At 35.8% G+C, this 288358-nt stretch overlaps 1 protein-coding gene and 1 pseudogene across 1 annotated transcript; one reads left to right on the top strand and one right to left on the bottom strand.

The window, feature by feature from the left end:
* The first annotated feature begins 62975 nt into the window (after positions 1-62975).
* On the top strand, positions 62976-232769 carry SEMA3C (semaphorin 3C). Its single transcript, XM_026504590.4, has 18 exons — positions 62976-63513; positions 65522-65662; positions 146386-146546; positions 147669-147731; positions 155916-156035; positions 162644-162734; positions 166319-166438; positions 167831-167973; positions 169889-170003; positions 172119-172188; positions 173945-174089; positions 182320-182542; positions 208765-208853; positions 212578-212619; positions 215825-215982; positions 223783-223850; positions 226164-226294; positions 229959-232769. Exons 2-18 carry the CDS (start codon positions 65560-65562, stop codon positions 230367-230369), a joined length of 2253 nt encoding a protein of 750 aa, XP_026360375.1. The 5' UTR covers positions 62976-63513; positions 65522-65559; the 3' UTR covers positions 230370-232769.
* Positions 232770-249126: 16357 nt separating this feature from the next.
* LOC113266212 (thioredoxin-related transmembrane protein 1-like) lies at positions 249127-249732 on the bottom strand (annotated as a pseudogene).
* Between the last annotated feature and the right edge of the window lie 38626 nt (positions 249733-288358).

Raw genomic sequence — 288358 nt, 5'->3', positions numbered from 1 at the left:
GATGTGAAATAACTTGTTTAGGATTTTAATGTTGCAACTAAAGAAGCACCTCTGTTTCGGCAAGGCCAACCCCTTCACTTCCATCCAATCCAACTCCCTCTCACCTCACTCTGGGAAGTTGTCCTGCAATTATCGCCACTTTTTCCTACTTCATAAATTTCTATCTCATGATTGGATCATCAGTACATAAAAACACCTTAAAATTATCCCTTTAGAAACAAAGTATTGTCTTTGACAAAAATTACCCTACAACTTCTCCAAAGGGTTACCTATTCTCATTTTAGTACCTTTACTTTATAACCTTCCATTTTCTTCTCTACTTAATCTGATGATGCTTTTGTTCCCATATTTCACCATCATTACTCAGATCAAGGCTGTTAAAGATCTCCAAATGAGAGAAATTGTAATTTCTTTTTTCTCATCTTTTTCAAACTTTCAGTGGAGTTGACATGTTAAAAACAAAAACAAAAAAGCTCTATGCTGATAATTCTGAAATCCCTACCTCTCACTACCAAGCTCTTTTCTGTGTCTTTTTCGTTAAGCATCTGCCTTCAGCTCAGGTTATGATCCCAGGGTCCTGGGATTGAGTCCTGCATCTGGCTCTTTGCTTGGCAGGGGAGCCTGCTTCTCCCTCTGCCTGAAGCTCCCACTGCTTGTGCTCACTCTCTCTCTCCCTCTCTCTGACAAATAAATAAATAAAATCTTTTTTAAAAATTAAATATGTAAGTAAGACAATATTGCTCATTTGCTTTAAAAAAAATCCCAATGGGGGCACCTGGGTGGCACAGTGGTTAAGCGTCTGCCTTCGGCTCAGAGCGTGATCCCGGCATTATGGGATCGAGCCCCACATCAGGCTCCTCTGCTATGAGCCTGCTTCCTCCTTTCCCACTCCCCCTGCTTGTGTTCCCTCTCTCGCTGGCTGTCTCTATCTCTGTCAAATAAATAAATAAAATCTGTAAAAATAAAAAAACCCAATGGCTTGATTTTGAAATTAGAATGAATATTTGAATTTAAATATTTGAAGATCTCCAGCCAAGATGCTGGTCTGCAGCATCATCTACTAATCCCTCTGGCCAATTCAACCTCCCCTTGGAATTAAGAGTCTGGCTTCTTTCTGACCTCAATCGTGCCACTTATGGCAGAAGCCATTGCAACTACACTGCCTAATGTTCACCCCACCACACACATAAAATATCTGGTACCACCAGCAGGTGCCTACAGAGGGCAGGGATGATAAGGGAGGTAAAACCTCATGTGGCAAACTTTGACCACTGAGAGACAGAAAATGGAAGGAGCTGAGAGATAGTTTTTGCCTCCTTCCATCATCCCTAACAGACTGTTATGAGGTTCCATATGGACCCTACAGCAACGTACTCCCTGACTGAGCAAAGATTTTTAATTAGCTTAATAAGGCTCTCCTTGTATTCTCATTTACTCCCCTGCTTCATTTCCTCCCCCCCCATCATTTTCCTACCCTGAGAGTACATTCCTCCTAATACAGCATTAGTATGTAAGCTTGCCTCAGGCTCTGTTTTCCAAGGAAACCAGGCTATGCAGTGTGCAAGGTCAACATGATCAACCACAGCTGACCTACCCTTTTTCATTCTCCACCAGTATGCCCGATCCATTATATTCTAGCTGCATGGACTAATTTCTGTTGTGAAATCGTTTCTTCTTCCTCTACCACTCTTCTTCTGTATCTTCATCTGGCTGCCTCCTGCTCATCATTTATGTCTCAGCTCAAATATGAGCTCCTCAAAGAGGCTTTGCCGGCCCACCCTGCCTAAAGAAGCACCCTCCTCCCATGCTGGCACTTCTTATATCCTGTTTTATTGTTTTCATTGCCCTTGATTGATTTTGAGAAGGGGTATCAAAATTTCCTTCTGCCAATAGTAGGACATACTAACCACTGTCCCACCAAATGGTTCTTAATGTGTCTTCTAGTCAAGTCTTACTGTCATTCCTTGCTTTGCCTGAAATAGTCTTAGCAGCCTTTTCTTCTCACTATGCTGTATGGACCCAGTCATGGAATATTTTCTCTTCTTTTATCCTTAAGTTGCATTTAAACAAGGTATTTTTAATAGAATTTTATGAAAAAGTCAGGAATAGAGGTTGAAGAGTATGGTAAAGTAGAGGATTAATTTTAAGTGCACAAAGCATAGCAGAGCAAAACTATCTACCACGCTTACATTAAAAATTGGACATGTGTGTCCAAAATATTTGAGTTACACCCACAGCTGTGACTACTTCACTCTTTTTCTCAGGCCTCACATCCCTATCATCTTGCTGGACCTTCTCTTTACCTATGCTTCTCACCAGTTCCAACTGCTTCAGGTCCCCAGGCAATGTCATTCTCTTTATGAGCAGACTTGGGAAATCTTGAATTATTCTAACTTTATTATGGAGAGATATTTGGTGGGTTTGTTTGTTTGTTTGTTTGTTTGTTTGTTTGTTTGTTTTAATCAATCTTAACACACTCTCACCCTTGTGAGAGGTCCAGAGTCTATCTTTTCCTAACTGATCAGGACTCATAGAAGTAGTACTCAGGAAAAGACAGATCCTTCCTTGAATAATTCTGTCACTAGTTCTCAAATGGACTATTTCTCATGGCTACACTCACAAGCATCTTTTTTGTTATTGATGTTTATGAGATAAAAATTGGTTCAAATAAATGATGAAGCAAGAATGCCCCTGTAGAATAAGCACTACATTCCAAAAGAAAAGACTGTTTACAGATTTTAGAGTCAATCTGTTTTCTCAGGTCACATCACCACGAAAGCATAAGTTATCCAAAAAACCTAATGTTTGCAACTGATCCAAAGAGGCATTTATTCCATCCTCTACCTCTACCTCCCTTCCGCTAGATGGTGGTTAGACATAAAAGAGCCTTTCATTGCTTTTTGGGTTGAAATTGTGCTGGCAGTTTTTGTTCCTTGCCGTGGTTAAAAATCAGCTCACTTGTTTATTTTTTTCCTATTTATCATGCTTGTATGTGTAACAAGTTCCAGACCTCGGATCTGGCAGAAGTTTCTAAAACAACATTCAGGAGTGATATTGCTATGAGACACTCTTAGATTTAGACTGTGGAATGTGTGGTTTGTCTTTTAATCTAGGTGTGTACTCTGAGTAATTCTGCACCATTATGAATCCCTTAGGGGAAGCAGTTATAGAATTTAAAGTTGGAAAAATGTATGTGTGTAGGTATGTATTTATATAAGTTTAAATAAATGTGTATCCATTCGTCTTGATGATATATTACTATACAAACAGTAATTCTTGTCTTAATGCTGAATTAAAGCACTATAGGAAAAAATGAAGGGGAATAAAACACTGTTCCTTTGAGGACAAGATAATTCCAAGGGAAATTGGGAAATATTCATACAAATCCTCAACATTTTTTTATCTATTTTTTAATTTCCTGTTAGTGTGTTAGGTTTCAACTATTTAATAAACTTGATAATTAAATTCACCTCTAGCCAACTATACTGAATTTTTGTGTTCAGTCTCATTTGGACAATTGCAGTATGTTCTCCATAACAACAAATTTACAGTCAATATTGGTATGAACTGATTTTTTGTAAAATAGCATACTTAAAGAAAACCAAGTTGAGTTATTTATTGTGCAGTGCAGTGAAGTGAATTGAAATGAGAACAAGTAGAGTTGGTCACCCGGGTCTGGTCCTGTTTCTTACTCGATTTAGCTGTTTTAATCTGAAAAAATTCACATAAACTGGTCCATTTTAAATTATATATAAATTAGAGGAGTTAGATGAAATGATTTCTCTGTTGTAGGTCTATTTGAGGTAACAAAAGGGTTGTATTTAGGTCAGAATTAGGCTATCTTGTTGGGTGGTTTTTTTGTTTTTTTGGTTTTTTTTGAGGTATAACCGACACATTATATTAGTTTCAGGTATACAACATAGTGGTTTAATATTTGTATATATTGTGAAATGATCACCCTAAGTCTAGTTAATACCCAACACCATATATAGTTACAATTTTTTTCTTGTGATTAGAACTTTCAAGATCTACTCTTTCATTTTTATTATTTTTTTTATTTTAAGTCCAGTATAGTTAACATACAGTGTTATATTAGTTTCAGGTGTACAATACAGTGATCTAACAGTGCCACACATCACTCAGTGTTCATCCTGATAAGTGTACTCTTAATCCCCTTCACCTATTTCATTCTCTCCCCACCCACCTCCCCTCTGGTAATTATGTTTGTTCTATAGAGAAACTATATATAAACTATGTAACTATAACTATAGTTAAGAGCAGGCTCCTTGGTTTGTCTCTTTTTTCTTTTGTTTGTTTATTTTGTTTCTTAAATTCCACATATGAGTGAAATGATATGGTTTTTGTCTTTCTCTGACTGGAATTATTTCGCTTAGCATAATGCACTCTAACTCCATCCATGTCATTGCAAATGGCAAGATTTCATTCTTTTTTTGATAGCTGAGTAATATTCCATTATATATATATATATATATATATATATATATATATATATATATGCACATATACACATACCATATTTACTTTATCCATTCATCAGTTAATGGACATTTGGGCTCTTTCTGTATTCTGGCTATTGTTGATAATGCTGCTACTAACATCGCGATGCATGTACCCCTTCCAATCAGTATTTTTGTATTTCCTTTGGGTAAATACCTACTAGTACAATTGCTGGGTTGTAGGATTGTTCTATTTTTAACTTTTTGAGGAACCTCCATACTGTTTTCCAGAGCGGCTGCACCAGTCTGCATGCCCACCAATAATGTAAGAGGGTCCCCCTTTCTCTGCATCCTCACCATCTTCTGTTTCTTATGTTGTTAATTTTAGCTATTCTGACAGGTGTGAGGAGGTATCTCATTGTGGTTTGGATTTGTATTTCCCTCATGATGAATGATGTTGAACATCTTTTCATGTGTGTATTGGCCAACTAGATGTCTTCTTTGGAAAAATTTCTATTCATGTGTTCTGCCCTTTTCTTGACTGGATTATTTGCTTTTTAGATATTGACTTTGATAAGTTCTTTATAGGTTTTGGATACTAACCCTTTATCAGATAAGTCACTTGTATCCAGCCATTGCACTACTGGGTATTTACCCCAAAGATACAGATGTAGTGAAGAGAAGGGCCATATGCACCCCAATGTTCATAGCAGCAATGTCCACAATAGCTAAATCGTGGAAGGAGCCGAGATGCCCTTCAACAGATGACTGGATTAAGAAGTTGTGGTCCATATATACGATGGAATATTACTCAGCTATCAGAAAGAACGAGTTCTCAACATTTGCTACAACATGGACAGCACTGGAGGAGATAATGCTAAGTGAAATAAGTCAAGCAGAGAAAGACAATTATCATATGATTTCTCTCATCTATGGAACATAAGAACTAGGATGATCGGTAGGGGAAGAAAGGGATAAAGAAAGGGGGGGTAATCAGAAGGGGGAAAGAAACATGAGAGACTATGGACTAAGAGAAACAAACTGAGGACTTCAGAGGGGAGGGGGGTGGGGGAATGGGATAGACCGGTGATGGGTAGTAAGGAGGGCACGTATTGCATGGTGCACTGGGTGTTATACACAACTAATGAATCATCGAGCCTTACATCGGAAACCGGGGATGTACTGTATGGTGACTAACATAATATAATAAAAAAATCATTTAAAAAAAAAAATAAGTCACTTGTGAATATCTTCTCCCATTCCATAGGCTTTCTCTTAGTTTTGTTCATTGTTTTCTTTGCTGTGCAGAAGCATTTTATCTTGAAGTCCCAATAGTTCATTTCTGCTTTTGTTTCCCTTGCCTTCCATCAATGTGTCTAGTAAGAAATTGCTATGGCCAAGGTCAAAGAGGTTGCTGTCTGTGTTCTACTCTACGATTTTGATGGTTTCCTGTCTTACATTTAGGTCTTTCATCCATTTTGAATTTATTTTTACATATGGATTAAGAAAGTGGTCCAGTTTCATTCTTCTGCATGTGACTGTCCAGTTTTCCCAACATCATTTGTTGAAAAGACTGTCTTTTTTCCACTGGATATCCTCTCCTGCTTTGTTCAAGATTAGTTGACCATATAGTTGTGAGTCCATTTCTGGATTTTCTTCTGTTCCATTGATCTATGTGTCTGTTTTTTTGTCAGTACCATACTGTCATGATGATTACAGCTTTGTAATATAGCTTGAAGTCTGGAATTGTGATGCCTCCTGCTTTGCTTTGCTTTTTCAAGATTGCTTTGGCTATTAAGGGTCTTTTGTGGTTCCATACAAATTTTAGGATTATTTGTTCTAGCTCTGTGAAAAATGCTGTTGCTATTTTGATAGGGATTGCATTCAATGTGTAGATTGCTTTGGGTAGTATAGACATTTTAACAATATTTGTTCTTCCAATCCATGAGCATGAAATATTTTTCCACTTCTTTGTTTCTTCTACAATTTCTTTCATAAGTGTTCTATGCTTTTCAGAGTACAGATCTTTTTCCTCTTTTGTTAGGTATATTCCTAAGAATCTTATGGTTTTTGGTGCAGTTGTAAATGGTATCAATTCCTTGATTTCTCTTTCTGCTGCATCATTATTGGTATATAGAAATGCAACAGATTTCTGTAGATTGATTTTATTTCCTGTGACTTCGCTGAATTTGTATATCAGTTCTAGCAAATTTTTGGTGGTCTTTGGTTTTTCTACATACAGTATCAATGTCTATGGAAAAGTGAAAGTTTGATCTCTTCCTTGCCAAACTGGTTGTCTTTTATTTCTTTTTGTTGTCTGATTACTGAGGCTAGGACTGCCAGTCAAATGTTAAATAGCAGTGGTGAGAGGGGACATCCCTGTCTTGCTTCTGACCATAGAGAAAATACTCTCAGTTTTTCCTCATTGAAGATGATATTAACTGTGGGTCTTTTGTATATGGTCTTTTTGATGTTGAGGAATGTTCCTTCTAACCCCACTTTGTTGATGTTTTTGATCAGGAAAGGATGCTGTATTTTGTCAAATGCTTTTCTGCATCTATTGAAAGGATCATATGGTTCTGATCCTTTATTTTATTAATGTGTTGCATCGCATTGATTGATTTGTGAATCTTGAACCACCTCTGTAGCCCAGGAATAAATCCCACTTAATCATGGTGAATAATTCTTTTAATGTGCTGTTCTGTTCAGTTTGCTAGTATCTTGTTGAGAAATTTTGCATCCATGTTCATCAGGAATATTCGCCTGTAAGTCTCCTTTTTAGAGGGGTCTTTGGTTTTGGAATCAAGGTAAATCTGGATTTGTAGAATGAATTTGGAAATTTTCATTCCATTTCTATTTTTTGGAACAGTTTGAGAAGAATAGGTATTAACTCTTCTTTACATGTCTGGTAGAATTCTCCGGGGAAGCCATCTGGCCCTGGACTTTTTTGTTGGGAAATTTTTGACTACTGATTCAATTTCTTTGCTGGTTATGGGTCTGTTCAAATTTTCTATTTCTCCCGGTTTCAGTTTTGGTAGTTTTCTTATTTCTAGGAATGTATCCATATCTTCCAGATTGCCCAATTTGTTGGCATATAATTTTTCATAATATTCTCTTATAAATTTTGTATTTCTGTGGTGTTGGTTGTGATCTCTTCTCTTGGTTTTATTCATTGGGGTCCTTTCTCTTTTCTTTTGCGTAAGTCTGGCTGGGGGTTTATCAATTTTATTAATTCTTTCAAAGAACAAACTCTTAAGTTTTGTTGATCTGTTCTACTGTTTTTGTTTGTTTGTTTGTGTATCATTTATTTCTGTTCTAGTCTTTATTATTTCCCTTATTCTGCTGGCTTTAGGCTTTATTTGCTGTTCCTTTTCTAGCTCCTTTAGATATAAGGTTAGGCTGTCTATTTGAGGCTTTTCTTGCTTCTTGAGGTAAGCCTGTATTGCTATGCACTTCCTTCTAATGACAACCTTTGCTGCATCCCAAAGGTTCTGACTGTCATATTTTCATTTTCATTTTCTTCCATATACTTTTCATTTCTTCCTTAATTTCCTCACTAACCCATTCATTCTTCAGTAGGATGTTCTTTAACCTCCATGTATTTGTGGTTTTTCCAAATTTTTTCTTGTGGCTGACTTCAAATTTCATAGTCTTGTAGTCTGAAAATATGCATGGTATGATTTCAATCTTTTTGTATTTGTTGAGGCCTGATTTATGACCCAGTACATGGTCTATTCTGGAGAATGCTCCGTGTGCACTCAAATATGTATTCTGCTGCTTTAGGATGAAATGTTCTGAATATATCTGTAAAGTCTATCTGGTCCAGTGTGTCATTCAAAGCCATTTTTTTCTTTGCTGATTTTCTGCTTTGATGATCTCTCCATTACTTTAGGTGTGGAGTTAAGGTCCCCAACTATTATTGTATTAATATCAATGAGTTTCTTTTATGTTTGTTATTAATTGTTTTATATATTTGGGTGCTCCCATGTTGGGGACATAAATATTTACAATTGTTAGGTATTCCTGTTGGATGGACCCCTTTATTATGATATAGTGCCCTTCTTCATCTCTTATTACAGTCTTTGGTTTAAAATCTATTTTGTCTGATATAAGTATGGCTGCTCTGGCTTTCTTTTGACATCCATTAGCATGATAGATTGTTCTCTATTCCCTCACTTTCAGTCTGGAGATGTCTTTAGGGCTAAAATGAGTCTCTTATAGGCAGCATATAGATGGGTCTTGTTTTTTTATCCATTCTATTGCCCTATGTCTTTTGATTGGAGCATTTAGTCCATTTATATTCAGAGTTATTACTGATAGATATGCCATTGTATTACCTGTGGGGGTCAGTGTTTCTGGTGATCTCTGGTCCTTTCTAGTCTTTGTTGCCTTTGGTTTTTCTTTCCCACTCAAAGAGTCCCCTTTAATATTTTTTGCAGGGCTGATTTAGTGGTCACAAACTCCTTTAGTGTTTGTCTGGGAAACTCTTTATCTCTCCTTCTATTCTGAATGACAGCCTTGCTGGACAAAGTATTCTTGGCTGCATATTTTTCCCATTCAGCACATTGAATATATCATGCCACTTGCTTCTGGCCTGTCAGGTTTCTGTGGAGAGATCTCCTGCTAACTTGATTTGTCTTCCCTTATAGGTTAGGGATTTCTTTTCCTTTTCTGTTTTCAGGATTCTTACCTTATCTCTGTATTTTGTAGATTTTACTATGATATGTCTTGGTGTTGGTTGGCTTTTGATTTTGATGGGAAATCTCTGTGCCTCGTGGATTTGGATGTCTGTTTCTTTCCCCAGATCAGGGACGTTTTCAGCTATAATTTGCTCAAATAAACCTCTGCCCTTTTTTCCTGTCTTCTTCTGGGACTCCCAGAAACTCCACGTTTTATGGAGTCACTGCGTTCTGTAAATCTACATTTGTAAGCCAATATTTTTCTTTCCCTCTTCTTTTTAGCCTCATTATTTTCCATGCTTTTATCTTCTATATCACTTATTTGTTCCTCTGTTTCTTCCATCCTTGTGATCATTACATCCAGTCGGTTTTGCATCTCAGTTATAGCATTTTTTATTTTGGCCTGACTAGTTTTTAGGTCTTTTATCTCTGCAGTAAGGGTCTCTCTGGTTTCTTCTATGCTTTTCTCAAGGAAGCCCTCACAGAAGGCCAAATGATCTCCCCTCTTGTGTCCTAGGGTTCCTTCAGATCCCTGCCTTCACCCTGTTTGTGTCCTTGCCATCTTCCTGTCCAGTAGTGGTGCAGTGCTCCTGTGTTTTATCTCAGATGCATAGCTGGGTTTCAAAACTCCAAATTTTAGGGACCCACAAGGTGCAGACCCATGCTGATACTCTAGGGGAATAGTTACTGCACTGACAGTTTGTCTCAGAAAAGCAGTTGCACGACTGTGCAGGGGCTTGGAATTTATGGTAAAGTATAGCAGAAAGCTGACATCCAGGTTAGCTGCCCTCCGCAAGCATCTCTGCTCATATAATAATGAATGGGACAGTTCAGTGGCACCTGCTGGCTCTTTTGTCCCATGAGAGGAAGTGCCATCTCTCCCAAATGCTCTCCAAGAAGGGGAACTATCTCTCCCAGCCTGACCCAGGGGATTCTCAGAGCACTCTGTCCATTCCCAGGCCTCTGCCCTCCTTCTCTGCAGAAGCACCACTATGCCTACCAGGCTCAACCCTAGTGATAGTGTGGACTTCTTAAACTTCAGAATTTCTGTTCTGCTGCTTGTAAAAACCTTGTGATAATCAGCCCTCTTGTTGACCCAGTCAGTGGTTTGGGGGTCATGTTTTTCTTGTGCAATCCCCTATGTGCTGCTTTATCTCCCTCTCTCATTCGCTCTCTTCTCCCTGTGATCACCCAGCACCTGCAGTTCTTTTCTCCCCCCAGTCACATTGCAGCACCTCCTACCTTTCATAAGTGGCCTCTTTTCTCCCTCTAGTTTTGCACTTTGTTCTCTCAGTCCTCAGATCAATTTCCTGGGTGTTCAGAATCATTTGATAATTATCTAGCTGTGTTCAAGGGATGAGGCAATCATAAGGTACTCCTACTACTCCACCTTTTTAACTCCCTTATGTAGCATTTCCTGCTATCTTGTGTAACTATGCTTAAAGTGATTATATAATAAAATAGCTATTGTATTTATTCCATAATGACTTTATTTTAATTGTTCCTTTTGTTGTATTCTCAACCTCAGGAGAGTCAAACTACTTTAATTATCCCTATTACTAGAAATCTGGAATGAGAGGATTCTATTTAACAATTGCAGTCAAAATTTTTGATGGCCAAATACTTAAAATATAAATTACACACTTTAGTAAAATGTTGAAATAAAAAGTTACTTTTTCTACTTGGGAGTACTACTCATTTCAGTATCGTAGATATATGAATAATGAAGCCAGCATATTAAAAAATGGAATAGATGAAGTTACTAACAATTTTACCATAAACCTTATCATTAGTCATTGACTAAAATTAAAATTCAAAGTCTGGTGCAGCACATGTCATAATATTACTCAAAATCTGTTGAATAAATGGCCTGCTTTACTGATTTTCCAAATTACTCTTAGAAGCTTTTATTTTCTAAACAAAATCTTAGGTGGAGCAACAATGATGAATAAAATAAGACATAAAAAAAGAGAGACTGACTTTCTGAAACAGCAGTAGGAAGATGAGAGTCCACCAGGCTAAATTCTCTATCATTGTTTGCAGCTGTTCGTGACCCTACCAGGGACCCCCTGTGTCTCCAAGGAATGCAGATCCAAAACTTGTCATCTTCAGTAATGTCTAATGTCTTAGGTGAAACTAACTCTCCTGCAAATGATAATTAAATACAGACCAATTGGATTAAAAAAAATTATTGAAAGTGTTGGAAACTGATACAAAGCAGGCAGAAACTTGAGGGAAGTTGATGCTTGAAGAAGAGAATTTCACTGGGTGAATTCTATGCTTATATATTGTTATTGTTGTTGTTGTGTTGTTGTTCTGTTTTTCTTGAGCCTCACCGAGTCCACAATGTTCAGGAAAACGTTAGAGATCAAACAGAAACCTGTGGTGTTATTGTGTTGAGGTGTAGTGTAAGAGGAACAGACTTTGGGGTTACCAGACATCTGAAAGTTGAGATGAATTCAGGAAAGTAGGGAGCCACAAACATGGAAATCTGTAAATTTTCATATAACTCCCTCATATCCTTGGCTGAACTTTTAACTGCATGGGCAAGAAAGACTATAAGAAATCGTGCAGGGAACAAAAGCTATAAAGCAGAAAATGTTAAGTGGGACTTCGAGTGCTGGTCACTATAAGGGAGTTAGAATTTGAAATTTGCAATGTACTAGAGTAGAAGGGTTTCTCCTAAAACCTAAGAGGGCCCACACCATCACATAATTTTATGTCTTAGAACTTAGAATTTTCCTTAAGATTAACGGCAAAACTTAAACCAATCCTTTCTAACAAAATGTAAAACCAAGGCATCAGTCAGTAATTTAACTCCATGCCAAAAGATTAATTACCACTTTTCAGAGGAATATAACAGTATCCAATGTCTGTACAATGTTATCACCCACGGTGTTCAGTATACAATAAAAAAGATTATTAAATGTGCAAGGAAACAGAAAAACAAGTGATCCACAATTAAGAAAGTAGGCAGTCAGTAAATCCAGACCATGAGATCACCCAGATATTAGAATTATCAGACTTGGACTTTTAAACAGCTAATTGATATGTTCAGTGACTAGCTTAAAGAAAATAATTATTATAAGTGAACCAGAGAGGAATCTCAGAGGATAAATTGGAACTGTCTTAAGACTCAAGTTGGAAATTGTAGAACTAAAAATTACAGTATCTGAAATTTAAAAATCCATTGTGTGGTCTTAGTATTATGTTGGAAAGAACAGAAGGGAAAGGAAATAAACCTGAGGAGAAAATCAATAGCAACTGTCTAATATGAAGAAGCGGGTGGGGGGCGGAATTTGAAAGTGAAATGAACAGAGAAACTGTGATCTGTGAGACAATATAATTTTTTTTCAAATAATTTTCTTTCCCAGTCTCTTTACATACTCTTTTTTGAACTTCAAGTACAAGTACATTAGACAAATTGATAGGTTTGTTAGACTGGATTAAGAAGTGAGACCTAATATTCAAAAAAGAAACAAACAAAAACAAGACTCTACTATATTTTGTCTACAAAAGATGTACTTGAAATATAAAGAACAGGGCATGAATGTAAAATGATAGAAGGGTTCATTCTTTACAAAGATAAAGCAAAATTTGACAGAGCTAAAGGTAGAAATTGACTAATCCAAAATCATATTTAGAGCTTTTAGCATCCATCTTTAAGTAAGTGTTTGTACCTAACTGTTAATGTAATGCACCTAACTAAAGTAAATGTAAATGTACCTAACTAAAGTATTTTAAAAATACTATCAATCACTTTGACCATACCCCTATGTTGTAGAATAAACATTCTTTTAACTGCACCATAAAATGTTTAGATAAATTTGAAAAGATTTAAGTCTCATAAAGTATTTTCTTCTGCCACAGTAAAATTTAATCAGTCACAATAGGATAAATACAGAATCACATAAGTGATTTTTAAAATAATAAATCTCTCGATTCAAATATGAAAGAAGAGTTTTCAATTTAAATTATTTGAGGAATGGGATTAATGATTTTAAAAACTGGATATATATTCAGGATTTCTATTTTATGAGGAAATAAAATATAGAATTCCCTTAAACGATGCTTTGTCACTCTGCGCTTTAAATAATTTGAGTGAAATATTTTCTTTAGATAAAGTAATTGGTTTTTTGAAAATTCAAAATGTAGTAAATAGTTTTGAGTTCCCATTCGACCACCTGATTTCATGGATTGAGCTGCTGAACCAAGTTACACATTTAGTTTACTTTTGTTATTTTATATGGTAAGATAGTCAAGTTTGGGGACCATTCTCTTCTGATCGTTAGGAGTTAGTTTTGTGGGTTAAAGGTGTTCAATAAATATTTGTTGCATAGATGCATATTTTTTGGTTCAGAAAATGATAAATATCGGGGAGCCTGGTGGCTCAGTCATTAAGCGTCTGCCTTCAGCTCAGGTCATGATCACAGCACCCACATCGCACTGGGCTCCCTGCTCAGCAGGAAGCCTGCTTCTCCTCTCCCACTCCCCCTGTCTATGTTCCCTCTCTCTGCTGTGTCTCTGTCTGTCAAATAAATAAATAAAATCTTTAAAAAAAAAAAAAGAAAGAAAATGATAAATATTTATCAAAAGAAAATGAAACTGTAAACAGGAAGAAATTTAGAACTAATATAAGATGTAAAGTATAAGAGAACTACATTAGCTAGAACAGAGAAGCTTTTGACATACAACCTTATAATAAGTGAAATCTCAGCTTTGCTGAGATTTTTCATCCTATTTGAAATCCCAGTCTACAACATTTTGGATGTATTAGAAAAAAGTTTATGATAAAAATGAGAATATTTGTTTTATTTATATCTTAGAATTCAAATTTATAATATGAAGTCACTTTTGGACAGTATGAGTTATATTTTTTAGCAGTCACATCTTGTTTTTCTTTGTACAGTGAGACTCCGAGAATAATCCTTTGTCTTTCCTGAATTGGATGAGACTTGAAGACCTTAGGACAAATGGCTGCACAAGAAAGTAATTCTCTTTACTTTATAAATAGAAAAAAAGAATTATAACATAAGCACTTAGGACTTAAAAATTCTCCAACACAATCTATTATTCGTTCTTCTTTCTTTACCTCTTTTCCACCAAGTGTCTGGCTTAAATGTACTTAGTCACTATGTAGCCCAATGTTATTACTCTTAAATTATACACCAGGAAAATTCTATTTAAAACCTTTATCTCTTACCACTTTGTCTTCACATCACCAACTCTTTTGTGTTTTCACCCATCTGCATCCCACTGTGATGAGGTGGGGGGAAAAAAGCAGAGTTATTAGTATGGGAACAGAATCAGAAAAAAACAAAGCAATTTATCAAGAGTATATACGTTATCACTGATAATGGAAATAAAGCCTAGATATCAATCCTTATATTCTTAAGGTCTTCTGCTGAAAGTTGAAAATTACATGTGAAACAAAAGGAGTCTTAGGGATGTTAAATAAATTGGTTAGTCTAACAAAGCCTATAGCATATATTTAATATGGATGTCTTAATTTTGGGCTAGAAATATGTTTAGACCCAAGTAAATAAAATCCATTCAAATTAGAATTACATAGCATGACTTTTAATTAACTCAAATTATTTTGACTATCCCTGGACTTATCATTTTGTTATTTCATGGAAATAGCATTAAATGGGAATATAGAAATCTAGGTTATAGCCAACTAAAACACCATTTGACCTTGGAGAAGTAATTTCAGTTTCCTGAGATTCAATTTCTTTATTTGTAAAATAAAACTTTAAAACATTTTTAGATATAGAATTCTGAACCCTTAACTCTCTAGATAGCAGCTAAGTGATTTGGATTGGGAATATAAGCTTGTGTTTTCAGTCTATACCTAAGGAAAGAAAGCAAAAGAATATTATTGTATGTTTGGTATGTAAATAGACAAGCAGAGCCCAAGTTCATTTTTGTTGTTGTCATTTCCCTTATTGTTCTGTTATGTTATTTTGTACCTAAAACAAAACAAACTGTTATTTTTCTGGATCCATCTAAAAGAGAGACTCAAATCATTATAAATAAGAAAAAAAGTTGAAACTACATCACTGCGGATGAGATCTGCAAATTCAAGGGAATCTTACTGAAATTTTTAGTGGGAAATTTTAGTTACTTATATGTCTATAATAGTTGCTGAATGTTGGCTCTTTTCTAACTAGGACCATCTTTATTCCCTATTAATTATCTAGATTTTTCAGGAGAGCAAGGCGATTTGTAAAGGGCTGTGGAAATACAGAACAATGATAGCTCTTAACCCAAAACCAAGAGCGCAATGTGGGGTTGTACCAACTACTGAATATTTTTAGTCTATTCTAATTATACATTCAGGGACTGGGTAATAACCACTAGGTGGGTTCTATCATCCCCTTTTTGCTATCAGTGAGCCTAGTTCTGTAACGGCTTTTCTTTCTGTCATCCCTGGCTTAAACGGTCATCAGTGAACCCATACTTTGGTAAAGGTGCATCACCTATCCCCTTCACAGTGGGTTTTCTCTACTCTAGCATGGTCACCTCTCTGACTCTAGCAGGTATCTCAGCTTCAGCAGTGTTGACATTTTGGACAGATAAGTGTGTATGTTTGTGTAGAAGCTGCTGTGTGCATTGTAGGATGTCTAGCATCATCCCTGACCTCTACCCAGTTGATACTGCTAGCACCTCTGTAGTTGTGACAACCAAAAATGTCTCCAGACATTGTCAGTCCCGGGGAAGAAGGCAGTGGCAAACTTAATTAAGAACTACTATGCTATGGCAATTCTGGAATTGCAAGCTGACATAGCATGGGCCATATCTTTATGCTTACTTCTACAAATATCCAGTCTCAAGTTTGCACTCTACTAACAAATGCTGGGGGCATGTGGGAGGAACTTGATCCTGAAGGAGCTGGAATGAATACAGAAGATTCTAATTTTAAGTTGGACTAGATTTATTGATCTGGGCATCCTTATCGGTTGTGATTCAGAGTGCCAACATATAGAATTGGCACTGATTTAAATGGTTTGCCTACTTGGTTGACTAAAAGCAGAATCTAATGGGCGACTATTCCAAATACATCTCAAATGCCGAACTCATGAGGCTCAGAGCAAGAGAAAGCTCTCCAAGGGATCCAGTCTGAAGGTTAAGTAGCTTTATTGCTGGGTGCTTATGAACTACTGTATTCAAATGGATTTAAACCATGTAAGACTTTTGTGCAGTGCACCTGGTCATCCCCTTTATATGGAACAAGAAGTGGCTTCAGATTAAGAGATACATGAAATCATGAGCAGGGACAGTGGCTGGCCTGGCTGACCAGGAGCCTGGAAGGAGAAAGAATAATGTCAGAGACAAGAAATTCTGGGATAGAGAATTGTGAATGTGAATGTACATATAGAAGTGGAAACGAAGCATGAAGATCTGTGTATCATACACTCATACCCACCAGAGGGTATCCACCAGAGAAGAGGTACTAAACAACTCAGCAGACAAAATGATTTGTCCATTTGTAGTTAGTCATGCCTTTCAATTGACCACTCTAATGTTGGCACAATGGGCACCTGAGTGTGAAGTGCGCTTTGAGGTGGAGGTGAAACTTATGCATGGCCCCAGAATACAGTCTTCCAGAAACAGAGACTAATGTTGAGTTCCTTATTTAGTACAATCCCTAAGGATTGTATAGCAAGACAGTGAGTGGCAAGTTAACCACACTGGACCTCTTCTACCCTGGTAGGGACAACCAGAAACTCACTCTGACAGGAAGAAATAGCTACTCTGGTATGTTTTTGTCTGTTGTCTACAGGCTTTACTTGCATGAGGTCCCACATGAATATGACATCAGAGAAGGAAACACATTTTAGAGCAAAGAAGATTCCAGAGTGGGACCATGAACAAGGATTCTATCATATACCACACCATCCAAAAGCTGCTGGCCTGACAGAACAGCCTGTTAAAGTCATAGTTAAAGTGCTAGTTTGAAGATGACACATTATGAAAATGGGGCACTGCAATAAAGAAGTATACACTTTAAATTAAAGACCTTTACATGGCACTCTACTCCCAATAGGAAGAATAGATGAATCCAACAAGAGTGAAACGATAGTAGCAGGAATAGCCCCACTTACCATTACTTTCAGTGTAACACACTTGGGAATTTGTGCTCTCTGTGCTTGCAGTTCTGCCCATCGTAGATTTAGAATTCGCACTTCCCAAAGGGAGTGAGGGAAATTTTCACCTAAGGACACAACAAGAATCCCATTGAATTATTTAAGAAATTATAATATTAATAATAACAATGTACATTCAAAACATATTTCTCAAGCACCCTATTATATGCCAGGCACTGCCTCAGTTTTGACACTTCTTGGACAGCTATGTCCAATGACAGATCAATGCTGGGGTGTAAAGGACCAACTGTCTCAGTCCAGCTTGGGACATATCCAAAGGAACATTCAACTCCATTTTGATTCACTGAATGAGATTCCAAAGTAATGTGTTGAATGGACTTCAGATATCGAAATCAACAATTGAACATAGATGTATATTGCCTTTTAGCTCCAAATCCACATTTCAATACCTGTTCTGCAAAAATGTAGATGAGCCCATTGAAGATTTTACTTTTACCAGCAGGATTGATGTTAAGCTTTGTCAATAAAAGGGTTGGAAAGATATTGCACGTGGGAGTTTCCCATTGTGCTATTTTAGAAGACTTGTACAGTGCAAGGTTCTCTAGTACCTGGTTTCTACAGTGTTGGCAGTTTCTCCAGCATCTGATTCTGACAGTGCAGGCAGCTTCCCAAGTGCCCACCTTCCGCAGTGGGGGTTGTGTATTAACCATGCCTTTTATTTTCTATACTGATGCTTTGACACAGTGGGGCATTGCAGACACTGGAAAGATTGCCCCTCCAGGGTTAGCTAATTTCTATGGAAAGCAAACAATCAGTCTTCAAGAGCTTCTTTCATATGCATAGTGACCAATCCAGAGCTCATATCCTTAAGGATTTCCTCTACCAGGCTCTCACACTCTCCACCTGCCCTAATCACACCTGGGCCAGGTACCAGACTACTCCGGACAGTCCTTGTGTCTCAAAGTCTATTGAAATTATTTAAACTAGCCAATCATAAGCCTGCTTACCCTGCCTTGCCTTTTCCTTCCCTTGGAAACAATAAAGGTTCTTGCCACATTTTCTTCTCACTCTCTCTTCCTCTTAACTGACAATGGTGCTTCCCCCCATGACATGTCCCCTCCTCTTGGATGTCTGAGTTTAACAAACTATTTTTTCCAATGGTCATCATCTCCTGATCCACTGGCCTCACAATACCTGAATAATAAAACCTACATTTTAAAATAAGTAGCTTCTCCAGCACTAGACTTCTGCAGGGCAGTCATCAGTAGCGCTCAGGGATCAGAAGTTCCCCAGCACACCCCATGGGTGGTTTCACAGTACAGTGCATCTGGTGACACCAACTCCCCAAGAATAGCTTTCCCCAGATAATCACCAAAAGAGTGATTGTTGGCAAGTTTTGAAGGACAGATTTCGTCCAAGTTCCACCACAACAACTACCCTTTCACTGAGCCAGGATTATTTTTTCTCCCACAAAGTCTGGATCTCAGGCCTGTCTGCTGGGGGATACTCTTCTGTGGATATCTTTTCTCAGCCCTCGGGTGCTGACGATTCCTTATATGTACCATTTCCAAATTTGTTAGAGTTCCCTGTAATTCTTACTAGCCAACCTGATGTTACTCCAACCCCCTATTATATTTAATAATTCTTTATATTAAATTCTTCCTGCTCAAATTCCTATGTGGTTTTATCTCTTGATTGGATTCAGATTTATACATTGTTAAAATATATACAATTATGAAGAGATGACTGAGTTTTTCCTGTGAGCAAACCCAATAGGAATTATACATCTTTTAGCATTGGTATTGGTATTAAGTGTTCAGCAAATGCTTAGAAAACACAGTCCCTTCCCTCATACTTAGCATACTGATTTGCCTTATAGTAGTTATTTAACCAGTTGTCACAAGAGTAATAATAATACTCTGTGTAAATGAAGAACCAAATCTTCGTTTTTTCCATAACTATTGCTATTTAATTTTATTAAAAATTATTCTGGACCAAAGAAAATTTTAAAATCTATGTGTCCATATAGAAAATCGAACTTGGGAAAGAAACACCATGAAATCCTTATGAACTGTATGAGGGTGTGGGATATCTGAATGAAAGCCATAGTGTTCCCAGTAATGCAAGACAAGCAATACTTTTTACTAAAGAAAAATCTAATTGTTCACGTTATCTTTGATATACTCTCTGGTTACGCTTAAACTTCAATGACCTGCTGCTTCCATCGATTAACTTGAGTTCGGCTTCCAAACAATTCATTCTACAAACAGATTAAGAGGTCATGCTATGTGCCAGGCACCCTGTGGAAGATAAATTTTAGTGGAGTCACGCTGATAAAGTCTAAATCAAAAGAGTAATAATGTAGACTTTCAATTTTATGGTATGGTTATAAAGTTGTCTGACTTTTTCTATTAATGTTCTTCCAACAAGTGAACAATGGAGAAGCCCCAAGGTCTGTGAGCAATTTCTGTAGAAGAACTATCAGTTCTTAAATTTTCCTCTCTCTCCTTTTTCTGGAAGATTCACTATTGTGAATCTGTTTAGAATTAGTATCAAATTCTATAAAGAAGTTAGAAGATAAAAATCAAGGATCAAACTTTATGAGTTTTATTAATTTCCCACATTATTTCTGCTATTGACATTCTGTTTCCCCATAGCTAATTAGCAGTAAAATCCTTCACACAAAAAGGAAAATAAAGGAGTTTATGTAAGCCAAATTTATCAGAATCTGGAAAAACAGGTGTTTGATGACCTCAAGATTGTTTCTCCATGTGTGAAACACCAAACTGTTAAATGCTTTTGTTCAACACAAGGTTTTTCCCCTCCTTACCACTACCCATATAACTACAAGATTTCTTTGTCATAACTCAGAAGCATTCCACTTGGCCTTCATATATGATTTAAAAAAAAAAAAACTATAAAAGAAAAAAACCTAACAGATGGTAATGGGGAAATAAGTAGGCTTTGAAAAATGAAATCCCTGAATTCTAATTCCAGATTTGCTTCTCATTTACTACACTACTGAATTTCAATTCCCTACATTGTGAAACAAGAAATACTATAAGGTCATATTATAAGAACATGAAAAGAACACCTTTAAAAGATATTTTCTTATAATGTAAGAGACCTTATACTTTTTTGATAATTCCAAATGCTTTTTTTGATAATTCCTAACACATGTTGTCTTACTCTGTTTGGGCTACTATAACAGAATACCATAGACTGGATGGCTTATAAGCAACAGATACTCATTTCTAAAAGTTCTGGGGTCTGGAAAGTCCAACATCAAGGCACCAGCACATTTGGTGTCTAGTAAGAGCCTGTTTCCTGGTTCACAGACACCTGTCTCCTCCCTGAGTTCTCACATGGTGGAATGAGAATGGGGAAGGTAGCTCTCTGGGGTCTCTTTTATAAGGGCACTAATCCCATTCATGAGGGCTCTGCTTTCATGACCTAATTATCACACAAAGGCCCTACCTCCAAATACTGCCACAGTGGGAGTTAGGATTTAACATATTAATTTGGGAGGATATAAACATTCAGTCTACAGCACATATGATAACTTCTTTCAACTACCTACATTTTAAGGTGTGGTTGTTGAGTATTTTTTACAGTAATATACTACATTCATTCTACTCAGCTTTAAAAAAATAAAACGAATAGAATATTTCAGATCACAGATTCCCATTTTTCTCTCCATTCTTTAATGTATTTTATTTGTTTAGAATTTATGGTGATTTTCAGTTTTCATGAATATTTGATTATAATATCAAATAATCATCAGGATTATGTTATGGTATTGTGGATAGCTCATAGTTACTAAAATCTCTCCCTTCTGATGAATTTTATTCCCATATACAAGGACCACCCACTGAGGTAATTAGCCAATTGTTTTCCAGCTCATTCCTTCTTCAAGACTTAAGTGAACAACTCAGTTTACTCTCTGAATCCTGGGAATACAGAGAAAAAGCAGGGATTCTTTAAGATGTTTACTAAGGAAGCAAAGGAGAACAAGTGAGGGAAAAAAGCAGTGTTTAGAGGTTTTATGGGGAAAGCAGAGAATTCCTATCACTTGACACATTTAAATCAGACTGGGCAAAACACTTGAGGAAAACCTGTTGTGGTCTCAAGGGAAGAGGAAAAGTGACTTAAGGTGGTCTTTCCCATTTCTTATTGATGTGATTAAACAACTTGATCTCTGGCCTTGTTACTGACTTCGCTGAAGAAGAAACCAAATGGTGGCAATTAGAATGTTGGCTTTACCACGTAGACACCTGCTCTAATAGCTAAGCTGAGAGCTGATGAATTTCAAATATGTTAGCAGCTGTCAGGTGGTAACAATTTCAAGTCATTTCTAACCTCAGTTGGGAGCAAACCAGGAGCATACGGGTAAAATTTAGCTTAAGAATCTATGGATACATCAAATTCCTATTACATAAAAATTTTGGTCATTTCTTCAGTTCCATTGTTTTAATTTAAAGACATTGGATCATTCCTAGTCTTTAACTTATGGATTATTTATAAAAGGACTCTGGGTTGCCATTTTATCAGTCGTATCATACAGTCTCCAAATGTCAGCACAACGAACATCCTTTTGAATTATAACTTAAAGTGCTTTATATCAACAAAAAAGCATAGCATTTAATGGGCCTTTTAACAATTCCCACGTGTTTACTCTTTTTGTGCATGCTTTAAACCTACAAATTTTATATTCTTAATTGCCAATTTGTATTGAGTCTTGTTCTGCATTTATCACTCCCCCTGTTTAAAGCCCCTCATTGGCTTCCCTGTGCTCTTAACGTGATAAATCTCATCACAAGGGTTTAGCACAAGGCTGGCAATTGCCTCCATCCTTTTCTTTAACCTCATCCTCCATCACATTTCCCCTCCTTTTCTCTTTTCCAATCCCTCTGTTCTTCTTTCATGTTCTGAACCAGTCATGTGCCCTTCTACTGCAAGATCTTTAACCGTGCTGTTCCTTCTGCTAGAAAATTCCTCCCTCCCTTCTTTAACTTAGATTAATGTCTGCTCATGCTCCAGAGTTCAGTGCAAGATCACTCCCTCAAGAAAGTTCCCTGAGGTTTCTCCGTAGGTCAATGCCCTATTGTAAAGTTTCATAGTGCCTCTTTAATCCCCTGCCATATTCACTTGGGCTATGGCAGATTAGTACCTTTCTGCCACACTAGAAACTACACTCCAGAAGGTTAGGGGACTGGCTATCCTTTGTTCACCATTATATCATTAGCAGCCAGAACAGTGCACAATATGTATTTGTTAAACTAATGAATTACAGGGAAGTATCTAATTGAACATTGTTACAGAAATCAAATGACTTTTAATCCCCATAGAAACTGGTCAGGTAAATCCAGATTACTCCAAAGTTTACTGGATAAACATTAAACAATACAGCATGAAAGGATCTAAGCTAAAATGCTGTACTTCTTTTTACACATGTTCCCCATTCAAAGAAAAGTCTAACAGAAGATAATCAAAGTACCTCTGTCAAAGTTTCTGCCAAAAATGAACCAATCTAGCAACAAATTTAATAGCCAATAGTAATTTTAGAATTTGTAGAATCACACGTTGATTCATGTTTTAGAATCAATGTTGATTTGAGTGGTTTTCAAAATGTAAACTTAAGTCTTATGGTGATGTTTGGGAGGCTCTCTAACCAACTAATTAGAATTTAAAATTTTAAAAGTGTTTTTTAACTTTCTAAAAGTTATAATGAGAGACAACATCCATAGCAAATGTATTTTGTATTAAGTTGTAACCCTGTAGAACCACTAACACATCAACGTGTTCTTCAGGGTTAACTCATTTTGTGCAGATCTTAAAGCATCTCCGGCTATTTCTGTGCATGCGCTTGAACTTCTTGTAAATATTCTCATTAATTAAGAAAGCACCGTGTTTCTCAATTTTTTTTTTTTAAATGCAGGTCTCTGAGCATATTCATTATCGCAAATAAGTATAAGTGAATATATTATTCAGGCAAATGTACCTGTATCAAGCCCCATCAGCAAGGTCCAGATGCATTTGCTCAGGAGTTGCACATGTCAGGATAAAAGTGCAAATGGCTAAATTACAAGGGAACAACATTTTATTATAGAGTGTTACCACTAGTCAATTTTGGGGTTTCTGTTTCTGATTTTATATTTATGATAAAGACACATGAATGATAACAGTGCTTCAACTTCAGTATTTCCTACCACCTACTCATCCACCAAGACTTAAAAGAAGATTATCCTGCAATTGCAAGGTAAAGTCTGGAAAAAAGTTATCTTTGCAACTACTAATCTGTGTCAATCAAGATGATCCATATATGGTACAATCAAACTAAAATAGAGCAATAACAGATATTATCTACAACTGTGTTTTCAAGCCCTTGGTTTCAATTTTTAACATCTTTAAGACAACCAAATTGTTCTCATTGACATACATTAAATAAGGAAAAGCTTTACATGTAATTGAGGTTTACCTATTATTTACTTTAAAATTATAGCCTTTAAAAAATGGTAACCTAAATATTACTAAAATGTGTACAAAGGGTTCCGTAGTACACTCTTGCTTTTCAAATTTTACATGAGAAGATGCATATGCTCAAGACTGGATATTTTTAACAAAGGATATGGAATTCTACATTTACGGAGAATTAAAGAAGATTCACGGTGAAAGCAGAAGCTTCATTAATCCATGGTCTACGTAATGAGTTAACCGGCCAGCATAGCTTAATACCTTGATTGCTTCTAGTTTATGTCAATTTATTTTATAATACACTAGAGTATGAGAAGCATAGATTATGAAGCTAAACTGCTTGGGTTCACAATTCCAGTTCAAGCATCTAATCCCTGCATAACCATAGGCAAGTAATCTAACCTCTCAGTGCCTTGATTTCCTCATCTGTAATTCAAATTGAATGAGATAAAAAAGAACCATAATGCATAAAAGGCTTAGAACAGCACTGGGCACTTAGTAATTGGTAAATAAAAGTCATCTTTTAACAGTTTTTTAAGAGGCTAAACTATGTAATAAGAAATAAAATTCTAATCCTAGGTTTTTAGAACTAATATGCCTCAGAAGATTTTCTTTTTTTGCAACCATTGGTTGAACCCTACTTTTCTCAAAATGATTTTTGGATTTCAGAGATAACATTATCTCAAAGAGCAAAATGATTTTATATACCCTCCTCATCCTTATTTACATGAGCTCCAGATTTCATTCCCTGACTGGTTTGTGACAGACAGTTAAATTGGTAGACACACTGACATATTCTAAAGCCTAATGTTCCACATCTGACTTCATTTGAAACAAACCTTTCACTGCAGATAAACAACAACCCCAAATAGTGGAAGACCAATGAATCTAGTGTAATTCCCAATTTGCGAAAGAAGTAAAAGAGGTTTAGAAAAATATAATGGCTTACCTAAAGTCACAAAGCTTGTGAGGGAAAACACACACAAAAATCTCCTGATTTCCACATCCTTGCCTTTGTCAGTATATGAAGTCACCTTTTAAAATGCTTGATTCATCTTTCTTTTTTAAATTAATTGATGATGTTTTTATTGAAGTATGATTAACATACAGTATTATATTAGTTTCAGGTATACAATATAATGATTAAGCAAGTGTATACATTTCTCAGTGCTCATGATGATAAGTGTACTCTTAATCTCCTATATCTATTTTACTCATCCCTCCACCCACCTCCCCTCTGGCAACCACCAGTTTGTTTTTTGCATTTAAGAGTCTGTTTTTTTGTTTGTCTTCTTTTTGTTTTGTTTTGTTTCTTAAATTTCACATATGAGTTAAATCATATGGTATTTGTCTTTCTCTGATTGATTTATTTTACTTAGCACTATACCCTCCAGTTTCATCCATCTTGTTGCAAATGGCAAGATTTCATTCCTTTTCATAGCTAAGTAATATTCCTGTGTGTGTGTGTGTGTGTGTGTGTGTGTGTGTGTGTGTATGCACTACTTCTGCTTTATCTGTCTATGAATGGGAATGTAAATTGCTTCCATATCTTGGCTCTTGTAAATAATGCTGCAATAAATAGGGGTGCATATATCTTTTTGAATTAATGTTTTGGGTTTTTTTGGGTAAATAGTAGTGGGATTACTGGATCATATGGTATTTCCATTTTTAATTTTTTGAGGAACCTCCATTATGTTTTCCACAGTAACTGCACCAATTTGCATTCCTGCCTTCAGTGCATGAGGGTTCCTTTTTCTCCATTTCTTGCCAGTGATTCTAATTTCTTGTATTTTTTATTTTAGCCTGTTGACAGGTGTAAAGTAATATCTCATTATGGTTTTAATTTGCATTTCCCTGATGATTAGTCATGTTGAGGACCTTTTCATATGTCTGTTAGCCATCTGTATGTCTTCTTTGGTGAAAAGTCTGTTCATGTTTTTTGCCCATTTTTAAATTGGATTATTTGTTATCTCTGTGTTGAGTTGTATAACTTCTTTATATATTTTGGATATTAACCCCTCATCAGATATATAATACATACATACATGCATACATACATACATAGACAAACAAATGGAGGAGGAGAAATGACAACTTACATCACAGGAATACAAAGGCTTATAAGAGAATATTATGAAAAATTATATGTGAACAAATTGGAAAACCTAGAAGAACTGGATAAATTCCTGGAAATATATAACCTTCTAAAACTGAGTTAGGAAGAAATAAAAAATTTGAACAGACCAATTACTAGCAATGAAATTGAATCAGTAGTTTTAAAACTCCCAACAAACAGAAGTCAGGGACCATACAACATCATAGGTGAATTCTACCAAACATTTAAAGAGGAGTTAATACCTATTCTTCTCAAATTATTCTAAAAAATAGAAGAAGAAGTAAAGCTTCCTAATTTATACTATGAAGCTAGCAATACCTTGATACCAAAACTAGATAAAACCACTGCAAGCAAACAAACTACAGGCCAATATCTCTGATGAACACAAATGCAAAAATCCTCAACAAAATATTAGCAAACCAAATCTAACAACACGTTAAAAAACCACTTACCACAATCAAGTGGGATTTATTCCAGGGATGAAAGAGAGATTCAAGAGAAAGGATAAGAATCATATGATCATCTCAGTAAATGCAGAGGAAGCATTGGACAAAGTATAACAGCTATTCGTGATAAATCCTCTCAACAAAGCAGGCTTAGAGGGAATGGACCTCAAAATAATAAAGGCCATATATGAAAAACCCACAGCTAACGTCATACTCAATGGTGAAAAGCTGAGAGCTTCTCCTATAAGATTAGGAACAAGATAAAGATCTTAATCTCTCATCACTTTTTTCGAACATAGTACCTGGAAGTCCAAGCCACAACAATCAAATAAGAGGGAATAAAAGACATCCAGATTGGTTAGAAAGAAGTAAAACTTTCACTCTTTGCAGATGACATGATACTACATGTAGAAAACCCTAAATACTTCACCAAAAAAATACTATAACTGATAAATAAATTCAGTAAAGTCACAATATACAAAATTAATATATAGAAGTCTGTTGCATTTCTGTCACTAATAATGAAGTAGGAGAAAAAGAAATTAAGAAAATAATCCCATTGACAATTGAACCACAAATGATAAAATGCCTAGGAATTAATTTAACCAAGGAGGTGAAAGATCTGTACTTTAAAAACTATAAAATGCTGATTAAAGAAATTGAAGATGACACAAACATATGGAAAGATATTCCATGCTCACAGGTTGGAATAAGCAATATTATTACAATTTCCATACTACCCAAATCAATCTACAGATTCAATGCAATCCCTAGCAAAATATCAACAGCATTTTTCACAGAACAAGAACAAATAATCCTAAAATTTGTATGGAAACACAGAAGACCCTGAATAGCCAAAGCAATTTTGAGAAATGAGAGCAAAACTGGAGATAACACAATCCCAGATTTCAAGTTATATTACAAAGCTGTAGTAATCGAGACAGTGTGGTACTGACACAAAAATGGACACATAAATTAGTGAAATAGAAGAGAGAGTCCAGAAATAAACACATGTTAATATGGTCAATTAATCTATGGCAAAGGAAGCAAGAATATTTAACAGGGAAAAGACAGTCTCTTCAGCAAATGGTGTTGGAAAAACTGGACAGCCAGATGCAAAAGAATGAAACTGGACTTTTTGTAAACACCATACACAAAAATAAATTCAAAATGGATGAAGGACCAAAATGTGAGACCTGAAACCATAAAACTCCTAGAAGAAAACATAGGCAATAACTCCTTTTTTTTTAATACAGATTTTTTTTTTAGATTTATTTATTTATTTGAGGGAAAGAGAGTGGTGTGGAAGGGCAAAGGGAGAGGGAGAGAGTCTTAAGCAGACTCCGTGCTGTGTGCAAAGCTCAATTTGACAACCCTGAGATCCTGACCTGAGCTGAAACCAAAGGTCTGACACTTAACCTACTGCACCACCCAGGTGCCCCAGGCAATAATTCCTTGGACATGAGTTGCAGAAACATTTTCCTAGATCTGTCTCCTCAGGCAAGGGAAACAAACGAAAAATCAAATTATTGGGACTACACCAAAATCAAAAGCTTTTACACGGCAAAAGAAACCACCAAAAAAATCCAAAATGGCAACCTACTAAATGGGAAAAGATATTTACAAATGATATATCCGATAGGAGTTAATATCAACACATCTTTTAATGTGACTATAAAGTTGTAGATTTCTAGAAGGCTATTTGTGAAAATGACATGATTTTGGAAGTCTTAGCAAAATGTGTTTGACACCGGTGATGTTTAAAAAAAAAAAAAAAAGCTGTATTTATCATATCCCTATTTTTCAGTTTTGACCTGTATCGGTAACCATATTATGGGGAGAGAAACACAGTTGATTGTTTCTATTGTATTTTTCTGTAGAACACGATATGTGTGTGACAGTAGATTTGGTAACTACTAGCTATGGTCCCAGGGAATACTGTTTTAGAGCAATAGTTTTGTCCAAACAGTGATTTCAAAGCTTCATGTGCATTTTCTAAGGGCCTGTAAAATTTCTCCTATTATTTGAAATGTCATATCAACAGCTATTCCTTTTGAATGTGTAACACTGTCAGCCACATGATTATGAAGATAATCATACTGACCAATCAAGTTGGTCAATTAACTTTCTAATCTATCAATTCAACTTTTGCATTATGTTTCTCTCACAGGGCAGTTAGTACTCCAGGATTTCATTAAACAGTCCAAAATTTGTTGGCTTATTACATTTTAAAGACAGTATGGTATTTATTTTTTGGTTTCCTATTGAAAACCACTAAATGGTTTCCCGAGACTGTCAGCAATGTGATTTTCAGCCGTATGTTGCATTTTGCTACCAGATTCCATTGAAAAGGAAGTATCTCAATTCTCTTATTTTCATTTTCTACTTTGGATTTATAGTAAACAACTCTTTTTTCCCCTAAGACTTATATAGCATTTTAATTTGCTTTCACTATTGTCTTCTTTGGAAATTTATAACTCATACCACATTCTGACCAATTATTTCCTAGAAGTCATTTTTATTTTTAGTTTTTAAATTTTATTTATTTATTTTTAATTATTTGAGAGAGAGAGTGCGCACAAGTGACAGGGAGAGGCAAAGGGAGAGGGAGAAGCAAACTCCCCGCTGAGCAGGGAGCCCAACATGAGGCTCCATCCTAGGACCCTGGGATCATGACCTAAGCCTATGACAGACGCTTAACTGACTGAGCCACCTATGCACCTCTGGAAGCCATTTTTACATGGTTTGAGCCAAAATAATAGGTTTTACAAAAATCCCTGTTATATCCAACTTGTTTTCTCATCTCTAGCCCTTTTTTTTAAATCTCTGATTTTTTATTAATAAGGCAACTTGAGGCACATAGATAAATTATTCTAACAGAATGTGTTCTTATCGTATACTTTAATTCTAATGCATTTTTGAAATACCAGTTATTTTTTAAGTTAGCACTTTACCTTATAGACGTTTTATATATGTATTTACTCACACACATCTAATTTTAAGGTATTAAAATTTCTATTGTTTTTCAATAAAATGATACATATTAATACTTGTAGGAATATGAAATATAGATGACAATAAATTGTTCAAGAGTTAAAAAAGACAGGTTATTTGCAACAAATTACACAACAGAAAAACACTATATTAAGTAAGACTAATTTATTGTGCACATACTACATATAGAATTAAACATATTACTGGAAAAAAAGACTCTACACTTAATAGTGTGCACAATCTAATAGGAAACATCTATTATCCAATATTTAATCAGCAGACTACAAGAAGTAAATATTATAACAAATATTTTAATTAAAACTGGTACAAATAAATAATAAGCATAATGTAAGAAAATGATTAGAATAATATTGGTTTGGATAGTCAAAGGAAATGTCCTATGGATGGTTTGTCAGAGAGCAGGCGAGAAGGAAGAAACAAAGAAAGCCATATTTTTAGAATAAAAGATGAAGATGATCTATGAAGAATTGCAAGCATAGTTACACAAATAATATCATAGGATAGTACAAGATGTCTAGGACTGGAGAATTCTTGCATTGCCCCAGTGTACCATATGCTGTTTCTCCTCTGTTGTGCATTTGCACGTTTTGTTGATTCATATTTACATCCCTTCCCTGTTGATTCTTTTCCCCATGATTCCTTGGCATACTTTTCACCTTTAAGTATCAAGTCAATAATGACCTCTTCTTTGAAGACTTTCCTGACCCATCTGGAAAACTGGGGAATTTATTTCGCCAAATTCTATTGGTTTCAATTAGAAGCACTATTTGTTTAGAAAACCACTGACTCTCAATCTTGTCACATTGAAATCATCAAGAAAATTTTAAATATATTGACGCTTCAACCTCACCCTCAGAAACTCATATTTAAGTAGTATAGGAATACCCTGGGTATTAAATTTATCTTTAATCTGCAATCCCAAGTGATTCTAAAGTTCAACAAAGTTTAAGCACCACTGGTATGTGAGTTGGTAGTTATATTTGAATGTTATCCACATGAAGCTTCCCCCATACTCATATAAATCTACAGATTTGTACAGAAGAGACCTCCTTATTTTAATGGTACCAGTTGGAATCCTGAATTGTATACTGCTAAAAAGCAGAAGTTTTACCATGAGACCAGCTGAGTTGAAATTGCAACTCCCTGACTCACTAAGGAAGTGACTTTGGGCAAGTAATTTAATCTCTACAAACTTCAACTTTCTTGTAACTTTATTAGGATGATTAAATGAGATGTAACATATATAAACATTAACTGGAGTACCTAACACAAAGGTGGCCTTAAATAACTACTATTGTTGTAATTTATTCACTGAACATGTGTTACATGCCAAGAACTGTTCTAAAAGCTTTAATATATTTCATTAATTTTCAGACAGACACTGCTAAAATAAAGTTTTAAACAAATTGTAAATATTATTAAGTCTTACTTACATATGAAGAATTGTCATACAGAGAGGCCAAATAATTTGCCCTAGAATCATGCTGAAGCTCACAAATCAGGTTACGAAGCAAAAGTGAGGTTTGAAACCAGTTAGTGTAACTCCTGACCCTATGACTGATATCACTATCACTTTACTAGAAAAAGATAAAACTATTTAAAAATATATATTTTTGTTAATCATACATGAAATGTGACATATGAGTGTTGTAAATATTTGTTTCCAGAAAGAACTATTTATGTCTGAGAGCTCAAGAGATGGTTCATGGAGGAAATGCACTTTGAGCTATATTCCTAGGCTATTTTCAATAATATGCATGGAAATTCATGTATACACACACGTATACACAGACACACACACTCAAGATATGCATAACAGCTACTCATGAAGTGAAGTGTTTTAGGTGAGAAGTAGCATTTCTTGGAAATATATGAAAGCAATAATTGAATAAGAATGAATGTAGCTGTATTTGGGGTCATGAAGTACATATTAAAGAGCACAGGATGTGATTCTATGCTAGAAAGAATATTTTAATCTTGAGGATAGATACAGATTGTTAGATGATTTTACAGGAAGTGTTTTTCAATGGTAATACAATTTTCCTGAAATCACAAGTGGAGAATTATTCACCAAACACAAGTTCCTACCCTTTAAAATTAGGGCTAAGGCAAGGATGTCCACTGTAATATTACATTAGAAGTTCTAGAAAATGTAGTAGGATAAAAAGCAAAACAACAGTAAGAGATTTAGAGAAGGATAATCTGTATTTTTGTTATTTGTAGGTTATACAGAAAACTCAAAAGAATCAACTTTGTATCTTTTAGAATGAATAAGAGTTTGATAAATTGGAGAAAAAATAAATAAATAAATAAATAAATAAATAAATAAATAAATAAATAGATAGATAAATAAATAGCCAACACTAACCTATTAGAATGATAATTAGGAGAGACTACATTTGTAATAACATGTAAATATGTATGCTGTTAGGAATAACTTTAACAAGAAATGTACAGAGCATAGAGGAAAAAATATATATCAAAGAAACAGCATACTAGGTCACTAAATGAAAAGACTAATTTCGTAATGCAATTTTCTTGATGATTGTATAGATTTAATACTATTCAAATCTCTATCTCGATGGACTATTTTTGGTAACTTGACAAAATAATTTCAAAATGCACATTAAAAAAAGAAAATGTAAAATAGAGAGTTCAGTATGCAAGTTCAGTATGAAATTACAAGAATTAAAACACCAAGGATTTGTTATGAAAAAGCAGCACATAGATTAGAAGATTATTATGAATAGCCCTGAAGTAGTTCTTATAATGTGTGGGAACATAATACATAATAAAAGATGCTTGCAATTGATAGTGAGAGTATTTATCATTCAGTAGATGGTATAGGAAAAATTGAGTCTTTATGCTATGTACCAAATTAAATTATAAGTATTTAAATAATTAAATTTATAATTAAACCACAGAAAATGAGAAGAAAATATAGGTAAATATTTCACTGATATTAGTATGTTAAACCATTTTCTTTTGACAATTCTATTATTCTTGGCCCAGATTGATTTGAAAATTAAGTGAATGGTGGTTATGAAGCCTCCCTCTGGGGGAAGGAAGAGAAATATATATATGCACACACAGAAAATCCTGCATATAATTATAGATAATTCATAAATACTGTAGAGGGGATAAATGGGTAGAGGATAAAAAGAAGTGGTAAATCATGTATGGCTACTCTCATTCCAACTCTCAAAAATGAATTCTCTTTTACATAGTCCTACTGGATTCCTGAATTAAATTGAGTCTTGCTTAAGTTTTGGGATCACAAAAGATAAGATTATGATCATGAGGTGGTGTGGGGGAGTGGGGAGGAGATTGTCAAGTGTCAATGTATTGTCTTTACTTCCCTTGATAAACACTGTTGATGGGAATGGAAACTGGTACACCACTCTGGAAGACAGTTTGGAGGTTCCTCAAAAAGTAAAAACAGAACTACCCTATGATCCAATAATTGCACTACTAAATACCTACTAAGTATTTACCCAAAGGATACAAAAACAATAATTGAAAAGGATACATGCAGCCCTGTGCTTATCACAGCATCATCAACAATAGCCAGATTTTTATAGAAATAGCCCAAATGTCCATTGACTGATGAATAGATAAAGATGTGGTGCGTGTGTTTATATATATACACACGGAATATATATATGTGTGTGTGTGTGTGTGTGTGTGTGTGTGTGTGTGTGTGTGTATAATATTACTAAGCCATATAAAAGACTGAAGTGTTGCCATTAGCAACAATGTAGATGGAACTAGAGTATATTATGCCAAGTGAAGTAAGTCAGTCTGAAAAAGGCAAATACCATATGATTTCACTCATGTGGAATTTTAAAAAATGAAACAGATGAACACAGGGGAATAAAAAGAGAGAGGCAAACCATAAAACAGACTCCTAACTATAGAGAACAAACTGAAGGTTGATGGAGGGGAGGTGGATGGGGAATGGGCTAAATGGGTGATGGGGATTAAGGAGGGCACTTGTGATGAGCACTAGGTGTTATATGTAAGTAATGAATCACTAAATTCTACTCCTGAAACTAATATTACACTATATTTTAACTAACTGGAATTTAAATAAAAACTTGGAATTACCAAAAAAAAAGAGAAAAAAAAGTGGTGCTACTGACTGCATGTCTGTGTCCTCCCAAAACTCATACAATGAAATCCTAAGCCCCAGTGTGCTGGTCTTAGGAGGTGGAGTCTTTGGGAGGTAATTATATGAGGATGGAGCCCTCATGAATGGGATTAGTGTCCTTATAAAAGAGATCCTAGAGAACTCCCTTCCCCCTTCTGCCATGTGAAGACACAGCAAGAAAATCTGTCTGTGAACCAGGAAGTGAAGCCTCAGCAGAGAGTAAATCTGTCCATTAATTGATCTTGGATTTCTTAGCTTCCAGAACTGTGAGAAATGTTTGCTGTTTATAAGCCATCTAGTCTTTGGTATTTTGTTATAGCAGCTTAAACAGACTAAGACAGTGGTAAGAGGACAACTGCGAAGAATACAGATGAAGAAAAATAGAGATGCCTGTAGCCTATTGATACTGCTTCCCTTTTTGGTTACATAAATCCTTTGATTCCCTCCATCTTGAGCAGAAACATCACTTCCTTTGGAAAGTGTCCCCTGACTTCCCCAAACTATGTTAAGTCCTGTGTTCTTGATTCCCACTTTATCTTGTGCTTCTTATAACGCTTACGATGCACAAAAAATTATTCTCTAATACCCGTTTTCTCCACAATACTCCATAGTTCCCGGAGAACAAGAAATATGTCTCTTTTAAAAAATCACTGATCCCTACAGTCTATTCAATACCCAGCACATTCTAGGTACATGAACAGTAAATATTGAATAAATAAGGTATCATAGATAATAAATCATCATTTTCATAATTTTGCATAGTTTTGCTTCATCACTCAAAATTAGCTCGGCTACTATGGGAGGCACTGGCTCTTGGCCCTTAAAATAGAATTTAATCTCAAAAATTGAGAAAAATTTAAAATCATATGAAATGTCTACAATATAGAAATAACATCCATTTTGTCATTCAAGTAAGTTCAGCAAATTCTCATGGGTAATGATACATAGCTCTGTTCTGTTTTATGATTGTTTATGTCATATAGTATGAACTAAGTGCCAAACTGTGGGGCCCCCTGGTTCTATCCTGGGAACATCATCTGCTCAGGCATTGGATTAGTAGATCTACAAAATCAAAGAGGGTTTTGTGATGTGATAGACCCTTTGGAATTTGAGGATCAAGTTTCAAAAAGCATCAGGCATGCTCTGGCAACTCTTGGCAATGAGGCACCATACTCAGAATAGGAAAGGCAGAACCACTTATACTGGACTTCAGAAGATAACAGTACTAGAGTTCTGATGATCTGTATTACCAAACTGTCTCTCTTCTTTTATAGCTGCTAAGAGAGATTCTCCACAAAGTCCTCTAAAAATATCCCTGTAAAAACACATTCGGTGACTTTTTTATTAACTAGTTCCTTATCAGTTTAATGTAACACTACTCCTGTGATAACTTATTTTAGCATTTTCAGTGATATAAATGGAGTATTAATTAAAGGATAAATTAATTTGCACCTCTACCCTAGCCATGAGTGAATATTTAGATTTCTAAAAATTAATAAATCTTTAGTTAATCACCCAAGCCGAACAGTTATAACCAGGCAGAAACTTCTAGCAATTAATTTATAAGCACTTGCTTTCATAATTATTTTCTAGAATTTGACCCTTGTTATATGTATTGGAATGTGAAGAGTTCTATTTCAAATTCCATAAAATGTAGATTTAGAATAGTGTCTAGAAAATTGAGTCAAAAGCCTTTTACTGTATCTTTTTACTCCTAGTGAAGAAAGTTACTTATTGACTAAAACCATTAACAAAGCAAAAGGGATTCCAGGGGACAGAATTCAAATGCAGTAAATGCTAGAGGAATTCAAAGAATAGCTTTTTTAAAAACAGAAAAATATAAAAAATTGTATATAGTACATGTATTATGTCAACACATGGTTTTACTGTTTTACTGTTGTTGTTGTTGTTGTTTTTGTGGGTTCAGGTTTAATGTATTTCCTGAAGGTTTGATAGAATTTATTCTTACAACATTCAGAGACTGTGAATAAATATTGTGCCAGGACTGAGTAACAACGACACTAAAATGACAGCACAATGATAAACCAAGTAACATTTTGTTGAAGCTCTAGGCAAAAAATAAGGATTTTAGGTATGGGATTGCTAAAGCTCTTTATTTTTTTTTATTAGGTTCAGTTAGCCAGCATATAGTACATCATTCGTTTTTGATGTAGTGTTCAACGATTCATTAGTGCACCTAACACCCAGTGAGGCTCTTTAAAACAACAAGGAAACCATCCCAAGTTGAAGTGCAGATCATAGACAATGTCAAGGTACCAACAGTTTACCAACTGGCTATCACAATTACTGAATATTTAACAATCATGTCCTCCTGGACATAACCTGTCTTCGCCCTGAACTCACTAGTTTGTCAGGAAGGAAGGAAGGAAGGAAGGAAGGAAGGAAGGAAGGAAGGAAGGAAGGAAAGAAAGAAAGAAAGAAAGAAAGAAAGAAAGAAAGAAAGAAAGAAAGAGAAAGAAAGAAAGAAAGAGAAAGAAAGAAAGAAAAAGAAAGAAAGAAAGAAAGAAAGAAAGAAAGAAAGAAAGAGAAAAGAGGAAGAAAGAAAGAAAGAAAGAAAGAAAGAAAGAAAGAAAGAAAGAAAAAGAAAGAAAGAAAGAAAGAAAGAAAGAAAGAAAGAAAGAAAGAAAGAAAGAAAGAAAGAAAGGAAAGGAAAAGAGAAAAATAAATTAAAAAGAAGCACATACACATACACAGAGATAGAAAAAGATTATTTAAATTATTATTTTGACATCAAATGCATTCGGAGAAGTCTAGTAAAAAGCCCTTGTGGTATGATGGTTACTTAACAATTTCATTATGTTCTCATGTGCCTGACTCTATGCTAACTCAAATGGTGTTCTGGGAATGTTTAAGAACCCGCTTGGTGAGGGGACCCATTTCTGTAGCATATACTTCCATCATGGGTGATTTAAAATTACCAACCTGCTGGCTATGAGCTGAGTTGAAAAGTGATGTGCAGGAATACACCATTAGATAGTATTTTTACTATAGAAAGACAATAGATTTAAATGGCCTCAAAGCATAAATAATGGTAGTATATAGTAAAATAATTAGAAAATCATAAGTTCTGGATGGTTTTTACCTTTGCTTTTAATGTAATTGAATTGTAAATGTATATAATTAAAATTTTAATAATGACTATGTGCACAATTGTCTTCCAAAACTTCTTAAAATTTCACGACCCATTCTATAAGGCCAGTACAAGCCTACTCAGAATGCTACTACATTTTACTGCCCACCCGCCTTCCTGACAATCATATAAAATAATGGAAAGACTTGGAACCTCATGCCAATCTGAGAGACCTCTACACAGAGAGATGCCAAAGGGTCACTGCATGAATCTGCCAAAACTTGGACCCAAGGTCACTACCAGGATATCCTATGATAGTTTCCAATCCCTTTCTATAAACAACAACAGCAACAAAGCTGTGATCATCTGTCATTTTAGGCCCAGAGATGTCATCAAATTCAAATCCAAAAGTAATGATACTGGATATAGGACTAGGAATGTAAGCCAAGACCAGTCACATCAGATATATTCTGCTTTCTCGTCTCTCCATTTCCTGAAAGCACCTGCTGACAAATGCTAGGCTGTGAACAGAGCCCGAGATTCAGAATGCCAAATGCTCTAATGATTGGCCACAGCTAACTGGGAGCAGATTTATACGGCCTCAGCTAAGATTTTGCTCTGCTCCAGACACTAATAAACGCATGAAACAAATGTTCTCATTTAATCTCGTTACTTTTTAAATATAAGTCTTATATTTCCATTTTTAATAAGAAGAAATTAAGACTTAGAGAAATTATATGACTTGCCAGGACCCACAACTAATAAATGACAGAGTAAGGTTTGAAGTTAGGATTCAGAAACTGTGCTCCTCATGATTTCACTATCCTGCGTAAGGTAATCATGATGATGTTTATGATAATAATGACTGACATTTGTTGAGTGATACCTATATACTAAGTACTATTCTGAGTGCTTTACTTGTACTTACTCATCTAATCCTCAAGACAACTAGACATTAATTAGCACATTTCCTCAATTCTAAGATATTGTCAATTGTAGACACACTATTGACCTGACACCACCATTCAAGGAAAAATAGGAGCATGACATGTACTATATTAAAGGTCATATGGATTATACTATGCATCTCATCTTATATTAGCTTATCTTATCTTATTTGTTTATTTTGGGGGGAGAGAGAGAGAGAAAGAGAGGAGAGGTAGAGGGAGAGGCAGAGAGAGAATCTTAAGCAGACTTCATGCCCAGCACTGAGCCCAATGTTGATCTTGATCTCACAACCCTGAGATCATGACCTGAGTGGAAATCAAGAGTCAGACACTTAACCAGCTGAACCACCCAGGCAGCCCTATACTATGCAACTTAAATTACTAAATATTTAAAAACATATTGCTTATGTCAGAGGACCAAGGAAATACAGTACATTAACCCCTGTATTAACAAGGACACCAAAAGAAGAAAATCTGTCTCAGGAAGCACAAAATGTGAGGGAGAATGGGAAACTGAAATTCTAAATTACTTGAAGACCACTCAGTTTCTCTAAGTTTCTGAATACACTGGTACTCACTACTCTGACATCCTCTTCTGCCTTCCTTTTCCATATTTAAGGACGTGTGATTCTATTCAGCTCAACTGGATACACAGGATGATCTACTTGAACGTCGAAATACTAGCAACATTTACTCCATCTGCAGCCTTAATTCCCCTTTGCCATGTAACCTAACATATTCGCAGGCTCCATGAATGAGGACATGGACATCTCCCAGGGGGGTCGTTATTCTCCCTACTACAATGATCAAACCGCAGAAAACAAAGATGTAGCTGTCTTCATTCTAACTTAAAAATGAATCTAGAGAAGAATTCCAGTCAGCCTTGCAAAGTGTACCTGCCCATTCTTGTGGCAAGGATGGGATTGGGAGCCAAACAGTATATTATAATAGGCAGCCCCCAAAAAAGTCACATATTTTTTAGTGAGATGAACAGGAGACAATTGAAAAGAGGGGATTGTTTTTCTCAGAAGGAAGGAAAGGTGCTAGGGAGCTCAAATGGTGGCTGGCCAGGGTACTCCCAATTTACCCTGGTCTCTTGCTACTTCCTTTTAGGTGCAAGATGTTCTAGACACACCATAATGCTAGCTGGTTCCTCCAACCTCCTTTAATTTTCATACAGCCCTTCATATCTTCTCTCAGACAGTACAGGCTTCCTGTCATTCTCTGCCTATAGAAATCTTTGTTCTTCTAATTATACCTCAAATGCTAGTTCTTTTAGAAGAGAAGTGGATTTCTGGAACTGCTTAGCTCTCAAATATTCAAACCATTTACTACTGTATGAAAGGTTTAACAATAATATTGCCATTATTCTGAGAGCAAATCTTGTCCTTTCTCATTGCTTGAATGTTTCCAAACCCTCCTAACTCTTGACTTGGAAAAATTCATTTTTATTTGTCTGTCCTGTCCTTGTATTGTCCTCTGCTTCAAGAGTTATTGCAAATGCTTTCCAAAAGTCCAGGATATTTGATTTCGCTTTAGAGTGATTTATGAATGCCAAGTTTACTTTCTAGTCCAAATCTCTTTTCCTACAGTACTAATAGAAAATAGTGACAATGCCACACCTCCAGGCCATTTGACTTGTTTTTGCAAAGGGATATTTAATCCTCAAAGGGTATGTTTTTTATTAGGAAGGAAGTCATTGAATCAAAATTAGATTTTACTAGGAACTACTTTCTAAAATAAATGGTTAAATTCTGACATAAAAATCTAAAAAAATAGTATTTTGGCATACCTTCATCGTATGTTATTTTTGTATGAAATGAAATTTGTCTTAAACATACTCATGAAGATCAGTTCACTGCCCTAGCAGAGAGTTCGAATACTATTTCTCAGGAAAAAAGTGTCGTCTCATTAAAAGGAGGCAAATTAGAAAGCCAACTCTTATTTCTAGGCAAATGAAATGATGTATGAAGTCAATTTTTGGTAAAACAGTATCAATTAAATTCTCTGAAGACAATAAAGGATGTCAAAGTGGTGACAAATAGCATAGAGGTTCGATTTTTTAACCCAGCAATTTTATCCATTGGATAGATCCAAGGCTAACTTTTTAAACTTTTTAACTCTCCTAATAATTGTGGGCACTTGTGATTACATTATTTTTCTCAAAATTTTTATTTATTTGACAGAGAGAGAGCACACACAAGCAGGGGGAGCAGCAGGCAGAGGGAGAGAGAGAAGCAGACTCCCACTGAGCAGGGAGCCCGATGCAGGGCTCAATCCCAGGACCCTGGGATCATGACCTGAGCTGACAGCAGACACTTAACCAACTGAGCCACCCAGGTGCCCCGATTATATTATTTTTCTAATAACATAATGTTAATATTCACATGAATAATTTACTAGGAAAATAGTTTTGCTTCTTTTCAGAGAAAAATTATAACAAAATGCCACCCACCCCTGTTAGATTTTATACTGTTTGGACCAAAATTATTTTTACAAAAGATATCTACTAACAGTTTTCTTCTTGAACTACATAATTTGAACTTAAATTCCTTGAATGTGAAACAAAACTTTTGTTGGACCTTGACAAAATTCGCTTTTGTAAAGCTCTTTGTAAAAGTAGTTTGTCCTTTTAAATCATTAGCTTGATAATAGCTGGGAAACTACTTCCCATACACTTTCAGTCTGATTAACTGACACCTCCTTCTTTATTACACTTGTAAATGCTGAAACTCCTTAGGACTCTCTCCTAAACCTTCTTTCTTTACCACTCTGCACTTTTTATGCAACCATCTTCATTTATTTCTTTATTATCTTCATTTATCCTCTGTATGTGGGAGATTCTAAAATAGAAATCTGAACCCTGTAACTGTCATCTGAGCTTCACACTAACGTAAATCATTTGCCTACTGGACAGCTCCACCCAGATGTACTATAGCTACGTCACATTCAGTGGATCACATTCAGTGAGCACATGATTTTCTCATAACCAGCAGGCCTTCTCCTAAGTTCCACTGTCAGAAAGGGACTTTGACATCCACCCAGTTGCTTAAGCCAGAAAGCAGATAATCATCTTTGATACTTCCCTCTTTCTTAAACTTTCTATCCAATCTAGCATCATCAAGTCCTATCAATTCTATAGCAAATATACTTCAAATGTTTTTAATTTTTGTGTGCTAACTGGATTCCACACATCAACATTATCCATCTCCAAGCTATAATTCCTTAGCCAGAAAATCTGATGAGATCAATGTTCTATTCACTTTTTTTTCCTCTAAAAGGAAAGAGAAAATGCCTACCCATTGCTTTTGTAACAAAATTCAAAATCCTGAATATGACCTACAAAATCTGATTACTCTTTATATTGCTAGACTCAGCATAAGACATGTTAGCCGTAGGTTTCTGCTTTCCAACCATATCTACCTTTTCATATCTTTGAATGCATTCTTTTTCTTAAATTTTTTATAATGTTATGTTAGCATTCTATACTATGCAAACATGGGACATTTTTATAGACAATTCCCTAAGCCTGGAATGCTCTGTCATCCCCTCTTCACCTAACTAATTCCTGCCATTCCTCAGATCATGGCTAAATATCAGTTCCTCACAGAAAATTTACCTGATTAGCTTGTACTGTTCTATTCTATGCTTTCTTCCCCCCAAGTCTCAAAATTATAATAACATAATTATCGGATTATTTATAATTTATGTTATTGCACATTGGTTATTTTCTTTCTTTGCCTTGGGAATATAAACTGTATAAGAGATTATATCTGTCTGTTGTGTCAACTCTACCTACCACAATCTTTTACACAGAGATCATCAATAAACATTTGTTGAAGAGATAATAAATAAATGCATACTAAGATGCTGTTTAATGTGTTACCCTTTCTAAAAGAATTTGCTTTATTAAGGGAATAATTCTAATGGTATAGCTTTCTTCTAATATTATATCCATAATCCACTTCTCTTAATCAGCTGATGTTTCTCAGTCCTATACTAACTTTGTTCTAAAGATATTAGCCAGTTCATCCCCAGGCAGATCTACACCTGCCACTACATTTCAATAAATTTAAAAACTGATACCTATTTGGAATGCTGCTATAACAGAAAATATTTATCTTTAATGCAATGACCAATACTCAGCTAGCAATGAGAAGGTCCCATAATGCTCTTTCTTACATGTACATTCTGCCATCCTCTCACCTTCGGTTTTTTCTTACGGCTTCCAGTGACTTCTGCTTAAACTTCCCGACTGATGTTGACAAAAAGTTCTTCAAAGAGCCCAGAGTTCAGTGAGGACTTTTCAGAAATAATTAAAGTATAAGGAAAAAAAACAAAAAAAAAGCTGTAATTAAAGCATCTTCATAGCTCCAACAGTCCATAATCTTTCAAAGGATAACAACCATGTCTTTTCCTTAGTAGAACAACCTAAAACAGTTTAGACATTCAGTGTTTTTGTTGGCTTCTGGGAAGGCAAGTGAGTAAATAATTATCTCTGTCTGGGAGATTCAGGGAAGACTCCTCAATGTGATGGCATTTAAACCAAGTCCTAAAACTGAGAAGAAATGGTAGTATGAGGGAGGAAGTTATTCCAGCTAAAGGGAAAAGCAAATGCAGAGGTATAAAGACATGAAAGGGAACCATGTGTTGATAACAATGAGTTGATTTAGAGCACACTGAGCTTGGAACCTGTAATGTGACAGACAGAGAAAGAAGCTGTTACAGTTATGTTGGAGAGCCCTCCTACCATGCTAAAGAGTTTACCTCTTCTCTTCTAGGAAATTGTGTGTCAAACAAGACTTAAACAGGGAAGTGGGATATGCAGATTTGTTTTTTTAAAAAGAAACATTATTGGTATTTTGAAGCATGGACAAAAAGGATGAATGACTGCAGTTACTGGAGCAAATAGATTTTATCTTTTTTGCCCATTCCTGCAAATCACAGGCAGTTGGATATATTTCTCAAATGAAATCTCTGCAGAAAATGTCAATCCAACAACGACGTCTATCATATGTGGGGAAAGGGCGTGGTGCGTGAGTACAGGAACATCAACCCACTGGTAGAGGGTGAGGTTCCTGAGGGAGCAGTGCCAATAACATGGGGACATTTGCAGTGGAGTCCAAATGAGGTGCTTGAATTGAAGAGATATTTTAAAAGTGAACAGCAGTATGGCATCTTGAAAAAGATAATTAAGAAACAGTGATAGGAAGCAGTTTTCTTGAGTCTGAAAGAATATTTGTCCGTTCCTATACTTGGGTTTTGGTGCAGATGGGACTACTAATAAAATAGGGATGAAAAGAAGAGCTGCCTCTGCATTCTCTCTATATTTCACTATCTCTCACATGTTTTTGTTGTATTTTATTAACTTGTTCTTTTGTTTTGTTTTGTTTTTAGATGACTGTCTTTCTAGATAGCAACAATTTTCTTTTGGAGGCTCTTTTGGGACAGAAATAGAATATTGGTTGAAAGAAAAGAATATAGCATTTATAGAACCTAACATATTTCATATATGAATCACCATGTTATTTATTAAAGCAGCAAATATTTGTTCAGTAACTCGTTTGAATCATTTTGTTTAATTATTAAAATCAGTAAACATTTGTTCACTGACTCTTTATTACCTGAGTACATACGCATTAATCCAAGGAGGAAGGAAAAAGAAAAAGAAGTAGCATAGTCCCTCCCCTTGAAAGGGGTGTTTTCCATATTCTCAGAGTAAAATTAACTACTTAGAAACTGTCCCTCTCCCGTAGCCTTCAAAGCCAACGTATTAACCACTATTTGTTCATAGGAAGGAAGTGGTTCCATCTAGGGCTAACAGCCAAGAATCTTGCATTCCATTCCATTCATTGCTTCTGTTACTGATTTATTGAGCAATATTAAATAGCAATTCTGTAGACTTTCCTTTTGTCCTTCTGAGTGGGCAAAGCACTGGAAATTCCACTTATGCGGGCATGGCTTGGGGCATGACAAATAAATAGGTGGAGACCAGAAATACATCTCTGGCATGTCTCAGGAATGTCCCTAGAGATGGTTCATTTCTGAGTAGCTGAGCAGAGACATGACTCAGCCAGAGTTTCTGCAATGGGCTGTCTGGGGCAGCTATGAAAGTTCTGGCAAGAGCCATGGATCAGCCAGTGTTTCCTGGATGTAAAAGAGAAAACTGAGCCTTCTATTTAGAATCAAGGCTCTTAAATTGCAATCTGATCATACAAACTTACTTGAGTTTTTTGTCAGCACTGCAATATTAATAAGAGAAGTCTATCTCCTTAAAATAACTTTTTCAAATATTATAAATGTATTTGATGCACATTGAAAACAATTATTATTTAATCAGCAGACATTAAAACTTCTCTTTGGGATGGATTTGTTAGAAAAATACCTTGTTTTTACAGCTGAGAAGTGAAGAAAGTCTCTGCTGACAAAGAGATAACCAAGGGATATGTAAACGTGTTTCTTAAGAAATAAACACTAAATTGGAAATGCAATAAAGGGGAGAGGAAAGAGAAGAGAGAGAAAGAAGGTGACCAAACAATAGAACAGAGAGGTTAATGGTTCTATTGAACAGGAGTGTTTAAAAAATGGTGCTTATATAAATTTTCCTTGTAAGTGATATGGGATCCATACAGAAATGTATTCTGCATTGGGGTTTTGATAGTTTGATACTTATTTTGAGATTGTGTTCAATCTCTGATATGAAGAAATTTAAAAATTTCTATTATGCACAATTGTTTTTTTCAGTGCCTAATTTTTTGTGACAGAAACTGGGCAGTTAAGACCAAGTGTAATCATTTTGTTTCAACTTATTGGGCAATAGTTGCATGATCCTCTATTTGTAGGCATTTGTGTGTCAAGGCTCATGTGACAATTTCTTTATGGCACTGAAAAAAGACTATAATTGACTTTGCTGTGTTCCTCTTGCCTGCCCTTGGTGTATTCCTTATAACCATGAGTTTGTATTTATGAATCACAAAATGACTAATATCTAAGTACAAAGTTAAATTTAACCCCCCATGAAGGTACCAACTGTCCCCAAGTGAGATAATTGCCATTATCCTCAGACCACAAATTCCAGCTCTCCTTGAGACAGAGCCCCGAGAGACCACTTTTGATCCAGTGGTCTGTTATCAGAGTATCAGAGAATTTCCACACACAAGAGCAGACTCAATTTCTTTTGTGATAGAGACTAAGAATTCCCAGAGGAGGCTATCCCAGACCCATTGCTCAAATCTAGCTTACATGTTCCTGGTTTATTATCCAGGACATAGTAGAATGGTCACAGAACAGAACACAGTGAGCAGATGGTAAATTTTATGGTAGAGTTGACTCAACATCTGAGAAATATGTAGTGGACAGTGTAGGGGCCCTTCACAGATCCTTTCGGATCCTTTTTACCATTCTTGTGTGGGGGTGGTAGGGTGTTAATAGTTTGTTGTGTATTCAACAATCTATCTCCTACCTCTCAACAATGACAGAAGACTGTCAGATGCTATGAAAACCAGCTCTCTCGCCTCCAGTTTGGGCATCTCTGAGGCCTAGTGTATACTTCAGAGCTTCCCCATAGGCTGAAGACTTATGCTTGAGACTACATCTGCATTGTTGCTTGGCTTCCTTCCCTTCTCTCTCCTGCTTCCTCCAACTCCCTAACCAGTATCCCCTGGGGGCACTTCCTTAATAAATAATTTACACATATGTCCTTGGCCCAGGGTCTGCTTCTTTGGAACGTGACCAAGAAAAAAAGGTAAATGAAAAGGGAGGAACAGGGAAAATAAGAATTTTCAAGTGTGAGATAGGAAAATAGATTACCAGAAGCCAGGATGGGACAGAGTGAGATAATCTGGAAAAAAAGGGGTAGAAGTAGGGTGAAGGAGAGGACAAAAAAGCAAGTTACTATAGTCTGGGACCACGGTATGTGGGGCCTTCATTTAGGGTTCCTGAAACATGATTAAACATGAGCCCTGAACTCATACTGATTGGGGATAAAATTCCAACTTTGTAAGTGTGTAACCTTGGCAAGGTGTTTTACTCTCTAAGCCTCTATTTTTCCATCTATAAAATGATCTGAGATGTTAACCCTTAGGAATACTTCTACATATGGAAAGAAGCTTTATACCTAAAGGTATCTATTAGAGCACAATTTAAAGATGTGCTTCCCTACTGGGGGTGATTTTGTTCCCTATGGCACATTTGGCCATATCTGGTAACATTTTTGTTTTCACAAACTGAGGATGGGGAAGTTACTAGTTACTAGTGGGTTAAAGGCTAAGGATGCCACTATACTCTTATATGCAAGAGCAGCATCTCACCTCCATCCCCAACAAAGAAATCTTTGGACCAAAATACCAATAGAGCCAAGATTGAAAAACTTTAATTTAGAGCAAAAAAAAAGTTAAAAGCTAACTAAATATTGAAAAAATGAAAACTAGATAATGATTAAGTAAATTATAACACCTCTTCTAGATGATGTACCATAACTTTTGAAAATACATTATTTTGTTAAAGATATTCATTGAGTCTTATGATGAGACTATAATAACATAAAAAGTGATGAGAGTCCGTAAATCATGTAAGGTCATTCATTCATTCAAGTCATAATTTTTGAGAGCTACTTCATGCCAGGCATTGGACTAGGGAAATTATAGTTGTGAAAGAGACAAATTTATTTGTTCTCATGAATTTACATTCCAGTGGAGAGAAAGTACCATAGAAGATGATGGATGGATGGATAGATAGATAGATAGATAGATAGATGATAGAGAGACAGATGATAGAGAATAGATAAAAAGAAGTTATGGAAAATTTACTCATTAAAAATAAGAATATAAAGTAAATGTCTGAATAATTAATGAATTACTGAAGTATGATAAATATAAATAAATGAACAAGAAGCAATTCTCTGAAGAGGTGATATTTCAACTAAAATCTTAATGACTAAAACCATGCAAGGATGGAAGGGAAAGTGTTCCCAGGCAGAAGACCTCCAAGTGAGAACAAATTTGGCAGTTTGAAGAACATAAATGTGAAGAGCCAAATCAAAAGTATGGTTAACAATATAGACTATGGAGAAAAATAGACTTGAATTGGAATTCCTGCTCTGTGTAATATGAAGTGAGATGTTCACTTAACATTGCTTCCTCATCTGTAATTAGGGATAAGAAACCTTCTCAGGGTCATGGTGAAAATTAAATCAGATAATATATGTAAAGTGCTATGCCTTTTATGTAGTAAGTACTCAATAAATAGTTTTAATTGAATAAAAAATCAAGATTTAAACTATGCATAGGATATAGACTGAATACAAAAAAATATCCATATATTAAGCCTACACGATATTAAACATAACACATACTATAAGGGTACAGAATGTGTAAGTATAATAGATTCGATGACGTCTAAGCTCTTATCCGATGATACCAGGTCTGTGAATTCTTGTACAACAGTTAAGTGACAAATTCCTGTACAATAATAAATGACATGTTTACCTGTTCATCTCGGTTCTCTGAATCAATGAAGAATGAGTGTCTGCTTTACTAAAGTATGAAAGTATAGTGAACACAAAGTGGCAATGGGAAGAGCTCTGGACTTGTAACAGATATTGGTTCTATCTTAGGCTCTAATGCATATTACTTTTATTCTAACAATTCACCAACCAACTCAAGCATCAATTTCTGTAGGTATAAAGAATGCATTGGACAACATGATCTCAAAGATCCCTTCTAATTCTAGGATTCTAAATATTACAGATAATTTAGGAACAAAAGGCAGTTTGAACAGATATTAATTTAATATAGTATAACAGTAGTTTTTAGATAATAATACTACTGGTTCCCAAAAGAAAAACTAAAGAAATCTTCTGGATTAAGGAAAGTGTCTATTAATAACTTGTGTAAAGTTATATTAATTATCAGAACCAAAATACAGTGATTATAAACTTTTGTTTTAATGAATTTGCTTTTAATTTAACTTTTCAAACAGAAGTGAAAATGACCAGGTTTTTACAATAAGTAGTTTAAAGAGACAAGGCAGTCATATAAGGAAACTCTATAAATACCCACAGTGGAGAAAGACAAGTTGGCCTAGATATCATTGAAATAGCTGTACATTAGACAGAGGCCATTCCTAACATCGGAAATGGCATCAAATGGAATGTTCAGCTCAGAAGCACAGATCCAAAATTGGGGCACCAATATTCTTTTTATACCATAATTTAAAATAATTTTATCACTAATTCATCATATCTGTAAAAGTGGTTTTTCAAATATTTCATCACATAGTAAAAGAAATGAATGCAAATGAGGAAAGTACTGGCTTTGTTTCACACAATTGAACTGAATAAAGAACATAGGTCTAATGCTTTACAGAAAGTCACATACAAATAAGATAAGGTCAGGGTCAGGATCCACTTAAAATCCATTAAAATGTCATGAAGTTACTGCTCCACTACACATGAGAAGGTAATTATGCTGTCAGGTGATAAAGAAAAATATCCTTACAAGGAGATGTAGAGACTTGCATAGTCTTTAAGATAGAGAATACATAAACAATTTTACATGCATTTGTTTAGTACATTTATCCTTACTTATTTATTATTTATATATTAATTTATTAAATAAGAAAGCATAGTGTCTAATGAACCCCTATTTAAGTTCATAGGTGAACTTGATTCACTTCAAGTGAATTAACGGAATTGGGGGAGCTTAGTTCAAAATGGTAGATGAAACATTTATATTTATGTCCTTTCCCAGTTAACTTTACTTTAAAGTGATATTGAAGGGATATGTAACAATAGGTGAGCAGAATGGGGCTACTCATGAAATTTTCACACACTTCTAGAAGACAGAAAGCATATGATAAAGTGGTCCTATTGCAAAAGGGTAGAAAAACCATGACCTAGAGAATTTAGGGATAAGGCAGCAGTTGGTGAGGAGAGAGTCAATATGTGCTACAAACCTACAGGAAGATTCAGAACTGGGGGTACCAGTAACCATAAAAAGTGGAAGATTAATTTAAAGGCAGTAGTTGGAATAATTGGCCTGCTCCATTTATCACAACTGAACACTTGGCAGGCAGCTTTTTAACTCTAAGATCAAAAGTTAACCTTTAAGAGTTGTTGTATGCCTGGAAATAATCATCATAAGACCAGCTATCATAAGACCATCTATATTCTGATATTTAGGAATCCAAATATATAGCAATCCAATTTTCTGACTTATTCCAAAACGCAGTCTGGCCATCAGCAAATACTTCACACTTCAGAGAAACTCATAGCCATAAGTCCACATAAATGGACAACCAAAGTTCACAGGAAAGTTTAGAAAAATATGAAATATGAAAAAGCCAAAGTGAACAAAAAAATAAATGACCCCAGGGAAACAAATAATTTGCAAAAGAGAATAAAACATTAAAAAATAATAATAGGGTCCTTAGACTTTGGTAAAGAATATACTGTACCCATCATACAAGAATAGGATTCTATGACAAAAGAATAATCAGAGAACAAAAGTGATCTCCTAGCAATTAATAATTTATTCCCTGCAAATAATTCACTATGAAGTTTAGAATATAAAGTCGAAGATATTTCTCAAGAAGTTAAAAAAAGATAAAATAAATAGAAGATGAATCTTGGGGACAGAATATCAAACTAATAAAAATATTTAGGAAGCATGAAGAGAGAAAATACTAGGAAGAGAATTAAAAATAAATTAATTGACAATCACTTCTGAGAGATAAAGGCATAAGTTCAGAGATTAAAAGGACTAACTGAGGACTTAGTGGAGTATGTGAAAAAGATATACACTTAGAAAAATATTGTAAAATTTCAGTATGGCAAGGAAAAAGAGGAGTTTGTAAAAGGCCAAACTGGTTAATTACAAAGGAATAATAATCAAACTGGAATCAGACTTCTTAACAAAATTGGATCCTGAAAGAAAGTAGTATAATGCCCTCAAAGTTGATCAGTCATCATACTGGAATATATGGAGATATGGAGAGAATGGTAGACAGAAAATTTATCACCACACAGTAAATGTGTGAGAATATTACTGTCCATAGTCTTTTTAAAAGGAAGTTCCTTAAGTGTGAGTTGCAGATAAATGAAAGTGTAAATGGACAAACTAACACAAAAAGAGGAAGATGGACATATAGAATGTAGGTAAAGGGGAACTAAAACCTTGAGAATCTCAGATATGTACAAGAATATATTATAGAGTAATCAGCCAAGATTGCAGCAGGAGGATAAAGGGTAGAGATGGGAATTATTTCATAAGGAAGAAAAAGAATTTCATAGGTTTGTTATTTTGAGAATTTTGAAGAACATAAAACATGACAAAAGCAACAAAAAAAGTCACTGTAAACTCGAATAAAGTTATAAATAATGGAATGAATGAATGAATGAATAAAACTAGATAGAAAAGAAAATGTCATCACACCATAACATGGTTCTATGGTTAATACTATTTAGGTGGACATGAATAAGAAACACCTCATACTGCCTTTCAGTTTTAAAAAGTAAGCAATAGATGAAGACCAGAAGCATTAATTATTGTTGTAGAACTGAATAAAACGTAACCAACCTTAACATGTAAGAAAATGCTCACATGACTGAAGAGAGAAATTTGGAGAACTGAAGAAAAGTTTGTGGGTGGTAATAACATAACAGATCCTACAAAATAAGAATTCGAAGGATACTGGCTATTGTTGATAGAATAACAAATAAGAATATAAGAATAAAATTTGCAACAGAAACAAAACTAAAAGTAACAATAATCATAATGTCACTCTTTTTTTTACAAAAGATTTTATTTATTTATTTGAGAGAGAAAGTGATAGAGCATGAGCAGGGGGCAGGGGCCAAAGGGAGAAGCAGACTCCTCACTGAGCAGGCAGCCTGATGCAGGGCTCTATTCCAGGACCGGGAGATCATGACCTGAGCGGAAGGCAGACACTTAATGAACTGAGCCACCCAGGCACCACCGTAATCTCACTCTTACAGAGAAAGAAGATTGAGAATAAATTAAATATTGTTTGAATTCTCTGCTTCCACCTATCATTCCATGAACACAAAAGATGACCTCTGAAATTGAGAAAGAAATATTAACATACCTTTACACATGTTTAAAAGTAGAGAGTGGGGGGCTGCTGGGTGGCTCAGTCAGTAGGGTCCAGACTCTTGATTTCGGCTCAGGTCATGATCTTAGGGTCATGGGATCGAGCCCCACATTGGGCTCCACACTGGGCATGGAGCTTGCTTGGAATTCTCTCTCTCCCTCTCTCTCTGCCCCTCCCCTGCTCCTCACTCTCTTTCTCTTATTTAAAAAAAAAAAAAATGTAGAGAGTTGTTCTAGAGGAAAACAGGAATTAGCCAGAGAACTTTTTTTTTTTTTAATTATGAGTCCATCTGTACTATTTGCTTTTTAAATTTGGTGCTACTTTAAAAAAAAAAAAAAGCTTTCTATTTTGTAATATTTTAGATTTACAGAAAAGTGACAAAGATACGAGAGAGTTCTCATACACCTTCATTCTGTTCCTTCCAGGGTTAACATTTTACATTACCATGGTACATTTGTCAGAATTAAGAAACTGACATTGATACATTACTATTAACTGAACTCCAAATTTTATTTGGATTTCACCAAGTTTTTCATAATATCCTCTTTATGTTCCAGATCTAGAATTCAGTGTCATGCATTGCATTTAGTTTTCAGGCCTCCCTAGTCTTCTTTGATCTGTAGCAGTGTCTCTGTCTTTCCTTGTTTTTCATGACCTGGGCAATACTAAGGAGTACTGCTGGACAGGTATCCTGCATAATGCCTTCTAATTTTGTTTTGTCTTTTGTTTTCTTACTATTAGATTGTGCTTATGGGTTTTGGAAAGAACACAACAGGTGAAGTGCCCTTCTCTTCACATTATCTCAAAAGTACATGCTATCTAAATTATATCACTCATAATGTTGATCTTAATTACCTGGCTAGGGTAGTGTTTTCCATGGTTCTCCACTGCGTAGTCACTATTTTCTCTTTTGTTGCTCTATTTTTCAGAAGTGAGCTATTAAGTCTAGGCCACAAGCATGTGTGAAGACAGGAATTAACCTTCACCTCCTATAGGGGGTAGTGAATACACTTCTTATTGGAATTCTTCTGGGAAGAAACATTTTTTCTCTTTCAACTATTTATTCATTCAGTCATTTACATCAGTATGGCTCATATATACTTATTTTATACTTCAGATTATAACCTAGTACTATGTTACTTATTTCGTTGCTGATATTGTTCAAAGTGTGGCCATTTGGGAACTCTTTTAAGTGGGGTTTCTCTGAGGTTTTTCTGTCATTTGATTTTTTTAACATTTCCGTACTTCTTGGAAATACACGATGATCTAGGCTCTTTTGTTGATTTATTTTTGCCCTGGTCCTAGAACCAGCCATTCTTCTAATTTCCCTAGGACTTCTTAATGTATATAGCTAGGTATTATATGTGTGTATACTAATCCATGTATACCTACTGCATTAAGGTTCTCCAGAAAAATAGAACCAGTAGGATGAGTGCATTGTAGAAAGAGGTTTATTTTAAGAAATTGACTCATGTCATTATGCAGACTGGTAAGTACAAAATCTTCAGGATGGGCCAGCAGGTAGGAGACCCAGAGAAGAGCCATGTTTCAACTCAGCTCAGGTTTGAAGGATATCTGCTACATAATTCCTTTCATGTTCCAGAGAGGTCAGTCTTTTATTTCATTTAGCATAATTCCAAATAGGTTCATGTATGTTATTACAAATGGCAAGATCTCATTCTTTTTATGGCTTAGTAGTATTCCATTATATATATATACATATATAGATATGTATATGTGTGTGTACATATATATATATATATGGTGTACAATATATATATATGTACACACACACATACCATATATGTATATATATATATATATATATATATATATATATATATATATATACCACATATGTATTTATATATATGTACCACATCTTCTTTATCCATTCATCTATTGATGGACACCTAAATTGCTTCCATATCTTGGCTATTGTAAATAATGCTACAATAAACATAGAGATGCATATAAAAAAAAATAAGAGAGAAGGAGTCTTTTTGTTCTATTCAGGCTTTTGACTGATTGGATGAGGCCCACCCTCATTATAGAGGGTAATCTACTTTATTCAAAGGCCACTAATTAAAATGTTAATTTTATCCAGAAACATTCTCACAGAAATATCCAGAATAATGTTTGACCAAATATCTGAGCACTGTGGCCCAATCAAGTAGACACATAAAATTAATCATCACACATACATATCATAACTTTGTTTGCAATATAAATATATTTATATATTAAGCTAAACATAAGTTGATATTTATGTCTCTGACCCTAATCCTGTCTCAATGTTATTTTCATAAGTGTGTTTTAATTTTTTATCAAATATTTTAAGACATGAAACATCTTAACTTTCATTAATAACTATGAAATTGAGAATTTTAAATTATATATAATCATAAAATGTTTGAAATTAGTGAAGCAGGGAAATAATCCATGACTCCTAATACATGCCAGATATTTCATACTTTTTATTTGGTTTAAGCTACACAGTTGTGGGAGGGAAACAACGTTGGGCAAGTCAGGAATCTGAAGCTGAGAGAAAATAAAGAACTTGTTCAAGTTCTCATAAAATGTTAATTTACAACAAGTAGTAGATCCAGAGGAAAGAAAATAGCACAGTGCAGGCAGCAGGAGAAGAAAATTAATTAACGTGAATTAAGTTCCTAGGGCTGCTGCAGAAAGCGCCACAAACTGGGTGGCTTAAAACATCAGAAATGTATTCTCTCACAGTTCTGAGGTTAGAAGTCCAAATTCATGGTATCAACAGTGCCATGCTCCCTTTGAGCCCTCAGTGAGGGAATCCTTCCTTTTCTCTTCCAGCTTCTGGTAGCCCCAGGTATTCCTGGGTTTGTGGAAGCTTAATGCCAGTCCATCACCATATTTGCAAGGCCGTCTTCTTTTAAAGATACCACTCATATTGGATTAAGGCCTACTCTAATGACCTCCTAATTTGGTTATCTGCAAGGACTGTTTCCATAAGGTCCATTCACAGGTACAGGGGGTTAGGACTTCAGCATATCTTTTTGAGGAACACAATTCAACCCACAATTCCTCCTGAGTGATGCTGATATAATTCAGAAAGCCACTAAAATTGTAGTCAAGACAATGTAGCCATGACCTGCATGGAGAGAGGACATCCCAGAGGATGTAGCAGAGCTAGATGGTGATGTCCTAAAAAGGATAGGGAGGGACGAAGATTCTGTCTTTCCTATGTTTCATTCGGATTTATTTCCTTACGTAGCTTTCATTATTTTCAAATCTTGATTGAGGTGTAGGAGTGTATATGCTAAGACTATAAGTTGTAAATGCTAACAGAGTTGTTCTTGAAAAATTCCTTGGGACAACAGGATGCAGACTGAACTACTATAGCTCTCTGTTAGAAAGCATCAGAAATGGGGAATAATGTATTTACCTGCACCTCCAACCTATTTTGGAATCGTACGAAGTGAAACTTTGATTCCCTAAATGCTTCCATGTTTCAGCAGCAGGCATGTGGGTTTTTTACTCAAGAGATGAGGGTGAGGAGTAGACAGTATAAGAGGAAAGAGACAGTAGATGTAGGTGCCAGGGTAGCTGACTGTATTTATTTGTAACACCACGTAAGAAACATTTCAAGAAATGCTATTATACTGTACATGATCTGGGCTAAACTATTGTACAAACTGGCAAGTTCATAAAATATGGATCATCAGTGTGATTTGATTAGTCACCAGGTTGCGATGGCTGAGGAAAGTAGATTTTTTAAAAAAAGATTTTATTTATTTATTTGAAAGAGTGAGACAAAATGAGAGAAAGCACAAATGGTTGGGAGGGGTAGAGAGAAAAGCAGACGCCCCACTGAGTGGGGAGCCTGACTCTGGACTCCATCCGAGGACCCTGAGATCATGACCTGAGCCAAAGGCAGATGCTTAACCGACTGAGCCACCCAGGCACCCCGGAAAGTAGATTTATATTTAAGTTTGTTAATCTGTGATATCTTAGCTTAAAAATGGTTACTGAGGAGTGGAGAGATTATTTCTTTCAAGTCTAAATATGAGGAAAATGTTAAACTTTTAAAGCAAAGAACATTTATTTGCCCCTCCAAATCTGAGAAGATTAAAACATGGTGCATTCAAAGCTCCACTGAATGTTAACAGTGCCTTGTGTAATGATTCATTGTTTAAAGGTTACTTTCTCCATTAAAAGTAATTTCTTATGTTTAATTTGTAGATACTCCCACCATATTTTGGTTTGACTCAAATCATTATCCTAAATAAAATTTTTAAAAGGCTGATAAAGAAGGAATTGAAAAAAAAGAATGAAAACAACAGATGATAATGGGTTTAGAGAGTTTTAAATGAAAATGGAAGTCAAAAAGAATCAAATATGCATATTCTGTATAAATATGTCATGTAACCAAAATGTGCCCCAGGAGATACATAAGGTATACGAAGAAAACAAATCTTGTGGAGAAACAATATATTGTGATCAAAGAGTATACACACTCAAGAGATTTAAATTAAATGGAATTCAAATAATGAAGTATTTCCTAATATTGAAGATTGTTGTACTGTAGAAACCTTTCCACTGGTCTCTCTATACACACACAGACAAATGGCAACATTAATAAATGGATGCACAAGTCTAATTTGTGCTGTCAAAATTGAGGTTATGTCTTTAGTATGCCTATGTTGTAATAGAATTACAGTAAATTTTTGTGTCTGTTCTTAAACACTGCAGACCGAGAGTCAGAATATTCTTAGAAACTTATAATAAAACACTTTTTCAAAATATATGCATGTATATTGGCAGTTGAGGGGTGGGCTTTTTAAAATCAGGAAGAAAAATAGTTCATATTGAGAAGGGAAGTTCTCTAGAAGAAATCTTACCCACGTAGTGGATTTTCTGGAGTTACAGGTACACATTGTATGCCTTCTAAGGTATCAAGGAAAAAAATATCCAGTAAGAGCACTTGATTCTATGGTCACAGCTCAGTGCTTCTCAATAAGGTTTACTTTTGTAAAATTTTCATATTTTCTGTAAATATGAAATACAAATGATTTTTTTCCTAGTTGATATGGATTTGCTGTAGATAAATACAAAGGATATACCATTTATTTCTGAAGTAATATGCTTATAATTAGAAGTTTTGTATTAATTTCTTTCATTGCATTTTAAAACTGAATATTTAGTATTGATGATATGTATTATAACTATTTATTTATTTATTTGAGAGATAGAGCTAAAGCAAGGGGGGGAGGTGGCAGAGGGAGAGAGAGAGAGAGAGAGAATCTTAAGCAGGCTCCATGCCCAGCCTAGAGCCCAATGCAGGGCTAAATTGCTCAATCCTGAGATCATGACCTGAGCCAAAATCAAGATTCAGACACTTAACCGACTGAGCCACCCAGGCACCCCTGTAATTCTTCATTTAAATCATAGCTATTTTTTTGAAAATCAATGTATAATTTTTTTTAACTTGAATGTATTAGGGTAACATGCTGATCAAAGGAATCTTTTGGATAAACTGAAGAATTCTTTGGTAAAGCAAGTTTTTATAAACCATGCTGTTATTAATGTATTAGTTAACTTCATATTTTTAATATATGAGATTATTTCAAATTATATGTACCTTAAAATAAAGAAAGAAATGGAGATGGAAATCTACAGATTGATGGAGTAAAATGTGAAAATAAAATCAGAAAATTGATTTCTTAAAAGATGATATTCTTGTTGCTTCAGATTAAGACCTTTATAGAAGGAAGCTGGAATGAAACAAATCTAGAATGAAACATAAGAAGAAACAAAATTATATCCAATTTCTGGAAACAGATTTTTTTTCTCTTTCTATGCCAAGAAGTACTGCTACTAGCTTCTTTTTAATCTGCTTTTATTTTTATGTTTAAGGTGACAAGATTTTCGGAGAATCCTGTTCTAAATTTTAAACGGAGAACTCAAAACATATTTTCCGAATTTTAATTTTAAAACTTAAAGAAAAAAGAATTTAAGATTAATGCATACCACCTGTTTCTATAGTAGTTGATTATCAAGAATCAGCCAGTTCAAATGTTCCCACAGTTTTTGTAAACTCAAATTAAAATTCAAATATGGCCTAAAGAGGAAAACACAACATAATTACCATTGAGAGTAAAGTTATGAGCCTTGGAAAATGGTTACTTAAGAAGCCTGTAAGAAATTGCATGTGTTTGAGTGCAACACCAAAAGTGACAATAAAATATTTTATTTAGGCTTTTTAAGGCCCAAAGAACATTATTGAAAGAAAAGTTTGTTTTAATTAATTGAGCGACCATTTGTCCAGTAGTCACTATGTGACAAGACTTGGTGTTGCTGCTGGCTACAAAACATCTGAGATTCCTATGTCCTGCTCTGTAGAGGTTGCGCATCAATGGACAAAAGGTTCACACAACTGTAACATTAAAAGATATGGCAGAGGGATAAACAAATTTGGGGGAATGCAGAAATGAAGGAGTAGGTGTTAACACACATTATGGCATCTAATTAACCAAGCACCCTAACAGTAGTTGTTATAATTCTCATTTTGCAAATAACAAAACACTGGCAATCAAGCAATACTCCAAATGATATAGTTAGCAAGTGGGGTATCAGAGATCCAAGTAAAAATTTATTTGACATCAAAACTGATAAAATTACCAATCTATATATAACATCCAGGACTTGACTGCTTTTGCCTAAGATTATAGAAAGGGAATGTTCTACACAGAAGATTTATTTGAGGTGAGTTTCAGTGAATAAGAAAGAATATACTAGGTGGGTGAAATGGGGAAAAACAAGGAAAATAGCATGTGCAAAACCACAGAAGTGTGAGAAAGCATGGTGTGATCAGAGAATTGTAAGGTAAGGCATTTGATACTTAGGAAGTTTAAGGTACCAGAGGAAGGAATGGGTAAGAGGGACTGAGGGATTAATGCCAACAAAGCAGTGAAAGGGAATGTAAGAGCCATGAAAATAAGCTGGAACTTTATCCTTCAGTAAACCCACAAAAGATTTTCGATAACCCTTGTGACAACTGGCATAACAGGTAATCAGTGACTTGTAATCTTAAAACCAGACTTGACCTTCCCTGATATCGATGAACCTCATGTTACTGAGGCTTGACTCCACTGTGCAAATTCATTTCTGGATTAGCATTTGCTAAATTTACCTAAGTAACAAACTCAATATTTGAAAGAAATAAAACCAGCTTATATAATTATAAAAGTACTTGGATGGTTGTTGAAAGAATTTGCATGAACTTTTGTTTTATGATTGTGTGGTCTTTTACATAGCCAACTTATTATTGGTTCCCTCTTCCGCCTGTATTCCCTAAATCCTCCTCCATCTATCTGCCGATCTGTTCATTAATCATCAGAGTTCTAGCATTCTAATAGATGCCAAGGAAGATTAGATAGTGATTCTGCTCTCAAACTGTCTAGAATTTCATGATGAAGATGGGATGTCTGCATTTATCATTCAGATCTCTGAGATGAAGTGTTAAATATCCAACAATAACAGAAAACCTTCTTTGGACCTAAATAGCTTAGAAGAGGTGAGGTCTTCACTCCCCTTTCCTATTTATTGACTATTAGATTGATGCACCAAGAGCAGTGAAAAACAGGAAATAGATGGACTCTGGAACAGGCAGATCTGAATTCATTGCCTCAGGGGAGGGTCTAGGAAGGGGAATGGTGCCTCAATTTCTGAATTGGCCTTCTTGTTTGCACAACAGAGATACTTACATCTACTTTTTAGAGACTAAAAGAAGTACTCTTTGTAAGATATTTATTAAATAATGCATGCTCTTTCAAGCATACCACCCCCCCTTCACTTCTGGTCTGAAGTTCAGTGAGCCCATTGCAATGGACACAATCCATCAAGGAAAATTATTTCATTGAAATGTACCCTGAGAGTTGCATATTTTAACTTATGTCATGTTGGTTAAAAAATAAAAATTATATATCCTTCTTTAAAGTCACCCAAAATTTCAAAGCATTAAGTATCATAACAAAAGAATAAGTAAGTAGAATAAGGAGTTGATACTTTTCAAATTTACTGTACAGCTCTGTCTCCTGGAAATCACTGGTAATAGGAGACAACTGAATTTGCCATATGATTTTCTTTTTTTTTTTTTTTTTTTTTTTTTTTTAAAGATTTTATTTATTTATTTAACAGAGAGACAGCCAGCGAGAGAGGGAACACAGCAGGGGGAGTGGGAGAGGAAGAAGCAGGCTCATAGCGGAGGAGCCCGATGTGGGACTCGATCCCGGTACGCCGGGATCACGCCCTGAGCCGAAGGCAGACGCTTTAACGACTGCGCTACCCAGGCGCCCCTGCCATATGATTTTCATCATGAGAATGCCTCTGCTAGGATGTGACGGTTGCTGTTTACACAATTTAATTCTCTACTTTCTAGTCAACCATTTAAAGTCCACAAAGAGTAGAAAAATGGTAAAATCTGAAGATTACATGGAAAAGGCCTTTGACCAAGTTGAAGGGCTGTAGATGGGAGTCAATTAGCCGTAACTAACAGTCCTGAATTCATTACTCCAGCTGGTTATTATTTTTGAGCCTCATTACACACATCTGACAATCAGAGGCACTTACACAGCCCTCTCCTGACTCTCCTGTGAGAATAAATATGGAAAGGGTTTTGTACTCCCAGGTGAAGAGAAAGAGAGCTTTAGTTACAAGAGGTCCATAAAAACAGTCTGCCTTTTTTAAAGAAATCTTACTGTGGATGCATGTATATATTCACCTAATAAACATTATCTATTAAATAATGGTGGGTTACTTTGCAACTGTAGTTGTAAGGTTCATCTTAAAGACATATATTCCCCTCATCGAGGTGTCACACAAAATATTACAATAAGGACAAAACAGAGTTTCCATTTTACCCCTGTGAGGAAAGCGTGAAAGATACAACACTCTTACGACTTGGTCAGGTACAAGTATTAAAAAAGTAAAATCACTAACAGACTGCCACTGAAATTCTTTAGAATTCTACTTTTACATTTGAAATATTGCAATATGTAAACATTAGAGATGGTGTGCTCTTTTTTTGTTTGCATTGGAAAATTACAGCACTTTATGATGTTTGAGATGTTGAAAGGTATTTAAAAATGCTGAAGAATTAAACTTTGAATTTTGTTAAGAGCTTATACGTTCACCTGGTTTAAAATTACAAAGTTAAAAAGAGGAAAACAATGAAAATTCTTTCTCTGGCCAGTTTTCCTCTCCAGATTAAACCACTGTGACTGTTTTGTTTGTTTGCTTAATGCCAGTGACCCTACAGTTTAAGAAGCCTAGTCTAGTACCTATCAACAGAGAAAGAGATCAAGGGTCAGGGATATAAATTAACAATGTGTTAAGAATGAACGTAGAGATACACTTATCTTACTGGAAAATAAAGAATGATTTTAATGAAGGAAATACTAAAGCCTATCAACTATGCAGAGGGTAATTGCACACACAGATTTCTAGACCAGACCTGTTTGACCGGCTTGGTCCCAGAGCAGCTAAGGTAACACAGGAGAAGAAAGGCTGATGTAAACAAAGTAAATAAGCATTTGAAGTAGAGACTTTCAAAGATACAATTCAGGAAATTTAAAGTGCTAGCATATGGAAGTTGAGAAGAGGAAGAAGATCCAGAGGAAAGGAGTGTAACACTTGCTCAGGTTCATATTCTAGACCCCAGGCAGTGAGTCAGTCGTGCTTGAGTTTCTCTTTCTGATCTAATATATACTATCCATGTGTGACTTTGGACAAAGCTTCAGTGTTCTCATTTGTGAGATAGTAACGTAATTAAAGAATGCTGTTCATATAATACACAAAGTGCTTGGAATATATATGGTCTGTCCTCTACCAAGACAAATATTAATTATGACAATAAAGAGACAACTTTCAATCTCTGGAGGATTGAGATTCTCTTGTTAGATAAAGTTGATTCATATAGCTCATCTCTATGATGGAGAAAAATCTGAGAACACTCTATTTTCTTTAAATTTGAAACAAGAGAATTCATAGCTGCACAACTCATAAGGAATAGTTGGGTACATCGCTGAAAATCAGTCCAAGAGTTTAAGGTAAAGGGCTTTTTTTAGGATCATCAAAAATATAAAGTATTAAAAACAAGGCTGCTACAGCAGAGAAACCTCAGTGTATGAGATGTCACACCATTTCTTTAACATCTTAATGAAAGTAATTCTAAGTATTTTAACTTGGATGTTTTCCCAAGACACCTTGATGAGGGCAAACTTTGTAATTAGTGGCCTCTAAATTGAATTGTCATTACTTCTGTGGATCTATTTAGTGTCCTCCTTTCCCAAACTAGCTTACTCAGTTAGCTCATATTATTTCGCACCTATCAGGAAAGAATCAAAGACTCATCCTAGAAAAGTGATACTGGCCACCAAAGTTTCTTATTTTCGTTAAGGTATTTTAGGTTTCTAAGTAGTTTGGAGAAATGGGGCCAGAGATGAGTCTTATTAGGGGCAACTATTGCCACTCTTAAATTTTCACTATGTGGCCCAAGTTTCAGGCAAGCATGAGCACTCATTTCATCCGTGTGCTTGAATCTGCCTTGGCTGATGCCTATCAGTAATTTCATGACTTATTTTGAGGTGAGGTCAATGGTAAATGTTTCAGTACTAAGCAAATACCATTAAATATCTCAGTATTAAGCAAATAGCATTCAATTAAATACGTTGAAAAGAAGTTTATTTAGGCAAGATAGAGGGAATCACAGCACAAGTTGCATAGACTGCAACTAAATCTAAGCTATTTTTCATAGTTTCCAAAGCCTTGTGAATATGTGTGAAACATGGAGTTAATCCTTTGGATTTTTGCAAATTGAGAGAGGTAATAAACTTCCTTGTAAAAACACCATTTGACATGCATTTCACCTTGCCTTTCTTTATCTTGGTTTCCTGAAACTTAAAGGTAAGATGTATAAATATATTCTACCTTACATGGATTTACAGATCAATCAGTGTCTCATGGTTACACATTTCTAAATTCACAATTATATAATTTGTGTGAATGCTCACAGCAATCTTCTAATGATTTATTCTTCTCCCTCCTTAATTGATAAATGCTAATTCAGACTTCAGCAGGAAGATAATAGTCCTCAGAATGGAAGGTCTTGATGAGTTTCAGAAGTATTTTAGAGAAATGTGCTTGGTACTTATTCATGTTTGCATCTGCTCTTTAAAACTGTCAGATGTTTTGTGGTTAAATTCATTATTATAAATTTAAGGAGCTGCTCACATTTTTATTGCACTAATCACAAAAATAGTTTAACAGTATTAAATTTTTAAAAATAACCCAGCCATTGAATTAGTAATTTCTTTCATAAACATAGACATTTGAAGATAATATTCACCCTGGAATATAATTTTTTAACTTTTGAATTTTCATTCTTTTGAACTCTTAAAATTACATTTGATGTCATCCCTTCATAACTCATCTGTACAGAAAGAGTTAAAGACAGGTTTATGGTCGACTGGACATAACAGGTGGTGCTTAGGCACATGAAAGATGTCTTAATCACCTCTTCGTTTCCTCTCACCTGAGATTTAATTCAACTGTCCCACACCAGCAATGATTTTGCACTCTCAGAAGTATTTTCTATGATTCGGTTTATAAGAATTTAGTGATCTGCTTTATTTCATAAAGAAATTTATGAGGAACAAGGTGGAGAAATCGCATTCCATATTCTCTTTGTATAGTGACATCTGCGGGCTGTTGTAGCCCACAGTGATTTTTAAACGTAAGTACCTGCTCATTTTATGGGGGTCAAATCTCATTTTGTCCTGCTGTTCAAATATCTAGTCCGTTGTGGTCCAGAGAAATAATTTTCACTTAAACATTAAAGTCAGTTCCAGAGTTTAAGAAGTTTTCCTGAAAGTAGTGCTGGAAATATGTCCCTAATGTCTAGATTTATAAACTTATATCTGTTGGCATAATTCAAACAGCCTTCTTCCACAGAATTGTGAAATAATTTCTTGTAATTATGTTTGAGACTATCCTGAAGAGTTCCGAATACGAGTCAATGTGGAGAGGTCAACAGAATTACTACTGCCTTCGGGATATTAAGGAAACGCAATGCGAAACAACACCCATTAAAAGGGAAAACTGCGATGAGATAGTTGGTTTATCTCCACCGGTTTTAGAAAATCTGTTGCAGGAAAAGGATAAGACTCATGCCCTTTTACAAACGCATCTCTTTCCCTTAAAAGGATGCAGTGATCCTTTTCTGGCAAAAAAAAAAAAAAAACTGCTTTGCACTTTGATATTTACGGCTAAGCAAATCCTGAACGCCTTCCAAGAGCTGCCGGTAACAAAATCCTCGGAGCGCACCCTATGAGTTGCTCACTCCACCGCGGACCGCGAAAGGAGCAGAGTTAGTGAGCTGGTGCTCTAGCCTGCAGCAGCGCATTCCTGTATCTCCGGGCAGCCTGTCCTCGGTCGGCCCCGCCCGCCCGGCGGATCGCCGACCGCCCTCGCGGCTCCCTGCCACCCTCTCGCGGGCGTGCTCTGGGTGGGGCCTCGCGGCGGCGGAGATGCGGCGGGTGTGCTGGGCGGGTGAGGCTAGCCGGCTGGGCGGTGCGCCCGGGCAGCCCGAGCCGCGCGCCGCGTCGCTGTAATCGGACACCCGAGCGCTCGCCCCCGGTGCCCGGCCACTTTCCATTCACTCCGAGGTGCTTGATTGAGCGACGCGGAGTAGGGCTCCGGGTGCCGCGGCACTGCGACGCAGAGGATTCCTTTACAAAGAAACTCAGAGGACCGGGAAGAAAGACTTTCACCGCTGGGACGCTCTAGAAATTAAGGTCTTCTGGGAAAAAGACTAGAGAGACACGCGGAGCCACGCCGGTAACAAACTGATGACTTTTACGTGCTGATCTCTTCCCATCTCGGTAAGCTGGATTCATTATTTTCGGCATTACAAATTTAGCAAAATATAACTTTTGGTTCTGTGTGTCGACTTTTTACACATCGGTGTCCTCAAGTCTGGACATTTTCTTCAGAGCGCACGCAGTTTGTCAGGAAGTGTATCCCTTGCTGAGAGCCCTGCTTGAGTTGTTTCTTTAGATTATGACACCTGCGGAGAGTTTAAAGTTGAGTATTTCAGTGCCTTCTAATGCAGGATTGTTCCAGAGGACCTAAGATTTCTTTTCTTACATGTTATTAGCGTTCCATCAGCAGAAGTGAAGACAAGCAGCATGTCTAAGTGTCTCAGTTAAAGGGAAGTTATAATATACGGGGGAGGGGGCACGTGCAAGACCCTTGGCTTTCGCCGCTTCTCCTCTCTAGGTAGGCTTGAAATCGCATTGCTCTGTATACTCACTTCATTTGACCTGTCGTTTCATTTCCACTATTCTTTGCAATTTTTAGCATATGTTGCTTTTGGTGAGACATACCAGATAAAATACTAATAATAGCAATATGTAAAAATGTGTAAATATTATCTGCCTGCTTAATAAAGAGACAAAGGTTAGTCATATTTATAGCTTTTTTTTTTTTAACTATAAAGTCAACAAAACCAGGGAGCAATTACTAAGGGAAAGTTATCCCATAAAATCAATTTTCTTCTAAGTTAATTTAAGGATGACAAGGTGAAGAGGTTGTGGAAGCAGGAAGAAACTGTTTCGTTTGAAAATTACCAACACAAACATTACTAGGGTTTCCTCCATCTGTGTGGTAGAAGAGGCAAACAGTTTTGTTTCTATGTCTCATAACATCTGTACCACCTAGGAAATCAGCTGTTTAAAATGTTTAAATTGTTTAAAATGGCATGTTCAGTTTAACTGTGCTTTTTCTTCTGTATTCATTAAGCACTCTTAAATTTTCCGTGGCATTTCTTTATTGAATAAAATAATGTTAAGATTTTAATATTAAAAGACACATAATAGTGAAGGTTAGCATTGTTGTAACCCATAAAAATACATTTCTAGATTAAGCTCTGTCATTTTATTGTATAATTACATCAGACTCAAAATGATATGATTTCTTTCATGGTCCTGGGTTTATTTTGCATGTTGTGGCCACTAGTGCTGCTGTCGATCTCTAGTTACCCATTACCTGATCTTCCTTGGTATTCAGACATTAGTTAATAGCATGTATCAATGTTATAGCTACAGTTTCAAAAGGTAATGCTTTTCCCTCTGATTTATCTTTTGGAATTTTGACAACCTGCTTTCTGGCTGATTTATTTTAAATATGCATTGAGGGTTACATGGTTCACTGGATTGCTCACCACTAAGTCATTGGTTTGAATTTGGCACTAGTCCATGGTTACCTCATCTGCATCATTTAACAGCTGCATGGTCATCTGTATAAATTGGCAGATAACTAATTTGAGTGATTTCAGTGGTGAAGGATTGAACACACATATATTTATGTATAGAAACACCATTTCAGAGACGATTACTCCAAAAGAGCTAATGAGGATGGAAGTGAGTGGGTGTACATGAATGTTCATGTGGCATTTTCCTGCTACTACTATATTTATGGTAGAAAGAGAAGTTTTTCATCCACTAATATATATTGGTACCATTCTCAAGTCTTTTCAATGTTATGTGATTGTTAGAAGATCAAGTTTAAATATTGGGTTTTCCTTTGGGAACTAATACCTTTTCCTGGCTGCTTTGTTCTGCTTTAATATTAGCATTATTTGCTGAGAGAGCAATTTCTTTTTTCATAAAGACTTTCAGACACAAATGAATCAAATCCAAATTTTTGCATCTAAGAAACAAAGTCAGAGCACCTCCTACTGTTTACATGACTGTAAAAGTTCAGATACATCTTTTGTGAATAGGTGCTCTGTCTAGATTGCTGGTTTTGTGTGTATCTGTGTGTATGTGTGCAGGTATGCTCCTAAAATGTGAAATGAAATATAACAAACTTCTTACCTCTCTTTTAAAGGTATTTTCCCTTGGATATTAACTTGCAAATCTGAAGAAATGGCATTCCGGGCAATTTTCGTGTTGGTTGGAGTATTTGTTTGTTCTATCTGTGTAAAAGGATCGTCTCAGCCCCAAGCAAGAGTTTATTTAACATTTGATGGTAAGAAAGTTGATAAGTACTCTGGGAAAAATGTCATTTGAAGTCTTTTTTAAAATTTCACATCCAGATCCAAACATTAGTAATAAATTAAATATAGTAAAATATTATCGACTATTGATTAATTTTGAAAATATTTACTGGGCTGCTTTTTTGGATGACATGGCTATTTTAAATTATTGGTTCATAGACAAAAGCCATCTGTTGCATTTGCTTATGAAAATGCTTGAAGTATATTCTGCTCATTTTGAAGTATCTTCTTACTAGTCACCTGGTGTTTGAGAAACACCTTTTATGTGCTAATCCTCATCAGCAAAGAAGTCTATGCAAGTTTAATTATTTAAAGTTTTTCTTAATAAATTTTGGACTTAGCTTCCAAATCATCTCTCCATATGTTGTTCTAATGGTGCTTCTTCCATGTCCAAAAGGAGTCCCTGAGACTGGCAGAATCTCCTGATTGATTGAAAAGGATTTAAAACAATAGTTGTAAATATGTTTTTGATTGATGTTATGTACAAATGTTATCTTCAGAAGCTTAGGAAAATGGATGTGATTTCAAATTTGCTCAAGCGTAGAAGTTGTAAGACCCTGTGAGGGAATGGTTTGCCAATGTATGCATGAGCTTTCATGTAGATAGTTCAAACAACTAACAGACGGATGACTTTGGTCAGTCCATGCTAAATGGGCAGGAATAAGAAATGGATCAAGAAGATCATCTTGCCAATCAGGGTTATTTATATTTTTATTACTTCTTTCAACTTACTTTTTGCATAAACCTTAATGTCATTGAGCATATTTTCGTTTTATTTAAGAAACAGTATATTCTCAGAACTTTCTATAGCAGAATGTCTTTGAAACGCTTTATTATCTTGAATTTCAAACAGCAGGATGACTGACACTTATCAATCAATTGGATATCTTTTTTTTTTTCTTACTTTCTTAAGTTACCAAGGACTTTCTCCAAGGTTATCATGAGCACTGAAAGAGCTTTATTTTAAGAACTTAAAGTGTGTGAGCTAATTGCTTCCCTACCTTCTAAGCCAGGCATTCTCCCTCAAAACCCATGACTATTCAGTTGTGAAGAAAGGAAAAACAGACCCTTGAAAGTGTCTTTTTCTATATGACTGTGACATCTTGTAGTCTGCTTATACCTTTTCTTTCAAGTTGAGATCTAGGAAATATCTAATCAAGCAAAAAGTAAAGGCATTAGGCAGTAGTACAATTTGTCTCCTCTTTTCTGTAGTTCTCTTAGTATATATAGGAAGATGGAGTGGTCTCATAGATTAGTTATCTAAACCTGTTCTATTACATCAAAACTAACCAAACCTTTTTTTTAACCCAAACTTAAATGAAAATGTGTAAATTTTAAAAACAAGTGTGTCACCAGAGATAATAAGTCCATTATTCAAAGACTTTACAGTTTATCTTTTATGGAGGAAATTAAGTAGTAAAAATTTTTAAAACCAAACTTCACTACCAAGTGGGACAGTAACTGCTATGTATAGAGTGACTAGAAGTTATGATGGGCTTTTTAAAATACTCCATGTCTAATGCTCTCAAACTCAAGACAGATTCTTTCAGGATAAGACTTACCTTAATTTATAACGTATGTAGAATACAGCATGATAAGATAAACTATTGATCTGAGAATTCTATAATATTTTATTCTTTCTAGGAAATAATCAAACAGGTAGAATATCACTTAATTTGTTTTAAAGAGATATATCAACAGGGAGAACAAATAATGAAATTCCATAATTTCTAAATTAATACAAAAAATTCCTACAGTGAACTATATTTTAGGCATAGTATCATAGAAAAAATACTTTGGACAAAAACAACTGTTAAAATGTATAAATTTTAATCATTAATTCATAGTCATTTTCTTGAGAGATATGACAGTATACTTGTTTCAGATGCCTTTCCCAAATTTCTTATTATTTAGTTTCTCATTGATTTTATGATGACTTTTCTGTGTATCACAATAAGTAACTGTATTTCTTCCAAAATTATTTACTCTTGACATTAAAATATAGAACTTTGCACAGGGTTGACACATATATGAGTATAAATTAAAATACATATGGTATATACTTTCTTTCATTTATTTCAAAATTTCTATCACTATTTTTCAGCCAAAACTTAGGAGTTGGAAAATGATTCTGAGGAAATTCAGATAATATCAGGTTACATCACAGAGTTCATTTGCATCTTTATATTCTCTAATAATTAACCTTGCCTCCTGACTCTTTTGTCTTGAATTCTTTACCTTCACTATTACTTGGTCTTCTGCCAGCCTCTTTCTGGATGGGACTTTAGAAGAATCCTCTCAGTCTTGTCTTACAGTCCAATTAACAATCAAAGTCAATTTAAAAATGTGTGAAACAAGAGCTCTCTTCTCCCATCCAAGTTTTATCCCTTCTTCTTGTGGTAGAATGATGGAGTGATAACATTTGGGAAACCATGATTTGCAGATTTGCCTTCCCTATTGATCTAGTGCAAGGTCAACCAGATGGTCATCAGTCCAATGGAAGAATGTTCTTCAGATGTTATTAATTAGTTACATTTGTACAAGCTAAATCTTGTATGTTAAAGAACTGTGATTTCTATTAGATACTACATTTTGTAATTGTTATCATTCTAATTTTATGCCAGATAGCTTTTCAAATAAATCTGAAGTTCATGCAAAGACTTTTTGATTAAGTTGAATTTTTATTGAAAAAAAAATCCAGTAGTTTGACAGACTCACATTTCATAGCACTATTGTCATTGTATTTTTTTTTTTTTTCTCAGAAAATCTTTAGAATCTGTAAGGGTCATAAGGAAAGTCAAGGCTACTTATGTACAATAGACAAATTTGGTTTGCTTGTTAATATGCAAGGGAAATAATTGTTGAAATGATTTTGCCTTTATCCAGTAGGGATTTTAGCATGTAGTATTTTACGAAGCCAGGAATAAATACTGTACAATTTGATAAAAGGTATCAGTTGCATGTCATTTTAAAAAAGTTTTTGAGCTTAAGAAAAATGGAAATATTGTCTATATTTTAAAAGATAAAATGTGATTCTGAGTTAAATGTATTAAGTATTCTTTCTTTTTTAAAATGAGGTAGATTCTTATAATAAGATTACTTTTTCACTTAGCAATTAAGATTGTGAATCTAAGATATTCAATTTATTGACATAAAGTTGTCCATAATATTACCTTACTATCCTCACTATGTCTGTAGGATCTGTAGTAATGTTCTTTACTTCATTTATGAAATTGATCATTTGTGTCTACTTCTTTTATGTTCTGACTGATCCATGTAGAGATTAGTTTTTTCCTTTTTATTGATCTGTTTAAATAATCAGTTTTTGGTTTTGTTGTTATTATTATTATTATTCTGTTTAATATTTCTTTGGTATGTGCTCTAAAATGAAATCGTCTTATTTCTTCTTGCTTCGTGTTTAATTTGCTCTTCTTTTTGGAAATTCTTAACATGGAAACATAGATCACTGATTTGAGAACTTTTCTTCTAATATAACCAGTTATGCTACAGATTTCCCTTGAAACACTATGTAGCAATGCTCCACATATTTTGATAAAATGTGTTGTGATTTTCAGTCAGTTCAAAATGTCTTCTAATTGCTTCCCTTATTTTTTCTTTTACTCACACGTTATTTAGAAAAATGTTGTGTAATTTGGAGATAATTTGTGTATTTTTTTATATATCTTTCTGTTGTAGGTCTTTGATTCAGTCTCTTGTTGTCAAAGAACATACATAATATGCTTCAGGTTCTCCAAAACACTGTTAAAACTCATTTTATGGCACCAACTATAGCCTACATAGAAAATAATGTATATTCTGCTTTTGTCACATGGAATGTTTTATTAATGCCAGTTAGATTCAGTTGATTGTTTGTTACATTTTCTATATCCTTACTGATTTTCTCTCTACTTGTTCTTCAGTTAGTGACAGAAGAAATTGAATTCTCCAGCTATAATTATGGATTTGTCTATTTCTCTTTTCAGGTCTATCAGTTTTTACTTCATGTTTTTAAATTTCTATTATTAGATACTGACATATCCCTGATTATTCCTGGTAATAATTAGAGTTCTAAAATGTATTTCTGTCTGTATGTAACACTTCCATCTTTTTTTGTATAATGAAAAATACCAACAAAATTTTAGTTACAATTAAGTGGGAAAAATGTTTGTCATGATTCCAGTGGCCTCTGGAAAGTTTTTATTAAAGTATGAGGAAATATGTTTAAACACATATGTTTTTGATGTATGTGAAAGTATGAACATTTGATTGGCAGTGTAGTGTCATGAGAACAGCATTTACATGGAATATCAGGATTTTTAAACTTTGGTTCCTTACTAATTAACTCTGAAACTTTGTCAGGACCTCAGTTCTCCCAATGAATTAAAAAATTTGGGGGCTAACCTAATTTTAAGACTCCTTATTAACTAAATTTATATGATGTTTAAGCTTAGTTTTGCTTTATAATATCATCTCCTTTGAGGAAGTCTTCTACAATAATTCCTTTCAGTGCTTTCAAAAACATTTTGTAGGAAGGACCTGGGCAAGGGAAAGAAAACTAAACAAACAATTTTTAAAAATTCATGGATTTTGAAGTCATACAGAGCTGGTTTTAAATCATAGTTGCCTGCTACTTTCTGGGGATGCTACACTGGGGTAGTTACTTAATCTCCCTAATCCAGAATTTTATCATCTGTAAAATGGGAATAACACTTATAGAACTGTTTTGAAAATGAAATGAATTAAGCTTGTAAAATGTGTTGTGTAGTTTATAGAGTGCATCTTATTAAAATATACGAAGACTTACATTAGAATTAGTATTTATAAATTCCTTTAGGGTAAAATTATGGTCTTCTTGTGTACTGTAATCCTTCCTCTCCACTTAGTGTAGAGACTGCCATTCGTTATTGCTCAATAAATGTTGAATTAATATACATTTTGATACTTCTTAACCACTATACCTCCCCAACTAATAGAGTCTTAGTACACTATAACAGTGCTTCAGTGAATCTTGGTTAATTTGAAACAATGACAGTTACTAGGTAGAATGCCAAATTTCTTCATCATAGAATTAAGATACAAGTACCATGAGAGAAGAATTTTTGTTATGTTTTGCACAGATACCTTTATTTATTTATTTATTTTAAAGATTTTATTTATTTATTTGACAGAGATAGAGACAGCCAGCGAGAGAGGGAACACAAGCAGGGGGAGTGGGAGAGGAAGAAGCAGGCTCATAGCGGAAGAGCCTGATGTGGGACTCAATCCCAGATCGCCGGGATCACGCCCTGAGCCAAAGGCAGACGTTTAACCGCTGTGCCACCCAGGCGCCCCTGCACAGATACCTTTAGACTCATATCCTGGTACATAGCTGATGGTCAAAACTTTTCCCACATTATACACTAGAGATTCAGCATAGTCTGGGAGTTCAACTTTTATATTTACTCTTTCCAGTTAATTCTCAAATCTCTTTATCTATTTTCTTCCCTAAAAGACATGTCATCTCTATAAATTTTAGATGTTTTCTTCCAGAGAGTTTTTTTCTCTGTTTTGATTGGAAGCCTGGTTTTCTATATTAAAGGGAAGAGTCCTCATACATACACAGCCTTCCACAGGGCCTTGACTGGTGGCTTGTCAGGGATGTTGCCTTAATCCTTAATACTGTTGGCATCTGTATATGCTAGTATGTCTAGCATGTCTAGATATGTCGAGGCTTTTAAACTAATGCAAAAGTTCATTAAGATTCTGCTTTTTTAAAAGTCCAATTTTTCATGATAAATTTGAACTTAATAAGAGCCCTACCTACTAAGTTTACTTCTTTTGATTTTCATGGCATAATGCATGGCTTGAAATTATAGACAACTATTTGCCACTCTTAGAACATTTAAGAATACCATAAAACCTCAGGAATGTGGAGGGCATGTAGGACAATTTCTGATCCACTTCTGTACCATGATATGAAATATATCTGTATAAATATACCCATAAAATAAAATACAAATATAAATACATCCATACATATACCAAATATAGGTTATATACATACTCCTAAAGTAATGGCTGTTAAATAGTATATTAGATTTTTTTCCCCTTTTTCCTTTGATGAGTAAATTGAAATTTATTCAGGAATATTTGCTCTTTGGAATACATTTTCTATATGGGAATTAATAGATCCTAAAGTCAATATTTTAATTGAGATTTATTTATTGAACTAGTTGATCTTAAATGAGCTAATGAGTATTATTAAGTTACTAAAATAGTTTATGTTTAAGATTGTTTATGTTTAAGATTGGATATCAACTGCCATTCAAGAGTTAACTTATCCAAAATTACACAGTAGTTCCACCTCTGTTACCATAAAGGCAATAATTCAGCCATGTACATGTTTTATCTGTCCAGTACAAACCTCTAAGATATCAGACATTGTTTTTTTTTAAGTAATCCTGATAAATACTGGCTTATCATTTATATTTGCATGTTTTTAGATCAAGAAATATAATATCCTGAAATAAAGAAGTAGGCTGTCCCCACATCCCACATCACTTTGCTCTTAAATAAAGAAGTTTGGGACACAAACACACACACACACACAAAACAAAACAAAACAAAACAAAACAGAGTAAAATAAAGAAGTAGGATGCACTCATTATCCCATAGGCTTCAAAAAGCCTGAATATCATTTTACTGAACAGGCAACAGTCTGGCTCTACTTCAGGTTTTCCTTTGGCTCAAAACTCATGAGTTATCAAGGTGGCCATGGAAATATATAAAGCACTTATAAAGCCATGAAAACTTAAAAATAAATTCACTAATAGTTATATGCATGGCAGAAAAGTCAATTATTTGTGATTGCTATTAATCATTTGCTTGTGTTCCTAGAACAGTAAAGAGTCCCTACTACTACACTGCCCACCACTCCACTGAAGCCTATAACTAATTGCCTTAAATTGAAAAGGAAAATGACAATTAAGAGATTAAGACTTTATAGAGATTTCTACTATTTGGATACATTTTTCCTTGATTTATATTTGCCAATTTTCCAACTCAGGGTTGAGTTTTACATTTACATGTGCATAACACTGGCTTAAAAACATAAAAATGTCAGTTTGCGTTCTATTGGGAAACAATTATATGAAGTGTAGAGACTAAGCTTGCATAGGATTATCAGTTCTTTCAGTGATTTACTTTGTGATTCTTTTTTGCCTTCTTTCAGTGCTCAATTTTCATTAATAAAATTGTCAAAGGCTCCGGGTCATCGATAGTATATAAATGAAAGATGATGGAATTTTACAAAACATCTTTTATCTTTTAATATCTGCCTCATTTGACAAGAAGCTTAATTAAACAACAAATAAAAGGACCCCTGTGAACTAGTGAGCTAAACCCAAAAGCTGATGAATTGTTGTTGGACAATAAACTCAAAATAATAAATTGTCTCTTTATGAACTCTGGTAGCATTAACATTACAAGGCACATTTGTTGAAAACAGTTTGTCTTATGGTTGCCCAAGAGATAAAAATAAAGCCAATTGTTCTTGATTTCTCCATTAATCTTGGAGAATGCTCATTCTGGTTGTACTGAATCTTCTGAAATATTTAGTTCTTGGGAAAACTTGTGTTAATGTGGTTTGTTTTAAATCCCCTTCCGATAGTTTCATTTAAATGTCAGTTAAATATCTTTAATAACACCTGCATGTTTAATAAAATCAAATTCAACAAGGAATGCTGCTGTAAGAAACTCTGCATTCTTTCCCCTGTGAGGGTGCTTTGAAATCAGGAAGGGATTGATGAATACAATTGTGAGTAGGACATCACCTAAATCATAAAGAGTTTTAAGTAGAGTAGCACTAAATTTGTTATATAAAGAACAAGTTAAAACTGATATAAATATGGGGCGCCTGGGTGGCTCAGTGGTTAAGCGTCTGCCTTCAGGTCAGGTCATGATCCCAGGGGCCTGGGATGGAGCCCCGCATTGGGCTCCCTGCTCAGCAGAAAGCCTGCTTCTCCCTCTCCTACTCCCCCCTGCTTGTGTTCCCTTTCTGCTGTGTCTCTGTCTGTCAAATAAATAAAATCTAAAAAAAACAAAACAACAACAAAAAAACTGGTATAAATACAATGAGGACAGAAAATGAGAAGAAATTGCTAAGAAATTTTGTATGTCTGTTTTTCCCTGTAATATATATTGGTATAGGATTCTAGTAGTCAAAATAAAATGAAATCTCTCATCACCTTGAATTAGAGAAGTTTTAAGTAGTGCAAAGAATATCCTTTGAGAAGTATTAGGATAGAAATACCTTACAATGATGTGTTCTTTTAAAGATTTTTAGAAAAAAGTGGGAAATTCTTATTTTCCTGTCATAAAAAAAGTAATTCTTATTCTCAGTGAATTTTGTCAGATTCCAGTAAACTTAGTTCTGTTGCCAAAAGATGATGCTGTGATGTTAAGCCATTTCTAAAAGTACAAGATTCCTGCAACTACAAAGATGGGGTGCTCCAGTGATATGAAATTAAAAGAGTGAGCTTTTGTGCTGTGTTTATTCAGTCATCTGACCAACGCAATTTCCTGAAAAAAGTGTGTCCTATTCCATGATTATCCATAGATATGTATAAACAATTATGATAGAAGTTCCTGTTGAATGAAGATAGTTCAAGTGATGCTAGATGGCTTAACTAATTAATGTTTGAAGTATAATTGACAAACAATATTATATTAACTTCAGGTGTACAATATAGTGATTCAATAATTCCATACATTACTCATTGCTCACCATGATAGATGTAGTTACCATCTGTCACCATAAAACATTATTACAGTATAATTTACTATATTCCCTATGCTATACTTTTCATCTCTGTAACTTGTTTATTTTATAACTGGAAGTTTGTACCTCTTAATCTCCTTTATCTGTTTTGCCCATCCCCCACCTTCCTCCTTCCTGGCAATCTCCAGTTCTCTGTATTTATGAGTCTATCTCTGTTGTTTGTTTTCTTGTTCATTTATTTTGTTTTATAGATGCCATATATAAGTGAAATAATATGGCATTTGTCTTTTTCTGACTTATTTCACTTAGCATAATGCCCTCTAAGTCTATTCATGTTGTTGTGAATGGTAAGATTTCATTCTTTTTTATGGCTAAGTAATATTCCAGTGTGTGTGTGTGTGTGTGTGTGTGTGTCTATACCATATGTTCTTTATCCTTTCATTTATTGATGGACACCTAGGTAGCATCCACATTTTGGCTGTTGCAAATAACATTGCAATAAACATAGGGGTGCATGTATCTTTTCTAATTAGTGTTTTTGTTTTCTTTAGGTAAATACCCAGACGTGGAATTCCTGGGTCATATGGTATTTTTATTTTTAATTTTTTGAGGACCCTCCATACTGTCTTCCCTAATGGCTGTGCCAATTTACAATCCCACCAACAGTGCATGAGTGTTCCCTTTCCTCCACATCCTTGTCAACACCTGTTATTTCTTGTCTTTTTGATACTAGCCATTCTGACTGGTATGAGGTAATAGCTCATTTTGATTTTGGTTTGTATTTCTGTAATGGTTAAGTAATGTTGAGCATCTTTTCCTGTGTCTGTTGGCCATCTGTGTGTCTTTCGAGAAATGTCTGTCCAGGTCCTCTGCTCATTTTTTATTGGATTGGGTTTTTTTGGTGTTGAGTTGTATGAGTTCTTTATATATTTTGGATATTAAGCTGTTATTGGATATGTCATTTGCAAACATATTCTCCCACTCAGTAGATTGCCTTTTCATTTTGTTGAGGTTCCTTCATTGTGAAAAAGCTTTTGAGTTTGATATGGCCTTCATTGTTTATTTTCACTTTTGTTTCTCCTGCCTTAGGAGAAAGATCCAGAAAAATATTGTTAAGACTGGTATCCAAGAGATTACTCTCCCTGTTTTCTTCTAGGAGTTTTATGGTTTCAGGTCTCACATCGAGTCCTTAATCCATTTTGAGTTCATTGTTTAATATGGTGTAAGATAGTGGTCCAGTGTCATTCTTTTGCATGTAACTGTCTAGTTTTTCCAACACCATTTATTGAAGATATTGTCTTTTCCCCATCGTATGTCCTTGCTTCCTTTGCACAGATTAATTGGCCATATAAGTATGGGTTTATTTCTGCACACTCTATCCTGTTCAGTTGTTTTATGTGTCTATTTTTGTGCCAGTACCATACTGTTTTGAAATCTGGTTTGCGATACCTCCAGTTTTGTTCTTCCTTTTTAAGACTTCTCTGGTTATTCAGGGTCTTTTGTGGTTCCACACAAATTGTAGGATTATTTGTTGTAGTTCTGTGAAAAATACTATTGGTATTTGATAACAAATTACATTGAATCTGTAGATTGCTTTAGATAGCTTATTTTAAATTAATTCACCTGTTGATCAAGTATTTTGATATGTTATTCACATATGTAGATTTAAAGTGTATGTTACATACCTTTCTTTGCAATTTTGATTTTGAAGAATATACCTAGAACTAAAGATAAACATTTTTCCATTCTTTGTAGATGTATGCTACTTTGTCTTCTGTTTTTCCAAAATACTTTTGATAATTTATTTGTATTTATTATAATAATCAGTAACATTAATATTGCCTTTGTGCCAGGCATTATTTTTAATTCTCTAAACAACACTGTGAATTAGGCACTATTTTATCCTCATAAAATGGAGAATCCAAGAAAGTAACTTGCCTGAGGTCACAGGGATGGAAAAGAACACACACACACACACACACACACACACACACACAACCACAGCATTCAGACTCCAGAGCCAGAGCCATTTTGGTAGATGCTGCTAGAATTAGTTTTAAGACTCACAAAAATCACAGTTAAACTCACTTTATCATGTTAAAGGTGTCACAATAGACTTCGGCTTTTTCTCTTAGAATATCATTCCTTCCTGAAAATAAAGGAAATAAAATTCACTCTCTATACCATCCCTAATTACCCCTTCAATTTTGGATTCATCAAGGTGAGGATGAGGGAATTACTCCTGCGGAACATGCTTCTTTCATTGCGGTAGGTAAGGTCTCCCTTTGTGCCTGTGGGAGCAAGGCTGAGCTCAGACAAAGGATAACTATAGAAAAATTTATTATTCATTCCCTTCAGCTCACTGTATAAATTTATCAGAGTAGTGTCTTCATAAGTTCAAAAGAACCTACATTTTCTCTTAAAAAAAATGATTCAAATGTCCTTTTTTTATAGATACCATTGCAGCATCCACTAAATGGAGCACTGAGATATGCTCAATTTTTCTGTTTCCTAAGTATCTTTTATATGACAAGGTATTAAAAACTATCATTTTGGTTTTAGTTCCATTACCGTCAAAAATAAAAGTATTGAGAAGGAGAGCTGTAAGCTTTGGGCAATTTTCAGTACTCTTTTGCCTTCTGCACTTTCATTTCTATGCTCCTGAGGACCACTGTTGTTAATGAAAACAAATTTGAAAGCAAGGAACAGAGAAGTTAGACATTTTCTGACACAGACTATGAGTTGGCAAGAAGGGCACATAAAAGGCAGAGCTAAGTGCTGAGCCGTGTGCTATTTTAGGGCAGTGCTTGCCCTGAAACAATGTGCTGAGCTGTAAAAGATGGCAAGTTCATCCTACATTTCCAAAGTCCATGCTTCTCCAAAATGATCATTTCAACCTTCCCTCCTATTCAGTGGGAATCAACTGCCTTTGAGAACTCAGTAGTGAAATGTTCCTGTTGCAGAGTGCTTTTCACTTTTTTGGAGGATTTCCACTTGTTATGTCATTTATTACAGAATGCCTATGAAGTAGTTAGGCGTGAAGGCCCAGAGAGGGTAAGGACCTCCAGCCCTATGGTGGCAGAGGCACGACTAGAGGAAATGGTATAAAAAGAAAAACATTAATTATAGCTGTGCTTGTAGAGAATTCTGCAAAGGTATATTATAAAATCTTCAGAAATACCAAGCCATTAATAGGAATTAGAAATATTTTTGAATTCTTTTCAGAAAGATTGAGGCTATACATAAATATTAAAAAATTGTATTTTTGTTTGTGTCTAATTCATGTAAATTAATGAATATACTTTCTTTGTCTTGCCTTTCCCAAATTACAACTCCCATAGTCAAGAGTTTTGATGGTCGAGCTATGTACATCAGGATAGCATTTTCCTCTTTGTCAACCCCTAGAATAGAGTATTCTACTCTGTTCATTTATGTATTGCCTTAGAAGGAAAACAATGATTAAAGTAATCTTATGTTCTAGTTTGAAGTGATGTCAGTAGAAATGTCTAGTATTCTTGCCTTTCTCAATTTTAGCCCTTGCTTGCATTTAAGATTCTTGATTAAGAAGTATGAAATATTCTACCTAATTAATTCCTAGTTTACTACCTCACTGCAACGATTTTCTTATAAAAAATGAGCAAGTACCAGAGTTTAAATATAAGATTGTTCATATTTAATCTTCTATGTAATGTAATGGCTAATATCAAGTCTCTAGTCTCTATGGGCTTGATAGACCAAAGGAGTCAAAGCATTACAATTTTCCAACAGGTAATTGCTATTCCTCTAAGAAGAAGGTCAGACTGCTGATCTCATCAAAACAAAACAAAACACCTCGATTCTCTGCAGGAGTAATAGCGCTAAAGAAGCAGTTGCTAAATTCTTTCATGAAAAACATCTTACTTCCTTAGCATGGAGTTTCACTTTCTAAAGATAGAATCAGTTATGGAGAGGGGATATATATTTGAGTAAAAATAAATGTACTATCTATATACATGTATGTACATATGCACATACATATACCCTGTGAGTAAAGATCTATTGTGTTTCACTATCGATTAGGTCTTTCCTGAGTGTATACTGTCTTGTAAATGCACAAAACAAAAATTGAGAAGTCAGAAAAAAAAAGCTATTATGCTCCTGGTATCGTTTTTAATGTATTATTTATGTTTTCTTATGTTCAAGTTTCAAATACCACAAATTTATATGTATATAATAATTGGGTGATTAGCTTGGCAAACACTTTAGTTCTTAACATATTACTGCAACACAGGTGTTCATAGAGTAACAGCTCAGTGCCAGTGAGCTGAGGAGCAGAGCAAGAAACTCTAGTGACTTCTGTCTTTGAGCCTTCCCCTTCCCATCACTGCTGGTTAGTAATGGTGAGAACAAAGGGACTTGCTGAACCTGCCAGGAGGAGGTAATCCATTGTTACTCCAGACAACAGGAACAGGAACCTAAAGGGAATGAATGGGGCAAATCATATGTAAAGACACCGCAAATACCTAAATTTGTTCCCTATGCTTGCTGCTTTTACAGCCAGTGAAGTCTTGCAGCCCAAGTTACTAATGTTACTATAGTTAGCATGAATTGCCAAGGAGTTAGCAGATTTCCAATTATAGCATATGAAACATAATCTTTCTTTATGTGCTTTGTTTTCTAAAATCTTCATTTCACAAAATTTAGATCAGAAAAGACCTCTACTCTATTTGTAAATAGACGTAATTTTGTACAAACTGTGTGAGGTGCACCAAGCTGGCACTTCATTCATTACTGAAATCTGATAGTGGACACAAGTCTGAAGATTTTAAGACAGCACTAACAAAATTAGAAACGGAGAGTAAAGGGAGTCCAATACCCTAGTATTCCTGACCTTCCTTATTTGGCTCAGGTAGAGGGGTATGTGTGGCCACTGTTCTGTCAAGTGTTAGAGACCATTACATATAAAACCACAGTTCCAACAGAACTGTCATTCTTAACACAGGGACCTTTTGTTTAATGAATAAGCACCAAGGTGATTATAAAATGAACTTGTATAAGGTGAAAAACATTTGTATTGAATTTCACTATGAAATTGGAGTTATGTCTATATAGGTATACTAATCGTTCAACAGACTGACTTGAAAAACTTTCAGTAAACTTAAGATGATAGCCAGGCATGTAAAAATTCTGATAATATGATGCAGTGAATATTTTGGGGCTCTTTATATAACTTTCCAACCTCTTAAATACGCACTAGTTGTTATAATTCAAGCAAAAACAAAACCTCATGGCTTAAATTATCCCTTGATTTGAAAAGACTTATTGGATAATTTATTTTGGGTCAGTTGCCGGTAAGAGCCTTAAACATTCTCTAAACATTATCAGCCTAGCTCTGTATTTACATGTAACTGTTATTATGTAATAATGATGCAAACAGTGGGAAGCAATTGGAGTTTCATTGGTATCCTATACAAATCTGGGTTTAAATAGAAGAGCACTTTCTGGCATCCAAAACTTCCAACTTTTGCTGGTCCATCCAGCTAGATTTTTGCTACGTAAATGCAGACTCATGAGCTTTTTTTTTTTTTTTCCCTTCATTTTACCTGAACAGAAATACTCACAACATTCCAAGAGACCAGAACATTAAGCCGGAATAAAACAATGAGTGTATTGTCATCACCAAAAGGAACATTTTGAATTTTATTAGAAGAAACCAATTAAGATGTTATTTTCAAGCACAGGGCTTGGCATGGCTTCAGAAGGTTACTTCCTGAAATCGGGCAGGGGTTTAGCTGGCACAGAGAGAAGATCTTTAGCTTAACGTCTTGACAATTTTAATGCACATGCAACTAGGATTTTTCTTTAAGCTGATTCTCTTAAAAGCATGCTTCCTGCCACTGTTCAACATAATTGCATCAATTCCGTTTTCCATTAGTACTCAAAACCTGCTGATATGACTAGAGTTGTAAAACCTTTGTGTGAAAATCTAATTATGCATCATTTTTCCCCCAGAGGATCTGATAATGCGTATATCGTATGCAGTCATATGTTTTTTATTTTGATATCTAAAGTAAGATAAGCAAAGAGATCTTTATGCCAGTATTATATACTTTGGTTATTCGTTTAATTGTATCAACAATAGTGGTGTAAACAATTTTCTATTACAGAAGGAAAAGAACATTCAATAGGCTGTATTTTGTTAAAGAGGAAAGAACACTTACTGTTTTGCTATAGAATAATAAAATATTCCCATTTCAGGTGAAAGGAAAGGATTGCTTCTCTCCTCATGCCTGTAATAGCTATGTCTGTTTTATAATTTATTTATTTTCAGCAGTTTGCCTTTATAGAATCTCGTATGATCGTCTGCCTTGGTTTAGCTCATCTCATATCTGTCTACTTTTCTGATATGTATTTGATGCTTTTCTATACATATACAGTTATGTGTAGACATTTAAGATATTACATTAGAAATTTAAAGTGTAAAATGCACTAATCCAGCAGTTTATCACCTTACATTTATTTTTCTCACATCCCCTCTTTGGTTTTTCTTCTTTAACTGAAGTAAGAAAAAGATTATCAAGCTTAGCCTGAAATTATTCACAAAATAGTGAAAGCCTCAGAGCCCAGGTGCTGATGGAATGTGTAGCAGGAACTGAGTTAAAGGTGGCCTAGAGTTAAGACGTGTCATTTATTTATGCTTTGGAAATGAAATTCAGCATCCTCAGCACTTAGGTGAAATGATCTTTAAAACAAATAACCATCTTTGGTTTCCAATTTTTACAATAAATATTTGATACTAAAATAGAGTTTTAAGACCTTTTCTAAAATTGCTTCTGGGAAAAAAAATACTGGATTTTTTTATAACTAAAGATAAATTTGATGAGGTCCATTAATAGCTTAGTTCTCTTTTGAGGTATACACTTATTTGTATTAAGTGCCAACAGTACAAATTATGTTCACCTTAAAGTGAAAGCTGGGAAATCTGGTTAGAATTGATTGTTGGCAAATTATGGGTCAATATGAGAAAAAGCTTTTAGGCTTTTATACACAATGTTGTGTCCATCTGTTTCTTATTCCTTTGCTCCCCATTCATTCTCCCTACTTTAGATAGATTCCATTAATACATCATTTAAATTTAAAAAAACTTTTTTAAAGGCCCAAAGAACTGCATTGAATTCCAGGAATATTTTGGAGTGCCCACCTTGTGCAATGTTGTGTGCTTCATCTTTCAGTACAAAAAGAAGTATGGTATGTATCCTCTACTTCATGACCACCTGTTCTAGTCAACAGGACATGCCAACTACATAAACTATTATACCAGGAGCATCAGGCCATAAAAGAGGCACAAACAACTCATAGATGAGGTCAGTTTTGAAATAAAAACATTATCTTAAATTGGTGTAGAATATTGGCTTTAAACCCATTGTGGCCATTAATTATTCTGCTAACAGGGATTAGAGTTTTTATCATGGTTATAAACTAGATTGAGAGGGGAGTTCAGTTGGAATGCCAAAGAACAGGTATTTGCTCTTGACTGAAGGGTCTCCAAGCCTCTGAAGCAAAGCAATTTTGCTGGGTTTTATTTTGTTTTGTTTTGTTTTATTTACCTCCAAATTCCCAGCAGTGTCTCTAACTATGCAGAATCATTATCACTGCCTGACTGATCAATTGACAAACGACTTGACTCCAGTTTGCCAAATTGTCTTTAAATGCCCTGCATTAAAAATCCTAAACTGTATATAGTGGTGGTAGGGAGGGGGAACTGGTTTTATCTTCTCCATTTCTTGATTTCCAAATCTCTGGTTTGCTCACTCTCCAGCATATGTGTGCAAGCTCTCTCTGCTCTCTCTCCTTCTCCCCCTCTCCCCCTCTCTTCCCGCCCCCCAGTCTCCACCATATTTGAGTGATAGAGCAAAGGCATGAAGGAGCCAGACCCAAGGTTCAAAATAATTAGGTCTTCAGAAACATCTTCCATGCCCCCAAAATGAATTCCATACCAGAGGTCATGCTTTCTCTGAGCTTCCATTCCCATCAGCAGTTTGCCACTACATCATAAGGCTACAAGACAGAAGAAATTAAGCCAGGAAAAAGAAAATTAATAATTTTGAGTTTGGGGAATGATGGCTTGGGTTAAACCTGAGACCTCAGAACAGTGATTCTCAACATAGGCTACACATTAGAGTCATCTGGGAGCTTTAAAATCCTGATGCCCAGACCACACCCAGTGCAATTAAGTCAGTATATCTAGGGATGAAGCATAGAAACTAGTGTTTTTATTTTTTTTTAATTTTTTAGCCCATAATATTAACTTTATTCACATTTTCCCAAGTAATTTCAATAATAAATATAAGCTAAAAGCAATACATAGTTCTTAGAAAATACAACCCAAAATTCTCATTGCCTGAGCTTTGTGATTATAGGTGCTCAGCCTTTGTTCCTCCAGAATTTTAAAGTGAAATCCGTCCTCAAAATAAACATACAATGACGTGGGGAGACTATGCTTAAGTACAGCTTTGCTAATTATAAAAGAATTCCAGAAACTAGTGTTTTGAAATTACTCCAGGCGATTCTAGTCTGCAGTCATGTTAGGAATCCACTGTCCCCAAATCCCTAAAGTTCACTTCTGTGAGAGAACATGAAATCTCTGAGGAATTTCTAACAATGAGAGCTGTATTCAACCTTTTGCTTTAATGGTGTCCAGGATAGTGCTAAACAGTAAATTTTAGCCCCTTTACTTAACACTTAAGATTTTTAAGGCCAGAGAAATCATCATTAGTGTAGTCATAATGCAGCTTGAGTGTTGACAACCCATTAAGAGTGAACAGATATCCTTCATTTACTTCTGTGTGAAATGTGAAGATCCATAGCCACAACATAGAAAATTATGTTCTATTTTTATTTCCTTTATATTTTGAAATGTAGTGACATATCAGTGAGGTTCTTGACAACCAAAGCTGGGTCTTGATTTACGTTACATCACTGGCCATAGAGTCCACTGCTGAAAAGATTAAATAAAGGTTTGTGCAATGGATACTCTCTCCTAGACAATTTCATTTGTATGTTCTTTGTGTCCAATTATGGGATAACAGACCCTCCAGAAGGTGAAGAGCTTACAGATAGTAGTGGTAGAGGTAGGGAGAGTGGGAAGTAGGTGTAAGATAAGGAAGGTTTCTTCTCAGAAAAAAAAATGTGTCACCTATGGCAATGGCACAGATTCTGTTCTTTTTTTCCTCTATCCTTCTTTTCCAGCCTCTTTAATGAGCATGATACATAATAGATGCTTAATTAATACTTGAAAATTAAAGAACAAATGAATCATATTTGCATTAGCAATGTAGAGTATTGGAGGGAAGCAGAAGTAGGTCAGAGAGCACAGTAATATTGAATCAAACTCTGTCCAGCTCTGAGGTCCAGGATCATAAAGGGCTAATGATTCAGAGAGACCTTTCTTAATGAGCTTTTAACCTTCTTCTTAGAGAATTATCTTGGTTTAAGTCTCTAGACTTAGTAGTGTCATCCTACTATTGTTATGTAGGCAGGAAAGACATGCTTTTACTAGCTTATGAAAAATATCTGCATACTTACAAATCAAAAGATTTCTGGAGTAAAATACCATGTGTAAGGGTAATAAGAAAGAAATAAGCAAAGCAATGTTACCAGCAGGTCAGTAAACAGAACACAAAACCTAGTACGTGGGGCCTTTGAAGAGTCAGTATTGACTATAAAGGATATGTCATGTTTACTTGTTTATGTTAAAACAGAATGAATTAAAAACTTGGCCATTCTTTATGGTATATGTTTCAATGTACCAATATGATGTCTTTTATTAGAGGGGAAAAAACTCTGTTTTTCTGGAAGATAGAAGTTTAACACCTTGAAATGCACAGTATACATAAAATGGGCAAATTCTGAAAAACACATTTTGCTCATTGGATGCAGTTTAGGAAGGAGAAGAAAATTAGCTACTTTTTAAATGAAACAGCAGTGGTATGAAGGAGGACATTCTAGGACATTGTGTGTTTTTAGGATTCCAGTCACATCAAACTAAGATACTTTTTTTCCCCCAACTTCTACCTGTAACTTTATTGACTGATCTTTAATGGAAAGATACATATTTTGCCTTTAAAAGAAATGATTAGATATGGTGTGCTCTTATTATTTAGGACTTGGTGCAAGTCTTGCAAAGTATATAAACAAAGAAAATGAAAAACTGACAAATAATAAAGGCTTAAAATATTTCTGGGAATAAAATACCAATATCTGGCTTCATAGACTTTATGAGTACACCTCAATGTATCAAAATGCAAATTTCACAAATGGAAAATACTTTTGTAAAATACTAAAATAGCCACATTGGTAAATTTTAGGGTCATGAGTCAAAGGAATATTTCCCTTATCATTTATTTGTTTGAGAGTATCATTGATAAAACTCAAGTCATCATTTAATTCTAACATGACAAATAGAAAAATTGCCTGACTTTTTAACTACTATTCAGGTTCCTAATTTATTTCTGGAGTTCATCCACCAAAATGAAGTGCGGTAATTCCTTGTACCACCCTCTTTAACAGGCAAAACGGTGACTCATTTCCCCCACCCAGTTATGCCAGATTGTTTAGTGCAATGTACAAAATGAGGTGTTATAGTGCGTTATTTCCCAATTTATTTTTAAGCCACTTAGGCAATATATCCAACATCTTCTCTTCCAGGGAACACATACTAAAATACAAATTATACGTTTTCCATATTTCATTTTGTGTCTGTGTTATCTCAGTAGTAAAGAGAAAAAAAGGTGATGTAGAATTTATGGGGCAGTACAATGAACCAGTCATGGAAGAACTATATTTTATATAGTCACTTGTCACGTAGAAGGGTTTTATTTACTCACATTTAATGGACGATTTACAGGACAGTAATGAATAGGCACTCCTAACTATTATCTTTGCCTGTTTAAACCAAAATGGAACAACTGTTTCTGTTTTGTATACACCCTATAGATACGGCAAATAGGTCAGGCTTAGGAGCAGAGTGCCTGGATTTGAAATACTCCTCCACCAGTTAGGAGCCATGTAACTCATGGCAATTCCTTCAACTTCCCTAGACTTCATTTACTAGGCTATAAAGTAAGGATAAATTAGTTATTATCTAATATTTTCATTAGAAATATTAAATGTGGGAATGTATGTAAAACATTTAGCAAGACATGACACACAGTAAAAATACTCTAAATGTTAGAAGTTATTTTTATAATTTTGCGTAAAGCTGAGGGAATTAAAAGATGACTAGGATATACTCCATGCCCTTAAGAAATATATTGTCTGTGTATATTAAGAAACATCATTCTAGAGGTGGAAAACTTGTGGGTCACTGGCCTAATAAAGAATGTTCTTGGCTCCATAATATTTAAAAATGAATTAGCTGCTAACATTTAAGAGTCAGATTTTCATTGATGGTGTGTATTTCTCATTGTTCTTGAGAAGTCAGAGGATCTAGGAAGGTTAGATGGGGGCTGAGTGGGGGTGTCCCCTTCTAGCCTGGTTTCCTTTACTCACTTATGTTCACCTGTCTAAACCTTGCTAGCATGAAGTTTTCTACTCTTGGACTAGAGCCAGGCACAATGACAGATAAAAAAAATCATTTCTGGGTAAAGCAAGAGATCTTATAAGAATGCTATCTCTTTGGTGGCATTGTGGCATAAAAGGGAAAAATTAGAACTCTTTTTTTTTAAGAATATATAATCAGAAAAAAATGAAATACAAATAATAAAACAAGGTTTATATCATATCTTCCTAAAAAATATACACCATGTTCATGATACTGAACATGAATTGACCCAAATTGAACAAAATAATGCATTTACTTTTGTCCTTATTTATGAAAATATTAGTTATGAAAAAGTATGTTGCAAAGAGCATGTAAGAAAATTTAGTGAAGGGAATCAAAAACAGCACTTCTTTTTTCATGAATATGTAGGTATGTGGTCATGTGTTGAGGTTTGCATGAAGACACAAACTCCATAAAATAACATAGGTTATGTTGACAGACTCTGGGATAGAATTTATCAAGGCACTATGATCAGCAGAAGAAGTTAGAGAAGTTTTGGGCAGGCTGTTGTTAATGATGTGATCATATAGCTATTATTTTGTATCTAAAAAAGTTCATAAAACTTTTTATTCAATCATTCCATTGAAAATCTAGTGCCAGATTTAGGTTCATGCATTTTTATTTAAGGAAAGAGATCTTACATTAGTTCTGATACTCAATACAGTGTTATTATGGAAGACTGATTCCCAAGTGCTGTGAGCTGCAGGACTGATGTGATTTGGTTCTGCCCATATTTTGCTAAATATTGGCAGAAAACATTGCCTGGAGCATATATATATACTAATAATATAATAATTCTTGTCTCATTATTATGATACGTATATACCTCTTTGTTTCTATTATTCTTATACATGGAGCTCAGTGTTACTCATCTTTAATAAGAATTGTTTCAGATTGAGTCCTTGGGTTCATATATTTTTCATTTTTTAAATCTAGGAAGTTATTTAGAAAAAACAAATCTTCTGGATATTGTCTCCATAAACTACATCTAAATTCTGTTCTGTTATTCTTTGTGTCAATTCTCATTGACAGTTATGTCAAGATATAAGTACAAAGAAAAAAAAATATTTCCAAGTTCATAAAGAGTTTAGAAATTTCTATTATGTATTCATTCAACATGGTAATGATCCATTGTTCTATACTATCTGACCATACTATCAATTAGTAAGGGTACTGAATAACAAACTAAAAAAACCTTAATTTGAAAGTTACAGTTAAACCAAATAACACAGTAGCCTTAATCTTTAAACTGTAAATGCAACCTTCTTCCTTAATCTTCTTAGACTGAATTTCCATTGAATTCTTTGTTTTCCCCAGTATCCAATCTTCCACTCAGTTAAACAGCTTCAGACTGTTTTCTAGCAGTTTTCCTCAGCTGCTTACCTTTCTGCTCTTCAAGTTCCCGATTCTCATTCTTTCCTCTTCTGCACCTCGGGGCACTCTTTTCTGTGTGTGCCCTGCCATGCACACCTCCTCTTGTTTTCATTTATCCTTCCATTCATATTGAGGCCAGAATTGACCGGGGCTTGGGACCAGGTCTGAAGGCTGTGGTCTTCCCTAAGCAGTCCTTTTACTGCTAGTCATCTCCTACAATCCCCAACCTTAAAAGAAGACATTTCTTCCCTCCAGAGAGCTACGTATCCCACAAGGAACAAAAGAAAAGAATATTGAGTTTTAATGGACTTTCTGTTGTATTATGTTTTGACGGAAATTCCCCAATTTAATATTTCTAGTCACTGCCCTATTAACCCTATACACTGCCCCACAGCCCAGGAGACAAGAATGAATAATTTTGTCTAGCTGTCGTTCATTTTAGATCCTTATTTTTCTAGTAATTACTTAAAGGAAAATTAGAGGGAGAAGCGAACAGAATTACTAACTTTCAGAACTGGTAGGCCGGTGAATCAGGCAGGCGACGCAAGCTGCTGGACAGTTCCACAGCCCCATACTGTCCTCAGGGGTCTGTGTGCCTCTCTCACTCCCCTGTCCCTCCCAGGCTGGTGCTCCATGAGCCCTACCACCCTGCCACACACGGTCTTATCAGCTTTCCTTTATTGGGAGGTTGATTCAAGAAGAAACAGAATATAAAATTAAAAAAAAAAAAAGCTGGTACAGAAGGAAAAGAAGCTAAGATGTAGGTTAGCCAAGTTGCAAGATGGCAAGACTAGAGTGGGGCCCAACGGACAACCCTGTGACAGCCACTTCTGAAGGAATAGCCCCTATGGTTGAAGGACGGTCATTTGAGATCCTGTTCAACTGTTGGAGCTTCTCATGTACTCCAGCTGAGGTTCCAGTTCACTATTATTAGGCTGATCTAGGTGGCTGCTAAGATGGCTTTTTGTTTCCCTTTCTATCCTTATATTTATTTATTTTTAAATGTAGAACCTTTTATGAAAGGTAACCCTGAGATGGACCTGCTCTTGATAATAGGTGTATGATTGAGGCTTGGTTAATTGATAGCATCAGGAAACAGTAAAATGAAGAACTCCCGCAGTTGGAATGACTAAAGGTTAGATGACAAGGGTTTTTACTGTTACCTTGATTTGACACAAATGATGATACCAATGGGTACCTTGAGTAATCACTTTAAGATGCCGATCTTATGGTGGTTTGAAGCATTTTCAGGTTGTCTACAATTGCATTGTTATTGTGGATTAATAAACAAATCTAATGTTTGTAGTTGTAGGGCTATTTAAAAGACAATTTAAAAATGAATTGTAATATGATTATGCTAAAAATTGTGTGGGAATACTGAGTATGATTGATATGAAAAACTAAACACAAGTCTTACATTACTTTATTCTCTATATTTTTTCTTTTTACTTCATAGCATTTTAGAAAATACTATGAAAAACATTAATTAGGGAGTGCCTGCAAACTTTATTCATATAGTAGCATAGTATGCCTAAAGATCAGTCAGTCAATGTTAAGGATGGATTGTAGAAAAAAAACCTTAAAAATGAGAACAGTTGCCATAATTAATTTATGTAGGATAAACTTCGTTTTAGACAGCCCTAAATTGAATCATCACCTTGATTTTTCCAGATCACAGAGATATTTTAGAAAATGAGGTAACTGTTTGGATGTTTCTTAAGAGATTTTTTGAAGCATTCTCCTCTGTGTGTTTTTGAAGTAATCATTGTTTCTTCCTAGATAATTAATAGAGTCCATATATTACTTTTATGTTTAAACTTATAAATCTCTGCAATATTCCAATCATTCTATGCAAATGTATAATTTGATGTGCATATTAGGAATTGAATTTGTTTTATTTATAAGGGTTAGAATTTCTGCAGATTTTCATTTAACATTTTTAATATTTTCTACTTTGTTAAGCATCATCAGGAAATATATTTTAAAAATTAAAAGATTACTGTATCTCAACATTGGATTCAGGGAACACTGCCTTGCATTGTCAGTTTACATAGGGAAAACTAATGAGGCTATAAAGAAATACTATCTGTTTTATTAGAATTTCTTTTACCAGTGAAACAGCTGGAAAAACAGAGTTAGTCGGCTGGCTTCCATTTTCCATTGCTTTCTGCCCTTTAAATTCAGATTTCCTCTTGTTCGTGACCACATGCTCACCACACACAGACTCCTTGGTTTGTTACTTTAAGCCACATGGAGATTAAGCACCATTAGTAAAGACTAGTTTAGGAAAAGTTTTAACTAAAATAAATGGCACTTTCAGAGTGTGGATTTATGGAGAGTGTCTATGTGTGTGTGGGTGGGTAGGTGGGCAGAATAAATCAATTAGGAAGAAATCAGGTGGTTGGGTTGGGTGCCATTAGTGATTGAGACATGTTTTATGTTGCATTCTCATTTCTAACAGTCTAATTGTAGTAAAATGCTAAGTGGCATTCTCATAGCCAGAAAGAATATGCATCACTTTCCTATATTTAGAATCAGAATTCTATTGCTGAAAGAAAAACTAGAGGTCATTTATTCTGGTCCTTTTATATTACAGCTGAAGCCTATGAGATTAAGTGTCTTGGCCACTAGGCAAATAAATAGAACTTGGTTATATTTGTTGCTTGTCCATGTATTCCCACATCATCATCACTCTCTTCTCTATCTATCCATGTAAGGAGTATATGGAGAAGTTAGAAATGCAGAGTGAAGGAGAAGAGAGAAAGAGTGGATCTAATCAGGCTTTAAAAAGACATAAACATAAAAGATAAATTGAGTACTGTGAACTCGGAGTGTTTTGGGACCAAAAACAAAAATTTGTTGATGTTTTACAACTACTGTTTATAGGTAGCGTCTAGAAAGAGAAAAAAAGAAAGCATTTATAGTCATTTGCCTCCAAAACTCATGGAGTGCTGCTTAGCCAGTATCAGAAAGGTTCCAGATCCTTCTACTTTGGAAGTGTGTTCTTTAGGGAAATAGGTGAATTTTGTTTTAAAAAAATATATCTGCTGGTAGAAACATGCATCCATAACCTCAGTATTTCAAAGGAACTCCCATATCATCGTGGTAAAAAATATTAAAAAGAAATTATCTAAGGGTTATTCCAATAAACATTCTACTAAGATGACAACAAAATATAAGATATGAAGAATGATTTACGTTCTACTTTATTAGTGAGGCATTAGAAGTTTAAATTGCACATATGCTAATCTAATTCACTCTGTTTTTTATACTCTTTAGCAATAGAGCCTCCCCCCATTTAAATAAGAAAAAAAGTAGTATATCCTAACACACTCTCTTATGCAACTGCCACAGTTAAAACTGTAATTCACAATATTCAGGAACTAGTTTGAAGCATTTGTATTGTCTACCAAGGAAAGAATTATCTCGTTGTGCTATAAACTGGATACTTATTTCATAACAAAGACAGAAAGAGTTTGGGCGGTAGGGTTAGTTTTCTCAGCATTCATGTGTGACAACTCAAGCAAGTTAGAGCAATATAGTCACAGTAGAGAAATGTCTTCAGTAGCCTTTCATTCATGATGCAGCACTAAAATCCTTGTAACTTTAGGGTTTGTTTACATTTTTAAAATGCTTATCTGTTTCATAATGGCTGAAGGGCAAATTTAAGTTAATTTTTTTCATAAGGTCTGGTTTTTCTTTTGTTTTCAGGAATTATTTGATATACCTTGGAAATATCCTTACTATAATTCCACACATTATTCATATAATCTGCAGGCTAGAATCTACATAAACATAGGGTGACAACTAACACAAAATACACAGTGCTATATATCAATATTGATACCCCATCAGCCTTTCAAGATATTTCCTAATTTAAAAATTTCTGATTGAGAACCTACCACATTTATGGCATCCTCTTCTGTGTTGAGCAGAACAGTAAATGATGGACTTCTTGCTTTCCAGGGATGCACAATCCCATTAAGGAGATGCAGAGAATAATAACCATACAATATGACACTATTAGTGATTAGTATTGAAGACTAAAGAGATAAGGAAAAAAACAGAGGTGGTGTAAATCTGAGTTTTACCTGAAGAAAGAGTGCAGTTTAAGAATATGCATCCAGGAAAGAAGGTAGAGAGTCTGTCTGATAGAACAATGGCATAGACATCAATTTCCTAAGTTCTGTTTGAGTCTAAGACATCCTGTGATAGATTTGAACAATGTTGATTCCAGGGATTAAGATGAAATGGTACTGGAGAAACTAACCTGGCTAATGTGTTTCCCAGATGTTGAGGTAAACTTATTGACATGACAAGGCAGTTGGTTGGAGTTTAAGGTACAACATTAAGAGAAAGGGAGAGCCAGACAAGGAGACTAATGTAAATAAACTGACAAAAGGGGACGATTATGATTTAAAAATAAGTAGAACCTCTGGGTATCACATTTTCCGCCTCTTTTCCATTAATTATCCTCTGATGAAAGAGTTTAAGTTCAAGAGGTTGAATTACAACTCTAATTATCTAATACAACACCATTCCTGACTTCCATTCTTTTCTGGAAAAATAGGGAAATACTCCAAGAATAATCAATGTCCTATATTCTTTTAGAATAGAATGGCAAGAAACAAAATATTTTCGCACCAGAGCAATGAAAAGTGTAGGGGAAAAAAGACCATAATACAACCACACATCCCAAATTTTAACAGAGAAGTCAGTTATTCAGAATGGGAGTTTATTTAGGAACTTGAGTAGATCCAGAACAAAGTACTTAAACCTGAATCTTTAGAAATACCTTGTAAAAAAAAAAAGAATGTTAGAGAACATATTTTTGAAGAATCTGATTGTGAAAATGATCTAGTGGCTTATATTCTTCAATTCAAAAAATATTAGATTGTCTATAGGATCTGTTAGCTATAGGATGCTCTTATCTTTCTCTTTCTCCCCTTGGGTTTCAAAGCTTTTTAGTGCATCATTTTCCTACAATGTCTGGAGCCTACTTCTGTCTCCTTTTTTAGGCAATGTACACACTGAACTTAATCACAGGTCTATAATAAAGTAGAAAGTCATATGAAAAGAAGAAAATATCATTACTATCTCTGAGCATTGTACATAAAAGAATCTATATAACCCTGAAAGATATAGATGACCTTGGTATTAGAATATTTTTTTTAAAAAGGACCCCCATTAACTGTTAAAAGTGGAGAATGGTGTCTCTGTAAATACATTTCAATAATCTGTACTAAGTCTCCCAATAAAACATTGGTATGTATTCAACATTTAACTGTGAAAGATTACAGAGAACTACAAGATAAATCAAATGTCACAGTGATCTTAGTCAATTTGTAAAGCAGTAGTTTATTGTCTCCTGTAAAGAAACTCTGTACAAGCCAATGATTTTGTATGTGATCCTAAGATTTTAACATTATGCAAGGAGTATTTACAAAGCTGTATTTCTAAATGAAGCAGCCTATAACTAATAGAAATATAAATGGAGGAATGTATGTTTTTTTAAAAGACATTTACTATTTCAAACTTTTGCAGAGGTTATTATCCTAAGCATATGGTATATGCTTTTAGAAGAATCAGAGGGAAAAAATATTTTTTTCTAGGGAATCATTCTTGTTTGAATTCCATGATTTCAAATGCTTTTTACATTCAAGAGTAAATGTCATAGTTATATAATTTTCTAGTTAGCATGGGGAAAAGAATTGTGATTTAGGCAAAGTATAATAGCTCAGTAGCCTAGAGAATGTGTTTTAGTTAAGTGGGTGAAATTACTAGTCCTTGTAATTTTAGTAGTTTCTAGTCTGATTTTGACTATTATATTCAGCAGAAAAGGTAGAATATTTTCCCCCAGGACTCAAGAAAATAATTTGAATATTTGTGATTGTTCTTTAAAGAAATTTGGTATTTCCCCTTCAAAAAATTTTTTTAATCAATCATTCTCATGTATTTTATTATTTAAAACAAGAAAAAAATGTGAAAGGAAGCATAGTTATGTCTTCTTGCTTTTCATTGCTTTTCAATTGTCTTTTCCTCATTCTCATTCCTCTATATGGGTCCCAAGTTATTTGAAGATTTTGTTTGTGTATGTAATGCAATGGATAAAGTCCATTTATCAGAATTTACGGGGCCCTGGAGAAGATAAACTGGGCTTTTGGCTATTTCTAGTACAGAAACAGAAACGGTATCATGAGAAGGAGAGGGTAAGGATGGAGGGGGGTTGGACCCACTGCAATAGATTGTGCACAGTAAGGAGGGACACATATCATGTGTTTGGGCTCAAGAAGGGGTGTAGAGGTAAGATGGCGAACGTGCTTTAATGACTGATGAGATACCCCTGTCTCACTCTTGGACCGTCTGTAAATTAGCTAAGCATCACAAAATGCTGAGTGTGTCTGAAATTTCTGTGGAACTGAGCAGGAAGGCGGGACATCCAAGTCCCATCTCACATGGGATAGAAGTATGCAGATGACTCTGGACCAAGAAGTGAAACAGACTTTTAATTGTACCAGACTCAAAAATTGGGGTCTCAAGCAAGATTCATTAAATCTTGTTATTTAGGGAAGCCTCAGTTAACATACAGCTTGCGTGTGCATATGCTTTGTAAAGAAACACACTAAAACACAATACTGCAAAGGTCATAAAATAATAGCACTATACCTAGATAATGCATTTATTTATTACACAGGATATTTGACTGCTGTTTTGGGTTGTGGAGAAAGTGATAATATGCTAGTAATATATGATCCAGGACAGTATTTAGAAAACAATAAGAACAACAACTTTGCCAGAATCTAAACTTTCTCTGTAGAGATATTCCTGAGCTCTTGGTTCTTCTTTGGTATTTTTGGAACTCCATGAACTGTGTAGTTAGTTCATTATGTGCCAAGCTAGGGGGAAAGTTCAGTCACCACTGAACGTGTGTATTTCAGCCTTCAGACCAACAGATTGAAAAAGTAGAAAGTATATATGATAAAATAACTCAGCCAAACCTCAAGTGAAAAGCAACTTCGGTCATTTTTGAGACTTTAGGTTTGGTTGTTTAGAAGTGGTTTGTAAAGTTTATTTTACCAAGTACTCTTTCAAGATTTTAAGTTTTCTGAATTTACTTTCATATTCCTTTATAGACTTTTAACCTTGTCATTAATCTTTTTATTGAGTTTTATGGTCTTTGTCGAAAAGGGTGTGGCGGGTAAAGGGTACCTTTGGAATCTTGGAAGACCCTCAGCTTCCTTCAGGAACATTTGCCCGCCCATATCAGCCACTGAGGAGATCAAAACTAAAAGTGAGCTTTCTTTTTTCTTGCCTTTGATTGAGCCATGGTAAAATTTTATCCCAAAGTGACAGCAATAAATGTTAAAGATTTACATATTGAAAATGTGGTAGATTAAATTGGACAAGTGCCCAGATTGTCAAAGACAACAGATTTCTTAGCCACAATGTCAATGCCTTCAATATGTTAGATTTCTGAAAACAAATGGTTTCTCTTAACACATATCTAATCTGATTCATTTCTGCACATTTTAAGTTGTGTTTCCAATTATGAGAACAATAGACTGAATATAAGAACATCAAACATCCCAAAACTAATAATATGGTTGCTAATTTTGCTTAAAGTGCAAAGATATGATTTGAATGGTTATTTGCCCTCTCCCAACTCCATGGTTGACTTGACTGAATTAGTTATTTGTGACTCTGTTATTAAAAATTGTCATAAATACAAAAATATTTTTATCATTGGGTATTATTTAAGAAGGTGCTACACAAATGAATTTTTTTCTTTTTACGCTATATGATATGTCATCATTATTATCATCACATTTATGCTTAAAATAACTACATCTCTACCTTTACAACATTGTACTCCATTTGGAAATGTGTACAATTACTTTGATTACTTTGATTTGTTGTATTTATCTAAAATAATATACAGTTTTACTAACAATGCATACTCAATTTGTAACCATACCTCTTTAAGAAGAATGTTTTTTTTTTTTTAAGATTTTATTCATTTATTTGAGAGAGAGAGCATGAGCGGGGCGGGGGCAGGGGCAAAGGGAGAGGGAGAAGCAGACTCCCCGCTGAGTGGGGAGCCCAACTCAGGGCTCCATCCCAGGACCCTGAGATCATGACCTGAGTGGAAGGCAGATGCTTAACCGACTGAGCCACCCAGACCCTGAAAGAAGAATGTATTTTAAAGGTTAAACTGAATTATAATGTAGAACTTATATGACAGGCATTTTAAGTCAATCACAGGGACAGGTGGTAATACAAGAAAGAAGAAAATGACACTTTCTATATTAAAAGGGAATCATTGATGATAAGTAATTGTTTGGAGATATATTCATAACATAAAAAGGAGATTGTATGTATGTGGTTATATGTAATAGAAATTTTGTATAAGATTAGGAATACTGAAGGCTAGATTCTAGTTTTGATTTGACTATATCAGTCCCTTAAACTCCACAGTGTTTCCTTTTCTCTTATCTAAATGAAAATATCAATAACTGTCCTTTTTTTTTAAATCAATAGCTGTCCTTTCTCAACAGGGTTATTGTGAGATCAAATGGGAAAAAAGAGACATTTATTTTTGTAATAAAGAATTCAATATATATGATTTCAAATATACAATCAAATCAAAACTTTTCTTAGCATTAAGCTATGAGACAAAATACAGCATACTTTGTCTCCTTAATTGGACTTAGTATATTTCTTTAGTTATTGTGGTTAAAAATATTTAAAATGTTTACTATATCTAAGCATAATCAAAGCCAATTCAAGGATCATTATACTTGTGAGACATGAAACAGAAGTAGTGGCATAGACAAAAATTCCGACACTAAAGAATGATACCAGATCTTCTGTATTGTTAATTCCTATATAAATACATGTCCAGGATGTATCTCCTTCCTTTCAGATGTCTCTTCACTATGTTAGTTTCGTAAACTTAGTGTTCATGTCAATACTTTTGTATTAACTACAAAATTATTTCTTTTTAAGTCTCCTAGAGGCCATCTCAGGAATTATCTCTGACTTTAAATGGTGTAAGGGGAAAACAAGGTCAGGAGACGTCTTTCTAAAACATTTTGTTTATTTTATAATGTATAAATCTGTAATCTTTATTTTTTTTATTAAAGATTTTATTTGTTTATTTGACAGACAGAGAGACAGAGAGAGAGGGAACACAAGCAGGGGGAGTGGGAGAGGAAGAAGCAGGCTTCTAGTGGGGGAGCCTGATGGGGGCTCGATCCCAGAACACTGGGATCACGCCCTGAGCCAAAAGCAGACGCTTAACAACTGAGCCACCCAGGCGCCCCAAAATCTGTAATCTTTAAAACATGCAAAGAGACTTATTTAGACAACCTTAATCCATATTCTGTCCCCCAAACTACATTCTTTATATAAACTCAAATCAAAATTATACTCTTTGGGATGTCTAAGGTAACATAAAAAAATCAGTATTTATAAACCCTCTACGAGACTGTGTTAAATATTTCAATATCGCTTCAGAGAGATAAAGACATTTGGAGTCTTTTCAGATGCTTTTCCATGATAGGCAACTGCAGGTTGCCATCCAGTCTCAACTACTCTGCATACTAAGGGTAGTCAGTGCTTTCAATTCATAGAACAAATCCGTGTTATAATTAACTCTAAGAACCGTAAAACCTGTAACCAGCATCTCAAACTGGTTTGGCAGATTGAAGGTAATATTCTTTAACCTTTGCCTTGAGGCTACTGTATTTTTTAATGCTGTAATTTGTTAGACATAGTACCAATGCTTTGATTTGGGAATTTGTTTCATCCATTTAATCTTGGTATAGGAAGTTGAATCATCAATTTAATCTTTCTACTTTATTCTAAATTCAGTGTTTACTGAAGATAAAACCTCAGCAAGAGGCAATCAGTGGGTCACTCTTCTTGACTTATTGACATTTGTTTTCTCAACCTATTTCTGGTATACCAAATTGAAATAATTGTTTTGGGTGCTATCTACAAATTGGTAAGCTCAATCTGTTTAAACATTTAATAACTCTTTTCATGTAAAGCTTCATCAACATGTTGAATAAGGATTCCATGAGAGAATATGTAAACTTCCTTGATGAATCATGCCTTAAATTTTGGATCTGCTCCATAAAATTACATAGCTGCATTAAAATAGAAATCTTTTCATGGGATAATTTAACTATCTAGTAACTGTATGTTTAAGCTAAGCACTGAGAAGCTGCAAATATATGCCATACTTTAATTAGCATAACCTATTAGTGATTTTACACATACATGCACACATTTAAAAATATTAGTGGTCAGTGGTGGAATGAGAGAAAAATTGACCAATATCTGTTACCTAGAAATATCCTAATTCCTTTCTTATTGGTCTTGTTATAAGAAAATACTGACTCAGTGAGATTTTTAAATGTTTATATAAATTCAACCATATTATTCAGCAGTATGGACTAGACTACACGCTGGTTACTTTTTAGCACAAAGCTGACTTAATCAATTTTAGGACATTACATTAACTAACTCCTAGAATTCTGAATCCTTGCTCACCAAGTAACTTCTAATAGCCACTTGCCATGGGTAATCATGCAAGTGATCCTTAAGAAGTTTAATTTCTGACTGTACATACATGCTCAGCTGAGCCTTTTTTTCACAAATACATGGACATATGAATACATACTGCATATACAGTATATGTTTATTGCACAAATGCCATCTGAGAAGCACTTCACCAGATGTTAGAAATAAAATAAACTCACAAGAGTAAAAAAAGAAAAAAAATGACTCAGTATGTACAAAGCTATAATTAATTAATTTGCTGATTGGTCTTTACTGTTAGCATCTTCAACAGGGGATGCATTCACCAGTGATTAACTATCCCTCTATTTGGATTACTTTGAATGGATAATGTTGAGTATGCTCTGGGCTCAGTGGAATCTTACAAAAAACACAGCTGCTCTAAAGTCTCAAGGGAGACAACTGAAACTAAAAAATCAATATGTCACCAGCAGGGTTGTTGTCATAGATGCTTAGCACAGCAGGTTTGTATAAACTAATGGCTCCCTAGGCAGTGACAAGATAGTTAGATTAAAGAACTGAAAAGGCAGAATCATTGGGGCAGCAAGGCACGCAAATACATAAATGCGGGATTTTGGGCAGTATTGCAGGGGCATTGCGGCTAGGTGCCTATGCTGCGATATAGTACTGAAAACGCTGTGAAATGACTCATGTATTTAAAACTCGTTATCAAAATGCTTTTCCATTTTTTACTTTATTGGAATTTATATGAATTCATCAGTGAACAGGTTTTTTTGGGAAAAAGAAGGCAAAAAGTATTCTTTACACAATTGACCTAGGGATTAAAGAGGGAAAAATGAGAAGAGCTATGTTCCAATGTCTGAAAACCTAAAAAGAAACTATATTTACATTTCAGATGACAGGTAATATTCTGCTTAAGAACTAAACTATAGGGGAAAATTCCAAGTTGCAAAACATTCAACAAGTTAACAATTTAAACATAAAAATCATCTTCCTTCTCTCATTTTAAAGAGAAATGTTGTCACAAAACTGTAATCTTGTGAAAGTTTGCAACAGAAATGACTTCATAAAAAGAATGACTTCAACTCAGCAGTAAAATATTTTATTTAAACCTGTGGGAACCAAAGATTTCCTTAGCATCCTTTCTTTTTTTTTTAATTTTAAAGGACATCTAATCTGTTTTTTTTTTAAATTCATACACTAGCCTTAATGTTTCTTATTCTTCAGGTCTTTACACAGTTTTCCTCAACAGTCAACATATTATTACAACCTGGTTTGTGATGTGTCATCACAATCTTGTGACCTTTAGGCAGAAATTTATGATGTACATCAAAGCAGTAATAAACACATGAAGAAATTCTTCTACAAAGAAACAGTCACTTCAGTATTTCTGCCAAACATGTGGCAGCAGCTTCCATGAAAAACAATGCCACAGTTTGAGAGTGGTCGGCTTCTGTTCTTGTATCCACTTTTCATGCAAGTCTGAAGTTTCTCTCTGCCTGGCCCTTGTGTTTACACTGCTGGAAAGTATTTGCTGCTCGTCTTCACTGTGGAATGGCCCATACAGTAGTCTGTAGAACATGGGTTTCGTTCATTTCTTTGCCATACTGGAACATAGTGGTGTTTTTAAGATCAGCTATTCTTACAGCTTATCTCATGTTTGAAAAGGTATTTAAGGGGGCCTTGAATTTTTGTAGCAATTAGATAGAGCCTAGTTATGTGGTTAAGAGTCTGCTGTGGTGGAGTCAAAAAACTTGACCTTGATTCTTTCCTTAATAGCCTTTTTGCTCTTGGACCAATCTCCAATTTCCTACCCGTAAAATGTAGAAATTCAAATGGATCCTTCTATCTAAAATATTTTTTAAAATATTTTCAGGGAAATGGGTTTATGCATATATAAAATTTTACTGAGATACGTTCATATATAAAATTAAAGATACATGTCTTTTGCTTAGAAATTTTTTATGACTGTAAAGTAAAGGAAATTTACTAATAGATTAATTAAGGAGTATTAAAATTCAATTGAAGAGCACAATTTAACATAGCAGATGTTTCAGTTTTTTAATGAAATGAAATTTCTGCTCACTAAATGGCCATAATACTGACTTTAACCCAGATTAGGGTACAACCTCTTGCGTTTACCCCAGTGCCTCACACTTAGTGTGGACTCTGGAAATATTTCTTGTAGGAAATCATGACTACCAAGTGAAAATGAAAGATGAGTGATGATTCTTTAAAATTATGGTTAATTGATGGTATGAATTCATTTGTAATGACATCTTTGGTCTTTTCCTCATGATGTAAGGGTGTGCTTTGATACTGTGAAGGACCACAGAGAAGTGAATCACTGCAGAGCTGCTTCTGAAGCATGTCTTAGGGCGAATTGTGAGCCTTTATTTGTGTCCAGGGTGGGAGGAACAGCAACAAGCATGCATGAGTCATAGGACAAAAAGACAAAATGTCACTCCAAGGGCAGGGTGAGCGACCTTATGTCTGAGTGTGCAAAGACTACTGGAGAAGTGAGCAACCTGTTTTCAAAAGTTCATGTAATGAGAGTAAAACCAAATTTTTCCTTTAGAAGTTTATTCCATTGGATTATACAATTACTTTTATTTGCTATTCCAGTGAGCTGCCTCTGATTCAGTTTGAAACTATCCCAGATCAGGCAAGAGTCCAGACACAGACCTGCCTGGGCCTAGTTCTGCTCTTTGTGATTTAGAACAAGACAACCTTAGTGCTAAGGTGTGTTCTTCTGCCTTCTGAGATTTGGAACCGAATCTAAATTCCATGTATGCTGTAATGTGCTTAGGCAGACTCAACCTGTCTTTTAATTTTGGAAAGAGGTTCTTGATTTGTTAGATTTAACATTTCTTAATTTGTACATTTTGTATTGATCACTAAATATGAAAAGCATTACATATAGGATGGGCTGTGACCTCTTAACAAACATTTGAGAGAAAAATACAGAGTCTTATAATGGTAAATGTGAAAGAAGTCATTTAAACTAACTTACCTGATGCCAGAGAACTTCTAGTTTTCTCAGAGTCTGGTTTCATGGAATGTCACGCCAGGGGATCCTCATTCTTTTAATCTATTCCTTCTGCTTTATACAGGAGTTTAGGTGAATGTCACTTTCTAATAGGAGCCCCCTCTTCAGGACCTTTTCTTTTTTTAAATTTTCATATGTGCATATCCATTTTTTTAGGTGGAAACTGTCCAAATTAAACATTTGTGTATAAAAATTTTCCAGATAACTCTGAGACTTCTATTGGATGTCCTTACTGTATTACAGGACTTATACCAAAAAAAAAAAAAAAAAAAAAAAAAAAAAGAACAAAGAATATATCCAATTAAAACAAGGAAAGAACTCTTGAACTCAGCCATGCATACAAGAAAAATAAATTGTTTGAAGTGAGACATGAGGTAATCGTGGCTGCTCAAGGGGGAAGCCAGTACTAATCTGGCCTCTAATGTGCCCGTTGGAGATGAAATGTTTCGTTGACATTAGTGCTTAACAAGTCACCAAATGTTCAGTGAATGCCTACTATGAGTCAGGAGCTCTATTAGTGGCTTATTTTTTATATGATTGCATTCTAGCCAACATGTAAATTATATGAGGCATAGTTGATGTGTAAAATATCAGAAAAAAAATGCATTTTCTAAAAATTCCAAAGTGTATTTTGAGGTTTCACTCAATGCTGTACAGTGATTCAAAGTTCTTGCAACAGTCCCCCCTCTGAGAAAATAAAACTGCCAGAAGGTGTATTGCATTTCAGGCCAATAACATACCTCCCAGGTAATAAGGAACATGTTCATAGACAGGATTAACACATCTCATTTTATAAATTGAGATTATTTGAGTCTTGTAGGGGAACATTTTTGTGGTCTAATCCATACAGTATTGAATCATAGCATTTGGGGAACTAGGTGTAGTAATCTATACTATCAGTTAGAATGACTACAGTCCACTGTGATTGGGGTTCCTTTTCATATGATCATGGTAAATTTTGTTCTGTGACACTTAAAAGAACCCAGGCCCTTCTTGTGTGCCTACATGTTTCTATATGCTACTCTTTTTCCTCTTACTGATGTATTTATGTCTTATTTAAATATAGTACATTCCAAAATATTTATTATTAGATTAAATCAAGAGAATCACACAAGTACTGTATTTCATGACTTTTCCCCAATAAATGATATTTACATCCCAATATGGATGAACTACCTTAGCCTTTTATGATTTTCAGCAAGCCTTCTTTGTCACTACAAACTTTATGTGGCTTGACATTTTCCCCTCACACTGTCATCATGTAATGCACTGGCTGATTAGAGGTTTTCAGCCCTAGTCATTGGTTATCTGCACAAGGAACAGTATGAATCTAATTCTCTAACCTTATTTCAACTCATTGCTGCTGGTGTTGTGAAGCCAATTGTAAATGCAGATAATAGTTTCCATGATTACTAAGATAAACACCACATGTAGGAGAGGTTTGATTTTTCCATACTACGAAAGATAAGCTCTGGGAAGAATGTAGCAATTGTACCATTCAGTTTCCTAATCAATTACATATGCAAAACTCTTTCAATGGTGCCAAAACTTGTCTATTATTTCTTATAAGCACTGGATAAAACTCAGAGTGCGCTTAGAGGAAGTATCAACCTACTTTCTTGGAAGCTGGTCCTGTTACGTTTGTGGTAAAAAAAAAAAAAAAAAAGACTTCATCATAAAGCACAGCATAAAGCATATCTTATAGATTGTTTCTGAATATAAAAATGATACAATATTAGCTAAGAAACTGTAGATAGAGTGATATTTAAGTTTCCTTTAGAAGACTAATCATGTTAGTCTTGTTGACTTCTTGGGTAAAATGATTGATAAACTTGAGTGAGTGAGTGTGTGTGTCTCCTTCCCCAGACAGTAAGAATAACACTCAGGCATGAAATTTTTGGTAGATCATTCTTTTTTTTTTTTTTTAAGATTTTATTTATCTATTTATTTGATAGAGAAAGAGAGAGAAAGATAGTGAGAGAGAGAGCACAAGCAGGAGGAACAGCAGGCAGAAGGGGCTTAACAAGGAGCCCAACATGGGGCTGCATCCCAGGACCTTGGGATCATGACCTGAGCCAAAGGCAGACGCTTAACCAACTGAGCCACCCAGGCACCCCTAGAAGATCATTCTTTATCAGAAACACCACTGTACATGCTAGCAATCAAATTAACTTTAGCTATTGTCATCAAAGTTATAATTCCATAACGATGATTATTATTGAATATTTACAATGCAAGAGACTCCCTAAAGGACATGCTGATTTATTTCTTATTGTAGTATGATCTACTTTTGGATAAGGGCATTATTTATAAAGGCAGATAAGATTAAACACTTCAATTGTATTTCTCCCCCAAATACACTAAAGGACATAGATCTTTGGGAATATTTCAGTAAATTATGTAACATGTATTTCTAAGATCAGCAACCATGATGATTTTTAAGCATAATAAGTCACAATGTTATTCAAATTCATTTATTCATGTAACAAATAGTTATTAGTGCTTACTATATGTCAGATACTATTCCAAATGCTCAGAATATCATTGAGAAAAACAAATGCCCCTACCATATGGAACTTATATCCTTGTGGAAGGAGACATTAAAAAAAACCCACTAAATATGACAAATAAATAATCAGCGTCTTAGACTGTGATAAGTATTATGGAAAAAAAGGTGTAGAGTAGGATAATGGTATTCTACAGGGCTGAGGGCAGGGCAGGCTGTGGTATTATGTGGCAACCAGCTTAGGCCTTCTTGAGACTGAGTCTGAGCAGAGATTTGAAGGATATGAGCGATAATCAAGGGGATATCTATGGGAAGAGCATTCCAGATGAAGTAAAGAACCAAAGCAAAGGGTCAAAGCTGTGACGGAGCATTCCTGGCATATTCCAGAAAGAAGGACAGTGTGGCTAAAGCAGAGTCAGTAAAGAGCATCAGGGAATAAAGTCAAAAAGGTATTGTTTTGAAGGCAGGGTTGGTGCAGATCTCATTAGCACAGTACCGTGATGAGCCTACTACAAGGAGAAGAATTGGATGTTCTGTAAATTGGATAGAAAAGCCTTATTGGGGCACCTGGGTGGCACAGTCGTTAAGCGTCTGCCTTCGGCTCAGGGCGTGATCCCGGTGTTATGGGATCGAGCCCCACATCAGTCTCCTCCGCTATGATCCTGCTTCTTCCTCTCCCACTCCCCCTGCTTGTGTTCCCTCCCTCGCTGGCTGTCTCTCTCTTTCTCTGTCAAATAAATAAATAAAATCTTAAAAAAAAAAAAAAAAGCCTTATAGACTTTTGGCTCAAGTCATCCTCAATTAGGTTTGGCTATGTGTCCAAACTCGTTTTATATAGCAGTTAACCTTTGTGGTTTGCCTCCTTTATTCCTTTTTTTTTTTTTTAAAGATTTTATTTATTTATGTGACAGAGAGACAGCCAGCGAGAGAGGGAACACAGCAGGGGGAGTGGGAGAGGAAGAAGCAGGCTCATAGCGGAGGAGCCCGATGTGGGACTCGATCCCGGCACGCCGGGATCACGCCCTGAGCCGAAGGCAGATGCTTTAACGACTGCGCTACCCAGGCGCCCCTGCCTCCTTTATTCTTACTCCACGTTTGTGTTTTACACTATGGCTTTAGCTCAAAATAAAAAGAATAGGAAAGAAAACTATATATACAAAGAGAAGAGTTCATAGCATACGCCAAGGTAAGGAGTAGCTAAAATTCTGCCCATAATTTAAGGCATGGCCTGAAAAGTGTTTTCACAGAGTGTTATATTTGTTTGGGATTTGTGCTTCTTTGCCTCCCCTTCCTTGTGCAGCTTCTTGAGAGAGCAGTCCGGTGCCTGCAATCTTCCTGCATCCACATCTCTCTCTGCCTCTGGCCCTCCTGACAGAAAAGAACCATGTGTCCCTCTTTCTGATTCCCTGTGCTGTGGAATTCCACATACTTTGTCTATGAAGGGACTGTAAGTGTTCCATCACTTAACTGTCCCTGTCCTGTATCTCTAGCAAGTCCTGCTCAAATGACTGCTCATGCTGCTCAGAGGTCTCCCATCATTAAAAAAAAACCCTTTCTAGGTCCAGTTTTTTGGCACTGTCTGCTTCTCTTGTTCAGTACCAAGCTCTTTGGATACATTTCTGTACTTGCTGTTTGCATGTTGTCTCCTCCCTGTTAGGCTTCAGGTCTCTGCATTTGGGATTCTTCCCATTACTTCACTGAAGGGTCACCAGTCTCTACTGCTACATTAGGCTACTTTTCACTTCTTATCTGATTTGATCTCTTTATATCATTTGATGACACTTTGGGCCACTTTTCTACTTGAAAATATTCTTTAATGACACTATTCTTTCAAGTCATTTCCCACCTCTATGGTCATTTCAGATCCTTCCTTTTGTGCCTACTCTATAAACACCAGTGTCTGCAGGGTCACACTCCATACTCTAGGCAATCACATTCCCTGGCAAGCCTCCCTATCACCGTCTTCATGCTATGATCCTTTCCAGATATATCTCCAGTTGAGGTCTCCCTTGAACCCAAGGCTCTTATAGACAGCTGTGTACCAGACACCTACATGAACATCCATGTCCTGTAGGTGCCCTGAAACTCAAGATGTCTAACTCTGAACCTTCCCCCAAATTCCTTTCTCTTCCTTCTGTAAATGACAACCTATATATCCCAGGGTCCAAGCTAGGAACCTGAGTCCCATTATTATTGTTGTTATCACTATCATCATCATCATCATCATCATCATCATCATCATTATTAGAAGAGTTTTAGGTTCACAGCAAAATTGAGAGTAAGGTACAGATTTCCCTGTAAACCTTCTATCCCGACACATGCACAGCCTCCTGCATTATCAACCTCCCCCACCAAAGTGGCACATTTGTACAATTGACAACCCTACACTGACCCATCATAATCACCCAAACTCCGTAGTTTATGTTAAGGTTCACCCTTGATATTGTACATTCTACAATTTATACAAATATATAATAATATGTACCCATTACCATAGTGTCATATGGAAAATTTGCCAATCATTCTTGATTCCTTTTTCACTCCCTGCATTCCTCCCGTATAATCTATTACCTTGTCCTTTATAGCTTACAGTGTAAAACTTCCTAAATTACTTCAGTGTCTCAATGTCAATTTTTGTGAAATTATATTCATTTTTATTCTATAGAACTTGAAGGTATTATAATAAATTCCCTTGTGAAAATAAAATTCACATTAATAGAAGAGGCTGTAATCATAAAAAGTTATTAAATTTGAATGAAGATTATAAATTTTAAACTTGTCATTACAGAGCTCTAACCAAAAGTGTGATTTAGGTTTGAAAGAAATAATTTCACCCTGAGTGGGAATTCAGTACATAGGATCCATTGAGAGGAGTTTTGCTTTCTTTCAGTCATATTGCTTCTAACTATACTACGTCAAATCTCACACATCATAAATTATCTCTTACATTTCAAAGTTTGCAGAAAAGTTAATTTGGGGAAATTTTTTAAAGTACAAAATACTTCATTACAATCAATTATCAATACAGAACAAAACACTAGATAGGAAAATATATATTTAAATTATATATGTACTAAAACTGCATGAAGATGGAATTTAATTTTAAGAAAAGAGAAAACTGTTGGGTGAATATAATTTCTTTACTTCCATCCGTCAACCAATAAGTATATTTAAGGAGAAAATACTTTTTGAAATATCAGTGGCTATCACCAAATGGCATGAAAACATTGAGACAAGATTAGGTGATGGAGTATATGATCATTAAAATCACACTTTAGATTAATATTTACAGGGATTTAAAAAATATTGCTTCAGTATGGTAGAACATTCTGTTGAAGTTAAAGAACTTCAGCCTACAAAGAGCTTGGCAGTTGGAGGAGAATGAGGCAGAACATTCCAAATTTGAAGACTTCGGTAGGGTATGACTAACAAATATTACATCTTAGAATACATAATAAATTAGGACACTTGTTAAAACTATATAGTAACCACTGTAAAGAAAGTTTGTAGTGCAATTAAGAGGGACCTATGGATGTTTCTCGTGATACTGTGTTCCAAATTTTGTAACTATGTATTTTCAATGTATACTCACAATCTTGCTATGGTCTTTTGCCAAAATAATTCTAATTGCTTCAGACTTTACAAGGTTGGCTCAGAAGCAAACTGTAGCATGTCAGAAAAGTAATCTTCATCACTTATAGCTAGCTAGTGGCCATCTAACATGACAGATGGCGCCCTGCCCGTCCTCGGCAGCTTGTGGGACAAAGCTGAATGTCAACACCACTGGGATGTAATTATTGCAGTCTCTTGGGTCTAGTTTGGCGTGACCCTGAAAGCAATTCCCCAGGAACTGCTGGGAGCAATGCAATGATGGAAAGAGCAAAGAAATGAGAGCTTTTGGAGACCAGCAGCATTTTCATTTTTACTGACAAGTGTTTTCACGCTGTTTACAAATAAGTATTTTGCATGTGACAAATCACATTGACAAAGAAACCTAAAAATTTGTGGGACTTTCAGTGTGGCCTGTTTTAAATGTTATCAAATGGCTTTCATTTATGTTGCAGAAGGAGCTGTTTAATTATCAAAATTATTTTTTAAAATATTTTTTAACAATTAAAAAGCAGTATCATTTTTACTTTAATTGTTTGCTAAATAATTTAATAATGATGTCTTATATTTTGGGACATAAATTATACATTACCACCAAAATTCATTTAATCTGAAACAACCCTACAGTTTAGATATTGTTATTAGCCCCAGTTTATAGATGGGGTGAATGAGGCACAAAGAGTTTAGTAATGATAGAAAACAAGTGGTAGATTCAGGACCAAGGCCAAGTCATCTGGTTCCAGAGTCACTGTTCTTAATCATTTCACTTCTTCTATATTTCTTTATAACACTCAACCCACCCCTGTTAGGCCATAGCACCTATAAAGATTATGGAACTTGATACTGGAAACAGATAATGTAAGAAAATCTGAAATTCCAAAGTTACTAAAAAAATAAATCATTAGAGAAATTATTAATGTATAAATTGACTAATAAGTTTCTCCCAGAAAGGTGTCTTTTAAGTAATGTATATTATATATATAGTAATACATAGTAACATACATTAAGCAACTAAGTAATATATATATAATGCATGATATAAAAACTATATTATAGTAATATATATATTCTGAGGGTGCTGAAAACATTTTTTAGTAATAAAAGATTAATATTGTGAAACAAAGTATTCTACCATGTGCCATTTGGTGAGGAGGCCTCTATAAAAATGTCAGAAATTTTTTCTGATTTATGAGTAGCACAGACATTTCTCTTACATACAAGAAAAAGTGTCTGGAAGCTATGTTGCTAATAATAGTTAACAAGAACTGAACATGGTGTATGTATTATCTCATTTAATCTTCCTAACAGCCCATGAGCGAGGTGCTATTTATTATAACTCCATTTTACAGATAAGGAGACTAAAAGAGAAGTTCAATAACCTGCCCATGGTCTTTTAAATAATACATAGAACAGGGGAGTACCTGTGGTGTAAAAGCAGTTGCTTATACTGTATATGTAATTCTGGTGATTTCTCAGAGGTCTGCCTATCCTGATCAGGCAACCTCTGAACAAGAGATCATGGGAGCCTAGACAGCATGAGGAAAGCACCTTAGGAAATGTAAATGCTGTAAACATTACTGCTAGTTGTGATTTCTCTTGTTAGGGTTGGTAGGAGCAGTCAGTTCTACATAGCAGGAGAAGTAGAGAGGTAAGTTCAGGACCTCAGGGAATTTTCAGTCTACTTGATAAGAATGTTCTGATTGTGAAGAGGTCTAAAACCATGGATTATAATGTTTCAGGGCAAGCAAGGAGTACCATAAGAACCTCAGGGGGTGATTGTAGTCTGGGAATACCTCCCACCTACATCTCCACTCTGAGGAGGGGGCTTTGAGGCAGATCTTGGAAGAAGAAAAGGTAAGGTGAGGTGCGAGTTGGGGGAAGGACATTCTTGTTGAGAAAGGCAGGAGAAAAGGCAAAATTTGTGACGCACTTGAGGGCTGAAGGAGGTGCAGATGATGGACATTTCAATAGGAGCTTCTACTCTCGCCCCCTACAATCTGTTTTCCAGGGAACGACTGGTTGTCTTTTAAACATAAATGAGAGCATGTTACATACCATGATTCAAGGATTTCCCATCTCACGTGGAAGTAAAAGCCAAATGCTACAAAGCCAGTGAATCCTTCATTAGAGGTCTCACATATAAAACATGTCTGTGGCACGTGAAAGGTGACTTTACTTAAGGTAAAACAGGCGTGGGTGAATGGAAGCAGAGAGGGCTTCACCTTTGAGGAGGCAATAAGGAGTGGTGGGGACTGTGGTTCCCTTTCATGCAGTAGAGTGCTGCCCCACATGGAAATAGCCCTGCTCTTGCATGAGAACCCAGAAATACAAATTTTTATGTGAAATTCCCATTTCAAAATTTTTGTCTCAATCAGTATAGTTAAAAAAGAAAAAAGCAGTACTGTGCAGACAGACTGCATCTGTAAGACAGATGTCCAGATCAGAACCACAAGCCACTAGTTTATGACCTCTGCCCTGTTCAGTCTGGCTGTGCCTTGCTCTGCAACCACAGTTCATAGCACCCTTGCCCCCAGTCACCACATTCTCACCGCAGTGACCTCCTTTCAGGTTCTCAATTTTTTTTTTTTTTTTTTACCTCTTCCATACTCTGGGTCCTTTGTGTGTTTTGTTTTCTATATGCCTACAGCTGTTTCGGGTCCTTCTCATTCTTCAGACCTCAGCTCAGCTTTCACTTCCTCAGAGTGGTATTTCCTGATCCCTATCTAAAATTCCTACCCCACTCCTTGACCTCTGTTTCCTTCCCTTTTACCAGTGATTCTCAAAGTGTGGTCCGGGGACCCCTAAAGGTCCCAAGAGCCATCGGGGGGGGTCCACAAGATCAAAATTAGTTTTATTACAGAATAAGATGTAGCTTTTTTTTTCACTCTCATTATTTCATGACTGTGTAGTGAAGTTTTCTAAAAATTGTGTGACACGTGGAATTGCAGACTTGAATGCAGAAGAAAATTCCCGTCTTTTCTATTAAGCCAGATACTAGAAAGATCTAAAAAAAAAAAGGTAGAACATTGCCACTCTTCTCTGATTTTTTGCTTTGAAAATATAGGTATTTTCATAAAATCACATCATTTATGTTTTTGTGGTTATTTTAGTATATTAATGCATATTTAAACTTTTCCTCCATTTTAATTTCTATTATGATAACGATCAATAAACATAATATCAAAACAGGTTCTTTGAGGTGCATAATAATTTGTAAGAGTGCAAAGGGATCTCGAGACCCAAAATTTTGAGAGTTGTTTTTAAGATATGCATCAAATGCTGAAATTACCTCTCTTATTTACTTGTTTCTTTTACTGAAATATAAGCACCGTGTGGGCAGAGACTTTGTTACATTCACCACTTTAACATCCTTCAGCACCTGGAACAGTGCCTGAAGAAGTATAGACACTCAGTCAATATGAGAACAGGTGAATTAATGGATGAACAAAAGAGGTTTGAAGGGGAGTTAGTCTTCAAATAGGTCTGATCAGCTCTGTAGGAAGCTTTGCATAGAAGGCAGCATCGTAAAACTGATCATGCAGCTGATGCAGAAAAAATTAAGGTTTCCCCAAAATGGGAAAGTAACAGGATAAAAGCTGCGTACTTGATTCTGTAGTGAGAATTAAGTTTGTCTTCCTTTTCCCATCCATCTTTACCAACTCCTCCACTGACTCCCCATCTTTACCAACTCCTCTACTGACTCCCCCCTTGGCTTTTTGAGGGGGCAGAAGTTTGTGAAACACTTGTATGTTTCTTACAGCTATAAATACATTTGTGCTAATGAATGAGGTCACATCAATTTAAATGGAACATGGACAGAAAACACAATTTAGTTCTTTAGTAAGGCATGACAAATTTACAGCCAGAAACTCATGTTGACTTTTATAGAGCAACATAAATTAAAGGTGGCCAGTATTAAAGTCTGAACTCACTCAGGCAAAAATACACATATGCCTTCAAGGAAAGCCATTAATATAAAGCAAGGAGGTGTGGTATCCGTGGTGTGATTTGAAGGGCTTTATGGGAGGTCTTTCTCTCTCCCACCCAGGGGCACAAGTGTCTAAACTCTACCATTAAAGAGACACTCTGTAAAGTGTCTCTTTCTGCTTTGCTCTTTTAAAATACAAATCCCATAGAGAACATTAAGAATTGGGGCTCTGGTACCAAACTCTTGTATTTAATTCTGGCTTCATGTTATATTAGCTACATGATCCTTGCACAAGAAATGGACATCTCTTTGCTTCAGTTTCTCTGTTTTTCAAATGGAGATTTCTAGAGAGTCGTTGTGAGAATTAAATAACACATGTAAAAATAATTAAAACTGCCCCTGACCCACGGCGCGTCCTCTGGCAGCTTAGTGTTTATTGTTACAGCATAGTGGGTAGCATAGCAGGTCGGCTGGCAAGGAGGACTAGCTTTACAGTTACATGGCCAAGAAACTCTGATTAAGTCATTTAGCATGGCAAAGCTTTGGTTTCCCAATCTAAAAATAAGAGGAGAAAAGAAAAGTCTTGCTGTTGTTCAATTAAAAGGGAGAAAATCTCTTTAACAAATGCATGTGCTGAGTGAAAGGAATAATGACTTCTAAAAAATTAATAAGATCCTTAGTCTCAGTCAGTTTCCAGTCGAATGGGAAAAGGAAATATAATATAAACTCTGTAGAGAGCTTTCGTGGAGGCATCTCCAAAGGTTCTATGGAATAATGGAAGAGGAAGATGACAGTTTCGATTACTGGCATCAAACAAGACATGGAAGAGAAAAGAGCTTTTTGGATGGACTTTGGGCACATTTGAACAGTGTCATCATGCTACTCAGGTGGGGCAAGGTAATTCCCAGTAAGAAAAGAAGGGACTGATTGAGACTTCTTTCCTTAATGAAGAGTGCACAGTGCTTCCTACCTGATAAGAGGTGGTGTAGTAATAACGTAGTCTGGGAGAAACAGCTCAGAAACAGCATGGAGAACACAGAACTCACCAAGTCACAGGCTGGGCTTTGAGTCTGCAAGGAAGAGAGAGGAGGGAAATTTTTGAGCATGGGAGTTGTTGATCATCTGTTATTTCTTCTGTAAGACAGTCATCTTTGGTGGCAAGAGAAAGGAAGACTTGGGGCAAAGAGTCAAGTTTGAGAAAGTAGCCAGGAAGAGGAGGAACCTGAAGTTGGAGGTGAAGATGAGAAACTCCCACAATTAGATCCCATAGGACACAAGGCCCTTTTTGAGTTGTTGAGGAATGGGGGAACTAAAGGATCAAGGATGATAGTGAGGTCTGAATCCCAGAAACTGGAAGGAGGCTATTAAGTGAGTAGTGCTTTACGGAAAAGGAGACACTGGTTTGGGGAAGAAACTAATACATCTAGCAATAAATTCTATCACTTTTAAATACCAACGGGAGGAGAACATATTAATCAAAAACATATTTGAGGTGCTCGTGGCTCCTCTGATTCACTTTCCTCCTGCCGCAGTGCCTGGCACGAAGAATATCAATAAATACAAGTCCAGCCCTGCTGGAAGGGCTCTGGTGTGGGGTCTGGAAAGGCGAGGAAGAAGAATGTAGAAATGGGAATGAGAAATGGCTGTGTAGAAAACCATCACCTACTACACATTTTTACTTCGGTGAGAGTTTTTATGTGGCTATAAATGTTAAAAGTTAACACAGAAAATTCGTGCTTTTAACATTTCAGGACTAATCTATGAACAAGTAGGTTTATACATCAAACGCTCTCTGCTGGTCTTGTAATGAGATGCTGATTTGCTTTGCTGCTAAAAAACATACTTTCATTAACATTTTGCTAGCTAATTACAGTTAATTATGAACATTAAATTCATATGTGATTACCGACAGCATTGCCAAATCTGTGTGAGAGAGTGGGGAGGGCAGCATTCTAGTTCATTCATCTAAGTCACTAAAAATTGCACTCAGTTGTAATACCAGGATTTTATATGAAAATACCCTTTTGAAAAATCTCCACTCCCCTTTTTGTAGTTACAATTGTAGTTGCTCATAATTTATTCCATTGAAATAATGCAGGGCATTTTATGCTCTTAAAAATACCATGAACTTAGGTTTGGGGAATAGTAAATAGTCTTTCCTAATTATAAATGTGTATTTTGGTGTTATAATACAGCTTTTGCTTTGACAAGATAAGCTTGTAATGCTTTAATATGGGTAATTTCCAATTTACTGATAAATTGTCTTCCAAAATGTTGTCGGTTGTTTGCTCCAGTTCCTTTTATGATGCCCGGTGAGGCCACAATAGCAGACTATGGAACCACACAAACATCAGCTGTAGGTTCCTGCAATCTGCTTGCTATGTGTGGAATTTCTCCAGATTATCCAGATTACAGTGACCTTGCCTCCCTCTAACCCAAATAACAGATTTTGCCATCATCCTATAAATTTCATGAGTAATCTTTGCCTCCAGAGAAAGGAAAGTATATGGTCATCAACTGGTTACAAATACATGACTAATGAAGACAGATATTAATACTCAATGTCCTTTTTTAAAATACAAGGGAGGGAGCTGGGAAGGGAAGGAATATTTGCTGTTCCTGGTACTGCCTCAAGTCTGTCATTTGTTTTGTTTGTCTTCACTGGAAGAGAGAAGTGCAGCATTTTCTATTTCAGAAGTCACAAATTGCTGCCTACAGGCCAGATTGACCCACAGGCATGTATAGCTTGACCTACGTACACAGCGTGAGGAAAATAGAATGGTTGTCAACGTTTTTAAATTGCAAGATTTCATAATAAAAACTAAAATATTGGTTTCTCTTGCAAAATTGGAAAATCTGGCAGTACAGAGACCATAGAAGCTGAGAAATAGCAACCCCCTTCAGACAGCGCCATGCACTTCTCAGTTCCCACTGCTCTTACTATGTCTTAACTGTCATCCCAGCACTGAGACAAAGACTCAATTCCTACAGACCATCCATTTGTAACATCTCCTGGCCTGCTTCATTCATTTGCGTTACATTCTTAGTCTCTAGGGTGTGGAGTGCTTCCCTCTCATGATGTCTTCTACAGGGAGAAGGTTAACTGTGTGTGTGTGTGTGTGTGTGTGTGTGTGTGTGTGTGTGTGTGTGTTTGTGTGTTTATATATATATATGGATATATTTAAAAAAATGATAAATATGCTCCTAACATCATAATGCTACTTTGCACCCTCATTTTCCTCCCTGGCTTTAGCATCACCACATGTCTCCTACCTGTAGTAGCAATTCACAAAATTTCACAAAGCACCTGTGATGAGACAAGGGAAACATGGGGAAGTCAATTGATTCAACATGTAGACAAATGTAAGAATAGGGTTAACTTCACAAAATCATTTTTATTAGTGATTTTCATACTGTGATACTTTGAAATATTGCCACTTTTATTAGGAGGTGGGTTCCAATATTTAAAAATTGCCTTATGTATACACCAACATGAATGTATCTTCTCTTTGTTTGAAAAGATATATTTTACTCATTTCAAAATATTTTCCTACAACCACTGATCAGAAGGCATTATTATGTATTCCCATAATGGTATGTTAATTTGGTGATTGGTTATTTATTTCACGTATTAACAAGTAAATGCTTTCCAAATAGGCATTGCTCCAGTAGGCATTCCAACAGGACTCCTTGCCTGGAAGAATTCTCTCACTTTTTCTCCTTATCTAAAACTTGCTCATCTTTCTTGGTTCACAGGCTTCCTTGTTTCCACAATTTCAGCCTCACGTTGCTCTCTGCATTCTCTCTGAGCGTATCTAGTTGGCAAACATGTCAGCTTTTAAGCTATATAAACATGAGAACTTACTTTTGTGCAAAGTTTATATTATTCACTATTTCTACCATAGAAATCTTTTGTTAGAAATGCAGTGTCTACAAGTACAAATGAAGGTTCCATATATTTTCATGCGTCATATTTTGAGTGAGTATTTAAAATCAATCAAAATTACTACTGAGTTGTAAAAAGCTCTAAGAATGAGCTCTTTCAAAACCAACTTAATATTTGTTTCTTTAGAATGAACATATAATTTTCAGTAAAAACAAACACCTTCTCCAGCTGCCCAGGCACCTTGCAGGAGTGTTGATTATAATTATGCATAGGCACCATCATGAATTCACTGATAAACCAGGCTTTAACCCGGTGACATGACTACTTCTTAAACAGCTGTGAAAAATAAGAAGTAAAAATAATTGTGTTAGATTTCATTCCAGATCTTTTTTTAAACCAAGAAACTTCTTTTTTTAAATTAATTAATTTATTTATTTGAGAGAGAGAGTGAGCGAGCACACAGGGAGAGAGAGAGGGAGAAGCACACTCCCTGCTGATCAGGGATCCTGATGTGGGGCTGCATCCCAGGACCCTGCGATCATGACCTGAGCTGAAGGCAGACGCTTAACTGACTGAGCCACCCCGGCGCCCCCCAAGAAACTTCTTAAAGTGTGGTTTTCATTGTACAAATAAACCTCTTTTAATTTTGACTATAATAGCATAGACAAAACACTGAACTCCTCAGAGGACAGTCTTTCTTTTAATCTCGAGCCTGAGTATCACCATCTAGCTATATAATCTTGACAAATTACTTGATATGCCTGAGAATCAATTTCCTTATATGCAAATTGAATCTATGGTCTGCATCATAGAGTTTTATGCGAATTATTGAGGAAACATACCTGAAAACACTTTGGAATCTTTAACCTGTTATAATAATGTAAATTATTTCATCCCAATTGTTAGGTAAATGTTACTAAAAAGATACTTAGTACTTACTATATGCAAAACACTAAATTAGGCAATCCAGGGGATAAGAAGAGTAGCAAAATATAGTAACTCCTCTTACTACATTTACAGTTGGGAACTCTAATGTTTGGAATTATCTCCTTTCAGATCAAGTAAAATAAAAGCAGAGTAAACTAAGTACTATGGACATTGAAAAGACAAATCAGAAAAATCTGGATGTTTGATATGCATCCTTAAAGATAGAAAGATGAACTTCGGGGAAAGAATATTCTAAGTAACAAAGAGAACAAAGCCAAGACATGGAGATAGAATGATTGGAATATGTTTGTAGCATATTAAGTAGACCACCAGGACAGAGTGGAAGATACGTTTAGAGGAGTCATGGAGGATATGGCCAGAGAGATTAATTAAGTATTTTAGGGTCTAAGTATATATTTAGCATATGTGGAAATGAAGTCTTTTTAAAAATATATATATTTGTGTGTCTCTGTCTCTTTTATTATTATTTAATTTCACACGTTAGTTTTCAGAGAGCTTATGTGACCTGTTTAAGATCACAAAGCTAATTAATAACAAATTTATAGAACTATGATGTAAGGAAGATTCTATTACCCAAAACAGAGGTAAATGCTACAAATGATTAAGATGGTAAAAAACATTTTAAGAAATCATTTCAATATTCAGACGATGAAAAGAAACATTCAATATGTAATGTCAGGTGGTATCAAATCCGACAGAAAGGATGTGGTGAGACCTGGGAAAACATTAAGAGAAAATGAAAGCTGTTGGGCTTCTGGGTGGCTCAGTTGGTTAAGTGTCTGCCTTTGGCTCAGCTCATGATCTCAGGGTCCTGGGATCGAGTCCCACATATCGGGCTCTCTGCTCAGTGGGGAGTCTGCTTCTCTCCTGCCCCCAAATAAAAAAAATTAATAATCTCTTAAAAAAGAGAGAGAGAAAGTGAAAGATGTTGATGGAAAGCATCTGGGAGAATCACAGCACCTTTAACAGCAGAAAGTAGACAAGGCAAAGGTTGGTTTGAAGGAAAAATAATGAGTTCTGATCAACATATGCTGAATTGGGATTATATTTACAACGATCAGGAAGAGCTGTTTAATAAACATTTGGGAAAGTGACATTTCTGTAGCTCAGGAGAGAAGTAGAATCTGGAGTGAATGATAACCATCTAGATCTATGTGACTCTAAAGGAATAAAAATTATTTTACCTAATAATATTTTGGAGGCTCTAAGGTGTTCATGGGTTTTTTGGTGTGTCTTTATTATTATTTTTAATCTGCTACATTATACCCAGTCTTTCTTGATATTTTTCTCTAATCACTGGATAATTAAAGATTACGTTAGTAACGACATAATAACCCTGCAGCATTAAGTTAAGCGTTGATAAAACTCCATGAGGAGAGAGAGAGGTGGTGTTTAATTCAATTATATCATTGGAGCCTAATGACTGGCAAAAAATACACACTCAGAATATTTTTGAAAGAATGAACATAGCAATTTAATAACAGTTATATTTTTTCAACTTTGAAATCATTTTTTAAAAGGCTTTACCCATTTAAATTTATAGCTATTTAATTTGTATGAATAGAGCTAGCTTCTGTCTTGATATATATTTGACTTGATAGATTGCCACAAATACTTCATATAAAATTTGATGTAGCCATAAAATGAAGTAAATTATAAAATTTGGGTATTTTATTGGATATTCAAAGTGGGCATATAATATTGAAAACCAATGCAAATAAATGTGGCATCATGCTTCTTAGTGACAAGTTTAACTGCAAATTACATTTATTACATTGTTACAAATGATGATTGAATTATTTCTAATGTGTTTATAATAAGTTTTCAGAACTAACTGATCTAGAAGCAATGCCTTTTAGAAACACTTGTTTTTCTTTTTAAGGGTAGACTTTTCTATGGTTTAGGAATAATAGATGGATGCATAGATTTAAAAATCAAAGTTTTACTGAATAAAAGAGAATAACAACTTTTTATGTGCCCTATATTTAAAATCTGTTCTATAGCGTTGTCAGGAAAAAAAAAAATGACAAAGTAATGTTCTTATTGGTATGTTCCCATTTTTTTGTGTGTTTGGTCAACTGGATAAAGGTCTTTGTTAACTAAGTGAAAATCCTATTATTTCTTCCCGCGTGCCTTTGACTTAAAGTCACATATAAAGCTATGTCAACATTGCTGACACTAAGTAAACAAACTATAATTAAAGGAGAAATGGAAAAGTATGCTTCGAAAGTACCTATGGAGGAAAAAACACTCACCAAGCAGCAGGTCTCCCCAAACAGAATTTTTCAAGCCCCATAGCACCTGTCTTCATGGTATTCTGTGAAAAGAACCAAGCAAGCAACAAAGCTTTGTGTGGGTGGCCTCCTACTCACTGTTCATCCCCTTTGATTGAATGCACTTGCTAGTTCTGTTTCTGCCACTGCTGGAAGAATGATGACTGTGGGCCCTTGACCTCTGCAGTTTTGGATCTCCAGCCTGCATCTGGGTTTCTGCCAATTAAACTTAGATCAGGCTTTCTGATTGAGCTTATTTTCATATTGTCAAATGGAAAGAGGAAACTGCGTCTGTAACAATCAGGGTGTTGGACAGAGCTCGGGCTATACATACAGGTTTTACCAGGCCGAGTCAGTTTTCTCTGCCATGTTGTAGCCGCGTTTTAAGGGCCAAAGTTTAGACCTATTGTAGGACCAGACAGAGCCTCATGTTAGCAGAAATACGATGGTACTCCATTCTGAAAAGTATCTATAATCTAGATGGTATAGAATTTTGGGAAAGCAATAGTGGTGTTCACATATGCCCAAAATATTAACGAAGAAGCCAGAAAATGGTTGGCCATTGGGAAGATCCATAAACTTTTTTTAAAAACGTATTTTTATGATTATAAACTTAAGGTGCCGGGCCATAGTTATAGTTTACTTTATTTGGTAAAACTAGACAACAGTTAATTTCCTTTAGGAAAGAGTATTACTGCTGAATGGTAACTGGGAGAAAAATACTGGCCTATATGCATGTGGTGGGCATACATTTAATCACAAGGATTATTACAGAAAAATTAAGACTTATTTGAATAAAAGCTAAGTGGGTATTATATAAATAGCCTTTTATATTTTATACCTCTGCATTAAAATATTGTTTCCCAAGTTTACACATGAATTTGTAGCCCAACAGATGAGACATTCTTGAGACCAATTATTTAAAACATAAATTGTGTTTGGCAGACTTACAAAGGGACTCCTAAACTAAAGCATATGTGAAAGGTGTTGGAGATTTCTAAATTTCAGTTCAGCGCAGAAACATTTTCTGTGCCAGCCACTGAGCTGGAAGCTGAGCTATCATCACCAAATAAGGCCTCGTGCCTGTCTCAGAGAGGAGCTTACCATCCAGTGAACCCGAGAGACACCCAAACAGAGGCTGTCAACATACGGTGGCAACAGTTTCAGTTTCAAAAGTTGTGCCCCTGAACAATCGTTAACACGGAAAACACACACTCCAAAAATCATGTCAGCTGTATATTTGATTTAAATCTCCCTTTTGGTTGTTTTCAACATATGGAATTCAGTTCATGCGGTCCTATAGCCATGATCGAGAGGCCTGGCTGCTATCCTGACTTAGAGCGGCTCTTCTTTGCGTTTGTGAGCTTATGGGATCTACCTGAAGCTTGATGTAAATCTTTAGGATGAACCTGGAAATGATTGATCAGGTATCCCTTCTGTGGATGTGTTGGGTACTTTTCCAAAGCAACCGCAAACTCTTAGACAGGCGTGCCAAAACTTAGCAATATACTTGCTCTAAACAGCGATGGAAGTGATTTCTAGATCCATAAACATTAAGGGAAAAAAAATTATCGAAATATGTGTGTCTGAGCATGTAACTAGGATAAACCATTATAATGCCTCATTTATATATTTAAAGTAAACACAATTTTCACCTACAGAAAAAAAATGGGAAATTATCTTGAGTTTTTACCACTATTTACTTCTCTTGGATTTATGACGTTAGAACTTAAAGTATGAATGTCTGTTTTAGGAGGGAGTTTCAGACGAAAGTTTCAAACGATGAAGTTTCCAAATGATGAGAGGTAAAAGAGAGAAAAGTAAGCCTCAAAATCCAAAAGCTCTTATAAAATCAGAATGTTACAGTGAAGGGAACGAATAATGTAACCCTAAGGAAGGAGTCCAAACCTCATCCTTTTTAGATACCACTTGGTTCTAACATGTCTAGGATTCACTTACATTCCAATTGAAGTTGATGAGTAAAGATTTGTTTCCTCCCTAAACTAAGACTCCTAAAAATAAATGGAAAAGGAGATTGTAGAGTTACTTCTGCTTCAAGGCTGGACTCCATCTGGGCTAAAATGCATTTGATCTAATTAAACATCCTGGGGCTGTATGGGAGGGTAGAAAAAGAATGGTCTTTTTTCTACACCTAGCAGCTTCAGTGAACTTGGATGGCTCAACCAGATGCCACTTAATCTTGTGTCTATTGATCTTAGGCATTTTAAAAATTTCCTATTAATTTTGTGCACCCTCAATTGAGCATGTGTGATTTGTAAACACTGCTATTTGATGCCATCATCTACTTTATTCAGTGGTTTCCTCATCTATAAAAATAGGGACTGAAATTCCTCAAAAGTTCTGTGGTTTTCTGAATTTACAACATAAAACTCATCTCAGACTATCTTAAGTACTCTAGTTTGCTGTACCTTATTCACAGAGGTTTTTCAGTTTGGAATATATCTGGACATCTATATAACTAAATATTTTCCCTTTGGGGTTTGGTGTCAGGCTATCAATTGAACCAGATGGAGGCCCTACAGGCAAACATCTTTGTTCTGTCATGATATAGATCAGTAGGTCTCAAACCTGCTTGAGATTTGGTATTGTCAGGAAGATTTATTTGAAGTACATTATTGAGCCCCACCCAAAGGAATTGTGATGCAGGGGGTTTACAGTGGGGTCCAGGCTACATATTCTTGTAAGACTCTCCTGAAAGCCTTCCTCACATACTGATGGACTTAGTAGTCTACACAATCTAGGGTAGCAAATGCCTAATGGTATTTTCAAGATGTCAGTACTTTAAGTGTCGTCGAGTCCTTCAGACATATTAAAAATACGGTGAAAGTAAAACAGTATCTTAGATAACCCTATCTCAGGGTCCAATATCCAAACACTATGGAAATTTCAGGGGAGGAGAAAAAATTATCAGGCTGTCAGATTCGGTTTCCTATTTTGTGGACATAGAATATCCTTGGTCATATTTAGAAACATCACATCCAATGACAAGATATTAATAAATTTGCCCTGCAACTAAAACACTAGTAAATGCTTAGCTGTTAAAAATGTTTGAGGTGGGGAGTGCCTGGGTGGCTCGGTCAGTTAAGCATCGGACTCTTGTTTTTGGCTCAGGTCATGATCTCAGGGTCATGAGGTTGAGCCAAATGTTTGAGCTGGTAAAAATCCTTAGTTTGCTTAGTTAGCAAAGAGCTTTTGGTTCCTTTATGTATTCTTCATGCTGACTGTAAGTACTATCTGGTCTGATCAAAATATTTCCCTTAAAGTTACTTTCAAGTGGTTGGGGGTCTAGAGAAAGGGAAGAGCTGACCATACTCTCTAGAAAATTTTTGATAATTTTAAATGTTCATAATGATGTGATTTTAATTTTTTTTATATTGTATTCTTGGATGGAGAGAAAAACCTTTGTATCAGATTATGGCTACCAATTTTAAAAAAAAATTAATACATCGCATGTCAAAAATCAGTACACCTTAAGCAAATATTTTATCTAGTAATAAGCAATTCTGAGATGTCCCATCTGATTAGGGAATGAATCATGTAATTTACACAGTTTTTCCTTTTTTATTTTTTTGGTCTTTACCAGCTTTTTCCTTTCCTTCTTTAACTGCTGAACATTTATGAAATTATTTTATTGTGTAATTTGTTGGGTTTGAAAATATGTGGCACATGTGTATGTTCTGAAAGTTCAAATTGCCTTCATTAAAGGATCCCATGTCGCTGCTACCAAAGTCAGCATCATTTGAAGCATTGATGTTCTCTTACTGGAAGGCAGGAATTTGACTCTGATTTAAAGAAAATACGTACATATATAAGAAAACAAAAGAAATGAAAATGGATTAAATTCAGGAATTAATTTAATGGAAGGCATAGGTAGAGGTGAAGAGAGGTGTTTTTCATTAACATATATTGATGATGAAATTTGTAAGGTTAGGGCCTCACTGATTGCTCCTCCTGATCCCATTATCCAGTGGCTTGTTGTTGTTAGAATGAAATAAGAGGAGGAAGAGGGAGGAAAGGGAGGATGGGGATAATGTTGATTTTTGCTTCAGGCTCAATTCCAAAGGCTGTAATTTTCATTCCAAAGCACAGGGGAGGCAAATGGAGTGACCATTTAGGTTGATAACACCCTTGAATTTCTGCCATACTTGTAGGGAGTGGGGGTTCCATTTGGTTTGCACCATGGGCCATAGGCCCAGATAAAGGATCAGGTCCATTTTCTTTTCAGTTCTGGCTCCTACAACAGTAGAGACATGTAAGTGAATGAGTTTTACCCAGTAACAGAAGAGTCAGTAAGATAATAATAGCATATGTAACATATTTTTCCGTTAAAGAATTTATATGCACAATGCTTCTTTGTTTATTAATCCTTAAACTCTAAGCCTAAAGTACACAGTTTTTATCGGCGTAAATTCCTGTTCTGACCTACTTTCCCAAACAGGATTATGTGTCCTTTGAAAGTCTCTGGTGGGGATGTCACCATTATTTTGAATGCTGTGCCACATGGCAGTGCCAGCTTGTCCCTGCCTTTGCTAATCCTTGTTCCTTCCAGGTTATCATATTGTTAGTTCACCATGAATTCATATTCATGGATTCTTTTTGTGTTGATGCTTTACTGTGTATTGCAAGCAGACACACTTGATCCGTTCCACGTAGAAGACAGTGGACAGAAAAGAGCAACTGTCTTAATGTGCAGCCTCAAGGGGTCACTTTTGAAATTCAGATTATCTGTCAAATCCATTGTTATTGTGACACCTTTACAAAATTGGAAGAACAGTGAATTTTTACTTCATATTCATGGAGACCCCTTCAAGAAATAGTAACAATTTTAAAACTCTAAAAAAATGGGAAACAGTATTTAATTAAGAATTCTTTTATTAATTTATGAAAGATTATTAAAAACTGTATTATCTGAATACATTCAACCCAAATATCTCCTCACACACAACCCCTTTTTAAGAAGCAAGTAATAAGTTCATACACACTTAACGTTTTATATAAACACATGATAATGAGATTGCTTAAATACATGCCAAGTCTAGCTAAAACAACCTGAGTGGTTGAGAAAAGTTTATTTTTTTAAAGAACTTCATGGTGAGCTAAAATCTAAACACCAGCAAAACAAGTAATCTCCCCAGCTCAAACTGGTGTTAACAACCGAATATCAATGAAGGTAAATTGTTAACAGGATAATCTCCTTTTATTGCTCTTAGCTCCCTTGAGTTTATGTCTGTGGATTCTACTGCAGTCATCCAGACTTGTGATTAAGGTCAAGGACTCTGGAGTCAGACTGCTCAGGGAGTCAGTCCTGATTCTGTCACTTCATAGATGCTGAGAATGTGGGCACGTGTTTGTTGTTGTTGTTGTTGGTGGTGGTGGTGGCTTTGGATTTTTTTTAGGATTATTTATTTATTTGAGAGAGAGAGCATGAGCAGGAGGGGCAGAGGGAAAGGGAGAGAGAATTGCAAGCAGACTCCTCACTGAGTGTGGAGCCCAATGCCGGGCTCAGTCTCACCACCCCAAGATCATGACGTGAAGTAATTATTACTAGTTCCCCCTTTCACATCCAAAAACGTTCCATTTGGGGGCACCAGGTCATGATCTGAGGTCTGGAGATCCAGCCCCATGTTGGGCTCTCTGCTCAGTGGGGAGTCTATTTCTCCCTCTTCCTCTGCCCCTCCCCCCACTGGTGCTGTCTCTCTCCCTTTCTCTCTCAAAAAAATAAATAAAATTTTAAAAGGAAGTTCCATTTTAAATGATAAATTATACAGTGTCTTTTCTTATACAGCTACTGTGAAGATTTAATGATCTGATCCAGAATTATGTAAAGCACTTAGAGAAATGTTTCTTATTAATACAAGCTTATTCTATTTCTTATCGATTTTAATCCCAGGATAAAGAAACAGAGGGGTGCCCGGGTGGCTCAGTCGGTTAGGCATCTGCCTTCAGCTCGGGTCATGATCCCGGGGTCCTGGGATGTAGACCCGCACTGAGCTTCCTGCTCAGTGGGGAGCCCGCTTCTCCCTCTGCCCCTCCCCCTGCTTGTGCTCTCTCTCACTCTCTCTCTCTGACAAATAAATACATAAACAAAATCTAATATATATATAGATACACACACACACACACACACACACACACACACACACACATAAAGAAACAGAATTGACAAGGGAAATCCAAAAGAGCTGCACATGCCCTTATATAGTAACAGAAGAGAAAATGGAGGAGCATGGCACCCTCAACACTCTGAAAATATCAACATTTTGAAAAGATCTGGTTGTGTCTTTTCTTACATCTAAATATCAAAATAATTTGTTCTATCAGTGGGTCCACATTTTAATAATTTCAAATCACTAGAATAATAAAATACAAAATCAGGAAATAATGTTACTGGTAGAAAACACATATGGAAGTCAGTCTTGGTCTTTCAAGCAGCTTTTATTTTAGGCAAATAATAGGTTATATATTAGCCATAATATAACTGGATTTAATTGTTGGGTAAATATCCTCTCCATAAAGGTATAAAAGAGCACAAATGGCAACCTATTAATACAATGGATATAGGCCTGGCTGATAAGTATCAATATGCCTGTACTGCTATTAAAATATTGAAAAACCCCAGGAGACTCTTTTCTACCTTGGTCACCTCAGCCCTACCCAAAAATCTTGGTCTCACCCAGGATCCAGCAACTAAAAGGTTCCTTTCTGGCCCAACAGTGGGTCCAGCTTTAGGCTGTGACCTTTCTAGTGGAAGATACCTGTGCTGTTCTTTTAATAACTCCCCAAGTGGATGGCACGGAAAATTGTTCCAAAGCATGATCAAGTAAAGGAGAGTAAGTCTCCTCTCTCCATGTAGACTCATTAGCTGCCTTCTTATGCAAGTTCATGTGGACTCTGCTCTAAAGTTCACTTCAAACAAAGAAAAACATATAGAAATCCTCAGAAAGGCTTTCTGTCATCTTTGACAGCAGTTTTTGGTGGAGCAGATGATTTTCCAGAATTATAAGAATAACCTCAGTAACCTCCTTTAAAACCTTTGTTTCTGGATCATCTTGATGTCTAGCTTGTAATCATACTATATCAGTTAGAGAAAAATCATTTTTGAAAATCGCCTAATAACCCGAGTTTTCATTGCGGAGAGTAAGACAGCGAAGTTATTTCATTTTCTTTGAAAGTGATGACAGAAAAGAATATCCTTTTCTTTTGAAGAGCTTTGTGAATAACAAGGGACACCAGCTACTGTTCCAAGGGGATACACATGCATTTCAAACCAGTGACATTGAGAAGGTCAGGGATTAAGCTGCACATGTAACAATAAGGCAACAATAATGCCGGAGTAGACATACGAGAGTTTCTTGACTCTCCACAGGATTGCTGTCAGAGACCTGACTAGGGAATGTAATGAACCAGTTCTTCTGCTTCCAAGAAATCGTGCCTGAGTCTTGGTGCGGCGCCAGAGTGATGGTGAAACGCTTCACCCCCAGCAGCACTCTGTCAGTGTGTTTGCATTAGCAGCCTGAGTAACTCTGCGTAAGAGTAATAAGCACAGGCATTTAGAGATGGCAGAGGGTTGCTGAAGTGTGGAAAAAACCCAAACAAACAAAAGTTGTCTGTGATTTTCGCCTTTTAATCATGTTTTTATCATGCTGAAATGAATATTTGCACTGGTGCGATTTTTGATGTGTAACAACAGCTAAAACTGATATTTTCTCTTTTCATAAAAATGTACCCCATTTTAGGCACATTTTCATTTGTTTTTACTAGTAATGAATTATATTAATTTTTTTTCTTTATTACTTGGCATCCTCTGTGGCCATTTTGGACTGTGACTCTCTGTTCTTTACACATTCTGATACCGTAATGTGTAAACATTCAGTTCTCCCCTTCTGCTCCATGAGCCCTTCTCAGCTGATGCTCACACTATGCTAGCTAGCAACCTGATCACTGTCAATGACACCACGTATGGTAGGCAAATAGTGGCTCTGTGAAGACAGCCACATCCTAATCCCTGGAACCTGTGAACGTTGCTTGGAATGGCAGAATCAACTTCATTGGTCTGGATAAATTTAAACTCTTGAGATCTGGAGATTATCCTGGATTATCCAGGTGTGCCTTAAGTTCAGCCACAAGTTTGCTTATAAGACAGGGACAGAGAAATTTGAAACAGAAGAGGAGGAGAAGGCAATGTGATCACAGAGGGAGAGACTGAAGAGAGGTGGTTTCAAAGCTGAGGAATGTCAGTAGCACCAGAACCCGAAAGAGACAAAGAACAACTCTCTTCTAGAGCATCCAGAGGGAATGTGTTCCGCCAACAGCTCCATGTCAGCCTGGTGATACTGATGTTGGACTTCTGGCCTCCAAAACCGAGAGAATACAATTCTGTTGTTTTAAAGCACAAAGCTCATAATAATTTGCTACAGCAGCTCAAAAACTTAACATAGCCTGGTTCAGAAAATATGCATGTATAGATTTAAGTGCATCTTCTTTTTTACAATGCAGTTTTCCACAAATCAAACATAGGTACAGAAAAAGTGCAAAAATCTTCTGTATAAATGAGTTATCACCTGAGTTATCACCAAGCAACCACACTTTCACCCAGATTGAAAACTGTGTGTCCTCTTTTGTTCCTCTCATTCTCCCCAAATGTGACCGCTGTCCCAACTTCTAACACCATAGCGCAATTTTGCCTGATTTTAAACTTTTTATAAATGGAATTGTGTGTTTTATTTTTGTCTGACTTATTTTGCCTAATGCTTTGAGAGATTCATTGACATTGCTATGAATAGAAGTAGTTCAGGTTTTTTTTATTGCTGAGTACTACCCCTTGTAGGAAAATATACTGTTTATCCATTTACCTGTTCATAGACATTTATGTCTTTTCCAGTTTGGGGCTATCATGAATAAAGCTGCTGTGAACATTCATATACATGTGTTTTGGCACATGCCTAAGAATTGAATTGCTGGGTCATATAGTATGCATATGTTCAGATGGAGCAGATAAATCCAAATTATTTTCCAAAGTGGTTATTACAAAGTTTTATTCCTTCCAGAAGTAGATGGAAATTCCATTTGTTCTATATCCTTGCCAAATCTTGAAAATTACTGTCTTTAATTTTTTTTTTAAAGATTTTATTTTATTTATTCGACAGAGATAGAGACAGCCAGCGAGAGAGGGAACACAAGCAGGGGGAGCGGGAGAGGAAGAAGCAGGCTCACAGCAGGAGAGCCTGACGTGGGGCTCGATCCCGTAACGCGGGGATCACGCCCTGAGCCGAAGGCAGACGCTTAACCGCTGTGCCACCCAGGCGCCCCTAAATTTTTTTTTTTATTAAAACAAAAGATTTAACTAATGGTATACAGTGGTATCTCATTATACTTTCAGTTTCTCTTCTCTGTGTGACTGATGATTTGGGACACTTTTTCAAATGTTTGTTATTCACTCAGATATCTTCTAGGGCAATTATTTCAAGACATTGCACTTTTTTTTAGATTATATTTTTCTTACTGATTTTCAGGAGTTCTTTATATATTCCAGATATCAGCCCTATGTAGGTTATAAGAGTTTACAAATATTTTTCCATTGGGCTTTCTTTTTAGCAGACTTGTTGCATAAACGGAGATTCCAAATTTAACGTATTCCAATTCATTATTCTTTTTCTTTTGGTTTATACTTGTTTGCCCTATTTAACAAATCTACCTATTCCAAGGCCATGAAGATAGTCTCTCATATTATCCTCTAAGGGAATTATTGCCTAACTTATTAATGTATAATCAACCTGCCTTTCAGAAACAGTATACAAATTTATATTTGTACCAATTGAAATTGAGAGTATCTATTACTTTATACCCTCATTTATAGTGTTCATTTTCTTTTTCTTTGAAAAACTATTATGAAAAGGTACATTATTATCCACTACATTCAGCAGCATCCCCCTTTAAGAAAATGTATCTTCATGCATATAATTTTTCATTATACATGGAGTAGAGAGCTTGATAAAAGTAACATTTAGCCTATAAATTTAAAAAAATATATATTAAGGCTTTAAAATCAGGGAAAAGTATTTTTTCAGCAGTAGTAATTTTTCTTTGTATGTGTCTATTCAACAAAAGCATGACAAGTTCTTTAATTGCCACCATTAGTAAAACTTAGCTTGCTACTTCTCTGGTTTGAAATTTTAGCTGGAAAAGTTGTTTATAAATGATATAAAATAAAAGCTAAATAAGCATTCTTGTATTATTTTTCATGGAGAATAGTAACTGTAAGAGATTAAGCAATTACCTCCTCATGGTGGAATTAGATAGACATTCTTAAAGCTAATTTTGGAAACGTATCTGCAAGATGATGTTTTGTATCACATTCAAATACTGGGTTAAAAAGGCAGTAAAACTTTTTAGATTAAGAAATGTGTGTTGCTGTAAAACATAGTAAGGGTAGGTTGCTAAAGTAGGTTTATGAGTGATCTTGTCATCTCTTCTGCAAGAGATTGTGTTAATTTCAAGGGGGACTCCAGAGTCAGAAAAGTAATTCTTTGATTTAGATTCCACAACAAAATCATCATGAATAGATCCATCATAGATTAAAAAATGAAAGGAAAACATGGGATGAAAATGACTATGTTCTACAAACTACATAGGCTGCAGAAGTGATCTGTAAAAAAGAAATGAAAAGATAAAGAAAAGGCTGATAAGAAGGAAGCACAGTTTGAAAAAAAAATTTTTGGACTTGGAGTATTTTGCCTGTTTTCTAAATATACTGACCAGAGGAATAGAGAGAGTAGAAATCAAATAAAACATCAAAAACTATAAAAAGGTTGGGACCAAGAAGTTGTTTTAGACTTATCTAATGGAGGCTATCTTTTTTTTTTTAATGTGTTAAGAGAAAAAACATTTGATAGTGACCCATGACCTGACCTTGAATGCTAGTCAATGAGGCTATGGAGACATGAAGGTAGTAAAGCTATCACCTACTAAAATAATAATTTTTAAATTGCTTGACTTTATGCACAAGTGTGTACTAGATAGGGAAAGGGATCTCTTTATAGACGAAGGGTTTTAATCAAGAGAATATATGACTTCCTAAAAAAAGGAGAGTGAGAGAGAATATATGACTTCCTAAAATCAAAAATTAGAGCCTCAAGTTAAGTTATGAGACTAAACAGGGGCATATTTCTAGTCAAAATCCAAAATATTACTTGAAATGTTTTTTTATTTTCCCAAACTTTAGTTATGTTTTTATTCTCATTATCAAATCAAATCTAGGAAACTAGAAATAGACAAATTGAAATTTAGTTGAATACACATTCGAGCATTGTTCAGAAGTTTTGTAACTGCTTCTTACACACTAGGATTAGCTGCATGTGTAGTGGTGGAAATAATATCAGGAAAGAAGAAAAAGCATATTATGGATAAAATTAGAAAGAATTCAGTTTATGTTGGGGTTAAGCTTAAGGGTAGTTTTAGAAAGTCTAAAAGTTGGAAAAGACCAATACTAAAAAGGACCTTATTATTTGGTTCAACTCTTTTATTTACAGATGCAAAAACTGAGGCTGAGTTAGATGATATGTGTAAGAGTACAAAGCTGGTTATAAGAACATGATTGTTGTTTGTCTGCTACTGATTCTCTTTCTAATAAATGTCTTCCACGAAGCCACCTGGCTGTTCGTAGCAGCAGTAGCTCTGAGCCTGCTGCCCCAGTGAGCCCTGTGCACTAGATTCTTAAAAGTGCCCCACTGCTTCTAACAAGCTCAGAACAATCGGCTTAGGAAATAAGAAGTCACTGAATAGACTTAAAGAGGGACGGGAGTGCTGTGTGTGTAAAAGATGTGGTCATGCTTAGCTTTTGGATGGTAGTTAACTCATGGTAGAAACATGAAGCTGATGTGAGAATTCCACTTGATTTGTAGGTTAGGGCCACAGTCTTTGTATCCCTAGTACCCAGAACACAGAATGCCTCATATTGCCCATGTTTTCCCAACGTTCAGTAAATATTTGAACAAGGAATAAGACTAATGACAGGAAGAGAAATTCTTTATTTCATGGAATTATCCAGTCAGAGATGACATGACAAGTGTGTTGAATTAAAGAGTGATAATTGGGATGGAAAGGAAAAGACAGATTCGAGAGACATTTTAGACATTTTAGAGGTAAATCAGTAACACTCGGCAACTGATTGATTGACTGTGAGGAGGAATTGAGAATGATATCCTGGTTTATAGGTTGGATGACAGATTCCTGTGTCATTCTATGCCTGTCTTTAAAGACATTTATTTTCCACTGCCTTATATTATATTACTATGAACATGCTATATCTCCTCTTGAAGACTGTAGGTTACTAGGATATATGATTTATTTTTTAATTTTTATGGTATTTGCAACAGCAGTTGGTTTAGTGATGTCCAACTAAGAAGACTCAGGAACCATATGTTTTAAAAAAGTTAAAGATGCCATAAAGGATGTTGTCCAATTTTTAGTACCCTACAGGGATGATTACTTTTTGTTCCCCATTTTCAAACTTCCTGACAGTTTTTGCCTCACAGTAGTTTTCAGTTTATGTGAGGGAAGTTATGATGCAGAAACGTCTCATGGACTGGTAGTAAAAAGTTGAGTAGTACATCTGTGCTTTATAAACAATGAAGTGGGAGAGGTTGGACAGGTAGGGTTCGGTTGCTCCTACTGGAGATTCAAGAAGAACAATTTCTTTTTTTTTTTTTTAAGATTTTATTTATTTATTTGAGAAAAAGAGAGCACAAACAGGGGGAGAGGCAGAGGAAGAGGGAGAAGCGGGCTCCCCGCTTAGCAGGGAGCCTGATGGCAGGGCTCAATCCCAGGACTCTGGGATCATGACTTGAGCCGAAGGCAACCGCTGAACCGACCGAGCCACTCAGGCGTCCCTCAACAAGTAAAATTTCTCACTGATCTGTCGTTGAGTTTCTGATTTCATTTGGTGAGTTCTGCTCCTTAAGCATGTAGGGAATGAAATTCTTTGACAAAGAGAAAGATGTTTTTACAAAACAAATACGGAGATTTAGTGTGGTATTTTCATGGTGGCTATATTAAATATGTATCTTGAAAATTATTGCAGTGATGTGCTCAAATAAAACTTTGCATGCATTTCCTTAAAAAGACCTGGTCCATTGGCAGTCAGGTAGAGTTCAAAGGGTGGTGGCCTGACAATGTAGAAAGATGGTATGGTGAGTTGGAAGGACAGTGGCTGTAGGAACAGAAAGACTTAGTTTCAGTTTTCTCCCATCAGTCATTTTTCATTGTGTCACCTGGAGAAAGATGTTTGACCTTCCTGGAAGATATTGCTATTATTCCCTGAAAATAAGAAAATGATAGCAGGGGCGCCTGGGTGGCACAGCGGTTAAGCGTCTGCCTTCGGCTCAGGGCGTGATCCCGGCGTTGTGGGATCGAGCCCCATGTCAGGCTCCTCCGCTATGAGCCTGCTTCCTCTCCCACTCCCCCTGCCTGTGTTCCCTCTCTTGCTGGCTATCTCTATCTCTGTCGAATAAATAAATAAAATCTTTAAAAAAAATTTAAAAAATTAAAAAAAAGAGAAAATGATAGCAGCTATTATATTATGAGCAATATAATGTGTCTGTAACTGTTCTAACTACTTTATTATTTATCCTAACAAACCCATTAGATATATGATTTCATCATCCCCATTTTACAGATAAGTAAACTTAGGCTCCAAAGAATTAAGTAATTTTGCGAGATAACACAAGATGTGGCAAGGAGGGTATTTTCCCTGACACCCTGACCATACACCGGACCACTACAGACCTTGTAGGACTGTAATAAAGATAAATGATCATTTATATAGAATCTTAAAGAATAATATCGTACATACATCTGCTTCAATATCATCATTAATAATATTAACATGATAATTAGTCAGACAGGCTTTTTTGCAAAGGAGAACTGTGGACTTCAGCCCCACCTATTAAAATGGTTGCTTTTAAAGGAAAAGGTAGTTTTAAATCTCAAATAATTAGCTCGCTCATGAATTTATGGATCTTATTTATTTATCAGCTAGGGATCTTCTGTACCAAAACTTGGTGAGAAAGCCTTTCTGCACAGATGTTATAGCTGTTTCCATCTCATGCATTTTTGAGACTCTCCAAATTCTTTGTGGAAAGAGGAAAATTGGGCCAAAGTATAAATTATCTCTAATCTTCACCCAAGTTTTTGTGAAGAAAAACAATTTCATCTTTTGGAAGATCTTGAGTTCTTTGTGAGATGATGTTTTAAAAAGTCATTGTTAAAAATTCACATATAAATGCGTAGACTCCAAAAACCATTCTAGTCACATATTGATATCAGTTCTATCCCAAACAGCATAATATTTAAAATAAATTTGAGACTTAAGGCCAGAAAAAATTTTAAGCACTTGAAAATAATAGGTCTACAACACAGAAAATAATATGGAAGGGCATTTTTTTGGTAAGATTTATTTATTTATTTATTTGAGAGAGAGAGAGAGAGAGAGCATGAGCAGGGGGAGGGGCAGGAGGAGAGGGACAGGCAAACTCCCTGCTGAGTGGCCAGCCCAATGCGGGGGCTCAATCCCATGAACCTGAGACCATGACCCGAGCCAAAGTCAGACACTTAACCAACTGAACCCCCCCAGGCACCTCTGGGAGGGCATTCTTTAGGTAAAGCAAGCACGGATATCCCTCAGATTAGGTGCCGGTTAAAATCTGAATTGTAAGAAGGAGGCAACCTTGGGAAGATCTTGGTTACTCTCCTTGGTAGTCGCCCTGGTACTATGAGAAGTTTGATGTGTTCAACAGACAGACCTGAGAAGACTCTCTGAGTAAGTATTTCTGGAAGGAACTATTTTTATTCCTATGAATTTTTATTTTTAATAAGCAATTTACACATGTCTTCTCCATATATTAAAATTTGGAAACCACTGCTTATACCCGGAGAAAAGTGAAGGAGACCAAGTCCTCCAGCTGAGTGTGTTCCTATCCTCCATGAAGGACTAGGGACCATGGACTGTGGGTCACACAGACTTACATCCAAAACAAGGGAAAGTTACCCAAGATTCATCCACAATTTTTTCATATATTAATGCAGAAAACAGTAGGACCTAGTTAGTAAGATTGCTGTTTAAACTTTTTTAGTAAATTGATAGTTACTTCATATGTTCTCAATAGGTGAAAAGAAGCATGAGTGGTAACAAGAGAAACAGACTGGGAAAAGATGAAGAAAAGTTGTATTTTTAAAAAATCATTTGCTTTTGTGATGGAATTTGAGAATTATTTTTTCTATAACTTGGGAATATACTAACTTTTTAATTGGTACACAAATTATACTTCAATATAAATTAGACATTAATTCATAGACTTTGTTTAGCAGGACTATCTCAGAAAACAATTGCAGAGTAATGGCCTAAAGCTAAGACAGTGTACAAATACCCTGTTTAAAACTGAAACTTTCATCTTGGCATGGAGACCATAGTGAGAGCTACCATGTTTGAGGTGCTTCACACATTTTCTCTTTCTATTAGCATAATCGTCCCGTGAGATAGGTATTACTTCCGTCATTCAGGTGGGAGTACTTAGGCACCAATAATTTAAGTAACTTGCCTAAATCCCCAAAGCTAGTCAGATGCAGTGCCAAGATTTGAGCATAGATCTCTCTGTCTTCCAACATCAGACTTTATTCCAGAAATGCATTAGGTTAAAAAACCAACCAAACAACAACAACAAAAAAGAGTTTCATTTAAATTATCTGTGTTAATATGATTTTTGGACTTGAATTGTACTAACTTTACGAATTAATTTTCCACTTGGATATTAAAAGACAGTCTTGGTTATTCTTAAATTCATTATTTCTGAGTAATAAAACTTGCAAAGCTTTAAAATTATGGAGATACAACTTGTATGTCTCTTTGATGAAGAAAAACCAAAGGCAAATGCCTAACTAGAAACCTGTTTATCCACTCTTCTGGTTTTAGGGCATAAAGTGGCTGGTTTGACTTAATCTTGCTAAGTCACTGGAACTGTGTAATGTGAAATCCCTCAAATAACACCATCCCAACTATCTGCACCTGTCGTTTTGTCTAGTGAAATATGTTTTGCTTTTTGAAATTCAGGAGAAAAACTGGCTATAAATCAGTGGAATGAAACTTCCCTCCACGCTAAAAAGATGACTGTGAGCTGTTAATACTCAGGTCAAACTTTTGGTTTCCCATAGCTTGTCAGTTCCTCTTTTAAGTGTGCCTTATTTCCACAAAAAGATTTTACTTGTACCCTGAAAATTAAAGAGACAGTCTTGGCTAATGCTTACCTCGTGGAGGCAATAGCTTTTTGGAAAATACATACACTTTGAGTCCATATTCTGCTATTCTCCTTGAAGTGCCTCCAGGAATGATAAATATTTTGTTTCCAGAGCAAAAGCAGAAAAGTGCAACAGTGATCTCCTCTTTTGAAAGACTGAATGATACCGCACCCACTCCATCTCAAAATACCATCATGTGAAATTTGGAAGCAAATGGTTTCCAGGTCTAGGATGAAGAAAAAAGAAATGTGTTGTGTATACATTGTATATGCAAGCCATTGTATACATGATGAGTCTTAGGCTTTTCAAAGCTGCAGGAAATGTGGTCGGATCCTTTGTGTTTCTCTTGAAAAGAATCAAAGGGGAGCTCTATTACTATGTAGAGGCACACTCCCAAGGACTCCCTTTAAATCTCTTCTCCAGCAGCTGAGCACTGAGAGTCACTGACCTTGTATTTTAGACAATGTCAGGGGAGAGAGATACAAGAAGAAAGGAGAAAAGGAGGCTTCTGCACTGAATGACTGGCGAGTGTGTTTAAAGTGAAATGAACATGTCTCTACTGTCCTCTACATTTCTCCAACTTGTTTCTTTGTTTTGAAGCCAAATGCAGTAACTTGGCTAAACAATGAGTCACACTGAATTAAATAATGTTTAGATAAAATAGCTGTCTCTTTCGGAAAACATCTCTGTATTTCTTTGTTCATGAAGCCCCATTCTTTAGATTTGAGAGTTTATTGTATACAGTTTATGATATTTTTCTGTGTGCAAATGAAAATGGGTTTAAGAATGCATCAAGTGAAAGCAGAGTTCAAGAATTTGGGTTGGTGGGGGTGCTGGGTTATTAAAATCCAAATAGTCTGTCTAAGTCTGTCTTACTAAAAGTTGTGGGTGGTCCATCCTGAAAGAATCTAGAGATCAAAAAATTTTGGCAATATACAGCAGTTTTCCAGTTAGTGATAACTGGTATTCCTTTCTTTGTGTAGTTCAGCATTTACTTAGCTCCAGTGCATCCAGACTCCTGTACGAGAATATATTTAAATCATAAAGCTCTGGAGAGAAAGTTTGCACTGCCTGACTCTTGATTAAAGAGTAATTATAATTCTTTAAACTGACACAAGGTTAAATTGAGCCATCGGTACTATCGGACTCTTATTTTTAACTGAGCACATCATGAAGAAGAATGTTAACAAGCTGAATACTTTCCAACACTTTTGTCTGTGTGTGTGTATTTCTATGCAGACATCTTATAGTTTGTTTACACAAATATTTTTATTCTACTTTACTTACTCAATAGTGTATCATAAAATAATCTTGCTCTTGAGAACTCTTTAGTAGCAGGATTTATCTAACAAACTTGTAAATGATCATGTCCTGCACTTTCTCAGATTTTTTTCCCACTGGCACCTTCAGCAACTTTGGAAAAATCAATCGCTTTGGTTTGATACACGAGGAGTTTGCATCATTGCCTGTTGCTTGTGTGACATCCAAGAAGTTTGCTTTTTTGCATGTTGGTTGACTCCTTACTTCTGCTTGACAAAGCCTGCCCAAATCCTCCTCTTTATCAGCTGCAAAAACTTCTCATTATCCTTGAATCTCCCATCTCAGAATTTCTATTTAAGTTCTTTCCACTCCCTGGAAAAGGTTTCTTTATTAACCCATACTTATTCCTCAGGTCACGGCTTATGTGACACTTGCCTGCAGAGGCTTTTTCTGACTCCTGACGTAAAGCAGCTGCCCTTGCCTTAAACACTTATTCTGTCTTTTACCATTCTTTGTTGGTGTTTGGTTAGTGTTGGCATTTATCACTGAGATTATTAGTTTAATAGATAAAGTGGCTCAACTAATATTTATTGAATGAAGACCTCAGGTCAAGCATTCCCTTCTGTTTAAGATTTCCTTATTATTTCCTGGAAGGTTAACCTTCCTTCAGTTCTCCCTTAATTTCCCAAGTCATCTTTATTATTATTATTATTATTATTAAGATTTCTTTATTTATTTTAGAGAGAGAGAGCACAAGCAGGAGGGGCAGGGAGAGGGAGAGAGAGAATCTCAAGTAGACTTCACGCTGAGCATGGAGTCCAGTGAGAGGCTCAATCTTATGACCCTGAGATCATGACCTGAGCCAAAACCAAGAGACCCACGCTTAACTGACTGAGCCACCCAGGATCCCCCTGAGTCGTCGTCTTGTACTGTAATTGTTTGTGTCCCTCCATTCTGCACTATCCAGTTTGAGGAGAGTGACCAAGAATGTTTATCTTTTGACCTAGCCCTGGCTAATATACTACATACTGGATGACTGGATAAATATACACCACAAAGAATATTTTAATTTTGTGTAGAACCTACTATATGATATAAAAGGTAAGCATTGTGTCATAGAGAATTGTGGCATGAAGGTTACAGTTCTTTATGGGGGTGAGAAGTGACAAGAGACCTCACCCAGCACATGAACTCTCCCACTACTCTTGCTACAAACAAGGGTGCTGCCGGGAAGTTCCTACTGGAAGGCTACAAGATATCCCAAGGAAGTTTTGTTTCAAAGTATGGAAAACCAATAACGAGTTCAAATTTTGTGATAGACAAGTGTTAAATGCTACTGTAAGAATGTTTCCATATGATGGATCCAGTGCGGTCACTTTGGGGATTATCGTGGAGGAGTGGGGTCTGTTGTATTCTGTGTGCTCTGGGATTTCGCTGGTATTATATACCTTGTCAGCTCTGCCCATTGTACACACGTTGGTTCGAGGGATTGTCTTCTTGTCTTTAAATTTCCATGTCTCACCATCGAAAGACTTTTAGCGCTATTTTTAAATAGTTCCTCTTACTCTTATTTTCTGTGAATAATTTTTAACAGTTGTTTTCATATTGAATATAGCCTGCTTTTAAAACTTAATAGCATGAAAAATGTTTTCCACATCTTCAAATCTCTACATAAATAATTGTAATGAAAGCATAATATTTGGTAGAGACATACTAATTGACACCATTCTCCAATTGTTATTATATTCCCCTTAGTTGTTTTTGTTTTGTTTTTGGCTTTCTGTTGCTACATTTCTGCTTTTGTTTTGCTAACTACCTTGGACTGATGCTTTTGAATACCTTGCCTCAAAGCAGCTTTTCCTGATGTGTCAAGAGTTCTAGAAAGGAGGTGTCAGATGAAGTGTTTCCCCCTCCACAAGTTTATCTCCCTTGTTTACATCTTAAGTGGACACACTGAAACTGTGGCCTTCCTGACATTAGGAACACCCATGATAATGATGGCTCAGCTCATCAATGCTGCCCTCTATAGCTTAACAGTGAATTCAGATTTGCTTCTACTTTCCAGAAGTTACTTCCTTCCAGTTCAGTGAGTCTCAAGACATCTTAGTTATTTCCCAGTTGTACATTCTTCACACCCTGAGATAGGATCTAGCCACCACTTCCCATACAAGGAGCCAGAGATTGACACCTAACTTCCTTGAAGTGTGCTTTCATGTCTCCCAAGTGACCTTAGAGGAGGGAGGTCAGGGTTTGTAATTCTGCAGTTGATTGAACTACACAACACAAATCAAATATGCTTTAGGTAGGGGAGAGGAACACCTTGGGTTTGGTTTAGCTTCATTTTTCCAGAAAAGATACAGTTATATTTCTGTGGTCATATTTCTAAGATAGGTTTTTTAACATATCCTTTTTTCCTGTAAGATTCACGGTAATGGGAAAGATTACATTAGCTTTACAGATATTCTACAACACTAGATAATACTTGTAAACAGTGAAAAAGGAATTATTTTCATGGACATTGTTATTGCTGCAGGGAACATTGGAGATCATTCTCATTTATAAATAACCTCATTCTTCCTTTTATTTTGTAGATATAAGACCCAAGGTTGGAATGGGTAGAAGGGAGTGGTTGGGGGAAAGGGGGCAAATCAAGCCCTGTATCAACAAATGGTGAGGCTAGAACTTCAGCTCTGGTTGGCTAATTCCAAAAATGATCCTCCCCTCTTCCCCCCCCAATACACCTTACCTTTAATAGGAATAAATTATAATCATGTAAGCCCAAAGTTTTGAAATTTGATAGCATTTTTTTTTCATTTTATTGACTTATGCTCATAATTTTTTTTTTGAAGCAGAGGGAGAGGGAGAGAGAATCTTTTTTGGGGGGGAGAGAGAGTGTATGCAAGTGGGGGAGGGGAGGGTGGAAGGGCAGAGGGAGAGAGCAAGAGAGAATCTCAAGCATACTTCACGCCCACCTTGGAGCTTGATACAGGGCTTGATCTCACAACCCTGAGATCATGACCTGAGCTTAAATCAAGAGTCAGACACTTAACCAACTGAGCCACCTAGGCACTCCTCATTCTCGTAATTTTTAATTCATTAAGATTAAAAGATCCTAAGACTCAATATAGCAAGAAATAGGGTAGAATGTGAATGGACAAAGAACTTTATCTTGTGTTCAGAGGCAATTTCAGCTATAAAATTACACAGCTGACAGAGAGGGTCTTAGCAAGTCAGAGTGTAGTCCCCCACCCTCCACTCCATGGTATTTTGGAACATTTCAAGTGTGCTTCCAGGCAGACTTTAAGAGAAAACCACAAAGGGAAATTGAGCAAATATCAACAGACCTGAGACATGACCTCATCTAGAGGATCAAGGAAGCCTTTATAAACCATCCAATTTAAGTTACACCGAAACTACTGCTGAGTTATGAGTGGGGGTTAGAAAACGGCAGGAGGAATCTTGTCAGCAGGAGGATGAACATGTACAAAGGCCCTGAGGCAGAAAGGAGGAAGGCATGTTTGAAAATGTGAAAAGAAGGTCAGAAGGGTGAGAACACAAAGAAAATAGGCAAAAAGCGATGACTGAGATTTTTAGTGAGGTGATCTTGAACCAGATCATAGTAAGGACACAAAAAATATTAGCTGTTGTTCTAAAAGTAATGGAAAGTCATGCCAAACAAGAAAAGGGGGCTTAAAAGTGAAGTGACCATATAACTTTAAACATCCAAACCATGAATCCTTTCAGAGCGCAGAAGAGGCACTATCGATAATTTGGTTGGGAAAACAGCCATAAAGCAAACTAGAATGAGAACCGTCCTTAAAGCCTTCTGTATATTGGCTAATTTTCCTTCTGACAACTCCTGGGAAGTAGTTTGTGTTCACTGTTGCCCTTCCCAGGCCAGGCTCACTGAATAGAAGTGTTTCCCTTATACCTTCTCTTATCCATTTGGCATTTTGCTTCCACAGCATCCCTGATCATTCTCAAGTTGTTTGCACCCTTCCCGCTCACCCCCTGCCACACTCCTCAAACTAGCAAAGACAATTTGAGGGGCAGAGTCATTGCTTAGACTACATTTGATATTGCACAGGTGCAACTGCACATGTGCACGTGTTCAGAGCGAACACGCTAGAAGCCCAACAAATAGTGTTAAAGTCTGTCTGATTCAAAAAACACGAGGGCATTCAATTGAATTCATGGATTAAGAAACTCACTTTGCCTTGAATCCTGGTTCTAGCCTCTTCTACTCATTAGTGTGTGACCTCAGTTAGATTGCTCAAATTCTCTGAATTTTAGTTTCATTACGGGTGGAACAGGAATAATATTAAGGCCTAACACAAAGGCTTTGAATGCCAATTAAATGAAACTAGGACCATTACTCCTACTGGGAAACCCACACGTGTTGACTATTTGCAGCTATTATTTTTAAGCAAATGTGGTTTTAACGACATGCCTTTGAACCTCTTTTTGCTGTAGGAATTAGGAGCTATCTTTTCATTCTGGTGACATTTGACTGCTCTTGTCTTATCTGCCTGTTTGTCCTAAAAGGACAGGTGAAGTTCAGTTTCTAACCCAGTTTCAAAATAGTGAGCCTCAGGGAGAGGATGGGTCATTTAAGCCCACTCTACTTAAAATTCTTCTGAGATAAGACATTCTGGAGAGGAAATTATCCTGTCAGTAGCAGTATCTCTGAAGTAAAAGATATCCTAAGGATTTACTTTGAAATCTGTAGATGCGCGTTCTGCCTGGGGGAGAGCTAAGGTTTATGTTGAGAAGGTCACGCTAGCCAAACAGAATAACAGAATGTAAGATAAGATTTGGAATTGTGAGGGCCTGGGATCTTCGTATTTGTGTCCTTGTATTTGAGCAGTGTCTAGTTGACTGTGATAAGGGCTCAATATGTATGTATCGAATACGTAAATTAGTAACACATCATGAACTTTAAATGTAATTAATAAGTAACCATAGTGTATGCTTCTAATAGAGAGACCCTGGGAATTGATTTTCACTCAAGTAATCTTCTACTTGTCATTTATAAAAAGCCAAAGATAACGTAGTATTCTGAGTGAATGAATTCCCCTACTTAATAGTTTAACAGATACATATTGTTCGTGAAAGAGAAAGACTCTCCACCCTCCTCCACCACGATCACATTTCTGAACACATGAATGAGTTTTTATTGACTTAGTCACCACAGAAATGTTAAGTTCTCTGACTAGTTCAACAGAGAACAAAAGTTAGTTCTTATGTGGTTAGAGATAGAGTGTTATTTATAGGCAGAATATATTACTGTATATTAAATTATGTTGTAATTGCTACAGCAGTATATTGGCTATAGTCAAGTGAACCCAGAAGCTTATATTGCTAGGGTTTACATTTTGGGGGAATGTATTATTCTCCCAACCTTGGTTAAATTCTCACGGCTCACCGTAATTTCTATTACAAAGGAAAATCCATGTCAATGCATGAATTTCAGGTAAGCATATTGTGCTGCGAATTTTCCCTCAGGGAGCATTGGCATGGAAGGCATTACAGTAATTTTCCATCATAGAACTCTACAATAATGCGGATTTCAGGATGGAAGCATGCATTTTTTTTTAATACTGTTTCCCAGGAGATTTTCCCAGGGACTTAGAGACCTACACTGCCCTTTGTGGGGCACTGCATTTTCTAATACTACGTACTCTGAGCCAAGGTTCCTTCTCAATGTTCTGAGAAACAACACAACTAGCTGTACCTCTGACACTTATAAAAATGATGACATCATTGTTAGCATTTAAAGAAGAGGACGGTACTTTCTTTGACTTGTTTAGATGAAAGACCAGTAATAGTGATTTCTTTCTCTTACTAGCCAAATCATTAAATCAGTCATTTTCTCTCACTGTAACCAAATCATTGAATCATTCATTTGGCTTATGTTGGATCTGCATTAAACCAAAATGATGGATTCTTCAGTCATTCTTTTTATAGATAAAAATCCTCAATGCTTTGAACTCATCCCTTTATTCTGAAAAAAAGTTTGTTTTGTTTTGTTTTTTTCCCAAGCTCCAGAGTTCAATTATGGCTAACTAACAGCAATTTAAATAACATTTAAACAAAATAACCTTGGCTTCTAGGTTTCTAACAGGGCAGTTCCTAAGTAAATCTTCTTTGGTTAACAGCTGTCAACTGTCATTGGGCAGCAGGTAATTAAATTTGAAGATAGCTTTATGGCTCAGAAAAATAGATAAAATCCTTGGACCAGAAAGGTCTTCAGTTAATGCGGTTATTCCTCCCTCTGGTATTTGAATTAATGTAAGAAATTGATTATTTTCTAATGAAGCAGATAAAGAGGAAAACCGCCATTGTTTATTACTTGCAACTAAAATTTGGTTGAGGTTATTTCCCTGGCTAAGATCACACTCTTGTTTTTATTTCAGTATAGATTAGGAAGAGAAGGGAAAAAGAAAAAAGAAAATTTGAAAAAATACTGAAACGAAACAAACCATGATAGAAAGAATGAAAAGGTGGCAGGTAGGGGCTGTGAATATTTGGAAGATGTGGCAGTTAGGAAGGGTTTCTCTTTCTTTTCTTTTCTTTTCTTCTTTTCTTTTCTTTTCTTTTTTTTTTTTAAAGATTTTATTTATTTATTTGAGAGAGAGAGAGCGCACAAGGAGAGGGAGAAGCAGGCTCCCCACTGAGCAGAAAGCCAGACATGGGGCTGGATCCCAGGACCCTGGGATCATGACCTGAGCTGAAGACAGGTGCTTAACCAACTGAGCCATCCAGGCACCCGTAGGAAGGGTTTCAACAACAGGAAATGCAAACCTCAATGTGTCTAAAAGAAAAATACGTGGATTTTTTTTTTTCCACTTCTATAACAGAAGTCAGTGATAGGGCAGTTCCAGGGTGAGTTCGGAGATTAAATAATTTCTTCAGCCAGGTTTTTTTCTAAATTTTTGCTTGCCATTCTCAGCTAGCAATCTGCTTGGTAAGCTGCAACTGTGGCACATATCATATCCCAAATGTCCAGAGGCAGAAAACGCACCTCTCTTCTTGTGTCAGTCTTGAAGACGGAAGAAACCTCTTCTAGAACCCCTGCAGCAGGCTTCCCTTTAAATCTCATTGACCAGAACTCATCACATGTCACATTTAAACGACTCACTGGCTAGGGGCGGGTGGGACGACTATGGTAGGTATAGAACAGCTCTGCCTACAGGGAAGACAAGGAAAATTCTCCCCGTTAGATGAAAGGTCAACAGTGTCTCCTGCTCAAAGGAGCATACCCTGATTCTCTACTGTGTGCTGGTGCAACATCTTTTGAGCTGTGTGTTAATATAACCGATTTATAAGGAAATCTGTGCTAAGTGTGGTAGCTTTCTTAAAATAATATACTCAGTAAGTGATGAAGCTAGGATTTCAATTCAGAACTGTCTGACTCGGATTGTATAGTCCCCACCCCAATAGCACATTGTTGCCTATACATCATGATTCACTTTCAGTTTCAATTACAGAGTTGCTCTTTTTGAATGAACAATCAATGCATCTCTATGTTTTGCTTTTCACTTTAGATTTACTCCCCTCAGAGCTTCTTCTCAGGGCTTCCTCAGAGCTGTCAACTCTCAGAGACTCACCTAACCCCTGAGAAGAATTGGAAAAACTCTACCTGCAGATTTGATATTTCTAATGACAAATTGCTATTCTAATTTTACGTGTTTGTGGGACATACCTGCTTTGATTTGAATTTAATCTGTCAACACTCAAGCAATCTCTCTACCAAAGAAATTTCCCTTTCAAATCCCCCCAAACTAGTAAAGGCGTGTACATTTCCCCTGTTCTTAGCTTACAGCTTCCTCTTACCCCCAGACCAGCTTCATGTAAAACCAATTCCAAATCCTTTCTTTTAAATTCTGCACATCAACTCTTCTTTCCACTTTTAGCATGTCAGCGTCTTTATCAGCATCATATCTGGAATATCATCATCTCTTAGTTTTCCAGTCTCACGTACTTTAAAATTATCCTGCCACTCAAACAAATTATTTTCCTTTAAAATGATTTATTTTACTATTTTACTTCCTGTTCAAATAATTTGAGTACATTCTACATGTGAGAAAATGAAGTATTAAATATATTAATAAATAAAAATCAGGCAATCTGGTCCTCCATGTTTTCTCCATGTGTAAGGAATTGTTCTTACCTTGCTGGCTGAAGCTTGATGTCTTTTCCCAAGTCATAATAATGTAACCCATGTCACTATGGGACAGGCACTCTTTTAAGCACTTGATGTATATCAACAGTTTAAACATCACAACACCCCTTTGAGGTAGGCACTATTATTATTATTCTGACCTTCCACATGAGAACACTAGAGTGCAGAGGGATAAAGGCACCTGCCAAGAATATATAGAAATGAAGTGGCAGAGTTCGGATTCAGACTCCAGTGGTTGGGCCCCAGAGGCCGTGAACTCAGCCACATTTTATATCTCTAGTCCATGTGTTTTGAGTTATTTATTGAAGAGGTATGTGTTGAACATCTATTCTTCACCCCAAGCTGTCCCTTTCTCCTGATGTTTTTATAGAAAAATTATCCAACCAGGAGTCTCTTCCATGTGATGAAAAGCAAGCTTTATATAAATTTTAGGCAAAATCAAGGCAGCCTTTGTCTTTGCAATCTTTGGGGGACATTTGTTGGATTCTATATTCTCTCTCATGTTCTGAGCTCTTGGATTTTTTTCCCCCCTACTTCAGCAATAACCTCTGGTCTGGCAGGGGCTGACTTTTTTCCTGAATGACATCCCTCTCCTCTGTCTTGCTCTCCTCAAGAAAGAAGCAGTTCCAGTTTCTGGACTAGTGGCACCGCTGCTGCCAACTGCTCACTTGTCTGTCTGTGATGCCTCCTGGGGCTCAGTAACTTAGAACGAGGTTAGCACGCCACATAGCGCTCTGCATCACAAATCTCGGATTTCCAGATCTGTCATCTAGCCTCTTGTTTACATCATCTTTCGATGTCTTTTGTTCTTGTCTTCTCTCGTGATTTACTTCTCAAGACTCTTCTAAGGTATTTTTATAACTTCCACATAAAAAAATCCTACACTTTACTGTCATTGTATGGCAAAATATCAGAGACTATGTTTTATGATCATGTGTTAGTAATTTTAGGAATCTAGTTCCTTAAATTAAAAGAAAAAGGGAAAAAAAGAAAAATATGTACCCACTTATCTAATTCCATATGTCTTTTTGATAGTAACTCAAATTTGATAATACTATACTAAGACTAACTAATAATTATTAGAACTTATTGAATACTTTCCCTGTCATTCATTTCTAATATTTACATGTATTAATTCAATTGATTTCCATGGAGACTCTTAGTAGAGGTGATATTGTTGCTTTTTGCAAATGAGAAAATTAAAGCCCAAAGAGGTTAAGTAACTTGTTCAATGTCACAGAAAGTTTGGTACCACAGTCTGGCTTCATAATCACTATGCTACTCCTATGTAATATTTTCGGATTCTTGGCTAGATGTAGAACTGCTTGAAGAATATAATGGCAAACATTCTGAATTGATATGCCCAGGAAATAGATTAAATTTGTGGCTTCTCTATCTTTGCATATGGTATATGGCCCAAGAGTTCATAGAATATAGTTCATGGCTTTCTATAAGAATTCTTGTCATTTCAAATTTGGTTTAAGTCACACCACAGCCTACAAGAATTTCTAGAAGTGTATTTGTTATTCAATGTCTAAAATTTAGAAATAATTCATCACTGAAATAGTAAATAATGAAAGCAAACTCTTTTGTAGACTTTATCACTCTCTTAAGATCATAATCCTAAGAACAAGGCAATACTGAACTATTTGAACAGGGAAATTGTAAATTGTACAGAGGAGCGTTTGGCTGGAAAGAAAATTGAATCTGCTATACTGACTATTGATTTTTAATTATGACAGGTGCATTAATTGTCTTCAAAGTTTAGCTATATAGGCACAAATTTTACACATAATGTAAAAGAAGTTAAATGAGCATGAGTCAGTGATCACTGAGTACTGAAAATCTAAACATTCAGGTCATCTGAGTGTGATTTACTTTTTGATATATACATAGGCAGACTCATTTAAACAACATTGCCTTCTGAATGAGCTATAATGGGCAAAGAGTAGATTTGTTTTCAAGTAATTTATAGAAAAAAATATCAAACTAGTTAAAATTATGTTGAGGAAGTAAGGTAAATATTTAAAGTAGAAAATACCAATCCTAAAATGACGAATGTATTGATAATAACCATAAAACATTAAGAGAAGCTAAGAAGACATCACACTGTCATTGCTTTTGTTTTTTTTGTTCAATCTGCTCATTTACTATATTTTTTTGGTTGATCTATTTTAGTTTTGACCTGATGATAGCCAGTGATAAAAGTGAGTTGAGATTTTGGCAAAACATGAATAATTTTACAATAAAATCGTATCATAAACTTCAACGTTGCAGTTATTGATTTATTTATGTTTTACTTCAATATAGAGGCAATAAGTAAAAATAACCACTAACAATTCTATTTTAAAATTAATTTATTATTGTAGGAAGGAAAATATATCTTAACTTTTTTGGTAAATATTTCTATTATTTTGTTTTCATTAAAATAATGGAATCATGGAACCAAGATCCTCTATTTTTACCATGTTGTTCACTATTTCAGAGCTTCGAGAAACCAAGACCTCTGAATACTTCAGCCTGTCCCACCACCCTTTAGACTACAGGATATTATTGATGGATGAAGATCAGGACCGGATTTATGTGGGCAGCAAAGATCACATTCTTTCCTTGAATATTAACAATATAAGCCAAGAACCTTTGAGTGTAAGTTTATCATTTCTGTGAGGGCCATGTTGACTTTGTTTCCTTTTTCTTTAAAATTTTCAAATACAATAAAAAATTGTGTATTCCATTACAACTATAGAAAATACAGGCCACATGTCAATAAATAATTGGAAGTTAGTACTTACTTTATGTACTGAAAATATAATCAATTCCGTTCTCACTGTCTAGCTTCATAGATTTTAACACTTTAAAACCTGAAACTAAATGAGAAAATACTTCCTATGTATGTGTTTGCATACGAGTGTGTGTGTGTGTGTGTATACGGAGAGAGAGACAGACAGACAAAAAAAAGCATACAGTATAGCCTGAAAAAATGATCAGACCAAAGGAAGATCTACCTTGTCATCTGTATGTAATCCAAGAAGGCATAAAAGGAACAGTTATTAAGTGCACTGTTCTGTGAACAAGTGTGACCTATATTTATCATTCTATTTCATAAGAAGCATATGAATTGATCTTCAGTGGAGTAAAGAGATAAAAGTAAATTAATTATAAGTTTATTACAACAAGGAGACTTCTGAATTTATTATTTTAACAAGGGTCAATGGCTGACAATTAAAAAAAAATAATCATCACTGTCAGACTTGACCCAAGTCTATAGTGACTTAGAATACTAGCTGAGTATTTCGGAGAGAGAATCTCTTGGATTCAATCCAGGTTATTTTAGCTGTTGAAGTACCTAGGGGCCTGTTTTAAGTAAATCTACCAGCCTGGCTGTGTGGTTTACCAAAAACAATATTAAAACAAAATAGCAATATAAATGCAAATTCATTGTGATGTAAGCAGTTGAGAAAAGCATAGTATAAAGGGAGGGAAATGCACATTTTATTGTACACATTAATGACCTTATTTCAATAATATGTCATTAGGAAATGGGCACATATTATTGAAAGACTTTTGTTAAAGGAAAAATTGTTGGGAGAAATAAATTATTAGAATAAAATAAAGTCTTCATAAATTTGAGTTTATAAACTGAAAGAATCTTGAAATATAAATATAGAAATGCCTTAAAGAAATGCGTTAGCATAAAGTAAATGAAGAGCACTGAGCTGTCATATGTATAAGGGAGATTATGCAACCTTTATTTTCCTTTCTGAGCAGGTTTTCTGGCCAGCATCTACAATCAAAATCGAAGAGTGCAAGATGGCTGGCAAAGATCCCACAGTGAGTGCCTAAAAAAACTCCAAAACTTAAATATTTAGTCTTTGAATCCATGTACCTCGAGTGCAGCCAAGAGTGAGACAAAGGGTGTTGGTATTTTAAATCCTCTGCTGGACACATGGTAAAAAATGTAAATGCAAAGAAATTGGAACTCTCAAACACTATAACTTAGGAATTCCTGACTGGGTAAAAATTTCTTGCCTTGCTTTCATTATTGCGTCCTGACACTTTTCATGATGGATTTCAGTAATAACCCCTGTTCCAGTGGATCCAACCTGCAGAATTCTCAGCAGGCCACTGAAATAATGATAATGCAAGTGTCTGGAGAGGCTCCCAGATACCATGTGGGCTTTTCCAAAGAAAGATCTCGGCAAAAGGGTACTGGTGAGCCAGCACATTCCAGAGGCATAAATCACCAATGATTACCAGTATCTTTGTTAGTTAAAAATAACCATGGAAACAAAAATCAAGGCAGATATGAATATCAATAAATGTTCAGTGTGCAACATTTGTATAAATTCTGTATCTTTAGGTGGAATTCCATATGAAGAGTTAAGAAAGAAATCTATATGGATTTCTGCAAACAGCTTGCAGAAACTGACACATTAAATTATTATCAAATATTATAAAACAAATACATGGAGCTGATCTTTAATGTACACCTTATTTAATTTTATAATGAAGCATGTATATCATTTTACCTTCCTGTCTCAAATCATGAAAAATATCATAATGGAACCGTATATCAGAATTACCCATTCTTACACAAATAATTTGGTAGAGAAGTTTTTTATGCATATATTCATTTTTTCATTCATTCATTCAACCAGTATAGATTGAGTCCCTACTATGTGTCTAGCATAGTGTTTATTGCTACAGACATAATGTATATCAAAATAGACAGTCTGACTCTCCTCAACTTTATTATCTTGCTGGGAAGTCAACATTAATCTAATGAGCATGGAAGTATATGCCTATGCAGGTATGAAGTTGAAATATGGTGGCTGGGTAGAAAAACTAATTTTTGTACACACACATACACACAATCAGATCTGGGGTCATAAGAAATAACAGCTTTGACTTCATGTAAAAAATGTTGACTAAGCACTCATTGTAAGTGTAGAGGTAAGAAATACGATTTCAGGGTACAAGGCTATGCACTGAGCTTTGATAGTGAGAGTTTCAGAGATTCATCATGGTGGTTCAAGGAAAAGGCTAATCCTTGTGGAAGGAGGAAGTGTGAAAATTAAACTTTTATTCTCATTGACTCTTAACTGTGCAGGTATGAATTTTGAAAAGGTCTGGTGCAAGACAGGGCCATGGAAGACTCTGGCATCTAGTATCTCTGGGTCTCACTGGAGGGTGTTGTTGAGAGCTCACTCAGTTCTGGGTCTCACATTTTCAGTTTTAGAATTCACCTTTTAAGAGAAATTTTCAAATGGGCAGAAGCTTGCAGAAGGCATATTTGCTCCCCACTGTATCTGCTGGGCCATAGTCTACAGGAAAAAATCCAGGAAATTGTGTAAGAAATACTCAAAAGAATGCATTATGCTTGTCCTCTAGGGAACAAATAGTAGAAAGTATAATGTTGTGGAGAAGTCTTTTTTGTCCCATGAAGCTATTATTTCAATAATTGTGCATGAATTTAGATGTTTTCTTTCATTCTCTAATGTAAAGATTTGGCCCACTGATGTGTATCCTACCATGTCTTGCTTTTTGCCACGATAATATCCTGTGGCTATAATTACTGGATTTAGTTGTCCTCTGTGTTCAAAAAGATTTTAATTTCCCATTCATATGAAGCATCACAGATAGAATATGTAGGATTTAGATACCATTGCGCATTCTCTCTCCAAAGATTGGTGTTGATTTTCTGAAGAATCTTAGCCAAGTAATTTGATGTCTTTCTCCCTTTGGCAAAATAGAAATGCTCTGTCATTTGCTTTCTTATAATTAAGAGTCATTAGATGAAATCTTCAATACATGCTTACATTTTCCCATAGTTCTATCATGCTGTAAATATCATTCATGTACATCTTTAAATTCTGCTATACAGCCCATTTAAATTCTGCTATATAGCTGTATACATACCAGAAGTAACTGGTGGAGGGTTCTGTTCTAGTATGGCAAACATTGTTGGGTCCTGGGAAATAAACTAACTCTTCCAAATACATGTTCGGTCTATGCAAGAGAAGAGGATGTTTGACAAATCCAGTTCATTTCATACATGTGAAGTACTTACAGAGAAGCGTCCTTTAATCAGACCACAAGAAAAAGACCAGTGGTAGAAAAAAGAGGCAAAATAGTCTTTAGAAATTCTACAAAGCAGCATATTTTTATTACGTCCTTTAATGAAACTAGATAAGTGTCTCTTAATTCTGTTAGAAGAAATATCATCTAATTCTTAATATTTTATTTAAAAACAGAGGAATTTTAATTTGTACAAATCAGTTAGCTATTGTGAAAGAACCAAAGGTGAATAAGATGCAGTCTCTATTTAATATTCTCTACAAGATAGTAGAGATGATGAGACGTATGTGCAATAACTATCAAATAATAATAGTCAACATTTAATGGAATGGGCCAGCCACTGTTCTAAGTCTTTCTTTTAATCCTCACAACAATGCTACAAGATGGACATTATTGTCACCATTTGCATTTTTAAGATAAAGAAACCAGTCACTAAGAGAGTGAGGAACTTACCACAGCTGCCCTGCTAGCAAGTGGGAGGAAGGCCACTGTCTGTCTTACCTGATAAAACACGCCATCTCACTAGGAAGAATTCGGTAAATTCTAAGGATACACACAAAAGACAGAGAAAAAAACACACTGCAGCTGGGATATTTGGGAAAGGTTTAGTAGATTTGTTGGCAACTATATTGGGTCTATGTTAACCTTTTTCTTTACTTTATTTCAATGGTTCTGAAATTCCAATAAGTTATACCCTTTTCCTCTTTTAGCCTTTGACACCAAGTACATGTGACTCCCTTCTCACTCAATTAACTTACCATCTTTTTAACCTGGGAATCCTCCACCTACTCTGTCAAGTAACAGTGCAGATGTCACTTCTCTGGAAAGTCTTGTCTGCCCACCCAGGACCGGGCTGGCTGTCCCACTGTGTACACTGGAAACACTCTGGCTCATATTGCGCTGTTTGTAGCTGTAACTCTCCCCTTACTCTTCCGATCCCCTTACCGATCTGAAATACTGGGTAGTGTTGTTATTCTCTGTGCTCAGATCTGTTGTATCTAGGAACTTAATAAAGTTAAACAAGATCTGAAAAAATTCAAAGCAAGCATGGGGGGAATCTGTTCCAAGTGATTGTCAGAAGTTGGGGGTAGGACACGGTAGATGGTGAGTTTATTAATGCCTTTAAATTAATACTATTCGTAGTAAATTCATATTGCACATATTTTAGAAGTTCATTTTGGTTAAATTAAAATATTTTGATTTTAAATATTGTATGAGTCATCTACTTAAGCAAAACATAAACTAGCGACAGTTAAAATCCATACTGCTATAGCAATTGAAAGAAAATATACAGCATGGACTCAAGTGTCTCATTTCTTTAGATTTTTTTAACATACCAAATTTTAATTAAAGTTAGAAAAAATAACACTTATAAGAAAATAATTCAATATAAACAAAAACTGATCCCAGTAATCATATACCATAATAAACTAATGTTTATAAAGAAAATATATTATCATGGTGGGAATATAGCTAATTTTCTGCCTGGCTAAAGAGACTATAACCTGCCTCCCATTTCCCTCTCTACCCCTCTGTATTCACATTCCTCCATGCTCCATTTATTTCTAAATGTTATTATTTTATTCATACTCTAAATAAATTGAGCTTAAACAGTAGCACATGCTGTCAAACATATCCAAGGAGATAGGGCATAATGAATGCACTAAGTAAATACTGTAAGAGATTGTTGGAAAATTAAGCAGGATTACATATATTTAGACATATGTGCATTACATGCACACAATGTCAAACTTTATTTATTAATTGAGGAATATCAGTTTCCCTATTTATGTGACCAAAGGATCCCTAATTCCTGGAAAATGTATTTTCTTTAGAAATACATTTATTAAAATACCTTGATTTTTTGCCCACACCAAAGAAGTGTAGGCCAAGAAGAAAAGAATAAGAGGGACTTTTTCCCCCATTGCATAGTCTGGGCCGTGAAGAGTCAATATTTTCAAAGCTTTATGTATCTGTGCTCCAAGACATATTTTCAAAAACATCTATGTTAAAAATTACATAACAAATACATGTTCAGTACAGAAATCTTTGGAGACCTAGAAAAGCATGTAAAAAGCAACAGAAAGCAATCTCTTCTGAGCTCTTTGACCCTAGAGACTTAACCTCTCCATGCCTCAGTTTCCTTCTCTGCATAATGGGCATTCTCATAATACCTTCCTTATTGGGTTGTTATGAGGATTAATGAGTTAATATTTGAAGAGAGCTTAGAACAGTACATAGCACATGGTAAGTGGTATATTACTATTAAGTAAATAAAATAAATTCCACTACCCAAATGTAATCACTTAAAAATTGGGTGTATATTTTTGCAGCACTTTATTGTTTGAAATTTATAGATATAAATAAAATGGTATTATATTCTGCAGAATGTTAACAGCTTGATTTTTCATTTAGCATTATACCAGGAAACAGGTTTAAAAACTAAGCAATTAAAAAAAAATCCACAGCATTTAACTTCACTGAAGGCTCATTCTCCAAACCTTTCATAGATGTCTGCTATGGTCAGGACCTGTAATAAGCTCTGTTCAGGACAAATGCTCTGTCCACTTCACCAGGTTTTTTCTGACAATTGAAATAAAAAATACATATGAAAGAATCCAATATCTGACACTGTGCGTATTTATTATGTGCCAATCACGATTCCAAGTGCTTTATTAGTATATTGCTCACAACAAATGTTATCATCACAATTTACAGGTAAAAAGATTGAATCACAGAGAGGCTAAGTAAATGTCTCAAGTTCAAACAGCTACTGAAAGATAAAGCTAGAGTTTGAACCCAGGTCAGTTGGCTCTGAGATTTGTACAGTGAAATCCACCATCTACTGCCCATGTGAAGATTATGGCATGATGACAGACCAACTCTAATTGCCACACTGGTTTCATCACACAGTAATTCACTCTCCCCTCTAGGCACTGCTTCCCGAGTAAATCCTGCTCTGTCATGCCTCCATTAGTTTGTTCATGTTCTTTTTTTTCTGTTGGAAAGCTCTTTCCTTATGCTTTTGCCTGTCAAACTATCCAGCTTATTCTTCAAGTTCTAGCTCCAATGACACCCCCTTTCAAACCCTTACACCCAGGTCAGCATTATTCTGTCTTCTCTCCTCCTATAGCACATTTTTTTAAAATATAACTCTATTATAGTATCTACACAGCCTCATGTATTATGGTTTCCTTCCTCTGAAAGGAGAAATTGAATCTATTCATTTCACGGTTTTTGGCACCATATACAGTGTTTACATAGAACGAGTTCAGTAAATATGTGCTGGATAGCATTAATATGATTGCTATGGTCTAAATCAGAAATAATGTGGACAAAAACTATGGAAACAGAAAGGACCTAGAAAATGATTTTCAATAATTAACTGATTTGTTTTTCCTTTGTGTTTTTCTCTGTGGGGAAGTTTGGAGGGGCACACTGTGCATCATCAGGTAGTCTGGGAATCTGTCTCACGGTTAATCCACCACTTTCTTTAGAAAAAGTGGATGGTGGAGGGTAGACATGGTTCAAGACCCAGCTCAGTTACTTATTAACTAGAGCACTTCATTTAACCTCTTTGGGACTCAATTTCCTCATCACTAAAATGGGACTAATACTTTAATTGGAACATTGCTCTGAGGATTAAAAAGACTTAACATCAAAGGATTAAGAGCTCTGTAAACATTAATAACTTGGAGAAACTCTCCTCAACCCACTGTGGATTCCTCACCCAATGACAAATTATAAAGTGATTAAAAGTATAAGATTCAATGTTAGACACATTTGTGCTTGAAAATCTGTTTTACCTGTTTCGAGCTCAATGACCTCAACCAAATTAACTAAAAAAACTCTAAGCTCTATTTTTCTGAAAGGAGTTGACTTGTACTAAACTGAATGAATGTGAAGTGCCCAAGTGGCATAAGAACATTCAATAAATATGAGCTATAAAGGTGAAAAATCAAACCTCCTGGGAAGTAAAACAGGTTAAATATGTAAAATGATCATTCCAAAGTCTAGCACATAATAAATTCCCAACAAATATTGACCATGATAAGTAGATATAAAATAGAGAGAGAGATAGAAACATATACATGAAACAAGTATAATCTGTATTTGAAATATAGAACATATTAATGATGTCTTTTTTTTTACCAATACCAGTAATTCATGACAGTAAACTGTCTACAAAACTCAAGACGACATATAATCTATTATTAATAGAATTCAATTCATGTCTTACATAGGCAAATAGCATATACAGAATCCCAGAATGACTAAACTTGGATGTGAAAAAAATAAACACAAGTCTTATTGCTTACAGATAACCTTAACATAGACATAGTATATAAACACCATATTTCATCTATTCTTTTTCTACAGAGAAACACGTTATCTTATGTCATCAATTTCTAGGTATCTCTATAAACAGGTGTCAAGATACAGTGATACTATATATTTAACAAAAATTCTTGACGTCTTAAAATAAAAATAAAGTATATAGTCTGGTCTGTAAGGATTAATTTCTTTAACAGTAGAGCTAATGATTGATTATTTCGTAATAAAATCCATAATAGAAGCATGTATAAAATTACTACATATAAAAATAAGCATATATTCACTGGCAAGTAATAATATAAAATAATATAATGAGAAAATATAAAATAATATTGACTTTAAATCAAATTTAATTTCTACTAAAAAATTTTAACTTCTACTTTAATAGAACTGGTTGTTTTTTACTTTCCTAATAATATAAATAATAAATGTGCTTATAAAAAATTAGTAATATGGTACCAAGAAGAGTAAAAAAAAAAAAGAAAAAATATATGCTGTCTGACACCCATGGGAAAACCACTGTTACCTTTTAATATATTTATTTATAAAAAAAATTTGTCCTTATACTATCATTTTATTTATCTTTTATTTTTTTAAAGCTTTTATTTATTTATTTGAGGGAGAAATAGAGAGAGAGTACAAGCAGGGGGAGTGGCAGGCAGAGGGAGAAGCAGGCTTCCCGCTGAGCAGGGAGCCCGATGCCCGGCTCGATCTCAAGACCTTGAGATCATGACCTGAGCCAAACTCAGACCCTTAACCAACCGAGCCTCTTAGGCACCTCTATAACATCATTTTTATGATGTTCTTTGTGAAAAAAATGACTAAAGAAAACAACATTCAATCTCAAGCCTGCTTAATTTGTACTTAGCAAGGGATAGGGAGTTTAGCAATATACAACATGCAATGATTAGTTCAGTGACAGAGATCTACCTTTGGTGCTGACCAAGTTTATATATTTCTGCAAGGTCAGAGTCAACTTATAATTACAATAATATTTTGCATATCATTGAGTGAACAAATGACAACTTTTCCAATGGTGGGGCTAGGAGCAGGTGAAAAAGAAAACTGGGAAAGCAAGTATTTTAGGGGACGAAGGCCAGAGAGGTAGTGATTGCATCACAGTGCTAGCATGTGTTTACAGTCTGCTTTATTCACCCACTGTAAAAGCCAATAATAGTGTTTGCCATTGTGTAGTAATGTTGATATGGACCTTGTATAAGCCCAGCTTCGTTCGAAATATGTTTATATAACGTCTGTGTGCGTGCGCGTGTGTAACGTTTTGAGGAACATTTGAGGAAACAATTTGGTGTACTTCTCCATTTTCTCAAATAGAGTAAGTTCATGAAGTGTCAGAACATAAAAACTTACACAGTATAGAAAATATTGAACTATGAGAAAGACGTGCCATTTTACTCATTATCCAAGTTGAACTACCTTCTTCCTGAAGTAAACCAGTAGAATAAACCCTGTTATTCTCTTGCTATCTCCTAACAATAAAAAAGTGAGAGCAGAAAGGAAAATATATAGTGGACTATGACAGTACTACTTAGAAATAGCAATAAAAGTAACTATTACTAACTACTTATCCATCTGTTCTTTCAGCATGGCTGTGGGAACTTCGTCCGTGTAATTCAGGCTTTCAACCGCACTCACCTGTATGTTTGTGGGAGTGGTGCTTTCAGCCCCGTGTGTACTTATTTGAATAGAGGGAGGAGATCAGAGGTAAGTGTAACAATTTTTCATTGTTAGTTTTGGTGTTAGTGTCAAAGATTTCTTAAAACTGTTTTTGAATCTAAAAAGTTGTAATCGATAACCATTAAAAAGGTTCAAGCCCTTTTAACTCAAAATATATTTCATTTGGTTACTGTCTCCCGAGTTAAAGTGTAGCTGTTGCCTTCAACTAAATACATACATATTTCTGAATAAAAAAGCTGCAAAAGATAAAGAAAAATGATGTAATTTTGTAATTATTTAGAAAAGAAGGTATTGATACTATTTGCTCCAAGTTATAGAAATGTTGTATAACATCACTTTCTTAAAGCTGTTTTAAGTACTTTCTTATTTAACTTTCAAATTTGGTAAACTTTTATGAGATACCTGTAAGTGATATATAAAGCAGGATGCCAGGTTCCTTTGCTGAAAAGAACCTTCTATAATTAATAGACCATACTTTAATTTTAGATCAACATTAGTCTACAAAAGACTTTCCTACCTTTATTCTTATATTAGTTAAAATGATTTGGGGTTCTGTGCACAAATGCACTTGCGGAACACTAAGTATATGCCTAATATGTGTAGACAAATACTAGGTTGGTTGAACTTCACCAATGATATTTAAAACCGTGTTTATCTCAGTTTACAGTTATTGACTAAGGAAAGTATGCATTAGACCAAAAGGGTTTTTCCTCCTTCCTTAAATCGAACATGTTGTCTTACTAAATAGTAGCATTTTAAAAACATAATTATTTCAAATTATCTTGCTTTTTTTCCTTATAAGACTTAAATCTAGAATGTCCAGTTCTTAAATAATGTCTTAATTCAATTTTAGAGATTAGAACTGAAAAAAGATTAAATATTGCTACTGATATACCTTATTAAGTTTATTTTCCTTTAACAGAGATTAATGTACTCTCGTACAAATATAATTGAACAATGAGTCTCTTTATATTGCTTTATTATTATTTTTTTCAGACGTAATTTATACACGTCTGAAGATACACATATCTTTTGGTAAACAAAAAGTCATTTAAAAATAGCTGAGTAATTATAAGTTGACCCCAAAATGAGGCATTTCCAAGTGGTTCAAGATGATATGAAATATTCCAATTCTGAAAGAAAAGTAAAGCTATGCTTCTTGGAAGACTACAGTTGGCTGCATTGAGCTTGTCATTAGAACCACATGCCTGTGATCAATTGATTAAATAAACTACTGCCCCAGACGTCTGCAATCTGTCAGACACTCCACTGAAGGCTGTGCAGTCACTGTATAGGCCAACAATAGCATAGCAGTTTTCAGAGCACAGATTTCAAATAAAATCATTTTCCCATGTACAAATTGCCCACTATGCACTTCGAGGCTTAATTGGAAAGTCGGTCCAAAAAATAATCTCCTTTGGAAAACCAGCATGGAATAAAATTTAATCACTTTACTAAATATGAACTACTTTAGTCTCACTTCAAAAGATATATTTCAAAGGGGAAACATTTCCATTAATTAATCTCTTTAAATAATATATGAACATCTTAAGAGCCAATTTAAGTATGAAAAGTGTTATGAATTTTAAGCTTTGTGTATAGTCAATTCAAATCAAAGGGTTTCACCATAACATCATTTTTTTATATATCTATAATATATAAATAATAACATAAATAAAGAAGCATAATCTATCAAGCATCTACTGTATTTGTTTTCTTTAGTTTAGGATAAAAGATCCGTGAGCGTAAAATGACTGCACGATACAGAGAGTTGTATTTTGGGAGAATTTTCCTTCTTATGCGTTACTAATGTTGTATTTTGTAATGACCAGAGGTAGTACTTACTGGTAACACCATGTGCTGGTACTAAGATATGGCCTTTTTCCTGTATTTCGAACCAGTTTGAGAGTGAACCAAATTAGGGTGGCTTTATCATTACTTATTTCATTTTATTTCTGAGACACTATCTACCACCTTCTATCTGCCTTGGTTCATTGGTTCTCAGAGGATATTTTATGAGCCTCGTTCACATTTGGAACATCACACACTTTCATTATGTCCTCTGAGTCTTCCATTATTCTGTGAGGCTGAGTCAGAGCTTTTCCAGACCATTTTAATGGGGCCCATCCAAAGAGCCTACAAATCCTTGCTATATCAATTCCTAACCATGGTACTTCTCTTCTGTCCACTGCCTTAATTTTCTGTCTTCTGTTCCTAAAAAAAGATAAAGCAACACAAGTATATAGTGACTTGAAATAATGAATAAAACACTAATTTAAAAACTATAATTGGTTAATTTTGCAGCACATTCTTAGAATATTACTATATCTCATTTATGGTTGATTTTATGATGTCTCCATACATTTGTTTCAGCAGTTGAATACCATTTAAGCCCCTGACTCTGTCAGTCATCAAGCAGATAACCTTACCTTTGAATGACCAAGAACATCATAGGCATTCCAGTTATTCCCCATGCATTTTGAAGTAAATTAGTCACCAAACTTTTCTGCTTATGCATCTTTCCGTAGCTTTCCTCTTGTTAGAAGAAAAGTTGTGCATTTTCTTTATCAGTAAAGTTCTTTGATCAGTAACCTTCATTATTCTGTTTTATATCTTTGTTTTCTTTCTCCTGCATTTTCTTTTTTCCTGTTTTAAAATAGGATGCTTCTTTTTCTTAAAATCGTTATCTCAGATCTGTGACTTTTTTCAACTCTTTTTCTTTTTCTCTCTTTTACTTTTCACAGAACTTCTCAGATTAGTAGGCTGTATTTTCAACTTTTATATTCCTGTTTTTGTGTCATTATTAAACCTTTCTGATCTGACTTTCATTACCACCCATAAACTAAAACTATTTCCTAATGACCAAGATTCCTCAGTGATCAAATTGACTCCCCTAACCAGCATCCTTTCTCCTAGGCTGATCTATAACATGTTGGTCATACCCTCTATTTTTCAATGCCATTATTGGCATCTGTATCATGGAACATTTTGCTATGCCTTCTTTTCTAATTTTTCACCACCTACTCTCTTTCTGGTCTTACTTGTTTCTCTCATTGATCCAATCTACAAATATGTATTTATTTAATGAGAATAATGGCAGAAACAAAATCATGTCAGAACTTGTAAGCTACCTTTAAGATGTTGGTCTTTATCCTGTGTCAAAGGAGAAGCAACTGTAATGATCCTAAGCAGAAAATGGCATGGAAAGCATTGTGTTGTCCCTTCTGTGTTACGTTACAAATGATTTGGGGGGGAGGGGATGAGAGGGCTATAGTGGCATCAGTCAGAGTGGATATACTAGGCCAAGAAAGAAATTATTTTAATACGCCAAGAAAGAAAGCAAGTGGCAATGAAGACAGAGAAATAGACATGAAGTTGAGAATAGTATAGTTGATATTAGTGGTTTTGGCTATATAAAAGGAAATTTACAGTGATATAGATATTGATATTTTTGCTGCTTGTTTTTTATTTTTCCCCTTTTCAGTTATATATCTCATGAACTGAGATGAGAAACAACAAAGAGAATCATGTTTGAGATTAAAATTTTAAGCCTGGGCTTAAGTTTGGATTGTATTGAAAGATCCAAGTAGAAATATCAAGTAGGCAGTTGAATATACAGTTGGCTATATAAATGTTTGAGTCATTGTTTTATAAGAGTAACTGAAACCCAAGCAATGCATGTGTTTAATCACGCAGAGAGGGTATAGTGTGGAAAGAGAAGACTGAGTATGGTTGGGACTTGAAGGTCTCTTAATTTAATGGCAAGGTGGAAGAAAAGGGACATTAGAACATGACTAAGAAGAAACAGCCAGGAAAGAAGAAACCCCCAAGTAGGGGGAAGAAACAATTTTTTTTTTCATTCTGGTAGTAAAAATAAGTCTTTTAAAAAATATGGAAATGGGCAACAATTTCAAATATCATTGAGAATCAAAGTAAAATGAAGTCTAAAAAATAAACACTGAATTGTGTAGTGTGGTTGCCATTAAGATATAACACAGGGTTTCAATAGAACAATTGAGGTTGAATGGCCAATTGAAATGGATTGAGAAGAAAATGAGAAGTCACGAAATGGTGATGAGTATATGTAATTCTTTAAGAAATGTGATTCTCAAGGAGAGTAATGTGTAGGAGCTGAATGGGTTGTTTAAATGATGATATAAAGGTTCCAGTTAATAAGATCTAAGACAGGGGGGCAGATAATGAAAAGTATAAGTTTCCTAAGAAGACTGGGTACAATGAGATCCAAAACATTGGTGAAATGATTGGCCTCGAAGTAAGAGAAAGAGTTCCTCTCATGTGCTAGTGGATGTATTAGTGTATATTCATTTGAGTTTCGTAGTGAGAAGTTGAAGATGTCTCATTTTAAGGTTTCACTTATTCTGCAATCACATGATCAATTATTTGTTAATCATATGAGCCAAGAACAAGTTAGATGCTTTGATTATAATGACAATGGTTTGAAATTATTAATGGAAGAACCATTTGATAAGATTATCCTTGAAAGCAGTACAGAGATCCATTTTGTGTTGGTGATCACAAATCTATATTATGTTGAATTTACCTTGTTGGGTCACCCTCTGCAAAATGCTTATATGTTTGGACACAAATATGGAGAATGTATAGATAGACATGCCCTTCTGGGCTGTGGTATCAATGAAAAAAATCACAGATTCAAGGAACTTAATGTTTTTGCAAAAAATTAGTGGAACCAAACAGCACAACAAAGAAAGTCAAAAAGAGAGAAGGCTGATGAAGTGGGTTCCTAGGAGATGAAGTTGGAGAATTATTGCTGCATGCTTGAATTTGTGATTATTCAGGTAGAAAACACTCTTCTTGGTGACAAGATCTAGACTCTAATTGTGTGAGAAAGGATGCTGTACAATGGTAGTTCAGTGGAGAGCAGGTGGTACCTAAGCAGTTTCATCAATTCCTGCAGTGCCAACTCTCACTTTTTAAATAAAATATACATACATCTCTGGCAAAACAATCACAAATGGCCTTACTAAATTTTGTTGTTTTTCCTCAATTATTTATTTAGTTTAGTCATTGTATAAATACTGATGTTTTGGAAAGCAAACACAGTGAGGAGGCAGGAGACTGAATTTTAATTTTATTTTTGTCTTTTTTTTGCTACATGATCTTGGGCAAGTTATATTTTCCTCATCTAAAGAGTTAATTCACTGAAGAGGATCATTTTGTAAGACCTTTCCAGGCTAGAGAACTGTGATTCTTTTTAAGTTCTGTGAGTCCCTATCATCTCAGGGATGTCCTGCTGACACATCAAACTCAGCGTAGCGAAAATGAAATAGTTTTATTTTCTTTAAGGAGTCAAAACTTCAGAAGCATCTTTGTTTTCTTCATCTTCCTTAACTACATCCGATTTGTAATTGATTGCCAAGCTCTGTTGATTTGTACTTTACAACTTCTCTTGCATCTTTACTGCTCTTACTATGATCCCTGAGATCCTAGCATGTCAGATTATTATTACCTAATTCCTGATCTATTGCAATTGAAAGCAAATCTATTTCTTCAATCTAGTGTCTATTTTTAAAACTGCCATTCTCAATCTTCTTAAAACACCAAGGTAAGGCCCAATCTCCTTAAAGCAATGTTTTGATCCTTTCATTTCCATACTCAAAAAATATAGAGCCTGAATTTCTCTCAGGGAAATTTTGAAAAATCTTTAGCTTGATAATTAAGAACCTCCATCATCTAATGCAACCTACAAAAGTGAAAAATTTTGTCTTTGAATTTTAATAGTAGCTTTTGCTAACTTTATTTAAGAAAAAAGGAAATATACCAACAAAATATTCCCTTTCCATTAGGCTACACTGACCATCATATTTCAAATTGAATCATTGCCTCCAATCCCTGGGTTTCCCAAGTTCCATTCTCTGATTAATTTTTCTCCTGACCACTGAGCACCATCTAGCGTATTCTACATTGTCTGTATTTATGCTTTTTATATTTATATTCTCCTACATTATATTATAAATTACTTGAGGATAAAGATTTTTGTCTATCTTATTTACTGTATTCCTAAGATTTTGTTGGTACCTGGCATATAGGAAGTGCTTGATAAATTTTTGTTAAATAAATAAATGAATGAATGAGTAAAAAGCATTTTTATCTACATTATTAATTCAACTTTGTTAAATCTAGCATAATGCTTATATAACAAAACTAAGTGGTAATATAAATTTTATATTTTATAAATGTCTTGATTATTTTGGAAATAATATAATCCTTGTATACATTGTTCCTCTGTGGACAATTTTCTTCTTTTGGCCAATTTTCAACATATCTATCTCAGGTTTACAATGATCCCTGATTCCCATGTGATTTTTGCTGATACTGATTTTTTTTTTCTGGTATGGATTTGAGAACTTATTGGATCAGCTTTATGGGGACAGTAGTAGGATGAGAACTTTGACCTGCTGAACTTTTCTTATAAGTTACAGATGTTTTCTTCATATAGGCCAAGAAAGTCTTAATAAAGTAAATAGAGAAGGCATAAGGAAACAAATGGAACGCATGTTATTTGTGATGATGCTTTGTTTTACTAAAGAACAAATTGGTTAACTAAATATAAAGTTATTTACTATAGCTGTATTTTTATTTTATCTATAATAAAGGACCAAGTTTTTGTGATTGACTCCAAGTGTGAATCTGGAAAAGGACGCTGCTCCTTCAACCCCAATGTGAACACAGTGTCTGTTATGATCAGTAAGTGGAAAATAAAAGAGAGAGAGGGAAATACAAAATAAAAAGGAAATTAAAGAAACTAAATTCATGACACAGTATACCCATCGAGATAGTAGCATGAATGATCGCCCATGAATGAAGTAACAGAAAGTTGTGAGTTGAGAAATTGTAGTTTCTCAGTTGCAAGTATTTGTGATTAAATGATAAACATGTATTTTTTTCATTCACTATGATGATGCTGTCATTTCTAGAGCAAGTCAACCATTTACAAAAAAAGTGTGTGTTCATATACATGTAATGATATATATTATTAAGTAATTTTCAATATTTTCTGTAGTTTTTCTAGTATTAAATATATGCATTTTCCTCATATTTTAGTAGTACTTTACAAATGATTAAAATGGTATTTCTTTCAAATGAAAGAATAACAAAATGCATGTGTACATCATTGGGACCAAAAATTAGAAAACTCTGAAATTACAAAATACTCAATTATGTCTGATGCAGAAACTTTTCAGATAAGCTTCTGAATACTATTTAATAAATGCAGTGTCTTGGAAAGTCTTTCCACTAGGAAGAAAACTGTGTTCACCTATTGAAATGATATGATATATATATATACATATATATATATAAAATACTAGCTAAATATATAGATTTCACTTATTTCAAGTTAAATGCTACGAAAATAAACTTCAAAGATCTGTGAACACATCAAATATCATTTAGAACAAAAAAGGTTTAAAACAGGACATTATAAATTTTCCTGGTAAACTGTGATAAGTCATTTAATATTTTTGTCCTTAGAGAATTGGATTTGTTTACAAAATTTGTTAGTTATAGACTTTCCTTTTTAAGGATTTGAGACTTCAATTTCTGTTCTTACATTCTTTTTTTAAGATTTTATTTATTTATTTATTTATTTATTTATTTATTTATTTGAGAGAGAGCGAGAGAGAGTGCAAGCAGAGGAGCAGAAGGAGAGGGACAAGCAGACTCTGTGCTGAGTACACCCTGAGATCATGACCTGAGCCAAAATTAAGAGTTAGAAGCCACCCTGGCGCCCTTATCTTTTAATATTTTGATTAACGTTAGAACTTAAATTAGCAGAGTCATTAAACTATTTGCTTACCTTAAAAACTGAAACAAAAAGGAGGAATATGCTTAGTAGCTTGTGTTTGTCATTTTATTTGTTCTACTGATTATCCCTCTAAAATTATCTCCAATATTGCACAGTAAATTTGTGTAGTCATCTCACTTTGCCTTATGGGGCTTGATCATTTTCTGTTCTATTGCAAGGCACTAAATAACACAGATTGTTTAAAGTATTTCTGTATATTAAAGTACCAAGAAACATCGAGAACTGAAGAATTCCAGATTTTATAATATAGTTGTTGCATAAGCCAGTGTTCAAATTCAGTGGTTTGTTTTTTGTTTTGTGTTTTTTGTTTTTGTTTTTTTTTGCTGTTTTTCATGTCGTTGTAGCACAGGAGGAAGTTAGATGATCTCTCTTAAAGAACCTATCAATAGCCTCATGGAGTTTTTCAGTGGAAGTAAAATGGAAAGCAAAGGATTTTGGATTAAAGTTAAAAGGCACAGTTAGTTTATCTTTGCATAAACCAACACAGATATTCTGAAAAAAACATCCCTACTCAGAGTTCTTTTTAAAGTGATATTAATTATTTCTTTTACAAAATAAAGCAGAAACTTCATTATTCTTAACTTGCTATTAAAATTAATAATAGGGGCGCCTGGGTGGCTCAGTAAGTTGAATGTCTGCCTTTGGCTCAGGTCAAGATCCCAGTGTCCTGGGATGGAGCTGGAATTGGGCTCCCTGCTCAGGAGGAAGTCTGCTTCTCCCTCCCCATCCTCTTGCACTCTCTCTCTCTCTCTCTCTTTCTCTCCCTCTCAAACAAATAAGTAAAATCTTTTAAAAAATTAAAAAATAAAATGAGTAAGAATTGAAGACAGGATATGAAGCCAATTAGGCAGGTAGGCTCTTATAATAGTTGGAGACATAGCTAATAAGGTGGTGTGCAGTAGGATTAGAATCATCCCATACACCGTCCTCTGAGTGTCCTTTTTCCTTTTCTACTTGAAAACAGTTACGATAATTGACATCTGTGCTAATCAATCTATTGAATAGCAGGAATTTATAACCCACCATTTTGGGCATAATCCGGTATAGTAAAAATGTGAAATAATTAATTACAAAGTTATCTTAATTTAACAACCATGGTTTCTACCGAATACTTGTGTAGATGCTTCACAAATGTTCACAGAATTTTTAAAAGCTAAGTTGCTCAAAATGCTTTCATGAACATTTGTTATCTTCCTATAATCTGTTCCCCTGGGCTTCAGACCACTACTAGGAAGCAGGACTGGGCAGCACAATGCCTGCCGTACCCACTTCCTAACTGGTGGGGTCCAGTTCATGATCTGGTGAGCACGTATTAAAAACGTTTCATTCTCCATTCTATCCTGGGTTAACTGGTATTGCTTAGTACTAAGCAGTGAGTTTGGCATGCTTCAAAATGTTCCAGTCCTGCCAAAATGACCATGATCTGAAGATAGCCAGGGGAGTAATTCTAGAATATCACTCAGAGAAAAAAGCTACACAGTGGTTCAGTGGGTCAGACTTGATACATCTTATTCTTTTTTAAATAGACATTTAACTACATTTTTTATTCTAGGGTCACACATACCAATTCAATGCTTACTGTCCTTACTAGGGTAGAAATTAATACAGACTTAACAAATAAGCCCAATGTCTAATGTTATGCAAATACAGATTAAAATATCTGATTTTGCCATTAGTGATGATAATTTAATTTTAAGATATATTTTCTTTCTTATCTCTACATTCTGTTTTTTATGGCTTAATATGTTAAACCACATGTGGCTTATTAACATAATAGTATGTTTTTCTTATAATGTTAATAATATATTGTGCATTACAATTGAAAAAGTAGCACTTTATTTACCTTATAGAAAACTTCTAGCACTAAAAATTAAAACATACTTTTAATGATAAAATAACTTTATCATTGATAGTATTTTGACAATAAGAACTAATATTTTCAATCTATGTTGTGAAATCATGGAATTTTTAATACATGGTAAAAAATTTTGAGATCATAAGCCAATTCCCATATTTTACAGATGAGAAGATATTCAGGGTACTAAATGACTTAGCCCTATTTCCCACTTGGTTAATTCCTGCCAAAATTAGAAACTGAGTGTTCTCTTAACAGTATTTTTTACCTATTAAAAGAAAGTAATAATTAAGCCGTTTTGTTATCTTTTACACATATATTATTTCTGTCATTTTTGATACACAGTATATAAACTTAGGTTTTTAGTATAATTATAGGCAGAGGAATTTTTATTTCTGTGTAGAATAAAATTGTTTTGGTAATTATACAGGCAATAATGAGACCAGATTAAATTTAATCCAATTTTTTTTCATTTAATGGACAATGGAAACCAACAATTATAAACACTCTGTAATGTGGGTGGTTACCTAATAAGTGAGTTCTTCTTGATTTTTAAAATAGCCTAAAAAAAATTTAAAATTGTGTTGACATTTTCTTACTTTTTCATAGATGAGGAGCTTTTCTCTGGAATGTATATAGATTTCATGGGCACAGATGCTGCTATTTTTCGAAGTTTAACCAAGAGGAATGCAGTCAGAACTGATCAACACAATTCCAAATGGCTAAGTGGTAAGAAACATTTTATGCATTTTGAGAATCATGTTTTAAACTAGTTCAATTCTATAATGAAGAAAGGTTAAAATGGTTAAAAAATCAGCTGTGGTGTAACAATTCTGTACTCTATGATTTTAAATATTTAGGATAAATAAATCATCAGAGTAGTCCATAGTTCATATTCTAACTCTTTAGTAACCATATACAATTATCATAAGATATATTAATAAATAAAAATGACAATGATATTTATTATATAGGTTCATATGCAAGAATCTTCTCCAGTTGTTTAATTGTAGCATATCACAATTAAATATGCTATTTATTCATTTAGTCTGCTTGAATATTTTAATGTCAAATCTAAAAATTTTCCTTAATTTGACAATTAGATATAATGACTAAGGTATTTTCAGGAACTCTTCCTATTTGTTTTATACTTAGATTCTTAAATTATAAAACTGGTGTATATAATTTTTAATTATTTAGTACTTAACGGAAATTATAGGTATGATAACTTTATGATTATCACTATTCATTTGTTTCTAATTTGGGGTGGGATCACATGAAATTCACATTATGAAAGATGTACATTTGACTTTAATGTACAATTTCAATCAGTTGCTGCTGTTTAAAAGAAGAAGTAACCGCTAAGATCTTTGTCATTTCTCCCTGGGCATGATTTCTAGCTGACCCTAAATTTGGCAGTTCACTTAACATCGCATAGTAAAGCATGAATCACCACAGTAAAGCATCTTCACTGATAGGCAAGCACAAGAAAGCATTGATTGTCCATTTACTCCTTCAATTTATGACTCCAGTACATCTGGAAATAGAGTATTCTAAAACTTGTTTTGTTCTTGAAATAAGGAATCCTTCTGTGCCTTCAAATGACCGCATTTTTTTCCTTGAAAAATTTCCCATTCATTTAATATGCTGTATTTTAAGAAAAACCGTTTTTCAGATCTTGGACTCCCAGATCCACATTCTGCTTCAATGAGTTTGAGTTTTTATGTACTAGATTGAAAACTATACTTTGAAAAACAAACTTTTTTCTTCTATAAAATGACAATTTGATTCCATGGGAAAACTGGTAGAAAAGCTTTTTAATTTTGTAGAGCTCATCAGTACCCAAAGAATTTTTGCATTTACTGAACTTCTAGAATGTATTGCAGACAGGGGAAAAAATAGTTTAAGCTATTATGTTATAGATATATGTTGTTGCACTTGACATTGCAAATACAGTATGTTGTGTGAATACAATTACTGCTGTTAGACTGTGCCTATGAACATGGAGTTGTTCTTCTATACCAAAAATGGAGAAGCCGTATGCCTGTGGTCTACTTGGGTGAATGGTAGATGGAGTTCCATCTTGAGGATATATATATAGCTTTTGTATTTTTTTCCCAGAACCTATGTTTGTGGATGCACATGTCATCCCAGATGGCACAGATCCAAATGATGCTAAGGTGTACTTCTTCTTCAAAGAGAAACTAACTGACAATAGCAGAAGCACAAAACAGATTCATTCCATGATTGCTAGAATATGTCCTGTAAGTATTAATCTTGTCCTAATTTGAAGAAAGACACAAATTCAAATTAAATAAATATATTTTCTTTAGCCAATAATTTATTTTCCTACTTTTATCTACGGTTGCAGATTAATGAAATATTGAGAGGAGACATTTTAATTTAATGTTTATTCACATCAGTCATACGAGATAAAAAACCTTAATTAAGGGAAATATTGTGGTCATGGTTTTACACATATAAATGGTTTTGTTTAATTTTTGTTTTTTTTATTATTATAATATTTTTTTATTATATTATGTTAGTCACCATACAGTACACCCCTGGTTTCTGATGTAAAGTTCGATGATTCATTAGTTGCGTATAACACCCAGTGCACCATGCAATACGTGCCCTCCTTACTACCCATCACCAGCCTATCCCATCCCCCCACTCCCCTCCCCTCTGAAGCCCTCAGTTTGTTTCTCAGAGTCCATAGTCTTTCATGCTTCATTCCCCCTTCTGATTACCCCCCCTTTCTTTATCCCTTTCTTCTCCTACCAATCTTCCTAGTTCTTATGTTCCATAGATGAGAGAAATCATATGATAATTGTCTTTCTCTGCTTGACTTATTTCACTTAGCATTATCTCATCCAGTGCTGTCCATGTTGCAGCAGATGTTGAGAAATCGTTCTTTTTGATAGCTGAGTAATAGTCCATTGTTTTTCCATTTAATGCATTTGCATTAGCTAAATTGTATGTTACAGAAAGAAACAGAACAATTGCTGTCAGTAAAATACAGCAAAATGTCAATAAAGACAATTATTGAGAAACTGTCTACAACAGTGAAAAGAAATGGATTAGTAAAATACAGTCCTAATTAAAAACAGTAAAAAAAAGTTCTCGTGTATAAACAGTAAGTATATATAGCAACTCAGGAAAACTCATGATGCCCTCTCATAAGAGTTTTATATGTTTGCCCTGACGTACTTATGATTAGCATACTTTGTGCAAAAGTGTTTCTTAAAGTGTTCAGTGTTTAAAATAGTTTCTTTTTAAATGTTACAATATTCCTCTGATTGTGGAGCTCATCTGCTTCTCAGTCATTTGGAACAAGGCAGTCAAACCTGCAGTAGGGATGAAAGGCTTCTGGACATACAGAAAAAAATTCAGTAGAGACTATTTGTGAATGATCCCAATGCCATTTTCCCTTCCCTGGCTGGAGAAATATATATATTAAAGCATCTGATTAGAAATACTCAGGATTAGGGGCGCCTGGGTGGCACAGCGGTTAAGCGTCTGCCTTCGGCTCAGGGCGTGATCCCGGCGTTGTGGGATCGAGCCCCACGTCAGGCTCCTCTGCTGTGAGCCTGCTTCTTCCTCTCCCACTCCCCCTGCTTGTGTTCCCTCTCTCGCTGGCTGTCTCTATCTCTGTCAAATAAATAAATAAAATCTTTAAAAAAAAAAAAAAAGAAATACTCAGGATTAAATCATAAGACAGAGAAATGAAGGAGAGAAAATAGAACTATAGGAGACCACTTGGTGTAAGTATGAACCCACGTTCCTGACCACAGTAGAATTTGCAAGCTTCACTGTGTACAGTAATTTATGTTCATATTGAAGATAATGAGTTATTAAGGCAAATTAAATTATGTGTTCTCCATACATTTTCCAGATATTTTTATCATACACTGTTGAATTTAGAAATCTTTAGGGCATATATATATTGAAACATTTTCAATTAATACCATATTGTAGAAAATTAATAGTATAGCTGTGGCTATTTTATAAAATACTATAGATCTTAAATATTCATCTTTGCTGGTATGCACATGTAGTTAACATTTCCACCCTTCAGATTATAACAAATCCTCAAGTAATACAAATCTAAGCTGAATATTAAAATACCCTTTAATATTTATTTAAGCAATCTGAAGTGTGTTTTCAAAATGGTTTCAGAATGACACTGGGGGACTGCGTAGCCTTGTCAACAAGTGGACAACCTTCTTAAAAGCGAGGCTGGTGTGCTCTGTAACTGATGAAGACGGCCCAGAAACACACTTTGATGAATTAGGTATGTGGATGTGAGATTGAAAAATGTTTTTTGAAAAAGAGTTTGTAAAGTTTGTTTTAATAACCTCTCAGAAGAGGGTGTATTTTCCACAAATGTTTTTAGCATAAATAATCTGCCAATTTGAGTGAATGATCCAGATACTGTTCATGAATTTCCTTAAGTGTTTTTTAAATCTGTTTTGGCCCTGAGTGCACTACTGAAACATTTAGTTCATTGAATTCACTATGATATATGATTGTGTGTGTGTGTGTAAGAGAGAGAGAGAGACAGAAAAAGAGGTACTTGCATAATTTACATATGAATAATGATATATTTGTGCTTATCTAAAAGAATATGATTTCATATGTATTTAAATTCTAATATTCTGATTTGAAATCAGTTTGTATGAGAATACAGCTATGTATTTTTACTATTAATAGTTAATGAGCAGAATCAAGGTTGGATGGGAAAGGTTAGTCCTCCTTGGTGAACCTGGGATTAAGTATTCTCGGCATGTGTGACATGAGGAGGTTTATACTTCCCAGGTCAAATAAGGACTAACAATCTGATTCCTTTCTACTAGGGAACAGTTCTCATTTTTAAATCATAATAACTTGATACACATCATAGTGTCATGTTTACTAAGTGCCATTTAGAAATGACTTTTATTTTGCTTTAATCCATTAAAATGTAAACTGCTGGCTATTCTCAGATTTTGAGGCAGGCGATGAGGTAAGCAATAAAAATGCATTACAATATAGAAAAATCTAGCAGTTCTAGCAATCATAGAAACTGGAGTAGGTAGTTGATCTCTTCAAAAGCCAGCCAGTGTGTTGATCATAGAAACAAAAGTTTTTGTATCAGCTTTTATAGAAGAAAGTTCCAAGTATGATTTTTGTGTTATAACATAGTTACACATTATTTCCCTCAAATTCTTTGCAAGTATGTTTATGTTTTAATGGCTTAAGATATTTCAGTCTTTCTTGTTTTTTTAGGGAAAGACAGGCATTTCAGCCTTTTGTTCACATATGGAAAGGCTGCTCGTTATTAATTTATTGCTTAAGAGGGCCTAAATTCATTGTGAATTTAAAATAAATACATCTTTCTTTGTATTTCCTAGCAAGAATCTTATTTGCAAAAATGTCACTAAATTCAGAATTTTCTTGTAACTGTAACAATTGATTATTAACTGGGGTTTCCTACCAGAAATCTACTTCCAGGTTCTATTATGTATTACTGAACCTCACTACCTGTACCTTTGTCTTTGCCTTAATATACTTCAAACTTTTTGTCATTAGGGGAATTATCGATTAAATGAAAATATCACTAGCAATTTTGACCATAAGCCAAAAAAGTCTTATTTTATATAAAGAAAAAAATCATGTTGAAAGAGTTTTCTTCCACATTCTAACGTCTAACCGTAGGTCAAAAAGAAATTGTTTATTTGTAAACCTTTTAAATTTAAAAAATAGTATATTATCATTAAAGGATATTTAGAAAATGCAGAAAAAAGGGATACCTTGGTGGCTCAGTCAGGTAAATGTCCAACTTGTGATTTTGTCTCAGGTCGTGATGTGACGGGTGGTGATTTCATGTGTTGTGAGATGCAGCCCCCATTGGGCTTCACGCTCAACGGGGAGTCTGCTTGAGATTCTTTCTCTCCTCCTTCTGCTCCTCCCCCCACTTATACTCTCTCTCTAAAATAGATAAATAGATCTTTAAAAAAAAAAGAAAGAAAGAAAATGCAGAAAAAAGACATATTTCTATAGTTCTGCTAACCAGAGACACTCACTGGGAATCCTACTGTATCCTGGTGTATAGTTTTATGGTTTATATGGTTCTAGTCTATGTTATCTACCACTGTGCCTTTTCCATTAAATATTACTTCATTAGCATGGTTTCCATTAAGTTCGCAGTGTTTATAAATCCCTTTAGTGTTTGTATAATATTTTATTTAACTTACTCTACCATGTGCCTATCATTGAGCTCATTTAGTTGTTTCCAGATTATAATGATGCTGCCAGAATACCTTTCTCAATAATACTTTTCATAGTCGAAATTATTTTCTTAGGGTAAATTTTTTAAAATACAGTTAATATTTGGGAACTTTAAAATAATGCTGTTTTCCTTTTGTAGAGGATGTGTTTCTGCTGGAAACTGATAACCCAAGGACAACACTAGTGTATGGCATTTTTACAACATCAAGGTAATCATTAAACAATTACAGCTGATGGGTTAAACAATAAACCTTATTGAGTAATAGTAATTACTACAAAACAGTCTTTTCAACTTTTAATTTTACTTAGCATTCAGGATGTAATCATCCTGTTTTATTACTTTTGCCTGATTACCAAAATATATTTAAGCTGAACTAATGTTTTCAAAGTAGTTTTGAATGAAGTGTTTATAATGACTATATGCTATTTTTCTCAAAGAAAGAAAAATATGAATTATAATGCAGGAATAAAGTATATAAGATATTTTGTTTTAAGGAAGTAACTCGAAGACTCATGTTTCACCTTAAACTTTTGCTATTTCTACTAAAATAAGTTTTACTTCTGGAGCGATCAAAAATGATGACTATTCAGAAACTAATAAAATACTGCACCAGTTTTCATGTTCCATATGACAGTATTTTATATATTTGAAAATATGTTTAATCTTTTCTAACTTCTCTGGGATGTCCAATCCCAATTGTCATATATTTCAAGACAATTGCCATATTCTCACCCTTTCCTAGACATATTTCTGTTTATTCATTTTACACTGGGAATGTCACTCAGAATGCAGCACAGTACTCCAGCTGTGGCATGGCCAATGTAGAATGTAATGGCTCCCTTTTATTAGACAACCAATTATAAAGAAAAAAATGAAGATTTTCGCATTCTCTTCTAGTGGGGCAAGTACAGCATAATTGTAAACTGTGATGGGCCATTCAAAGTAAAAGAAAATTACAGGGATATTAATTATAAATCATATTTACACTTGCCCTATAAAATATGTAAAAAGATGTCTTTCAAGATTAACAATTTAACTCCTGTTCTAAGAGAGAAAGTAGTCTTGATTTAACTCACAAGGAATTGGATAAAGCGAAAAGAACCAAATTCTTAAGAAGAAAATGTTCATTTCAAAAAAATATTTCTACAGTGTTTGTCTTTCCCAATAGCTTTTTGAGAAATTCAAAATTGTCATTTCTGACCAGGGATGCCAGTGGTTAATAACGTATCTTGTTTTTTTCAATGGGCATCTAAGTTTTCCATTAAGCATCTACTTTAAAAGATGTATGTAGGTCAGAAATGTTTGTTTCAATTAATCTGCCTTAGTGACAACAGAAATAGTTTTTAGTAAGGATCCGAACAAATTCTATGAGATTTTATTGACAAAGTTAATGTAATGAATCTCTTTTGGATACTTGTTTTTTTTTTTCTGTCACTAACAGGAAAAATACATAAACTATGACAACAGATTTTTCTAGCTACTATTTAGGATACATGTAAGAACATTCTCACATTAAAATAATCTTAAGGCAAAGAGATACCATTTTCCCTTAATGAGATTTATTTCTCTGAGTTAAATTATGATAGATTGTATTGACAGTGACTTAGAATTCAAACTGGTATTTTTGACTAAATCACCAATTTTTTGTTGTTGTTGTTAAAATAAACTAGTTAGAAACTTCTTTGACGTGTCCTGTGTTTTGGAAACATTGATAACTCTTCTATAACCTATTATTGTCTACTACCTCCATGGATAAATTAAATGTTTTAATGCTTCATGTATCAATGGCTTATTTCAAAATAATAGCAGTTTTTTAGCTTTACAGTGTGTACTGTAGCATTCAACTTTTCCATGATGAATTATATCAACTTTTTATCACAAACTTTACCATCTATTTTTTAAAATTGTATTTAATAGTTAAAAAAAATAAGAAAATGGATCTTTCTTTTTTATTTTTTTTTTAGCTCAGTTTTTAAAGGATCAGCAGTGTGTGTGTACCATTTATCTGATATACAGACTGTGTTTAATGGGCCCTTTGCCCACAAAGAAGGGCCCAATCATCAGCTGATTTCCTATCAGGGTAGAATTCCATATCCTCGCCCTGGAACTGTAAGTATCTAGGAAAGTTTCTTTGTTATTTTGCTTCTTAAAAAATATAATTTAACAAGAAATGAATATCATGTTGCTGTTTATTAAATATAACCATAGACCTACTGATATACTCATTATGATTTTTCAGGTCATTTGGGATTTTACAAATATATTACAGCACACTCTACAATTTTTTCTGGGTACTATTACTAATGAAATCTCTTTTAGACTTCAAGACAACTGGATATGTTAAGCCGGGCAGAGATATTTCCCAATTTTATTGGCATAAAAGCCATAGCTTGGAAAGTGTTAACATTTTGGTGGCAGCCTAAAAGAATTTGAATGCTAGTTGCTTTTTATAATATTAATGAATCTCACCTATTTTAATAAAGGAATAACCATACAAGAATTAATTTAGAGATAAAACATATGTAGCTCTTTCAGTTTTAAGGGATTTTTGAGGGATATATTAAAATTATATGCTGTATATTTCTCAGAGTAAGAAAATAGTATGTGTAAACACAATTAAAGTGATGTTATAATTCAATAAAATATTTATAAACTATAAAGTTTTGATGTATACAGGTATATCCATGTTTTGTAATACTAGCAGTATTAAGAAGTACGTTGAAAACTAACTTTTCCAGCTGCAGTTACAGACAGTGAACTGACAGATTGGAATTGAACTTTTTCAAGGACAACAATGATCATAGTCCTACTATCTGTTTTTCATTTGGCCCATTATAATGCTTTATTGAATTCTAGAATATTGATTAGTTTTCATCTCTATAAAATGTCATATAGTACACCGAGAAGAAACAATCGAGAGGAATATAATTTTCAGTTGACTCTCAAGAGGAATATAATTTTCTAGTATTTTTGCATTTCATAGAATATGGTTATATTTATAAACTGGGGTGGATGTGAGTAAAGAAGAATGGTTTCATGGAAAATAATCAAAAGATAATTGTTAAAATATTATTTTCTTAGAATGTTTCTTTTTCCTTTTTCCTTGAATATGAAATTCCCTCTACCAATATGCTTTCAGATATTCATCCCACATAATATTTACTAATTGTTGATTCACTTTATTTTTGTGTTATTATTAGAGTTTATTTGCAGTGTATTAATTCAGTCCTTTATTTTTTCATCATCTTAAATTACACTGCTATCAAATTTCTTTAAAAAATAGGAAAAATAGTTTGCTAAGCCTTTAAACCTATTTATTCAAAATTAAAAGAACTCAAATTTAGTTCCGTCGCTAAGAAACTCAAAGATTAATCATTGATACATCTTTTATAGGAACAATTAACTTTTAATTAACTGGAAAGATTCTCATCATTGCTTTTTACCTATGAAACAATTAAATTTTAAAAAGCCGCACCTAATCATGGCTGGGGACAAAGTCCTTTCATACAATTCACAATCTCTTTTACATGATCTCTCTTCGATGCTCATAAGTCAACAGAAAGTGGAAAAATACTTAATTATTTTGTGTAACACAAAGAAAATATTAACAGATAAATTATCTTAGGGTACCTCAACTTGGGGTGTGTTGGATAAGAAGCAGAGATTACATAAGAGAAGGCAAAGTGAAAGGGAAGGTGAACAGCTTTCGGATTCCATTATAACTCACAGCTTTCATTATTTCACTCAGTGTATTTCATGCATTCCCAGGTGACTCACTGATAACCTATTCAAAGATAAATCTTCTTTTTGAGAATTATTTGCTATTTGAAGTTGACCAAGTCATTGCTTCATCTTAATACAGAAAATTAACAAGTGATTGTGATTGTATATACTTTCATTCATTATTCTTTTTTAACAACTTATGTATGGGATTCGTACAGGAACAGTTGATTTGTATACTCAGTGAAAATCTATTTCCCCCCAACTATTACCTTAAGAGAAATTTCCCAGATAAACAAATAAAACAGATAAAAGAGAGCCATGCTCATTGAATCAGGTTTGAGGCCTCAGAGCCTCAGTCATTACGAGTGGGAACTTGTTTATACCCAGCTTACAAGAGCAGATTGTGTGCATCTCAATCAAGTAAGGATTCGCAGTACTAATGGAGATAAGCATGGGGAGAGGAGTTACAGTTTGGAAATTGACAAGCATTACAATTCAGGGATTTTTTTCCTGAAGAAAAGCCACCTCTGTTCCCACCCCTTGTCAGACTCTTCACCCGAATGACAGTTCAAAAAGACTCTCAGAAATCATATTGAGAAAACCACTCGTGTCGAATAGCAATTATTCTACATAAAATGGGGGAATAGATAAGCCCCTTTTAGTACAACAAAATAAACTAATGCTAAATTAGAAAATTCAGCTCACAGTCCCACTTTTCACTATTTCCAAGCTCCTAAGAATAAGCATGGTTTTTTTCTGTTGCAAAGCAGTGTGGTATAAGCCAGGGTTTAGTAACACACATCTGGAGCTGACGCCGTGAAAAAGGGAGTAGTCAGTAGTTGAGACATATTTCTATAATGTGGTTTCTTACATCTGGTGCTGAGACCAAAGCAGCTCCCTTAAATAAAAAAAAAAAAATGTCGGATGAGTGATCCTTAGGGAGAGAAACAGTCAGGGTGGAGGAGACCTCTGGAACTCCTTCTGGAAAGCATACCTCCCAGAAGATGTGGTCCCTCCACCCTTCCCTGAGCAACACACCAGGAAGTCTCAGCTGTCTGACTCAGAGTGGCCAGTGTCTGTCTTTTTCCTAGGCTTCCAGGGTTTACTATCCCACTGATGTAGCAGGAAGACCTACAGCCAAGTGACGCAGAGCATTCCCTCTTCTCTAGGGTTAAAAACATTGCTCCTGAAGTCCTCCCATGAAGCACCAAATGTGATTGCTGTACTTTATTTCACGACACAGTAGTCAGGTCAACGTCATAAATACATGACTGGATTCTTAAAGAAAAGACAGGGGCAGGGATTGTATACCCTCATCCTAATGGTTCCTGTAGGTGATTCTTTTAAAGCCGATTTGATGGCTATGTTAGTAAACTGCCCCAACTAGCAAGCCCAAGTCAGTGGGAAGAAGCCTGCCAATTGTGTCATAATGTTTTTCCATAAGTAATTCAAGTTTGTGGAAGAAACAAGACACCTTTGGTATGTTGCAAAGGGCGGCCAAAGACTGCAGATTCTCTCTGTGGCTGAGCTAACATATTACATTATTCTGTTGCAACGTGTATAAAGCTTCCGTAGAAAATTATTTTTGCTTATACTCTTCTGTTTAAAGCAGAATGTAATAAAAATGTTCTGTTTGTAAATATCTGTTTGTAAGTGGACTAGACCCATCTGCTTTCATCATCATGCTTTGAACAGGCCTGGTGCCTGGTGCAGCAAAAGAACACAGAAAATTCATGACCCACATCGTTAGTGGTGGCCAGAAACAGAGAACTTTACTGCTGGACTTTTGTTGATTCCATGCATCTTTTGGTGGTTCTTACATTAGAAGTATTTCTAGTCTTCATAGATGTTTAAAACATTGTTAGGGAAGTTACAATAAAATTAAATACAGAAGGTGTATAGACGTGAAAAATTCATTATATGTTTTTTCATATCATTATTCAAGACACATGAATAAAATAGACAATAAATACTATTGAAGTCTAGGTGAGAGAGACTGTAGTGGGACAGCCTTACATAGAGAAGGCATATAAAAAATAGGAGATTGAGCTGGCCCTGAAGGCAGTCAGATTTGGATAATTTGGGTGGGAAAGAGTGGTGTTCCAGACGAAGGTTACAGCTTACAATATAAGGCAGAGATAGAAATTAATAAGTGAGTTCTAGAAGTTCTGCCTGAGCTAGTAGGACTGGAACAGAGCACTCCTGTCCGCAGTGGGGGATAAATGGAGGTAAAATGAGGACCAACTGGTGCAGAAGTACCAGTCTTCAGCTATGTAAATCTTTCGGCTTTAAATAAAGGGCCTAGATTACAAAGGGTTTAAGCATGAGATCAGTTTCTCTCAGAATACAAGTTTCAAAGACCAGTGCCAGAAACTACCCCAGATTCTGGAATGCCATTTATTTATGTCCATGTATTTATCCATATACCACTTATCTTTCAAGTGTTTAGGTCAAGCTCCCCTTGACCATGCCAGTCACTCCTCCTCTGACTAGTTTTGCTTTTAATTTCTATAGTCTTTAACCTCAATTCCTACCTCTTTCTTCCACTTTGTGCTCTGTGATCCAGCAATGCCCCAGGAATTATAGTTTCCTAAATTATGTCTATCCTTAGTAGAAAACTTGTCTTCTAAGATAATGGTGACTTCTTAACAATGTTCCCCACTGGGCATATCAAAATGCTTTTTGAATAAAAAGTGTCCAAAGATTAGCTACATGAATTAATATATGGATATATTAATATTGAAAACTAGGATCACGGATGTGAGATTTAGGAGCATCGAAGGACAGCAGATGTCAAGAATACCGAAAAATAGGAAAGAAATTAGGTTGAGGGCAACAATTGCTGATACTTCCTTAATGTGGCATTGTTATTGTTCCTAGCATTTCACCCAACACTTTAGTAATCAAAACACTTAAAATGTCTTTACTCAAAAAAAGAGTGCTTATCACTGCTCGATAAACAGAAAACTAGAACTGGAAAAAAAACAGCTTAAAGGAGAAGTTTAACCCAAAGTACTTAATGACTATTTGTAGAGCTCAGTCAGCCTTCTGAAGAATGAGACATCAACCTCATTTATGGACAGAGGCTTTATTTTATGGCAGTATGTAGATGTTATATTATCTTGAGATTTCAATCCACATGCTTTTACATATCACAAGGTGAGGGATAAGTTAATTGCATCTTATTTATACTTGGTAACGTTACACTGAGCAAACTCACAAATCCAGACAGAGAATCTGCAAACAGTAATCCATTTTTGTTCTTGTCACCATGGTTGTCACTCGTCCTGTGCCTTACTGCAAAGTTTATGCCATGAATCAGTGGAAAAAATTAATTACTGTCAAAAAGACTTCTTTTGTAGTTTTGAAAATACTCCTGCCAGGAAACACTGGTTTCTAAGCAAGAAGTCATAAAACGAAAGTCCCGAACAGGGGACAGTTGAGTGAATATAAAATAACTGATTTGAGTTGATTTGTTTGAGTTACCTATTTAATAAGTACACTTTTGAGCACATGAGACATAATTTTTAACTGAATTTAAATTAAGTACAACCCAGAAACTAGACATTTATAATTTAATAACATTATCACTCATGAAAATAATTGCTAACTGGAAATTATATAAATTGGCTAGTAATATATGCTAACTTTGGATCTTTCTGAAACTTACAAATGAGAATGTTTGCAAATATTTAAGGAGACATCTCAGCTTAGCAAACCATAATTAGTGGTGTTTTATGAGGAATTGCATTGCCCGTGCATTTGTTCTTTCCATTTTTTCATTCAGTGAGCAATGCATTTCCCTTTTTCCACTTTGTGTGAGGAATGAGGGTAGAGAACACCCATAATTCTACACTTCTCAAGAGTATGGAACATATCCATCATTTTAGAATACCCTCAAGTGAAATTCTTTGTCCCTATTTAGTCTTTTTGTGGACAATTTATAAACATGTATATTTAAATAAAATGCTTTTTCCTAAAAGAAAAGTGTATGAGACCCAGATGAAAGTCACTTGATGGGATAATGAATCAGAGGCTTAGTTTTATTACTTGTCTTATTATCTTTCCTTAGTGAAGTCACTTAATTGCTCCCTGTGCCTTTCTATAAAAAGAGAACTATATTTACTGGTCCTGTAAAAAGTTCTAGTAATGTTAACTGGTCAAAGTGAGGCTAAAAATTGCACTCAGTATAATACAGTCTAAGTGAGTGAGGCAACATTAGTAATTTGCTGAGAGTTATTTGCAAATATGGGTCTGCCCAATGATACTGGTCCAGAGACACTAACACTGTGCAATAGCTGTTGCAAGGATTTAACCTAGAGGTCACCATTTTTGGGGGGGTCCCTAAGGTTGTTTTTATTTTTTTACATTGAGTTAGCATTACAATTCTGGCAGATTTCATATAAAATCCCACATTTCTATCTTCTGTTGAAGTCTGGCCACACTAGGCTTATATTCCTGCACAGGAGCAATCAGCTAGAAATGAGTGTTTGTTGCCATTTTTGAATAAGGTACAACTTTCCAGTTTGTTACTGTCCCCATTACATCCTGTGGTTTGCCTAGATGCTGTACCCGTTGCTATTGCTATTTGTTGCCTTCCTTCACCTTCTACCTCTCTTAAGACAGTAAATGAAAATTAGAACAGAAGCGCTTTTCTTTCAAGAAAATATGACAAAGTATTTTTGTTTTTGAAAGTAGAAATATTGTCAGGAATTTAATAGGATTGCACAAATAATGTGTATGTGATATACCTGACAGTTTCAGATTATTAACAGATTATACCTAACAGTTTCACTTGTATAACTTAACACTTGGATCCTATTAATGGATACGCTTGAGTTCCAAGCTTCAGCAGCTCCCAGCCTACCCCTGAGCTTGGCCTCAGATGCCCTATAAATGGAATCTTCTCCCCAGAAGCCCTTGTCATGCCTTTTTTCCAGAACTGCTGAAGCTGTCCAGCAGTCCTTTTTCAGATCTTACAATTGCTTCCTAGCTGCCTCTTTGAACTTGATGCTCTCAATCTTTCCTCTCCTGGCCAGAATTGAGGCTCTTATTTCATACAGCCCCTGCATGAAAATTGAATGCCAGATATAATAGAGTAATTCACTCATTAAATTACCCTTTCTTGAATATCTACTATTTCTCAGCTTTGGTATAGGTCTAAGAGTGAAACAATGAACAAAATATACCCAGATAGGTCAACACGTAGCTTACATTCTAGAGGGAGAAACAATCGACAGACAAGCAGCTAATACATAATATACAGTTAGGTAAATAGAGTTATGAAGAAAAATAAAGCAGATTAAGAGGATAGAGTGGAGATAGAGATGGGGAACTAGGTTTATATATGTCGCCACCCTTAAACAAGTAACTTTTGAACTGACAACTGGAGAAGGTAATAGGGAAAACCATGGAATTGCATGGAGAGGCGTGTTTCAAGTGGGGAATAGCAAGCACCAAGGTCCTGGAGGGGGAGCATGCTTGAGCCCCAAGAACAACGAGAACTACTATGGGAATGGGAGATGCACACCAGACATACAGGGGTTTGTAGGCCATGCTAAGCTGTTGGAATTTTATTCTAAGAGTAATGGAAGTCACAGGAGTCTTTTCTAGAGGGAAACTATCAAGTCTAATTTACCACACTCAATCCAAGCTCCGACTTCAGAGATCCCTCTTTTGGGAGGAGGGAATCGGAGATTAAAACTCTTGCACATTAGCGTTATGATTGAATTTGATAATGCTAATCTGTTTTAGCCAGTAACAGCATTAGATTATATCCACAAGATTTTTTTTTCTTTTTTACCTAACAACACTGTCACTGGCATAGAGTAAAAATAGAAAAGTGATGGGTGGGAAGTGTAAAAAGTTAAATACAAAATGGCATCAACTGCTCTCTGAAAACAAATGGAGTAGGATCAGTGGACTTAGCCTTGCTCAAATGGTCAAATTTTATATCTTTTTAATTCACTTTCTATAGATAGTTGTGTAGCCATGCTGTTTTCTCCTCAACGGATAGCAAATACAGATGATCCCCACTTAGAATGGTTCATCTTATGGTTTTTTGGCTTTATGATGGTACAAAAACAATACACAACCAACAGAAACTGTACTTTGAGTACTTAATCTTGGTCTTTTCCCAGGCTAGCGATTTGTGATATGATCTTCTTTCATGATGCTGGGTTGGGCAGGGAGCTGCAGCTCCCAGACAGCCGCGTGATCACAAAGGTCTACAACCCATACGCTTACCAACCATGCTGTTTTTCACTGTTGATACGCTAGTCAATAAGTTACATGAGCTATTCAACACTTTATTAAATAGGATTTGTGTTACATGATTTTTGTCTAACTGCAAGCTAATATAAGTGTTCTGAGCATGTTTAAGGCGGGCTCGGCTAAGCTATGGTGTTCGGTAGGTTAAGTGTATCAAATGCATTTTTAACTTACAATATTCCAATTTATAATGAGTTTATCAGGATTTAAACCCATTATAAGTCGAGGAGGATTTGTACTTACAACAACTTAAGCTTCTAAGTATTTTGAAAAGTAGAGGCCTTTGGTTATCACTAAAATGAAGTAACTATTCACTAACTCGGCTCTTTTTAAAATGTTTTATTAGTGCCCAGGAGGAGCATTTACACCCAATATGCGGACCACTAAGGAATTCCCAGATGATGTTGTCACTTTTATCCGGAACCATCCTCTCATGTACAATTCTGTCTACCCAATCCACAGAAGGCCTTTGATTGTTCGTATAGGCACTGACTACAAGTACACAAAGATAGCTGTGGATCGAGTGAATGCTGCTGATGGGAGATACCATGTCCTGTTTCTCGGTACAGGTAAGTATTTGAGCTCAAACTATATTTTAATGTGTAGCAGAAGAGCATAATAGGTAAGGACCATAATATTGGAACCAGAGAGACTCCAATGTTAATGTCTGTTGGATTATCACTGAGGTATTTAAAGTCTCTATGCCTGTTACCACATCTGTAAAATGGAGTTAATAAAATAAATTGCTTCATTGGTTTATTGTGAGGAACAAATGGGTTAATATATGTAAAGCACCTAGAACAGTCCCTGGCATATATTATAGTGAAATATAATAATTATGAGCCTAATGAAAGGATGGGAAGAAATTTTAAGCAGGGGTAGTGTTTCTCTCAACTGAAGCAAATTCTGTGACTTTTTAATAAACACGTGGAGCCATTTTCCAGTGATAATGATAGATAGTTCCAGATAACATTTAAAAGTGAATTTAGTAACAAATACAGATAGCTTTTTTGAAAATGTAATAGTAGTATTTTAATTCATTCACAATTGTAGTTTGCCAATTTACTTTCATAGACAAGTTGAGTGAAAAATACTCTTGTTTATAGATCTACATGAATGTGGAATGGCTGACTTTATAGCAGGGGTTCTCAAAGTGTGTTCCCCAGACTAACAAAATCAGTATTACCTACCCAAGAGTTTGTTAGAAATACAAAGTTTAGGGCTCCAATCCAGGAACACTAGGGATAAGACCCAGCCATCTGTGTTTTAACAAGCCCTCCAGGTAACTCGATATACACTAAAGTTTGAGAACCACTACTCAAGAGAAAAAAACTCTAATTTTCTAGTCAGGCAGTAATAAACATCTTTCAAACATTCCTGACCACCTTGCAGGAAGTGATGAAATCTCTTTACTTATAATATCAGAACTACTTCATGAAATTAGGTAATTCCTCTACTAGCTTAAGAAAAAGATATAAAATATGTCTGTGAACCTCATTACAAGATACGCAGTGGTGCAATATGTATTCTGAACTAAGAAATGAATTGCACTCAGCCCTCAGTCAATTTTAAATGTGGATATTTTTTCTTGGCTAAATAGTAATTTCCAAGTGTGCCTTTCTTATGAAATTCTTATTTTGTTCTTGCACTTAAAACCCCAGATCTGAATCTTTCACTTTCATATAATTTCAGCTTGTATTGGTCTGAGGTTGAGAATCTGATGATATGTACTACTTGGCATCCTCTTTCCCACTTGGACATATCGGCGTTTTCACTGATCCTCTCTTTGTTTGCCCCATTACCTGAGTAATTACCCTTCCTTCCCAGACTAACCATTCTCTAGTGTGTTCTCAATTTTATCCTTTCCTGCCATTTCCAGGACTTTTCTTTATCAGCTATCTTCTTACTTGCTTTATTCGTTCATTTCATTCTCTACTGCATCCTTGGCTTAGACACCTTACACTATATACAAAACAAAACTACACCTTAGCCCATAGCTCACCCTCTGCTAGCCTGCTGATTTTGCCAAGGTTTTCAATGTCCTCATGATAAGAAAATCCAGTGCCCTTTAACCACTGAGGTACTTCATCTCCTCTTTGCATCATTTGGTATTGTAGAATCTCTCTTTACCTGTCGCTTCAGCCACAAGTAATGTAAGTTCCTTCTCAGTTTCCCTCATGAGCCTAGCTTCCTCTTGCTTGTGAGCATAGGTATTCCCCGAGATTCTGTCCACAGTCCTCTTCTTCTTATGTGTTCTTTGGCCATCTCATTTATTCATTTGGTTTTAATTACTATGTGCAAACAAATCCCAAATCCCTAGTCGTTGTCATTTCCTGAACTCAATATTTGCATTTACATCTTACTTGTTTTCTTTGTATCTTAGTATTTTTTAAAAATTTTTAAAGTTTTTATTTTAATTCCAGTTCGTTAGCAGACAGTGTTATATTAGTTTCAGGTGTATAAAATAGTGACTTGACACTTCCATACATCACCCTGTGCCCATCACAAGTGCATTCTCTAACCCCCATCCCCCACCTGCCTCGCCACTGGTAACCATCAGATTGTTCTCTAAAATTAAAAGTCTGTTTCTTGCTTTGACTCTCTCTCTCATTCGTTTCCTTTGCTTTTCTGTTTTGTTTCTTAGATTCCACATACGAGTGAGATCATACTTTGTCTTTGTCTGTCTGACTTACTTCACTTAGCATTATTCTCCTCTAGCTTCCTCCACATCATTGCAAATGGCAAGATTGCATCTTTTTTTTTTAATAGCTGAGTAATGTTCCATTGTATATATACTATCTCTTCTTTAGCCATTCATCAATCAATGGACACTTGGGCTGCTTCCATATCTTGGCTATTGTAAATAATGTTGCTATAAATATAGGGGTGCATATATCCCTTTGAACTAGTGTTTTTGTATTCTTTTGGTAAATACCCTGTAGTGCAATTGCTGGATCATAAGGTGGTTCTTTATTTAACTTTTTGAGGAAACTCCACACTCGTTTCCACAGTGGCTGCATCAGTGTGCATTCTCACCCAACAGCGCAGAGTGTTCCTTTTCCTCCACATCCCTGACAACATCTGTGTTGTTGATTTGCATCTTACATTTAGATAACACAAATTGTGCAACTCCTTAACATTTCAGACATCATGCTTCAAACTCAATTTATCCACTCCGAAGACTCTGAAACCAGTGCTTAATCCAGTCTCACGTATTTGTATTCTTACTGCACGTTCCTTTCAATGTTCTATTTCTCCTTGATATGTAATTTCTCTGCAGGCATATCACCGTGCCTGGTAAGCTCAATAAATATTTGTCAAGATGAATCAAATATCGTGACTATATCCATTGCTGCTCATATAATGAAGTGAATTCATAACTATTTGCAAAAGCTCATCTTCTTTTTGCATAGAAACTGTGTTCTCCAAATACGTAACCTCCATATGGGTGACTTTGAGGAGTTGCTCTTAGCCTTGGCTCAGATTATCTGGCATGGGGCTTGCATTTTTAAAAAATTCCTGAAGTGAAGTGATTATTTTAGAGTCATACTTCCCCTAATATCTCATATTACTCATAAAAAGTAACTGTTTTCTTTCTTTCTTTCTTTCTTTCTTTCTTTCTTTCTTTCTTTCTTTCTTTCTTTCTCCTTTTGGAACTTGTGTTAAATGTGAACTCTGATGTCATAGTTGACTTGTTTCATGAAGGTTTGCATAAAATATGTAGATTTAGCGGATGGAATTTTCAAGTCTTTATAAACTGCGTAGCAGTGTTTATTCAGATAGAAGGCAGTAAGAAACATACTTTTGCACAAATTCTTTGGCTTTTCTTACCATGTAAGTATCTGGCACCTTTACACAGACTTTTTATGTTGGTATTTAAATATTTGTGTCATTTTGAAAAACAGTATTTAGGCATATGTTTTTAATTGTACTGGGAAGCTTCCCTAATGATTGCTTACAAAGCCACATGAGTCTCTGAAAGATTCTAATAGGAAAGTACAAGCTATGACAATACCCCTGCCAACAGCATCTTTCTGAAGAGATGAAAACTCACTGAGCCATTGTCTTTTATCCTCATAGTCATATCAGACTATACTAGAATTTAGAAGCAGGGATTTCAATTTACCTGAAACTCTAACAGCAAGTATATTGGTATAAAATATTTGTTGCCCAAGTAGTTCTTGGATTGCTGATGAAATTTCTTCAAAAGAGAGTTCTTGGTGCTTGTTTGCTACTAAAAGTGAATAGAATAGCCTTTTCTGAAATGGGACTGGGGAGAATTACAGGTTACTGCTCCCAAGGATTTCTTAGCTTTGTGTATCTAAATGTCTTAGGAAGGGTATAATATGTCATGGTGTTGCCAAATTCCTCACTGCCAGAGAGCTTTTCAGCTGTTATAAGTAAATAATAATGTTCCAATTATTGCCATGGGGCAAGCTTCTCTCATGGCTTCCTTCTCTCTTTACCATTATGGAAATTTCAGAGGAATTCAATAAAGACATTAGTTGTCAAAGAAGATGTCATTAAAAAAAAAAACCCTACATGACAGCTAATTGGAATGCAAGTAGAATATTATTTAACTGTATTCGCTTTGAATATCATGAACAGTTTTGTAGCACCCAGAATCTCCCTGGTAGTTATATAGGCCCAGTGCCTACTAACCATTACAGTTAGCCCCTTACAGTGTACTACTATACCAGTCGAGTTTGAGAGGCTGGTAATCTGACCCTCTACTCTCCTGGTACTACTTCATTGTATTTTGTGTATTGCCAGATGCAAAGATAGATAGATTGATTGATAGATAGATAGATAGATAGATAGATAGATAGATAGATAGATAGATAGATATAAGGGGGGGAGAGAGAGAGGAAAGAAGAAAGCAAAGAAAGAAGGGAAGAAAGAAAGATAATTTGAGCTTTGTCTTCTCATCTTTTATTTCTTACAGTTTGTATTATCAGTGTCTAAGCTAGGATTCAGCAAACTACAACCTGGACCAAATCTAACCCACTGCATGTATGGTACATACGCTAAGAACGTTGTTTTACATTTTTAAATGATTGAAAAAAAATAACAAAAAGAATATTTCATGAGCACTGAAAATCACAAGATTTGTAGATTACCGTGTCCATAAATAAAGTTTTATTAGAATATGGGCCACATTCATTCTTTTACATTTTGTCTGTGGCTGCTTTTGAGCTACAATGCCGCAGTTGAGTGGTTGCCACAGAGACTGTTTAGTTCACAGAGCCTAAAATATTTGTTATTTGGCCTTTTAGAGAAAACCTTTGCTGACCTTGTTTTGCTTGATAGTTGGAAATTTTAGAAAAATGCAGACTTCTTAAGCTATTTTCTAATATGTAGATATAATACAGGAATTCATAATGTTGCCCAAAATAAATATTTCTCCTTTTTATCTTGAGTAAAAAAAAATTCTGCTGTTCTAATAAAACTTAAACTAGAAACAGTTTCCTTAATTACATTCCCATTCATTCTTTCTACTGCCCTCTCTAAAGAAGATCTCATGTTGAAAAAAAATGTATTTTCAAGTCAGTGCTTTGTTTTATTCTGTAGCATTTGTTGACGTTTTGTAGTATCTTTGTTTTGTTCTGGGTTTGTGTGTGTGTGTGTGTGTGTGTGTGTGTGTGTTGCTTTGATTTGTGTTTTTACTTCTTAGTATTAGTGCTGTGGGTATTTGTGTGATCCTTACTCACCTACCCACTTTTTTTCTTAATCCTTAGGAAAGGCTGTAAACCAGCAGGCAGGAGCTCTCATAGGATTAACATTTCTATTTTAACTTTGCCACCTACTGCTTACATCCAGGCCATTTGTTCAGAGCTGACGGCATTGCACAGTGAAGACATTTTTGCCTGTTTTCCTTTTGCCTCTGGAGTTATGAAAATATTTAAGTGTCTGGGTCAGGTTTAGACACATTCTATCAAATTTATATTTTTAGCACTATATATGAATCAGAATGACATGTGGTTTCTGATGAAAGAGCGATACTATTCTTGTGAATGGGTGTTAGCGGTTTGGGATGATTTAATGCCATTATGATTTTTTAATGTAAGTTCGATACATGTGGTGTTCTGCCAAAGCGTTTATACAGTATGTACTGTTTCATGCTTCTTATTAGCTTCCGTTTCACTGGATGAGTACTAAGTTGGAATGTTGGCTCCAGTAAGTCCTTTGAAAGTGTGGAGTTTTGAAGTGTGTGCCACATATGTGACTAAAGCCTTAATATGTTTGCCTTGCAGCATTACAGGATAACTACCTTCAGAGTAACGAGCCAGTTTTGGCAGTCACATCTCTTGGAATGGCACACTTAATGAACCGCAGAGCCAGGCATTTTGATTTTTAAAGAACTCCCTAAAATACTCCATGTAAAATTTGATAGCTGGAGCAGTGCTTTTGAGCTCAGAAAAGACTCCCATCAGTTGGAAGCTGTGCATGAATGTCACTTTGAGGATAATGTCTAGACTTCCCTTTTGCTTGGGAGTAAGGAACAAATCCCTTTATAAGTCACTGGTTTTTAATAACATTGTGGTTCACTGCTTTCCAAAGCAGAATCTGGAAACTTCTGAGAGTTTACCAAGGAGTCTACTGGGATTTTCACAGCAGGAAAAACTAATGGAACAGAGTGCAGTGATGGCTGAATTGACAGGAGAAGATGATAAATCATGGTGTGATGACTGCTTGATCGTGTAGAAGAGTAGCAAAAAGCATTTATGTGGAGAGAGAGAGAGAAAAAGGAAGGTAACCCAGGTAGTGATTGCTAACCCAGAGATAAATGGTGTCATTTAAATTGTACTTCCAAAAGACAGCTTTCGAAAAATATATACATGGCTAATTGCTGAAAATTTTTATGCCAAAAGGCAGATTTTTTTCTTTAAGCTAATCTTCAGAGTCATATTCTCTTAAAGACAGCATACAATCTCATGTCATGATTATGCAAATTTTAGTGTGCTTAGTTTATCTGAATAACCCGTTTATTTATTTAGTATTCTACTTATTATGCAAAAAAGTATACATTTTGGGTTTCTGAAGTATTTATTACTATTATAAAGATGCTAATTACATTTATTTACAGTACTTACCTTTGCCAGACATGTTATTGGGTCTCATCCAACCCTTATCATTACTCTGTGAGGAATTGTGAGAATGCATACTCCATGGGGGGCAAGCTTATTTGTGGGATTTATTCATTGCTGTATCTTCAGGGCTTAGAATAGTGCATCACTCAAAGTTGCCAATCAATAGATATTATTTGAATGAATGAGTGAATGAGTTGCACTTACCTCCATCACGTTTGAACAGAAACTCAAATGAGTTAAGATATTAGATATTTGGTGTATGATACACTAGAATATCAACTCCTGCTGTCTGATTTCACACCCTGGGCATTTATTCTCTTCACATTACTACCTCATGGACTGTCACCACTTTATATCATTTACCTTTTATGAAATTAAGGTAATTTCATTTATACTTTCTCATTTTACTGTGAATTAAATGTTTCATCCACATAAGTTGAGCCGATGTCCTTGATGTGCTGACATTCAACATTAGTATCAGCATTGTTTTGTGTGAGTGACATCACTTGCTTTTTCCCACCCACATATTGTCACCAAGTCTTACATGTTAACAAGATACATCTTACAAGGTGAAAGACAAGACTTGGAACAGACTGGATTTGTGTGTGAATTAATGTAACTCTGTTAGAATTTAATGTGTGAATGTGATATCTTTTTATGCCAGTTACCACATATTCAAGAAGGAAGGAGATTATATATTGGGGGAGAGAAGTTGCAGGAGTGGAGGAGGTCTTCACCTTCATTTTTGATATATCACTAAATCTTTGCACATTTCGAATTTTTTAAAAATGGGGCTTATGTATGTCTTACACACTCACCAAAACACATGCAAATCTCTTTGGCATGCTTCTATTACTTAATTAAAATGGATTCTGCATATTCGATTGATATATTTGGAGGATTTCAGAATACCATTTAAGGAGACAGTGCCTCTCAAGAGGAGAGATGGTGATGACTTGCTCTATGACACTGTGACTTGCTCTATGACACTGACTCTTTTACTATTTAATCACTGATATTTTCCTAGATGACCTGAAAACAACTACATCCAAACCTCATTCCTGCATGTTGCCTTCATTTAACCCTTTACTCATAAATGAATGTAAGAAAATCTCCTAGCATAAAGACAATTTAAAATCTTTTGTCTGTGTATTAAGAAGAAATAACCACACTATGTTTTTGTTTTAGATGTGTTGCCAAGTTCCTCTGAGGCAGACTTGGCAGCTTTTGTCCCTAGGAAGAGAATTCGCAGCCTTAGACTCAGCAAGGCCAAGCCTTCTCAGTGTGATTACCCAAAGGAGGTCTATAGCTAGCTCTCAGTTGTGGGGGTGGTTCCTGTGGAAAGCCAGCTTTACAAGTTTGTTGTTGTTGTTGTTGTTGTTGTTGTTTTACTGAACTGAGAAGAATTCAAATTTTGTAGAAAATGGAAAGAAAGGTTTCATTTTAGAATATGAAATATAGTGTAAGTTGGAATAAAAAAATTGAAATTGCCTTTTCTGAGGTGAATCTGTGGTGCTAGAGACATAAATGTTTTACTTAGTTGTATGCTGTTTTCCTCTTTCACTCATGTGGCAGGTAGAATAATAGACCCCCCCAAAGGTCTCCTAAGAGTTGGAACTTGTGGATATGTTACCTTACATGGCAGGTTTGTTATAGACCTTGAGATGAGGAGATTTTCCTGAATTGTCTGGGTGTGCTCAGGAAATTACACGATTATGTAAAAGCAGAAAAACTTTCCTGGCTATCATCGGGGGGGAGATGTGACAATGGAAGACATGTCAGAGAGATGTGATTCTGCCTGTCTTGAAGATGGAGGAAGCGGGACCATGTGCCAAAGAGTTTGGTGGGTTCTAGAAGCTGAAAAACTCAGGGAGGCAGATGGTCCCGACAGTATCCAGAAAGGAATGCAATTCTCCTGACACCTTGATGTTAGCCCAATGAGACCCGTGTTAGACTTCTAGTCTACAGAACTATAAAGCAACAAATATGTGTTGTTTAAGACATAAAACTGGTGGGAATTTGTTATAGCAGCAACAAGAAACTATTACAACTGGGTTTTGAACTCTAGCTTCATTGAAAGATGACAATAAAGCTATTTGATGTTTCTCTTAAGAATTTCTAAAATAATAATCAATCTGATGTTTTAAAACTCTAGCAAAGCCTTTGCTCATTAATGCAGAAAGATAATATGTTTTGTTCTGTAGCTGCTTTTCAACCGGTACAGAATAACATACTGATACTATTTATTCATAAAGACACTATTTATTCACTCATTAGAATTTATTGAGCCTGTTTCATGCCAGGGCTTATGATATATAAAGAAAAATAGCAACAACACTTACCTTTAAGGAACTCATGGCCCAATGGAGGAGGCAATTCAATCTAATTCAATACATAGTATTGAGCACCTGTTATGTGGCAGGCTCTCACCGGTCTTCGGATACACCAGGGAACCAAAGAGACTAAGATCTCTCTGCTCTTCTGGAACTTACATTCTACTGAAAGAGAAAATGACCATAATTCATAAACAAATTATGTAACCTGTTTGAAGTTGATCAGTGCTAAAACACACACATACACATGCACACACCCACACACCCCTGGTGAAAGAATTCAGGGTTTGTCTCATTGAGATGGTTAGAGTTTAGCAAAGACTTGAAAAAATAAGAGAATATTTAGGGAAAGAGCATTGTAAACTCTTCGTAGAGACCAGAGTGTTAAGATCTATAATGTAAGGATCTGTAAAGTCCAGGAAGGAAGTGGCTGCCTGATACACATTTGAGACAGTTTTCTGTTGCTTCTTATCAAATTTCCAAAAGAGTAGTGGCTTAAAACTATACACGCTTGTGGGGTGCCTGGGTGGCACAGTCATTAAGCGTCTGCCTTCGGCTCAGGGCGTGATCCCAGCGTTCTGGGATCGAGCCCCACATCAGGCTCCTCCACTAGGAGCCTGCTTCTTCCTCTCCCACTCCCTCTGCTTGTGTTCCCTCTCCCGCTGGCTGTCTCTATCTCTGTCAAATAAATAAATAAATAAATAAATAAATAAATAAACAAACAAACAAACAAACAAACAAACTTAAAAACTATACACACTTGCTATTTCAGTTTCTGTAGATGAATGCTTGGCTGGAGTCTCTGCTCAGGGTTTCACAAGTCTACAAAGTGTAAGCCAGTAAGCCAGGCTGCATTACTTTCTGGAGTTCAACATCTCTTCCAAACTCACATGATTTTTGAAAAAATTAAATTCTTTAATTTTGATGCAGAAATGAGTCCACAGCAATTCCCTGCCACATGGATCTCTATTGGTCATTCAAATCATAGTTGTTTGCTCCTTCAAAATTAGCAGTCTTTCCCTTCAATCTGCTAAAATGGGGTTTCATATAATTTGGCATAGTCATGGGATTGACATGCTACCAACTTCATATTCCTCTTGGTTAGAAGCAAGTCACACATTCCACCTGCACTCAAGGGGTGAGGATATACAAAGACATGATTCATTAGAGGTCACCTAAGAGTGGGTCAGCCACTGCCTGTATACATTATAGATAAATCACTTTGGCAATGATGTGGAGCATGCATTACAGACAGAGAAAAGGAAACCAGTTAGGAGACTTTTTGTTTATTATAGGCAAGAGAGAATGAGAGCTTAAATTAAGACAGGTGTTAGAAGTTGGAGGTTGAGAAGGATTACCAGGTTCAAGAGATATTTTGTAAGAGGTAAGGACCTTGTAACAAATCGATTTGGGAAACGTGGAAGGGTGAAAACTGTGTTTAGAGTGTTTTATAGATTTGTCACTTGGCAAATAGATGGGAAGAAGTACAATTCACTGGTCAAGGGAGTATGGAATCAGCAAACAGATTTGAAGAGTAACGAATTCCTTTTTGAACGGAACACCCAACACTTTCCTGTCACCTGTTCTGCATCAGAGATTGGGTGTATCACTGAAAATACATTAGCTTATCAAAATCTCACAATGACCCTATGACTTAGAATCAGTACCCTCATTTTACAGTATGGAAACTGAAGCTTTGAGACATTAAATGGCTTTCTTAGGGTTGTGATGCTATTGGGAACAATAATTAGATTCAAACCCAAGTCTGTCCCACACTGAGTTAAAGATTTGGCAGACCATCTGGAGGAATCAGTTGGAGAGTGTTGTTGGAGATACACTTCAGCAAAGAAGAACTGTGCTAGAGATGTAGATACGGGAGTCACAGCAATGTAGGTGTTAGCTGAATCCATGACAATACTTGAGGCCCCACTAGGAGACTATTCAGATAAGAATTTAACTCTGGGGAGCTCATTTAAGTTTAGGAAAATAAAGAGCTTTTACCAAGGAAATGGAGAAGGAGCAATCCTGAGAGTTAACCGAAGAAGAGGAAGTAGCATCATGGCAGCCTGGAGCAAAGAGAGCGACAGGCAGGAAAGAAGCAGTAATGGAGAGCATCAGAGGTGGTATGGCTGTGTTCGAGTGACCTAGTTATCCATTCCTTTCCACACTACCCTATCTCCTTTCATACCAGCGAGGTTTGAGAGGGGAATGGCCATTGCAGTTGAAAAGAATGAAATGTGAACAGGAGAAAGTAGGAAGAGGTCAGCAAGGGCAAGTAAACAGCAGGTTGAGAGATGACCCAATGAAGAGGAGAAAGCTCCTCTCTGTATCCGAGCGCCCAGAAACTTAGGTTGGTCCTATAGCCACAGAGCATCCATATGCAGTTTAAACTTGGACAATGAATGCGCAACAGCCTATCTTCCAGTCAAAATGTTGCAGGAAAGTAGGTTAATTAATGACCATAAAATTTATTTGTCTCAGATGAGTAATTCTTTCCCCAGATGTTGAAGGGTTAAATAGAGTTAGCCCCAATTTTGCATCTTTGGAAATTTAGTTGTTGCATCCTTACATAGAATGTACACCTGCATTATTCAAAGTAAGTCTATTTGGTTTAAGGTAAATGTAAACAAATTATTCATGATGTAATTCAATAGGAGTACTAAATGTGATGTGTTTGTTTTAGCAGTTTACAACATCCTCAAACGTTAATTTTAGTGATTTCTGAGACCCTTATTTGAGTATTCTTTAGTTGTATCACTAGGAAACTATAATAATGCATATGTTGATGGGTTATCACATGGTCTAATACTAAATTAAAAATTTTTTCTAACACAGAGAAAATTAGCTTCTAGAATCAGAACAAACAAGCATATTATATTGTAAACTTATTAAACACATTTTGATACCTTGGATATAGCAGATATTTTTCATGAGAATACACACCTTATTGAATAAATAAGTCAAATTTTTAAAATGGCGTATTTTCCTGCTTTCTGATTTTTTGGAAAGCCTCAACCAATCAAAACTGATAATTTAGTACTTCTTATAGAACTGCTAATTTAATAGAATTGTTGGCATTAAGATTTCTCTTTCAACTTTGCCCCAGAAGACTTTTCAGTCTACTTATCTAAATGTATAACTCTGAAACTTGACACAGCAGTAATGGATGCCAGAGTGAGTGTGCGTACCCGTGGTATTGTAGATCTACACAGGGCAGCACGATATGGAGAATGAACATTTCCAGAAATTTTCCTCACAATGACCAATTCTAATTTTGGTTGGGGTTTTTCCAAAACCTTGTTAAATACAGAATAACTTATTAAGAATAAGTATAATAAGTTATCCTTCCGATGTAGTTTTTTGGAATAGTATTGTTGGGGTTCGGAGCCCGATGGCCAAGAAAGAATTCTTGAGATGTCTTTGGTGCAAAAAGATGGTTTTATTAAAGCCTGGGGTCAGGACCCGTGGGCAGAAAGAGCAGCTGCCCAGGGAGTGTGAGCAGCAACTGATTATATACTTTAGGATTGGGGGAAGTAAAGATAAGAGAAGTTCCTAAAGGGCTCTATTATGCTAAACAAGACTCACGGGATTCTGGAGGCCTTGCTATTGTCAAGCTAAAGTTGTTTTCCCTCTAGCAAAGCAGTAACATTAAGACAGTTGGCGATTTCCGGAGGAATGTTATAATCTGCCTATCTCAAAGTATTTGTCAAAGGGCTCTAGGTTATACGGACCTTTAATTTTATCTACATTTTCTTCTGACACAAGACCTTTAATTTTATCTACATTTTCTTCTGCCTTTGTGTCGCACATCACTTGGATAATTCTAGACTAAGAATTAGGGAACAGGCTTTGACTTCAAAGAATCTAGATTTAAATCCTGTCCTCTATCATTTGTCAGTGTTATGACCTCAAGCAAATTATATAAATCTCTAAGCCTTAATCTTAATTGTAACTACTTCTTGAACATATTTCAAAGAATGAATGAGATGATATATGTAAAACCCTGAAGGTACTGCCTAGAATTTAATAAATATTCAGCAGGTACAGGTATTCTTGTATCTACATAGTAGATATATATTTATTGAAATCAATCGTATATGTCTATGAATATAAATATACAAGTATATATGTATACACATAAATATTCTTGAATTCCTACTGTGAATCCTGATGCTATCCTATTCACTAGACATAAGCAGTGAACAAATTACAAAATGCCTCTCCTTTCATAAACTTAATATCCTTGTGGGAGGAAACAAGCAATGAATAACATTTGTATATTTTCAGTATTACATTTGAGTACACTACATTAGAAAAAGCAGAGCGAGGAAAAAAAACCTAACTGCAGGTGATAGGTAAAACTGCTGGTCATGTAGGAGGCATTTCTTTTGTCTGGAAATTATAGCTAAAAGTAAAACACTGGCATATAAGAATAGTAAAAAATATATGTAACAAAGAGTGGGAATAAAGAAAGATAATTTCAGACCATGGAGGATAAAATTAGTTATATTCTCTGTAGGAATATAACTAATATAAGGAAGGAATAATATAATAATATAAGGAAGGTTCACATGGGCCCTCTCCTTTGATCTTGAACAGCTTTGTCAGGTATATAAGGTATATCCACATTTCATAGAGAAATAAAAAGGATTACAAGGAAGTAGATTTGCTCAAGTCGATCCCAATTGCAAGTGCAAAACCAGAATGGACACAATGGAAATAGAGGACTCTCTTGCATGTTGGTGGAAGCAGGTGTATTTTCTTTTTCAATAGTGATGTAGAAACTGCCATTAAGTGGGCTGTTAAGAGCAATGCTTACCCACTCCTCAGAGCTCACTGCAAAAAGAGAACCATCAGGGAGCTCAGTTACACACGGTGTTCAGCCTGTGGGGGAACAGTGCAAATTGGTTGTATCCCTTCTAATGTAACTGCTATTAGGTGATCTCAAGAGCAGTGTCCTGAATTAGTAGAGTAGCTCTACTAGGTCTGCTTTGGAATATTTACATTCTACTTTATCATTTTAGTAACAACTGGAACCTAATTTCAGTCTACAGCTGTACTAAATTATTTTTTTATTTGCCCAACTTACATATGCTTATTTTTTAATCAAGAAAGAGATGAACAAAAAAAGAAAGCAAGTCATCCTAGTTTATATTCCCTATTTGAAACCAAATGTATTTCAGCCTTCAAAAGTATTTGAATAGAAAAAGGTAATTTGTGCCTATATATTAGGGAAAAATGGCTTGCAGAACCTTGGACCACACCCTGTGAAACACATAGTGCTATTTCTGCAGTGAGACAGAAATCTTCACACCAAGTGTAATAAATTAAGAAAAAGAAAAAAAAAACCCACGTAAATAGCCTTACGTAAGTGCAGGTCAGGTTTTGCGACCAAATTAGTTCAAGTCAGGACAGATTTTACCACCAAAAGAACTTAAAAAAAAGAAAAAGAAAAAAAACCAACAACAAAAAATTTGAAAATTAGAGTTGCCGAAGAGGAGACAATGGGCCTCCATTAAAAATAGAGTGTAATCTCCTGCTGATATAGAGGGATTTATACTATAAATACTGATTATTTTTTCACTTTGTAAGATACCACAGATGCCTCTGCTTGGCTTTTTGAGGGGGAGGGGGCATTTTATTTTACTGGCACTTAAGATACTAAGAAATATTGTTTGCTTTTTAATAAAGATTTATTGGTTCATAAAGCTGAAAAACAATGGTAGGGTGGCTTTAGATGTGGTTTGACTGGGCCTCTGTTCTCCTTAGCAGGGAGTGGGATTCAGTTTTGTCCTTCTGTCAGCTATTGACCTCTTAACAAATGGTGGCCTAGGTTGATAAAGATATTTGCACCTCAATCAGCTCTGCTAGAAAGAGGATCATATCTGGTTCTCTTTGTTCTTCCTGTAAACCTGAGTTTCCATTTTGCATGATTTCCCTTTAGACTAAAATGCGTTCTTCAGCATTTCTTTAAATGCAGGAGGTCTGTAGGCGACAGATTTTCCCAGATTTTATTTATCTAAAGAATGGCTGATTTCATCTTCATTTTTAAAGAATATTTTCACTGGATGTGGAACGCTGGGTTAACTCCTTTTTATTTATTTTTTTCTTTTGACATTTAAAAAAGTCATCCCATTATCTTCTGGCCTCCATTATTTCTAATTAAACGTCATCAATAATGATATCCCTTGTTCTTGTGACATAATGTCTTTTTTCTTTTTTTTTTAAGTTTTTTTTCTATAGCTTTTGTTGTCAACAGTTTAAATATAATGTGCCTAGGGTCACTCTTTTTGTCTCTAGTCAGCTTAGGTCTCACCGCATTCCTAGATGTGCAACATAATATTTTTTATCAAACTTGGGAAATTTTCAGCCATTATTTCTTCACATGTTTTCTTCCCCAATCTCTCCCTGCTCTACTTTCAGAGCTCTACTTGAGCATATATTTTGTTTGATAATATCACACATGCCTGAAAGATTGTGTTCACTTTCTTCAATAATTTTTTTTTCTGTGTTCTTCCAAGTGGATAATTTCCATTGATCTGGCTTCAAGTCATGGATTCTCTTCTTTCAACTTCAGTCAGCTACTAAGTCTATCGAGTTAAGATTTTATCTTAGTTATTATACTATTGTTGTCAACTATCCATTTGACTTTATATAGTTTTAATTTCTTTGATGGGTTTTTCTATTAATTCATTAAGACCATTTCTTCCTGGGGCGCCTGGGTGGCACAGCGGTTAAGCTTCTGCCTTCGGCTCAGGGCGTGATCCCGGCGTTATGGGATCGAGCCCCACATCAGGCTCCTCCGCTATGAGCCTGCTTCTTCCTCTCCCACTCCCCCTGCTTGTGTTCCCTCTCTCGCTGGCTGTCTCTATCTCTGTCAAATAAATAAATAAAATCTTTAAAAAAAAAAAAAAGACCATTTCTTCCTTTCATTTCTGAATTTCTTTTCAATATTTTCAAAATATTTATGTAGCTATAATAAGGACTGCTTTAAAGTTGTCATTTGCTAAGTTTAACATCTGGATAATTTTAACTTCTTTTTCCTCTTATTATTAACCACACATTTTCTCACAATCTCTCTCTCTCCATGTATAATATTTTTTGTTGTTGTTGAATACTGTACATTACAGATAATATCTTGGCTTTAGGTTCTGTTATCTTCCCCTAAAGAGTGTTCATTCTTGTTATAGCAGACAGTCAGTTATTAGCCAATTGTGTAGAATGTGTTTAGACTTGTTTTACTCTTTGTTCAAAATCTTATGTTCAAGGTAAGTCACTCTAATTTAGCAGGACTCAAACTCCAAACCCTCTCCCTTGTATGTCTTATCAGGTCTTGGTTACAAGTTTTGTTAGGACAGCCCTAAAGTTAAGTCTTGCTCTAAAATGTGGCACTAACTCTTACAGGCTCAGGCTTTTCGTGTCAGCTGGATGCCAGGAGTTTTAACAAGGTGTTAATGAGATGTGTACTCTGGTTGGGCCAGAACTCCCACTTCACCTAGGATTGCTCTTCCCCAGAACTGCTGAAACTATCATTTATCTGTCCCATTCTCCGCATAGCAGCTGCAGTCGGTTAAGCCTTGGGTGGTCCTATTCTGCAAATATATATCCCAGAAATCAGCAATAGACTCACAGGGGATTTCCACATGGACTTCTTCTGGAACCTCTTTTCTTCACAGCTTTGTCTCTCTGATACCATGCATCACAGAATTCATTTGCTTCTGTTGCCCCAAATTCTCACATCTATCTTCTCATCTCAGTGGGACCACCATGCATTGCTTGGACAGCAGCTCTTTGCACCTCTGTTGGGAAATTATTCCGAGGCAGAAAGTGGGGTGATCATGGAGGTTATCTTGTGAGTTTTTCTTCTTTTAGTCATGTGCTGTCTATTATCCCTTACCTAGAAAGAATTACCTCATGTAGTTTGTTAGTTTTATAGTTGTTTAGTGCAGGAAGGCTATTCCAGTATTAGCTACTTCATCATGGCCAACTGCCATGTTGCCCTCCAGAAAGTATTTTGGAATGCATTTTCCACCAAGCGTTTGAAAACAGCTATTTCCTTATATCCATGCCAACTCTAGGTTTTATCATTATTTTAAGATTTGCAGATGAAGTGGGTATTTTTATAATTTCATATGTATATATATATACACTTTAAAAAATGTATGCGCTTTTTCATATATACACTGATTAGGTACAAATCATATATATTTTTATATATATAATTTTCAAAATGTCTGAAACTTTTTATTATAATTTTGCTCGGAGACTCTCCCAAAGTATTTTAGTACATTCCAAATAAGTCATTGATTTTATATGTTAGTAGAAAATATACTACTTTAGCTAAACTTAAGCAGAAAGAAAATTAAAAATTAACAGGTATATAAAAAACTAATTTTGTAGTCTCTTCTTTGACAAATACAGACAACTACCAAGAAACAAAATAGTTTACAAAGAATTGTAGTATCCATCTTCTGTGATACTCAAATGTTTGAACATATATATATTTCTTCTATAAAGTTTGTTTAAAATTAACCCTTCTAAAAATTTTAAGTCTGTGGTCTGACATGGGAACCAACACCCACATTTTCTAGGAAACTCCCTAGGTGGTTTTGAGTGAGATAGTTTGAACACCACATTTTGAGAAACTATTTGTTCAATAGACACGGTCTCTTAATGAACACGGATAGTAGGTCCTTGGGAGTGAAATGAAATTAATGATATCAGCAAATAAACTTGAAAGTCATTGAATTCTTTATTTTCTTCACAATGCAGAAAAGTATTTTAACAATTCTGAAAGGTTCTTCAGCAAACAGCAAAGAAACCTCTTCAACCTAGGTTAACCCAGTACTATCCAAATTTACTTGACCCTACAAACTTTTTAACACCATCACACTTGAGGAGATGCTGAATAGATAGCATTTGTTGATACTGCCTTTCCAAGGGCCTCCCCTCAAATAGAGACACTGAGATGCCTTTGATGCCCAAGTGGGGCTCTAACTGCCCTAAGGGGTGCTGCTGAAGGTTGTCAGCATCAGGGCACTTAAATTACCTATTGAGTATGAAAAGCTCTGCTAAGTGTGAGAAATTGTGCTAAATGACCTGGTTTAGAAATATTTCTTTGTTGTTGTTGTTGTTAAAAGGAGAACATACATGAATAGAATTGCAACCTTTTAAAAGTATATTTGGTAAACTGTTAATAAAGATTATAAGTTTATGATTCAGTTTTATTCTCAAATTTTAAAAAAAATACTTTTAAAAGAATGTAGCAGCTGTTTGATAAACGAACAGGAAAAGATCTATTGTGAATACATATTTTAACTAACATGAAACAAGGCAGCCAACTGGAAAGATCTAATTTTAGAAACTTATCAAGTAGGATGTCCAGCCATTCTTCCCTCATTTATCTATAAAGCTTTCATTTGTCACACAGAGTTATTGCAGGGTTTTGGGGTGGGGTTTTTTTTGGCTTTAATTATTTTTCTTTATTTTAATAAACAAGCTGTTTCAGAAAATCAAGATGAAGGAAGAATTGTTATTTAATAAATATACTGATTTTATCTTTTATAATGCTAATTTTATGAATAAATACTACAACTGATTTTCCTGCGGTAGTTTGCCTCGGAAATCATCCTTAGTGCTGCTTAGGTTGACATCTGGGGCACCACAGTGAAGACAGAAGAAAAAGAAGAATGTGTTGAGTATATGACTTTGAGATTTGTATGTCTGTCTTTACTAAATTGAATAAGGCTGCTTGTTAGCTGGTAAAAATTCCTATCAATCACCAAAACCTAGAATCAGGTTAACTACGTAATTTGCAGAGCCTGGTACAAACTGAAAATTCAGAGTCACTTGTTTAAAGTTATTAAGAACTTCCAGGAGGTAATGGCAGAGCATGAAAGTGAGCATGGGGCCTCTGACTGCAGAAACTTGTGTGGTTGCGCGGGTCTTACACCCACAAAGTAGGCCCTCACCAGAATATTTTTACAGATGAGCAGTTGGAGGAAGGGCTCTGACCAGAGATCTGATTAAGGAGGCAGTGTTCCCCCAAATCCCCAGGTGACCAGTGGCAAGCAGACAGTTTGGCACAGCAATCTCCAGTGAAACCCCCTAAGGATTATAGTTTAAGTGAGACAATGACTACTCTAATGAGCTGGTGGGTGATGAGCTATGTTTGATCACCTGTTTGAGACAGCCAGTATTTACTGTGCTATAAATTCAAGCTGTTCTTTTGTCTGGAGACAGTGGGAAGATTTAAGGGTAATATTGCTATGGTTCCTTGTATTAGGAAAAAATAATCCTACTTGGTATAAAATGTATAAGGCAGGAAAGAAGCTTGTCTGGGAATTTTCTTTAAAGAGTCAATGAAACAAAAGAAAAATTACTAATGTGGATTGGTGAGTCTACTATGTCATCTTCGTATGTAGGTTTGTTATAAAACTTATCCTGCTCGGTTCATATCACAGTGCTTCAATATGCTCAAGATATGAGTATTTTCTACATCTCATAGATGAGAAAATTGGGGTTCAGAAAAAATGATGATTCTAACAATGTCAAAATTTTAGTAGATGGTTGAGCTATAAATAAAAATAATAACTTGTGCTTATTGAAGGTATACTATGTACCAGACATCATGCTAAACAATTTCCACATATTATTCATTTAGTTTTTATTAGTCAGAACTCTTTCACCTGAAAGTGAGCATACACCGTTCTTAATCTAGTTTTAAAAAAAATAAAAAGTTCTGTGTGTGTGTTCAACTGGGAAACGCAGGAGACAGCCTCAGACATAGCTGAATTTATGCTAAAATGATGTTGTTAGGAATTTATCTCACTGTCTTTCAGCTCTGCTTTCCCCTTATTATTTATCCTCAAAGTCTCTGCATGTGGTGGGAAGGATGGTCCTGCACCTCCAGATTTACAAGTCTTTAATCACCCTGATCTCAGAAAGAAAGAGGCTCCCAGATATCTAATTCCCGGGGAAGGCTGGGCCCTGACTTGTTTCTCTGCCCATTCCTGCATGAATCACTGGGGCAAAGGGATACACTTATTGGACAGGCCTAAGTCATAGCATCCTCCTGGAGCCGGAAGAGAGATACACACACCGTTCCTTAACTGCATAGATTGAGAATGAGAGACGTGTTTCCAAAAGATACCTTAGGGTATTATTACCCAAAAAAGGGGACGTGATTCTGGGTAGGAACAGATATCCATTACAATAGGTATAATTATTATTTATATTTACACACAAGCAAACTGAGGCTTTAGGGGAAAAGAAGGATACTCTGCTTCACTGTAAATATATTGTGGGGATGGAGCTTATCCCAAGGAAATAAAAGCAATACCCTAAATTCTACAAAACAATAAAAAGGATTTATGTTTTGAGTACATTCAAGGAATGCCAGTTTCACTGCCCTCAGAAAGAAGACATTTGGTAACTACATTATCATCTTCAAACTAAAAGGTACAGAGATTGCTTTATGTAGTCATAAGTAATTGGGAGTTTTATGGACATTCTGGAATGTGTATCTTTCAATGACTAACATTTTAATGGGAACATACTACTCAAAAAACCATAAATTCTAGACTGTAAACTCTTGAGTGCTGTGCCTATTTATTTTTGCATCCATACTGGATACAGTGCTGGACTCACTGAAGGCACTCAGTAATTTCTTGTTGAATCAGTGAGTGAAATGTGTGGGAGACAACCCAAGTCAACTTAGTTAGTAGTGAATGATACAGCCCAGGGATACCTCAGAAGTATTTTCTACATGGGGAACTGAAGGATTTGTATGTCTTGAAAAAGAAGCTCTAGGTGTCTACCATGACTGCATTTTGAGAGAAACTATCCCATGAACACAGGCCTGCTTGGGGAGCAGGAACAAACTGTATGTTGGCTTTTTCAACAGACTGAAATGACACTTACACATTGATGACTCATGGGTCTCTGAGTACTATTTATGCTGTGTGCCTTAGTCGTGATTAAACTGGACCAGATTAAATCTGTGTCTTCAGAATATGAACCGGAGTTTGTGGGAATCAGGAAGTTTATAACAAAAGTAGAAATATAAAGACATCGAGTAGAGCCTTGTAAATGATGTACACTAGAGTTAGGATATTTGTTTCTGAGGTCCCAAGTACTAAAGATCCTGACCAATCACCTAAGTTGTTGATCAACTACAGGAACTATTTTTTTTTACTAAGCTTTTTATTTTAATTCCAGTGTAGTTAACATATGGTGTTGTATTAGTCTCAGGTGTACGATATAGGATAGTATTCAGTAATTTTATGCATTACTCAGTGCTCATGATGATAAGTGTACTGTTTAATTCCCATCCCCTATTTCAACCATCCCCCACCCCCCTCCCCTCTGGTAACCATCAGTTTGTTCTCTATAATTAAGAGTCTGTTTATTGGTTTGCCTCTCTCTCTTTTTCCTCCCCCTTTGCTCGCTTGTTTTTTTTTTTCTTAAATTCCACATATGAGTGAAATCATATGGTATTTGTCTTTCTCTGACTGACTTGCTTTGCTCAGCATTATGTTCTCCAACTCCATCTATGTTGTTGCAAATGGCAAGATTTCATTCCCTTTTATGGCTGAATAATATTCCGTTGTATATTTACACAACCTCATCTTTATCCATTCATCAGTGGATGGACACTTGGGCTGCTTCCATAATTTGGCTATTGTAGATAATGCTGCAATAAACATAGGGTTGCATGTATCTCTTTTAATTAGTGTATTTGTATTTTTTTGGATAAATGCCCAGTAGTGCGATTGCTGGATCATAGGGAAGTTTAATTTTTAACTTTTTGGGAAACCTCCATACTGTTTTCCAGGGCGGCTGCACCAGTCTGCACTCCTGCCAACTGCACGAGGGTTTGTTTTTTTCCACGTGCTTGCCAACACTTGTTTCTTGTGTTTTTGATTTTAGCCATTCTGACATGTGTGAGGTCAACTACTAGGACTATTGCTGTGTCTTTTAAATAGTCCGGTTTCAGGGAGGTCTGGCATTTGGTAAAATAACAGCATAACCATCTATAATTCTGTTCACGTTTTAAATAGGATAATGCCAAACTGCACAGTGTCCAGAGAAAGGCAGGCAAAAAGGTTTGGTTTTGAATTTTATTTTCTTAATTTTTAATTTTTACTTATTTGAGAGAGAGCGAGAGCTGATGCTTAGACCAGAGGAAGAGATTATAAAGATAAACATGGAGGGATGTAAAAAAGAGATTGTTTTCTTGGTAGCTATAGAAGAAAGACCAATCAACAAAGAGACAGAGAGGTAGATTTAACTGAAGAAATTTTTCAACCTTTTTCTGACTTGTGAATGGTAATCTTGGACAATAAAATGTAGTGACATTATAGATGAGATTTCGTTAGATAGAGATTCTTCAATGTAAAGAATGTATTGTCCAGTTTTATAGACAGCTTTCTTTTCTTTCTTCTTTCTTTCTTTCTTTCTTTCTTTCTTTCTTTCTTTCTTTCCAGAAAACTAGCTATTATTAGAGGTGGACTTAGCATAAAATTAAGAGTTCCTCATTTGCAATTTTTTGGGGAAGACACAAACAACTCTGTTTTTGTATTTACAAATTATTTTCCCTAAAGAAGGCTTCCCAAATTACATAAATTCAAGATCTCATAAAACCTAAATTAACCATCGTTAAAAGTGAGGATTAACAATGCCACAAAGATTTAAAGCTATCGTATTCTTATTTGAATCCACACGTTTGAATGACTATTCTAATTTACGCATATAAAAACTAATATGTAGAATTCTAAAAAGAACAAATATAATCATTTGTGATGCCCTGATGAAAATTGATGAAGAACTCTGCAGAAATACTAGCTCATAAAGTACTAATCCATGCCTAAACGTGGAAGAGTAAAGGAATTAAAAGGGATATTTATATTCTTGAAAGTCATAATTAAATAACACATTTTAATCAAAGAACCAGGCACATAATAGGCATTCAATAATTATGTGTTTCTGTCTGGGGATCTTGCATTTCTTGTTTTTTTTTTTTTTTAAGATTTTATTTAGTCATTTGAGAGAGAGAGAGAGAGCCAGTGAGAGAGGGAACACAAGCAGGGGGCGTGGGAGAGGAAGAAGCAGGCTCCCAGTGGAGGAGCCTGATGTGGGGCTCGATCCCAGAACACCAGGATCATGCCCTGAGCCAAAGGCAGACGCTTAACGACTGAGCCACCCAGGCACCCCGGATCTTGCATTTCTATGATTTTATTTAAACTTGATTTTCAAGTAGAAATGTTACCAATACAAGTTACTTATATTTTTGCAAGAGTTTCAGGTAAGTTGACATTCAGTTTTACTTGGTATAAAAGTATATTTTTACCTTTAAAGGTCTTAAACTAAAAGGGAATCTACTCATCATTACCAGCAAAACAAAAAATAACTATTATAGGAAGACAAGCAATAAATAAAAGTGGTGTTCTTGCTTTTATTGCAAATGAGTCAAAAGCAAGTATTGCATTATCTTTTTATTAGCCCTTTTTTAGCCACTTTTAGGGTAATATTTTATAAATGGCATGAATTAAGTATGTTTGTTGTGGCTTCTTTCAAAAGAAATGATGATTTGTGTAAAATGTTGCTCACATAGTTAAGTTAAAACCTTAGGTTAAAAACGGGAGCCAGTTGTCTGATTTGAGAATACTTAACTTTTTTCAGAGCTGACAGTCTTATCTTTGGGAATCCCTGTAGTCAAGATTCCCTTTCTTGCAGCTTTATTTGGGACTATGGTTATATAGTTTCTGCTCAGTCTCTGCTCAAGAAAGAGGTCACTGCTGTCACAGAGAATGGCAGTGATCCTTACAAACTGCAGCAGGGAACCATAAAACTCTGGCGTGACCTCTTAAAAAAAAAAAGAAAGAAAAAAATATAATGTTTATGATAACATGACCTAAAACAAAGATGGTTTTACGCCCTCGTTCTTTACACACGTGCACACACGCACACACACTATACTACACAAATCCTGCCCTAGATGTTATAATTTCAAAGCTTTCATTTTAAGATTTTTGATATATTTTATTCCTTCAGAAGTTTCCAAGGTTCTTGGTGATGAATTGTTAGCAGAAATTGGGGGACACCTGCAGCCACATTCATCCATTTTAATTGTGACATGTCTCTGCATAGCATCCCCAAATGTTTTTTCCCTTCAAATTTGTACATGCGTTACTTACCTTCCAAGAAAAATAGTGCAAATTGTTACCAGGGCTGATTGTAAGGAAGCTGATCAGTAAAACAGAAATTTCAAAGCGTTTTAATTATACCTAGAGCTTTCAAAGCTTTGAAATTGTTATTTATCTTTGAATATGGAATAAGAAATGAATTTTAAATTATAGAATATAGTTTGAAACTTCTAGGATCAGGTGCACATAATTTGTATCCTCATAGGGTTTAGGGATTGTTCTGGCAAAATCCCCAAATTTTGTTCTTCTGTACATTTTTGTTATTACTTAGTAGGTTTTAATTTTTTAGTTGGTAACATTTTGAAGTAGAGTTTATTTTTTATTAAGAATTATGTTGAGGGACACCTGGCTGGCTCAGTCAGTAGAGGATCTGACTCTTGATCTTGGGGCCGTGAGTTGGAGCCCCACATTGGGTGTAGAGCTTCCTTTTAAAAAAAGTAATATTTTGAATCTTTCAATTAGGCTTGTAAGATAGAAAATGTAAATGTGAAATAGGATTTTTTTTTTTAAGAGAGGGATTGAGAGGGGCAGTGGATAGGGGCAGAGGGAGAGGAAGAGAGAGAATCCCCAGCAGTCTTCATGCCCAGCATAGAGCCCAATGTGGGGCTCAATCTCACAATCCTGAGATCATGACCTGAGCTGAAATCAAGAGTCCCTGCCAGAGCCACGCAGGTGCCCTGAAATGGGAGCTTTTACATCAGAGATACTCTTGCTTGTGGAATACAGGCCAGTCTGAGATGTGGCATTTGGGAATTGTGGTATTCATCGCAAAATGATTCCTAGTTGTAAAGTCCCGTAAAATTCAGTTCAAATGAACTCTTTTTTTTTTTTTTTTTTTTTTGAGAGAGAGAGAGAGAGAAAGAGAATCTCAAGCAGGTTCCATGCCCAGCGTGGAGCCTGACTGGGAGCTCCATTTTAGGACCCCAAGATCATGACCTGAGCCCAAACCAAAACTCCGTTGCTTCACCGCCTGAGCCACCCAGGTGCCCCTCAAATGAACTCTTATTGATGTTTCTCAAGAGAATTTAAAAATGTTCCAGTATCTGTTGATGATAATGCATCTTTCCAAATTATATACCCACAGTTGTATGCTCATACTTAAAAGTAATGACTTGATATTTATGATAAAGCTCATTAATTATTATAATAGAAACATATTTTGGTGAGGAAATACATTTTTGCTTTATCAAATAATTTACAAATTTGCTTTACCCCACATCATTGAATCTCAACTCATTTCCTTTAAACCCAAAATTTATGTGATTGGTAGAGTGGCAAAATTATATGCTTAGAAGATAGATGTTCATGCGACATATGAAACTATCTTAACTAAAAATATTGGCATTAATAACATTTTCTGCATGTATTAATTTATTGGGCATCTCTGTTTTTGGCAATCTCATTGGAACTATGAATAAATTTTTATTTGCTTAAGTTAATTTGGACCATCTAATTTCATATTTTCCCCTGAATTTTAAGAATATCTAAAAAAAATTTTTCAAGTGAGTACGTGTATGTGTGAAAACAGTAGAATTATTCTATGAATAGGTGTCTGCATCTGATCTGAGACCATAGTTACATTTGTGCTTTAAAAATTCTTTTGAATTGTGAGTAAAACATTTTACCGTGTCTGAAATCTCTCACAACTACAGGTCAAATGTAAATTTCTAGTACTGGTGTTTATAATATGATTACCATAAAAATTCATTTGTAATAATCTTTTTTCTCAGATAATCAAATCATTATGTGTCAAGGTAAACAAAAACATGGGAGTGTCACTTTATAAAATTGGTTTGGAGATTTAAGTAATATTTTTAAGGGCCAAACTTAAAGTTATGTATTAATATTTGAAGAATACACACTTGATTCAGAAACAGAACTTTTGACTTTGTAAGACATTTGTACATTCTCTTTTTCTCTCATAGCTATGACTATACCAAATATTACAAAATATAAGATGTTCATATTGGTTCATTTTGAATTAGATATAACCTCAATTTAAACATATGAGATTTGGAATATAGCTCAATATATACAGCCTCTTTTGGATGACTAAGTAATTACAGAAATGGTATTTTAAATGCTAAGTCGGTGGTCTTATGTTTAAATGTCTTTCTTTCCTGCATCTCATTGTTCTGTTTTGTTTTCTCCTTTGGTTTAGACCGAGGCACTGTGCAGAAGGTGGTGGTTCTTCCCGCTAACAGCTCTGCCAGGGGCGAGCTCATTCTGGAGGAGTTACAAGTCTTTAAGGTCTGAGCATCTCTTCTGTTAATCTCAGCACATGCATGATGGATGGAATTCTTTAATCTTAGGGCCACTTGGGAGGAAAAAAAATGTTTGATAAAGGATCAAATAAATATCATAAGTTTTTGAGGGTAGGAAACACCAGATAAAATGAGAAATATAGAACAAATATTTTTCTGAAGTATTTTTTTTTTACAATTTCCAGTTATCTTAACATTAAAAGATTCATTTTTTCAGCTATCATCACAACTCGAAGAATTTGGGTCATCATTATTTTTATAAATGAGTTCTTGTGGTCAAGGTCTAAAAGATTTGCCAGCAAAGGGCTTTTATCATTTGCTTCACAAGCCACTGAAACCCAAGTGCCTTACATTATTGATTGTTAGATAAACTTTCTCATATTTTTTTATCCAGGAATTTTAAGAAAAACTGCTTTGTTTTCTCTTGTTTTATTGCTTTCAATTCAAATGTCATTCAAGTTACATAAAACAAATGTCTCTTTACCACTCAAAGCTTTATGTTCTGCTGAACTTGAGATTTTATTATTATTCTCTTTGTTCTTAAATTTGGGCTTAACAAAAAGAAACAGAAAGAAAAGCATACACAGCACCAACAAAAAGGCACACAGAGGGAAGTTCAGTCCTGTAAGGCATCACCTGCTCAGGGCAGAGTGCCTATTCTTTCTGGATCTGTGGCCCTGGGGAACAGATCAGTGATGTCCCTTCTCTCCTTAAGATGTAAGCCATTGTAGTTCAAGTGATTTCTCTGATAAACATTTGGAAAGATGGATAAAACACAGCCAGAGGAGCTGTTAGGATTGCAAAGATACTTTGGCATGGAATCACTCCTATTGCAGACTACTATTTCCAACTAAATCAATCAAGAAGAAACAGCCCACGGGCAGACGCCGCTGCCCTAGAGTCGCCAGTGCCGCCTGCCCTTGGTCAACCCCATTGGGCTCTTTGACATCACCTTGGATGGCAAGCCCTTGGGCTGCGTCTCTTTCAGGCTGCTTGCAAAGTTCCAAAGACTTCAGAGAACTTTCGTGCTCTGAGCACTGGGGAGAAAGGATTTAGTTATAAAGATCCCTGCTTTTACAGGATTATTCCCGGATTTCTGGGCCAGGATGGTGACTTCACACACCATCATGGCACTGGCTGCAAGTCCATCTATGAGGAGAAATCTGATAATGAGAATTTCATCTGAGGCCCACGGGTCCTGGCACCTTATCTATGGCAAATGCAGGACCCAACAAAAACGGTTTCCAGTTTTTCATCGGCACTGCCAAGACTGAGTGGTTGGATGGCAAGCATGTGGTCTTTGGCAAGGTGAGGGAGGGCAGGAATATTGTGGATGGAGAGCTTTGGGTCCCGGAATGGCAAGGCCAGCAAGATCACCACTGCCGACTGTGAACAAATCTAATAAATTTGACTTCTGTTTTACCTTAACTACTAGGCCATTCCTTCTGTAGCTCAGGAGGGCACCCCTTCACCCCCATCTGCTGGAAATATCCTGTAATCTTTGTGCTCTCACTGCAGGTCTGTGGGTTCATATTTTCCTTACTCCCCTCCAAGTCTAGCTGGATTGCAGAGTTAAGTTTATGACGATGAAATAAAACAAAACAAAACAAAACAAAACAAGAACAATAAACCAAAACAAACGGCCCATGGACATCAAAAGACCAGAGTCAGCCTTTAACCGAGTAAAATTAGCACTTCAGGACTCCCAGGAGCAGACTATCGCTGGTTTAGTCAGTTGCTTTGCTTAGTTGAGCAGACTCAGAATATATACTTATTAATACATGTTCCCACAGTCACCAAAATTATTGAATTTATAAGCGTATAAGTGATCAAGATGTGTTGTTTAGATTATGCTAATACATTTTAGATGTTAAGAAATATTTTTTAAAAATAACCAAATGAAATCTGAGGAACTCTGGAAAATTTTCCAGTATGTTATTGAATTTACAATTTTTAATGCTAGACTCAGTTTGGCATAAGGTTCGTTGTGATTAGCGTGTTAATATTGTGCTTATAAAATGTTAACTGTAGACATTCAAGTGGTTTTTCTATGCCTTGCATTATAAAGGAATTGATTGTTTCATTAGATTAACCAAAATTGCATTATATATAAAATATTTTTCCTCATTCAATTCAATACAGACAACTTGGCTGGCCAAAATAACATAGACTACCTTATTCTGGAATTTGCTTAAAGAGAGCAAAAATGCCATATTGTAGAACTTCATTTTTAATTCCGAAGTATCATTTTTTGATAATCAGAAAACATTGAGTTTGACACAAACCCAAACATGTAAGTTACGGAAGGCTCTTAAAGAAATGTGAGTCATTCTGATCATGTGCGAACTACTTATGGTCTGTTATATGAGTTATGCTAGTGTTATCATCATGAAGAATAAACTCGAAGTGGAAAAACAGAGTCAGTCAAAATGCATGTGGGGGACATCAGCCCAAGAGAGAGACTAAAAAAGTTTGAGCTTTCTTGTGGACGTGTGTGCCAGTGATTGATATGGCTAAATTGAGAGACACAGTTGCCAATTACAGTGACTTACTGTCTTCAGCATGGTGTTTGTGTCATATTTCTGAGGTGAGGTAAAAATAACTGGGTGTGTATGATATACTGTGATTAGCACGTGAGGAAATAATGCATTTGAATTGAAACAAATTCCTTAGCGAAGTGTCACACTGATAAACTTTAAAAAACCAGACACAGTTTTTATAGAGTGCAGAACCATGATATCTTCTTTTAATCCTCTGTTCAGAATATTTCCTGAAAATACATCCAGCTTCCTCAAACTTAATTTGAATTGGAGATACAGCTATTGGTAGTTGCCTGGATGGATATAAATTGCAATACATTTTTTGTATGTGTATGTGTATTTCTAAGCAGTGATCACAGCCTGTTGCAATTGAGTGTTTAGATTGAGTGTTTAGATAATATCACCATTTTCTCTTTTAAACGTAAGAACACATACTTCCAGAACAAGAAATAATTGTAAGTACCATTGGTTTTGAGAGCTTGCTCTTATTTGAGTTATTCAAATAAAACTTCACAGATATTTATCAGGTTATCACAAGTCTAACTTTTAAAAGGAGCTCATAATGTTTAAGAAGTAAATTTTATGGATAAGTGACTTTCAAATAGGATCACTATTTCAGAACATTCTTAGGTGCTTTCCCTAATTCACATTTATCAAAAGAGGACATTTTCTAACAGTATTTCTTTGTTTGCAACAGAATTAATAAGTATAATTCAGGCTAATACATCTTTCCAAAGCAACATTTGTCAGGTGCATGGTAGCTTCTTATGCAGAGTGCTTGTGTTGTGGGAGAATAACATGGGGTACCACAGCATCTTACCCACACCCATGCAAGCCTAAGTTTTATTCATTGGATTCAGTATTCCAAGATATAATTTTTTTAATTCTTCCAAATTTCTCAGATTTTCTTTGTTTTTCTAATGACTATAATTGATAATGTGTTATAGTTGCTACTTTTTTTTTTTTTTTTTTAGTTTAGGCATATATTTGTATAACACCTTACTCCCAACAGAGGAAATGTACTTTAGGGACAAGTATTGCTAAACTTTGAGTATATGTGCATATATAGAGAAATGATAATTTCTTGAATTTTAACAGATGAGAATATTTTTAATGCAAATCTTTTTAAAGGATTATTTGAACAACTAACAATTTTTTTTAATTTTTCAGAATCGTGCTCCTATAACAACGATGAAAATTTCATCCAAAAAGGTAAAACAACCCCATTTTTATTTTCTTTATATATTAAAAATTTTACTGTTATGAAAAATGTATTTTGTAATTTTAGAAAAATTAATTTTAGTGTTAGAAAAATAATTATTATTTACAGTAACCACAAAATCATCTTTAATTTTGATGCATAATTTAAAAGCTGTTAATGGAAAGCAAAATAGGTCTGTTTTGTATAAAAGCCCAGGAGAGCAGAACATATAAATATATACAGCAAGATATTCCAACATTTTGTATATCCTATATTCTCAAATATTACAGTGTGTGAAGCCAACCAAAATAGAAATAATCTTCTGAATGAAGAATTCGGTATAATGTTTGGGCTACTATAGCATCACAAACATTCTCAGGGGCTTGGAATGAGTAATCAGTCCTCTTCCGAGTTCCTGCTGCTATCACATGTTTAAAATGTACAATGCATTCTTTTATGCTTATTGCTAAGGAAGTGCTATTTCTTAGAGTTTGTACATGTCATTAAAAAAATCTGAATGTCTCAAATCTAAGCCATATAAGGATTCGGGTTTGAGGGTAGAAATGTTTGACTATGAGTATCAGAAATGTTTCATCTTCTAATTTGTGCCTACGCATGCAAATACACAATGATCACAAAAAAGGAAAAGCCTATCCCAGTCTCTGCCTATGCAACACGTACACCTCTCCAGCCTCTAAGGTGTTCTCTCTGGAAGAAAGTTCTAAAGGGTGGAATCATAGTCAGAAATGGAGTAGGCTTCAGAGCAGGATGGACATGCATTTGAATCCCAACTTGTCCATAAATTATGGTTAAGTCATTAAACTTCACTGGCCGAAGTTTCTGCCTCTACAAGGTAATGCTTTTCTCACAAACGAGTTAATTTATATAAATTGCCTAAAATAAAGCAGGACCTTGGTAACCGCTGTTTAAAGAGCCTGAGACTTATTTTTCTTGGAATATGGAATAAAGGTTTTAAGTGTTAGCACAACTGATGACATAATGTTAGTGTTCTTTACCTTATTTGGTCTGTTACAGATGAAGATGAAGAAGTATTCCACAGTCAGTCCTGTACTCTTTTCACTTGACTCAATTTTATGAAGAAAAATAAATAGGGTACAATAGAGCTAAAGATATCATCTGTAAAAATGTTTGTATGGTGCATAACAAACATTTTCCCAAGTAACAAGAAACCATTTGTCATTTTCCCCAGTGTCCCAGGGAGCTGATCCCAAGTCAGAATTGTCTTTGAAGTCAGCAGGGAAGCCCCTTGTTTACAGTAGTTTAATGAAAAGAGAGAGTATCGGAGCGAAATTCAAAATGGACACAGAGCAATTTGTGTGGCAGAGTAGTCCAGTGTACAATTACAGTAATACACGTTACGATTCAACTTGTAATTCAGCTGGTACACTCATAGTTCACAATCCATTCCATTAAATTGCAATATGCAATACACATATACACACAGGAAAAAAGGAGTATTAAATCTGTCTTCAACATCTTATATTGTAGATAATTAAAAATGTTTCTTTCAATCATTAGATTCAGGAAAAGTAGTTATTTGAGTTTTGGGGAACTCATTTGCACAACTGTGTACCTCATTCTTTTTTCACTAAGAAAGAAATACAAATTGCCAATGATATTTTATGTACATTTAAATATGAATTTAGTACCTTCCCTAGTCTTCAAATTATTTTGTTTTCTATTTTATGCTACTTTATTCTCTAATTTATTCTTGCATTCCATACAGCAGAAAATAGTTGGGTTAATTTAAAAAAAAGATTAATTTCTAGAATGAAACTACTTGTATTCTTTCCTTAAATAAAGTGGTTTCCTTAATTTAACATAGCTGATGCATTCACTATATTATTTATTAATGTACTCAATAAACACTTTTTTGAAATGTTCCTAGAGAAATAGTTATTGTCAAAATATGTAGTTGTTTTCTCATAGTTTGTCACAACTGGGGATCAATCATTTTCAGCCAATTTCTGAAAAATTAATCTGAATAAAATAATTTTTTATTAGATAATAGACTAAGATGTGATTCAAATGATTAATTAGAATTGACAATGTTTAAGTTGATAGTTTGTTAACTGGTAATTTATTCTACTACATTATTTAACATTCATTGAGTGCTTAGGAGTCAGAAACTATTCTAAGTATTTCATGTGGAGTTAGCCCTTACATTTAGTACTTAAAATAACTCTGTAGGATAGGTACTGTATTATCCCAGTTTTACCAAAGAGGAAGCTGAGATTCAGAAAAGTTACACAGCATATTTGTGGTTGAGCTGGGATTTGAATTCCAGAAGCCTGCCTCCAGAACCTGGTGGACCAATGGTGCCCCTATTGATTTAAATTTTAAATTGTATGTAAGTGAATATGTACAGATGTGTTTGTATGTCTGTGCACATGTGAATATATTCGAGTTCCAGCTTAGAGATTCTCTGCTAATTTGAATTATACAGTATCACTTCTTTAGAAAGCAAGCGTCAGTTAGAAACTTACCTTTTCACCTCCTGAAAACTAATTTATGTACAGATAAAAGAATTGGAGCAGTATTGTAAGAAGTTCTTGACATCCTGCAAATTAAGGAAAGTGAAATCTTTATTTATGACTTAGGATGCTGAAGATCACTGAATCATACAGAAAGTTTAAGACATGCCTAAATATAAATACTGATATTCTTCTAAGTAATTTAAAAATTGCTCTAATGAGTAATATGTCTCTTTCAAGGGCATGTGAAAATTTTTTTTTAAATTTTAGCTCATACTAACAGTGTACTTTTTCCCCTAAACTTAAAAATGCCTTTTACTTAAGACTTGACTTTTTCAAATTTAAAGGTGATGGGTTGCCAGATTTGAAGAAAAAGAAAGCTGCTTTGTGCTTTCAAAAAATAAAGCAAGCATCATAATTTAAATCTGTAATATATTAGCACAAATCTGAGAGAACAATAAATCCCAATGTCTCAAATGTATGACCGTTCTACATAGGGCTCTAAGCTTTTTTTTTTTTTTTTACAGTAAAGTGGTAATATTATAGGCATATTAACCTAAGAAAATTCTATTTATTTTGGCTTTATACCCTCTGTGCTTTGCTTCTTGTTTTTAGTCTATTTTAAAATGAATCTCAGGGTGTGTAGACATATATTATAAAAAAAAAAAAGCCCTCTTTTAACATCCACGTCTGAAATAAATCATAATCATTCCTCCAATAGCAACAGTTGTATGTGAGCTCCAATGAAGGGATTTCCCAAGTGTCTCTGCATCGCTGCCACATCTATGGTACAGCCTGTGCTGACTGCTGCCTGGCAAGGGACCCTTACTGTGCCTGGGATGGCCATTCATGCTCAAGGTTCTACCCAACTGGGAAGCGGTGAGTACCAAACATTCAGCCGAAAATCAAAACTGATGTCACCAGACAATCGAACAGTGGTCCATATCGTTAGAAAAAATTCTATTGCTGTGTTCTTTTAAAATGGTGCTAGAAGTAGTAGCTGTGTTAAGCATCATGTATAGTCATTGAATGAAGTAAATGGCTATGCTTTATAACTTGAAATTCTCACAGGTACGTGGGAATATAGTACTTTGGGAAAATTTATTTCTCTTCTTAAAGCTCCTCTAGCAACACAATTCCCCCCTGTGACCCAGCAAATGTTTCAAGCAGCATTTAATGTTTTTCTATTACCTAATTTTTTATATGCTTCTGTAGATCATTAAATCCCACCTTCCTAGGGTTTCCCTGTGCTATTTAATTCTCCTATAATCAAATGTTGGTCCTAGTTCAGGCAACAGGAACATTGTTCCAAAATGGGTATGCTGAATTGCTTTCAGAACCTTGATGATATGCTCTTACCTCTTAGAATGGGGAGTGCATGATAGCTGGTCAGATTGAGAGAGTAAGGCAGTCTGAGGCTGAATGCCGTTTATCCCAGCAAAAACTCAGCAAAAACAACTTGCACCACATTGGAAGGAACCACCAGTAGTGACATTATGATAGAACAAAGAATATGCCGGGTCGGCCAAGATCACAGCTGTTTATTTCTTTATGTGGGTCATGATGGGTGGCAGGGCCAAAACCTAACAAATCAGGGTCAGCAGGAGAAAGCAAATAGAACCAGCCATAAGCACTAATGATTTTCAAGTAAAATCTTTGGGGTGATGGTGTTCTAGAACTTCTTTATTCTCTGTTACAGAAATAGGCCTTAAAGGACCTTGAATATCTCATAGGCACTTTTAACATCCTCTTTCCCTCCACATACCTGCTCCTCCCCTGGTCTTCTCTTTCTCAGGAAATTACATCTGCATATGCTCAGTTCTGAGAACTTGGTTCATTTTGGAGTCCTCTATTTCTCTAACATCCTACATGTAATACACCAGCACATTCTCTGAGCTCTATCCAGAATCAGACCACTTTGCCACCCCCACCTCTATGATTGACAGTTAGAAATATGAATTTGGAATACACAGGTGTGGCCTGGGATGGATAATTTGAAAGTCTTTTGTTTTTAAAGGCATGAAATGTAAAGAGAACTCCTATTCTTTAAACCAGTAGTCAGTCCTTAGTATCTGTGTTCAAAGACCCGTGTTCTTCTGTGTCATTTTAAGATTAAGGCAGGAAGTCTCTAGCCTCTTTTGATTTCTACATAGAATTTTTGGACTTCATTACCCTGAGATCTTCCATTTGTACTGGACTGGAGATCTGAACCTGAACACAAAGTGTGAGGAAAGCAAATTCCAAGTATAATCTCAAATAAATGATTTTTGTAGCCATTGATGGTAAATTTTAAGCGTACTTGTTTTACACTCCCAATTACAATAGCAGTGATATTTAAAAATTATTATCATAACTGTTTGTAAGGCAATACATTTTTCTTGGGAGAGAGTTCTAAAAATTGTCGTGTCTAACACCTGGAATGCAATCTTCTATTAAACAGATTTATTACTAAAGGAAGCTGAAGCACCACACTTTCTAAGAAAGAAGGTGATATGAGGATCCCAAAGTGAATCTTACCATATTCCTTTAGGCTTATCAGCCTTTCCTATAATGTGGAAGAGTTGGGGATTAGTATTCCTTCCCTGCAAAACTTCCAGACCTTGGCATTGGTGAACAAGCATTTTCATTTAACAAAGAATATTTCTCAAGTGAAATTCCATACTATATATAGACTATGATTGCATATTTGAGAATTTTTTTTACATTTTAGACATTTCTGCTAAAATATGAGTTGACTCATTTGTTCTCATATTTTCCCTGTAATTACAACCCCAGTAATCCTTTCTAAGATGCATATTTAAAGGTAGATTCCACATTGTCATCCTAATGCCACAAATCATGATCTTAATCATGTCCTTACAATCAACAATGAGCTGAAACTATCTTGCAATTTTTTAATGCTAACAATATCATGCCTGGTATGAAACCAAGTGTCATAGGTTTCCTGTTAGAATTAATGAATGAATTCAGTAAAGTTGCAGGGTACAAAACAAACACACAAAAATCTGTTGCATTTCTATACATGACTAATGAACTATCAGAAAGAGGATTTAAGAAAACAATCCCATTTACAATTGCAACAAAAGAATAAAATGCTTAGGAATAAACTTAACCAAGGAGGTGAAAGACCTGTACACTGAAACTACAAGACATTGATGAAAGAAATTGAAGACACAAATAAATGGAAGTATAATTCACATTCATGGAGTGGTAGAATGAATATCATTAAAATAGCCGTACTACCCACAGCAATCAGCAGATTCAATACAATCCCTATCATAATTCCAATGGCATTATTCACTGGATTAGAACAATCCTAAAATTTGTATGGAATCATGAAAGACCCCAAATATCCAAAGTAATATTGAGGGGGCACCTGGGTGGCTCAGTCTGTTAAACGTCTACCTTTGGCTCAGGTCATAATCCCAGGGTCCTGAGATCGAGCCCCACATTGGGCTCTGTGCTCATCAGGGAACCTGCTTCTCCCTCTCCCTCTGTCTGCCACTTCCCCTGCTTGTACACTTGCTCTCGTGCATGCTCTCTCTGTCAAATAAATAAATAAATAAATAAATAAATAAATAAATAAATAAAACAAAACAAAAATCAAAGTAATATTGAGGAAGAACAAAGCTGTAGGCATGATGGACTTGATTTCCAACTATATTACAAAGCTATAATAATCAGAACTGTGTGCTATTGTCATAAAAACAGACACATAGGTCCTATAGAGCAGATTAGAGAGCCCAGAAATAAATCCATACATATATGGTTAATTAATTTACAACAAAAAAGGCAAGAATATACAACGGGGAAAGACACTCTCCTCAGTAAATGGTTCTGGGAAAACTAAACAGCCACATGCAAAAGAATGAAACTAGACTACTATCTTACATTATAGACAAAACTTAACTCAAAATGGTTTAAAGACTTGAATGCAAGACCTGAAACCATAAAACTCCCAGAAAAAAACAGGCATTAAGCTCCTTGATGTAGGTCTTGATGATGAGTTTTTAGCTATGACTCCAAAGCAAAGACAACAAAAGAGAAAATAACCAAGTGGGATTATATCAAACTAAAAAGCTTCTACACAGCAAAGGATATCATCAACCAAATGAAAAGGCAACCTGCTGAATGGGAGAAAATATTTGCAAACCATAGACCTGATAAGGGGTTAATATCCAAATATAAAAAGAACTCATACAACTGAGTAGCAAAAAAACAAGCAATCTGATTAAAAAGTGGGCAGATCTGAATAGGCATTTTTCCGAGAAAGACATACAGATTGCCAGCATGTCATGAAAAGGTGCTCAATGTCACTAATCATCAGGGAAATGCAAATGAAAACCACAACAAAATATCACCTCACACCCTTCAGAATGGCTAATATCAAAAAGACAATAAACAAATGTTGGAGATGATGTGGAAAAAGTTTTGGTGGGAATGTAAATTGGTGCAGCCACTATGAAAAACAGTATGGAGGTTCCTCAAAAAATTAAATATAGAACTACCATGTGATCCAGCAATTCCACTTCTGGGTATTTATCTGAAGAAAACAAAAACACTAATTTGAAAAGATACATGCACCCCCATGTTCATTGCAGCATTATTTTCAATAGTTAAGATATGGAAACAACCTAAGTGTCCTTCAACAGATGAATGAGTAAAGATAAACACACACACACACACACACACACACACACACACACATCCCCTAATGGAATACTACTTATCCATAAAACAGAATGTAATCTTGCCATTTGTGAAATGGATGGACCCTGAGGGCATATGCTAAGTGAAATAAATCAGAGAAAGACATAAACTGTATGATCTCACTTATATGTGGAATTTAAAAAATAACAACAAACCAAGCTCATGGAGATAGAGAACAGATTAGTAGTTGCCAGAGGTAGGGTATGGGTGGGAGAAATGAACAAAGGGAGTCAAAAGACACAAACTTCCAGTTATAAAATAAGTAAGTCATGGGGATATAATGTACAGCATGGTGACTATAGTTAATAATACTGTATTGCTTATTTGAAAGTTGATAATAGAGTAGATCTTAAAAGTACTCATCACCAGAAAAAAAATGTTGTGACTATGTATGGGAACAGATGTTATCTAGTTGTGGTCATTTCACTATATATATATCAATCATATATATATATATATATATATATATATATATATATATACTTTTTTTAAATTGAGAAATAATTGACATATAACATTATACTAGTTTCAGGTGTACAACATAATGATTGGATGCACACCTGAAACTAGTATAATGTTATATGTCAATTATTTCTCAATTTAAAAAAAAGAATAAGCAGGGGAAAAAACGTAGTATGTGTTTAAGGAGGAGGTAGTAATCATTTAAAGAGCTATCTGAATCTCTATCAGTGTCTTAATTCTATCATAAAAAGCTGAAAAATCTCCGTCTATCATCTATCTATCTATCTATCTATCTATCTATCTATCATCTATCTATCTATCTATCTATCATCTGTCTTATTCCTTGGCCTACTCACACCCATCTTTGGCTAGCACATTGAAAGTTTCATTACCAATATCTATACTATTTAAGTTCTCCAAATTATTTTAAAACTTAAATATATAGTGAATGCAAAACATGTTTGCTGAATTAACTATTTCCTAAATTCTCATATATAATATTTTTAAGTAATTAAAAAATAATAATAAAAACGATCACTTGTATTTTCCATACTAATTTTATTTAGTAGTGTTAACTATTTTATTTTGATTGTACTGTCTATCTATCTGGAACACAAAGATTATGTGGAGGAATTCATAAGAATGAAAACCAAAAACATGTCCTTTGTATGGAATAAGAATTAGTGATACTTGGAAACCAATGGAGTTTATACTCTGATACAATAAAGTTGTTAAATATCATTGGCTCAGTAGTTGCTTTTTTTTTAAAGTTTGCTTATGGCAAATAATACAAACAATTTTCCTTTTCATTCTCAAGGATCTTAAATATTTGTGCATTTGTACCAAATACTGCAATTTAATCTCAAATGTTATTTATTCAGGATTCAGACATGCAGTTAGGAATTTTATTCTAAGACAAGATAATCAGTTCAATCTTCAAGTAAATATCTGTTTTATATACAAGAACAAAAATGATTTCACTGTTTATCTGAAGGATTATACTATAAGGAAGAAAACATTGGTAACTTGAGCTCAAATCCCAAATCCTACATGCAAATATAGTATTACTCTGCCCACCAGCTTTCACAATGCTGTATGACTATCCTAAAGGGAATCTACAAATACAAAAAATCTCAGCTCTCTTGTTGATCTCATCATTTAGGCCAAGCCATAATACTGTTTTTCTGTACAGGATGTCTGGAAGCTATGTGATCCTGTAAATTCAGGTTGCCCAGCTATGCAAACCGTAATATAGTGCTGGTCACAGGACAATCAATTTAACCATTGTGAGTGACAGTGCTTCTCTAGATGGCTGAAAATGACTAGTTCAGCCATAAGAACTCTCACATGGTGCTCATATAATATAGTGCACTCATTAGTTGATTGGTAGTAAATAATGCTGTGGCTTGGAAATATAGCAAACACAATGTAGTAAAAACCTGAAATAGGAGCTATTCTAGAGTACAGCATTAATTGTATTTCCTGAGACAAGAGTGACTTCCACTAGTTTGTGTGTGTATTGTTATATTAGAAATATAAAATTGAGGGGTGCTTGGGTGTCTCAGTCAGCTAAGCGTCCGCCTTCAGCTCAGGTCATGATCCCGGGGTCCTGGTATCAAGCCACGCATTAGGCTCCTCGCTCAGTGGGGAGTCTGCTTCTCCCTTTTCATGCCCCCCACTCGTGCTCTTTCTCTCTCTCTCTCTCAAATAAATAAATAAAATCTTTAAAATATCTATATATTTTACATATATATATAAAATTAGGATCATGTGACTTTTTTGGGAAAAGAATACATAAATGACACAAATTTTATACCTATATTTCCATAAATAGATGTATGTGATCAATTGAACATACAAACTACTATTTGCTGTAACCTTAAAATGATTTTTTTCACTGTTGATGACTCTGAGATTAGTTTCACTTTGTAAATTTGATAATCCCTGGGAGATTTTAATATTTCTGCTCTTCTTACTATTTTAATTTATCTTTAAGGGTAAAAATGTTGTGACTTAACAGCTAACCCAATTAAGTAATATGCTCATTTATATATTCTTCACAGCCTTGATAGTAAACAATCAATGTATCCCTGTATTCCCAATATTTAAAGAGAGGATCTTTTCCTTCTCTCTCTCTCTTCTTTTATTATTTAGAGAGAGATAGAGAGCATGCACAAGTGGGGGGAGGGGCAGAGGGCGAGAGAATCTGAGGCAGACTCTGCTCGGTGCGTGGATCCCGCCACACAATTGATCCTACCTCTGGGAGATCGTGACCTGAGCTGAAACCAAGAGTCAGACCCTCAACCAACTGAGCCACCCACGTGCCCCACTTTTTCTCTCTTCATATCCGTGATTTATTGCTAAGAGAATTTCAGTTGCTCTATTTTGATTTGTTTCACTATGTGATACAATAGAAACTAATATATATATTTTTTGAATCTACGACTCAGTAAATTAATTAGTATCCAAATAACTTAAAACATCGATTTAAATAATGGCTGGCTTATAAAGAATGTAAGTAAATTTTGAAATACTTCAGCTGAGATACGTAACAACTAAAATGCAGTGCGTGAACTGTGGATCCTGAATAACTTCAAAAAATCCATAAGGGATATTTTGGAGACAATTAAGGAAATTTTAATATAAAATGTGTATTGTGTGATATTGTTGAATAAATATTCATATATTTAGTATGATAATGATACTGTTGTTATGTAGGGAAATTAGAAGATTCATGCTGAAGCATTGAAGAATGAAGCATTACATGTCTGCAACTTATTTTCTAAAGATTTTCATATATGTGCATAAACTATATATACAACATAATACTTACATGTGAGAGAAAAAAATAAATGTGATTAAATATAACAATTCATGTATCTAAGCATACCAGTGTTTATTGTACTCATATATCCACTCTCTGTAGGCTTGACATTTTTCAAAGTAAAAAGTTGAAGGAAAATTCTTATTCTAGTAAATGAACAATTTTGCTTAACTTTATATTAAATGTCCATGTTCTGTCTATCACCTGTTTCAGAAAAGTTTTAATATATCAGGAAAGTGTTAGAAAATGTTGACTTTTGTAAGAAAGCTATGTTTACTTAACAAAATTATAAGAAAGAAGGTGCTAGTGAGTTCATACTCTAGAGGTTTTCATCTTACAGAATTTTTGATGAATGTCTCTAAACTAAAATTTACACTATTAATTTGGAATCTAGCATTTGCCCAGGAAATGCACATATTAAGGATTTCATAGCCATTCTATCACCAGTAGTAGATAGGGAGGGACGGAGTTAATTCAGAATGAAAACAAGGTTAAGAACCCATCCTATCATGGAAGTGTTGAATAATAAATGTCAGCTAGCTGTGTCAGATAATCAGACCTCTTTTCCTTATGAAAGCTTAGGTAATTAAAAGACTGTGAAACTAAAAATGCAATCTCGTAAATATGGTGTAATTGGCAATGTTAATTCTAAGTCAGTTTTATGTATGTCTCTGCACTTACAGGAGGAGCCGAAGACAAGACGTGAGACATGGAAATCCATTGACTCAGTGCAGAGGATTTAATCTAAAAGGTATTAAAACTGAGCAAGGGTCAAACTCGGTAAAGAGTTGCAGTGCTCCATGTCACATTTCAGGGAGGGAAACCTTGTTATAATTCACATCTTCTATTTTAACGAAAGATTATGAAGATTGTTGGTGTTCATATGGAAATTAAAAATTAAACGTTATTTGTATGTATAGTAGAAAAAACAAATGTCCGTGAACACAGGTACCTTGGGTATGTTAGTTGGCTAGGTCTTTCACATAGATGTCAGTTATAGATTTTCCTAGCTATTATTTTTTTTTTCCCTGAAGCAACAAAGCTATTATCTTCTTCTTAGGAAAAAAAATTTGCTTTTTTAAAAATTTAAAAATTTCAATGAAAATTTAAAAATTTTTTAAAAATTTACCATTTTAACCATTTTAAAATGTACAGTTCTGTGGCATTAAATACATTCACATTGTTGTGCGACCAGGACCACATCCATCTCTAGAACTTTTTCATCTTTCCCAAGTGAAACTCTATGTACATTAAATACGAGCTCCCTCTTCACCAGCTTCTGGAAACCACCATTCTACTTTCCATCTTTATCAATTTGACTATTCTCAATACCTCTTATAAGTAGAATCACACAATATTATCCTTTTGTAACTGCTTATTTCACTTTTTCTTCAGGGTTCATTCATGTTGTAACATGTGTCAGGATTTCTTTTCTGTTGAAAATGGAAAAGTATTCTGTTATACTTATATATCACATTTTGTTTATTCATTCATCTATCACTAGACACTTGGATTGCTTCCACTTTGAGCTATTATAAATTATCCTGCTCTGAACATGGGCGTACCAGTGCCTTAGTTTTACAACTTATAACCATTCCAATACTTCTTAAAATCCTGCCTATGTCTTATGATCAATCTAACCCATTGGTTCCCATCCTGACATGAAGATCCCATGTTATTATACTTTCCCCACTAACCTTCTTCCCTCCACCTGAACACCAGTGAAATCTCTTCATGCAGAGCTGTCTTGGCTCATGAAAGTTCTATAGACCCACTGTTGCTAACAATTAACACCAAGACTCCTATTGCTAATATTTTTGAGTCTGGGCCTTTCTTTAGTGAAGACTGACATTCTTATTACTAACTACACAAACTGTAAGGAGAAAATTGTGATGCGTTTTGTTTAGTGGTTTCATACATCTAATTGAGGGAATAAATCCAGGTTACCATTTCTCTATTTATATTTATAAATATATGTGCCAGTTCTACTAATAGTAGTAGTTATAGTGGTGGAACTGTCAGTGGGGGTAGTGATGAACACACATGGATGTTGGCTTTGTGTCAGAACCTGAGTTAAGTGCTTTTTTTTGTGGATTATCACACTTACTGCTCAATAAACTACTAAAGTAAGGTCTATTCTTATCCCCATTTTATGAATGAAGATGATGTTCAAGTCCAAGCTACCCATGTTTATACTACATGGTCTTCCTGAATTAAGAAATTCAGTACAGAACCTGTATGAAAACATAAACCAGGGGCGCCTGGGTGGCACAGCGGTTAAGCGTCTGCCTTCGGCTCAGGGCGTGATCCCGGCGTTATGGGATCGAGCCCCACATCAGGCTCCTCCACTATGAGCCTGCTTCTTCCTCTCCCACTCCCCCTGCTTGTGTTCCCCCTCTCGCTGGCTGTCTCTATCTCTGTCAGATAAATAAATAAAATCTTTAAAAAAAAAAAAGAAAACATAAACCATGTTTTAGAGCCAAGTAAAACTGAGACACAGAAGGGTCAAGTAAGTTGCCAAAGGTTACACAGTCAGTCTTGGTGAAGTCAGAATTTTACCTCCAACCTCTGATTCCAAAGATTGTGTTCTCAACTACCACTTCCCATAGCAGCCACACTTGGCTCTCTGACTTTTCCTGATGCTTCTGAATTCCATCTATACTCCATTGAATATGGATGAACCTGGCTTTAAGAATGCCTGGCACTTACTAACTTTTCAAGTGGGATATGTTTCCTAATAATTCACAGCATCGGTTTGCCCAACTCTGAAAAGCTGAAAACACCTAATTTGTAAGGATATTGTAATAATTAAATGTTCAAAGTGATATTAAGGACATTCCTTGATATAGAGTACTTCTTGAATAACCATTGATTCCCTTATGTCTTTCTCTCCTTCCCTTTCGGTTAAACACAACAGGTAAACAATGTATAACAGTTGTCCTGTTAAATGATTAAAGACTGCCCTTTGGAGGCTTCTGTAGGTGATGACAATTTTATAGAGCAATAAACATTCATATAGGAGAATATGTTTTAAATTCTCTTCTCTCTCATTTTTGCTTTTCAGCATATAGAAATGCAGCTGAAATTGTTCAGTATGGAGTAAAAAATAACACCACTTTCCTTGAGTGTGCCCCGAAGTCTCCACAGGCATCTATCAAGTGGCTGTTACAGAAAGACAAAGACAGGAGGAAAGAGGTGAGTAACACACCCCAACAGCAATCAATCAGGGCTTTGGAAAGACATTCGATCACCATCCCTCAGTGAGGTTCAGAGCAAACGAGAAAGAAAAGGCATATGAACATCCTTTTATGTCTGTGGGATGACAAGCGCCACTTTCTTTAAAATCCTTTGTCTGTAGAGTTGATGAATTAATTAGAAATCCTTGCTGCCTGTTCACCTCTGTAACACGGTGATTGAAACAAGAGCTTGGGCACTCAAGACGGGGGTATTGATATGAGGAAGCATGCGTAAAAGAAACAAGATGTGTGCAAAACCAGAAGCCAAGTACTCACACAGCAGCACCTTTGTGTGATTCACAAGATAAAAGGGGGCTTTAAAAAAAGTTCAATTTTTCCTCAGCAAGAAATTATACTAAACTGTAACTTTTATGGTAAGGAGCATTTTTCTGCCATGTGGTAATCTGTTTCCCTTGCTTTATTATCCATGACTCTAGGGTTTTGGTTAGGTAATATATGGAATCATTGTTTATGGGACCACTGCCTTTATTTAGTGATATGGAAAAACAGTTTTGCAAAGAAAAGGACACTGACATTAACCTTTCACTGATCAGAAAGAGCTGTTTTAAAAGAGAAGCGTTGTAAAACGGCTTAGGGTAAAATATTATAAATAATGAGCTCCATAATGTTGATGTCATGTTGTAGTGACAAATGCAAGGAAGAAGAAGAAGAATATATGCGCGCATATAAGGCCTTAGGGTAGTCTAAAATGTAATGCTATTAGCAGTGTCGTAAAATCTGATGAAGCAAAGGGGGGAAATGGAGCCTTCTGCGTTTGGGCGTATCCTTCTGTTGTGGGCAGTTTGGGTACTAAGTATTAAGTTAATTGAAGATATTTAGAATGAATACAATCCCAAGCTGTAGAACACAGACACCTTCATCAACGTTACTGAAATACATGCTGGCTCCGTGTGAGAAAATACTTTACAACTCAGACCTGCCTGTCCAAAGACAGTATGAGCTGTTTAGGAAATTGTGTGTCCCCTGTCCCTGGAATAGTAAACCATAGCCTCATGACCGCTTGCATAAAAGATTTAACCATCTGGAGGAGAGAGGAGCTAGATGAACTTCGGGGCTCCTTCTTGCCCCAGAATTCTGATACTAAACAAATCTTTTAAAATATTTTTATTAATAAAAATTATTGTTTATTTGAGATCTCTTTTCTTTGCCACAAAAGTCTGTCATCAAAAAGACCTTGAAATTTCTATAGTCTAATTAATTTTAAATTCTTTCGAATGGATGTAAATGGTAATACGAATTGCCTTACGAAGTAACCTGGAGTAGAAGTCATACTGTGTGATGATGATTATCATACAGAAATAAAGTTCTTACGCCAGAGCATGGCACACGGTCATGAATAGTCCTTCCTGAGAAGTTCTGTGTGTTCATAAGTGAATTGGAAACCTGAAATTCAAACAGGGATTACCTAACATGAATAAAATGTCTTTCTTTAATTCAGTAAAAAGTTAAATACAATAACATACAATAAATGAATAAAATTTCTGTTACTTAAATTAAAGAAAATGAGTACATGCAAGCTTGAATACATGCCACAAAAATTAATAAATGCAATTAAAAATGGAATGAGTTATCTATTTAATGACTGAATCTCTTTTGTGGTATTTCTGACGTTTTATTTCAGAATGCTCAAGAATGTAGACTCAATTATTACTATCTTGCTTTTTCTTCTAATCTCAAAAATATAAGAATCCTATAAGACTATGAAAAAATTAACTATAATATAATTATGCAAATCTATTTTATCCAGAATTTGCAGAGCACAATTCCACTCATTAATTTAGTTGAACAAATTATTACTATCTTACTAAATTTATCCTAATTCATCCTTATTAGTTTAGGCAAACACATGTTTATTTGTCATGTTAATGATATGTAAATATTGAACTTTTTAAAATAATGTAAGACAAATGGTAAAAGCTCAGGACAAAAATGTAAATAATTCATACTGAATAGCAATAAAGTGAAAACTAAAAGATTTCCTCACCTCCACTTCAATATTTATTCATACTTCCTAGAGTATGAAGCTACTAAGAATTATATATTCAATCATAATGTATTCCTCCAAATATTCCCCATAATTTTCCTATTTTTGTTTTTCTTTCTCTCTTTGTCTCTTTCTCTCCCTGATGTACACACACACACTTTAATATCAGTACATATGGTGCTAACTCATTTTTCTTGGCTACATAGTGTTCCACTATAGGACTATATCTTTTTTTAAAACTATCTACTGCTTAAGGTTATTGTTTTTCTTCTTATCAAAAACATCATGTAAATGAACATTTGCACACTTTTGAGTATATCTTCTGTACAAATTCCTAGAAATGAAATTTCTGCATCAAATCCATGTTATATGGATTTATAAAATTGGCCTCCAAAATTTTTCCTAATTTTGAACACATAGAAAATGTTTTCTTTCCTTTTGTTTCTGAACGCATTTCTACGTGATTGAAGCTACTGTGGAGACACATTTAAACTTTAAAAATTAAATTAACATCAGAACTTTGCTTTAGTATTTCAGTCCTTCTTCCTGATCTCCCTTTTCTAGATCTGTTCTATTATCTGTATTTCAATACTATAGTTTGCCTTTTTGTGCTTTTGTGGAGGGGGTTACTTTTTATCTAAAACAATCTTTCTTTGATTTTTATTTCATTAATAATTAGATACATATTTACACAGAAATTTACCATTCAGAAAAACATTTTACATACATTCCTTTATTTTGATTTGGGTCAATTTTCTCCCCCTTCAGTGAAAGATTCCAGAGTACCCATGTTACCACTTAGGTTTTTAGTCTGTTCATTGACAATACTATAACTGGCACTTTAAGAAAGATGGATTTCATGCATTTAACTAATATCCAGCATATGAGAGTTTTTCCAGGATAAGCCTGTAAAGTAATTAAATATTAACCTCATAGCTTCTTATTACCTTTCTTTGGAAAGTAAAACCACTTAGAAGACTTAGAAGATGATGGCATTTCAGCTTATTTTTAGTCATTCTTTAGTTTGGGATAATTGGAAAAAGTCCTTAATAGTGTTCAAAACTCTGCCTCTGCTTATATAATTTTTTTCAAGTTGTCTTACTACTTAGTAATGAATTGTTTCCATTTTTAGTTAGCAGAACATTCATCATTGAAAAATGGCAAAATTCAACCATTTAACTGCATTCATGATTTTACTAAGAGTATTTTTGTTGCAATTAAAGGCAAGAACTCCAGGGCAGAAGAGATATTTTAAATTATTCTATGAATTTTACTTATATATGTTGACTGTGATTCACATTCCAAATGCAACCAAAACTCTGTGCTTATATGTGCAGAAACTACTTCTGTCCAAAGGGAATGAACTTTAAGCTATTTTTGGCAATATGGGTGATAACTTCACCCTCTCTTTAATAGATTCAGTGCTCTTGAAACAAGATCTCCTGTGCAAAACAGGCTATGGAGCTGACCAAAAGTTTGTGTTCACTAAGAAGGAAGCTAATCAGTACTTGATGCTTTCGCCAAATTTGAAAGTCCAGAGATACTCTGTATATGTTGCTCATATCTTTTTAGAAGACACAGAGTTGGGTTCGGGATCTTTGATGAGTCTCTCTTTTAGGTCAAGCTGAACGAACGAATCATAGCCACTTCACAAGGACTTCTAATCCGGTCCGTTCAAGATTCTGACCAAGGACTGTATCACTGCATTGCAACAGAGAACAGCTTCAAGCAGACCATAGCCAAGATCAACTTTAAAGTTTTAGATTCCGAAATGGTGGCTGTTGTGACAGACAAATGGTCCCCATGGACCTGGGCCAGCTCTGTGAGGGCTTTACCCTTCCACCCAAAGGACATCATGGGGGCATTCAGCCACTCAGAAATGCAGATGATTAATCAGTACTGCAAAGACACTCGGCAGCAACATCAACAAGAAGAATCCCAGAAGATAAGAGGGGACTATGGCAAGTTAAAAGCTCTCATCAATAGCCGGAAAAGTAGAAACAGGAGGAATCAGTTGCCAGAGTCATAATGTTCTCTTACTTGGGGCTTATGCTTCCAGTAAAGAATGGTCTGTCTTCAACGATCAAATTTTGAGCAAAGAACCTTGTGCTTTACCCATGGGAAATTCCTGAGAAAGGTGTTACTCACTCCTAAAGTGAATATTACATGAACTGAGATGAGCATGCATTTTCTTGTATGATATTGACTAGCACTAGACATGTCATGGTCCTCATGGTGCATATAAATATTTAACTTAACCCAGATTTTATTTATATCTTTATTTACTTTTCCTTCAAAATCAATATGACGGCTATAAAACTAAAATTCTTACATCCCTTAACTGAATGAGGGCCATAACCCCATGATCTTCCTTCCTTGCTTTAGGGGTTTAGATTTGGAATTGTCAGTGATTTTATAGATGGAAACAAATGCCAAGTTCACAACTTTTACATTGTAAAAGTTGTATAAATACATGTGATAGAATAGCTGTCAAAAGAAATCTAGAAGAGATACAAGTCAAGGAAGAAGGGCATCTAAAAGTTGTATAAAACATGAGTAATTCATACAGAAAAATGAACAGTTTATATGCTTCCAGTGAAATATATTAATGTGTCTTTTTAATTGTAAAAATGGTCAGTTGCTGATATTTGTAACTGATCTTTGTTTCCTTGTTTTAGGAAAATAAAATGAATGACCCTCACCATAAACATCTCTGATTAGAGTAATGTCAGTGAAGCTTTCAAGTTTATATTCTTACACTATCATCTTCCAAACAAAAGCACTTTTTGGGAAGTTATTTAAGTTATTATAGACTCAGAGAATATAATCTTACACTGTTTAATTACTGTATTTGTTCTAATTTTGTAGTCTGTGTGGCAAAGTAAACAATATAAGAAGAAAAAATGAAATATCAGATTTGTATATGAGAGGTGAAACTATCAAAATGGAGAAAAATAAAGTAAGAAATGTAATGCTATTAAAAGCTGTTTATAAAAATGTGACTAGTTTTTACCATCAGTGATTAATTTCAGTAATAAACTCTTACATTTTTTTGGTTTACCAACCCAGATATCATATGATTTTTAAGTCACTAATTCATTTTTTAAAATGATCTTTAGTGTGTGCTAGAGAGGTGCTCATTTTGTGGCAAAATGAAAAAAATTCGAATACGAACAAAAATAGATACACTTAAAAGAATGCTGGTGCATTCTGTTCCCTGGTATATAAATACAAATGTGGTAAATTTTGTAATGAATAAAATAGTTTTCTTCTAATTGTATGTTTGGATCATTTCATTAGAAAAAAATTATTATTGAACCTTTTATTCCAAATAGCAATTAGATGGGAGAAATACGAAAAATTTCTATATACCGTTATATTTCCTTTAAAAACACAAATTTGCCTTTTCATTTATTTTACTTTTGAAGAAATTTTCATGTTTCCAGGTGCAAATAGAAATTGCATCACAGACCTATTCAAAATCTAGTACAAAATTTTATTTGTAGTTAATAGTCCACAAAGAAGGTAAGGTAGACTTATTACCTTTTTAAGCACCACGGCATAAAAGCTTCAAGAACTAAAATCATTGTCAAAATGAATGTAATCATTGATCAGAATCTAAAAATATGATTTATTATTTAAGTGGTGGTAAATTATGATATTATAAGAGGAGGCCTCAGTGGGAGCAAACACAGCAGTTAAAATATACAACATAACTAATGTTCATTCAAAAATAAGCTAATAAGTAAAAGCTATTCTTCCAAATGTGTATGATTCCTAAGTATTCTCTAAAGCAGTTTATTATACAAATATTTTGCCTGCTATGTGCAGAAATAGAATCGTGTGTCGATGGAAGGCCAACACCATCTTCAGTGTTTAAGGCCAGTCTATTCTATGTACAGAGTTTAAAGTAAAATTGTTTTAGAGTCAAAGGATAGGATAAACTACAGAGGTCCCCTTGCTTAATGTAAACACAAACTGATAGACAATAAGGGTGTTTAGTTTTGTAATATTATTTGTGCTATTTAATACCTTCTCCTTTGAACATTATTCAATTGTATATACTTTTATTGCTTTTGTTTTAAAATTATAGAAATTCTTCTTCAACAACTGCCAAATGTAAAGAAAATTTTCTTTCTCCAAGATAATGTCAATGTATACTATTGGTGGTTAATTAGTTTTATTTTGTGTAGTTTGACATTTCAATGACTTAATATGTTTTCCATTTGTATTGTACATAAAATTTCCTAGGAATGCACTTTTCTTTCAAAGAGTAGGTTTGTGGATAGATTTTAGCACGATGAAGCTGTCATTACGGTGAATGTTCACTCTGTGAGAAAATAAACTAAATGTAGTTAGTACATTAATATTTAATTGGATATCGAAGAAATCATTTGCCTGGCAAAATAAAACATGTTGAATTCCCAAAGAATGTCTTCAACTTTTCTTTTTAATTTTAGATATATAATTGCTTGTTGACATGATAGAATCTACTGAAACTTATAGTTTTTTTCTTCTTAAGTTGTATTTGTTTATTTATCAATTTTTGTAAAAATAATGCATCTAGATATTTCTAAATTCAAAACTTCTGGAAGAATATACATGGAAAACTCTCCTTATACCATTATCCCTCATTTATTCAAGTCACAACCCCAGTAACATCCTATATTGTCAATCTCTATGTGTATTTCTGTGATATTTTACATATATGCAAGCAAATTCATATTTGTTTTCTCTTTAAGATGCACAAAACATCCATTCACATCCATCAATAGCTATTCAGACTGCGTTGTATCTAACAGTGGCTGTGCAGGGTGGCGGGGAGTATAGTTTAGGAGTGGTTGGGCTTTGGAGCCAGACTACCTGGATGTGAATCCAAGCTTACTGTCTTGGAAAAATTATTAAATTTCTCTTTGCCTTAGTTGTCTGTCCAAGTTCATACCAGTAGAGTATTAGAACAGAACATATGATATAATAACTATTCAATAAATGTCTTAATATTTTCCTTATTTAGAAAGTGACATCCTGCTAGAACAGGAAGGAATCTTTCCGTTGTGTTCTTTGTCAAGTTAAACACCAGTGACCCAGGTTGGGGAGCCTGCAGTCAGTGGATCACTTAACACCTTACCAGGTAAAATCAGCCTTTATGTAATTGAGGAGAAGGAAGAAACAAGTTAATTCATAATTCTGCTAATGCATTTGAAAGCAGAAGTATTAGAGATTTCTTCTATTTCTGGACTTTAACTCTAATAATGTGAGCTGAGAAAGCGTGAACAAAAAAAATATATTACAAGTTATCTCAACGAATCTTCCAACCTGATGATTTGGCACTATTCCCTAATTGCCTCATTATTTTTCAGTATCTCCCTTGCTTATATTTCATCTTAACTTCAGTTTAAAATAATTTTAATATATTTCTTATCATTCTAGTGTGTTTTTGAGGCTTTATGCCTCCTACCTAAGGGGAAAAGATTTTAAGAAAAAGATAATCGTTTCCTGTGTCTATTCTTGCAGCCAAAGTCAAGGGAGACATTGCAGCTTTGTTTTACAGCATAGTAAAGTCTGTAAAAACCTTAAATCTAAACAAGGAAATAATCAGACAAAATGAAAATATTTACTTACCCAGAAGCATTGAGAATTTCATTGAATTTTATGCATGATGACAAACCTATGGAAGATTGAATTTTTATTTTTTCCTTAAGAGTTTATCCCACCATCATTTTATCCAGTCACCTTTCGCACAAGAATACAAGCCTTTCTGTAAAATCAAAATCAATTGCCATAAATTCTGTGTATGTGCCATTCCGTGAACTTCATTGTCAATAAATTGTTTTCCCTTAGGGGCTTCTGATAGATATATTTCAATGTTTATGGTTTCATAACAATATTACTTTCATAGTGCATAGGTATTGAGAATTGGAAAAACTAGCTTCAAGACAAGAAAATGCCATCCTCACTATAGTGACTGGTCTATTTGTCTACCTCATAAAATAATACTTCCCACACAGTTTGAATTGTATATTTCTCAGGGCTATTATGTTGCCATGCTTGAGTGTTACTTACATAAAGTGCTATTAAAGAATGGCTTTATAACAAACACATTAGAACTGTTTATTAACCTATGTTAGGTTACCTCCGTGTTCCTCAAGAACAAAAGCAGGATGAAGTCTATTCCTTAAGAGTTTCTCTGAATTATTTATATCAAATGTCATTCAAACATTTTATGAGACCAAAAACCATAATGATTTCTGCATGGCAGAATGGATATATGATAAAGTTATTATGAAAATAAAAGTCACTCCTGTTGTTTCTCTGGGTATTTTTCAATATACATGTGATCTTGGCTCATGAGGGGATGCAATGACATGAAAGGAATTTCCTATTTTCTTAGTCTTTTCAGAATGTGACTTCTATGATTCCATATAGGAAAAAGGAGTGGAAGCTTCTGTTTTATTTCTCCTGTTACTGATTTGTGCTTGTGTGCTGGACGCGGGAGGTTATGATCATCTTCCTTTTTCTGCTACATCATGGCTTGTCAGAGAAGCAGGACCTTCCGAGTATCTTCTTTTGACAACGTTGATGTGACTTGGCAGTTGTAAATTGTGGTTTGATGTTGGGAGTCAGCTTGACTCATGAATAGGAAAACAGCTGTGAGAAACAAAATACTCAGGAGGTGCTACCTAAACCATATCAGCCTGCATATGGATGTATTTGTTATATCACAGGTTATGCCCACATAAATCCACAGAACAGCTATATTCAATTTATTTATTATTTCAAAATAAGGCTCAATTTCAGCTGCAAGTTTCCATTCCACCTTCTCCACTTATAAATGATATAACCTGGGAACATCACGCCCCTCTTGATAAATTGTTGCTTTCTCTAAGATTGGAATTACAACAATATCTATAACATGAAATAGTTGTGAGAATTAAGTAAGTCAATATGTGTGGAATTCTTATAGTGCCTGACACATAGTGAAAGTTCAGTGAGTACATGTGATTATTTTTCTACCAGGAGAACAGAACTATTTCTTTCAAATATTTGAGCGTTTGTCCCTCTTTTATCTCAGATTGCATCAAAATAGTTCAACTGATATTTGATGTCATTTATCTACATCAGCATCCATGGCAACATTTTTTTGTTTGAACTTAGCCATCCGTGTACAGGTGTCCCCTGAGCCGTCCCTTGTTGCCAATACAAAGTCCTGTAAGAGCAGCTGAGCATTCCATTGCATCCAGACACTCTTACAAGAAGAGGAATATTTATGCTATTCTTTCATCATTCTGGGAGACAAGCCAAGGACCCCTTCCCACCTAAAATTACTCTGTGTGTGTGTGTGTGTGTGTGTGTGTGCGCGCGCGCGCGCGCTTGGCCCCTCCAGGATCCCGTACCTCCTCAAGACACAAACCTGGAAGTGACGTAGAAATATAGGACCCACAACCCCTATTGTACTCATCACCCTTTCCGCCAATCCACCGTTCACCGTCACGGTCTCTGGTGGCAAGAATTATTCATTAATATCTCCCATGAACTTCAGCAGTGGATTTCACACTTCAGGACTCAAGTACCTTCTAAGAAGATTTTGAAAATCTGTGTAGCCCCTAACACATTTCTAAGATAACATCTAAATTTTTTATTCTAAGTTTAAGTACTTGCAAAGGATATCATTTCTCATATGACATAAATTATGACATTTTAAAATTTAAACGTTTTTTTTTTTGTTCCATGGTTTATCTAGAGGTATGTTGATATACTTCCAAATACTTAGGGATTTTTTTCAGCTCTCCTATTATCAGGTATCTCTTGATTTCTAATTAAATACCACTGTGGTCAGATGATATAAACTGAATGACTTCAAGACTTCAATATTTATTAAGATATGTTTTAGTAACCAATCTATAGTGTAGGCTAATAAATGTCCCATGGGTATTTGTTAAGTGTGGTATTCGGTGTCGACTAGTCCGTATTGATAATGTTTTTCAAATCATTTATATTTTAATTTTCACTTTTTTTTGGTCTGTTTTATCAAATCCTGAGAGAAGGTTGTTAAATTCCAAACTATGCCTTGTATTTGTTTATTTCCCCTTTATCTCTGCCAGTTTCCCTCATGTATTTGGAAGCTTTCAAAGTGCATACACATTTAATACTGTTATTGTTCTCGATAAACTTGATCCTTTCAACCTTATGAAAGATTTTTTTTGGTACTGGTTTTCTCAAAGTCTACTTAGTGTAATACTAGATAGCCACACCATAGTACAGATCTTTCTCATCTTACAGTGGGGCTGTGTCCTTATAAACCCATCATAAGTTGAATATATCATAAGTCAAAAATGCTTTTAATAAACTAATCTACCAAATATCATAGCTTAGCCTAGTCCACCTTAAACATGTTCAAACACATTGGCCTATAGTTGGGCAAAGTCATCTAACACAAAGGCTCATTTATAATAAAGGGTTGAATATCTCATGTAATTTATTGAAAACTGTGCTGAAAGTGAAAAACCATGGCTGTAGATGTTGGTTTGTTTACCCTCATGATCACGTGGCTGAATGGGAGTGGCAGCTCACTGCCCCCTGAGAATCACAAGAGATTATTCAACTGCATATCACCGGCTCAGGAAAGGATCAAAATTCAAAGTGTGGTTTCTACTGAATGAATTTTGCTTTTTCATCATCCTTGGAAGACTATAGAATTGAAAAACCATAAATCAAACCCTCATAAGTCATTTAGCTATATTTTTGTGCTATTTTTGATGATCGTTCTAGTGATTACATTATTTATCTTTAAGTATTCATGATCTAGTTTCAAATAATATTATTCTAGTTTAAAAACAATGTAAGACTCGTACAACTATATAATTCAATTTACCCTCCTCTCACTTTTTGTTCTTCTATTTTCTTATATTTTATGCTATATATGTTACAGTTCCTACAATATATTATTATTATTATCATTATTATTGCTTTCTAAAATGACAACAATGGAATTAAATACAGGAATTTGACACCCACCATCATATCCTTAAATAATAAAGAATAAGCTCTTTTTTAACAGTCAGAACTTATATATTATTCCAATTTCTCCTTATCCATATACTTGTTCTTCTACAAAATTGTGTCCTAATATAAGCATTATATTTTAAAGACATTGGTTACTCTCAGTTTTGCAACAAAAATTATGTATATTCATTTAGACATGAACGCCTGAGCAAATTGTACTTACATAATTTGATGGAGATAGAAGTTTCATTATCATGATGCTATTCAAACATTTAGATATCTTTTGAAGACTGTCTCACATCATTATTGTCAGAATTTATTTATTTCCTTGTTTATTTATTTATTTTTAATTCGAGTATAGTTGGCACAAAATGGTACATTTTGTTTCAGGTGGCAACCTAGTGATGCAACTTCTCTATACATTATGCTATGCTCACCACACGTCACTACGATCTGTCACCATACAGTACTATTACAATACCATTGACTATTTGCTATGCTGCGCCTTTATTCTCGTGACTTATTCATTTCATAACTGGAAGACTGTATCTCCCACTCCCCTTCACCCATTTTGCCCACTCCCCTCTTACCTCTGGGAACCATTAGTTTGTTCTCTATAGGTCTGATTCTGGGTTTTTTGTTTGTTTGTTTATTAATTTATTTTTATTTTGTTTTTTAGTGTCAGAATTTATTGTAATTAATAAGCTAACAATTTGATTATGTTCTCTTACAATTGTATTTAAAGAAATGTTTGGAAACCATCATTCTTCTCGATACTTGTACTGATCCTTCAAGCCATGCCCTTGATGGGTTCCCTGTTTCAGTGAAGCTACCTCCATTGTTTTTCCAGGATAGTACTTTGTAATACAGACTTCCAGCAGCCACTTGCTTACTGAGCGGCCTTGGGAAAGTTACTTAACCTTTCTGTATCTCTCGTGCTCCTTATCTGAAAAAATGAGGAAAATAACATTATTCACCTCATAGGCTTGTTGTAAAGGCTATAGTCATGTGTCATATACACATATATATACACATATATATATACATGGTGTTATATATATAAAGTGTTATATATATATAAAGTGTTATATATATATATACATGGTGTTATGTATATAAAGTGTTATATATATATAAAGTGTTGTGTGTGTGTGTGTGTGTGTGTGTGTGTGTTTACAACAGTCCTGCCACTTGATTAAGGTATTATAGTTCAATTAATGTTCTTATCACATGCTGTTTTAAAACCTGTCTGTCTTATTCAAAATTTCAGGTGACAGTTTGTCTTTATCATTGCTCCAATTTCCATCATCCCCGCCACTTGCCAGCAGATGGTCTGATGATCATTATTATGTTATGCACTTTGTGGATCTTCACTTTTAACCCTCAACTTTTATTTTCCCAAATCAAGAGCAGGCTCTTGACTCACTCAGGTCCTCGAGCTGGATTCCTTCACCATTCCCCTGGTAACCATGGAGTTACTGTGAGAAGCTGGCTTTCCTGGAGCTTAGATTTATTCGTCCTGGATGTTAGCTGTCATCTACAGTGTTACAAACTTGCCCTTTTTCATAAGGCTCCTTGCTATTCCCTTTTTACAGCCTCCTGTCAGTTAGGTCCTGGCAACCCTCCAGGCATAGTAAATCTCATCTGAATTCATACTGGGGGAGAAACTAAGCTATGTGCTAAGCAACTCACAGCATCAACAGTTACATCGCCATTAGAAGTCCATTATCATTCTCATAAAAATCACCATTTCCTCGAGCATTTTCGGTGAACATTCCTATATAAAGGTATGCGTTATACATCCTTACCTGCTTCCTTTACAGGAATCTGTTTTACAAATGGCAAAACTGAGAGTCTTACACATTTAGAGAATTGCCCTGAATTAAATAATTTTCTAAAGGCCCAAAGGTATGAAATACAAAGTCTAACTCTAAGCTTTAAGCATCTTCTATATTTCCTCTCACTAAAGAATATCCACTACAAAATATTAATATACAGCAGCTTTTGTAATGATTTATAGGAGTCTAGGTAAAATTAACTCAGGAGTCAGAATGCCTAGATTTGACTTTCTAGCTTACTAGTGCCTGGCTTTACAAGTCTGAGATTACCATGATAACATCTATCTCATGGGATTATCAAGGTTGAGATAATTCATGTAAAGCACTTAGGACTCACATAATGTAAAATGAATATCAAATAAATACTGGTGATTTTATTACTGTGCCTCTGATGCTGGAAATATCATTTATTAATTCTTTCAACAACTATTTATTAAGCACTTACCATGTGCCAAAGAGTATTTTAGGCATTGAGGTTATGGCAACAAATTTATCAGTATCTCTCCTATTGTGAAACCTAGTTTTTAGAGGGGGGAAAAAAGAAAATAATAAGCAAATAAGTATGCATTAGCTTAGGTTGAGGTAAGTGCTGCAAAGAAAGCTAGAGAAAGATAAGGAAGTGAGGGAAAGATCAGGGAAAAGAGCATTCCAGGCAGAAAGACAAGCCAGGAAAAGGCTCTAAGGTGAACAAAATTTTGGTGGGTATGAGGAAAAGAAAGAAAACCCATTTGGCTGAATCTGATTAAAAGAGGAAAATCCAGGGGCGCCTGGGTGGCTCAGTCAGTTAAGCAGCTGCCTTCACCTCAGGTCATGATCTCTGGGTCCTGGGATCAAGCCCCACATTGAGCTTCTTTCCCAGCGGGGAGTCTGCTGCTCTCTCTTTCTCCCTCTGTCTCTCCCCACCGCTCATTTTTTTTCTCTCTCTCTCAAATAAATAAAAATCTTAAAAGAAAAAGAAGAAGAAAATCTAAGTTAAGTATGAGATGAGATACAAAAGGTAGAGAGACCAAGTCGCTTGTGTCCTGATGACCAGGGTAAGAAATTTAGGTTTGATTCTAATTTAGAAAAGCTACTGGAGACCAATGATGTCACACGAGTGATTCACTTTTAATCAGAAATACTCCTGGCTGTATTTCAGAGAACTTTGAGAGCAAGAACACAAACAAAGAAAACAAAAAGACCAACTAGGAGTCCAAGGCATATTTTTTTTTTTTTTAAACACATACTCTGGTAGATTTAAGTATTGACTTGTATTCACATGGCGGTATAAACAACCAGTAGTAGACCTCTCCTCGAGTGTTTTTTTTGAAATAGGGAGAAGGGCTCATATAAGACAGTACTTACCCTGCGGTTGAGGAAGAATTTGTTGGCGTGGTGTGCCCCACAAGGGTGAAAGGGACACCAAGAGAGGTCAAGAAGTGGCGTGAAGAAAGCTCTAGAGGTGATCCTGAAGCTAGAATATGCCGAAACTGTCAGAACTAGGGATTTATTGCCAGGTAATGTCCAGAGGAGAAAATGGCTTAGGCTTCAATATAGGGAACCAAAATAGTCATGGATAAAAATCTAAGGGTCATTAAAGACAATGTTGTGTGGATCTTTTAAGACAGGCTGGAGTCACATGAACAGTGTCTGTAAATAGCAGGATGCAAATGGCCATTATGGATGAGAGTCCATGATAAATAACCTTAACTGAAGATACAATGCAACATGATTAACGGAGCAACTAGTTGCCAAGGCCAGCTGCTTTAATGGCCCCCTTACTTCATCTTGATTTTATTTACTGGGGAATGATGCACTTTCATCTTACATGTAGAAACAAGCTGTCTGAGTGAATGGGGACAGCTTTGAGAATGGAGCGGGTGGTGAAATATCATTTTTCAGAAGGGTGAAATTACCATGCATTTTATATAGAAGCTTGTATCTTTAATTAGGGCACCGGCGTCAGCATTGAAACAGTGATTCCATGACTATTACCACCCCTCATAGTAGACTCTCCCACCCCAGATTACTGCTTTCCTCTGCCCTGTGAAAAAGGGAAACAACGTGTTTCTAGACAGATGGTCTCTGGACTGACTGCCTTGAGATAATTTCATCAGAAACTGGCATTGAGGCTTTGGAAATGGAGTTAAATCCAGGTTTCTTCTTGGCAACAGAATAATTATGGACACTCATGGATAAAACTATTTATGGAAGATGAATTTGAGGAAGGGAAGAAGGAATAAAAGACTGATTCATTTCTTTACCTCTCCTTAAAGAGCATTACCCTGTACCACCCCTGCCACTACCAAAACCACTAGCTTAGGTCAAGAAAAAAAATATTTATAGACAGAGAACAGCAAAGGGAGTGCTTAATGTGTTCTGAGATGATTAGCGCTTGTTTTTCTTTAATTCATCAGGAGAAATCATAAAAATATTTTTTCAGGCTTTCTTGAAATACTGTCATTTAGGAAAAAAAGCATAGCTTTGTGAAGCCTTCTCCTGCGCCCCCAGATTAGTTTATCCTTCCTTGCTTTTCTTGTTCATACTATAACATTCACCCTGTTTATTACATTTAACCTCTTATTTTCATCTCTTGACAGCTCTTTTATTCCTAGTGTCTAGGGCATTGTTGACCATATGATAAGTGCTTAGTAAACATGTGGGGCCCTCCCTTTTTAATAGTTTATAGTGAATCCTTTAAGATTCTAATCTAATGAATAGGGAATCAGTAATACTACGTACTGTAATATAGATTTCAGAACATGAACAGTTGTTGGTTTGAAAGTCCATAGACTTTCCATTACGGTAATTAGAGCACTCACTAAAACTTACCATCAACAAACAATTAAAAATCTATCATGTACTTCCGTATAAGAAATGAATAAGACCATTGCAGTTCTCCAAGAGAAGCAAAGCTAAATATAGAATATTTGTTAATAAAAGATGATGCTTAAACAGCTGTCAGATGATTTATATTACAAGGGCAACAAGAGAACCTGATTAAAAGATCTGCTTTGTGGGAGATCAGTAGAAGAAGGAAGAAAAGAATGAAGGGGGGGTAAACAGAAAGGGGAATGAACCACGAGGGACTACGGACTCTGGGAAGCAAACTGAGGGCTTCAGAGGGGAGGGAAATGGGGGATTGGGATAGGCCAGTGATGGGTATTAGGCAGGGCATGTATTGCATGGAGCAGTGGGTGTTATACGCAAACAATGAATCATGGAACACTACATCAAAAACTAAAAATAAATAAATAAATAAACAAAAAGTTTAACAGAGTCTTAAAAAAAAAAAAAAGATCTGCTTTTCTCTATCAGTGTCCTGTTCACCATGTGAGTCCTATTGATTCAGTGGCTTATCTGATTCCCACAACAGTACTAATTTGGTAGGCATTATTATGTGAATTTTATAGATGGAAAAATGAGCTCTGAGGTTCCACAGCTCACAAGTTGGTGGACTAGAGTTGAAAACCACACTTACTTTTGCCCTATACCTTCCAGGGAGTAGGAGTTGAGAGAATGAAGACGTCACAGTAGTAATCGGGGAAGGTTTCACACTCCAGAGTGTCTTGGAATGGACTGTGCAGTGCTGAATCCATAGAATGAATGAGGAGGAAGAAGGACATTGCTGTAGGTTTATAGGTGGCAAACATAATAAATACACGAAAGAGAATCCACTGGTCGATTCTGAGAGTGGAAGTTATGAAAAGCAGAGAAAAAGTTAGATGTATGCACTAGCGAATGGAGTAATTAATGAGACAAATGTGACCTGCTCTTTGTTTTTGAGAAGGATATATTTCAGAAGGGAGAAATGACAGGCAAACATTTACTTTGATTGATGGATGAATGCCTCGGCTGCTTCTCTAAGGAAATCCAAATGAGAAGATACCATTAGGAATCAATAAGGTTAAAGTGGAGGAAGAAAATGAGCACTTATGTGTTGTCAATAGCTCAGTGGGCACACTGAGAACTCAGTTTTTGTTACACATATGTGTCAAAACATAGAAGGCCCTTGATATTTACATTTGGGTTAAATAATGATTGAATGGATTGGAATATTGCCAACTTTGTGCTTTAGGTTTTGGTAGAAGAAGTAATAATGATAATAATGACCATAGAGTTAATATTAATAGGATTTTTCTAATTGCCAGGCATTGTTACATACATGCACTATCTTGTTTAATTCTCGTTTTCAAACGTGGGAACTACATACTCTTATTATTTACCTTTTTACAGAGGATGACACCAAGGCAGAATAATATGAAGAAATTTAACATTAGAGGGCGCCTGCTGCGGCTCAGTCGGTTAAGCATCTGCCTTTGGCTCAGGAAATCATCTCAGGGTCCTGGGATCGAGCCCCACATCTGGCTCCCTTTGAGTGGGGAGTTTGCTTCTCCCTCTGGCTCTCCCCCTGCTGGTGCCCTCTCTGTCTCAAATAAATAGCATCTTAAAGAAAGAAATTTAACATTATTAAGAGTTAGTAAGTAGAATATTCTAAACTATGATGCCCTATTACATTGTAATTAGTTATCCACAGGTGCCCGATGAGACCCAAGTGATTTTTAATGTTGGTGATAAGTTTTGGTAGGAAATATTAGAGTAATTTCTATGAATGGGAACTTCTTGCTTTGTCTTCCTTTTATTAGACATTTGTCTCTGCAGATAATATGATTCCATCACATCAGAATTTCTAATAACTTCCAGTTGTGCCAACAACAATTATAACATCTCAGAACATCACTTTTATCACAAGAAAAATCAATGATTGAGATTAGGTTAAAATACCACCCATGTGTAGAATTATTCACAATATGCGCAATTTAGTTGGGAAAATCTTTCTGACATATTTAGCAAATGTAGGGCTTAAGAATCCAAAAAATCTAGGGCAAGGAGCACACATTGTCAGGATACACTGACACAGCCAGAGCTAAAGAACAACGTGTTTTTAGTTGAAAAGCTCTTACAAATCAGAATACTCTGGGGTGAAAAGTGTGAGGACAGGTAAGAAAACCAGCATGGTCCCAAAAGCTGTTACATACAACCATTATACAGATTATAAAACCAAGACCCAGAAAGAAGTCAACACATTTGGTAATGCAGCCAGTTCTAATTCTCAATGTGGTACTTTTTCTATATCCATAAGTGACGTGGAGTTATGGTTATATAGTGTAGAAAAGCGAACACAACCCCCCCAAAATTATTCTTTTTGGCTGCCAGCATAAAATAAGTAAGAGCTTGAGTTCCTGGGATTCCAATTTATTGCCTGGCTGCTGTTCAATTGCACTAACTAGACCAGATTTTTCTGGTCAGTCTCATTTGGCTTTGCTCAGCTACACAGGGTCTTGGTGGAAAATGGGGCCAAAATGAAGCAAGAATATGCTTTTCCTTAATCCGCATTTTCTGCTTGGTGAAAACATGAAGAGCTTTACCCTCAGGGTCACAGTGACAACTTTCTCCAATTTTCTCAGCAGTAGCTGAGAATTTCTTTGTCAGTATCATTGTTTTTGGTTTTTAAACAGGTGTTGGGAGTAAGACAAACAACCACAGGTATAGGGGATAGAAAAATGATCCCAAAAAGTCATTAAAAAGCTCAAGTGTGTCCTGTGTTTTGCCTCTCTTTTGCAGAGAAGCCAGCATACTGTGGTCTGACCATTGATGGATGTACCCCTGACCTAACCCAACATCGTCTTACCCTCCTCCCAAGTGACCTTCCTTTCCCCATCTCCCCCCATCACTCTATCTCCTCTATCCCAGTGCTTTTCAAAATTTAATGTGCATATAAATCACCTCTGAACCTTGTTAAAAGCTAGATTTTCATTCAGTAGGTCTAGGATGGATCTGAAGATTCTGTATTTCTAACAAACTTCTAGAAAATGCCCATGCTGCTGGTCTGCAGGCCATATTTTGAGTGGTAAGGCTCTATCTTTTATAATTGTTGGTTTAAAGGGTGAAGGTAGAGTTTGGAGGGAGAAAACAATTTATTTCTTCTTTTCTTCCCATTCTTCACAGAGAAACCCGTGTTCCTTTTCTTTGCAAATAATTAGAAGCAACTATGATCACCTGGGATTTTTAAGAAGCACAGACAGTATTTCTTAAATTCTGGTTATTCTAAAGAAATTTCTAAGGCTAAAGTGATTTCATCTAAAGCTGTGAAACAGTCGTGAAGCAGCCTTGCAGCCTTCCAGATTTCAGTTGGAAGAAAGGTGAGCAAACAGCATCCTGAGAGAGGCAACAAGTGGTGAGGATCTGTTTATTAACAGAGTTTAATCTGCTTGAGGAGGCAGAGAACAGAGAGGTCATGGAACTTGCTCTGGGAGTTAAGGAAATAGAGTTGTATAAGGATTTCACTTCAGGTAATTTAAGTTTATAGACAACCAAAACAAAGAATCAGTGACTGTGAAGAAGAAATCTTGGGAAAAAAGTGGTATCTAACTGTAAGTCACAGATATAACTGAATGTATGGAATATACATAGAAGGCTTCTGGGTAAAATAACTTTAAAATTAAAGTACAAAATTATATATTAATCTTTTCTAAGCTGGATGGGTTTTTTTTTTTAAGATTTTTATTTATTTATGAGAGACAGAGGCAGAGGGAGAAGCAGGTTCCCAGTGGAGCAAGGAGCCCAACATGGGACTCAATCCCATGGCCCTAGGATTAGGACCCGAGCTGAGGGCAGATGCTTAACCGACTGAGCCACCCAGGCACCCGAAGTTAGATGTTTTTATTGAACTGTAGAGTTGTCAATGGTCTACCTATATGTAGGTGCACACACACACACATTTACAAATGTTCTAATGCCTCATCATTTTAAATGGCTTCTTGAGAATGTTGTGATGTGACTGATTTATCACAGAGGATAGCTGGAAATGTTACGAAATGTTCTATAATGTTATGGGCCAGGCTACGATCTGGAGTCTATCTGATATTCTTCCTGATAATTTTGTTACACCAGCACATGCAGATGTCATTATTTTAGAATGATAAAGTATAGCTTTGAGATCTATTCTCTTCCATATTCTGCACCTCATTGGCCATCACAGGACACAAGTGGAAAAGTAGGCTCATGCTATTGCTTAGAAGTAGGATTATTGCTTTGCTGCCATCATTGAGCTATAGTCACAAATATATAGATTTGTGTATTTAACATCCGCTTCTCCAATAACAATTACACAGAGGTGCAGGCTTAGATCTTTCTTGAGATAAGGAACTAAAATATTTTCTTAACTAATGGATGGATAATGATGCTATCAATTTTGTCACTCCTGCAAATTCATCTTTGGACACTGTATTCAGATTACCTTCGACTGTGCATTTAAGTATCAGATACCACCTAAATGTCAGAGGGGGAAAAACTAGACTAGTCTTGACAGTCTGGAAGAGCAATGTTGTCAAAGGTCATCAACAAGTCTGACAAAACAGTCCTCATTAACAGTGTCTGTCAGCACCTCCATTTGGAAGTAATTTGGATATTTGCAGTGACCCCATCACTTCTGATTGGCTGGGCAGTGACCTTGACCAGGGTGAAACCTGTTCAGTGTAGCTCATACAATGCACTGTAGGTGGAATCCAGGATGACAGATGGCAATGGGGTCAGCGAAGAGGAACTTGTCCATCACTGCTATTGAACACGAAGCCACTCAACAGCATAGTTCAACTGGCCCAGGAGCTGTGGTTTGCATATGCCACAGGAGAATTGTTCAAGTTCCTTTATTTTTAAAGAAATGCTATAGTCTCATAATCTCAGAGTTCATGAGACTGATGAATAAGTGGGGGGGAAAAAAGCATAGCTGTTGGAGTTTAGCAATGAACTAGACATTTCAAAACTTGTCTTTGACTCAGTATTGACTGAAAATTCATGCTGGCTATATCTTTATTGTGAATAAATTCCTGATCAAAAACTACTTCCTGAAATATTTTCCTTCATTCTTACTAACAAACTGGGTTAGTAAGAGTAATTACTTTGCTCTTCTTCTGGGCACATCTCTTCCTTTTGCCTCCCTCACATATCACAAAATCAATGTGAAATATAAGTATAATAGAATATATTAAACTCTCTAAGTCCTAGAATATAAAAGCAATTATAACATATTCTTGAAATAATTAACTTTTGATAGAACAATCTGGATCTGTTTTTTGTAGTTAAAGTAGAGCTTCTTTTTAACATAAAAAATTAGGAATTGATCAGATATTGAATGTCATATAGCACAGCATTTTGATTCTGTCTTCTGAGTCTGTCGTTCAAAAAACACAAGGCACATTGATAGGCTAGGGACCTAATGGAAACACACATCTGCCAACTAGGGTAAAATGATGAATCAACAAGAAAATACATATAACTTTCATTTACTTGTGGAATTTTTAACAATCTAGAAAAACTTTAGAACTTAAGACCTTTCTTCCCCATTGGATGCACAGGAATTTCTTCCAAATCTTCATTGTTGATTTCTTCCTTGTAATGTTTTTGGACCAAATAGCCAATCAGTCCCAACCAGAATGAGTAAAAAATGACAAATTAATTTATTTCATAGAAAAATAAATTATTGAAACTAGAAGGAAATAGACAGATGATGTAATTAAATTGATTTCCTGCCTTGTGGATTACTCAGTGTCCACATCTAGCATTTATTTGTTTGGTTGTTTGAGATATAATAGACATACAACACTATATTAGGGCCAGCTGTACGATGTAGTGATTTGATATTTGTGTATATTGTGAATGAGCACAACGATAAGTTCAGTTTTCCCCTGCTACCATATAAAGTTATATATTAAGCAATATAATATTATTGACCATAGTCACCATATTGTGCATTATATCCTCATGATTATTTATTTCATGGCTAGAAGTTTGTACCTCTTGACCATTTTCTCCAATTTCCTTTCCCCCACTCTCCCTTCCCTCTGGCAACCACCAATTTGTTCCCCACATCTGTTTTGTTTTGTTTGTTCATTTGTTTTATTTTTCAGATTCCACATGTAAGTGAAATCATATGGTACTTGCCTTTGTCTGACTTATTTCATGGTCCATCTGTGTTGTCACAACTGGCAAATTTCATTCTTTTTTATAGTTGAGTCGTATTCCATTGTATATATACCACATTTTTTCATCCAGTCATACATTGATGGACACTTAAGTTGTTTCCATATCTTTGCTATTATGAATGATGATATGTTGAACATAGAGGTGTATGTATCTTTTCAAATTGGTATTTTTATTTTCTTTGGATAAATACCCAGAAAAAAAATTGCTGGATCATATGAATGTTCCATTTTTAGTTTTTAAAGGAGCCTTCACACTGTTTTCCACAGTGGCTTTACCTTCCCAAATTTACATTCCCAAAACAGTGCACAAGTGTTCCCTTTTCTCCACATTCTGTCCAACACTTCTATTTCTGTGCTTTTTTATAACAGCCAATTTTTGTTATTCAGCTATATGAGTTTTTATTTATGTTAGCTACTAACCCCTTATTGGACATATGATTTGGTATATCTTCTCCCATTCAGTAGGTCGTCTTTATTTTGTTGATTTTTTTCACTGTGCAGAAGCTTTTTAGTTTGATGTAATCTCATTTGCTAACTTTTGCTTTTGTAGCCACTATGTTTAGAGTCAGATCCAAAACCACACCTCCAAAAGCAATGTCAAGTTGCTTACCGCCTATGTTTTCTTCCAGGAATTTTATGGTTTCAGATATTACGTTCAAGTTTTCAACATATTTTGAGTTAATTTTTGTATATGGTGTAAGATAGTAATCCAGTTTCATTCTTTTACATGTAGCTATCCAGTGTTTCCAACACATTTTATTGAAGAGACTTCCCCTTGTATATTCTTGCCTCCTTTGTTATAAGCTAATTGATCATATACATGTGGGTCTATTTCTGGGCTCTCTATTGTGTTCCATTGATCTATGTGTCTGTTTTTATGCCAATGACATGCTGTTTTGATTAGTATAGCTTTTTAATATAGTCAATCTGCTACAAATTTCATACAGATTCCCAATGATAGTCCTGAAAGCAGAGTTGCTAAAGCAAAAACTATATATTATTCTCAAACTGGTAGTCCAAGGTGTTCAATAAAATAGTTATGGCAAGTCCTGATCCACATAGATAGTCGAAAGAGTGCTGACATACAGAACACAACCTGGACCAAACCACGATGAAATGGGTTCAATACTCTTACACTCTTGCTCATTTATAAAGTTTATGAAGTCCTTCTTATTCTGTGAGCCCTGATAGCACCTAAATTCACCATCTTTACAATGATAAATAGTAGGAAGAGCAATTGTGATAAATCATCCACTCAGTCCTGGCTGCTCTGTGACATCTACTTTTGCAACATTAACCTCAAGATTTTCTCCCCATTCAGTAAAACTTTCCCATTCTGGTTGAAGATTCTGACAAGTAGGTTACCATGGGGCATAAAATTCTATCAACCGCTCTCATTCCAGCAACTCTTTTGGGTTCTTGACATGATGATGGGCACATCACTCTGCTGCCCATCAGTCCAGGGAGCCCCACAAAGCAATAGGAGCAGCACTGTCATGGGAATCATGAGACTCCTGGAGGACATCATGTCTGGTGCTCGCCCACCCCACAGCCCAGTTTTTACTTATAGTTGATTTCTAACTGTATACCATGTGGTCAGAAAAGATGCTTGAAATAATTTTGCTCTTCTTAATAAATTTATGAAAACTTGTTTTGTGGCTTAACATATGATCTATCCTGGAGAATGTGCTGCGTGCACTTGGGAAGAATGTGTACTGGGTTGCTTTTGGATGGAACATTCTTTATATATCTGTTAAGTCTATCTGGTCTAACACGTTGTTTAAGGTCAATGTTTCCTTATTGATTTTCTGTCTGGATGATCTATCTATTAGTGCAAGTGGAGTATGAAAGTCCCCTATTATTATTGTATTGCTATTTCTCCATTTAGGTCTGTTAATACTGGCTTTATATTTTTAGGTGTGACTATATAGGGTGCGTAAATATTTACAGACGTTATATACAATTGTTGGATTGACCCCCTTATCATGATGTAATTCCCTTCTCTCTCTCTTTTTTAAGATTTTATTTATCTATTTGGCATAGAGAGAGACAGCCAGCAAGAGAGGCAACACAAGCAGGGGGAGTGGGAAAAGAAGAAGCAGGCTCCCAGCAGAGCAGGGAACCCGATGTGGGGCTCAATCCCAGAACTCTGGGATGTTTAACAACTGACCCACCCAGTTGCCCCCCCCCTTCTTTTTCTCTTTTTAAGGTCTTTGTCTTAAAGTCTATTTTGTCTGATATAGGTATTGCCACCCCAGCTTCCTTTTAGTTTTCATTTGTATGGGGTATCTTTTCCATATCTTCACTTTCAGTTTCTATGTATCTTTACTTCTGAAGTGAATCTCTTGCAGGCAGCTTATAGATGGTATTTTTTTTAATCCATTAAACACTCTCTGTTTTTTGGTTGAAGAGGTAGTCCATTGATGTTTAAAATAATTATAGTTATGTACATATTGCCACTTTGTTCGTTGTTTTATGGTTGTTTTGTAGTTTCTCCCTGTTCCTTTTCTTTTCTCTTGCTCTCTTCCCTTGTGGTTGATGAATTTCTTTAGTGTTATGCCTAGATTCCACTCTCATTATCTTTTGTGTACCAACTATAGGTTTTTGCTTTGTGGTTATAATGTGGCTTACATGTATCAGCCCATATGTATAACAGTCCATTTTAGGTTGAAAGCAAGTTAAGTTTGAACACCCTCTAAAACTCAACATTTTTACTACCCCTTTCCCACATTTCATGTTTTTGATGCCACATTTTACATTCTTTTGTGTATGCCTTAACTAATTATTGTAATTATACTTATTCTTACTACTATTGTCTCTTAACCTTCATGCTAGCTTTGTAAGTGATGAGTCTACTACCTTTACTACATGTTTACCTTTACCAGTGAGATTTTACCTCCATGTGTTTTCTTGTTACTAATTAGTGCCCTTTCTTTTCAGCTTAAAAAGTCATTTCTTTTAAAAGTCAATATATAAGACTGATTTAGTGGTGATGAACAGGGGAGTGCAAGGGTGTGGTAAGTGCTGCTAGCAACATAGGGGGAAAGTGCCAAAGTGGCACCTACCAGTGTCCCCATCTCATAAGAAAATCCAACAAACCACTGTTCCTCTGGTAGACGCTTTAAGGTATGAATGAATCCCCTTCACACAGAGTCTTGGCACTTTCAACCTGCTGCTTTTGCACTGAGTCCTGGGGCCAGTGATTCTGTGCATGATTCTTTAAGAACAGAGTTTTCGTTTTCTACATCCCTTTGTGTCTCCTGGACATAGCCCTGTTGGTTTGTAAAGCCAGATAATTTGGGGGCTTGTCTCTGGTGCAGGTCCCAAAGGTTGGCATGCCTGATATGGGGCCCAAACCCCTTACTCCTCGGGGATATTCTCTATATTTGTGAGATTCCTCCTGCTTGTGGGTTACCCCGCCAGGGGAAGGGTTTTAGGCAAGACCCTGTATCTGCCTCTCCTACCCCATCTGGATGTGGCCCTTTTATCCTCTGTAGTGGAGGATCTGTTTAGCTAGTTTTCAGGTCTGTTTCAGAGAGAAGTGTTTTACATGTAGCTGTAGATTCGGTGCGTCCATGGAGGAGGTGAGTTCAGGGTCTTCCTGTGCGGTCATCTTGAACTGCCCCCCCCCCCATATCTGGCATTTAGAATGCCTCACACATAATTAGAACAAGGTGAGAATCCTTAAAATGAATTCTGCTTAGTAATTACGCACCAGCATTCTTCCCTATTCTAGTTTGAGAAGGAGCTTGCTACAAGGCAAAATATTACCCTGGCCATCCAGATCCCAATATACAGACATTTACGGTTCAGTTATCAATTTAATTTTTTTTCATTTGGTCATTTTATACATAACAGATGACATCATCCAAATGGCTTTTAGGATAATGCCTCATTTTCACTGGAACACTTTGCCTAACTGAATTTGAGATACTTCCCATTTGGGTACAGCAGCTTTTATAAAAATTGCCTCCACCAGGCTCATTACAGCTAAATTTACACCACCTGTTTTAATGTGCATATTGTCATGACCCACAGAGACTGCATTAAGTAATTAAGAGACAGACCACATAGTGTCATTTGCTGTAACTGAATCTGTGGATTCAATCAATAGCCACCTGAAAGTGCCTGGGGCTGCAGGCTTAGGGCACAACCTGCTGAGTCAAGCCCTAGGGGGTCCAAATGGGAGTGCCTTAATTTGTGACACCGTCCTGCTGTTTCCAGTCCCGTTTTAATTAGTCATAAAACGCAGCATAAGCCAAGTTGTTTAACAAAACCGTCCAAGACAGATTCTTCCTTTCCTTAGAAAAGATTTGAAACAGAGCTAAAGATAAAAGAAGATCGCCAGTTGAGGAGACATCAATCTTACCCTCCTTTTTAAGGCACAATTTATCTCGTAAAGAGGAGCGGAATCCTGTGTTTGTTGCAGAGTTTCGTATTTTCTAAAGACTAAAAGAAATAGCCATTTTGAAGTGCTAATGCAACTGTAAACACAATTCATTTTATTTGAGTTTTTATAGTTCCACTGGTGAAAAGGCTGCGCAGCTGTTGTTTGCTAAATTGTCATTTGTTGGGTTAAAAGTTCGTCACACTCATCCAAAGTATGGTCACTGCTCAGGAATCAGATGACCACACCAGAGCTACATACTATATGGATCATATAATTTATTTTGGATCAGCTTCTTTCCAGATGCTAAAATCTGGTGTATTTATTAAGAATTGGCTTAAGCCCTGATTCACTCTGGAATTCTACTGAAACAGACTAATTGAATGGGACTCTTCCCAACACATATGTCTCCTCAAAGCTGAAAGTGATTTAGGGTTTTGATGGCACTTAGTGACCATTGGGCAGATTTGTACTAACTCTAGGCAGATCACATGCCACAGTGTTTCCACCCTACAAGGAATCTTGAAGTGAATATTTCCCAGATGGCTTTTTCAGACAAAGGTCTCTTACAAAAGAGGGAAAGAACACATTTACCAAGTCCAAAGAATAGTTGATATTTAAGAACTTTTGATGGACAAATTCAGGAGCTTTTTCAAACTCTACAGGGTGCTTTCGGAATATGTTTGGAATATAAACACATGCTTGTACATCACCCAGCTGCCACCTGGCCTAGAGTGTGACCTTTCATGAATTTTTGTATTTTGAAACAAAAAGGAATCTTGGTGGTCATTGGGGTCAGACTGTCCCTTTACAGAAAAGAAAAATGGGACCAAAATAAGTAATACACTTACATGAATGCGATCTCCATCCAAAGTTCCACATTCTCTCCCATTCCAGAGGGCATCCTGGTCTCTGTGGCATGGGTGCAAATCAGCACATGGCACTTACTGGTGACTTTCTCTCTCTCCTGCTTTAATATTCATTTCTCTCCCCTTCACTTCTTTTCTTTTTCTTGCTTTCCCCTACTCTTGCTCCTCCTCTCCCATTCCTTTTTAGCTATCTCTCTGTTTAAGAACATCGCCCAGTTCTATCCCAGAGTTTTAGTTTTTGTACCAATAAGAAAAGCCTGTGGAGACAAAACAAATTTTTAAAAATCCTGCTAAATAATTGTTTATATAATTTCTGACTCTCAACTTTCAAATGCGAGTGTTTATTGTCTCTAGCATTTGTCTGAAAACTGTACTACCTTATGACATCTGAGGTTTTATTGCGATATATTTACTTTTACTTTTTTATGATAATATGTCGACATGGAGATCTCAGATTACTTTGAGTCCCCTGGAGTACCTAGTACAGTGCTAGATTATCTGATTGTCCAAAGAGGTTGCTTTTCTATCTGGATCTTTTAGGTCAGTGACTTTGATTTAGAAAATGTATCCAATCGATCAAATGGTTGCTTACAACTAGTTTAGGGGGGAAAAAAACACTTCCAAAATGCAGATTTACCTATGTACCTTGAATGGGACGGGCATTTCAATGCCCCATTTCATGATAAGGTGAGCTAATCCTGGTATTTAATTTAAGTATTTTAAATTTTGGGGGTTTTAACTTCTCTATTCAACTGAGAAATTATCTCAACCCTTTCATTAAATCTTTGCTTCCACCACACATACACACACACACACACACACACACACACCCCACTACACCTGGAGTGCAAATGTACAGAAGAAATAAGAAGTTCATTTTAATCATAAAAGTTTATTAACTTAATTTTCAGGCCTATATGTTCAGAATTTGTGTGATAGGTACAGCAAAGTGAATGTCAGAAATACCATGCTAGAAATATAGAAATGTGTTGCAATCCTGATCATTCCTCATAATGAAAGTCGATAAATTAAGGAAGTGAGAATAACCCAGGACAACAAAAAGAGCTTGTGAAAGAGCACCAGAAAATATTTGCAATAAGACACAGATGGGGAAATGTGTCACATGCAATGCAAGTGTGACTAACAGAAGGTGGGGTGGCCCAGAAGAGACTGCAGATGACAGAGTAATGCAGAGGCCAGTGGGAAGGAAGCAAGGACTACATTGAAAGGAAGTGCAATGGCTCATGCAGATGGAGTGACTGGGAGACAGCACAGGAGCTAGCTGGCCAGTGTGAACCAGTCTTTGCTGCTGACTAACACGGATCAAAGGAGTATGAAAGGTCAATGAGTGGCAAATTGGATGACATAGATTGTGCTGTATAACTCTAGGAGTACTGATACTCGTATAGCACGTGTGTGTGAGAGAGACAGAGAGAGAGGTGCGTGGGCATGATAAATTACTGAGATAATTTGTTTTGCTCTCAACAGTTTGTTCTCTTTCTGCGCAGTGCTCATACTTCAAAGCAGATAACCAGGCCATCGTATTCTCTTGCCCCTGAGGAGATTTGTATAGCTTGAAATTTGAAAATCAAAATTACTTCGGAAAAATTGGATCTTTAAGATTCACTACTTATTCATCATATTATGTTAATTCACTTCATATAAAGTAACGTTGTTTCCTAAATAATTACATTTAAAAGTATGTTTAAAGTTTATATTTCTGTTAATTTCCCAGTTTTATTGAGATGTAATTGACATATAGCGCCATACAAATTTCAGGTTATAGGATAATGATTTAACTTGCATATATCATCAAACGATTACTAAATAGTTTAGTTAACATCCATCATCTCATATAGATTTAAAAAATTGTTTTTTTTTCCCTTGTGGTGAGAACTTTTGGGATTTTCTCTCTTTTTTTTTTTAAAGATTTTATTTATTTATTTGTGAGAGAGAGAAAGCACAAGCAGGAGGAGCGTCAGGCAGAGCAGGTAGAGGGAGAAGCAGGCTCCCTGTTGATCAAGGAGCCGGATGCGGGACTTGATCCCAGGACCCTGGGATCCTGACCCAAGCCGAAGGCAGATGCTTAACCAACTGAGACACCCAGGCATCCCAAGGATTTACTCTTTTAACAACTTTCAGATACACCATACTCTCAATTTTCAGCATACTCTCATACAGCTTTCAGTTATAGTTAACTATAGTTGTACGTTGTACTCCCTAGTACTTACTTATTACTGGAAGTATGTACTTTTGACCACTTTCCTCCAATTCCCCCTCCCCCACATCCTGCCTCTAGTGGCCACAAGTCTGATCTCTAGTTCTGAGTTCCTTCGCCCCTTCCTTCCTTCCTTCCTTCCTTCCTTCCTTCCTTCCTTTCTCCTCCCTCCCTCCCTCTCTCTCTTTCTTTCCTTTTTTTTGATAGGATGCAGGCCAAGAAATGAGTTACTATATTGTTGGACATATCCTGAATACCATGAGGAGGGTTGCTGCAACATAGTGTAGAAGAACAGGAGTCTATCTAGAACCCCGAGGGGTTTCCTGGAGCATCTCTCGGTGTTTTCATGCCCACTGATGAGTCTAATGGACAATTGCAATAAACCCAAAATTGACAGCATTAAAGCAGGAGCTTCAAACTCTCGTAAAGCAAGCTACTTAGACTGAAATTCTAGCCAATGGTGAGAAAAGCATAAAACTGGTGATAGAGGGAGGAGCAAATAAATATCACTTGTACCTTTGGGACTCATTGCAGCAGAGTTAACACTGTTCACTTTTGCATATTAAATCATGGTGTGTATCCCAGAACATCTTTGAAAAATAAACATATTATGTTTTTATTTTCTAATTGCTGCTATTGTAAATTTCACATGCTTGTATGTATTTGTTCTTCCATATGCATGTTCTAGCCAAGCTGGTCTGCTCACTGATATGCTCTGCATATTCCTTTCTCTAATCTTTTCCATTCATTGGCCCCACGTGCCTTCCCCAGCCTCTCCTCAGTGACTTTAACCCAATTCATCGTTTGTAGCATATTTTCCTTTTCAGCCCTTGCACTAATTTTTTTCTTTCATTAATTTTCTATATATTTATTACTTTTGTGTGCCTGTTTTGCTCTGTTGATGAGATAGAAATATTAATATCAAACTCAGACAGTATTTGTGTACATTATGTGTAGTCAATATAGGGGAACACTGAATAAGTGATTAACCACTACAAAAATATAAATAATACCATTCATATTTTCTTGTATTTTTCAATATATTTTTATGTTTATTATAATTATTTCTTGTATTATTGTTCGTTGTGTGAGTGTCACTGTTATATTAGTTATCACTTTGTGTGCCACCTGTGTATATATTGCCTTTTTACTTGATTATCAGGGCTTTAAAGAAGGACTCACTCTTTATCTATGGATCTTCCACCAGCAAAAAGCTGGCACCTTGTACATGAGAGATCCACAATGATGTCGATGGGATAATCAATACTAGTACATGATTGATTCTACTATTTGGATTTTGAGTTATAAACTGATCTATAAAGAATTTTAAAATTAAGACAGCAGAATATAAATGATAGTCCAGAACTTATATTTGCTTTATTAAGAAAAATGCTCAACCAAAAGTCACGTCCCTCTTGCACCAGTGTGCTCCAGTCCACCAGCAGCTCATATAAATACACATCATGAAGGACTCTGTTGAATCTAATATATACGAAACAGAGCTCAGATCACAGCTTCTCTAAGAGACCTCTAGATCTCTCAGACGCAGTTAATTCTCTGACTTATTTCTGTGTCATATTTTTAGCTATAGACTTTGCTTCACCTGTTGTCCTGCATGCAATTATTCACTTACATGGCTTTTCTTCTGTTGTATGTTGACTCTTCAAGGGCAGTGATCATAATTTTTCATCCTCCTGTTCCCAGTCCCTACCACAGGGCTTGGCACATGGTGTGTCTACAATGTTCATTAAATTGGAATTAATTAAAATTAATTAGAGGAAATTAATCATTTGTATTGCTTTATAATTACAAAAATGAAAAGACTTGAGATGAAAATTTGATCTGGAAAAATATATATACATATATGTCATTATGTAAGTTTCATCATCATAATACTTTTGGTAAACTTAATGATGACAAGAATACCGAAAGATGATGTATTACTGCCAAGCATAGAGTAGAAAAGAGAAAGAACTGAATGGTTCAGTCAGTATGTGTTTGTGATGCCATTAGTTACTACCTACTGGTAGGGGTTCAACCATAATCAACAAATTAATAGATTGTATTTCTGATGATACTTCTGTTTTCTGCCTAATGGTGTATTAAGCAGGCTCGCACTGGGTATCTTGATTAGAACCAATTGGCACATTCGAACATTGTTTATTGAGCATGGCAAATGTTTGCCTAAATTATTTTGCTTTCTTATCTTAAAAAAAAAAAAGAAAGAAAAAAGAAATTGTGCTAAGAAGGCCTACCAGAAAAAGAAAACTAAAGTGTTCTGTTGAGAATAGGAGCATCCATAGCCCCAGTGTCTTGATTTTCAGATCACCAGTGTGACAGACACCAACTAAAGATGCAAAGGGTCGTGGACAGAACTCTGAGTAAAACTAAGTTCTAAGGGATAGGCAGAAAAAGAGAACCTGAAAAAGAGACTGAGCTGTAGCCAGAGAGGGAAACAAGGCGATTCTAGTGTTAAAGAAATAATCTCAAGGAAGCCAGATAAAGAGTGTTTTAAGAAGAGGGTTATGACCACTGAATCTAATGCTGGGATAAAGTCAAGTTAATTTAAAATCTAAAAAGTGTTCATTGGTTTGGACAACAAAATGGGCATAGTTTCAATGCAGCAGTGGGGAGAAATAAAGTACTCCACCCAGATCTCTGCTCCAGGGTGTAAACATCTATCCCCTTGATTTTCCAAATATCTGTGGTTATTAGCTCTCAGTTGTGCCCCACAGTGGGAATTGCAGCAGTCACTGGGAACTGTCTCACCAAGAATTATATCCTCCTCCTTGGTGGATCATGACCAAACACTTCCTGATGTGAGAAAACAAAGACCTCCTGTTTCAATTTAGGATAATTCTAAAGGGCCATCTCAATTCCATAGCTCTTACAGTTTTGGCTGAGATCAAACAATTTTCTGCTCACGATTCCTTATATCAGAGTACATTTAAGGAAATCCAGTCTAAGACAGCTAGTACCAAAAGTGGTCCTACAAAGTAGATTCTAAGTTGAATTTTGGAGATGGATCTCTCATTGACCAGCTGGCAATGGGGCCCACATCACTGGGAGTGGCTGGAGTATGGATAGCCCCTGACATGCTATGATAGTACAAGTGCTAAAAATTTTGCTGATGGTGAACTGGGATGGAATACCATGGACAAGCATTTGCTGACTATGGAATGCCTCTGGCATTTTTGAGGAATGGGTGAAAATACATTCTTAAATTGAGTGGCTATTGCTGATCAACATTGAAGAGAAATAAAGATGGGCTCAAGGTGATAAATAACTAATTAGAGGCAAAATGTGAGAGTCAGAGAGAATCCTTGGCATCCTTATAAAAGTCTTAATCTGAAGCTAAAGAGCAGAAAGAGGAGAGGACTAGGGTTTACAATTTATTTATGAGTAGGGGAACTTTAACGATTTTGAATTCTCAGCTCTGAAAGTTGTTTTATATCACAGTGGAACCCTAATAGGAAAAGAGTAGATGCTGTTGTGATTCTTGAATTCCCAGAGTCCCGTGTAACCACTGAGCCTGAAGACGTGGCCCATTCCCTGTTATTAAAAGACAGTGGCTCTCCCTTTGCTTGAAGATCATGGGGCATGTGCCTCACGATACAGTGCTTTCCCTCTTTAGCCCCTAGTCCGACTCCCCCTGTAGGCTACCATAAGAAGGGTTGAATCCAAACATTTCTCAGTGGGTATATGCAGGGCCTGCTAAGAGAAGAGAAGAGAAGAACTATACACTAAAGGAGCTGCAAGATGGGAACAATATGTACTGGCAAGAGGCAGGAGTACGTGTCAAAGACTGGAGCCTGAAGGTGCTAGATCAAGGGAGAATCTAACATGAAGTTGGATGGAGAAAGTTTATCAATATGGACTTTACAACAAGCCCAATAGAGAGAGTGTCTGATCCTAGACCGTCAAGTGCCTATGTGGCCAGTTTCCCTCGTGAGCTGTAATCGCCAAGTCATAAGCAGGGGAAAGGTCAGCAAAAATCCATTGTAAGATGGAAGTGGTACATCTGGAAACAAGCACGAGCAGAGTCAGAAAACACAAGAAACTGCATGAGCACATGTCCAGGATACTGAGTCATCTGCCATTGTTGTCTGGCACCCCTTTCTCAGCTCACTCAGGGAAAGCCCTTTATTGTTTTCACAGAGCAGAAAAAAGGAGCAGGATTAATGGATAGGTTACCTGGATGATTGGTACAAATGAGAAATGGATGTTTCTGTACTACAAGTGACAAGTTCTGGCCTAAGAAGAAATTGGTAAGAAGAAATCCTCTCAATGGGCAGACCTCCCTTTGGTGAACCTAGTCAGCCATTTTGTAGGAAAGAGATATTGCCCGAGGTAAGTGCCACACCCCTGAGGTTGAGCAGTTCTTTCTTTTTCTCTCCTCTTTCTTTCTTTCTTTCTTTCTTTCTTTCTTTCTTTCTTTCTTCTTTCTTTCTTTCTTTCTTTCTTTCTTTCTTTCTTTCTTTCTTTCTTTCTTTCTTTCTTTCTTTCTTTTGAGGGAGAGACTGAAAATGCAGAGTGAGCCAGAGGGAGAGGAAAAGAGAGAATCTTAAGCAGGCTCCACCCCCAGTGTAGAGCCCAACACTGACCTATCTCAGAACCCTGAGATCATGACCAGAGCCAAAATCAAGAGTCAAATGTTTAACTGACTGAGCCACCTAGACGCCCCGCTTGAGTGGTTTCCTTAAATGTTGCACCCTAAGTCCTCACTTGCCTTAACTAGTCCTGGTCCTACACAAGAACAGGGGATTTGCTGGTCCTATCGCATTACTACACGACTCAGAACAAGTCAGCCTGATAGACATGGGTAGACCTCTTCCAGGAGTAGCTGAGGTGCCAGCTTGGAGAGGATACCCTGTGAGAAAGGTGCCACTTTCCCACATGTCAGATCGAGCCTAAACCAGCAACTCTTGTATGGAGCTATGTTCCGCGGAGGTAGAATTTGGAGCTTGGAAAGGGAAGAGTTTAGTAGGAGTGGCTCTGATTGCCATCACTCACAATGACCCACTTGGAATGAATTTGAGTTTTCCGCCCATATAGTTTTAGGTTCTCCAAGTCGAGAGATTCTGGTTCCCAGTAACAGTACCATGAGGCCTTAGACTGCCGCTGCCACCCAGTCTTCTGGGATCCTCATGCCAGACACCAGCAGGGAAAAAAATGAGCTACTATCCCAGCGGGGGTGATGGATCCCCTCTTCAGGAGGAGGCAGGACAGCAGTTACGTAATGTGGGGGATGGGGAGGAATATGCATGACCCTCCCGTGATTCTCCGGGATGTCTGTGGAAATGCTTGTCCAGCTTTAATGATTTATAGAGAAGTAGAGCAGCTCAGCCTGGGAGCGGCACAGGAACCAGGGGCGCCAATCCTTCAGGAATGATGGTGAGTCAGCCAACCAGACAAATTGCCTGGGCTGGCAGAGGTGTCAGTGGAGGGAAAGGGCGTCTAAACTGGGTGCCGGAGGAGGGAGAAGAGGAGCACCAGTTGTAGTTTTGAGATCGGGCAGAGCCACAGGGGCTGCAGTTCATTCAACCAACACTTCGGTCCTATTTTCCCCAGGTAACCCGAATAACAAGAATCTTGGTCAAGTTTTTCCTTGACGGGGAGAAATCACTTAAGAAGCGAGGGTTGTAAGACCCTCCAAGAGTAGATGTAGTGGATACCATCTTGCTCCACCCAATCCCTTCTGGAAGGCCAAATGCTCCATTCTTCAGCCAGGACTCACCACCTGCCGTGGACAGTTGCCCTCAGTGGCGGGGCACTGTCATGCTTTTTATCTTGACGAAGTCCCAGTAGTGCATTTTTGCCTTTGTTTCCCTTGATTTGGAATTGTGTGTAGCGGAATTGCTGCCTGTGTTCTCTTCTAGGATTTTGATGGATTCCTGTCTCACATTTAGGTCTTTCATCCATTTTAAGTCTATTTTGTGTATGGTGTAAGGAAATGGTCCAGTTTCAGTCTTCTGAATGTGGCTGTCCAATTTTCCCAATACCACTTGTTGAAGAGATTATCTTTTTTCCATTGGATATTCTTTCCTGTTTTGTCAAAGATTAGTTGACCATAGAGTCGAGGGCCCATTTCTGGGTTCTCTATTCTGTTGCATTGACCTATGTGTCTATTTTTGTGCCAGTACCATGCTGTCTTGATGATTACGGCTTTGTAATAGAGCTTGAAGTCTGGAACTGTGATGCCACCAGCTTTGGTTTTCTTTTTCAACATTCCTTTGGCTATTCAGGGTCTTTTCTGGTTCCATACAATTATTTGTTCCAGCTCTGAGAAAAAAATTGATGGTATTTTGATAGGGATTGCATTGAATGTATAGACTGTTCTAGGTAGCATAGATATTTTAAAATTATTTGTTCTTCCAGTCCATGAGCCTGGAATGTTTTTCCATTTCTTTGTGTCTTAATTGTTGATGGAAAAGAAAAGAAGAGGTGGAACATACAGAAAAACGTGAGGAAAAGGAATGGAATGAGGTGACAGAGATGGAAGGAAGAATGGAATCAAAGGTTTAAGAGGGAAGCCTTAACCTTATTTTAGTGTACAGTATGATTTATAAATCTCACTCAATGTTTTGCAAATGGTTAGTCACTCATTTCAACACTATTCTCAACTAGCTCACTTTTTCACCACTTATATAATTGCTACTTTTATCACAAACTAAATCCTCATACATTCATGACCCTGTTTTTAAACTTTTGCATTGCATAACCTCTTTATTTCTCATCCAAAATTAAAATAAAATTACTCTAGTTTTTATGTAATATTTTGATAATTTATAGGATAAAACATTTCTATTTCTTCTCATTGCTTTTTTAATTTTGAATTTTGTTTCTTATAATCATGTGTTTACTTTCGGGGTTTATTTTCAGGACTCTATTTTTTACTTTTTTAAAGATTTTATTTATTTGAGAGAGAGAGTGAAACAGAGCATGAGAGGGAGAAGAAGACTCCCTGCTGAGCAAGGAGCCGGATGTGGGATTCGATCCCAGGACCCTGAGATCATGACCTGAGCCGAGGGCAGTCACTTAACCAACTGAGCCACCCAGGCACCATTTTAGGACTTTTTTAAATCTTTTCATTGCCATTCAGAATCTGCATTTTTTCAAATTTTTGTTTGTTAAGATGGAGAGGGCTACAGATTTTATTGTATTGATCTCTTATTGATCCCCTTACGGAATTTTTATGGGTGTTTTGCATTTATTCATTTTCTTTAGGGTTTTTCAGATAGCAATTTTTCTTTTTTGAATAATTTATATCTAATTTATTTCTTGTTAACATTATTAGCTGGCACCTACTATACTGTCCTCTGAGGTGGAGATTTGAGTGCGGGAAATTTGAGGGAGTGCTTGTGGACCAACGCCTGTGGGAGAAGGGAGAAGAAAACATGTTTGGGAGCATAGGGAAGATGGGTTGTTACACAGTCACAGTCAAGTCCTTGGCCGCCCACGGGTTGCTCTGAAGCCCACCCGATCCTTCAGAGTTGTGGCGGGGTCCCAGATGACCAGTCAGTGGATGCTAGTTGTCCCTAAGGTGGGAATGGCCTTAATTAAGCCAGGTGATTCCCATCAAACGGTGCGGTTCCCGCAGACAGCTGCGCGCTGAGAGCTGCGTTGGTTCGTGGGTTCCTCGGGAGCTTCCCAGGTGTGATGTGAAACGGTCTCTGTCCCCAGAGGGCAGGGGGACAGTGAAGAAAGAGACAGGCCATCCGGGTTGGTAGGCGGCAGTTTTAAGAAGCAAAGGGACCTTACACAGGAGGCTTGTCTTGGGAAGCAGTAAGATAAATCGACCCTCGCATCTGCCTGCCACGTCTTTCAAGTTATACAGAGGCCTCAAGTGGGATCGGTCACGGGTACCATGTAGGTGTTCTCAACACCACATCACCGCCTCAAGGCTTTGTCCTTGGAGAAGCCTCTGGAAGCGGGAAAGGCAAGCAGAACCCATGTCCCAAAGGCAGGGGAGGGAGTGCGGAGTATCTGATCACCCACGTCTAGCTCACAGGTCAGCTGGCAGTCACATCTTCTCGATGACTCCCCCAACGGGCGTGGAACACGCAGGACTCCCAGCATCCTTTCCAGCCCCGAGAAAGTAAGTGCTACACTCCTTACAGGAGAGACGAGGACATCTTTGTGTTCTGTTTTGAATATGGTCAGGGAGTAACTGACTTCCACAATTAGGGACAAGCTACTAAAATTTACCTGCGCGTTTGTGATACCTTTTGTGTTGGCAATGTAATAGTTTCCCTCTTCCAGCCCCCCTCCTCCCCACACCACCCTGGCTGCACCCACGTGATCTAAGAGCCGGAAGCCTGGGAACTACTTTTTTAAGAATCTTTGCCAGGAGATTCCAGTTTGGGTTCTACGAATCAGAAACAGCTGCTTGAGGTTTAGAGGCCAGAAAAGCAGCGGCCGCCATGTTGCTGCTCTTCAGGCAACGGAGGCAGATGGAGGAGTTTCGGCAGAGCTACTGCAGCCGCCGCTGGGCGTTCTCTAAAAGTTGTCTGCCGCAGTTTGTACCGCATAATCTAGACTAGTGACTTTCAAAACATCATCAGCATCACCTGGGAACTTGCAACAATGCAAAGTCGTGGATCTACTCCAAAACTACACGTTCAGAACCCCTGGAGGTAAGCGTTTTGCCGAGTCCCCCTAGTTGATTCCATGTACCAAAGCTGAGAACTGCTGAAGACCATTTTCATACAACAGATCACGGCCAAGTTTGCAAACTGGGTTGGTTATCAGAATTACCGGGAGTGGTTCTAAAATCTGCAGATTCCTGGGTACCACTACATACGTCCCCATAAATAAGGCTCTCCAGAAAAAGGGCCTATGAATCCGTATGTTTGCAGGTATCCCCCGGTGATTCTGATTGTTGATCGAGTGTGAGAAGTTGATAGAGTATGGCTCTGTGGTCCTCCCAGTTTCTTGTTTAAACAGTTTTCCCTTTTTCCTTTTAGTTACCAAGGGAGGAAAAAAGCAATTACATGAAAAAGCTGTCACTTGCTTGGAAAAGTGTGCTCAGGTAGCATAAAACCTCTTTTAGAAACTTTCCATTCTGCAGTTCTACGTTTCTCAGTCCCGACCAAGGCCGCCCTGCAGCAGCACAGTGATCGCCTCACCACCCCTGCTGCAATTGCAGACACCTGGGCTCCATTCAGACATCGTGAATTGCGTCTCTGGGTCTGGGGCGTGTTTAACAAACACAGCAGCACACAAACATTTAAGAGCCACCAAGCAATTTTTCCACAGTTGGCAAATACACCGCACCAGAGTGTGTCACCAGAAGCGCTTTCCATGCTACAGGGTCAAATAGGACAGAGGGACGTCTACAGAGTCCTGGTGTGAGCTCTGGGCTTCAGTTTCTTCATGGGTCAATGAGGGTGTGGAAAGAGATTGTCTCTAATTTCTCCTACTCTAAAGTGATATGATTAGATTGGGTCTTATCAACCTATACACACAGCCACTTCAAAGAACCAAAAATAATGTGATATTGGTTTTCCTTGGGCCTCCTGCTTGACCACGTCATTTATTGCATTAGCTAGAGGAAAATATTTTAGTGTTATTGCCCTGTTGGTTCAAAATAAAGGGAAAGAGGCAGAGACATATGCGCTTTTTATTCATACTTTGATCTATTTCTAACAAATTTGTTCTTTTTTACTCAAAATATCTAAAATGCCGATTGTAATCTTGGACTGTCTTACAAGATGACTGAATTAGATTTTACTACTAAATGAAAAAAATAAGTAGCACAAAGTCAGTAATATCCAAAAGCATCACATTTTATTTCAATGTTTAATTTTAGTTATAACCGTTCTTTATTATAAAAATATCTATATATAATATTAACAGCTAACAATGACTACATGTTTAACTATTCAGGCTTTTTTTTTATTATTTTAGTTAAGAATGTGTCTTTTCAGTCTGTGAATAAGTGCTAATCTATGTGCTCATAGTGAAACTAAATCCATGTTGAGAAGCATCTAGGACCATGTCTTGAGTTGGTATTCAGTAAATGTTTTTCGAACGGTGAGTGGGTACTCCCCAAAATATTTCTGACACAAGTAATGATTTTTAAAAATGCCTTTTGCATAATTTGAATAATGAATAGTAAGTCTTTCTTTGGGCTTACAGAGGCTTAGTTTTCTTTGTCCGTAATTTTAATGTGTCTTAAGATAATTTCCTATTGCCCTGAAATTGCTCTGGATAAATTAAGAGTTCTTATGGGCGTGGAAGTGACAGCTGTGAGATTGCAGAAACCACATTATTTCTTTTGTAATGGAATTTTGGTGTGTGCCGGGACCATCTTATTGAAGAAAGGTGAATCAGGAAAAATTTGCGTGAAGGTAAAATTGAACAACCATCTAAAATTGATTAAAAGTGCTCAAGTTGTTTGATGACTTAATCTGTAATTAAGTAAAAAGTATTGTTCCTGGCTTCTACTTACTGAGATGCTCCCCAAAGTAAATTTAATAGTCTCCTTATTTCTGGAATATTCCAGTCTGGTAAAGTGTTATGAGTTAATGACGAGGAAAGGGCACAGCCATGGCTAATCATCATGGTCCAATAAAGCCAAGTCTATTTACCTTCAGGGCTCAGTTCAGGATCTGTTTAGCCAGGTTTTTCCTGGCGGAGAAGTCAGCCAGATCCTTAATTTCAAAATTGCATCATTTCATTTTGATGGCTTGGCTTTTGTATTCATAGTTCCTATGATGTTTATTATTGGTACATTTTTAGAAATAGAAGTCTATAGTGATAATTATGTTTTTGGACTGAGAGTAGATTTCATTTTATAACTGGTAAAAAAAAATAATACTGGTGCAATAAAATGTATAGTTTGTATAAAACATTCCAAAATTATTTTAAAACATGTAAATTATTGAATAAGAAAATTTCTTGCTATCCATAAGACTTTATTCATCATTTGGCATGAGAAACGTTAATATGCTGAGCAGAAAGGCTAATATTAAGTACTTTGACATTGTGGGACTCAGTTTTTTGAAAGAATGAAGGTTATTTTATATTAAAAAAACATTGAATTCCTGACCTAAGTTATATTTGATGTGATTAAACCATGCAAAGTTATTTTACTTTTTAAAAGTCAATTTATTTTTAATAAGCATTAATAAGAATTTTGAAAAGATTTGTGTGCATTTGAGAAACATATCAGACTTGATAAAATAGAATTTTCCTTAGTAATATTTTGCTGAAAGAAAAAGGGTCTTCTATAAACTAACCAAAGTTCCTAGAGAATTGAAAGAATAATAATGCCACATAAAGAATAATGAATTAGCATAATCAGAGTGAGATGTACTTGATTTTGAGTTATGAAATAGCCAGCCCCAGATACTGGACTTTGTCATAACTTGTAGACTCATGTCAGGCAGAAACATAGGTCAGAAATACCAGTCTCATGATTATACAGGACAAGCTTTTTCTAAAATGGGAACAATAGTGAACTCTCAGAGTACTGTGCATTCTCTTAGATATGATGCATTCTAAAAACATGGCTTTCCCTCCCTTGTTAGAATCAGAATAAAATTTTAAAAAGCAGAAGAATCAGCATAGCTAGTATTTTGAGATTTCTCAAGCTCTGTATTTACTTCTCATATCTGTAATAAAACAAGTGTACCAGAGTTTCTTAATATCTGTTTCCATAATACAAAAGGTGTGAAACTAAAATGATTCCATATACATAAATTAATAAGGTAATAAAATAAGGGGTGCATGAGTGGCTCAGTCAGTTAAGAGGATGACTTCTGGTCATGATCTCTGGGTCATGGGATCCAGCTCCATGTTCAGCATGGAATCTGCTTATCCTTCTCCCTCCCTCCCCCTCTCCTAGCTCCTGCCTGTGCTCTTTCTCAAATGCATCAAATATTTAATAAATAATAAAGTAGGAAAAATTAGTTCGTCTAGAAAAAAATTCTTTTTAAAAAAATCGCATTTCCATAATGATTGCCTAAGATTAGTGGTTCTCAAAGTCTGGTGTCTGGACCAGCAGCAGCATCACCTTCATACCTTCTCAATGCACATTTTCAGATCCCACCTACACCTAGTGAGTTAGAAACTTTGAAAGTAGAGCCCATCAGTCTGAGTTCTGACAAGCTCCCCATGTAATTCAAATGTCCACTACAGTTTGAGAACAACTACCTTAGACCAGGGAACATAAGTTAACAAAACTAACATAGATAGGTCTGAATTGCTGGGTTGACTCGTTGGTTCTCACTGACTCTCCTGCCTACTGATCTCACTTGGAGATGTTTTCAAGACTCCAACCCAGATCAAATGAATCAGAGAGTCTCTGCCTTAACATCAGCATTTTAAACTTCTGGTGGTTCTAATGAGCAGCGGGATTGAGAGACAGGATTACTAGTTTCGTGTGCCTGTTCTCTAGGTCAACCACTTGCTGCATATTCAGCGTAGACTAATGTGTGGTTATTCCTGTTGCCCTTTTCTGGTGACAGATTTCCTGTTTTTCCTGGCTACCTCATTAGCTGAAACTACAGAGAGCCAAAGAGAGCATGGATCAGCTGCTAGGGTAGCTTATACAGGAGTTGTTCTCCTTTGGGGAACTTTTATTTTCAATTTAAAAACCAGCCCACCGTCTCTTGGATTATTAAATAGACTTCACTACCATCACTCTTGCTCTGTCTTATCCCTTTTCAACTAGTTCTCCACATAATGCCGTAGCCAGAATTTTCTTTCTAAAATATAAATCTGATCATATCCATGTTCTCAAAAATGGCTTTCAGGGCTGCACATGGGGCGGGGGGGGGGGGTCCCAATTCCTCTATCCACTATTTCTGTCCTGTAATTCCTTCTTTGCTGCAGCCATACAAAATGTTTAGTTTAATTTGGTAGTTTGAATACAGCACGTTTTTTCTCAACAGAATACATGTTATTCTCCCTACTTGGAACGCTGTTCTCTGACAGACAGGTGGTCCGTCACCATCACTCATTCATCCAAGCCTTTGATTGGATTTCTTCCAACTTCACTCATTCTCGAAGCTTGAGAAAACACTCCCTGAGGTTCCTCAGACTCTTCCTTATGACACTGTCATCTAGCTTGCTTATTATCTGGAATCCCCAGTCAACTTAAAAAAATTAAAGAAGGCATCGTTCATATATTTCTTGTTAATTTTTATTTCCTACATCTAACACAGAGCTAATACATAATGTTTTCAATAAACTTTTATTGAGTAAATGAAAAGATGAATTAAAACAACCTGAAGACAGGTAACACAACCAAATAACAAGTTAAAAGTAAGCAAGAAATACACCAAAGGAAAAACAAAAAGGCAATATGGAGTCAGGAGTGAAAGTTGTGCATTAACTGTGCAGTGATAGACCCAGGGTCCAGATGGCTGAGCTCCCAGGTAAATGACCTTTTTCTGCCACCAACCTGACACTGTAATCCTTTCCTTTCCATCTTGCATGAGGTGACTGTCTTCTGGCAAACCATTTCAGAGATGCCATGGTGCGTTTCTCTTAACTGGTCAGCATTTCCCACACTGTGTTCCTCAAGCAGTAGATACACGAGATTTAAATAGATATTTCATATAAAAATGTTCTCTGGACAAATAAGGTTGGGAGGTACTAGATTAAATTAATCAGCTTTCTTTAGTGTAACCTATTCAGAATCCTTATTGTGCTAATCTATCTTTTAATCTCCAAAAGAGAAAAATAGTAAGCAATTATTTGAATTTTTTTGAGAGACATCTTGCAGAAGTAACTGTCACTTAATTGAAACAGTTTGAGAAACAACAGTTGAAAAGCATCAGCAAATTTTTTACTCTAAGACAGTTGAGGGGGTAAGAACGAGAGGGGAGCATGGCAGAGATTCCCTCCATCCCTCGGGAAATTAATTGATCAGAATTATTTTCTGAACCATGGAAACTTTGTGAGCTTGCAAAAAGAAAATCTATACGTAGAAATAACGATTTATACATTTTTAAGACTATTTAAAAGTATGTATTAAATATATAAATATACTGCATACAATATATGGTATGAACATAAAATGTTCATCTTTCTATAACTACACATTCTTGTTGAACATAAAATTTGCTGTGGTGCATTGATTTTCTGAAATGTAGAAACTATAAATGTATAACAGTTCAGAGAAAAAGTATAGTAATGCTGGCTGAAATAGACAGGAAAATAAAGATTCAGGAGGGACCTAAATGGGCCCTGAGGGAGACTTATATGGGACCTTTTCGGAGTCTTGCAACTTGGGGTTCAGGTTATATTGAACAGTGGAATGAGGTACCATTCATTTCCAAAGTTAGGTTTTGGGTGTCATTGGATAGCTTTAGTGGGTACCTCCACTCCATGTGTGCATTTATACTTAGAAGGCTTCTGGGAGAAAAGTCATACCTTGATCACTGAGATTTAAAGGCGTAAAAGCCTAACTGACTAGAATGGAAACAATTGAGTGAATCTTGGCATTCTCAAACTCCCCTCAGCAAGGGAAGATGTACCAGTGAAGAACACTTAGTACCAATGTGTAAGTTATCTGAGGAAAGTGACTTTTCAGGCACATTGTACACTTAATTTCAGAACTTCTCTAAATGGCCGCTGTGACACTGAGGGGAAATTTAGAGATGCACATTTGACAGGTTCATGTCATAAAAGCCATTTCAAGTTTCTGTTATACATGGAGACATGGAAGTCTTTAGTGTAGGATCCCTAACTGGGTGTTTTTTTGGAGGGGCCTAGTGGACTCGTGTGTGTGTGTGTGTGTGTGTGTGTGTGTGTGTGTGTATGCCTACATGCGCATGTGTTATATTTCCACTGAAGAGCTGTTCCTCTTATTTTCATAGTGTTTCTGAGGGGGACCATCAATCACATAGTCCCAGCCTCTCCTAACCACAGGACTGGGCTCCAGTTTTGCCTCGCACATCAGGATAACCTATATCTCTAATCAATGAGTGTGGTGTTCCAACAGGTGGACCTGGAACCCCAGCAGGGCCTCAGTCCTTCATGAGATTAGATAAACACTGGGAATGAGAGAGGCTTGCTTTCTTTTTATTTGTAGAGGATGGAGATGAGGTGGACCTGATAGCAGTCCTCTTTCCTACCATGTGGAAAAGCTGGCGTAAGAATTAAGTTGTCACAAAGAGAGAAGCAGAGCCCAGAGACAGAGAAACTGAGACAGCTTTGTTAGAGACCCCAGATAGAAATGTGCTCAAAGTCTACCCCATGCTTTGACTACCCATGTGTATAAATAAATACTTTACTTGCTTATCCACTTATTTAAGCTAGCTCGAATTTGCTTTTGGTTTCTTTTAGAGAGAGGCTTTCACTAATGGAGAGACCTTTTCACAACAAGGAGACAGGAAACGGATGAGGCCACTGGCAGAAGTTTTCATCAGGATCTTGGAGAGCATGGCACTACAGATTCAGGAAGAGGTGTCTGATGTTCAGGTGAGCCACAGACTTGAAAAATTGCTAGGGCTTCCAGCAAAGTTGGCTATGATGGCTTGTGTCCCATTGCACCACTAGAAGAACCACCATCATTCACTGGTACTCTCAAATGGGCCATACTAAACTAAGGGCATAAAGGGGTTTGGAAACAGAGTTTGACCTCTAGGAGCTTTACTTGTGGTATTGCTCCCTTGGAGTCTGAAGGGTGAGTCCAATGACAAATATTTCAGAATTCACCACAAACAAATGTTGGAAATTTCTAGAAAAACAGAAGTCCTTACAAATATTTTAATTTTTATAAGCAAGATTGGTGGAGGCTTGTAGCGATTGTGGCTTCAGGTACAGTTTTAAGTGTATCTCAGACTTCTTATGTGGAAAAGAAGTGAGAAGAGGTCATTCCAGAGAAAGGGAAATATTGACAATGAAACCTTGGCAGATTCATGGGGCTTTGAGAGAACATCAGACTGACAAGACCAAGTGAAATTTTAGCGAGGGGTGTGAGAAATAAGGCTGGCTAGTTAGAAGACTGGGTTATAGTGCAGCTTGTCAGAGAAGTTTAAATTGAGCTTAATATGAAATAGTGGGTAAGAAGAGGGTTTTATACCACCAAATAATAAAAATTGAGCATCATTTATTTCACTTGGTTTCAACAGAAATACAATCATACTTATTTTCTACCTAGTTGTTTGAGTTTTCACATTTCCTTCTATAGCATAAGGTCCTCTATTTCTCTTTTTAAGATGTCTTGCCATATTCCTGCTCCAACCCCACACTGAGTTGTCCAAGAACCAAGGAGCTGACTCATAAAGGAGATTAGTTCTGCTTCAAACACCAGATAGAAAGAGAAGACTGTAAAAATCAGACTAGCCTATAACCAGCATTGGCTTGGTCATGAGCATCTCACACAATTAGATGATGTTTCTCCCCTCCTTCAGAAGTGCATTGCTGGTCCAGATACCTGCCCGGGATGGAGTGGTGACCATCTTTCAGCTTCAAGGATACAGACCTTAAATAGACCTCTATTTTCTAGATGTTGTTTCCAAAAACAGGGCACCATACCACAGTGGCTGGGTCTGAACCCACACTGCCTCACAAGGAAGTTAGAGCACAAGGATGTTCTTAGACCATAAACTCAACATTCCACAAGCCCTGCCTCCCAGCAGCTGGTCATGGAGTACATTTTGCTGCCCTGCTGCAAATTGGCTACAATACCAAGTGTTCTTGAGAATGTGAATAAACTGCACATTTTATAAATGCTGGTAGGAGTACAAATTGCTACACCCACCTTGAAAAACAATTTCACAATTTTTTTTTTAAAGATTTTATTTATTTATTTGACAAAGAGAGACAGCCAGCGAGAGAAGGAACACAAGCAGGGGGAGGGGGAGAGGAAGAAGCAGGCTCCCAGCGGAAGAGCCTTACGTGGGGCTCTATCCCAGAACGCCGGGATCACGCCCTGAGCCGAAGGCAGACGCTTAACGCCTGCGCCACCCAGGCGCCCCAACAATTTCACATTTAGCAGAGTACAAGTAGTGACTATGCTTATACACAGTAATTCTCCCTAAATATAAGCTTGTATAGACAAAAGAAGGGTAATTGATTGAAATGTTTGGCAACGGAGAATGACTACATAAATTATCATATGGTCATACAATTGATTAAAATTCAGCAGTGAAAATAAATGAACAAGAGCTACACATGTCAACATGGATAAATCTCGCAAACAGTGTTGAGCAGCAACAACAAAAGCAAGCCCTAGAAGAACACCTGCAGTGTGGAGCCGTAAGTCATTTCAAAAATATGAAAAACTAACACTATATAGTTAAGGAGTATGTACATGTGTGGTAAATTAATGAAGAAACACAAGGGAATGATAAACACAACCTTCAGGATCCAGGCTAGCTCTGGAGAGAGTGGAGAGAGCTGTGATCGGAGGTAGCCATATGGGGGTCTCCAAAGATACTAACTTAATGTAATAATGAAAACACAAATGTTTTATTCTTTAAACATACATATACGCTATATATGTTGTGCACACCCATCTGCATACAAGCACAGATATAATAAAAAATTTTAAAGGGTCATTTTAGTGGGCTCTGTAGTCACGTAAGTGTAAATCCAGTCAGAAAATTTTGGTGTCTGGCTCACAGAACTCTAGGGAGCTAAAGAACTATTTGCATAGAAGTCTCACTGGCTTTCTGAGAGAGGAAAGACCAGAATACCAACTCCTCCCTGGCTGTTCTCTGCAAACAACCGCAGATACTTGTGACCAGATCATGAGACGTTGGGAGAGTCTCCTCACACAAAAGCCTTCCTGTGGACAATGACCACTCACATCTTCTCCCAGCACTTTTAGCTTCACGTCTCTCCCCTCCAGGCAACCATGGCTCAAACATACAGCCTCTGGTGTAGCCATCTTCTCTACATTTGTTCAGATTCTACTCTTCCAACTTCTCTCCTTCTCTCTTCCTTTCTTCACCTACTTCCCTGCATTTTGTTTATCTGTACATTTGTTTTTTACCTTCATTATCTACTTTTCAAATTCTTGAAGTTCAAAGTAATAGAGAAGATATGGGGTGGGAAGAGAGAAAAATAGAAGGAGATACTTCTAAAAAAAAAAAAAGCATTTTAAATCTACTCATTGTGTCCTTGTAGGTGTTTGAGGGGGGACAACACCTCCCTTTTTCAGTAAGTATAGAAAATATTGTAAAAAAGTTCTGCTTTGTATCAGGACCTATCAGAGTCTTTAGAACTCTAGGAGAAGGAACTAGAATGCTGTGAGTTTCCAAATTTGTTTAACAAAATATTTGCCTCTTTTTCAAATGCCATCTTGAATAATACTATGTTCAGTGAAATGATGAGGGGAAATACTGAGTTTGAAACCAAGAATTTTCTCAAAAGGAGTTAAATATACTTTTCTACAGTAAATGTTGATAATAAAATATTTTAGTGAATTCTCCTTTAAGTTTTTATTTTAATTCCAATTAACATACAGTGTTATATTGATTTCAGGTGTACAATGTAGTGATTCAACAATTCCATAATCACCCAGTGTTCATCACAAGTACACTCCTTAAAAAAAAAAATTGCACTCTTTAATCCTCATCACCTATTTCCCCATCACCCTACCCGCCTCCCTTCTGATAAATAGGTCTGTTCAAATTTTCTATTTTCCTGACTCAGTTTTGGGAGGTTTTATATTTCTAGGAATATATCTATTTCTTCTAGGTTGTTCAATTTGTTATCATATAATTTTTCATAATATTCTCTTACAGTTGTATATTTTTCTGTAGTGTCAATTGTTATTTCTCTTTCTCATTTGTGCTTTTATTTGAGTCCTTTCTCTTTTTTTTCTCCATAGGTCTGGCTAAAGGTTTATCAATTTTTTGGGTTTTTTTGTTTGTTGTTGTTGTTGTTTTTCTAAGAACCAGCTCCTGGTTTCATTGATCTGTTTTACTGGTGGGTTTTTTTAGTTTCTTTATCATTTACTTCTGCTCTTATCTCTGTTATTTCTTTCCTTCCTCTGGTTTTAGATTTTGTTTGTTGTTCTTTTTCTGGCTCCTTTAGGTGCAAAGTTAAGTTGTTTATTTGAAAATTTTCTTGCCTCCTGAGGTAGGCCTGTCTTGCTATAAACTTCCCTCTTAGAACTGCTTTTGCTGCATTCCAAAAGTATTGAACTGTTGTTTTTCATTTTCCTCTGTCTCCATGTACTTTTTAAATTTCCTCTTTGATTTCTTGGTTGGCCCATTCTTTGTTTAGTAGCATGTTATTTAACTTCCATGTATTTGTGCTTTTTCCAGATTTTTTCTTGTGGTTAATTTCCAGTTTCACAGTGTTGTGGTCAGCAAAGATGCATGGTATGACTTCAATTGTTTTGAATTTGTTGAGACTTGTTTTATGGCCTAATGTGTGATATATTCTGGAGAATGTTCCATGTGCACTTGAAAAGAATGTCTATTCTGCTGTTTTAGGATGGAATGTTCTGAATATTCTATTAAGTCCATCTGGTCCAGGGTATCATTCAAAGCCATTGTTTCCTTGATTTTCTCTTTGGATGATCTGTCCATTGATGTAAGTGGGGTGGTAAAGTCCCATACTATTATTATATTACTATTGATTAGTTTATGTCTATTATTAACTGTTTTATATATTTAGGTGCTCTCATGTTGGCTGCATAAATAATTATAATTGTTATATCTTCTTGTTGGATTGTCCCCTTTATTATTGTGTAGTGTCCTTCCTTGTCTTTTGTTACAATCTTTGTTTTAAAGTCTATTTTGTGTGATAAAAATATTTCTACTCTGGTTTCCTTTAGACATCCATTTGCATGAGAGATGTTTCTTCATTCCCTTACTTAAAATTGCAGGTGTCTTTAGGTAAAATGAGTCTCTTGCAGGTAGCATATATGTGGGGTTTTTTTTGTTTTGTTTTGTTTTTTTGTTATCGAGTCTGTCACCCTATGTCTTTTGATTGGAGTGTTTAGTCCATGTACATTCAAAGTAATTATTGATATGTACTACCTGTTTTGTGTTAATGTTTCTGAAGGTTTTTTTTCCGATCCTTTCTTGTTTTTCCCTCTTTCATGGTTTGCTGTTTTTCTTAATGATCTATTTGGATTTCTTTCTCTTTATTTGCATTTTTTTTTTTACCAGTTTTTGATTTGTAGTTATCATTAGGTTTGTATATAACATTTTCCATATAGAGCAGTCTATATTAAGTTGATGGTTGTTTAAGTTTGAACCCATTCTTTCCTCCTCTCCACCCCACATTTTAGGTATATGGTGTCGTATTTTGCATCCTTTATTTTGTGAGTTCCTTGACTGGTACTTTACAGAAATGTTACTTTTGTATGTTTTTGTGTTTCCTACCTTCATATTGTCAAATTTGGTCTTTGTTTTCTACTCAATCATTCCCCATTAATATTTCTTGCAGGGCTGGCTTAGTGGTCATGAACTCTAGTTTTTATATGCCTGGGAAACTCTTTAATACTCCTTCTATTCTGAATGATACTCTTGCAGGATAGAATATTTTTGGCTGCAGATTTTTCCAATTCAGCACTTTGAATATATCATGCCACTCCCTTCTGGAATTGTATTCTTCCGGCTTGGAAAGTTTCTGCTGAAAAGTCCCCTAATAGCCTTATGGTGTTTCTCTTGTATGTAACTATCCTCTCTTGTCTTGTTCACTTAAATTTGCTTTTCTTTATCTATATTTTGCCATTTTAATTATTATATGTTTTGGTGTGGATCTGCTTTTGTTGATTTTGTTGGGGGTTCTCTGGGCCTCCTGAATATGGATATCTGTTTCCTTTCCCAGATCAGGGAAGTTTTTAGTTATTATCTCTTCACATAAATTTTCTTCCCTCTTTTCTCTCTCTTCTTCTGGGACTACTATAATGTGTATGTTATTACATTTGATGGAATCACTGAGTTCCCTCGGTCTATTCTCATTTTGTATAATTCTTTTTTCTCTCTTTTGTTCATCTTTATTTCTTTCCATTACTCTGTCTTCTAGGTCACTAATTTGTTCCTCTGCTTCCAGCCTGCTGTTCATTCATTTCATCAGGTATGTTTCTCATTTTGTTTATGAACCCTTCATCTCTGCTATGCTATTCCTTACCTCTGTGTTAAGAGTCTCATTCATGTCTTCCACTCTTTTCTCAAGTCCAGTATCTTTATGATAATTACTTTGAATTCTGTTTTAGGCTTGTTACTTCTATCTGTTTCACTTAGATCTTGCACTGTGACCTTGTTCTGTTCTTTCATTTGGGTCAAATTCCTCTGTCTTCTCAATTTGTCTAGTCTCTGCCTGCTTCTCTGCATTAGGAAAGTCAGCTACTTCTCTTCTTGAAGGGAATGGCCATATGAAGATGAGGTCCCTTAGTGCCCTGCAGTGCCTATTCCCCAGGGCCTGGTGCGTCTTGGAGCTTTGCCAATGTGTGCTACCTGTATTCTGCTGTTTTGTCCTGGCTGCCTTATCCTTCAGGTCAGTTGTCTGCAGAGGCTCTTTTTGCCTGTTGTGGGCAGTGTTTGGTACCTGGCCTGAATGTGACAGGTTTTAAGTAGGTGTGCTCTGGTCTGCTTGTGAAATGAGACCTGTCACCACCACTGCTGGAATGGGACCCTGCAAAACTCCTGGGTTGGGAGATGAGGTGTGGGCAGGGCTTTGGGCCAGTCTTGTAAGAGAGGGGCTGCAGCACTTGGACTGAGGCAGGCGTGACTGGGAGGGGTGGTTCCACTAGAGTGCAGGGCAGCTGGGGCTTGATGTAAGCAAGTTAGGTAATGCATGTTGGTGCTGTGCTGGTTTCTGCAGGTAGCTCTGTGTTTATGTTGAAGGGCAGGTGATGGATATGGCACCTTCCAGTTCCTTTGTTCCTGGAAGGGTCTTTCTGTGAATGCTGTGTCTCTAGGACACACTTTAGATTGAGCAAATAACCTCACCACTGTGTGCCCCAGGGGCTCTTCAGATCACTGTTTTCATTGTGTGTGTCTGTGGGCTGTTTGCTCTCTCCATGAGCAGCCCCAGTGCCTCTGGGCTCTCCCTAAGCCAAGCCTGCTGAACTTTAGAACTCTAGGCTTTAAGCCCCATGGGTTACAAGAACTCATGAGGTTTGACCCCTCTCACTTTCCAAGCCAACTGCTATGAGGATTCCTTTCCCCATGCACTCCCCTTGTGTTGTCCTGTCTCTTGCCCTTCTCCATGACTGTGGCTCCCTCTCCATTGAAGCAAACACTATCCATTTTTCTCCCAAACTGCATCTCCACACTTCCTACCTTCTTCAATGTGGCCTCTTCTCTACTTTTAGTTGTAGAGTTTGTTCTTCCAGACTTCAGGCTGATTCTGTACTATTTAGGATGATTTGATAATTACTTAGTTGTGTTCATGGGACAAGATGAGCCTAGGGTCCTCCTACTCTGCTGCCATCTTCCCTTCTCTGAATTCTACTTTCTACAATGGAGTCTTTGTTGATATGGAAATATCGAATTATCTATAGTAAATATTGCAATTTAGTGAATGTTTTTTCAATGTAATCACCTTTTATATAATTTATATCATGTTTTCTCCCCCAGTACTGAATGAGTATCTACTCTATATTGGATAATATCTTAGTGCTAGGGACACAATAGTGAACAGTAGAGATGTAATTACTGCTTTTGTGGAGCTTTATAAAGAACAAAATTTTAAGGCAACTTGAATGTTATTTTTACTTCCCAATTTTTTCCCAGTTTATTGCAACTCTATTCAAGTAAAAAACTTAGTTGTTTACTGGGGTATTCATTATTTGAATTCCCCATAGTAAAAAATATGGCATGTGAAGAAAAAGTCATTAAATGATAAAAAATTCATTTAGAGCTTTTTATTCAGTTAGTCCCTGCTCAAACATCCCACTTTTATTAATAGGAATCCACTACATTACAGGACAGCAACATTTTTGCCAATCTAGGTTTTTAATTATTGTATTTGCCTTTTATGACTTGAAGTTCTGTGCAAATACGATTAAAATCAAGTATGAAGTAAAATTACCAATGTTATCAAGAATATAAGATTTAATGCGGTTGATGAAGATAATGTTGAAAAAATTTTATAATCAAATCCCATAAAGAAATGAATACCTGGCCGAATAAGAATTGTTTCTTACCTTGTCAATTTTTGGCATTCTAACTGGTGTAAGGTAGTATCTCAATGTGATTTTGATTTGAATTTCCCTGATGGCTAATGATGTTGAACATTTTCCCTTATATCAGTTAGAATGGCAAAAATTGACAAAGTAAGAAACAACAAATGTTGGAGAGGATGTGGAGAAAGGGGAACCCTCTTACACTGTTGGTGGGAATGCAAGTTGGTACAGGCACTTTGGAAAACGGTGTGGAGCTTCCTCAAGTTAAAAATAGAGCTACCCTATGACCCAGCAATTACACTACTAGGTATTAACCCCAAAGATACAGAGGTAGTAAAAAGAAGGGCCACATGCACCCCAATGTTCATAGCAGCAATGTTCACAATAGCTAAACTGTGGAAGGAGCTGAGATACCCTTCAACAGATGAATGGATAAAGAAGATGTGGTTCATATATACAGTGGAATATTGCTCAGCCATCAGAAAGGATGAATACCTACCATTTGCACTGACATGGATGGAACTGGAAGGGATTACGCTAAGTGAAAGAAGTCAAGCAGAGAAAGACAATTATCATATGGTTTCACTTATATGTGGAACATAAGGAATAGCATGAAGGACATTAGGAGAAGGAAGGGAAAAATGAAGGGGGGCGGATATCAGAGGGGGAGACAAACCACGAGAGACAATGATTACCAGAAACAAACTGAGGGTTTCAGAGGGGAAGGGGGTGGGGGATGGGTTAGCCCAGTGATAGGTATTAAGGAGGGCATGTATTGCATGGAGCACTGGGTGTTATACACAAACAATGAATCATGGAACACTACATCAAAAACTAATGATGTACTGTATGGTGACTAACATAACATAATGAAATTTTAAAAAATAAGAATTGTTAACAAAAAAATTATGAGAATGATAACAAAATGGATTATTCAGAGGTTAATCATTGTGAAATTTGGTAAGCCCTCAAACACATTTTCAGAAATACCTCTTTTTTAAAAAAAGATTTATTTATTTTAGAGAGAACGAAAGCACAAGCTGTGGGGAGGGGCAGAGGGAGAAGCCGACTCCCCACTGAGCAGGGAGCCAGATGTGGGGCTGGATCCCAGGACCCTGGGATCATGACCTGAGCCAAAGGCAGAGGCTTAACCTACTGAGCCACCCAGGCCCTCCCAGAAATACCACTTTAACATGATTACATAAAAGCCAAGTGTGAGGCAGTCATACTTTATCATACTTTTTTTTTTTTTTTGAAAAATACTATACCAAAAGGGTCAACTGGCTTTATTCTTTGTTCAACAAATTTTGTTGAACATAATACATACATTTGTAGAATTTTAAATTCCTCTGTGAAGAAAACATTCAGTCAACCTTGCTTATTTAATATGGATTGTTCTCCCTATTTTAAATGGATTTACTTTTTAAAAGCCTTTTTCATTGTGAATTATTCTCAGATAATGAGGATTTCCTACACTGATATTCTCCTAATTTAAACATCTATCTAAAAGTCACATGGAAGTTTGGAGACCTATTTTCTCAGTAAACAAGTTCCTGCTCCTGGTTTTAGAAATTATAGTTAGCTGACTTAGCCATGTGCCTGAGATTGTTAAAATATTGAATCTTTCGTCTTGAATAGGATGGTTTTTGTCTCCAAATACTGTGCTCTTGATACCAGAGTAAAGAAAACAAATCTCTGTTGTAGGCTGAAAGTAGCTCCCCAAAAATGTCTGTGGTCTAATCCCTGGAGCCAGTGGACACATTGCTTTACATGGTAAAGGGAAATTTGCAGATGTGATTATGCTAGGGATCTTAAAATGGGGGAGAGTATCCTGGATTATCCAGGTAGGCCCAGTGTAATCATAAGCATCCTTATTAGAAGAAGGCAGCATCAGAACATTTATAAAAACATTCAGTGGATGGAATCTGAGGTCAGAGAGGAAAAGTTAGGCTGCAGGTTTTGAAGAGAGAAAGGGGCCATGAGGCAAGGAATACAGGTAGCCTCCAAAGTTGAAAAAGTCAGGGAAACAGATTCTCCCTTATAGCCCTCAGATGATATGCAGTCCCAAGGACCCATTGAAGACCTCTTCCTGACCCCTAGACTGTAAGGGAATATATTTGTATTTCTTTAAGCCACTAATTTGGTGGTAATTTGCTGCAGCAAGAGGAAACCAATACAGTCTTGTTTTGAATTTTTCTGCATTTTGCTTTCCTTAGGAAAACAACTTTCCCCTTCTCAGTTCCCTTTTAGGAGGAGGTTGGCAAGGAATAAGAGAAATGGCTTTCCTTTTCTAACTGTTCCATTTATGGGTCAGTTCAAGTGTCTTTCCTTCGCAAGGCTTTTAGTCCGTCCCCTGGCCTCTCATACCAGGCTGCTTTTATTTCCAGTGACCACAGGTCAGTTCTAAAGGTGCGGTGGATGAAATTAATATTTATGCTGGGGAAAACAGGGGTAAAGGGAAACTGACCTGGGAAAAGTGGTCACCCTACTTATATTTCCACCGCAGTGCTCACTGCAGTTTGCTTTTGAATTACAATTAAACACTTGTCTGTCCTCCCTATCTCCTTTTTTCCTTCTTCCAGAGATAAGGAAGGTTTTCCTCTTTCTCTGTTCTCCATATATGTTCATCATCATCATTACCGTCATTATCATGATCATAATCATAGCTAAAACTCCCATGGTACTTGCTATGTGCTGGGCACATTGTGCACATCACGTGTAATGACTCAATGTTTGCAACAACTATGGAGAATGGCACTAATGTTATCCTCAGTTTATAGAGAAATTATTGAGGCAGGGAGAGGCTGAGTAATATGCTCCAGGTCAGACAATGAGAGGGGTAAGTCCAGGATTCAATTATAGACAGTTTGGCTTCTTTATCATTATTGCCTCCCCACGTGGGACTTTTCAGTGGCAAGGTATATGTAGTCATTGGGAAAGAAAAAGACACTTAAGTTTACACACCTATACCCCTAATTCTAAATATTAATGTAAAAAAGGGCTTAGGAAATAAACAATAATTTCAATATAGTAATTTGTGTTCTATCTAAACCTTTATGGCATTTTTTAAAAACTATTCACACAAAATATTGTCCTTGGCCTGTTGAGACTGAAATTAAAATGATTTGAATTCATTTGGGGAAATGAGGATTATTTGAAAACATGCATTAATTTTTTCCCAGTTTTGTCGAGATACATATAATTAGCCTATAGCACTGTGCAAGTTTAATGTGTGCAACAGAATGATTTACTTCATATGTTGTGTAATGGTTACCACAATAAGTTTAGTTAACATCCATCATCTCATACTGATGCAAAAAAGATAAAAAATGTTCTTTTTTCCTTGTGATTAGAAGTCAGGATTACTCTTTTAACTATCAAATATACCATACAGCAATATTAACTAGAGTAATCCTATTATACTTTGGATACCTAGTAATTATTTATCTTATAAGTGGAAATTTATACCTTTGACTGTCTTACTCCAATTTCTACTCCCCCAACCCCATCTCTGGTAACCGCGAAGCTCATCTCTTTGTCTCTGATTTTTTTTTTTTTTTATTCCATATGCAAGTGAGATCATAGCGTATTTGTCTTTCTCTGTCTGACTTATTTCACTAGCCTAATGCCTTCAAGATCCATCCATGTTGTCACAAAGGACAAGATTGCATTTTTTTAAATGAATAGTATTCATTTGTGTGTGTGTGTGTGTGTGTGTAAATTCCATATCTTGTCTGTTATAAATAATGTTGTAATGAACATGCAAGTGCAGATACCTTTTCAAGTGAGTGCTTTCAATTTCCTCAGATAAATACCCAGAAGTGTAATTTCTGGATCATATGTACATCCATTTTTAAGTTTTTGAGAAACCTCCATACTGTTTTCCAAGTAGCTGCACTGATTCACAATCCCACCAAGAGTGCACAAGGATTCCCTTTTCTCTACACCCTCACCAGCATTTGGTATCTTTTGTGTTTTTGATAATGGCCATTCTGACTTGTGTGAAGTGATAACTCACTGTGATTTTGATTTGTTTTTTCCTTTGATTAGTGATACTAAGTGCCTTTTTATTTGTTCACCATTAATTTATCTTCTTTGGAAAAATGTGTATTCAGGGCCTTTGCTTATTTTTTAGTTTCTTTTTTCTTGTTGTTGTGTTTGTTTTTACTATTGTTTTTTATGAGTTCTTTATATTTTGAATATTGATCCCTTATAAGATACCTGATTTGCAAACACCTTTTCCCATTCTGTAGATTGCCTTTTTATTTGGTTAATCATTTCTTTTCCTGTACAGAAGCTCTTTTCTTTTGTTTAATGTAGTTCTACTTGTTTATTTTCATTTTTTGCTTGTACTTTAGCTGTTGTATTTTAAAAAATCATTGCCAAGACCCATGTCAAGAATTTTTTTCCTCTTGTTTTCCTCTATTAGTGTTGTTTCTAGTCTCAAACTTAAGTCATTAATCCATTTGGAATTAATTTTTCTGTATGATGTAAGTTAGTGATCCAGTTTCAATCTTTCGCATATGGTTTTCCAGTTTTACTAACAGCGTTTATTGAAGAGACTGTCTTGCCCCACTGTTGATTCTTTGTTCCTTTGTTGTTAATTAATTGACCATATATGTGTGGGGTTATTTCTGGGCTTTTTGTTCTGTTCTGTTGATGTATGTGTCTGATCTTATGCCAACATGATACTCTTTTGATTGATTTAGCTTTATAATATAGTTTGAAATCAGGGAGTATGATGCTTCCAGCTTTGTTCTTTGTCAAAATTATTTTGGCTATTCAAAATGTTTTGAAGTTCAATACAAATCATAGGATTTTTTTTTTTTTTTTGCTCTATTTCTCTGAAAAATGCCATTGGAATTTTGATAGGGATTGCATTGAATTTGTAGATTGCTTTGGGTAGTATGACCATTTTAACAATATTAATTCTTCCAATCCAAAAGCATGGAATATCTTATAGTTTATTTGTGTCCCCTTCGTTTTCCCCTCAATGTTTTATAACTTTCAGTGTACAGTTCTTTCATCTCCTTGGTTAAAATTATTCCTAGGTATTTTATTCTTTTTGATCCAATTAGAAATTGGATTGTCTTCTTAATTTTTCTGTTAGTTTACTATTAGTGTATAGAAATGTGACAGATTTTTTTTTATTGATTTTGTATCCTGCAATGTTACTGAATTTGTTTATTAATTCTAACACTTTTCTGGTGGAATCTTTAGGATTTTCTATATATAATATCACATCATCTGCAAATAGTGACAGTTTTATTTCTTCCTTTCTAATTTTTATGTTCTATGTCTTTTTCTTGCCTAATTGCTCTGGCTAGGACTTCCAATGCCATTTTAAATAAGAGTGGTAAGAGTGGGCATCCTTGTTTTGTTCTCTGTTGTAAAGGAAAAACTCTCAGCCTTTCACAGTTGAGTGTGATTGTTAGCTCTGGGCTTTTTATATATGGCATTTATTACATTGAGATACTTTCCTTCTGTATGTAATTTGTTAAGACTGAACAGATGTTGCATTTTGTTCATCGTGTTTTCTGAAAGTATTGACGCAATCAGATTTTTTCATTCTGTTTATGTGATGTATCACATTGTATGGAAACCATCCTTTCATCCCGGGCATAAATACTGCTTGATCATGGTAAATGACCCTTTTAGTGAGCTGCTGAATTCAGTTTGTTAGCATTTTATTTTTATTTTTTTATAATAATTTTTTGTTAGTCACTGTACAGTATATCCTTAGTTTTTTATATAATGTTCCATGATTCATTATTTGCATATAACACCCAGTGCACCATGCAATACGTGCCCTCCTTAATATCCATCACCAGCCTATCTCAATTCCCCACCCCCTGCCCTCTGAAGCCCTCAGTTTGTTTCCCAGCGTCCATAGTCTCTCATGGTTCATTCCCCTTCTGTTTACCCACCTTCATTCTTCCCTCCTTCTCCTACCGATCTTCCTATAGTTTGTTAGCATTTTATTGTAGAGTTTTGCATTTGTATTTATCAGGAATTCTGGCTTGTAGTTTTCTTTTTCTTGTAGTGTTCTTTTCTGACTTTGGTGTTAGGGTAATGCTGGCATCATTAAATGCGTTTGGGAATGTTCCCTTCTCTTCAGTTTTTGGGAGAGCTTTAGAAGAACTGGTATTAATTTTGTTTAAATGGCTGGTTACAGTAAAGCCGCCCGGTCCTGGGCTTTTTCTCATTCGGAGACCTTTGATTCTCCTTTCAGTCTCCTCAATAGTAATGCATATGTTCAGGACTTCTGGAGAAGATGGTGCGCTAGGAGGAAACTAAGCTCAACTTGTTCCACAGATAAAACTAGATAACACCCACATCGGTGTAAATAATCCAGAAAATGACCTAAAGCCTGGCAGAAATGACTCTCCACAGCTAAATGTAGAGAAGAAGCCACATTAAACAGGGTAGAAAGGATGGAGACACGATCCTGTAGGACTGTGCGCAGGAGGGAGCAATACCACAGGCATGGGGAGGGGAGAGAAACAGACCCTCGTACCAGGCACCTCAGGTACAGGTAACCTATACAGGGAAGATGAATCCCCATACCATTTAGTTTCAGAACCTAGAGGGGCATAATTTCATTAGCTCTTAGAATCAGTAGGGCTTAACACCAAGAACTTTAAAATCAGCAGGCTTGGCTCTGGGAAAGCTAGGAGGGTGGTGGGAAACTGAGTCTCAACCCTTAAAGGGATAACACAACAACTAGCACTGCTGAGATACAGCATAGAAGCAGCAGTTTGAAAAATGGTTGGGGCATATGGGATGGGGACTTGTTTACTATTCTCAGAGCCTGTCCTGGAGGGGCAGGGATCATTGGGAGGCTTCTCTAAGAACAAAGGAGCTGGCCAGCGTCATTTCTTCCCCCACCCCTCAACCTAGACACGTAGACACTTGCAGGTACCAGCTTAGTGTCAACAGTCTCCACCTAGATTGCTAAGAGTGCCCTCATCTCCATACAGACCTATTCTCTCCAGCCCTGCAGCAGGAATTTTTTAAAGCAATTCTGGGTCCCATCCCACAGGAGAACTGTGCAAGTCCTGCTAACACGACGTCCCCTGCTCCTGTTCTCCTGCAGACCTGCCTACTCCAATACACTCTTGGCCAGAGCCCATCAAAAGCCATGCCACAAGCCCGACAGTGTGCAAGAAGCTCCAACAGGGGCCAATACCACACCAAAGTGACTCCTGCACCAGGGCGAGGGGAAAATAACCACACATTCTAGTCTGACTTCAGCCCCAGCAGTAGGCTGGGGGCAGGTCTGATCTGACCACAGGCCCTGCCCACCAATGAAAGTGTTTCAGAGGACAGCACAGGGAAAGTGCCCTGAAGTTTGATGTTCCTGCTTCTCTGGCAAACACCTTTTCTGACTGAACTCAAGCCTAAGATGTCCCCAGACTGGCTCACTAACAATGCAGGGACCAAACTCTGTCCACATGGCAAAGGGAGCCATTGCAGATGACTGGACTGAAGGCACATCTATCTCAGCCACAGTAGTGGGGTGCATACAATACACAAAGGGGACACCACTGAAGCACCAGGTTCTGGTGAACAGGGGACATTGCACTGCAGGGCACTACAGGACCCTCTTCTTCCTAAGGCGATTAATTTTTTTTTTTTGAAGATTATATTCATTTGAGAGAGAATGGGCAGAGGGTAGAGGCAGAACAACAGGGAGAAGCAGACTCCTTGATGAGCTGGGAGCCCAATGTGGGTCTCGATCCCAGGACCCAGAGATTATTACCTGAACTGAAGGCAAATGCTTAACCATCTGAGCCACCCAGGGGCCCTGTAAGGCCACTACTTTTAAGAGCAGGAAATGCAGCTGACTCTCCTAACACATAGAAACAGACCCAGAGTTAGACAAAATGAGGAGACAGAGGAATATGTCTCAAATGAAGAATAGGACAAAATTACAGCAAGACAGCTAAATGAAATGGAGATAAGTAATATACCAGAGAGAATGTAATGGTCATAAATATATTCACTGGACTTCAGAAAAGAGTGGAAGACTGCAGTAAGACCCTTAATAAAGACATAAATAACAAAACAATCTGAGATGAAGAACTCAGTAACTGAAATTAAAAATACACTAGACGGAATATATGAACTAGAGGAAGCAGAACAAATCAGTGACCTGGAGGACAGAGTAATGGAAGGCAATCAAGCTGAACAGAAGAGAGACAAAATAATACTAAAAAATGAAAATAGACTTAGGCAACTCAGCAACATCAAGCATAATAACATTTACCTTATAGGGATCCCAGAGGCAGAAGAGAGAGAAAAGGGGGCAGAAAGTTTATCTGAAGAAATAATTGGTGAAATCTTCCTGAATCTGGAGAAAGAAACAGAAATCCAGATCCAGGAGGCACAGAGTGTCCCTGAGAATATCATCCCAAGGAGGTCCTCACCAAAACACATAGTAATTAAAATTAGTTTTCTTGGCTGGGCAGAGTAGAGGAACATACTTCAAGCTTAGCCAGGCCCTCTGTGCTCTTGACTCAAATGAACCCACTCCCTGTGTTCCCTGGCTGAACTGTGCGCTGGCTTGCTTTGCAATTAGTTCTATCTGCCAGACTCTTTTCTCAAGTGTTGCTGGGTTCGCACATATTTCCAGTTAGGCTTTCCTGTCAGGGTGGGCTGGGAGGTAAGCTCAGCAGTATTTTGGGCTGTAACTCAGCTCCCCTGCCTAGGCAGAGGCAGACTAGGCTCCAGGGTTGGCAAAGCTGAATTAGGCAGACCTGTATCCTGCTGCATTCCCTGGTCAGTTGCACCACCATCTTGGCTCTTCAAGTGAGCAAAGCTGCCTGTTGGAACTACAAGTTGGCTACTCTAAGTAGGAACACGGTCTGCCATCACCTGAGTGCTGATCGTTGCAAGCTCTTTTCTGCTTCTCCATCACAATTCCTAGTGGTCGAGTCCCACAGATTCCCCTAGTAGTCCCCATGGGGCAAGATTGGTTGGGAATTCCTGAGAAGCAACCCATAACACTGAGGATGCTGACTGTCCATCCTAGGCTCTGTTTCTTCTCTTGTTTTTTTCTTTTTTCCTTTTTTTTTTTTTCTTCTTACTGGAGGAACCATAGGCTCACAGGAGATTTCCAAGCATGGTGCTGCACAGGAGTGGGGAAAGGGCAATGTGGTCAGTGTATAGCCTATCTTCTTACCCTTCTAATATGGTCTGTGTTGGTCTCTATCATGCAGGTGGGTCGGTGCTTCAGCCTCAGCCCCATGTCCTCTGGTTTTCTCAGTGCTGTCTTATACACGAATAGTTGTTAGCTGTTTTCCTTGTGAGGGGAAGCAAAGCCAGGAACAACCTATGTCACCATCGTGGTGACATCACTCCCAATTTACATTTTTATTTAATGTTTTCTCTTACAAATATTTTATGTAATAAACACATAAAATTTTGTATAATATGTTATATAATGTGTAATATAGAAATGCTAATTTATGTGCATTATATTGAAAAAAATCTGTCAAAATAGGCTAATATTTAGTATATTACTGTAGCTGGTAGTACTCCAATTTGTCCTTCCATAAGTTGTCCAGACAATGAAACCACTCTTTGTGATTGTTGAGTCTAAGAGCTTTCAGTTCCCATCTCTTT

Source organism: Ursus arctos, unplaced genomic scaffold (genome assembly GCF_023065955.2).
Source record: "Ursus arctos isolate Adak ecotype North America unplaced genomic scaffold, UrsArc2.0 scaffold_3, whole genome shotgun sequence".
NCBI classification, from domain to species: domain Eukaryota; kingdom Metazoa; phylum Chordata; class Mammalia; order Carnivora; family Ursidae; genus Ursus; species Ursus arctos.
Note: the sequence above shows the minus strand (reverse complement) of the source record. Positions and strands in the feature narration are given on the sequence as shown.

Excerpts from the sequence above, each read along its gene's own strand:
- SEMA3C (XM_026504590.4), top strand. The coding sequence starts at position 65,560 with ATGGCATTCCGGGCAATTTTCGTGTTGGTTGGAGTATTTGTTTGTTCT. Across the intron at positions 156,036-162,643 it reads ATAGAGGGAGGAGATCAGAG|GACCAAGTTTTTGTGATTGA; the intron begins GTAAGTGTAACA and ends TCTATAATAAAG. Across the intron at positions 174,090-182,319 it reads CATATCCTCGCCCTGGAACT|TGCCCAGGAGGAGCATTTAC; the intron begins GTAAGTATCTAG and ends ATGTTTTATTAG.